This window comes from Manacus candei, unplaced genomic scaffold (assembly GCF_025592945.1).
Source record: "Manacus candei isolate 608988 ecotype Guabito, Panama unplaced genomic scaffold, ASM2559294v1 h1tg000046l, whole genome shotgun sequence".
Lineage (NCBI taxonomy): Eukaryota > Metazoa > Chordata > Aves > Passeriformes > Pipridae > Manacus > Manacus candei.
In genome coordinates, this window is record NW_026138094.1 from 9,163,590 (window position 1) to 9,422,441 (window position 258,852).

At 47.1% G+C, this 258,852-nt stretch overlaps 1 protein-coding gene across 4 annotated transcripts; it reads left to right on the plus strand.

The window, feature by feature from the left end:
* Positions 1–24,426: 24,426 nt before the first annotated feature.
* On the plus strand, positions 24,427–233,698 carry NTRK3 (neurotrophic receptor tyrosine kinase 3). 4 transcript variants are annotated; one of them, XM_051796557.1, is made up of 19 exons: positions 24,428–24,584; positions 24,699–24,961; positions 57,918–57,992; positions 59,275–59,346; positions 77,629–77,697; positions 84,975–85,132; positions 87,417–87,559; positions 88,159–88,300; positions 90,441–90,737; positions 94,193–94,216; positions 95,027–95,097; positions 96,798–96,900; positions 140,304–140,492; positions 192,337–192,467; positions 196,518–196,690; positions 202,250–202,493; positions 213,136–213,210; positions 230,192–230,350; positions 233,218–233,698. In XM_051796557.1, the coding sequence occupies exons 2-19, from the start codon at positions 24,714–24,716 to the stop codon at positions 233,401–233,403; spliced, it is 2,559 nt and encodes an 852-aa protein (XP_051652517.1). In that variant the 5' UTR covers positions 24,428–24,584; positions 24,699–24,713; the 3' UTR covers positions 233,404–233,698. The 4 variants fall into 4 exon arrangements, with proteins under 4 accessions (XP_051652516.1, XP_051652517.1, XP_051652519.1 ...); XM_051796556.1 differs by having other exon boundaries at positions 24,427–24,961; XM_051796559.1 differs by lacking the exons at positions 24,428–24,584; positions 213,136–213,210 and having other exon boundaries at positions 24,597–24,961.
* The last annotated feature ends 25,154 nt before the right edge of the window (positions 233,699–258,852 follow it).

Sequence of the window (258,852 nt, forward strand, 5' to 3'; positions counted from 1 at the left end):
CCCATCACTCGCCCCTGGCAAGGAAGGCTGGGATGATTTGGGGTTGGTAAGCACAGACCTTTCATCTGTTTGTAGAAGGAAGGAAAATTAAATCTCATGGCCTGTTTGTGAAAGGAAATTGCCCAGAATAGCTCTGACAGAATAAGCTATTCCACAATAGCTCCCCATGCGGACACTCGAGCCACTTTGTTCCAGGCTAATTAGTGTGCTTCCAAGCGCAGTAATTATTCTGGAAGGGAAATCTCTCTTCTTCCACAAAGAGTGTCTACATGGAGGTAGCTATTTGGGAATGACACAAGTGGGCCATCTGAAACCACAGCTGCTCCACTTACCAGTGTTCCCTCATTGAGACATCCTGGGCCTGGAGATGTCCCACCATTTATGGGTGGGATGCTCTGGGGGGGTGTTTGGAGGAGGGTTGGAGAAGAAGAGAGCAGTGTGGATGTACCTGGCTGGTCACTCAGATGAGGTGGGCTTGGCTGGACTCCCTGTGTGCATGCTTACAGGCCCCAGAAGAGGTGGTGATTCAGAAATTAGAAAAGATTGCACCAATCCTGTTATTTCACGTTCTTTTTTTATTCCACTGTTTTATGACCACGCTGTTAAATGTCTGCTCTGAGGGCTTTTTTCCTTCTCTCAGATCATCTCACTTTTTTTCCTAAAAGCTTTTTTTTTTCTCACCTATTTTGCTACTGACTCACTGGAGAGCCTAGATTTAGTCTGAAAATTTCTCAGGAGACTGCCTGGTGTCTCACGTGGCTCATTCCCCATAATTCACAGAAAAGTTCTTTTTATGAAAGATGAGGACTTGTGTGAGCAGGGAGCTTCACCCAAAGGTGCAACCATTTAGCCAGGTTCTGTGCCAAAGCACTGGACTGGCTTTGAGCTCCTGGGGATGGCTCTGACCTTCTCCACGCAGCTTGCACCAGGCTCAGTGGAGGTTGACTCAGTTTACACCAAGGAACCTGAGGTCAAGTCTTCCAGTAGCAACCAGTGTGAGGATCTGCATCTCTTGGAGCAAACCTGTACTTGTCTGGTTGTTCTTTGAGTTGCTTCTGGCAAAGTATTGGGATGAAACTATAGCAGAAATAACAGAGGAGATCCTAGGGTCTGTCTCCATCCGATCCAGGATCCTGGAGATGTTTTATAATCTATTTATATTTAGGGCTTGATAGTCATGGCTCAGCCCAAAGCAACCTCACAGCTACGGGCTTCTCTTAGAGCTGTTGGGAGTCGCAGCTCAGTCTCTTTTTCTCTTCTCATACTGTTTTGGAGAAGGGAGGCAAAGTCCTGCTCTGTTTTTTCTGGCATTTATAGTCCTTTACTGCTTATTTACTCTTCCCCCAAGGCTTAGCTCTGAGCATGGGGTGATCTGATATTAGGAGGGGCAGAAGGAGGTGCTGGGAGGGTTGAATGACCCGTTCTGGATCTCTTCCTCCTGGAAAAAGCTCAAAACAACTTCATAAGCATTTTAGTGTCAGTCAGAGAGATTCTCCACAGCCATAAACCCTGGCATGGTCTATAATTACACATGATCTGCCCACTCTGGAAAATTGATACTTACATGGTCCACTGGGCCCTGTGTCCCTGTCAAAATGCAGATCAGCCATTCCCTTTGGGACAGAGCACTAAATGAAAATGAATGGGAGCAATTTTTCATTAATGATGGCTTCTCTCTCCTTAAATTCAGACTCCATGGGGTCCCAGAGAGAGTCTGGGTGCATGTGATGGGAAATAAATTGGGTTTTTTGGGTTTGAAAGCCTTTAGGGTGGACTCACAAGCCACCAAGGAGCTCAAACATGCCCAGGGGACTGCAGGTCTCAGTGATGCTGAGTCCTGTGGGTTTCCAGAGTGGAGAAAGCATTGAAAGAGGGATAGAGACAACATGGATGGACAAGGGGAATCAACAGCCCTTCAACTGGAAAGCTCAGGAGAAGGAATTATTGCTGTAGAGAACTAGTTGTGTTCTTACTAAACCTTCTGGGTCCTCCAGCCTGGCATATCTCCTGCAGACCACAGACCCTGATTCTGGGGTCCCTCCCCCACCTTGTCCCTGGCTCTCTTCAACCAGGGAAAGAGAAAAAACTGAGGAAAGCACTGGAGATTTTGTGCCTGAAAGATTAAGAGAGAAGGCTGACAAGAACCAGGGACTGATGCAGTTCATTGGTAGCAGAACTGGTGTTTGCAACCCACAAGGCCCCATCCAGGGCCATGTGTCTGTAGAGACTGGGCAGGACATACCCCAGAACTGCAGCAAGACAAGGGAGAATGTCCCATGAAAAAGCAGTGCAGCTTTGACTGGAGGTAGCAAAGAAGCCTGGGAAGCATTTCCTGCTCCAAGCCCAGCCCTGGCCCTGCTACACTGGCCCCAGAGAGACAGAAGAGACTGTTTGGTGTGGGGAGTAGCAGCATCAGGGGAGCAGCAATTGCTGCCAGTGAACATCAGTCTGATACCTCTTCAGTGTCTGCAGTGACTGATATCTCCTTCTTCTGAGAGATTAATTATCTGAAAATAACTGTACACCAGCAACTACGAGATCTTGTCTCTGCAGAGGAGTCCTCTCCCCTCCCAGCAGATGCTGGAGCAGGGACCCTCAGCAGGCAACTGGGGACCCCTTTGTGGTGCCCCAACCTCCCCAGCCACCAGCCTGGTGTTTTCTGCTGCCACCAAACCCAGCCAAATCCCAAAAGCAGTCCCCAAAAGGGCAACATAGGGAACAGTGTAGCTGGGGCAAGGCGATGGTGACAGCTAAGGGACAGAAATTTGTTTTGGAAGAGCTGGGGGGTTTTGCAGTTGCACCTTCTTGTAATTGCATCAGGGTTTATAAGCTCCATCTTGGGGGTCCCACCCCTTTGTAGCACAAGCAGGGCACCCCACAACTGCCTCTCCAGCTCCTGACAGCCTTGCTGAAGCGCTGGCTCCTCAGGAAGCCCACGTCTGGCAATTTATCTCCCAGACATCTTCCATGTCTCTGTATCTTCCTTCTGAGCTGACCCCTCGCTCCAGCCAAGATTTTTCTCCTCCTGAATTATATTTTATCTGTCGAATCTGGAGAGATGAGCTGTGTGGAAATTTTGCAGATCCGCCAGATTTCTGCCACTTTATTCAAGCTTCACCCACTTCACAGGGCACAAATGCAAATATTGACAAGTTCAATAAAAAGACCCATCTAGCAGGTAAACAGCTAAACAGGCTGTCTAATGAGGGGGTGCAGGAAAGGTATTTGAAGAGAAAACCAGCATTTTTTACTGATTGCTTGTCTCTTTCCTAAACCCTAAATAATCCTGAAGTACGGGCATGTGGAGCTGTTACCCTGCCTCAGCCCTCCCCAGCAGCTGATCCCAGTCCATGTGGGATAGGTGGCTTTCCCTTTGGTGTTGAAAAGCCAAAATCCCCTGTGCTTACTGAGCTCAGCACTTTCCATGGAGCAGCAGCAAATTGATAATATCCCAGGTCACCCAACTGCCCCATCAGTTGGCTGTGCAGCCCTGCCTGCAGCCATCCCTTGCTCCCCGGTACCCGATATCTTAATTCAGCCCTCCCTTAATGACATTTGCAAAGATTTCCACTGGTGGAGCAGGATGCTGCCCACGGTCTCCACCACGCTCCCAGCCCGTGGATGTGCTCCCCTTGTCCTGGATCGATCTCCAAGTCGGAACTGGTGCTGTTTGATCTGCTCATTGTGATGCAGTGGAGGGCAGCGAGTCCAGGGAACGAGCCTCCTTGGAATTAAACCGCCTCTCTAATATGATTACAAATGGCTGTTAACCCTCATATCAACATGCTGTCTAGGGGAGGGGGGGGAGAATGAGATGTGAAAGTCCCACCCCTCACTGATAAATGAAAATGAGGAGTGCTCTTTGCTAGAAATAATTAGGCTTCCCTAGCTTCTGAAAAGTGCTTTGAAGAAGAGAAACGTGCTAGAAATGCTGCAGGTGCCAGCACCACTGCTCCCAGTGCTGTTCTTGCTCAGGTGAGAGGGCTGCAGCTATGGGATTTCACAGCACGTCTCCTCTGTTGAGCCTATACAGAAGGTGCAAATAGTATTATTGTGACATTTAGGCAAATGGAGAAATGGGGATCTAGAGCACAGGGGAGCTATTGAACATCTCTCACAGAGCTGGGATTAGGAGGGAAGAGTACTATTCCACATGCTGTTGTGATCTCCACTTGAGGGATACTTTGGCTTGAGGACACCTGTGTTTAGCATGTATTGACTGACAGTGCTGCTGTAGAGGCACAATGTTCTCTTTGGAAACCAAGTTCAAAACCTGGCTTTTTCAAAACCTCCATGTGTGGGATCAGGGTATTGTCTGGACCACTAGCTTTTTAGAAGGGACCAGGAGAGACCCCAGTGCTCAGCTCTGGCTGTGTGTCTCTCCCCCAAATGAAGTCAAGCCTCAAGCTCACTCACATCCTCCTCCGGCATCCCCCTAAGCCTTAGGAAGAACTGGAGATATGACAGGTGATGGGGCTATTTCCCCCCAGCTGTGTCTCTGGTCTGGATCAGAGGACCCTGGAGCTACAGCCTTGTTGGAGCCACCATCTCCCCTCCACAGGGCTGCTCAATGCCAGGTGGGATGGCTGCCTGGACACCATGCTGAACATTACACAGCAGAGTCTGATGAAAACTAATTTTCCCCCAACCTCCCCATTTTGTCCTCACAGCAGAAACGTCAGGCAGGCTGTACAGAAAAGAAGAGAGCTGTACCAGAGCAAGCTTGGCTTGGTTCCCACTGTCAGTTTGGTTCCCTCCACCAACAATCAACCAGGACAGAAGCATCTGCTTCATTTGGAAACACTCTTAAGCTTCATCTGTGCACCCCAACACAGCAGCCATGAGCCTTTACCCCCAAAACTGTGATCAGTGTACAATGTCTTCAATCAGAGAGTGCCTGCAAAACCTCTTCTAGCCTTAATTTCTACAAAACCATGCTGCATCCTTGGTATGGTCAGGGATAGAGAGAGACATTGTCTTCTGAGCTGAAGTGTGGATACCTGCAATGCCAAGGGGGGTTTCCGAGGAAGATGAGCAGGTGGTGGGAAGGCACCTGCCCAGGATGGGCCATGGAGGGCAGGGACAGCAGAGGCACAGAACGTTCTCAGAGCACAGACAGTAACAGCCTTGTCCATGCCTCTCCTTTCTTCCCCGTGACAGCTTGACAACCTAACAGGAAAAATGAAGTCAGTGAAGGGAGAAATGCTATCAGGAGCCCCGTGCTAAGAGGGCAGACAGGCCAGATTGGAGGAAAATGAGAAGCTGTCCGGACTAATGCAATCATTTATCACATAATCTTGCTCAGCAGTGGGGCGGGGAGCCTGGCAGTGCCTGGCACTCAGAGGAGGCTCTCTTGGCCCCTGCTATCCTGCTCCAGTTGGTGAGGGTTGTTCCTCTCAGATTCTCCAGGGCTTGAGGTTTTCCTTTCACCACCTTGTTGTGTTTGTGGTACTTGTGTCATTTTGCTCTTGCTGTTGTCCCTCACATGTTTCCCTTCAGCCCAGAGCCAGACTGGGACTTACTCTGCCTTGCTACGGACCCTTTTTCAGAAAAGATGGCACCTTGTCAGGTCACTGCTTGTGCTGAGACATTTCATCACCAGGCCACTTTGGCTCCACGCTGTGTTAGCCACTCGCCTGGAACCTGGATTTACTGCTTCCTCATCCTGGCCATAAAATGAGACATTGCTGAGACACCACTGCACAAAGAGGTCAGCAAGAGAGCGTTACCAAAAGGAAGCAGCAAGGGAATTTCCCTCCCTGCTCATGTTGCATCTTAGGGTTTGCTCCGTGTTTGGGCCATATGTGATCTGCACCCCAGGGGAACGCCCGGACATCAAAGGGTGACTTCTGGCGAGGATGAGCTCATTCGCTCCTGCTCGACCCTTCCTGCGAGGCAGAGGGGTGGGAGCTCTGTGACCACCCAGCAGCTCTTTCCCGGCTGGGGCTGTGAGTGTTTGGGGTGGGAACCCCACCAGCTGCAGCTGCTCTGGCTCTGTCAGGATCTGTTCTTCCTTCTCTTAAGTCTGCAAATTGGAAGGAGAATCACACTTCCCTTTAGACCCCTGAATCCCCTGTGCAGCCAGCATGGCACTCACCACTGTTCAGCCTGTCAAGGCAGCATCTCTCACTGGGGGATGGGTCATCCAAAAAGCTTGCACACGGAATTTCAACACCAGGCTGTGGGACTGGGATGCCCACTGACCCACCTTTCCTCTGCAGCTGATGTTCATGGGCTTTGCGGTTAACATCATCCTCCGGATCCCCAGGGCAGCTGTGGAGTGCCAAGCCATACAGCTCATTTGTACAGCCCTGTCACAGCCCAGCACTTAGCTGAGTAATTACCAGAGCTGGCCACAGGACGAGAGAGCCAATTTCAGCACCACTCTCAGATTTTGTTGTTTGTTTCTTTTCCGAAGAAAACCAAACCTTCAGGCGCTGAGAGATGAGGGTTGGACGGTGTGCAGGGCATGGCTCGGGGCTGGGAAGCAGAGCTTCAAATGCTCTCTCTGCCTAAATTATTTTCTCTCCTGGACACTTCAGTATCCCATATCCCTGATGCTCCATCTGCAGACCCTCTCCCTTGTGTCCTCTCACCTTTCCTGGCTGTGGAAACCAGCTTGTTTCCAAGAAACATTTTGGCTGGGACAAAGCTTTCCACAATGTTGCAGCCAGGTCCAGCAGTTACTCCTTCTTCATCCAGACTCCTGGAAGGGCCCCTCCATGTGTCCAGGTTCATCACTGTGTCCTCATCACCCTTTTTCAGAGCAGCTCAGCTTATACTTTTGATGTGGAGCTGCTCTTCTCTGAAAGAGCTTGGTGCCCTCTCTTTGTCCCAGCACAGCCCAAATCCATCTGGAAGAGGTGTCACAACACTCCTGTGCATGGTGAGATCCTCCTGAGGATGGCTGAGCCACCTCCAGCCCTTGCACTTCCCATCCACAGAGTCGTTTGCCACCCAAACAGCTCCAGACCTTCCTTCCCTCTCTTGCAGAAGAACCATCAGGAGAAAGACTGGCAATTCCAAGGGAAACACAGCCCCTCTGTGTTAGTGGACAGATCTGAGTAGTACCAATGGAGCCTTCCAGGGTTTTCAAGCTCTGGCTGTCTGCCAAGGCAGTGTCGGTTCAGGTCCAAGGAATAGGGGGAGGTTTTGTCAACATGCACCCCAGGCTGGGGACCCACCAGGCATGTAACAGCACCAGCCACCTCTTTTCTGGCTTAGCAGTGGACAAGCAAAATTTTTCAGACTGCTGCCTCCTCCAGGAATATGGAGTGTTAATTATTATTAATGACTCCCTATGACTTTTATTCTTAGCAATTCTAATTAATTGGATTATTACTATTTCCTCTCCTGGAGATGCTTGAGGGGGCACAAAGAAGTGACGGAGATTGCTTTCAATACAAAAAAGGGATAAGAGGGAACTCAGGCAGTGTTATTTGGATAATACAAAGTGGCAGAGGTGAGAGGAGATCTGGGAGACTGGTCCTAGAGGGAATAGGGATTTGCAATGCCAGCACCAAACCCGCCACAGGTGGGAGGCTTCAATTCCATGGATGTTTTTTCTATTTTCCAACTATAAAGATATAAAAGACTAACTAGTCCTTAGTCCCAAGACTCTTTATCTCCCTATGCCTGAATCAACAGTGAATCCCTCCCAGTGGTTGGACAGGCAGTTCCCTCAAAGCTAAGGCCAGGAGAAAACTGGCAACAGATAGTCTCTGTACATGGCACGAGAGTGCCTTTGTTCTCAAATCTTTGTCCTGTCACACTCAGTCAGACATCCCATGGAGATGCCCAATGCACCTTTCCATCACACCAGTTCCTCCTCGCCTTTAGCTTGGGATGAGACAGTCTTCCTTGTGGTGAGACCCATCATTAAATAAATGGCACAGCACCAGTTCACCAAAAATAACTCTGAAGAAAGAAGAAGAGAAGTGCCATGCGTGTGGACACGTGTGCACGTGTGTGTGTGTCCACAAAGCCATTTGCTGTTTAGGTGTCAGAAATAAATTTTACCACTGGAGTCTGCAGCATCTGATTAGTGAATTATTCAGTTTGGAGATTGCCTTTGCCATGACCTCATTAGTAACCCCGAGGTGAGCGGGACGCATTAGACTAACCACCAGGCTGTCACTGAGGAGCAGAACTGGGGCATTAAAATGGATTAAAGTGCTTTACCAAGAAGTGCGGTGGAACTCATAAAAAAAAAAAAAAAAAGAAGACAAAAGGGAAAAGAGAGAGGGGTAGATGGGGGAGAAAAGAAAGAAACACCAATAAAATAAATAAACAAACCATGCTGTTAAGCTGGCAGCCTGAGGATAAACAAGCAAGCAGGTGGAGGGGTGCAGGGGTTCCAGTGTGCTGGCAAAGCATGAGCCCTCACTCAGAAGCCAGGGCAGATCTGCGGTTGGGAAGAGGCATCTGCAGGGCTTTTCACTTCTGCTCTGCCAAGGGAGCCCAGCATCTGCTAAGTTAAACCACCCCTTAGGCTGCCAGCCAAATCCCCTGGCTGCCCAGGAGAGCCTCCTTTTTGACCCATGTTGGGCTGAAACCCAACTGAGCCTTGGACCTCCTCTAGTCACGGCAGGTGACGTGGGGCTGAAAGAAGGTTCTCACATGAATCTGACCTCTGAGCACTGATGCCCATGTTGAGATCCTCAGTTGCTCCATGCTGCTGGCCACAAACAGGAATCTGGTGGGAATGCGCACATGTCCCCCACACTTGCCTGTGAGCGAGACTTACTAAGCTGACATGGGGAGAAAGATGTGGCCCACAGTGATCATTCACGGACCATGGGGACCTCCTTGAAGGGTGGCATGATAGAGGGAGGGAGAGGTGAGATACCCCATTTTGTCTTTTCCTGACAAGCCTACAGAAGGGAAAGGGGGATGGGTTTGTACCACGCTCCCTCAGGGTGAGCTGTTCTTTCCTGGGGGGAGGCACTGGCTGATGTGAACAGCTTTCAGCTGGGGGTGGGCCCCCGTGACTGATGTGGTCACATTTGTTTGCTCAGCAGCAGTTGCAAATAATGGATGCTAAAAGGCTTTGTGGTTCATTGATGGCCATGCTCATAACCACACACTCTTCATCCAGTTCTGGGGGAGAAATGCAATGCTCTCCATATAACTTCTTGGCTCCTAAGCCCTGCTTTCAGCATGATGTGGCCTTGGTCCCTTGGTTGTGTGTGCAAGAGACCTTGTTGGTGAGAGATGCTCCAACTTGGTGGCTGGACCCTGAGAGAAGATCATCCAAGGGTCTGTTCCTTCATCCACCACTGCAGCTGCTAGAAGCTTGGACTTGTACCCATGCACCCATGGCCTTTATGGGGTCTCTCTGTGGCTGTGCCTGATGAATACACTTGCCTCTCTCACTTTAGTGACAATACTGGGAGCGTCTTACTGCCAACTCACAGCAGGACCAGTCTTCAAAAGGGGACTGTGGGATTTCTCTGTGACACCCAGTCCTCAGAGGCGCGGTGAGCTCCCAGGTGACTTCTCAAAACAGCCAAGTGTTTACTTTCCATCTCACTACATCAGTTCATCTTGTGCCCAACTGTAACTGGGGAGACTGTCCCAAGCCATCCATCCCAGGACACCTCTGCACCCGGGCTGATCTCTGGGCCAATGCAGGAATGGGAGCTTGTTGTGTGTCCCTTCTCCTCTATGGGGTTTTGGACATTTGAGGCTGTACAGAGAAGGGCTGACCCTGCCCCATTTGAATCCATCAGGCGTGCCCTGGCCTCTTCTGGGAGACTGTAAGAGGAACAAGAAAGCATAAGGAGGGCAGGGCACAGCTACCTGAGCTTTATTAGGTTTAATTGTCTCTATTTTATTATACGTGGATGCATAAAGAATGTTAATTGAATCGATTCCAAATACCCAGAGCAAACGAGCCACTCGATAGAGACAAGCTGAGAAGGGAGCAATTCAGGCTGTCAGTTCCCTGGGCCTTTCCTGAATCCTCCCTCCCCTTCCCACCAGGCGAGTACGGGAAATTTGTTCATTTATTGCTGCTTAATAATATATACTTATGCACTGTGTATCCCAAGCTATTTGCATTGTCAAGTCATGTGCATTGACGCGGAAGCTTTGCTTTCCCTGGTGTTGCTGCCGGTGTCATCTCCGAGCGTTTGCCTAACGATGACTTGATGAAGCGAAGGGAAAGACGCAGCAGAATTGAAAAATGGCTGGGGGAACCCAACCAGGGCTCTCTGTCACTATCCCAGAAATTGCTGGACTGAGTTAATTGAGCATCTAGCAGGGATATGCAAGCAGTACATCCTCTCCCTCCAATTAAAGCAGCCACATTGGCTTTGTTTTGAAGGCCAGCCAAATTTCACTTCACTGGTTTCCAGGATGGTTGTCCTAGTGGCATTCTCATCTCCCATGAAAAATTGCCCTTGCCTCATCTTAGCCCTCTCTAAAAAACAATCAGCTTAAAACAGAAGAAAGTACCATATCAGATAAACAGGACATTCCTGGAATTTCATTTTCCTTTTTCCATTTGATCTGCTGTGTTGCCACAGACACACAGAGACATGAAGGACCTTTCCCAGGATTGCCACCACTGTCTCAACAACTCCCCATTGGATTTGTGTTTCTTGACATCTTCTGAACTTGAAGACCAGGTTTGTGGAGTGAGTCTAAAGGACAGATCTGCTCCCTTATCTTATGCAGGGGTTTCTTTCTTCCATCTTGTGTTTCCCAGGGGAGCTGTTTGCAATCCATGTTTTCAGTGATGAACAGAGCTATAGATCGTGTCTCTTCACAAGGCTTCTCCCAGCCCCTGTTACTTGCTTAGTTACATGGAAAACCCCTTCTACCTCCCTGGTCAGGGACACTGTTGGTGAGTCTCCTTTGCCCACAGCTGCCTATCACAGCTCCTGGCCAGGCAGCTCAACAGGTTGCAAGATACTGCATGTCTGCTCATGGGACACTGCTGGGGATGCAAGTGAAGATATGGGAGCATCCCTCAGGATCTTCAGGTGCACCCTCCTTGGCACTTTATTATCCATAAGGGACCTTGCTCATCAGCACAGATGGATTATCCTCTGGACTAAAGCTGGACCTTCCTCATCCACTCACTAGAGATGGGCACTTTGCAAAGTACCAGTGCGAAAATCAACACAGGACAAGAGCCCAACCCCATGTTTCCTACATCCCAGCCCAGCAGGCATCAGCACCCTCCCCACGCTGCTGTCCCCTCCAGCTGCAATCAGCACCCAAATCCACAGCCAGCCCTGGAGCATCCTCTTCCCAGCTCCCTGGCAGCCAGAAGGGGGTGGCATCAATCCCTGTCTGTTTTGTAAAGCAAGGCTGGAGTTTTCTCTTGGCCATTTGCTAAACAGCTGGAGTGCTCCCTGTATCCAAGGAAACCTGCCTTAACCTGCTGCTTACAGGGAGCCTTCTGTTGGACAAGTTGCTCTCATCTCCCAGTGCTCCCGGATTAAGGTTTTGGGAGGTCTGTAAGGTGAGATGCACCTGTCTTGTTCTTGCCCTCACAGCCTCTCCTGCTCTCTCCACTTTGAGAATTGAGCCTGTGTAGAACAGAATGGGAAAATCCCTGGTTTCCTCATTTTTTTGCCACTTAGTTGCAGTTTCTCAAAAACGGAGGCAGAGTCTGAAGGTTGTTTTTCTGTTTCTATTTCTTTTTCCTTTCTTCTTCTTCTTCCCTACTCCCAACACTTCCAGTAGGCAGAGTGCAGTGTAACCACCCACCACAGAGATCCTCTGTGCTGCATCTTTGACTGGGGTCGGGTGTGGGAGCTGAGCATCACTGGGAGAGGTGGGTATGAGAACTTGGGAGGAGGTGGAAAGAATCAAAATCCAGGAATTCTGGAGAGGCTGGGAGAAACCTGTGAGTTAGGCAGTGTCTGTGGCTGCAGCTGGGACCTTCCATTTCTCCCCCAGAGCAGGAAAGCCTGCAAGCATCAGGGACAGTAGAGAGCAAGCAATGCTCTCAGGTTTTTCTAGACTCTTTCTCCTCCACTGGCCAACGTTTGCTCTCCAGATGTGGCTGTCAGCAGCTCCTTGCCCTGCCAAGCCACTACTGCAGCCCTGATACAGCACTTTCCAGATGCTGTATCTCTCCAGAGTGCAGCTCTCTGCCCTGCCCTTCAGCACCTGAACCTATCCCATCCATCCCATTTTATGCCATTTTATCTCATCCCATCCAATGTAATGTTGTCAGCATCCCCTGCCCTGCATCCCTGCCCCTTCACTTTGCCCCTTCTGTCCCTTCTCCTCTCTAAAAGCAGCACTGATCTTAGCTCTCCTTCACAAAGCTCACAGTCCAAAAAAATCCCCTTTTCCTTTCCCATTTCTTCTGCTGTTTGGGAGGTGATTGCAGGCAGAAGCATAGGAGAAAATCATAGCTCTGTGGGATGGATCAGAGCAACTGTGAGCTCATGAGGAGACTGCAGGATGGGCTGCAGTGGTGGGAGAAGGTGGGGAAAGCCCAGGCAACAAGCCCAGGCAATTTTGCCCAAAGGCAATTGGGGCAGAGAAGGGCTGGGGGCCACACCAGCTTTCCCCAGGCCTAGGAGCTGCATCTCAAGGCAAACAAAGACAAAAGAGCTTTTGTCCCCTCCCTGTCCCCATCCAGCTTGGCTACCCCAGTGCGAACCTGCTTCTGGGATCGTCCCCACTGCCCCTGTGCTGACGGGCACGGCTCTGGTGCCTTCTTTGGCTCTGGTACCATCTCTCTCTACACCAGCACATCCCGTTAGTGCATTCCCGAGCACCTCCGGGAGGATAAATGGTGCTCTGGGAGCCGGAGGCTGCTCCTCTCCCTCCAGCAAACCCATAATGTGTGGCACAGTAATGGCCGGGGTGTGCTAAAAGCCTCTGCCTGCCCGCGCTGGAGCGGGGCCGGCGCTTTCCCAGAGCCGGGTTAATGCAGCGGCAGCTACAGAAGCGCAGCCCTAAGCAGGGTTAACACGCTGCTCCCCCCCCCATCCCCGCGCTGCCGGGAGGTTAAACCCTGCCTTGGCCTCGCAGGAGCTCGTCTTCAAGCCAAGGCGAGAGTGCCGTCGCTTCCCGCTTTCAGGTTAAGCATTTCTTTGGCTTTCCCTAAGGTGGCAGTGCGAATCCCGGCACTGCAGCATCCTCCCGCAACCCACTCTTTCAGCTCTGCATCCTCCAAGGTGTCCCTCTGCTTTCCCAAAGCATCCAGAGCTGTGTTTCATGGCTTTCTCCCCCTCTGTATCATCCAGCAGCCCAGCTGGGACCCAGGGCACCGCAGCACCGGTGACACCACCCATGGCAACGCTGGTACACGTGCAGGCCCAGGGAGGAGGATGTGCTGGGACACTGACAGTGAGGAGCAGCTTGAACACAGAGTTGGGAGGGCTGACAATCTTCCAGGGTCTGGTCAACAGGAGGAGACATGCTGGAGAGGCAGAGAAAGCTCGAAAAAAACTTATCTCGATTTTCCACCAATAGAGAGAAATAAAAATGTTGCTTTGTGTTGGTGTGGAGAAGCTTTATAAGGTGATAAGAGGGCGTCAGGAAGCCTGGGAGGCAAGAAAAGGACACTTTAAATGCCAGCCTGGTGTTTTCACTCCTGTTTTGCAGGATGTCTCCCCAGCATTGGCTGTGCAGTGCAGTTTGACTCAGGCTGACTGAGGGAATTGTGTTATGCAAGGGCAGGTCCTGGCCATGGCAGCAGGCTGGCTGCTGTGCCTGGGGAGCCCCACTGCCACCCTGTACCCCTGAAGCTGCTGGGGCTTCCCGTGGGGTCTCCTCCACCTGTAGCAAAGACCCAACCTCTTTTAGAAGTTTCAGTGTGCAGTTCATGGAGGGAGTTGCTGAGTGTGTGATCCTCTGGCCTTCCAGGGCACGGTGACCAAAGCAGGTTAAAAACGATTGGGTTGGCAAAAATACCCTGTAATTTCCTCTCTCTCTGATCACAAAGTGCCCCCCTAGGAATGCCAGGCAGCCCTGGGCAGCAGGCACAGATTTGGATTTACTTCTGTTGTTCAGACCAAACAGCTGCTGAGGGCGTCAGTTATACAGACATGATGATGTTGTCACTTTATGTATCATTTTTATTTCATTGCTCTCCAATGTTTGTAATACCCCGGAGCTCAGAAGCTTAAATAACAGCTCTCCCCATATTGATTTTATCCCTTGCCATTTGGTACTCATTCATTCCTTTCCCTTTGAGTTCCTAATAACTAGGATTTTAACTGACCAACATCCCTCTCCTTGCCTGGACAGTGGCTGTGGCCAGCCAGAGATGGCAGGGGAAGGGATGGCAGCAGGACAGTCGTTTTCTTGGAGTCCTCAACAGATGGGGTTGATGCATATGGGATGCTGCTGCACCTCTTGGACTCCTCCTTAACTATAAAATTAGCACCAACAAATGTTGCAGTAACTCAGAAGAAAGTTGTGTTTAGGTTCCTACTGGACCTCTCTGGTGGGATTTTGGGGATGGAACAAAGAACCAGATGTGCAGAGGCAAATATTCCATAATATGTCTTTTCTTGCCAATGCAAACTGCCTGTGAAGTGACCACATGCTCTTCATGTGTATCCCCTGCACGGAGGTGTGCTGGCTGCCCAGCCTGGGGCTCCCATGTCTGAGCCGTGGGACTTGGACTTTGGATCATACAGTCCCTTGTGTCCCTGCTGCTCTGGTTGGTACATGGTGGTGTGTTTCACCTGCTCTCCCTGTGGGTTTGTAGTGGTGGATCTGGGTCCGGAGCACCCAGAGCTGTCAGACCCCCAGAACAGCCTGCTCTGTCCTCTCTGGCAGATCTCACCCACCAAAGCCACAGAAACACTTTGTGTTGCAGATGGGGAGACAAATAGCACCAGGAGCACCTGGGGAACCTCCAGGAGGACACAGGGAGAAGTGTTGGAAGAGAATGAACAGGGATGGGCTGTTGAGTCCAGTGAAATGGTGTGGGCTTGTGGCAGGATTGGTGAGAGCAGGAACTCTCCTCTCGCCAGCATTAACAGGCAGCTGGTGGAAATATTTATCTTAACTTTGTTAGATGCTCTGGCATATCACTGATGGAGGTGAGGGAGTGGGGGTAGTCTTGTAGCATGATGAAACAACTGCTACTGAATCTGCCTGCTCAGCATAGCAATGTTTGAACACATAGACAGGTCACACTGGCACAGCCTGGTCTGAAGGCTCAGCTTATCTGTTTGGTTGTAGAAGTTCCATTTGGATAATTTGCTTGTGAGCAGCTGACAGAGACGGCTGCTGGACCCACCTCTGTCTTGGTGGGAAGCAGGTCTCTGTCCAGATGCTCCTCATTACAGCAGCAGGGAGAACCTGGTGTCATTTTGTCTCTCCTTGGTAGTTTCGGCTGTAGGGGCTGTCTCCAGGTTTCAGCTGTGTGCTCTGTTCTGTGCATTTGCAAAAATAAAGAGATCCTTTAATATTTAATCAGTCATTAGACATTTTTATTTATTTTACTCAGCTGAACTGCATCACAAGTGTTTCACTGATAAGTGCTTCATTGTGGAAAACTGCTGGGGGAGAACTCTCCAGTGTTTGAGATTTTGGACCAACTCAGCTCCATCTTACAGAGGTCTGTCTCTATCCCTCTGCAGAGCTTTCCCAGAGCCTCCCCAGCTCCCCAGGAGGAGCAGGGCTGTCAGGGCTCTGGTTAATGCTGCTGCTCTATCCAGTGTTGATGTATTTGGCTATCACAAACCACAGCCTTGCCTGGCAGGGGAGTAGGTGCTGAACCAGGGGAGGGGGGAATGGGAAGATGGGCTCTAGGGATCCCATCCCAGTGAGAAAGTGGGTTATGTTTCACATTAGCTGATGCTCCTGTGTGGTTTCTAGCACTAGCCCAAATGCAGAGGCTTGTGGCAAGCCAGCTCGGATATGCAGTTGGCATAAATCATGTCAGAAAATCTTTCTCTGTGAGGATAGGGAGAGCCTCTTTTCAGACTGGTGGGGTGATGGGGGAATTGCTCAGTCCTGAGAATTGCTCAGCACTGGGCTAAAAGGTGTGGACACTGACTCTCTTCAGTAGAATAAAGATTTATCTGCACTGCGAGATCTTGAGCTTTGGCTTTTCCCCACTGGTATTAGAAGTGTCAAAGCAGGGATGAAACAGCTGCCAATGTAGAGAACAATATGGCAGTGCTGCCCAGACATCTTCAGGGCTTGCTGGTGTCCTTCTCTGCTTTCCTACCCTGGAGTGTGTCCTGGATGAGCTTGGGGACCTTGGAGCTTGAGCTACTGGTACCTGTCACCAACTAAAATAACACAAGAGATCATTTCAGTTATTTGGTATGTTGAGCTTTGGACAGGTGAATGTGAGATTGGTAAGGCTGCTTTTGGAAAGGCAGTGATCTTTAGCAAGGGACATCACTGGAGAAGGAGCGAGGCAGGAGTAAGGAAGCAAAACTGCCTGTTCAAGAAGAAAACCTCCCTGCTGTTCTGTGTGCAGATGTCTACATCCTTTGTTCATCTGATGGGGCAGGTTTGTGGATCATCATGCCACAGCTGAATGGAGCCATGATGCACAATCTTGCCTTAGTGATCCTGAGTCTGTGTGTAAGGGCTGGGGTTGAGATGAGCACTTCTTCAATCTAGCACCTAGCCCCTAGCCAGTGGCCAGTAGCCAACCCATCAGGAGCTGGGGCAGGCCCTGAGCACCACTGCTGTTGGAGGAGTAGAAGGTCTTGTGTTGGGATTTCACCCACCAGGCACAGGAGGGGGTGGGGGACTGGGATGCTGGTGATGTGCTCTCACTGCACAGCTCCTCCGTGATGGTCTCTCACGGCACATCCCCATCACAGTCATACTCTTGTTCATCACCTCCAACCACTGCAAATGCCTGCAGCCCTCTGCTCCTTGGCCCCCAATGGTTATCCCAGCTGGTTGCTGCCCACGCATGTCCCTAATCCTGCAACCTGCCTGCCTGATAAATCTCACCCTCCTCCTCCTGATTCTCCATCTTTCTCCCTAATCCACATCTCATCCTCCTGCAGCCTCATTACAGCAACCCCCTGCCTCCTGCCCCCACTTTGTTCACCCCACACTTGCCTTGGAAGGCTAAAATAAGCTCTACCTGGAGCGTGTTCAAAGCCTAATGTACATCCTCCCTTAATTATTGATTTGTTTATTACAGACACTCTGGCAGGACATTGGCCACAGCTCACACACCAGGCTCCTGCCCTCGGTTCCCCTTGCAGCTCACGGGGGCGGAGGGCAGTGTTAGAGGGATGACCTGAGGACCATGTGCCCCACCTTGAGGACAACATCCCTCTGTCCCCACCAACACCTGTGTGCCACCCCAGGGTCTCCCAGGTTAACCCCATTAGCCCAGTCTGTTTGAACAATGAAGGGCTTTCCTGCAGAGCCAAAACTAGAGCCCCTCCCCAAGCCTCATCTTTCTGTCCAAGTGAGCAGAGCTCATAGGAACTGTTTCCCACAGCAAGGTCCCCTCCTGTGAGGTGGTAGCAACTCCCAGTGTGTGCCTAGGAAGTCTGGCACAAGGGATCAAAACACAGTTATGCCATTGAGCCCCAGCTGCTGTCATCTCTGGAAAAGGAGAGATTAGATGCTGAATTAGTGGGATTGTTAACAACTCTGCAAAAGCCAGTTCAGAAACAAGTGTGGCCATGCCCGGAGAGGAGGGCTCAGAGGCATGGTCCTTCAACGGGGGCTGCTGCCAGCCTGTCACCCTCTGCTACGAGAGCTCCAGCTTTCAGGTGATGCTGGAGAGGCATCAAAGTAGGAAAGCAGAGATGCCACCAGCTGCTGAGGAGGGAGAATCTGCATTTGCTTACTTTTCTCCAGAGTGCGGTGAGGTAGCTGGGACTGAGCATTTTGAGGTCCTGTTTGCCCAGTCCAGGGCTTCTGGCTAAGCCAGGATTTGTGGGTCATGGTTCCTCTGGGTTTGACATGGTCTCTTCTCCCTGCATGGTGAGATGGGAGTGCGACCAGCTGTCTCGCTTGCATCCATCACAGGATGAGGAGACATTTTAAGTAATTCAGGGTTTTCTGAATCCTCAGATGGACCAGAAAACCACTTCAAGCATCTGTTGCCTCAACTGATCCTTGGGATGAGAGAGGTAGTAGAGAATTTTGAAACGATACTCCTTTAGGGCTGCAGCCATCTCCCCACTCAGTTGTGGGGACTGCAAGTTCCTCGACACTTGGGAAGCACATTGGGTGCAAGTCATGCTGAGATGGGACTGTATGTCCTTTCTACACTAGAACCCCAACACCCAGGTAAAAGCTGCCTTCCCTACCCTGCTGTAGATAATAACAACTTCACCAGATTTATTTGGGAAAGCAACACCCTACAAAAAGACTTTGGTAAATGATTTTATGAAGGCTTGGTTATGTTAGTTTCTTCCCTGCTTAACACTACTCTGGCACCTCTTCCCAAAGTCAACAGAGCCCCCAGGAAGGAAGGTCAGTGACTGATTTGGAGGCATAAACAGGCTGGGGAGACTTTCTAAAGCAATTTGACTTCCTCACAAAGGTGGATGGGGTTTATAGAGTGTGTTTCTCTGCAGGTGTGCAGGGAAGAGCTCAGGGCAAGGAGGAATCAATTCTCCAGTGAGTTGTGATTCAACTTGGAGGCTTGGTAGGGGCCTGAAATGAGTGTTATTACCTCTCTGATAAGGTGTGTGTCACAGACACTGTTCCTTTTGCACAGTTTTCTCCCCACCATCTCAGCATCAGCCCAAGTTTCTGTGATAAACACAGTGGTGTGGTGAGAATGCTCCCATGGGTGCAGGTGCCTGGCTGGAGGATGGGGATACTCTGATGGAGCTTCACAATGCAAGGGAACAGGACTTGGCATGGATGTAGTTCTTCCTCTTGTTCTTAAAAGCATGCTTGAAAAAAAGCTGAAGGTTTGTGGGCCTTTTTTTTTTGTTGTTGTTCATTTTGATTATTTTTAAAATCTAGAGCAATTTTTCTTACACCAAGGTCCTGCAGTGTGGGATGTTCCAGGCACTCTGTGACCTCCCTGCAGTCCCACATACTCCACTTGCTCATTCGGAGACTGAATTAGAAATGTGGGATTTTTGAACACACAGGCTTGATTTGGGGAAAATCGTGGAGGTTTCTGCTCCTTTGTCCTGGCAAGGGTTGTGTCTTTGACTGCATGTCCTAACCACTCACATCAGGAATTTCCTGACTTGTGCCCACAAGTGAGTGGCTCTGAGCATGTAAAATGCCCCAAGAGATGTGCAGATGGCAGGACATCAGAGGAACAATGCGGGGACTGTAATTCCTGTTATCTGCCTGCAGCATGGCCATCTCCAGTGCCTCGTGGGACTCCTTTGCAGCTCCCTCCCCAGCTCCTCTCCCAGCAGTTGCCCTCAGGCTTTGCAGCCTGGGCCCTGTTAGAGCTTCCCCACCTGGCTCTCAGAACTGCTCCTCTGTCCTACAGTAGAGGTGGACTGGCTCTGCAGAGCATCGCTGCCGGATCAAAGCGCTGCCTTGATTCCTTGGCAGAGGCTATAATCTGCTCCACATTATTCCCCTTTATTCCCCTTCCTATTCCTTGGGCTCTCCAAGATCTTCGTTTCAGTCTTTTTTTTTTTTTTTTCTTTTACCATTGCAGACATCTTCCCTGGATCATCTCTTGGGCATTGCAGCCATGACCAGACTTTTTCCATGGCTAGACACATTAATTCAGGAGCTGTCTAGGTGGGACACTGGTTCAGGTCTCAGCAATGAATGCAAGCACAGGGCTTGCATTTGTGACAGGGCTGTTTCTTTAGACCTCACTTGAATATGTTTTCTCTCAAATTTTTTGTTCCTGATAATTTGAGCAAACAGTTCCAATTTAGATGCTTTTCCCTACACTTTGTTATTAGTCTTGTGTAGTTTATGAACAGGAAATAAGCTGGAATGGATTCATCTTGGCCTTGTCCCCACATGCCCAGAGCACAAGCAAGGTCAACTTGAGGCTGGAGTCTCCTACAACAGGCTTATCTCCAGTGACCTCCCCCAGCTTAGACCTTCACCTTTCATTGCACAGCTGTCACTGCCCAGATATCATTGTCCCATACACCTCTCCCTGCCCCTCTTCCTGCTCCTCTCCCTGCACGTTCCTGGGGCCGTGCTGACCCATGTGCAGGATGTGACCTTCCCTGCTGCACAGGGTCTTCTCCTGCCAAGCACTTGTGAAGTGATACAGACCACATCAAAAGATGCTTCCAAGCACCTCCCAGAGTGGTGGGAACAAGGGGCTCTGCTTCAGGGAGCAACACTTTTGATGTTTGTGTGCCTGCATGGCTTAGGTGAGAGGCGAATGCTTCTTGGTTCCACAGGGGCTGATATTTTCCTCCTGCAGCCCAAATCAGTGATGGTGGATGCTGTGCCCCAAACCAACCCTGACTCCCCCTCCCTGAAAGCTGGCAGCAGCTCCTGGGAATTTACCCTGCAAGTTGGACCCTCTGCAGTGTGTAGATCTTAGGGTCTGTCTGCAAAGGGGTGAATGAACCTGCAACCAAATTCCCAAGGCAGAGGATGAAACCCTTTTCTCTGCCTCTCCTGTGAGAGCTCACACCCCGTGCTGCTGCCCAGCATCGCTGTGCGCTGTCAGAGCAGCTCTGCCCGCCCGGGGCTGGCTGTGTGTCAGAGGTGTGCAAAGTGGTCCTGCTACCGGCAGATCTGCAGATCCTTCTGGACAAGAGGGGGGCTAGAAAAATGTCAGCTCATCATTTTCAGTGAGCTGGAGTGCTGTTCTGGTAATAGGGAGCTGGGCAGTGCATACCTCAGCGCGGGCCTGCGGATCGATACCGAGATCAGAGGCAGGAGTGGACGTCGGAGCTTGTGATGACTGAGCAGATATTGGACCACGGATCTGTTTCTGGTCGTGCCCTGAGGGGCTGTGGTGTTTGCTGGCCCCAGGAGGCAAGCAGTGCTCTGGGGAACCATTACCTGGGAAGAAGGGTGGCAAGGGGAAAGATTGTCCCCAAGGGACGGCCAGCCTGAGAGTGAGATGCTAAAGGCGGCCGTGTAGGTGGGAAGAGTAGAACCACAAAGCAAATAGCTGCTTTCCCTTCCCCTCTGTCTGTGGCCAGGAGCCCCTCCAGCACTTCCTAGCCCTGCTCCTTTGTTTGGGGTGAGTGTTTTGGTAGCAACTCCTGTCCCCATGCAGAGGCCAGGTGAGGTGGAGGAGATGAGGAGGTTTCTGTAGAGGAACTGGTGTTTCCTTGTGCCTGAGCATGGAATTTCTGGAGGCTCTCAAAGGCCAGAGGGAACCCAGCCCCTGAGCCTCCATGGGACAGAGTTCTCACAGGAAGCCCTGATTTCATCCTTCATGGAGATGCTTCTTAAAAGAGCAATTTGCCAGCATCCCTCACAGCAATAACGGCAAGGCCTCTGCTTGAGATACCGCCTCTGTGCTCTGACAGCCCCATCACTCATGCTGGGCTCCTGTCTCCCTCTTCCACGGGGACAGGAGTGAGGGATGGAGGCAGAGATGGAGGCAGGGATGGTGCTTTCCCACTACGGGCAGCTCCCAACTACTCCTGTCCTCTTTTGGGTCTGGGTGTGCAAATGGTAGCAGGACCAGGGGACACCCAGCTCTGGTGCTGGGTGAAGGCTGGTGGCCCATCTGCTCTCTGCTGTCATTGCAGTCTCTTCTCCCAGTGAACTCTCCAATCCCCCTGGCAGCCTGCACCAGGGAGGATGAACAGCCCACAGTTTCTTTCCTCTCCTGCCTATCTTCCGCCAGCCCTCCGGGCACCCAGCTGGATGCTCCCGCTCCTCCCATTCCCCCCCGCTGTGCCCGGCCACGTCTCCTCCCGCAGAGCAGCTTTATCTATCAGTGGCAGAGGAAGCCGTGGCTTGGCACAAAACCTTCTCATCAGCTGCTGAAGTGGGGCCTTCCTGGCACCAGGTGGCAGAGTGGGGTGGGTGTGTCATGGGGTCTCGTGGGCTCCTTGTCCCCTACACCAAGGACAGCTGACCCGGGAGACCTCCCCAACTTTCTGTGGGTTAAACCTCGTCTTTGCAAGCAGAGTGCAAAGCTGGTAATTGCCTCAGTTTGCAGATGGCCCTAAAGCCTCTCTGACTGGATTTGTTCTTCGTTAGCAGTTGTACTCTGCACCAGGCCAAGGGGTGACCCCATGCCCTGGGGGACAGAGGGACAAGGTGATCCATTCCTGCAGCCCCGATCAAGCAGTGCCACTCTGGCCCTTCCAGGTGACAGTGGCTTCCCCGAGGTCCTGGAGCTGGTCTGCCCAGAGGATAGCCTTGCTGTGCTGTGGGACTGCAGTCTGTCCCCAAGGTGGCTGTGTGGCCCCTGAACGTGTCCCCCCTGTGACTGGTCCTGCAGTGACATGCCAGGGTAGGCTGATGGCCTCACAATGGTTTCACCTGTAACTGGGTGATTGATATAAATTACCAAAAAGAGTCTGTGACCTTGCACCAGCTCCAGGATAAAGGAAGCCCTGGTCTCATCCTGGGCACTGGTTTTGCAGGTCATGTGATATCCCTGTCCCCTGTGCTGCTGAGCCACAAGAATTACATCTCTCTCACATGGGTGGGGAAACTGAGGCAGGGAGTAGAAAATATGCCTAGCTGTTTTCCATACAGGTGGCTGAGGATGGGAGCTGCTTCTCATGGGAGGGGGAACTACCAACCCCTCACCCCGTGCTCCTCTTCCTCGCAGTGCCACGCACTTCAGTGATCTCTTTTGCTCCAAGTGTTTCACTTCGGTAATTCAGAAGCGGGTGGGGCTCAGAAGAAACCAGCCCTCCCACTTTGATGTTTAATCAAGTGCTCCTGCTTCTCCTGGGAAGCCCTGGCAAGAGGAACCCTGGTGAAGCTGCCCGGTACCCCTGAAGACTCCACGGGAGCAGAACTGATGCTCCAGAATGTGCAGCCCCTTGCACATCACTGCCATTCCCAGGGCTTCTGATGTGGCTGGGCAGGAATGGGTGAGGACTTGCCCAAGTATGATCCCTGCTCGTGTCCCACTGGGACGGGCTCCCCGTGTGCATGGCTGTGGGCAGCTGCTCCCCGCTGAGAGGTGCCTGAATCCCAGTTGCAAATCCTCCCTGCAGCTGCTATTTATCCCCTCTTCCTTGCCGTCTCCTTTCTCTCCCCTTCTCCCTCACCCCCAGTCCAGTTGCCTCTTCTGGACTAGGATGATTCGGGGTGTGTAGCAGATCTTGGAGCTGTTGGCTCAGCTCGTACTCTCTCTCCTCCCGTTGCAAAGCTCTGTACCTGGCAGAAGTAGACCCTTGAAATATTTGGAGTCCTACACCTGTAATTCCTCCGTTCACCCGTGCTCCTGCCTGCAGCACCATCCCTTTATCACTGTGTCTCTGTGCAGAGGAGCAGAGACATGAAACTATTGGGGAGAGGAGAAAAAAAAAAAGGCATGCAGAAAAGCGCTGTGGAAAAGCAGAGCAAATTAAGCAGAGCTCTGATCTGCTTGGGTTTGTGCTTGCCAAAAATGCACCATGCATCTTAATTCGCTCTGCTGTTCAGCTCGCACTCACTGCTCTCCTGATGCCATTTCGGCGCTCTGAGCTCAGCCTTTTCAACACTTCAGTCTTCCTCTTTCAGGATTTTTTTTTTTTTTTGCATGTCTGATTGCAGAATCTGCTGCAGGAGGGAAGGGGGAAGCCAGGGGAGAGAGGACGGGAGCCCTGACCCTGAGTGCTCCTGCCTGCGCTTCCCGGCAGCCGGCTGGGTCCCCGATGCATTTTTTTAGGGGGTGGGGGGTGCATCTTTTCTAGAAAGTCCTTCCTGGGTGCTCTCCAGTCGCTTTTTTCCCCACCCAGCCGTCTGATCTGCCTCTCGCCAGGATCCTCTCGCTGAAGAGGAAAAAAAAAGAGATTTAAATTGCTGTAATCCACACTGGCTTTTATTCTCTTCCAGTTCAGTTTAATCTCTCTTTCCTCTCCACCCTTATGTCCTGATTGGGGTGGGGGGGAAATCCACCCAACAACCAAGCGAAAGGCAGCATCGTCCTCCAAAAGAGCTTGAGAAAGCAGGAGCCGAGCCAGAGCCCCTCTGCTCTCCCCCACCACAAATTTAACCCCAGCTTCAACTTTTCTTCTGCTACCGGGGCTGAGCTGAGCTCCAGCAGTGCTGGGGTGGGTTTTTCCCCTCTCTCCCCCCTTCCTCCTACATTGATTTTAGAAGAGAGGGAAGGGGGTGGGGAATCCTTTTTATTGCGGAGTCCAGTTCTCTTTGCAAGCCTTCCTCCTCCTCTTCCTCCTCCTCCTCTGCTTTTTGTGCCCGCCGCAGCAGGGTTGGCCAGGCTGGGGGAGGGAAGCGATGGGAAGGGGAGATCGCCCCCTCCCCTCCCTCTGTCTGTTTTTTTTGCAGGTGTGTCAATTTTAATTTTGCCCAGTAGGTGGGACTTGGTGACTTTCGCACCGTTTTTGTTATTTATTTATTTCCCCGGCTGCTTCTCTCCCTCCCTCCCCTCCCATCCCTCCCTCCCCAGCCTCCCGTTGCGATCCTCCGGAGCGGCTGCGGGAGCGGCGGGCGGCCGGGCCGGCATGCATCCATCCCCGCCCGCGGCCGCGGCCGCTGCCCTAGCGGGAATTACAGCCTCTCCCAGCCAGCTGCCAGCATGATTTCATCTGCTGGAGGATTTTTGCATCTGATCGCTTGAGGTTTTGTTGTTGTTGTTTTTTTTTTTTTTTTCCTCCCTCTGTCTTTGTTTCCTTCCCCCTTTCCCCCCCTTCCCCTCCCTCCATCCCCCCTTTCCTCCTCCTCCTCTTTTTTAGAAGCAGCAATCGGAGATGGATGTCTCTCTTTGCCCTACCAAGTGCACTTTCTGGAGGGTATTTTTGCTCTGGAGCATTTGGGGAGACTATCTGCTTTCGGTGCTGGCTTGCCCTGCTAATTGTCTTTGCAGCAAGACAGACATCAATTGCAACAAGCCGGATGATGGGAACCTCTTCCCTCTCTTGGAAGGGCAGGATTCAGGCAGCAGCAATGGCAACACGAGCATCAATATCACGGACATCTCAAGGAACATCACTTCCATGTAAGTGGGGGTCCCCCGGGCTCCCCCTCCCGCGGCAGGGTGCGGACTGGGTCGCCCGTGCGGGGCTCAGGTGCCCCCGGCATCGCTGCGCTGTCTGGGCTCAGTCCGGCTCCCCGGGCAGAGGACGCAGATCCGGCTTTTCCCTTATTCCATCCCCACAAAAAAACATAAAAAGCCCAGCAACAGTTTGGCCAAGGCTTAAGAGGAATAAAGTAAATGAGATCTGATTCCTTAGCAGGAGAGAGAGCAGCAGGCAAAGATGCTAAAGCTGCTGCTTCCTTTAACTGTTTGCTTCTGCAAGGGGAGGGGGGACGCTACAGCCACACATCGTCACATATTTACCCAAATTGGGCAAGAAAAGCAAGTTCTGAGCTGCTTTTCCCTTCTTGAGACTTTGGATCTTGTTAGAATGTCATTATTTTTTACATCCCCACATCAGAAAATGCTCCCTTCCCTGAGTGTATCTGGGGATCTGCGGTTTCGCCTTTTTAATGGGAGGAAAAAAAAAATAGGACAGTGAGATGTCCCTTAAGTAGCTTATTTAACTCGCATTGTTATAATTTTACAACTTGTCGTGGTGCTGCGATAGGATTTGTGCGTTTTCGGCTGGGGTGGTGGTGGTGGAGAGAAGCATCGGAGCAGGGAGATATTTTTAGTTGAGCACTTTGCGTTTGTTTGCATGCTTGTTTATCTGGAAAATCAACTTGAAGTTGCATTATCCTTGTTTGGAGAGGCAGTTAGCAAAGCCCATGTTAATCTCATCAGCGTGGAGTCGAGAAAAGAATATATTTCCTTCTCCCGAATCCATCATGCTCTGTGTGTGTGAAAAAAAATAAATTCCTCATCGCTTCCAATCTCTGCTCTTTATTTTCCAGTACATTTTTGGGTGAGATGAACTCTGAGCCATTTCATTATTCTAATGCTAATTGAAATGTGAGCATTTAGGGAAATGTAGCCCCCAGAGCAAGTTGCCAGTGGGAGTTGAGAAGAGGTGGAATCCTTTATTCTGACAGTTAAATGCAGCAAGGTTTGAAATGAGTAATGGAGGGTTATTTATTTATTTATTTTCCCCACCTCGATGGCACGGTTACATGGAGGGAGAGGGCTTTGGGTCTCTTCCTGAGGCTGTTTTATTTGGTCACAGTGCAATTGCAGCAGAGCCATGGAGTAATTGCAGTGCCTCTTTTGCAGCTCTGCTCGTCACCTTTGCTGGGTAAAGATGACGGGAGCTGCTTTTCCTGCTTGCTTACAGGTTCATGCGATGCCCAGGCAGGTTTTCAGCAGGTACCACTGACCCTGAACACCCAGCCCTGCCTTCCCCCTGCCAGCAACCCCCCTGAAAACCCAGCAGGAATGGGGAAAGTAAGTGGGGAAAACTAATGCAATGCTCCCCTTCCAATTGCCCCATATTTATCCTGCGTCGTGGTGGTGGAGTGTTTTCTCTGCGATGCTCGAGGGATGAGGGTGATGCTGGGGAAGTCAGAGAAACTCGTGTTTTTTCCCTCTGCTCGCTGTTTGTTGTGGTTTAGTTTTAACTCTTTGGGGGCTGGGGAGCAGCAGGAAAGGCTGGGAAGGGTTTGGAAGCCACCAGCGTAAGTGTGCGTTGTCAGATGCACAGACACATCTAAACTGCTGGGAGAGGTAGTGTTACACGAGTCCTTTGTGCCCAGAAAATGTCTTTACTGATTTGAAATTGAAAAATGCTGATAAGCAGTCCATAAAAAGGAGAGGGGCAAAAAAATGCCCAAAATGGACAACTCCAGAGACAAATATTGGGTATTTTTTTGGAGAGATGCTTCTCTTAAGTTGGGGAAGGAGAAGAAGGTGCCAGTTTTTCTGGAATTTGTATGCATCTCTGCTACACACTGAGCAAAGCACATTCACTCACCTCCTGCATCGCTTCTGACTCCACACCTTCCTCCTCAGGCTTTGGGGGGACTGAGACACAGGACTGGGGTGAACCCCAAAATGCCATGGGGGGCTGAGACTGATCACGAGTGAAAACTTTCCCCAAGGGTCTGTGCTTCCTGGGAAGGCAGCAGTGGTTTGTAGGGGATGCTTATGGGAGCAGAGGGATGGTTTGTGTGGTGGGGATGCTTCCCAGCAAAGGACTCACTGCTGGGATCCAGGGTTGAATCACTTTCATCCTCTTGTCTGGGAGGCATCAGGTCCTGAACCCTTCCAGGCTGATGTCAGGCCTCTCCTTGACAGCCCTGACATCATGGGTGCTGGGGTGAGGGGTGCCTCGAAGCCCAGCCTGGTCATCGCTGAATCACTCCCGGCATGCGAGTCTGATTCAGCTGGGCACTGAACAGTGTTTCCTCCTGCTTGCCATGCTCACCGGGGGCTTGGCCTCCTTAGGCAGCTTGCCTTGTTTGTGGACAGCCAGTGGGCAAAAACACCTTCTCCCACTGGCTGGGGGGTGAGCAGGGGAGGCTCAGCCCTGTCCCTGTGGCTGGGGGATTTGATGCCCCTGATGGGTCCTCCCCATGGGCCCTGGGGAAGGTGGTGGTTGCTGCTCCATCTTGTTGCTGGTGAAAAAGCAGATGGAGTGTGGGGTGGTGAAACAACCCTGGGACCAAGCAGAGACTTATTCATGTCCAAAAGACAGCTCAGCTTTGAAATTAGGGCTTGGGTGTTGCTGATGAAAGACTGCCAGAGCCTGTTCAGAGGTCTGGAAAAAGAAAACATTGTGAGCCATCTTGGAGGGCTTGTCCGTCTTACCCACTTGAGCCAGGGCAAGACCCCTCCACTCCAGCCCACCCAAACCCAGCACTGGGGGCTAAGCCATCAGGAGCTTTGGGTTTTATCCCTCCTCAGCAGCTGATGAGAACCCCAAGGCAAGGATGACAGAAGAGGGACAGGAAACACCCAGCCTGTAGTGCTGCCCACGGAGGCTGGAAGGCAGGCCTGGGTGCCCACAGTGTGGTACCCCACAACTGAGCCTCCCACTGCACCCCTCAAATGAATGGCCTTTGCTTCAATTGCTGGTGCTTCTGGCTTCCCACCCATCCTCCTTTTGGTAAAAGTGGAGCAGTCAGGGCTGGGTGGCTCCTGCCCTGGATAGGCTGGAGGGGATGGTGACACTCAACTTCCATGCAAATCCAGGCAGTGCCAGGTTAATGGTGAAGCAGGGAAAGGGTGGGAGGTTCCTGCCCTGAGATGGAATAGGAGGTTGGATTGGCTGATTTCCCTCTGCCCTTTGCCAGCATGCCCAGAAGTTTACCCAATTTTGGATTGCGTCCCTGGAGACACGACTCTTCACACAGATCCCTGTGAGAGCTGCCAGTGGTTCTGTCCAGCTGGGAGGCCACCTTGGACCTGACTGAGATGGCTCCAATTTGGAGTCACGCTCTGCATTTCGTCCTCCTGATTTTGGGAGAGGACACCATGGGGTGGGGGTATATCCATACCACTGCTTTTCCTGGTGCAGCTGGGTGGCCTTTGCTGTGTCCCCAGCCAGATGTGACTTAAGGAGATGCTCAAGCTCCCCCCAGTCCATCCTCACCCCTGCGATGTGGGGCTCCATTCATTGCTAGACCTCCCTAAAAATACCGGACGCACAGGGAGAACTTTGATCCTGGGGGATCCTGCAGCACAGAGCCCCCTGTGCCCCTGTGCTCTGAGCAGCTGGGGTCTTTGTCACTCTGGGTCCCCCACCATGGCACTGTGAGGGGCTGGCTGGCGCATGGGGAAGCCGGGCCCGGCTGTGCTGTGTGTCAGGGTGACGGTGGGTGCTGCGTGCCAGGGGTGGGCCGGGCCGGGGAGTTACCCTTCTGGCAGCGTGGGCAGCTCCTGCGTGCGCCGGCACCGTGCGTGGGGAAGGACAGACGGAGGAGTTTGCCATCTGGGCCTCCCTACTTCTCAGCTGTTGCTATGGCACTGGAGAGATGCTGCTAGGCAGGTGATGGTGGCCTGCATTTGTCACCCCTGGGCTCCCTCAAGGTAGGGAGATGTCCCTGGTATATAAAACCTTACTCCTCGCCCAGCCTCACCAGGGGAGGATGGGGACTCTTGTGGTAAAATAGCCTCCATGGGTGGATTTTCAGGGTGTATCTGTGCAGTTCATAGCTGCTTTCAACAAGGTGACATGAATTCAGAGCAACCCAAGGGGAGGTGGCTTATTCTGGAGCACTGTGGGGTGCAGGATTTTGGGGTTTCGCAGGGCGAAGAGGAAGCATCTTGCCCCTTTCCATGGACAGGAAGAGCATCCTCATTCTTTCCTTTTGGGCTGTCCCACCAGCCCACGGCAGCATCCACTCCATGCCGTGGGCCTGGCCGGGGGTGGGAGAGCCACGTCAGAGCTGAGTGCTGTGGGGGGAGCGGCAGCACAGCCCCCACTCGCTGCGCGGGAGCCGGGAGCATGTGGAGAGGGGGAGAGAGAGAGGGGGTGCTCAGAGCAGCAGCACCCTTTCAGTGCCGGTGCAGGGAGAGCTGAGGCACTGGTAACGCTCCTGTGTGCCTGCATCTGGGAAGGAGGGGAGAGAGAAAGGGCAGGCGTCTTCCTAGAAGGGCCAGAGGGAGCAGGAGTTGCTTTGGTGACCCAAACAGCTGAGAAAAGGCCTCCTGTGATGCTCAAGGTAGTGACTGCTCTGCTTCAGACAATGGGCACAAACTTTTCCCCTCTCTATGAATCTACTTCTCCTCAAAGATGAAGGGCTCTGCATTCCCAAAGCCTCCCATCTCCTGGTCCCAGAGGCTTTGGCTGCTGCAGAGGCCATTCAAAAGGTCTCTAATTCCATCCAGCTTGGATTTCCTGGGCTCTTATTCATGCAGAGCAGCTGTCCTGAAGGATGTTAAGATGGGAGAGGTGGGTCCAGCACAAGGCTGTGGGGACAGAAGAGGGTGCAGAGATGTTTGGGACAAAGAGGTGGGCTGACATGTATAGTCTTGATACTCTAGAGATGACTTAAGTCAGGAGCACTGTAACCTCCATATCCTCCCCCTTTTCTGTGAGCTGGCTGTTGGTTCCTTGCCCTGCTCTTGTGGTCTTTCTCTCTGCTGACCAGTCCTGGAGAGAGGCACTTTCCTGGCACAGGTGATGTCAGGTATTTCTCCAAGAAGGAGACAATTTTGGTGCCTGCCAGGACTTCACGGACTTTTTCTGAACCAAACGTGGGCCCTGAACTGCTGCTGGGACAGGAGCAGCTGGTGACCCAGATGGTTTCAGGGTGCATGTGACATCTCCCCAACCCTCATGTCCTGCAGTGTTTGGGGAGGTCTAAGTCAGCTCTGCCTGTTGGCTTGTCTCCTTGGGATTGGAGAGGTGAGATGAAGATGCTTCAGGACTACCTATTCCTCCTGGTAGTAGGAGGAAGAAGAAGAAGAGAGTGAAGAAGCATGCTGCCCTCAGAGGCTTGGAGATGTGTTGCCCCTGGTTAGTGGCTTCTGTAGAGCTCTGTTAGGAAAAGATCTCTGGGTATACTCTGCCCACTCAGCTCACCCCTGGGAAGGTGATACCTTCATGTGCTTTGGCATGAGGCTGTTTGAGGTCTCCCAAAGGGCTGTGACCATCCATGGACCCAGAAATGCCGGGCTCTTTCAGTGCACCCCCCAAACCGTCCATGAGATGTCCCATGGGGTCACCCTTGGGGAGCTCTGCAGGTACATAGTGCAATGCTTTCTGGTGCTGCCCTGGCACACCAGCCTGTCCTGCTCAATGGAGTGCCCCTGCTTGGTGTTGCCCGTGAGTTTATGGCTGGATTCAGTGCATCCCACTTAGGGAAGACTGCAGTCAAGTGGGGGGTGAACCAACCCCTAAGCCTGCCAGGCTCCCAAAGGTAAATGATAATAGTGCTTGTAACTTACTGTGTTGTTTACCAGGCACTGTGTAATAGCAATAGTTTTGTGTTTTCTGCAGTGAGGGGTTTGATAGGTTGTGTAGGTGCCTTCTAAGCAGGTGTGTTTGACAGCAGCCTGTGGGGTCTGCTCTCCCCCAAATTCTCTTGCTCTTCCATCTGCACCAAGGGATCAACAACAAAACTGTCATCAAGGAGGTGCTGTGGGGTGAGTTCCTTGCTCAGAGGCTGCAGTTTGTGGAGTGGTTGGATATCGCAGCACTTTGTGCTGCTCATGGAGATGAGGACCCAGCAGCCTGCTCACCTCACCCCATGCTCCAGGTCCACTAGGACCACGCACACAGCACCAGGACCATGGCTGCACCAGGCTGTTCCCGTTATCCCGCAGCAAGGACACGCTCGAGACCGAGGCTGTTCGTGCGGGAGCGCTGGCAAAAGAGCATCTCCATGGATGCCCCGCAACGCCCGGCCGAGCCTCCACCCTGCTCCGCACCGGAGCCCGGCTCAGCCCCGGCTCCCTCTGCCCGGCGCATCCCGGCTCAGCCGCTCCGCTATTTCCGTCTAAAGGTGGCTGTGCCGCTAGAGGGCAAGCGGCAGCGCCAGACAGCCCGGCTCCGGGATGCGGGATGCGCGGGTTTCGCGGGATTCGCGGGCACGGCCGGGATGGAGCCGCACCGGGGCGGCGCGGAGTGTGAGAGCGCCGGGGGCTGCGAGGGCTCGGCGGTCAGGTCGCCGCTTGCTTGATGTCGCACTGAAGGGCCTTTACTCCGGGCGCCCATGTTGCTGAACCCCTCTTGGGCTGCTCCCTAACTTGGCATCCCAATCCCTGTCAGTATTGGATGGCCCTTGGGGATCTGGGTGGGTTGCTGGGTCAGGGTTTTCTTCGCTGTGCTGCTGCAGGAGGATGTGGTCAGTGCACCCCCACGTACCCATAACTCTTACACCAGTGCTGCAAGTGATGCAGCTCCAGCCTGTCTGTGAATTGAAGTGATTTGCAGCTTTTTGGAAGGTATTGACCCAACCAAAGCGGGTCACTGAGAAGGTGTTTCTGGGCAAGAGGTGCCTGATGCGGGTGGTGAGCTGCCATCTGTGACCAGCTTCTGGCTGTGCACGTTCTACAAGGAAGACCCTAAGAGTTCTCATCATTTTAATGATGAGGAAACTGAGGCACAGAGCAGTGGTGCAGCTGGCCTGCAGGACGCAGAGTGGGGATGGAAACCCTTCAGCCCAGCACCAGCCAGGGTTTAGGGAGAGGTCAAGCATGGAGGGAGGGATAACAAGGCTGCTCTATTGGCCCTGTTATATTTAGTAGACATGAGAGAAGTTCATGGAGAAATCTTGGAGGTAGAGGCAAGAGGGCACAGGCTGAGAGCTGTCTCTGGAGGCTTCCAAAGTAGGTGCAATGCATTTTGCTCCTCTGATTAACCCTCTGCACAGGTTGGATGAAGACTGGAGGGCTAAAGAGGCCACATGTCCTTCCACAAGGGAGGAAGGCTGAGAAGAACCTGGTCTGAGATAGAGCAAGAGTGAGTGGGGGCAGGAAGCTGGCCCTGCAGGATCCTCCATGTGCAATTCCTGGAGGTATCATATCCTTCCTGGCAGCTGGGCCAAGGGTGGACTGGTTATTTCCCTGCTGGCTATTGCCAAGTGCTGCCAGCATGATGGAAGGGCTGTGACACCCAGTGGTCCCACAACGCAACAGCAAATGGGCCCCCGGTGTCATGGCAGGGGTGACATTTAGTTGGATGTGATTGTGTGTTGGGGTGTGGGTTATGGACGTGGGTTTAGAGCTGTGATACTGCTCTGGGACTGGACTTCAGTTCAAGAAAGGGAGACTGAAGTCTCTCTGAACTCCCTTTGGAAGGCTCCCTTTGGAGTCAGTGCCCAGCCAGCAGGGCTACTCCACCAGCCTTGCTCTGTTGTGTCCTTGTGCATCCCCACCCTGATTCCAGGTCCCATGGGACTGGGGGTCCTGTCCTGTTCCCCTCTGTGTAAGACCTTGCCCCTGCACGCCTGGAAGAGTAGCACCAGGAAAATATGTGCTGTGTTTTTAGCTTGTTTTCATGTGCTATAGCAGTTTAGGAGCTGAAGGAGAAGCTGTAACCATGTCTACATCCAGCTTTCCTCCAGCTGCCACCCAGTGCTTTGGTATAGTACATAATGAAGCCTGATAGTGACCCTCCCCTTCCTCTACCCCCCTCCAGCATGTGACATCACCCCCACTTTCCCCTTCTCCCAGCTTTTGTCTGCCTAAACAGAACAAAATTTGTCTTTTTAATCAAAAACAAATGTCCCAGTGGTGGAGCAGAGAGGTCAGGAAGGATTCCCAAGGGAGTGTGATGGTGTGACAGCACAGATGTGTGACTCAGGGTGCTTGTTCTTGACTATGGTGGCTTGTTGCAGTCACAACTAAGCAGTCTTGGGATCCCAGGGAGTGATTCAGGGAGATGCTGAGCCCAAGTGCAATTCCCCACACAGCCTCTTCCCTGCAGCTCTCCTACAGCTCCGTGCTGGGGAGGGGACAGGGCTCTGGTGCTTTTGCTGGCTCCCTGTACTGTCCCTGGGGGACCGAGAAGTGGGTAGGAGCAGATGTGAACGTGGTGAAGCCCCCATCTTCCTGGGTTGTGCAAGGCTGTCCCTTAACTAGCTCTCACCAGGAGGTTCCCACTAAGAAATGTTAATGTAGAAATGCTCAAACAGATGCTGGTGATCTGAGTGCTGCTGAGGACCCTGCATGCTCAGGGCTTTGCCAGGATAAATTAGGAACATGAGTGCTCAGCTGAGCCACAGAGATGCCAGGCTCTCACTCCTGACCCTGCCGGGACACAAAGCCACATGGGGAAGAGCTCGGGTGCCTGCAGCTGCTGACTTTCCTTTTGCTTCTGGAGCAGCTCTGGCCTCATCCCCATCCCATGCTCTCCATGGAAATGCTGTTCAGTGACCTGGGCTGGGAACAAGGAGTCTTGGCTCTCCAGTCTGTGATCCAGCTGTGCAAATGCTCCCTTGGGCTGCCTGCCCTCCTCCTGTCTGCTTCTAACCCAGGCACACAAGGCCAGCTTGGGCATCCCTCACGTCCATCCCCGTACAGATGGGATTGCCTCTGGGGAGCTCTGTGACTTGTGTGGCTGGAAAAAATTCTCTTGTCCTCCAAAACTCTTGCCACCAGGATGTGACTGGTATTCCTGGGGCAGTGATGGGGGTCCTGGCTTTGTCTGTCTCCTACCCTGTCTGTGCTCTCCCAGCCAAAATATATCCCAGAAAAACTAAGGTGAAAGCCGCCAAATCACTTGGTGACTGCTGCTGAGCAGCTTGTGGAGCAAGCAAAGTTCAGTGGGACACAGGGTCAAGGAGGCTGCATGTTCCCAGCTTCTCAGTCTGCCAAGAGCATCCCTTCCTCCTGCAGCACTCTCTGTGCCAGTTCAGAGAAGCTGAATGTTATTGGGGACTATTTCCTAGTTTGAGCCTCAGAGGGGCTCTGAACACATCCCTGCTGCCAACCATCTCACAGGCTGTCCCAGGCTCTGCAGGGGAGAGGGCAGGGTAGCACAGAGCCGGATCAGGGTTAGAGCAGCTCCCTTGGGAAGCACTGTGGTCCCCATTTCAGGTTGGAGCAGATACTGAGGAGTATTCTTGGGAGCATCAGAGCAAAGCCTGAGCCCGAGGACTGCATGCAGGGCACCCATGTGGTGCAGGGTTGCTGCTTGGGCAGGGAGGGGGCCTCTACAACAGGGAGCTCTGCAGGGCTGGCACACCAGGGGTTAATGGTAAGGTGCGTGATACAGCTGGAGCTGATTTGGGAGAGGCAGAGCCTAATGAGGCTGAAGAGGTATCAGGTGGGAGAGCTGAGGTGTGGGCGTTGAGGGAGTTGGGGTTTGTATATAAGGGAGACAGCCGTTGCTGTTCTTTACAAGATGCTCCAGTGGTGGTTTCGAGAAGAGGACCTGGAATGGAGCTGCTCTCAGGTAGGAAGCTGTGTGGGTTGCTTGCCCTGGCTCCAGGCAGAGGGGAGGGATGTAGGTATCTGTAGCTGGTTGCTGGAGCAGCCCTGGCTGCCTGCATGGTGTTGGGCTGTTTGATGTGTGTTGGTGTCTGTTGTTGTGTCCCTACAGTATTTTGTGGGTTGATCCTCTGGCCCTTGGGAGCACAACCCCTTGGCTCCTTGGTTGTAGCTGAGATCCCACCTCAGGGCCAAGAGGCACCTCTTTGGGCAACCCTGGCTGGAAATCATCTTTTCTGTGCCTTGCCCTGCCTGTGCTCTCCTTCAGGACTTGATGGCTGAAGTGCTTGGTGCTCCCAGCCTGCGCCGTGCCTGGTGTTGCTTTGTGTTGCAGATAAGCCCTCCCTTCTAGGAAGGATGGTGGTGGGATTCTCAGGCTTTGCCCTGGGCTTGTCCGAGCCCCAGGCAGAATGCCCAGCACCCAGCGTGCTGTGGGCTGCCCTGGCCCCGAGGGAAGGATCCTTGCCTTCCAAAAGGCACGGATAACATAGATTTATTTATTCAGAGACTTAATTAGCATCTTTAAATATTAAATAGTAAACAAATTGCGTCTAGTGGGATCAACATTTACAAGCAGGGATTTCTATTTCTTTTCCCCTCTCTGGGACATGCACTTGTTTTTTAAGTGTTTGGGGAGGAGCAGCTCTGTGTGGGCTCTGGTTGATGGGAGAGGGATGGACCCATAGCTCTGCTGATGAAGGAGGGGGAGAAGACAGGGATGAAGGGGCAGAAGGGCTGGGTAAAAATGAGGCAGAGAAGCAGGAGTGTGTGCTTTGAGTATTGATGTAGGGGAATTGCAGAGCCAAGTGCCGGATTTTGGCACTTCCCTGCAGGATGTGCCATTCCCTCCTGCCCAGGCAGGTGGAAGTGGACAGGCAGGAGATGGAGATTCCTGCCTCAGCACAGCTAATTGCAGTCAAAAGGTGGTGGTCCCTGCAAGGGGAGGTGGTTTGGAGCTGATCTGCATCCTATTATCTCTGCAAATGGAGGCCTGCCTGGTAGCGGATTACACTGGGGGTTATTTATTGGCAAAGCACTGTACAGTTTTAATTTTTCCTTTTTGCTTATTCAGGCTTTAGCTCCAGAGGAAAATAGCCTGGGGTGGCTTTGAAATGGATTCTCTCTGCCCCATTAACTTATTCAGTGAGTTTAATGGGCCTTTTTTTCTCTGAGCCTTGAAGCCATCATTAAAAGGCAGAGATTTATAAAAGCAAAGATACTCCTGAGCTTTAGTCAAACTTTGGGAGAGCGGGAGGGGGGCAATGGTGTTGCTGCTGTTTGTGGTTCTGATGAAGATGTGAGTTGGGTGCTGCTATTGTGCCTCTCTGGAAGCTTTATGTTGATAAGAGAACCAGGTTGCTTGGGATGCTGCCCTGCTGCTGCCCTTGTGCCTCTGCTGAGGAGCTGTGGGATCAGCTGGGCTGTGCTGGGGCTGAGTCCTCACCCGTCAGCGATGGGATGTTATCTGGGCTCCTACACCTTGGGTTATTGTTCAGTGTGACTTGTAACCTGTCTGTGCTGCCAAGCTGTATCTCTCCAGCTGAAAGGGAGAAACTTTTTCTCTTATTTTGTGTAAGATGCTCACGACTTTATTTTCATCTTGTTTATGACATACCAGGGCCAGGCAGTGCTCAGTGCTTTCATGGGTGTTTGTGGTCAGTGCTTGGAGCTGTTCCTCTCCTTCCCTCTCTCTGCTAGTGACACCTGTCCTATTGCACCCCTGTGCTGAGCAACCCAGTACTGCAAGAAATTGGGTGTCCCCTGCAGGAATTGCACTTGTTTAGCATGTGGCCTCCTATATCTGTTGCAAAATAGGGGAGTGCCTGAAGAAGGAGACTGAGATAAAATGTGAGTGAATTTCCTCTTTTTTTGGCTCTTCTTGGACCAACCTCTCCAGCTTTTGTTTTGCAAGCCAGACCTGGTACCTTTTTGGGGAGGAAATGTAGGAGCATGCAAGGTGTGGGTTGACATGTCACCTCGGGGCACCCTCATGCTGGCATGGCTGAAGTTTTGGTCCCCAGGCCATGATGTGCTGCAAACCTCAATTCTGGATGGGCGGCCTTCAGCTTGTACCACTGAGAGGAAGCAGTGGCAGGGAAGAGCTGGGGGTGGCAGAGTGTCCTGGCTCGCTCCCAAACATTAAGTGTCCTCCTGGGGTGGCAGAGGCCAGTCACAGTGTGTTCCAAAGGGAGGATGTCACAACGTGGTGGAGTTTCTGTGCTGGGACAACTTTTCCTATATATTTCTTTACTCATTATCCTTCACATGCATCTGTTCAGGCTGACCCCCGGCAGTGTGAGCAGGCATGTGTCTCTGTGCCCAGCCTGGCACCTGCCAGCTCAGGGATGTTGCTAGTGTGAGCCTGGGCAGGGAGGTGTGTGACAGCTGGAGACCCAAACATGCTGCCACGCACTGCGTTTGCACCGTGAGTGTGTCCTCCTCAGCCCTGGTGCAGTTCAGGAGTGGGAGAGAGAAAGGACCTGCCTGCCCAAACCAGTGTGTTCAGGGTTGCATGTGTGGGGGTGACCTCAGTTCCTGGCTCCTGCTGGGTGCCAGGAGTGTCTGGAAAATGGGACTGGAGAGTGGGTGATGTGACTTGTGTGTTTGTGATGGTGGCCCTGGGGCTGGCTCACCTGCCCCGCCGTGGGATGGAGAGACAGCATTCCATGATCCCTGCCTGCCCATCACCAGCCTGGCAGCCCCATCCCGGTGGCGGCAAAGAGTCTTGGGAGTGGGAGAAATGCTGCCTCTCTACCAGCAGATGGGTTGGACCAGACCCTGGTGGGGAGGGACTGTGGGGCTTGCCAGGAGGCAGGAAGGGCCTCCAGCTCCAGGAGGAGATGTCTGAGAGTTTGTGGTTTGTAGCCTCCCTGGAGGCAGTGACCACCCAGCCTGACCTTAGAACACCACCTCAGGGCAGCGGTGGGACAGGGACACACTAGAATGACCCTGAGAGTGCTGTGGCCAAGCAGAAACCAGCTGCAGCATGCAACCATGCTGGGGCAGGGATGGTTCCCCATGATGGCCTCTCTGTGACCTCCAGAGCAAGGGGGAGGCTCCCTGCAGATCCATCAGCTCCTGTATCCCTCCCCAGGTCACAGCAGTCAGAAGAAGGAGATGCTCACTTCCTAATAAACACCCATAAAATGCATTTCTACCCTGCCCCTGTAAATCCTGACCTCTGTGCTACCTGCTGTGTAAATTGCTGCTGACCCTGTAAATCACCCTCTGCTTTGCTCTGCCTTCCTTGAATCCAGCCCTTCCTTGTAAATCCTCCATCCCCATTAGTTTTCCTCTGGCGACCCTCTTGCTCTGCCTGTGCTGTAAATTCTGAGGTCTGGTGAGGCTGGGGGAATGGAGGGTGGGTGCAGTGATGGGGTGATGGAGGGGATCCATCCCAAGATGGGTTAATCCCTCCTGACAGCTCCCCCAGGACTCACTCGCCAGTGGGAGCTGGTGGAGGACATTCTGCCCAGCTGCTTGTGGGGAAGGTCATCCTTGTGCTGGAAGCATGGCTGGGCTGTCATCTTCAGCTGGGCTGCAGCCAGCTGGCTGTAAACTGGAGGGTGTTGGTATCCCAGCCCTTAGGAGGGCTCCTGGAGAGGGCTGCTCCCCCAGGACATGTTTCTGAGATGTAAAAATAACCAGAGTAAAGGGAAAATCTCCCTTTATCCCTTGAGTGCTTGGGGTCATGCCATAGCTTAGCTTCACCATGCCCCTATGTAAGCTCTCTTCAGTGAACAGTGAAGGAGCTGCAGGCAGCAGAGGTCCCTTGTGTAATGGACAACCATCACCTGGGCTTCTGCTGGATGCTTGTGTCCTGTTTCAAAGTCCTGAGTTACTGAGATGACCCTGCTATGGTTTTTTTCCCCTTATGATGATGCTGGGACTGCATGTAGGAGCGGAGGCAAGGGGTCTGGCCTGATGGGGGTGTAGGAAGCCAAGCATGGGGGCATCAGTTCAGTGCCACGACCTGGGCATGCTAGGCTGTGCCAGGGTGTGCAAGGGGAGGTGCCACTGTCTTTATGGGAAAGGCTGTGGCTGGAGCTTGTGGCTTGTTCTTGATGCAGGCTGGCAGTGCTGCTGCTTTGCTGTGGCTGGATGGAGTGTTCCAAGGGCGTACACTCACCTGGCACCCAGGCAGGGTGTTATTTGGTGTACAAGTTACTGAGCCTTTCTTAGTCTCAGTGGGCAGAAACTGATGACACTCCAACACAGCTGCCTTTTTCCTCCTAATGAGCAGCAATGATAGTTATCCTGAAATGCACGAGTGGCTCTGCCCTGCTCCCACGGAGGTCAGTGAAGCACACAGCAGTGGATGCACAGTCTGAGCCACAGTGGGGTCACCCATGGGAGTGTTTTGGGATGGTGCTGTCTGAAAAGCTGCTGTGGGCACACAGGGTTTGGAGGGTTCTACTTGGCTCCCTGGGGAGGAAGATTCTGCAGGAGATCTGAGTACCTTCTGGCGTGGCTTTTTGAGTGCCCTAATCCTCAATGTATGAATGGAAAACTGGGGTACCAGCCTAGGGCGGGGGAGTGCAGCCTTTCCTGACCTTTCTCTGCAAGCCTCAAGCTCGAGTGGTTCAGGGTTTGGTTTATAGTAGTGCTGGCCATAACCCAGCATGGGCCATGTGTGTCCTCTGGAAAGGCACTGACCTGTGTCACCTGCAGCTCAACTCTGCCCGATCACCCAGAGTGGGGGTGGCAGAAGATTTGCAAGAAAAACATAGTGATGCTCTGGGATGGCTGATTCAGGCATTATTATTAACTGTTGTTGATGCTCTGCTGTGGACCTGAGCTTGACCCAGCTGAGTGTTTCCTTTAGACCTTTCTCCTGCTGCCAAACACCCCTCCCTTTTTTTTTTTTTATCAGTATCTCTTCTGTATCTTGTGTCTGAGTTGTGCATTAGCACTGGGCTTATGATGCTGCTGTGGTCTGGCTTTGGGAGGAGGATGGAGGAGAAGATGTGTACGGTGAGAGCACAGGGATGCTAACAGCAGTGGGAAGGCAGGGGGCAGCGGAGGAGAGCAGAGGCAGATTTTCAAAATCCATATAAATAGCAAAAATAAATTTCCAGCAAATGCTTCCAGTCCTGCAGTATTAAGAAAGTGAAGCACTAGAGGATAAGGAAAGCATGAGCAATAACAGCAGGGATTTAGAAAGAATAAATCTTGCCAGACAAACCTGATTGCTTTTTCTTTTTGATGGAATCGCAAAATTAGTGGCTGAGCGGAACGTGGAAATCCTAATATATTTGGATTTAGCAAAGCATTTGATATAGTGTCTCACCAAATCTTACTCTCAAAATTAGTTCAGTTTGCCTTGGATACAACGCTGCCAAATGGACTGAGAACTGGCTTAGAGCCCTAAACTAATAGCGATGGGCTGTGTTTGTGGAGAGGGGGAGCTGTGGGAGCAGAGCTATGACCTGGCTATTCTTACTGGAAAAAAAAAAAAAAAACAACAAAGAAAAAACCAAAACAACATAAACCCACCAAAATAAAAATTAAAAAAAATATCAGGAATGTGGCCTCAGTTTGAGGCACCCTATTATGGGAATATTGACAAACTGGAGAGAGCTCAGAAGCAAACAAAGAGGGGGCTGGGGGGAAAACATCAGAGGGGTCGGATTACCCTTGGAGGGAGGCTGGGGGCTGAGAAAGTTCCAGGGCTGGAGGCATTTTGAGGAGGAGCAGGTGGTGGCTGTTGGGGCTGGGATGAATATTCGGGCTGTTGTTGGGACCTGGCATCGAGCACCTCAGCGCCTTCGCCCCCGCGCAGCAGAGACTCGCTGAGCTGCCCATTTCACGGCCCTTTCCAGATATTATCAAATAGGCAGGGGAGAATATTCACCGTGACTGTCAGAAAGAACATCCCTGACTGAGGGAGCTGGGCACGTTTCCTCAGGGAAAAACTTGAGTCTTGGAACAAGCATGAGATGGCCCTGGGTGATTTCGGTCAGCAGATGGGGATTTTTCCTGGGTTGTGGGTTTGGATGGGAAGCCAAGAGGTGGTTGTAGCTGCCTTGAGGCGCTGCCTCCTGCAATATTTATCTGCACCTCGCAGGCATTTATTTATCATCAGGGAAAAGGCTGGGAAACTGCTGGTGACAGCTGGAGTGCAGATGTGTCCCCAAGGGAGGGTGTCCAAGTCCCTTCATGTTTAAAAGCTTCTGGAAAGGTGGTGGCCCCTTGGTCACTTTGCAGGGGTAGGACATTGTAGCATGGTGCCACTCACAGGATTTTATATGAAGAGTTGCCTGTAGAAGTAGGGAAGGATGAGGTTTTCCAGCAAGTTCGTTCATGAAGGTGTCTGTCCAGCATGCTGATCTCCAGGAGTCCTTCAGCACTCATTTGGAGCCTGGAAGTGATGCTGAATGTGTGGAGGCTCTTGGTATAACTGCAGTGTTCCCACAAGTTGAGGAAACGTGTCTGTCAGTGATGGCTGTTCTGGGTCAATTGGCTGCTACCAGGGCTGTTACCCCCCACTGCCAGTGGGATGGCTTGGCTGAGCCAGGCTTTTCCATTTGCCCTTTAAAACAAATCTGTGCCTTTTGATGCAAATGCAAAGAAACTTTCAGTATGGAAAAGGTAGCTTGCTAGAGGAGAAGTTGCTTTGCATAGGGAGCAGCTACCTTCGTGAGCGAGCATGGTGGGTCAGGAATTATCTGGGTTGAATCAGAGTTAGGGAGAAAGCCATGGAGCAGAGCTATGAAGGACTCCTAGGAGATGAGGTGGCTTTGTGTTAGTGTCCTGATCTCCCTGGGAGAGCACAGGGTTTCTTCACCCTTGCATGGTCCTTCAAGTGATTCCCTCCTTTTACGTTTCTCCCTGCCCTGGGCTGAGCCTGCTGAAGGGGGGTGGGATGGGGATGAACCAGGCAAAGTTTGGGAGGTATTTTTAGCTGTTCTAATTGTGGCAAATAAATGCCATTCTTACTTGTTGAGATTGAGCTATGGCTAAATCACAACTAGTTCTAATGATGATAATTACCGGATTTCAATATTTATAGAAACGGGTGCTTCCTTCGTATTGGCAGATGCTGCTGTGCTCTCACCTTCACAGATCGAAACCTTGGCTCATTATTGCTGCACCTATTTATTTACTTGCACATATTTTAACCCACAGATGGCAACATATGAGAGATCTGAAAAGATGTGGGCCTGCCAGGGATGCTGCAGTCTTTGGGCAGAAGCTGCAGGATGGATAGGGAATCATCTTCTGAGGGCTTGTGTGTTGGATTCTTGATTTTTTTATTTTTTTGGGGGGGAACTCTTGAGAAATGTTCTGAGTGCTGCAAGCTTGCCTGGTTCTGCCAGGGCTTAGCCCCCAAAGGGTGGATGTGGCTGTGCATATTTTTGCATGCGTTAGTGCGGTGGATGCTGCTCTGACTGCTGTGTGTGCACCCACACACGTACACGCCGTAACTGGGACAGAGCTTAAAGGTGAGGCAGCACGAATGGCTCAAGTCCTGTGACGCTGGACCTAGAGGAGCTTGTGGAAAGGGCTCTGGGAAGTTCCTGCCTGCAGCAGCAGCAGCTTTGGAATGTCTTGATTTAGCAACATCCCTCTCCAGTCTGGTACTGCAGAAGGGGAGGCACCTTTAGGAGCATGTATGTGGGTGCAGAGCCATGTTCCCGTCCCCTAAGCCTGGATGAACATGTAGCTGCCTCTGGGCTGTATCAAACCAGCCCTCTGGGTTTATCCCAGTCTGCGAATCCTCACCAATATCCAGACCTGTACACCCATCGGGTCTGAGACTCCCTCCTTGAGCAAGGTGTAGAAAAGATTCACTTATTCAATTTGCTATCTCTCCAGTGCCACATAAGCTGTATTGATAAATTAATCTTATATTGTTGTGACTAAACAGCCCTGCAATTTTTTACACTGTGCAGTCTAATCTGTCTTGACAGCTGTATCATTAGTTTATATTTGTTGTAATCTTATTCACTGTGTTGGCTGTGGGGAGTTTTTGTCTGAGGCGCTGTGCTGCTATGTAGGCGATGGGCACAGCTGGTGGCTCTCTGGGCATCTCAGGGTGCTGTGGGGTGCAGCTGGGTGCACCTAGGCAGCCACCTGGGTGCCCTCCCCAGGAGCCAGCCCCAAAATGCTGCTCTACTCCCTAGTAGCAGAATCTTCTTGGTAGCAGCATCCTCAGGGCTGACCAGGCCTCCCAAGGTGTCTGTGTTGCTGAGATTTTGATGGGGACCTCCAAGTTGGGGTAATTGGATGTTGGAGGAATTACATCTTAACACATCCTGAAAGTTTTGCTGTGTGATAAGTTGTTTACTTGGTCTGTGTTTTAGTTTTCTGTGGTTTCTGCTCCATTGCTGAGATTGCTTCTGGGTCACAGGGAATAAAGGAACTGTGGGAACTGGGACTGCACAGTCTGTCACCCAGGCCTTTGGAGGTGTTGCATGAGGGATGGTGATATGTGCTGGCTTAGTATTGAGATGGAGGTGGCCGTGCCACAGAGTCATGGATGCCTGGCTGCTCCCCTGGCTTGAGCTTGGGTTTGCTATCCCTGGACCAAGTGGGGCTGACTCAGATCTCTCTGTTGCTTTTGTAGAGTCCCTTTGCTTTGCAGACAGCTTTGCATGCAACTCCTTTCAATAACATCTCCTCAAAACTGTGGAGCAAAATGTTTTGGGCTGGTGCAATGAGATTTCTGCCAGCAGGGAGCAAGAGAGACTGTGTTCTGTGGGCATGGGACAGAATAGTGGAGGTGGGAGGCATTTTGGGCTGCTACTTTATGCTTTATACCTTGAACTTTTTAAATTTGGACGAGAAAGAACAGTTGTTGGAGTGCAGGCTTCTATTATTTGCAGCATCTCTGGATGGCTCAGTAACAGCTCAAGCCCATCCTTCTCTCTTGAGTGCATCCTTCTGGGAAAGCGTTTGGGATCTTGGCAAGATGCTCCCAAAGTAGATGTGTGGATGTGCACCTTACAGTCTGAATGATGCACATTCTTATTTAGCCCTTTGAATAGGGTCATGCACTTGTAAGGACTGTCAGGGTCCAGCAATGCTCTGTGCTGTGCTCAGATTCACTCTGGCACCAGTAATGTGTCAGCCCAATGGATGTGCCATTGTGCCTCATGGTGCTGTGCTGGTGCTGCCTGTGTGCTCCTCCCATTGCAGGCAGGACTGGGAGCAGAGGGTGGGATGTGCTGTGCGACAGCCCGAGGGGCTTTGTGTAGGGTTGGTGGGGGAGGATGGTAAAGCTTGGAGAGATCTGCATGGTGGCACCAGCTTTGAGTGTAGGAAAATCTTCACTTCAGGAAACAAATGCTTGGGAAAATATCTGTAGCCTGCTCATTGCCAAGCATGTAGCGATGCTGTGAAAAGAGTTTCACCTGTAGTGGTCCACAGTGACTGCTAATGAGGGTCTCATGATGTGACTGTCCACCACACAGCTTGGAAACTCATTGCTGTGGCACCAGATTGCATCAGGATTGAACTGCCATTTGTGACCTCCAGTTGGGAATGGCTGGGGACAGCCCTGGCAGTGCCAGGGACCTGTGTTTGCATCCTGCATCTTGGAGAGCCTCCTGTTGTCACTTGTCATGAGCTGCAGCTCATGACAAGATGACAGATGCCAGTGGGTGGAATACAGCTACTCAGCATGGCCAGAGGCAGGAGCTGTCCACACTGTTGGCAGGGGCATCACATCCTCCCTGTCTCCCAGCTGGGTGAGGTGATGGAGGTGGAGGTCCCTACCACTCACCCTAAATCCAGGGTTGATAGCAGCTGCAGCACATCTGCCAGCAGCACCTCCCTGTGCGCTGAGTGCTGCTGGCCTGCTGTCCACTCCCACACAGAAGATGCATTTCCCACTCAGCTGGTCTCCAGTGCCTGAGGACTTTGCTCCAAGCTCTAATGGGAAAGGATAATCCATCGTCTGCAAAGACCCTGCCAGTGTTTTCAGCAAGCAATTGGCTTGCAGTGTAAAATCTGAATGTTCTGCAGCCACAGCTCTCAGATGAAAGGGGGTGACTCAGGGGCTGAAGTGGGTCCATTGGAGCACATAGAAATTGCACAACATGCTGCTCTCTCTACCACATGGGAAAGATTCCTGCTCTGCTGTCCAGCCCTCTTCACAGCACTTGATGGTTGCTGTTCACACCCTGCTTGCTTATTAGCTTCATGTCAGAGCTGGGAGTACAAAGCAGGGAGCAGAAGCCTCCCTGGAGAGGTGCATCAAGCCTATGGCAGGGCCAGTGACAAAACTCAGCTCTGCTTCTTGTACCCTTGTCTGTGGCCACCTCCTGCTTGAGGTGAGAGTGTTGCTGGGGCAAATTGCAGCTTTTTGTTGTTTATAACCCTCTCATCCCTTAGTCAGTGTTAGAATGTCTCAATTATTATTTTTACCTGTTTATCCCTGGGTGAATTGCAGGTCCCTGTCCTTGAGTCCCAGATGGGTCTCACTCATCCATCAGTGCCAAGCGCTGCTTTAAGCTCAGTGTATTCCCTTGCAGCTTGGGGTAATCTCCATTGCTGCCAGTTTCTAGGCACTGGTGTCAACTGGGATCCACAGGGAGTTTTGGCTGGTGCTGCTACGCTCCACCCATACTGATGAGACTATTTCCATAGCAACTACAGGATTTTTTCAAAGGGGAGATTGGGGAAAGATGTGAAAAGCTGAAAACAATCCAGCTGAAAACCATCACAGGCAGAAGTTGGTCAGTGTGGGGGAACTTTGGGTGATCATATATTGCCTCTCACCCAGAAGTTCCCTAGCTTGGTGTATTTGTGTAGGACTTGTGATAGTCTTGCTATCTAAAATCTGATAATGGGAGCTGGTGCGTACATTGTACTGCTTGGGGGAACAGGGATGCCCTTGTGGGACAGCTGTGCCAGGCATTTGGGGCTGGAGAAGGGGCAGGAGCATGCAGGGCTGGCTGCATGGAAATGGCATGTGCTCTTGGTGGAGCCATGGAGGACACTGCAGCTGCTGATGCACAGAGTCATTTCCCAAGCTGGTGGCATGGCTGTGCTTGTTGTCAGTGAGGTGATTTCAGTGGTGCTGGGGCCTATGTCAGCTCAGGTGGGAGTCAGGGATGTCTTACATCTGTCCCTGCTTTCCTACAGGGTTCAGAGCCCTGGGGAGGGAGCTGCAACTTCTGGCCTTGGAGCGTTCCAGTGCTAGTTTGGCTCTGGACTCTGCCCTCCCCTCTGTCCTCGTCCTGCTACCTCTGCTCTGCCTTCTGCCCTTGCTAAGAGACAGCAAAACATCTGGAAGGGCTGTAAATGATGATCTGGGGGCAGAAAACTTTGGTAGTCTGATGATGGGCACAAGCCTGGCATGGTAACACTGTGTGTCCTGTCCCAGAGGCTGAAGCCAAGCCTTGGCATTGCAGTGGGAGGGATCAGAGAGTGTCTTGACATAGTGCTGCTGGAGATATCTGTGGTTTGATGGTGGCTTGCGTTTGGGGGCTTTGGTCAGGTCTTTGGCTGCCTGGCAAGCTTGAGGGTGTCTGAGGGACTGGTGGGCATCCCACAGGCTTGGTGCAAGGCTGGTGCAGGGAGGCTGAGTGAGGTCAGAGCGGGTCATGTTGGTGGGGTTGGTGGCACCGTGTCCCAGCCCTCCTGCTGCTCAGGAGGAGAAAGCATGAAGGCAGCTCTTCATCCTGTTGTGATATCCACAGCAGGAGGAGGAGAGCCTGGTGTGGGAGGGCTGTGCCCCGCCAGCTGCTGTCCCTGGTAAGCCCCAGCCTGGCACACGGTGCGGGTTCTTGGGCCCCAGCTGCTGCAGGCTGTGACTGAGCCAGCCCCCTCCCTGGAGGGCTGCCTGTGGCCAGGGGCAGACAATGTCCGTATTCTTTGTGCAGAATGTGCTTTCCTTCACTGATAACCCTCTGGGTTGATGTAGTTTGCTCTGAGGTTGGGCTGGTGCTGGGACCCTCCTTGCTCTCCTGGAGCAGACACAAAGTTTGAGTGATTTTCCTCCCCCTCCACCAAAAAAAAAAACCAACAACAAAAATAAAATACAACAAGATCTCCCTGGATAATTTCTCCAATGATCTGCGTTTTGGCTTTGAAATTTCTCTGTGGTCCTAAGCATCACCAAAAAAACATGTGTCCAGTTAAATACGCCTTAAGAGAGGCAGGAGGTGCCAGGAGGTGCATCCTGACTTCCTTGCTCCCTGCCTCTCCTCAGTTACTACTGAGCAGGAATTTTGGATTCCTCAAGTGCTCCTGTGAGATTTTATACCTGTCAGTTTAATGCCAACCTCCTGGGAATCCTTCAGCAATAGGAGGCTCATTTTCAGGAGCACCAAACTATCAGGCTCATCGTGTTTATGCTCGTGTCTCATACGAGGGGATGTGGCCTTGGGCTATGGAGAGGGGCACATGGGGCTACCACAACCTGTCTGGGACTGGATGTCACTGCATCCCACCACTGTGGCATTAAACCTCTGTGTAAACCTCCAAGCCCCACTGATGAACAAAACCTTCAAATGGTGCAAGGAGACCCTGCTAGTGCAGGGTGGGGGTATCAGTGCCGGGTTAATGTTTGCCAAGTGTTGTCCAAGCTGCAGTAATTCACATTGTGTCCTCCTGCCTTGCTCCCGGTGTAAAATGCATGTTATTTGATTAACAGCCAGCAGTATGCTTGGATAGTGTGAGCTCAAGGGTTTCACCCCACCTTTGGCCCTGGTAAAGGAGGTACCTGTGGGGATTGAAGGGCTGGGTCCTGGTCAGGGGGCTGGTTTTGCTGTGCTGAGAAGCCCTGGCTGTGCGTCGAGGTGCTGGGCAAGCAAAGGCTTCTCTGTAATTCAGTTATGCCTTTATCCAGAGGAATGGCAGATCGAGCCATGAGATGAGCTAGATACGGCCCCAGGATTTGTTGTTTGTGTAGCTGGATCAGCTCAAACACAACAACCTGTTTAGCAGTGTCTCTGGCTGTCAGTGTCTTCTAAAACATTTTTCTAAGGTGCTTTTTTTCACATTTATATGAACAAAGTAGAGCACTGGGAGAGGAGCTTTTAAAGTGTCTGGTGCCTCCTTGCTCTCCTTTCTTCCCCCCACCGCCTCCTCCTGCCTGTGTCATGTTTATAGGAGTGCTGGTTAGCTTTTCCTTTTCAGAGCCAGCTGACTTCCCACAAAATACCTGTTATCCCAGGAAGCCTGGAGCTCTGAGTCACCATGTCTTAATGAGTACATCCCCCTGCTCCTGAGTGATGCTTCTGTTTATTAACCTCTTCAATAAGAGCCAAATCAATGTGTGTGCCCCTTGTAGGAAAAGCTTGGTAGAGGGAAGGGAGGAGGTTTTCATGGCTTTTCCTGGGGAAAAGGGGGTCTGAGTCCTTTTGCTGGGTGATGGAGGAGTCCCTCCAATGCTACTGAGGAGGGTGGGCAGAGCTGGCTGTGATTTAATTAAACTGCAGATACAAGCCAAGGGCGGGTCATGGCAGTTGGCTCAAAAATAAACTCTGGAGAACTTACCTGGCCCTTTGGCTCTATGGGGAGCAGCTGGAAGTTGATCAGGCAGATCTGCCATGCTGCGGAGGTAATGGGGACCCTGGCAAGTCTCCTTGCAGGTTGGAGCTGCTCTGCCCGTGGCTGCCCTGAGTACAGCAGCTGGGAGCCTGGCCTGTGGCCAGCCCAGCTGGGCATTGCTGCCTGCTTGTTCAAGCTTCATTACATCCGAGGAGCCAAAATGCTAAAGGATCAAAGTTCAGGCTCCTTGGGAGGCATTTGGGAGGAAAAAAAAAAAAGCTTCGTGGGAGCAGGATCCAAGTCCAAGAAAGATGTTCTCTCCCCTCCCCTTTTTTGGGCAGTGGCTTTCCCTGTGTTCGAGGTGTGTGGGAAAGCTGGAAATGGGATGAGCCACACTATGGGGGTGATGGTGGAGCTGTGGGGGAGTGGAGGAGGTTAAAGTAGGATGGGGGACTGTGGTAGGGCACTGGATTTGGCTGCTTGATTGCCAGAACTGTGCAGAAGCTGAGGGACCTTTTGGCATCCATGGTTTGCAGCTCCAAGCTCTGGTTTCTGTGCTGCTTCCAGGACCCAGGCATGGGAGCAGTGGAAAGAATCTACCCAAAAATGTGCAGCTGCATTGAAACAGGATTTGAGATGAAACTGATGTGGATGTAAAAAAAGTTCCTGAATTGAGACTACCATGGTGGCTGTGGCTTTGGGAAGTTTGCTTGTGGGTTTGTGTGGGTGGGTCACAGCAGGTCTGGATTAAGGACCGCAGCCCCTTCCCATCATGGCACTTGTGCAGCCCCATCCCTGGCTCTTGTGTCTGCTCTTGCTGGACTTCTGTTCCTGCCTCCTCATTCCCAGTGCCATATATCACAGTAACAGCCAGTTCGTGGGAGATTTTATTTTCTCCTTTTCCTCCTCCATCCATTTTCCTGTCTTCAAGCACAGCTTGAAGTGCAGTGCGTGCATGTGGCTGGCAGGGCTCCCTTTTGGGTCCTAGCTGAGCTAATATGGTCTATCAGAATATCATCTTGACCATCTCCAAGACCCTGGGCCTTTTTGTGGGGGCTCCTTTCTGCCACGTGCTCTTTGGCACCACTCTGTACCACGAGCTGTTCCTGCCAAGCTGAACTCTAGTGATCCCACACCTTTAGTACATCTCCTTGCCTTGCCAATGTGTGTAGGCACTGTGCTCTCCAGGAGAGAAACACAGCTGCCTTTGGAGCAGAGCTTGGCAGCTTTGTCTGCCTGTATTAATATATATGTATTTATATAGTTTAGTTTCTGAAAAGCCCCAGACCTGTTTGGAGATGGGAATTGAGGGAATCTGACTTCCAGTCTGAAGTTGCAGGGAGGGTTTAATGAGGCAGAATACGATTACTGAAGCTGATTTTGACCAGGGTACTGCTTCCTCTATAAAATGCTGTTTGATCTTTAAAGACCACAAAATGCTGCACACTGCTGGCTCTCGTGGCATATGAAATCCTATGGATAAAGCACCCTTTCCTTCAGCATGGCAGGTGTTTGGAGAGCTGCCTAAAAATGGGAACTCTTTTGCTTTATGTGGGGGCAGGAGACCAAAGGGTGCTGCCTCACCCTGAGGTTTGTGTGGTGTAAACTCCCAGGGGAATGTTTTTTTTTTTTCTTCCTGCACTTGGATTGTCCTTTCATCCTAGCTGGCTGCATGGCTAGTTTGGAGGTGGTATTTTGTGATTAGACATGCACAGGTTGATGTTAGCAGTCCTGAGCCAGGAGTCTGCTCCACGTAGCCCGGATTCATGTCTAATGGTGGAAGGAACCTGACTGGGCACAGAGGACTGGCTTTGTAGGCTCTCCTCTCAGTGAGTAATGAAAGAAATGCCCTTCAGGCAAATATCATTATTTTTGAGTCTGCCACCCAGAGGAAAAGGGGAGTGAACTTTGCCTGATGCTGCAGGTGGAGAGTGAACTCTCACTTTTACTGATGCTTTACCCCAAAGTGGTTTTATTTTTGTATTTATGTCCATGTATGCAGGACTTGACTGCCCATCCCATCTGCTTTCTCACTTTGGGTAAGGTTTGGGACTGTACAGGGGTCAAATAGTGACAGACAGTAATTAAAGAGTTAGGGAGAGAGCCTGTGGTAGCTGGGAAATACCAAGGTTGTGGGCAGGGAGCTGGGACTGAACCAGGAATCCAGCCTGTATGCAGAGAGATTCAGGGGCATTGTCCTCCCAGTCCTGTTCCCTGAAATGTTGCAGCCCTTTGGGATTTTCCTCCTGAAGTTTTTGCACTGTTGCTTGGCTCTGATAAATGAGGTTTCTTCAGCAATAGAATGATTTTGGACAACTCAGTTCTTGATTGGGACCCCGGGGCTGCTTCCTCCCAGCACTACCTGAGTAATAGTGATGGAATATTAAGGCAGGTATTGGTTGTGGTGGCAGCTGCACCTACGGCACTTCTTCAGCCCTGCCATCCCACTTCCACCTATTTCTTCCTTTCTGAAATTGTGTGACTGGGCATAACTCCCTACACTGAAAAACTTTGGATGTAGTGCGCAATAACAAGAACATACTGCCTCCTGTGTTCTGCAGCAATCTGTCCATGCTGTGTCCAGGCAGCCTGCTGTCCTCTAGTAATACTGACACATTGTCCCTGTGAGGGATGCTCTCTGTTCCATAAGTCACCTTCCAGAGCTGGTGGGGGATGCAGAGGCTTGAGGAGATTGTAGAAGGAAAGCTGGTGAGTGCACAAATATGGGGCACAGCACACCCTGTGCCTGAGAGGATCTTCTGCCCCTGGGGACAAAAGCAAAGGATGAGGTCCTGGTCACACTGGTGCTGCTGTCTGTTTTTTAAAAGCAGGTATTTTCATCCAGCTCCTGTATGTCCTTATGGGTGCCAGGCAGGATAGCTTAAGTGCAGCACCTGGAAAAAAACCTTAATGTGTTCAGCTGAACTTAAAGCTGTTTCTCAGGGCATCTTCCACAGCTGGGTGTCTCTGTATGACAATCTTGTTAGATAGTGCAGCTGTAGCAGCTCTTCTGCACCTGGTGGTTGCTCCTGGCCAGCCTGGGGCCAGGCAGATGCTGTTGGGGTGAGCATGGAGCTCATCTGGACTCATCCAAAAGGTATTCTGTGGGGGAGTCCTCTCTTCTGAATGCCTTGTATCCTGTGAGTTGCTTGTGTGTACCGGTAGCGTTTTTCCAGGAACACTACCGAGACACCACTGTGCAGTGGCTTGTGTGTAACTGTATCAGTCCCACACCTTCCCCAGATGGGAATTGGGAACTTTTTCCTTTGCTCACCCGTTCTGGAAGGGTCTGGTTTGCATTGCTGGGTTGGATGTGGCTGGGCCCATGGGATGGGGACTGAGTGCATCCTCTGCAGCACCCGAGTACCCCTACATGACCTTGGCAGGAGGAGCAGATCTGCCAGCTCAGAGGGAGCTGTGTCGCAGTTGCGTGTTTTATGATTTTTACCTTGACGAATCACAATTACACTGTGGGGTTATGCTCATAATTGTTTCTACAAAGCTGGATTTGCTTTCTCTACCCCTCCTTTTCCCACTGACCTCAAATTATCCTTAATGATGCAAAGTTATCCACTGCTGGGTGACATTTCCATGCTTTTTGGGAAGGGGAAGAGCATGCTTTAGATGAGGAAAATATTGTCCTTGTCTTTTTTCAGCTGCATTTGATTTTAGGGTTCTGTTACCAATTCACTTTTATAACTTCCACGTTGAGGGAATCAAGTCCTTTGTGCATCTGTTTATTAAATGTATGTGATAAGTGGTTTATAAAACTGTGAAAGGTGCGTGATTCTTTTATGGCTTCCTCATCCCTGTTTGGGGTGTGAGGGATGGATAAAAGGAGCTAAAAATTCCCATCATGTCTGTGCTTTTCCCTGGGATGTGGGGCCTGCACCAGTGCCATAGATTTTCCAGCCCTCAGTGCTTCCCATTAACATCTGCTGCACCTCTACTTGGATGAGGCAGGTCTTACTGGTCAAGGGTTTAGAGATGTCTTCTCTCTATTCCCAGTGCAATCAAATTCACATTTGCATGGTCTGGAGCTGTTGTGCCAAGAGGTTTGTTTATAATGCTAAACATATCAGGTAATTGAAAGCTAATGCTTGTGTCTAGATTGCGAGGTTTAATATGCCTGGGCAACAAATCAATTTTCCTGTTGCCCTACAGGAGAGAGAAGGCAAATGCTCTGCTTGCCTTCCCTGTAAATATATATATATTTATATATATATATACAAAAAATATAACTGTGTGTGTGTTGGGGTGCTGCCTGCTTGCTAGCATGCAATGTATTTACTGCCCAGCATCCAAACATGAGTGGCACTTGCAAAGCATGGCTCTAGCAGGGATGTGTCATCTACTCAGGCACTGATTAGAGCTGATGGCATCCTCATGAAAAGTTTTTCCCCTCCAGTCTGGGATAGATACAGATTTGGGTACCACATGTGTACACGTGCTATGTAATACTTGGTGCTTATCAGGTGCCTTTTTCAGCTGTTGACCACAGTGCTCAAAAAGCTGAGAGAGATTAGATAAATATTATCCTTGTTGTGTGAGGAGGGTGAAGGAAGGCCAGACACATTAAGTAGCCTCAAGCTAATCGCTTGGTAAATTGTCATGAGGCTGTTTGTTCACCTCTGCCTCATGCAAGTGGGATGAAATGAGCCTGTGTTTAAATCCCAGTCTCCCTTGCTGCATTGGCCCTGGGCTGGAAGGGGAGTATGTGGACCTGTGCAGGCTTGATGTGTGGTCTCAAGAAGATGACACTAGCCTGTGTTGTCAAACACCACCTTGCATGGTATCCTTCTGGGAATGAAAGGAATCACTGTTCCATGTTTGGTGGCTACCAGTCGCCTTGCAGCAAGTGGGGCAAGGTCCTGGTGCTTCTGGAGACCAGTTGAAACCTAAACCCTGTGACCTGGTGATCTTATGGTCAACAAGAATACTGATTTTCTGTCTGTGTGGTGCAGGGGCAAAGACACCTGCTGCCTTTCTGGCTTCACATGATGCTCTGAGATCTGTGTGAGACATGGAGCTTGCAAGCTGCTGAGCTACCAAACAGGGCTTCACACTTCACGGGTTTGCTGTTAACTGGGACACAGCACACAAGCCCAGGTTTGACCATTGGTCTGACTGTAGTGGTCTACAAGGCCTTCAACAAGTTGTAAAGGCAAAGCTGTGGGTACATGGAGGCTGAGATGTGATGCAGGGTTGGCCTCCTAAGGTTAACTTTTGTCAGGCTAACCCCACGCCTTCCTCTGGAAAGGTAGCTGATTTCCTCAGCAAAGAGAGGACTCTGTGATGAGAGGTTAATTTGATGCTGCATTACCTCAGAAGTGGGTTGTTTCTCTGGAGAAGACACAGTATAGCCTAGGTGTTGCAGGTGAAGTGGGGCAGTGGTGGTGGGAGGTGTTGAAAGATGAGGTAAATACTGAGGTTCCTTGGAGGTGATGCTGGCTCATGGTTTTGTTGAGGAACTGGCACAAAAGGCAGCAGCATGTTCATGGGCTTTGCTGCTGGAGCTGCGGGAACACAAGTTGGGCTGAGGACAACCAGTGGGAAGAGCTACAGTAACAAAACCAAGAGACAGTCTGTAATGCCAGGTGGGGTGAATGTAAATGTGGGTGTAATGGGGTTTTGCTGCCAGCTAGGAAATCATGTCCATTGGAAGTGACCTGGTGGATAGAAATGCTTGATGCAGTGCTTAATAAAGGAGTAAAAACAAACCTCCAGGCTGATGGGGTTGTGATAAAGGCCAGTGTGATCTCAGGCTGCAAGTCATAGTGTTTCCAGTGTAACTGGGGAGCTGCTCATGCTGTTATACAAGTGAGACCTCCTGGAGACTGCTGTGTTTTTGGTCACCCTTACTCAAGAAAAGGGACTTAAATAGGCTGATGAAGAAAATAGAGAGCCATTTTCTATGTGTCTGTCACAGTAGTCCTTCTTACATACATCACCAAGCGTAAGTGTCTGGGTCTGAAAGCAGAAGCAAAATAACCTCACTGCCAGGACTCTGCCTGAGCAATATATCTGCATCACTTCTGGGGCTTGAGTTAGTATCACTTCAGGGCACTTGAGACAATTTGCCTTGCACTTCACTGGTACAGATGCGCTGCCTTAGAAGAGTTGGCATCGTGTAGCTTATAAATGATAGTTGGGTGGGACTGATTCCTGCTTGCAAAGGAGGGAGGAAGACGTGCCGGGAGAGAAAAAGAGCTGCTTAAGCAAAGACAGTTTTGACATAAGAGAAAATGGATGTAAAATGCTAGTGAGTACATTTGGGTAAGAGATGTAAGTGGAGCGTTTCAGTCTGAGTTGGGAGAGCAAAGCCCTACCTACTCCCAAGGTGGAATTTGATTGTCCATACAAGGCATGGTATAATTCAGCTCTGCAGCGCAAGCAAGGAGACCTGGATTGGCAGGACCCTCCAAACACACAAGAATTATGAGAAGGAAATGAGTATTTAAACAAACATGACCTACTCTCCATCCTCCACCCAAAAAATAAGTGAGCTACCCCATCTGTGTTAGCAATGTGTCTCATATGGTCTTGATTAGAAGTTGGATATGAGTCTAGGTGGATATGCATGTGGTGAGCTCTTCAGGATTTGTGAAGTATGGTATTGCTCTTGGAGCTATTGGGTCTTGCAGAAGAACAGTTTACCTTAGTAATAACCAAGGAATGCTACAGGAATATGTACTAAGAGATGTTTGCAGGGAGGAAAAAACTGTAATCTCCTGACTGTAATTCATACCTCAGTACTTGATTGAGGAGACCAGGGTGGGGCTGGGAGCTGTCACAGCTCTGTTTGGTGTGAACCCAGCACCCACGTTCCTGCCAGGTTAATGAACCGAGGCAGAGGAGGAGGGAAGGTCTCAGTCAGCAGCAGCGAGTGGGATGATATAAGATCTCTAGGGCAAGCAAAACCTTGGAAGGAAAAGAGAGGGAGCTAGCTGAGATACTGAAGGACATGAGAGGGACTTAAGTTTCAGGGGTGGAGTTTCTCTACTTGGTTGGTTTGCTTTCCTGTGCAACCACTGCCAATTTTGCAATCACAGCTTGACTCCTTGAGCTTTCAGAATAAGATGCATTTCTGTTTTGTTTTTTTAAGTGGGTTCAGGTGAACCCAGCCAGTGCAAAATTACACTATTCTTTCCAAAACAATAGGGAATCCAAGAAAATGGTTTTCCTGGTGTGTCTTTGAGGTACCTGTAAACCAAGACCAATTTGTCACTTCTAGGAGCAAGGGTGCAGCTCCTGTTAAGTTGAAAAAATCAGAGAAAAATGGGGAAAAGCCATTTCTGGAAATCCCTGAGAAAGGAAGTGTTTGTGTAGCTTAAAGGACTCAAAGTCCTTGCTGACCTGTGCACCTTCTTGAAGATGTTATTTCCCTGCATTGCACTCTATGTAAAGCAGCTGCTGGGCTGGGGGATTATCCTATATGTAAGTGTGTGTGTGTATTTCCACTGCTGCTTCTCACCTCTCGCTTTATGGGTATTGCATTGTATGTCTGTCTTAAATGTACCAAAGCATATCTGGCTCAGGAAGCTCATGGGCTTCGTATGGGAGGCTGGAATGCAGGTTGTGGAGTTGTATTTAAAATCCATTGTAATGTCACTTCTAGGGGGGCTTGGCCATGGGGAGGCCCCCAAGACCCCCATACCCCAGAGCTGAGTCATCAGAAATTCATGCCTAAGCATGTTGCTGGGAACAAGCTTGGATCTTTTTCTGTCTCTTCTAGAATGCTGCCCACATGGCTTTGAGTGTCAAGTCAAAAATAACCTTGACTTTTTATAGCAAACACAATCAATAAAACAAGAGCCAATCTGGCCGCCGCCTCCTTCCCAGCTGTGGTTGCTCCATCGCTCCTGGCTTGGGACTGCTCCATCCCTCCCTGAAGGTCATTGCTTGGATGCTGTGTAGCTTCAGTATGCCCTGGTGGTAAACCCACATAATCCCATTCCTCCTTTTCCCCTTGTCCTTTCTTTCTCTTGGAGGACCTTTGCTTTGTGATGTAGGAGTTGCAGATGGGAAATATTTTCATCCTGTGTTTGTAGCCTTGCTCAGTTCTGCAATCTTGTGCCCCAGGACCTGAACTGGCAGTCCTGCCCTGACTCAAAAAGGTTTCACTGAGCTGTTGGAGCTCCTGACTGACTCCTCCCAGTCTGTGTTTTGTTCTGCAAATGTTCACAGGGGCCTTAGATGTTGGCAGGGAATATAAAATGGCTGTAATAGTGTCCTGTTTCTCATTCTGTCTGGGACACAGGCGATCCAAGCCGATGAGCAGGTCATTGAGGATGAACCGTGACTTACACTGTCGTGCAGCAGCGGTTGGGAGCTCATGCTGTGTCCTTGCACTAACCCCTCTGGGCATGCAGGCAATTATGGAACATGTGGAAAGCAGAGGTGACTCTTGTGGGTCTCTGCTTTTCTTGGATCTGTATCGCGAGAGCAGAGGAATACATTGAGATTTAGTCCAGGCTTTGTATTCTTCTTTTTTGAGCTGGATGTTATTTGGAATGTGGCTCAAGGAAGTCCATGTACTTCTGTCATGTGAATTCATCTGCTCTTGTGCAAGCACAAGGTGTAGAAAGTGCTGGAGGAGGAATGTATCACCCTTGCAACTGCTCTAGAAGTGGTCTAAGATCCCTCTTCTGCTTATTCACCCTCTGGACCACTGTGTGGGGTCCTGCAACCTTCTTGCCTAGAATCATAGAATCACAGAATAGTTCTCAGTGTTTTCTCATCACTCCAACCCTGCATCACTTGGAGATGTTTCCCCTCCCCAGGGTCAAGTCCAAAGCCAACTATTGCATCAAGACAGATGTGAGCTTGGGTGTATGTGTTCAGAGACTTCAAAGTTGGGCTTCTTTCACATATTGTCCAAGGGGAACCTGCCAGATATTTTTCCCCCTTTGCAAAGAAGACCACCTCCACCTGCTTTTCAGTGAAAACCTCCTTGAAAATGTTTGTGCTTTCTGGTGGAAGGGTGTCTGAGTTTAATCTGAAGAAAGCCAGAACTGCCCAAGGACTACCTGGAGGATGAGGACTGAACTTCTTTTACACCACCCACCATTGCAGCCTGTTAGCAGAGGCCCATGGCAGCAGCCACACTGCTGCCAGCATCACTCCTGTGCTGCCGACAACAGGGGACCCTGTTCTCTGGGACTGCTGATCTGCCACCTTCCCCTGGCTCTAATATTTACTGAAAATGATCCTGTGGTGACAGATCTATTTCTGTTTTTGTTCTCTATAACATACCTGACAGACTGCCCCAGGCGACTGAGGAATTTGTAATAAAGGCAATGTTTCCAAACTGAGCTTGGTGCTCTCCTGCCAGCAACACTTCCAGCCAGCAAAGACTAGGGCCCTGTTTATCCACCCCAGTTAGACTGGATAAATATATGACTTTTTAAATTTAGACCCTAAGTTTTCATTGAGAGGTTTTGTTTGGTTTCACTATTTTGTGTAATCCATTTCAATTGTGTCTTTGTTCAATGATGTGTGCAGTGAGGGGCAATGACTTGGGCAAGGATGTTCAATGGCTCGGTTGCACATTCTGTGCTTGAAACTGTGGATAAACCCACATTATTTGACTTTTCCAAGATGCTGGGAAAACAGAATGGGGCTGGGTGGCAGGGCACTCCCTCCGTGTGCTATCCCCTGCCTAGACAGAGCAACCATCTGGTTGTGCCACAGCTGAGCCTTTCCTTCTTCTCCACAGACTCATAGAAAACTGGAAGAACTTGCAGACACTGAACGCCGTTGACATGGAGCTGTACACAGGACTCCAGAGGCTGTGAGTATGTCCTGTGCCTCGGGGAGGGGAATGGACCTGGGCAACCCCTTCCTTCCAGCAGAGCTGTGGCTTCCCTCCATCTGCAGTCTCCATGCTGCCAGTTTAAGCTGCTGGATCTACTGTGTTTTGCTATGAGACTCCACAAAATGGAGATGAAGTGCTTTTTGGTCTTTGCTGGGTCTGTGAGAAGGAAGATTGCTAGCTCCTGACAGCTCTGTCAACACACATCAGCCCTGACCTCTCCCCTCCCCTGCTGTTTTGGTTCTGGGCTTATGTGTTGTTCTGACTCATTTCAGCCCCACAATGTGAAATTCCAGCTGTCTCCACCAATCCTTCGTTGCTGGGCTGTTGGTCCTCATTTAGAACAGTTACCATCACGGTGGTTCTGCACAATAAGGGAATTGCATCTCCCTGCACAGCTCTCTGAGCACAGGGAGAGGTCAACTCTGTGCGTCATGGAGGGGAAATTGAGGTCCATGAGATTGAAGAGACTTGCCAGATGCTTGGGAAGCCTGGCCAAGCAAGGATACCACCCAATCTCTTTATACCCCCTCCTACATACTCCTGGATCTGGGAGTGCCCTGGGTGCTGCTTGTGTGAGATGCAGAGTGTTGCTTGGGGATAATCAGAGACTCTAATAATGTGTTTCATTGGGAGCTTTACATTAAGTACAGCTCCCATGTGGGCTGGAGGAGGTGTATATGGCTGAGCATTCAGTAACCAAACTCCAGCAAGCTGTACTTTTCACACACAGATCCATTGTAAGCAGGCTGGCTGCTGTTTTCATCTCACCTAACAAAACAGCAGTGGCAGCAGATATTGAGAGCTTTCCTAAAACAGGATGTGAAGAGAATTCCCCCTTCAATGTCAAAAATTCCTAGTGTAAAATACCCTTCGTTTTCAGAGCTGCAAGCAGAAGAGTTTTCTTTTCTCTTGGGTGTGAAGAGGGGAGACGACTTCGTTGAGGGTTAGGTTTGCTTGTGGCAGTGTTGCTTGTGAAGATGGAGGGAGAGGAGCAGGAGATGGCCTGTGCCACCCCAGCAAGCCCTGGTGGATGTGGGAGCAGAGCCTTGCCCAACAGCTGATCTGCACTGTACTGTTACCATATCAGATGAAGCTTAAAAGCTGAATTTCCTCTTCGCTTGTAGCTCACAGAGGCTGCCTGGGGACAGATGTGCCTCCAGGGGTGGGAGGGGGAATCAAGGGCTCTCAGGTGCTGAGTAGGGGTTTAGAGCAGTTGTCTGCCTTCACTCCATTGCTGCCCTTCTGCATCTCTCTGCAGGACAATCAGGAACTCAGGACTACGAAACATCCAGCCACGCGCCTTTGCCAAGAACCCTCACCTGCACTACATGTGAGTGCCAGTGGCTCCTGTCCCCTTTCCCCTCTGTTCCCTATGGAAAGGCAACTCACAAAGTGGATCCCCAAAGTGCCTCTTGGGAACAGCAAGGAGAGGGAAGCAGAACGCTGAAAAGAGAGGGAGAGGTGGGAAAGGGCAGGAAATGGAAAAGCGAATGTGCAGGGAAGTGGAATGGGCTTTGATGCAGGAATGGGGTGAGGTCCCGCTGGGCAGCTGATGGGTTTGGGTTTCTGATAACTGCCCTGGCTTTGATCGCCGCTCTAACGAGTGCTTGCATCATTATCAACCTTGAAGCGGCTGGTGCACGTTTCCCTTTCTGCAGAGTTTGGGGGCGACCGCCAGCCCCGGTGCACAGCCAGAGCCTGCCCCGCTCGTTAGTTTTTAACCAAAGGCTGCTTTTCCAATACAAATCCTGGGGTGCAGGGGCTGCCAGCTCTGCTCCTAATTATTGACTTCTTAAACCAGCATCTGCAGCGGGCCTGGGGGTAGGATCGTTTTGTGCTAGAGAGGCTGGAGTCCTGTTATCATGGGACATTGCACAAGTGTCCAGCTGCTGGGGCATCATTAGCCAGCAAGTACAGTGTCACGGGGAATTTCCACATCCTTGACGCCAAGGGCACTGGTTTATTTTCTAAATGTGTATTTACTTTTCCCAAGGTGAAAAATCAAAGCCTGAATTTCAGGCCACTCCGCAAGGTACTCTATGGGCTTGAAATATCTTGTCCAAGTAACTGTGTCCAAGATCAAAGCCCTCTCTATCCAGTGTAGATACAAAAGGTGAAAAGGGGTTGTTGAGAGGCTCCGTCCTTGGGCATGAGCTGGTGGGCTGGATGGAGAGTGTGTGTATCCCTGCTTTTTGGAAACTAGTGCTAGTGGCTTCTTCCCTTTTTAAGTGCATCCATTTGAGTCTGCAGATGCATTGGGCCATCGATACAGACTTGTTCCTGGGGCAAGGAGATAAATGCGACCTACAGAGCAGGATAGATTTGTCTTTTGATGTCTGCTTAGAGATGACGTGAACTGAAAAACCCCAAAAGCTCCCTTTTTGGAAAACCATTTACAGTTGCTAAGTGACAGTAAAGTACTTGCTAAATAGGAGATCTGCGGAACCAAAGGGCATGAATAGTTGAGGGCATTGTGAACATGGTCTGAGCTTTTTTGAGTTTAGAGAATTGCATATTTTTCATAATAAACCCTTGTTAAAGCTGACCACTGGGATTTTCTTGATTTCTGCCCTTTGTAATTTTGATTTGAAGCAGGATTTTTGTGTTTTCTGTAGTTGTTTGTTCCTGGGAAGTGTTCTCTCTGAACCACTCTCAAATTTTTTTTTTTTTTTTTTGGAATGTTGTTTGTCAATTGTGTAGTTGCTGTTTATGAATCTCGCAGATAAAATGAATAACATTTGATTCCTGATGAAATTAGTTTGGATGTCATAGGAGTTTAAAAGGCCCCGTACACTTGCTTCGAGGCTGAATATGTCATTAATGTGTACACAGGCAATTGTTGCTGCTTTTTCCCAAAGTGTTTGTTTTTGTCTCTTGGAATTACTTTTGGGAGTGGGAAAAACCCCACATCCATCTTGTGTCAAGAGTTAGGGTTGGTACGTGGTGATGAAATATGTGTTTGTTTACTGCTTGGGCTGTGTAAGATTGATCATGTCCTTCACATCTTTCTTTCCTTGCCTTTTGAAGCTCAAGGCGAGTAAGTATATTATTTGGTTAGCTTTTGCCAGTGGGTTTTGATGCTGTTGCTGGGACTTGGCAGCATGGGTGTTTGCAAGGTGGATGTTCCCTGCAGAGGATGCTGCGCACTCAAGGATGGAAACTTAGTGCTTACAGGGTTGGTGACTCCCTCTTGCTCCCTAGAGGCTCTCAGACCACGGTGCCAGTGCTCCTTTGAAACCAGGTTGCCTTTCTCAGGGTGGCTCCTGAGGCTTTACACAACCTGGCAGGTGCCTGGTGCCACCCAGGCTCCCCTCATGGCCTCAGCTCTCTGGCAGTGCATCAAGGTGCCTCCTTGGCTGCTCTGCAGGTGCTGCCTCCCTGGAAGGCCTGACATCCTCTGCAGCCGCTGCACGTAAGAACCAGGGATAAAAGGATTAATGGAAATGTCACTCTGCTCTAAGTCTTGGGCTGCTGCAACCAGGTACAGTAGCAGAGAGGAGTGAGTGATACTGTCTCCATCCCCTTGTGGAAGGGCTGCCTGCAGGATTGGGAACTATGGGATGGTGTTTAGGGCTTGCTTAGCTACTGCTACAAGTTATCGCTGCCACTCTGGTTTTCCTTCACCTTTGGTGACTGTTTGGATGGTTGCTGGTGAAGCTGAGTCAATAAGATGGCAAATGTGTCTAATAAATGAGAAGGTGGTTTCACTGCCAGTGAGGGTTGGCACAGGGAGGTGGGAACCCCCGGCCAGACCTTTGCAGGGTGCTACAGTCTGGGTCTGAGCATTTTTTCACATGAAGCTCATGTACAAATTCTGAGGTCTCAAAAGCTGATTTTTTTCCCTCCCCCCTCCCTTCCCATCCTGGGTTAAATCCAAACTTCCTGCTGAACTAAGTTTTTTCCCAGTGCCTTTCATCAAGGTTTCCTCTTCTCAAATGGGCCAGATAGCTCTGCCTTCTCCCAGTAACATCTATTTCTGGCCCTTCCTCTGTGCACGCGCTTGTCTTCAGACCCCAGCTGTGCAATCACAAGCAGATCACTTATCCCAGCTCTAATTGCAGGAGCTCAGGTTTGTGAGGGTTTGGATGAAGTTTGGCTTGGTTTTTTTCCCCCTTCCCCATCACAGAGTCAGGGTGGAAAGGTGAGATACCCATGAAGGGGATTTTCACCATTCAGGTGCTCAAGTGGTAGACCTCAGAGTGTTCCAAAGTGCAGCTGGGCAGGTTCATGCCTGTCCTTTAAGGTTTGAAATTAGCTGTGTTAGTGTAAGGGGCTGGAGGTTAACCTGATCACTGGAGTAGCAGTGGGTGACCTGGAGCCAGAAGTTTGGATCTAGAAATGGCTTTGGATTCCTCTTCCTTCTGCTTGAATGGGGACAATTAGGGCTCCATGGTCTTGTCTGATTGTTGGTGATGTGAAGCCTATCACTGCTACAAGGCAATTAATCCAAAATATAACAGTGGATTTTGCAACATGGATCTATGTTATCTGCTGGCGCTTGGACCAAGAGAGTTGAGTCTTTCCAAAAGAAGTGCTGGCTGGATGTGGGTCTGATGTAAACTGGATATCTTCCAATGTTATTTTGTGCCATTTCTTCAGATCATCTCACTGGGAGAAGTTGTGTTGGTGGGTTTCTGGTCCCATTTCTGTGCATCTTTGACAGTCCTTTGGCTGTTGCAGGAATAGTCCTGGACAACTGTATGCACTGGATGTGAGGACCAGCAAGTCTAGGCTGTGGAAGACTTGTAGCCAGATTCCTGGATGTTGGTGTTAGCAGGCAATGCAACTGAACATAGAAAATGCTTGGTATTGACAGAAAACCTCAGTTTTTGGCTTGAGGCTGTACAAGAAAACTTTAGTGTGGTGTGGTTCCTAAATTTGAGACATAAACCATCTGAATACATATTTACTATGCTGCTGTGTTTAGCACAGCTTATTGAGGAAAGTCTTGCATGCTCTCAAACTCTCTGTCCCTTCTTCTAATGACAGTGGAAGTCTTTGGCTAATTTATTTGAACTTGATAGAGGGTTACAAGTCCTGAGGAGATCAACTTCCTACATGTATCATGAAAATAGGCAGAGGCATAGTAAAGAGAAGTTTTTGTAGTGCCTTGTAGGTAAGAATTTAGCCTTAACAAATTCCTCATTAGGAACTGGGAAGTCCACAGGAGAACTATTTCACAGTGGACCAGGAACTGGTGCACAGGGGGGGTCACGACCTGTTTGCTGCTGGCCAAAGTGTGCAGCCCTCACTGGTCATGGGACAGTAGAGCTGTGCATGTAAGGAGGGTGAGCTCTCAGCAGGCTGAGCGAGACAAGTTGATATTTGCAGTGCCCGAGTCCCCCTTTACTGGTAAGCAGGTACTTAAGAGGCTGCTTCCCTCTAAATATTTTCCTGGGCGGCTGGGTACTCAACCAGCCAGTCAGGAGGCACTGCCTTGTATTTGCAGAGGGTAATTGTGCACACCTTATTTATTGTGTAGTAAAGAAAACAAATTAAGGCTGTGTAATTACAGAGACAGGCATGCTTTTAAATAAGGCTTAAGTAGTCAGATTTCTATTTAGAAAATTAATAATTGCCATTTCTATCTGCATTCAGAGGCTCTTCCTTAACTGTCTTCTGGAGGTTTATATGTGCTCTAAATTAGTTTGTGGACCAGACCAGGCACAGCTTCTGTCAAAGATTGCCCTCTCAGCATCGCCTGACAGAGTAAGGATGGGACTGAGGATCAAGCTTTCTCTTCCAGTCTTCACCCAAGAGTCTTAAACATGGAGACCCTGGAGTGCTTTGTGCTGAGTGTAACTGGTTTTTGAGTATGGTGTGGTCAGATCACCAACTCCACAGGCTTTTTTATGTGTGTGACCATGTCGGTCCCTTTCTCCCCAAAATGAGGATTGAGGAATAACTGGAAGGTGCTGGTAGGAATGCCACAGGGACCTGCTTTGCCTGGTGAAAGACTGAGATGGCTTGTTCTCACAGGCAAACCTGAACTGTGATTAATCTGGAGCCTTCCAGAACCTCATCTGTCAGTTGTTGTTTTCTGAGGATGAGGATTTAGCTTCAGTGTCCTGGTTGGGTTCATGGCAGCTGTGTAGTGATCATATGAACTGGTGCCTTGGTATGGAATGTAGCTTTTTGCTTTGACATGGGAATTCCCAGAGATTGTGTTATGGGTTTAGGCTTTGATAGGCAAGATACTAGGCTGCATCCCCTGAAAACTGAGGGGGCTGAGGCAGGACGAAGTTGGTGAGATGCCCTCTGCCTTCTTCAGTGCTGCTTCAGGACAGGACTTGTAGCCCTCCAGCAGCTAAGGATCCTGCACTTTCAAAGGGCTGCAGGCAACCTTCTTGCAAGGCTAGTGAGGTTCCCTTTCTTTGCTCTGTGTGTCTGGGAACTTGATCGAGATCTTACACTAAATAGAGAAATAAACAAAGTATCAGAATGCTGAATTACTGGACGTATAACACTCTTGCCTCTCAGTTGAGGTTAGAGGGTCACTTTCCCCTGCTCGGTGGTTAATGATCTGTCACCTTGTTCTGGATGAGCCATTCTTAAACTGTCTTTTGCTCTCTCCAGTAACCAGCTCCAGGCCCTGTGCCCGCCTGCAACTCTCTGCTTGATTCTGGATGTCCTATTACCCTTTCTCCTCCTTCCTAGTGGTTTCTCCCTGCTTTGTCCTTTCATCACTGCACTGCTGTCATACACATCCTGGCAGTCTCCTAACCCAAACTGTCATGTGTTAATTGCTCTTGATTTTCTATCCATACTCTTGGGTCAATGCAGCCTAACAAGTCTGTGTGTATCAGCTGGGGCACAGTATATGACTATATGTGAGCTCTTAGCTCACTGGGAAGGTAAAGTAAAATGCTTTTACCCAACCCACTTCCTTGATTGTTTAATGTGTTTTATTTTGCATTTGCTAAATAGGAACCAAATTTCTCCATGAATATATGGAAAATGAGAAGTATGAGAAAGTTTTAAACAGCCTTTAAGTTGTATTAGGTGAATGTTTCTTTAGTAAACCTAACCAGGCAGGCAGCTTGGGTACCCTTTGATTCCTGTTTGTGCTGCAAGGGTGTTCCTGCTGCAGCCCCTTCCAGGAGCAAACCTCTGTGCTGTGATTTACTCAGGGAGGCATTTTCCCCTGTATGTCTCTAGTTCTATAAAATGCTGGGCATGCTTATGGTGCAGTCACTAAAATAAACAGCTGTAGCATCTCCTCTGCTTCCATAAACTTTCCTGTTCTTCTCCCCATCTGCTTTGCCCCCTGGATACCAGTGTAGAGCAGGTCCTTGCTGATGTGCTAGTTGGCAGCAGTGGTTTGATGGCATGTTTATTCCCCATTTTATTGCCATAGGTGACTGATAAGCAGTTAACTGCAGCTATTCCTTTTTCTGCAGTGGCAGAGGTAGGTCCTGGGTTTTATCAGTCATTGTGCACAAGGCCAAAGGAGAGACCAGTTCCCTGCAGGACTGTGGCTTTCCTTCAGGCTGGGTTGAAATAATTTGACCTGCATTCAGAGGGCTGGGTAACTAATTTTTGACTGCAGGCTGCTTCACTTGGCTGTGGAGAGGGTTTGTTGCACTATAATAAAAGGGGAGGGGTGAGCTTGTGACTGATGTACACTAGTGGGACCTGAGAAAGAAAGTTTCCAGCTCTAGCACTGCACACCTTGTGGAAAGATTTGTCCTGCTTCAATTTCGGAATAATACTTGTTTCTTCTGGTTTTGTTTGATTTATTTGAGGCCTAACACCTTGTATGATTTCTAATGAAACCTGACCTTGAATTGTGTAATGCTATTTTAATGTACGATGAGTTGTAACAACTCTATCACAAATAAGTTTTGCCCACTTGAATTCTTACCTAATGCCTACCATTCTGGTACCTGGGCTCAGGACTTTACTGTGGCTTTGCCTCTCCCTCCTTCCTTTGAAATGTTGAGATGTTCTTTCCAGCTGCATTGTGAGACTTATTTCCCTTCCTGAAGTTTGATCAATTGTCTTTTGACTGACATGTGAAATGAGCAGCTGTGATTTTTTGCGAAGGTCCTGGGTTTTTTCCCATCCCCTCTTTAAAAAAGTCTGCAGATGATGCTGGGAATGTTTAAAATGAGGTTGTTCCTACATGAGTGTGTGTGGTTTTGTGTATTGGTGTTTTTTTGGGTTGTGTTGTTTCTTTCTTTTTTTTTTTTTTTTTTTTTGGCACGGAATGAGCTGATTTCTGGAGATTTGGGCACGACAAAGAGTGTCTTGTTTCTAGGTCTCTGAGGTCACTGCAGCACAGAGGTACTCTAGAACAGCCTCCAACTCTCCCTCTTGCTTGTTTCCCAGACCCTGTGGCTCAGTTGGTTAGATGTGGAGCAAAGCATTTCTTACCTGCCTATGCCAGTGTGAGAGGTACAGCACAGGGGAGAGGAACCTCCCTGAGGGGGTACCTGAGGACATAGAAAGCTTCTGGAGGAGAGAGTGAACAATCATGGCAGGATGACTGAAAGCTAAATGACTACACAAATTCTCTCCCGGGATTTTTCTTACCATGGTACTGGTTTACCAACAATATTATTGCAGGACTGGTTTTCCCTTTTTGATATACTGACAATAAACACCAGGGCAGAAAAATAGAAACATTAAAATCATATGTTATTTGAGCAATAAGATATGACAGGGCATGAAAGATGGGACATTAATTCATGATGGTGTGTGACAAGTCAGGAATTTAAATGTCATAAGTTAGGCAGTCATGGATTTTTATTGGAATTATAAAATTTTATTACAATACTGGTCGAGGGGTGGAGTTTCCCACCAACCCCCTCCCCTTATTTGTATTTGGGAAGGGATGAGCTGTGAATTATGTCAGATTCAAGAGGCTGTGGGGTGTTTACAGGTCTGCCAGTGAGACCCAGGGGTGTGTCTCCCTGGGGAGCTGTGAGTGTCTTTAGTCGTGCTGGTGACTGTGCATGAGCATGTTCCGTGCCTGCTGTCCTCCAGCGTGCCTGAGGTCATGGGTGGCCCTTCCCGGCACTGCTGCCCAGGGAGCTCTGCCGGTGCCCACGGGTGTCCCGCGGGGTGGGACCACGTTCAGCACCACGGACAGGGCCGGCGGTCCCTCGTCCTCCCTGCCTGCAGCCTGGCCTCTGACCCAGCCTCCCTGCCTGCACCGAAGCCTCCCGGCTTCCCCACCTCTTGCTCAGCCCAGCCAGCAGTTTGCCCCGCTGCGCGCAGCCCTTGCCTTCTTTGCCTTTCTCTTGGATCAAGCTCCTTCACCTTCCAGTCCCAGCCAGGCTTTCAGGGCAGTGAACCTGTGCACTCCTGGCTGCAGCTGTGAGCAGGGTCAAGGTGTGATCCTGCCTGTGGGCTGCCCAGTCTGGGTCACTGCTGGCGGTGCCTTTGTGCTGCTGTGAAACCAGCCTGCCCAGGTGCCTGTTTGACAGCTGCAATACCTGCAATATCCCTGAAAGTGTTCAAGGCCAGGCTGGATGGGTCTCTGAGCAACATGGTCTAGTGGAAGGTGTCCCTGCCCATGGCAGAGGGCTTGGAACTAGATGATCTTTAAGGTCCCTTTCACCCCAACCACTCTGTGATTCTATGAATGCTAACTTTCTGAACTGCGGTGTTTCCTGGCACTGACTTTGCTCTGCAGTGTGAATGGAGTTGTTTTTGCAGCACCACTGCCTGGCTGCTGTCTGGGGGTTTCTCACATGAGTAGTTCTCTAGGACATCTGCCATCCAATCTCGCTGCAACCGCAATCCGTGGGCTTTGGCTAAATGTTTGTTGTATCCAGTTGTGCGTGTTGGTAATTGTGGGTAATTTGCTGTCTCGGAATAATGAAAGAATGCCTGCTGCACTCTGAAGCACTCAGTTCTTTGCGGTGATTAGTTTTTTCATTTGAAGATATTCCTCACAGGGCCCAGCAAAACACACTTCTTTTTAAGTGCATCATGTATTGAGAAGAACGGGGAAAAAGTGTAACTTCTGTGTCCAGACGTTCTTTTTTTGTTTTGACAGAGCTAACTGTCAAAGGCAAAACGTGTTTCTGCTTTTGGGGTGGTTATAAATGTGGAGTGTAGCAGGCAGGCTTTGCTGAGTTCTGGCTGTATTAAGTCACCACCAGTTCCCTGTCCCCCTCAGCCAAGCGTGCCCGGAGCTGTGAGGAGGCACATCATACCACGGCTCAGGTGTTGCTGCAGGCAGCCCTCTGCTCAGTGTTACTCCTCCCTGTGTGCTCAGCTACTGCAAACAGGCTTTTGGGAAGAAATACTCCTATGCCCATGCTCAGGTGTGCTTCAGGCATCTGCTGCCTGCTTGCTCCCCATGCCCACCCCACAGGCCCCTGGGGGGAAGCAGCAGCCTGGTGCGAGGCAGTTCCCTGCTTGGTGCTGTCTGTCTCCCAGGCTGAGGGTTTTTCTTGCTTTTTGATGAGGCAGAGCTGGAGCATGTCAGCCTCACCTCCCGCTGCGGCCAGCAGCCTCTGCACAGCATGGGAGGTGGCAGCTGCCATCTCCACTAGCTGATGGCATGGTCCCTTTGGTTCCTCATGTGTGCACCTCCCCGTGCTGCCCCAAGGCCCCTGCGTGCTCTGGTCCCTCATGGTGCTCAGCTGCTGCTCCCGGGCCCTCGGTGCTGTGGGTGCAGGTAGCTCTGCTCCCCGCCAAGGTGGGGCGAGTGCTGCAGGCTAATGGCAGGCTTTCTTTTCATTAGCTGCTGTAAACACAGCTCTCTGGCAGCAGCCTGCTTTTCTGAGCCCAGGAAGACCATTTTTCCTTTTATCTATAATTTAGTGAAGTGTCAAGCCACAGAAGTTTTAATGATAATAAGCAGCAGAGGAAATTTATTTATTTGCTGCATAGGTGGGTTTCATTCCAGGGCTGTGGATTTCTTTTTTTTTTTTTTTAAACTTCCCTCACGAGAAATGTTGGCTGCTCATGCAACCTCCCTCCCTCCCAGTGTGTTCAAGTGACCTTCCCTGAGAAGTTCACCACTGCAGTTCCTGCTTGGCTCAGTGGCTTTCCAGCCCTCTCCCACACAGGACCTTTGGGCCAAGTGAACCAGGAAAGGAGAAGCGAGGAAAATATAGCGAGGTGGGAGCATTCATGTGCTTGGTGAGGTGTAATGGGAGATAAGGGATTCATGAGTTTCCCGTCTTTCACTTCCTCCTGTTGCTGTGCATTACTTACATCTGCTTCCCAGACCAGCTTCTGTGATGGACTTGACTGCTGAGGAAAAGCAGAGAAGGAATTTTTTGGGATTACATGTAGCGTTTGCCTTCTGTCAGCCTATGAAGCTGCCAGTGGTGACTGGAGATAAAAAGTGGATTGATGTCATATGGAAGGACTAGGGCTCCTTCCTGAGGTCCAGGAAGGCAGAGGGTGGAGTTCGGGGCTGGTCAAAGCTGAGCAGAGGATGGGATGAGGATGTGGGAGAGATAGGGAGCAGTCTGGAGAGATAGAGTTGCAACAAAGGCTTGAAGCAAGAGATCTTTTGGAAAGAAGGTTGAAATGGAGCAGAAGGGGGATGGGTTGTAGAAGAGTTGATATGGAAAATGGATCTGGAGAGGAGAGGGAGAGTTAACTGGGGTAGGGAAGAAGCATGTGTGTGTGGGAGACCTGCAGGGGGAAGCAGGGATAAGGGAGAAATGGGTTTGCTAGCAAATACTTGGGAACTGTGCCTCTGAACTAACCAGAACCTTCCTCTCCCATTTCAATGTGGCTTTGGAGGCAATATTAGAATCTTCCTAATTATTTTTCTTGGAAGAGTTTTACGATCCTGATGATATTAATTATTCTTAAAGGTCAACAGCACTCACTTGAATCCCCTTCTGTTCTATCATGTAATCAGTTAATTAATTGGAAACCATTTAGCAGAGTCTGCCGAGAGCTTACCCTGCCTTATGCCCTGTTGTTTTGCTATTGCTGGAGATATATATATATATATTCATATTTATACCCCTTCTTTTCTTCAGAGGCTCTGCAGAGCTCTCGGTACCATCCCAGTCCACCTCATCCTCTGGCACCCTTCCCTGAATCAGGCAAATTGGGGCTCAGGCCCAGCTGTTAGTTTTGTCTTTACTAACCCCCTGCAAGAGCAGTGTTTGAGATTATTCAGGGCTCATTGATTTCTGGGCATCCAAGTAGGTGGGGATGTTTAATTTTTATTTTTTTTTATATATAAATTTGATGCAAGAGCCTTCTGACAGCTGAGAGCACAGTGCTTGTTCTGGAGGGAGAGTGATAACTAGACTGTCTCCCAACACATCTGTTCTTGATGTGCTGGCATTGAGGCTCTTGTGTGGACCTTCTCCCAGAGTCTGCTTGGGCATTTGGAGTGACCTCCCATCTGGAGTGGTACCTCCTGTGCACCTGTCCTTGCTGCTTTCAGTGTATCCAAGGGGAGGTGATGGGAAGCCTGAAAGTCTGGTGTTCATGGAATCATAGATTCCTTAAGGTTGGAAAAGACCTCTGAGTTCATCAAGTCCAATTATGGCATACTTGGAGATGCTGGGGAATGTCCTGAGGGCATGGATCTGCTTCCCACACCATCCCCTCGAGCTGTGTCTTGCCCACAGCACTGAGTTGTCTCACACAGAGCGATTGGGTTTGTGCTGGGCTCACTGGAAACCTGTGAGCAGGAGTCATTCCCCAGTTGTTCCCTGTTCCCAGCTCAAAGAACAATGAAATTTGAAGCAAACAGGCAGAGTAAACCAAACCCCTCACTGGAGCTGTCAGCTGGCAACCCTTGTCCTCAGTCAGCATACATCTCCATTATTATTTCTGCATGCAGAAGCAGGAGGAAAGCCCAACACATAGTCATATTTTTGGCCTGGAATTACTGCAGTTTGGGACAGAAGAGAGAGGGTGAGGGCAGTGCAGCCCTGAGGACCTCTGGCTGCAGGAGGGCAGCCATGGGGAAGGGCTCTTACTTATTGCAGGTTGATTTTTCTTCTCCTTGAGCAGAAGACTGGCCTATTCCATGGATGCTGCTGGACTCTGCCCTGCAGGGAAGCTGGCAGGCAAAGAGAAAGCAACTGCAGGGCTGACCCAGCTTTTAACCTTTCCTTAAGTCCTCTGAGAGCCCAGATGTCTTTGGAGAAGAGCAATGGAAAGTGCACACAACAAGGGCAAGAAGAGTGTAGTCCAGAGGGTCAGATCCCTGCATCTGATGTGCCTCAAGGCACAGGGGACAATATTACCCACATCTGGTGACGCCTTCCCATCTGTACCACGTGCTGAACCGAAACTGTGAGCAGCAATGAATTCTGAAGGGTGATTTGTCTCCAAACAAAGCTGCATGCAGCTGGGAGATGCCTCAGAACAGATGACTTAGAGGGTATGAAAGTGTAGATGGCGTAGGAGATGGCCTTAAAATAACCCTTAAAGTAAAGGATGGGTTGGGTTGAAGGCAGCAGCAGGACATGGCTTGCTGCGTTGGCAAAGGTAGTGGGAGGAGAGGCGTGGGGCAGATGTGCTGCTGGCACTGGCCGTGGGAGCCCTGTGACAGAGGCGTGGTGCCTTACGCCTTCCCACTTGCTCTGCAGCTTTTGTTTTGTAAAACTGTTGTTTAAAGAACAATGAAGGAGACCAGCCCCTTTCACTTCCCTCAGCACTGTTTCAGTGGCAGCTGGGAATTTACAAATCAGGGTCCTGCAACTGAGAAATGCAGAGGGGTTGGTGGTTCCTCCTTCAGCATCACACCTCCAGGACCTGTGCTCTGCATATGGAATGGTAGGGTCTCTTCCTCTGTGTCACCCGTGATGGTTTCTCGCTCCTCTCTTGTGCGGGGTGCTCTGAGTTTGAGAAATTATTGCAGATTCTGATTGTAGCCCTAGAACAAGAAACAATTTGGGGAGAATGAGATGATAATGTGATGGCGTGTGCTGTGTGACAAGTGCCTTACAAGGCACAGGACAGAACCTGAGGACAGGATAAAGGAGTTAGTTATGCTGCCCAAACTCACAAAGGAAGATTGAACCTTGCAGTCTTTATTGCTTCTGCATGTTTGAGGTCAGTAAAGACATGGGGGTTGCTGAGGGGTTGCTTGAGTAGCAGAGCTGGGCTGTAGGTAATGCCAGACCATGGCCGAGGACCGCTGTAAACTGTCTCACTCCTCCATAGCACCAGTATACACATTCTGGTGATGAGCCTGGACAAGGGAGGAGATCGAGGAGAAATCTTGGCAGCTATAAAATCTGAGGCTGACCAGTTCCACAACTCTGTTCTGCTCACTTTGCTTCCTGAGTGTGCAAGGTTTGCATGTGCTTGGCATTGCCTGGTCCTTTTTCAGGCTGTGTCAAGCATGTCCTGCTGGGGCTTGGTGCAGAGCCATCAGAGATTTCAGTTGAGTCTAATATTTGCAGGGCCTGATTTGTGAGGAGACCTGTCCTGCCACAGCTTCTGGGACTTGTTGGGGTAATTTTAGCACATTCATTAAGGGAGGACAGTACATTTTTTCCCTTAATGAGCAAAGCTGCTTACTAAACAGGAAGCAGAGGGAGGGGGAACGGGGAAGGGGAGGCGGGTGATGGGGAGTGTAACATTGCTTTTAGAGGTCACTGGAGTTATCTGGCAGGGATAAGCAAGCCCCAGAGTAACTTTCCAGCATTTCTCTGGTTCAAACCCAAAGCTTTAGCAGCTTACTTGCTGCAGATATGAAGCCTGGGTGGAGCTGCCCCTACAACAGCATGTGAGGCTGCTGACATTCTCCTCTCCTGTGGCCATCAGCACCCAGCTAAGGCTGCAGCGAGCTGTGAGATGATGGGAAGCACCTGTTGTGCCCAGATATCGAGGGAGTTCCATGCAGTGCCATCAGCATATCCAGCGCTGGGGACCACAGCTGAGGATGTGCATCTCTCCTCATTTCTGCCAGGCAGTCACTCGTGCTCCCTCAGCCCCAGCTGCTCTGTGCAGTTAATCCTCCGCAGTCAGGATTTTCAGAGTGGCACCATGTTATTAAAACGTGTGAAAAACTTCTCCCATGCAGAAATAAACGTGTCAGGTTGGAAACAAGGGCGAGTGGAGGATGAAACTATGTGGAGGAGGCACAGGCATGCAGGGTCCCTCCCCAGCAGCAGTGTTTCTGCCATTGCGTTGAGCTGAACTGCATAAAATAACTTACAGTTTAATTACAGGGGCTCCTGCTTGTTGGTGTCATTAATGAGGCAACTGGCTTAATTTAGCTGAATAAAAATTGCTTTAATAGTGGAAACACTTTTGGCTGCTGGCTAATTGAGGGGGGAAAAAAAACCCCAAGCTGTCCCTTCTTCACTGAAGTGCCCTTGTTCTGGGCCACACAGATCCAGACTCCTCTTTGTCCCACACCCACACATCCCCTTTTAAACCCAAGAGCTCGTTCAGGAGATGTACCTCCATGGTCCCATCTGTCACTTGTGCTGGGGCAAAATGGCAAAGGTCGCCTCCCCTTCCCTGCTGGTCACCAGCAAGTGCCTGCAGGAGCTGTGGGAGAGTGTACAGGACATGGCATGTCCCTTCCTGAAATGTAGGAGAAGGATGGAGGGAGAGAGCAAGAACTAGGATTTAGCTGTCACTCAGTGATAGCAGCCTGTGTCTGAGGTGTGGGAGGGTTGCTGTTGGAGAAGGATGGTGGGGATAGGGCATGATGAGCCACCTGCAAAGCAGGAGCCTTAGGGGCACGGTTGCTGCAGCAGGAAGATTGTGGAGTGGTGTTGGGTCTGAGTCATGGGTGGGATAGGTGGTTGCTGCCCTGGACCTGGTCTGAGGGCCATCCAACACCTTCTCCCTCCCCAACACCTTTAAAACTTGCTCTGGAGGCAAAAAAGACCCTGGCAGCTATTTCCAAAGACTATCTCAGTGGAAAAGAGCATCTTGTGAGTGATGGAGAAAATGTCCCATGGCAAAGAAGCAGTTTGAATATGTTCCAAGAGCACTGATGGCAGGTCTGTCCTGAAAGAGACTTGTTCATCATTGAGAAATACGCAGGGAAGGCATTTTACTTCCCTCTGCCTGTGTTTCCTTGATGTGTGATATGCCATATTTTATTACAGGTGAAACTGGTGCATAGGCTGTTACAAAGCTTGTCTGGCACACTTTGCTGCAGGACTGCTTCCACTTTCCTATAACTCTACCAAATTTTAATTGCTCAGGCTGAAGTTTTCTGTGTTGGGTGTCTGCTCCTGGCTGAATTCTACATTTTATTGTTATTTCTTTCTAGTATCACATAAGAACTTTCTCAAATGCTTGAGGTGGAGGAAAGGAGGGGGGAAAACAAGCTGTTTTGCTCAAACTAGAAAATGGTGGTGATGCTCCTGTTGCAGAGCAGCTGCATCCTCCTTTTGTGGAGGGGAAGAAAGTTTGTCAAAGGGCAGATTTTGCTTGGAAGACTTGATTTTGCTCTGGGACATCTTATGTCAGCAGAATGGGTTTTGATCCAGCTGGAGGAAGAAGTTTAATAAAGGATGTTTGGGAGTAGATAGGGCAGAGGAGCAACAGTTCTTGTTGGACACTGGGGCTGGGCTGGAAGGATGTAAAAGTACGGAAGATCACAGGAAATTTGGACATGGGTAAGGAAATTGAGGCTGAGAAGTATTTGGGAGTGGCTGGAGAGCAATGAGTAGAGTGATTCAGCCTGCTGGAAGGGGGAAGCAACCGGGTCAGGAAGGAGAGAACTGGCACTGCCCAGCCATGGCACAGGAGGATGGGGGTTCTTGTCACTGCAAACAAGAGAGATTTGGAGGTGGCCACAGATTTTCAGTCTTGGAAACAGCTGCCAAAAGGCAGAATGGGCAAGTGGAACTGGGAGAGAACTAGCCCTGGCCGAAAGTGCCTTGATTTTCCCCAATCCTCCCTGTTTATGCTGTACAGGACACTGGGAAACTTGGTGCAGCTGAGGTTTGAGCACAAACAGGATTTACAAAGTGCTGGAGCTCAGAGTTTCACCTGTAGAGCTGTAATTTAGTCTCCTCCTGTGAATGTACTGTGATTCCATCTCTAATTACAGAATCACATGCTACCTTCCCTGTGAAACCTGCCCCATCCAGCATGTGGGATTGATCTCTTCTGGGGAGAAATCAGTGCTGTGCTATGAGGTTTCTCTGGAGGAGCTCTATCTTTTGCAACAAAAGTCAGTACTGTACCTTTGTGGAATCCCAATCCTGGCATCTCTGACCTTTGGAGTTTTTGTGATTGAAATGATGTATTTTTAATGTGTGTTTGTGTGCAACTCCTTTCTGTTTCTGTGCTGAGATCTGTCTCTGAGGCTGAGGAAGGACCTTTCTGACATTTTGAATGTCCAGGGTGTCTGTTTCCAGTGATAAACATGTTTCTCCCCACGTGTGTCCTGACTGATCTGAAATCAGCTGTGGGTGTGTGTGCCCTGACCAGCCCTGTGTAAGTTGATGGTCAGGTCAGATTGAACAGCAGCTTTGCCATTTGAGAGCAGAGTCTCCTACCAGATGTGTGCAAGGGAAGACCCATCTCCTCTTTGCCTAATGTTGTTGTGGGTTGTTGTCTGGGGGAGGGAAGAGGTGGTAAGAGTTGGTTTCCAAGGACTGCAGGAGATGAGAAGCGGAGCACATCTGCCTGGCAAAGCTCCTTGCATTAGTGAGGTTGTATCCTTTCTCCATCTCTCTGTGTCCTAAATTGTAATAACACGATCATGCTATTTTTGATTCCCTTATTTGCGTGGAAAGCCTGTTGTTTTTTCTCTTCTCTTTCAGAATCCAATTTTCTCTTGACATTTCTGCCTAATGTAGCAAAACATGACCTTTGAGAAAGGACATTCCAGTGAGATTCACTCCCTCCTCTGCATCTCTGCCTCTCTCCCACATCTTGCTGTCTCTCATGCATCCCCTTTACGCTTCCTTCTTCTCCCTAGGCTGGGGGAGGGAGTTTACTGTCTCACTTTTCAGTAACAGTGAGCTGCTCCTTCCCCTCCTACTTTTCATCTGTCCTCACGAAGTTTCCAGGTGCTCAGTGCTCTGGGGTGGATAAGAGATGGAGTCTTGTAATATTTTTATTCTTCTCTGCTTAGCTTCACCTGCCATTTTTGCCACCTTTATCAGAGGCTGGAAGCAGTTTGTCTACAGCCATAGGAATGGTGGGATCATAGTCATGTGAAATAAGGTACCTGTGGTTTGCCATGGTTTCCGCAGCAGGGTAGTCTGATGTGAAGCAGAGACAGAATTTAATGAGGCAGCACTGTACCATCATGGTGTTTGGGATTATTCTTCTGCCAGGCTCGTGGAGAGCCTTTGGGACGATGCTTTGCTGTGTGAGCAGCTTCCCCACTCCTAATTGCAGACTTCTGGGCTTCACAGCATTGCTTGTGCAGGTGGGACAGTACAGAATTGCTTTTCCCTTGCTGCAACCTGGTGTAAGGCAGCAAATAAATCTGTCATCCCAAATCCTCGTACATCAGACCTGTGCCAGCAGGAACCATTCAAGGGTTTGCTCTCTTGGTTTTAGCATGTTTCTGCAAATTAAACAGGGACTGGGGGCTGGGTCGGGCAGAGCTGGGCCGTCCACTGTCACTGCTGTGCCACCTTGCCTCATACCTCCTACCTGGCCAGCCCAGAGTTGAATGAACCTCCAGGTGTTTCGTGCCTCTGGCCTTTCCTCGCTCTTCCCAGCAGGCAGGGCTGAGGCAGAAGGGTGTCTGCAGCCTTGCGCTGAACTGCCCTGCCTGCAGCTCAGAGTGGGGATGGATTTGGTGAAGGATGTGAGGCAGCACCTCCTGTGTGTTCTGGAGGCCGGCAGAGATTGGAACATTGGTTTTCTCCCAGAGCTTGCAACCGCCCATCTCTCTGCTTCCCCCATGGACTGGTCAGTCAGTCAGGGGCTCTCAGGCTGGCTGAGTGTCCCTGGGAAGGCTGCTCACTACAGAATGTGCTTTATTGCCATCTTCTTATGCTGTTGGAAACCCAGTGCTTTCCTCTTTCTGCTTTTCTACCCCACATTTCTTTCTTTTTTTTTTTTTTTTTTTTTAATTAATTCAGTTGCTTTTCACTCTTTCATCCTCTCTGGCTTTCAGCTGAAGAGATGTCTACTGGGTTGCAAAGCTCTCCCAGGTAGATGAGATTTATGTTTTTGCAAGCTTGGGCAGATGGAGAGAGGGATGGGGAGCTGTTGGCTGCTGTAGCAGTGGTACCCCTGGGTGCAAGAAACACACAGTCATACTGGGACACCTGGAGCTTACAGCTACTGCAGATCATTTGATAACACCTTGGGTAATCATCATGCTGTCATTTGAACCTGGCTGTTACTATTTTTAACATGAGGTTTCTACATAATTTTTTGTTCAAGTTCTGAAATTAGACTTGTTCTTTTTGCTTATGGTTGGTTGAGCTCCAGATTCATGGGCAAGAATCAGACATTGGATTTTTTTTTTCTTAACACTGCAGCAGGATATAAATCATTTTCCTCCTTAAAAAAAAAAAAAAGTAAAACGAGAAACTTTCATTTGGGTTTGTCCTCATTAAAATCTCTCATTATTAAATCTAAACTTGCATGCTGAATTGCTTGATGGCATCCCTGTTGAGGAGGACGATGAGATCTGTGGAGGTGGTATGGCCACGTGCAGAAAGAACTATTTACTGTGACTACTTCTCTTTTTTTTTTTTTTTTCTTTCTTGTTAATTTTCAGAGACCTCTCCGGGAACCGCCTCACCACTCTGTCATGGCAACTCTTCCAGACCCTGCGGCTCTTTGAACTGTAAGTCCTGCCCTGGGGGTACCTCCTGGGAGAAGAGGGGAGGCTGAGAGGAGGAATGATATCCAAATAGAGCTATTTTGAAGCCTGTGAATGATTACCTAAAACTCCAGTGGGCAGCACCATCCTTGGAAGGGTTTCCTGGGTACAGGAGCACCAGAGCAGAACTGCTTCTCTTTTAACTTCACAGCAACTGGCTAATTAACGTCGGGATGATGAACAAGTCATGCTCGGGGTAGTAAATGGTTGACTAACTCTGGGATCACATTAGAAATACTTACTAGGTCCGATTTTGAGTGAATCTCTTCAAATACTTGCTCCTCATCTGTTGCAGGGTAGGAATAACTGTTTTTCTTTAGTTGGTAGACATGCTTTGTAAGATGCCTGGATTTTTAGGCGAATGATTCTCTTGCTCTCTAACAACAGAGGCACCTCCCAGCTCTGATGTGGGAGATGGTGAGATAGTGACTCTCCTGGGGCACTGGTGGCCTTCAGCCTGCTGAATTATTGATAGAGCATTCAGCATCGTGCTTGAAGAATAAGTGGACACGAAATCAATGGAGTGTTGCCCTGATGACCTGTTTTGTTGAATTTTAGAAATAGTTGTTTGGTGGGTATAAAAAAATATATATGTAGGATTTGTCCCAGAGGATCCTGGGAAGCTCCATTCATCCTCACCAATGATCAATAGAACTGTAAGCTAGAAGTGACTTATGAAAGAATAAAGACAGTCTTTCAAGTGGGAGTAAGTGTGTTATCACCAGTGTTACTGCAGTGTATTTTATTTCTGTCAAATTGTTAAATGAAAAATACTAATAGTGATATTAGAAAATAGCGAAACGCCCTTCTGATGGGAAAATTTGGCTTGCAGAGTTAAAATGCTGAATTTGGAATTTGTCTCTTCACTGATTACAGCTCTAAATATTTTTCAAGTCTGGCTCGGGTTTCAAGTTTAATAGCATGAGTCATTTGTATTCTTAGACCTTTACTTATTGTCATTGTGCTGTCTGACAAAACTCAGATTGATGGTTGTTACCCAGGAGAGACCCAAGAGTGGAGGAGCAAATGGGGCTGCAGTCCTGAGCTAGTGGCACTGTCAGGGCCTGGGGTAATGGTGAGCCTGTAGATTAATGGGAATATTTCCAGTGGAGCTCATTTTTATGTGCCTTTGCTCCATTTGCTCATATTTTGTTTCTTCAGGCACATCCCAGGTCTACCAACCCCCATCAGGTTCAAAAAACCAATACCAAGCAAAAAGGGAATTGAGAAGCTGCTTTTGGGGCAGCAAAGGGTACTTGCCTGATGAAGTATACACCTGTGTTGTCCTGATATGATGATCCTGGCAGGGAGCTGGCGTGCTTGGAGTGGCTTTGGTTGCTGTCAGCAGGGTCACTTGGGGCCAGCACTCCACAGCAAGGCAAGCGGGAAGGAGCTGAATTACTTGGCTCGTGTTGGAGCTGTGCTCAGAGCTGTTTTCTTGGAGATAACAAGCCCCAATGAATGAAACAATAATGCCTGTAGAACTGTGAGAGATCACAGGGCTGGTTGGTAGGAAGTTGTGATGGGGTGGGAAAGCAACACCAATGTGGTGTTGTCCATAGTGTCCCATAGGGACACTTGGCATAGTGTGGGGCAGGAGCCTCAGCTGAATCTCTGCTGCTCCAAGTTGTGAAAGGGGTCTTGACAAACCACTTCCTGGCACCAGCTTCAGTGAGCAATTTAGACCTACAAATGTGCCTGCCCACAGGGGCTGCCTTGCTGTTGGCTGAGCTGGAGTAAGAGCCTGGGGAACTTTATTTTTCCTGAAGAATTACTTTGTCACTGGTGCTTCCTGACAGATGTTCCTCTCTGAGCTCCTTGTCATCAAGGATCCTCCATCCCTTTAAGCACAGCTGAGATGGAGACTACCAGAATAATGTGATGATGCTGTTCCCCAAATGTGACAGGAGAGGGATATTTTACCTGATGTCCACAGGGACCTCAGTGTTTAAGGGGCAGAGGGATGTGCCTGCAGTGTCCTTCCTTGGGCCATGAAACTGTCCTGCTAAACCTTGGATTTGTTGGAAAGAAGGCAGCACAGAGGTGTAGTCTGAGGGGTGTAGCCTGAGCTATGGGCTCTGAATTGATGTTAGGAATTAAGGTAAAGGCATATGTTGTCTACATGGTGGTCACAGTGCTAGAAGGATGGGACCTGCTGGTGAAAAAAGCAATCCTCAAAGATAGTGAGGAATTACTAATGGATGTGCAAAAGTGTGAAATATAGTATTTTTTATTATTTTTTTTTTTTTTTAGAAATGCAGAGGATGGGTGAGTAAGAGACAGTTTTTTGGCACACTGAGCTCCAAAGAGGCTTCCAGAACCAGGAAGGAGATAGAATACATGGCCCACATAAAGTGAGTGTGAAACACTGGTGAAAGATAGAAAAGGAGTTGCAGATTGATATCAGCCAAGGACTTGAAGTTGAGCCAAAACTCTCTGGAAAGGGAGAAGGTGGCGAGCAGCAGAGACCAATACAGAGACAGTAAGCCTGAGGAAGGCAGACTGAGCAGCAGTGTTTGTGCACAGCAGTGGAGAGCCTAGAAGACTCCAGGGACACAGAGATGCTGGCAAGAGTCTTCTCCAGAGGGTTAGGGCAGTGTGGAGGGTTGTGGGACAAGCAGATCTGCAGTGGCTCACCAGAGGCACCTTATATTGAGTGTCAGTGCCCCTGTGCTACCAGGCAATTGTGGATCCAGAGGGAGGATAGTCATCAAAGCTAAAACTGTGACTTACAACAAGGCAGCTTGGAGCAGTGGAGCATGTAGTGAGGGAACTGATGGGAGAATTGTCTCCAGGAGAGTGTTGGGAGGAGCGGAGCTACAACTGACTGTGACATGGAGATTACCAGGGAACATGAGACCTGATAAAGCCACTCAGAGTGAACAATGAGAAGGAAAGCGCAGAAGACTAATAGGAAGACCAGAGAGGTGGATGGGAACCTGAGGCTTGAAACTGCTGCTTGGCTGCATCCAAGGTATCACAAGCTCATGAATGTGGTAAGGCTTTAAAGAAAAGTTTCTTGTTCAACATAGCGGAGATTTTCCCCTGCTGACTCATTGAAGAAAGGATGGCAAAAATGAGGCACCCTTCCAGAGAATATTATCTCTTGCTCTTTCTGGCCAGAAACAAGGCTTGGAATGGTTTCCAGTAACTCCAGCCCTAATTCCCACAGCACGGGCTGACCCTGACCAGCAGGGCTCAGGCTAATGAGCACAGAACTCTCCTAAGTCTGAAGTTGAGTGTGTGCAGGGAAGCATCTGACACATGCAACAGCTCATAAACATTGGACTTAGAGCTTTTCTTATCCAGAAGTCACAGCTGGTTTCCTCTGTCATGTCCTTGGCTTCCTTTGTCATGTCCTTGGAGAGCTTAGGGCTGACATTTCAAGAAATTCCTTCCCGGAAAGACCTAAGACTCTGGATCCAATTACGCCTTTGGTTGTATAAAACCTTGTAGTCCTGAACATCTTACCACTCTGCCTGGCCCATCAGCATTTCTAATACCAACAGTCCCTGCCAACTTGCCCTGCAGTATATTTCTGCAATGCTACAGGAAGAGGCTTTGGTGGGGATGGGGCACAGCAGCATCTCTGTTAATGTTGTGAGTCCAATTTAGCATTGTCTCTGCCTCTCGCTTAGAAACTTCTTCCTGCCAACAGTCCCACTAATAGAGCTGTAGCTAAACAGTGGGCACTTGCCTGCTCTCTGCATTAGCTAATCCAGATGTCAAACACCAGCCATCACTCCCTGTCTGAGTCCTTCCCTTTCTATTCTATCCCTTTCTGGCAGGGGTTAGGAAGAAACAGTTCTGGTTGGAACATCAAGAGAAGCCCTGGTTCTGGGAAATAAATAGAAATGAAAAACAAAACTAGATTTTGTTCTCTCTCTACTGAGTGCTCTTTGGTTCTCAAGCTTAGGCAAGTGGCCTCAGTCCCAAGGTAGGAAGAGTGTTTTAATTGCAAGTGCAAAAAACCTTGGCAGCAGTTCTATGTGAATTGAAACAGACAGGAGAAGTGTGGCAAGGATCTCTGCTGCCCTCTGAGAGGCTTTAGCTGCAGACAGCTTTGCTTTAGCTGATGAGTGGGGAGGCATGGGACAAGGCATGTGTCTCATTTAGCTGCCTAGTCTGGAAAAAAACTGCTCAGTGTGTGTGAAGTTCTGTCTGTTTCAGTGCATACTGGAATGCTGATGGCATCTCTCTCCCACACTGGTTCACTCTGGTGTAGGCTGTCCAGGCAGTTTTGGGAGACAGTGGGTACAGCTTTCTGTAGGGAGCAAAGGTGGGCTCAGCCAGGCACCTGTAGGATCACTGTTGCTGAAGAGTTGACTTGGTGCCTATATGGCTCTAGGGTTTCAGCTTTGATGGGTCATTGCCCCATCAAATGACAGTTCAGGGCATGATTGTCACAGTTTTTCTCTTTCTCAAGCACAGTGTGCCTGTTTTGGGAAGGGGCTGTGTCCAGAGCACACCCTACTGAAACCTCTGCTTTGCCTGGGGCTGGTGGATGGCTCAGGCTTATGTGCAGATTTCATCTCTTTTTGGACCAACTCCTTGAGTCACAGAGCAGCTCTGCTTGTGCAGAGAGAGCCCAGCTTGCTTGTGGCTGTGACACTTGCTATTTCTTACAGGCATTTTCAGTTTTAAGGAGGCTTGAAGAGGGTGTGGGAGTGTGCACCACTCCTGAGCACCTGCAACCAAGCAAGGCTTTGGCAATAATTGCAGGCTACATGCAAAAAAAAAAAAGCCCTTTGGGTTTATTTGTCTACTCCAGGAGTAAGTTGTGCTGTATACATTCTATGACAAGGAGCCTACCATAATTCTCACTGCAGTGCCACTGCACCCATGGGATAGGAGATGTTTCTGCAGCACATGGTGATGTCTTTTGCCCCAGTGGTGGGTTTTATTGCCTTGTGGTTCCCAAGGTATTTTTCTCTATGCAGAGAAGAGAAGGTGAATTTTATCTCCACAAACAGAGGGTCGTAGGTAGTGGAGATGTGTTACAAAAATGTGGGAGGAAGAGCTGGAAGGAGCTACAGCTCCTAATGATCCCTGCAAGGGATGAGGTCTGAGGAGAGAATTGGAGATCCAGGTTTTTGAGCAGGTGCAGAACAGTGAGAGAATGGAAATCCCTACATGCCTCTCTGGAGAGCTGGCTGGCATGGCAGGGCAGGCATCAAGCAAGGAGGGAGGGTGCCTTCCACATGTCAGGAGTGCTTTTGCAATGCATGCTAGGGAAAACGGGTGCACACATCTGTGCCCCTTCTACCTGCGGTGCTGTGCCAGCTGCCAGTGGCACTTGGTGCATCCAGCCCGTGATGGGAGTTAATTTGTGCAAAAGCCCCTGTGGGGGTCTCGATTAGAGCAAGTTACATCACTAACATTGGGGCAGGTTGTGGGGAAGTTCTGCCCTGAAGCCTGCAGCTCCTGTATTATTCATGGCCGTTCATGAATTAGCAATGGGCTGGGAAAGCTGCTGTCTATTACTTACAGAGCTGCCCTTAAGTGCTAGGGCAGCAGCTCTCCTGGCAACCTCATTTCATGAGGATATTTGCAGCAGAGCAGAATTTCTCCCCCATTGCATCTGAGCTCCCCCAGCTCCCTGCCAGGTCCCAGGGTATGTCCCTGGTTACCTGATCTGCCATTAGCCAAGTCCATGGCTCTTACCCACATGCTTGTCCTGCTGGTAGCAGTGATCCTGAAAGGAAAGTGGATTCATGGCTGTGTAGAAGAGGTTGTGAAGCATGTGCAAACCACTGGTAGTACCTGTCATAGCACACAGGGAATGCCTCATCACTCAAATCCCACCAAATCACTGTGCTAATCTGTTCTGGTCTGTTAAATGTAGTGCTTTGGCCTTTGAATTGCTTGTCTGAACCTTGTACCTGTGTCACAGAGGTTTATGTGCTTTTGGTGGGAAAGAAATTAACTGATGAAAAACTGGAGTGAAGTTCAACTCAGTGTTTGTTCTGGGGGAAAAAAAAAGTCAGATGACATCTTGATGTATGAGAAGATTAGGGTTCAGTTTTAACAACCCTGGGTACTACCAGAAGATCCCTTCACTTCTTCCTCCTTTTGCAGCACAGTATTGACAAAACAGCAGCTGCAGATGTTTGGAAGGTTGTTTCCAAATCCTGTTACTCGATGAAATTAATTTTGTAAAAGCAAGCATGAATTTTGCAGTAACACGTGGAACAGAGCAGGAAAAAAAGCTTTTTCCTCTCTGACTCTCTGATGGGGGATCTAGATATCACGTGAAGCAATGGTTTGACCTTTGGAGATGACCCTTCTTTGGGGTGACTGAGCTCATCTTTGGCACTGCTGGCTCCGCTGATCCCTACTTTCTTTGCTTTATAGTTATGTGGTGAGATATTTTGTTTCTTCAGGCTCTGTCTCCTATTTTGTTCAAGTTATCATTGCAATCTGCTTTGGTAACTCAGTCTGCCATGGCTGAACAGTGGGCTCTTCTCCTGGCTGGGACTTGCCTTCCTTGCATGTCCACAGAGAGCTGCAGAGCTTTAAAAATGTAAATGAAATGGTTAATAGGTTGGAAAATCAATTATAATAAACATTCCTGGTATATAAACTGTGTGTAAGTGTGGTTTAAATGAAGTACATTAAAGGCAGTGCTTTTCTCCATTTCTCCTGGCCAGGTCAGCAGGGTCTCGGTGCAGTGCTGATTGATTTGATTAAAATGCATGTTACCTTGCACATTAGCTCATGTTCTGGGTCACCAGGAGCCTGTGTCTGTACAAGGAACTTGGGAGAAGAGCTGCCAGCTTCTCTGAGTGCTTGTGGGAACTGGAGGTGTGCTTTGCCCAGCAGGGGCTTAGACTGCTGCTGAAGTGGGATTTGAAGGTGTGGATTGATATTTTAGGGCAGTGGGGAGCTGCCTGCTCCTTTGCTGAGGGGTGACTCTTCTGGGTGTCTGGATGAATGTGGGACTGAGCCACAGCTGAGCAGATCTTGCGGTGAAAGACATTGTGTGTATCCCTGTGCTGCCCTGGGAGATGTAAAGCCTTGTGTGCCCACATGAAGGAGACTGTGAACGTGTGGATATGTAACTGTGGAAAAGACAGGAATAATAAGTGCCAGAAGACCCCAGGCAAATAACATGGAGACGATTCTACCTTAGCTCTTACACCTGCATGGTACCTGTCCTCCCATGGGAGCCTGGAGCCAGGCGATGGCTCTACTCATTCTTTCCCATCCCACCATCCTTTCTCACCTCTCTCTGCCCACAGGAAACTAGAGAGGAACCTTTTTAACTGCAGCTGTGACATTCGCTGGATCCAGCTCTGGCAGGAGAAGGGCGAGGCAAGCCTGCAGCACCAGGGCCTCTACTGCATGACCATGGATGCAGCCATCATCCGTTTGCAGGACATGAACATCACCCAGTGTGGTAAGAATCCTGGGGCTGCACGTGAGGGAGGCTAAGAGGGTGCCAGGAGGGCTCCCTGTGCTATCCAGCACTGCTGGTTAAGTTATTTGCCTGGGGAGCCTGGTATAGCAGAATCCCACCATGTGGTCAAGAACAAGAAGATTGAAGCTGATTGGGGTAGTTTGTGGGTTATAAATAGAGTATCTGGGTAAATGTGAGACTGCTATTAGTGTGTGTATGAAAGATATTGGGTGATCTGGGGCATTTTCTTCACTGCAATGCTGCTGCTTGACAAAGTGTCTGTAGTGAGTCTGTGATGTCTTGAAAAGGGCTGTTTCATGTTGATCTTCCTCTGTCTAACAAATCCTAGAAACAGTATATTGTTAAAAGACACTGCCACTGTATCTTTTATAATTACTCTTAGGAAATGCATGTCTCTATTCATTTTCCTTTGTTTTATTTTTCAATTGAAATCCCATATCTGTAAGGAAGAGGCAGGAGTGACTTTATATCTCTTTCTGTTTCCTGCTGATGTTTAAAAGAGTCCAGCGGCCCCAGGAGCAAAATGAGGCATGTTCAGTAGTTATCCCTTTTTCCTTCACCTTGTTCATGCATCAGCTACCTGTTTGGTGTCAGTTTTTGCTCTGCTATTGCCATTACTGGAAAGCATCCCTTGCAGAGTAAGGAGAAAGAGATGTACCTTCTGCAGAGCAATTAAACTGCCTGTACGCAAGCAACTGTCAAACTCACAGGCTGAAAAAAGGATGAAAACCAGAGGATTTCTTTTTTTGATGATCATCCTCTATACTAGGAATTTGGCTTTGTTACTTGTAGCAGTAGTAGATAAACAGCATGCACGTTTGGATTTGCATGACTTGGGGTTTTTTGTTGTTTTGGTTTTTTTCAAGTTCATGATGGCCTGTTAAACTCTGGAAACTGGCCAAAGTGTGCCTTCATGTGGATGAACTAAAAAGATTTGAGAGTGCTGTTATTTCTGCCCCACATGGGAAGAATAAGCTTCAGGGATTAGAGATTAAAAAAAAAAAAATCCTTAGGGATCAGGGACATGAGGAGAGGTGGCTCCATCAGTGGTGTTATTAGACTCTAGGAGATTCTAGCAGGAGGCTGATTTGGGAACACAAATGTGCTTGTGTCCAGTATGAGCACCTCCTCTGACCATGCAATCTCCTGGAAGGGCAGAGAGCTACACTGGTCTACTTTCCTCCAGAGAAGAGTCTTTCTGTTCAAGCATTAGGACTCAGGGGATATTGTAACAATATTTGTCTTTGTCCTTTGGTGCTGAGGGCTGGTGTGGCTTGATGTGGCCATGTTTGATACCAACTCAACCTTGAGAAGACCATACCCTCTCATCTCCCTCTCCACTGATTCCTACCACATATGCAACTTTGCCAGGCCTTGACCACTGCCTCCTTTCTTCTGGCATCCCCCCAATCAGTACAATGTTCCTTCCCTCCTTTTGTGACTCCCTGATGGCAACAAAAGAATATGTGTCCCCATCTATGGCTTGGCATTCTTGTAATGGCTACTCCTGCCCTATGATGGGAGGGGACCACTGGTCAGTTCCTTCTGCACTGCCTCCCCAGTTTGCCTCTGAAAACATCCCAGAAAACCTCCCCTATGCAAGAAGGCTATTTGCCCTTCTTGCAGCCTGTGCTGTCTTGTTTCATGTTGCAAGGATATTTGGTGCCTGTGGCAGTAAGGAAGTGGTGTAAATCAGAACCGCCATAAATCAGTGAATCCCTCTGCTACCACCAAGGAAGAGCAAGGGCACCTTTTACTAGGAGAGCTGCAGTTAATGTGAGGACACATCCTTGGTCATCTTCTCTTGATTGTTATAAATTAGAGGGACACTTTCCTCACCTGGAGTGCTGGGTGCCCTGTGCCTTATCCTGGATATGGGAATGCTTTGGATCTTCTCACAGTACAGTTTTCTAATCCCAGGTTACTGCCACTGTGAGCAGCTTCTGTGGGAGTAGCGAGATGGGGATGGGGACTGTGTGAAAGGAAGGGTGGCCAGAACTGGGCACTAACTTTTGGATTCAAAGATGATCAGAGGGTCTGCTCAGCTGGTACGTTTCCAGTATCTACATTTCCCCCTGTGTCCAACATCCCTCTTTCCCTCGGTAGCACAAGGCCATGCTGTTACCTCCTGCTACTTATCCCAGGGTGCTGGAGGCTGATTTGGGAAACAGCTTGGTGGGATCTGAGTCCACACGAGTGTTCTGTGTCTGGCTATGGCAAATGCTGCACCACACCTGAACACTTTGGTATTTGGCTCCTCTAGACCTTCCTGAGATCAGCGTGAGCCACGTGAACCTGACGGTGCGGGAAGGTGAGAACGCCGTCATCACCTGTAACGGCTCGGGATCGCCGCTGCCGGACGTCGACTGGACGGTGGCTGAACTCCACTCCATCAACACCCACCAGGTAGGGGCCACAGGACCTCAGTGCTGCCTGTGCCCTGTGTGGCAGGGGCAAAGCAGCTGCCAGGGTTTCCCCGGGTCTGTGTGTGCGGGGTAGAGGATTCGGGTAGATGGTAGAGACTGCTGTGAAAAATGTGAAATGGTTGTATCAACCATTACTTTCCCCCATGAGAACCTGGGGGCTAACAGAAGGGAGTAAAACCTTCCATGTCTGGAAAGGGAAGAGGAGAGAGCTTTGTATTTCAGTGATCCCTAATTGAATTAACTCATGTCTGCTCTAATGAAGCCAACTGTTTGCAGAGGTGCCTGCAATAGCTGTGGCTGAATTAGGCAGCTAAGCAAGATTTTCTAGAGGCAAAACACATTTATCAGTGCTACAGTGCCATGGCTCTCCCCTTCCTGTAGTTCCTCTTATAGGATGTGATGTGTTTAATCAGGTGACAGAACACCTCCCTTCACACAGATCCTAGTTGTCCTTGGGTTTTTGAGACCTCCTCACATCTTGCATGGAAAGCGTGATCCTCTTCTTCTGGGGGTCGTAGCAGGGAAGCAAGGATCCACCAGACACCAACTTCTGTCTGTATTTCCCTTTATGATTTTTAGACCAACCTCAACTGGACCAATGTTCATGCCATCAATTTGACCTTGGTGAACGTCACCAGTGAGGACAACGGGTTCCTGCTCACCTGCATTGCCGAGAACGTGGTGGGGATGAGCAATGCCAGTGTGCTGCTCACCGTCTACTGTAAGTACCACTGGAGAGACTTTGTCCATACAGAGGCTGGAGGGGCTGCCTTGAGAACTATTTGAGTGTGTGGCCACTTGCTACCTGTGACATACTGGGTTTGTGAGTGACGATTAGGAGGAGCTGAGAACAGTGAGGAGAAGGTGGATCCTCACACACCTCTCTCTCAAGTGTCAGTAATTTTGCTTCCCTGATGCTTCCATTAAACCAGAAATGAGCACTAGAGCAGGGGAGGAGCACCAGTACCCCACTGGTGGTGGGCATCTCTCCACTCATCTCTTGGAAGATCCAGTAGAATAAGAAAAAACCATAAAGGGACTAAAAATCTATTTACAAATACAGAGTTGATTGCCCTGATGCTATGTGAGAGGTTCAGTGACACCCTTTTTAAAGACAGTTTAAATCTTGCCACTGATTTCAGGGATATTAGTGCTTCTCCCAGGTCCATTCCTTCAAAATTGGCCTGCAAATGCCATGTAAATGTGTGCATGTAAAATTTCAACTGTTCACTTTTATCTGCAAGTAGCTCAACTTTCTTTGTGCTTTCTAATATAACATAACACAAACCTGACCTTAAGAGGAAGTTTACACAGCTTTGTGGTCTCAAGCAGCTGAGATTTACTATATTTTGCTGTGTCTGTAATATTTGCCCTTACTCTGTAGTTTGAAAATCTGTCCCCCACCCCCAACTTTACAAGGTAGAGTGGAGACCCATGTGGGATTTCGAGTAGTCTTGGTGAACCCATGCATGCTGCATGATGCTTTACTACTTTGATCTTCCTCCCAGTAAGTGCTATTGATGGATTGAATAATGGAGGTGATTAAAGCTCAGCTCAGAGGTGACTGGTCAGCAGACGCAGGTTTTTTGCGTGGTGTTCCAGCATCTTTTCCTCCATGCCTTAAACAGCACCATGCCCATGCCTATTTTCACCTGTGAAATCCTCTAAGCTGCTGACAGTTTCTGCTACCCCTGCTCTTGTTGCCCAGACCCATCACTCAAGGCTGTAATTTCACACTGAAAAGATCTGAGTTTGTGCGTGTAGGTGGCTGCCTGTTTTGAATCCTCTTTGCCAGGAAGATGTGAACAAGCCACATGCAGATCTAGGCTTGCGAGTGAAAGAAGGTGGCTGGGACATGACTGTGTGGTTCAGGGTAGATGGGTGCTGGTGGGAGAATTTTGTTCATCTCCAACCAGCTCTGCACCTTCTTTTCTTCTACAACATTCACTGCCTGAAAAACTCAGAGTTTTTTCCAAAAAATGTGTCTAAGCTGGTGTGTTGTTTTTCTTCATTGTGGATGCCCCATGGATTGTCTTTGCAGCTGGATGGTACTAGGAAAAGGAGAGTTTTAGGGAAGACTTATATCTTTGTGTCCTTTATCTTTGCACAAAACTTGTTCTTCTAGTTCAGACCTTGCCAGCCTTGAGGTTTGGGACCTTACATGTAGGCGTTGTAAATGGGATTTCAGAAGCGATAGCACAGCGACATTTGAATTCTTGGGGTGTCCCAGGGGGAAGACAGTGCATATGCAATAAATTGCAGGTGGAGTCGCTGCTTTTCTTATCCCTCTCCCACTCTACTCCCTTTAATTAAACACCCCTGGAGGCTGTTCGGTGAGTGAGAACTCCTTTGGGATGTTCAGGCAGTCAAAACCCCCAAGGACAGGCGGTCGCTGAGGGATGTTTGCTTCCACAGCAGTGCAATCCAAAATTGCTTGGTGTGACTGGAGAGCTCCCATGGGGACCTTGCACTTGTGTAATGTAACAGTACTACATTGTGGTGTCCTCCTTAATGGGAACAGGCGGCCTCTCTGTGATCCCCTGGGAGGAGGAGAGCAGCAGTAAGTGTGTGGACTGGATAGCTCTAAGCTTAGTTGTTCCTGGGCTGGTGAAAGGACCATCCTTGCCATTAATTTGTACCCCTGTTCAGAAGACCAGGAGAGATGGCTCTGGCTCAGATCCTCCTTTCAGGGAGTGTGGAGTGGTTCTTGTGACAGGGCTCCTTCTTTGCAGACACCCATTGGGAAGAGTAGAAGGAACAAGGGATTTTGGAGATTGTCAATAACCTTAGTTTCTGTGGTGCATAGAGACATGACGTGGGGTGGAGGTGTGCTGTGAGCCTGCCATGTTTCTCTCTGCTAGATCCCCCTCGCATCCTTACTCTGGAGGAGCCGGTGCGACACCTGGACCACTGCATTGCGTTTGCAGTGCAAGGGAACCCAGTTCCCACCCTTCACTGGCTGCACAACGGCCAGGTGCTCCGGGAGACAGAGATCATCCGCGTGGAGTTATACCAGCAAGGGGAAGTGTCTGAGGGTTGCCTGCTCTTCGACAACCCCACTCACTACAACAATGGCAACTACACGATTGTGGCCACCAACCAACTGGGCTCAGCCAACCAAACTATCAAAGGACACTTCCTTGAAAAACCCTTTCCAGGTAGGATATTCAGTTTATGTCATTAGGGTTCCTTGCAATCCGAAGGTTTTACTGTGGCCCTGACAGTAATCCTTGCATCTAAACAAGGCCTTAACCCAAGCTGGCCTTTGTTAGAGCATCAGGTTGGAAGAGGTGAACTCTGGAAGCCTCTTCTGACTAGTGTGATTTTTCCTTCTCAAGTATATTTTGGTGTCATATCAACTCTTTAATGCTGGGAGAGATACTGACTGGTTTAGATAAATTTGTTTTTGTAATATATTCTGCAGTGTATTTATTTATTTATTTATCTTAAAGATCCTTAGGAATTTCAGTGGGAATAGGATGTAAGTTTGGCCAGTTATTTTGGATGTCCTCTTGGGTGTCCCAAAGAGGTTGCTCAATTTTTTTGAGAGAAAGTATTCTGCTACATGATAGTTATAAGGTATAGAAAGTAAAGCCCTTTGAAGTGATGCAGCTCTTCCATTTTTTTTACTTCTAACTTGCATTTGTGAAATGATTAAAGCTGGATGTAGCAGTGTCAGGATTGTTTTCTTTCTGAATGCGGTATGTGCAATTCCAGGATGACAGGTCTACAAAAGATGCAACGGCTCAATTAGTCACTTTGCATCAGTTTGCTGGCATTTCTTAACTGATTGCTTGGAATTCCCTGTTGTACTTCCTGGTGACTCAGAGCTTAGCTGCAAAAAAAAAAAATAAAAAAAATAAAAAGCATTTGAGGACATAAAGATCCAGCTCTTGGGAGTGCAGCAGAGACTTTTGTGGTGGCCTGTCTGCTTTTTATAGGGGTGTCTTGGTCTGCTCTCTGACGTTGCAATGCCACACTGGCCATCATGGAGTTAAGATCTGTGCTGCCTTCAGGAATGATGCCATGAGAAAGTGGCAGCTCTAAATTGGCCCCTGCAGCCCAAGAAAATCCAGCAAAATAGGGCGTTTGCTAAATATAGAAAAATACCAACGGTACTCTCATTTATTATTTATATCACACCATATATGTACACAGAGTTTTCCCGCAGGTCAAATATCATAAATGCAAACCCAAATCTCTGCCTTGAAGATCTGACAATTGAACAAATGAGCTGATATGGATGGGAGCGGAAAATTTGTATTCTGACTTCAAGGATGCTGCCCTGTTTGAATATCTGACCTATTTATGTTTCCTTCTGTCAGGGCAGAAGAGCAGCTTATCAAATGTAGGTGGGTGAGGAGAAGCAGACAGGTTTGCAGTCTCAGCTCTCTCAGGTCCCACCTTTGTGACTCAATTTCCCCATCTGTAAAATGGGAACAGCTCTTAAGTAGATGCTGGATATCCAGAAAAGAGAGGCAGATATGCTGTTCTGGAGAGCTGATTTTGGAAATGGATCTGAGCTATGCTGTGATGTGGGAAAGCACGGTGATGTTTGGAGACCATCTCATGCTAGGGGCTCTGGGAGAATGGGATTATGTGAAATGAATGTAAAATACTGCTCTTGTGAGTGGATCTTCACCCATGCCTTGTGTGTACTGTTGGTGTGGAGTGCTTACTGCCCCTGAACCATCTCTCAGCAGGAGCTGACCCATTTCTTTTATTTCTTCTGATCCAAAGTCCCAAGCCATTCCTCACCCTGGCAGCCCCTGTCAGCACAATGCAGGATGTAATTTACTTTCCTTGAAGCTTGTTGCTTTGTCCACTACCACAGCTGACATATACACTCAATGCAGTTGACGTTTATAATTTCCCATTTGAAGGTAGATTCCTTCAGAAAATGCCACACATTGAAGGTTCTCCAGTGTGATTCACTGAAGCCCTCGTTGCCCACAGCAATTCAAATGTGCAAGGACTTTGCTGTCAGTACCCAGGATAAGGTTATTAGCCTTAATTAATTAATGAAAGCGTAGTGCCTGGAAGACTTCCTATCAGCATAGAAAATGATCTGTGACCATGTATTTTAGAACCTCCTAGTTGAAAACCTCTTGCTGGTACCATGCCACACTGAAGTTTTCCAGGCCAAGAGGAGCAAGGTACTGTTAGAAGCTGGGTGGAAGCTGGGAGATATATGCTACATGTCATATCCCCCTTCTCTCTGATGTCGGGCATGTAGGAGAAAGGGCAGTGGCTCCCAGAACAGATTTGTGTCATATCCTGTAAAAATCTTGTTGCATGTTGTCATTGGTATCTCTGCCATAGGCTACCATCTCCCTATTTAATCCACAAAGGTCAGTGTACCTGTGATGAGTGTTCAGTACTTTGGGAACTTCCCACAGAACTCAAGCTGGCTGAAGTTTCTTGGTTATTTTTTTATACTTTGAAAAATAGTGTTTACTGGAAAAAAGACCAAATAAACCCTTTTTGTGGATTTCTGTTGAATTTGCTTAGTCCAAGAGAGAAAAAATGGAAAGAAGAAAATGTAGAAGCAGCAAGAATTTTATGACTAGACTCTGTCTGCCTTAATAGGAAAAAAAGGTCTCCAAATAAAATATTTCTTCCTTTTTTTTTTTTTCCCCTCTTGCTAGAAAAAGCCAAGGAAAGTTACACTTCTGCTCAACTTGAAACAAAAATATTTTTTCAGGTTTTTTCCCTTGGTTTGGAAAGCTGTGTTTGTCACCCAGGGATTGTTTTATGCTTCCCTTCCAAAACTCACCCAATGCTTCAGCATGAACATTTCAGCATCCTTGCAGGAGCCCTCTGCCAGCAAAGCTGTGTAAACTCCAGTTAATATCGGGCTCAGTTTCTTACATGGGCGAGTGAATTGAAAGCTTACGTTATTCTCACACTGTGTAAACTGAGTGTCACCGAGGGCTTTAGACCTCATTGTCTGGGGCCTCGGCCACCTTTGGAGCTGAAGGAGCTTTCCTGAATAGACTGGAGCAGTCAAGAGGCTGATAGCAGGGACTGGCATGGTTGTCTCGGGCAAGAGGCATCTCTAGGACAGCCACAACCTCCTTGTCCCATTCAGATGCTGTTAGCTGCTATGAACAGTTAATGAAAAGGAGGTCAGAGGAGGTCTCCTCTAAACCCCTGCCCCAAGCTGGGCTCTCCTCCATGGGACTTGATCCTTGTAGGACTTTGTCCTTGGGTGAACACTGCCATGTAAGGCAAAATCTGCTTCTCTCCCCTCCACCTCCATCCTGTCCAGCCCTGTGTGTCTGTTGAGCTTTGCTCACCTGCTGAAAGCAAGGTTGTTTAACAATCGTTCAAAAGAGTGGTTAGTGTGCTGCCACTTGTTCTTGTTGGCCTCACAGTAGTATCCTTCCCCTCCTCTTTCAGCCCAGGACTTTCCATCCTGACCTCCAGCATGTCCTGCTGGCACATACACTGCAGTTTCAAGTTACAGTTGCCCAAGAGGAAAAAAATATGAAAAGTTGGTTTCCTGGGCTCTTTGGGGTGGTGCAATGTGTCTGAGGTGGGTTGGGAATGAGACCCCTCTCCTTTTGCTGTGCTGCTGACTGTGTTGCTTCTCTCTTTGTCCTTTTCACAGAGAGTACAGACAACTTTGTCTCAAGTAAGTGTCTCCTTACCTTTTACATACTGTGGCTGGTTTGTTTCTGTGGTTTTCTCCTGCTCCTCTGTGATTTACATATTTCTGGAGGAAAAATCAGGAAGCCAGAAGCAGTTTCGTGGAGGTTGCACAAAGCCCTGCCTTCCCCATGAATGAGCAAGGTGTCTGGGGAGCTTTTGATGAACTGAGTCATCTCTAGAGACCAGGAGATGCTAATTTCCATCTAGTAATGTCCTAAAGAAGGTCCTGTAAAGGAAATGGTGGTTGGTGGTGGTGTAGCAAAGGGGGTCTTAACTAGATGCAGGCTGACCAGTCCCCAGTGACATCTTTCTAGAGTGGACTGGGACTAGAAACAGGAATCAAATTCTGTAGTGTTTCCACAAGACATCCTTCCCACATCTCCCCAAAAAAACCAACCCCCCAAAAAATTCCAAAAAAGCATCCAAGTTACTGTTTCTTCTGATCAAGTTCTGCTGAAGGCACTTGTGTTTTAATCCTACTTAACCCAGTAGATATTTGAAAGCTAGGAGATGGCTCAAGAGTGGAGGGTACCCACTCTGAAACACAAGGCTCCCACATGTTTCCCATTTGTAAATCTGGAGTGACATCAACATAGTGCTGGTCTGTGTTTTCTCTGCTGATGTGCACAAGGAACTCTCTCATGGTTGATTTGTGCCTTCTGAAATAGAAAGCTGTAGCCTCTTTTAGGGGTGAACTGGATCTTGTTAGGTCGGGCCATTGGAATGTGCTGGGTGCCTTGGGAGTCCGCTGGGAGCCACACTGAATCTTCTGTCTTTGGTGTTTTGGTTTCAGTTGGGGATTATGAAGTGAGTCCCACCCCACCGATCACTGTGACCCACAAACCAGAAGAGGACACTTTTGGGGTGAGTCCTGGTCTCTGCTCTGCAGAACTGTTTTGCATGCATTCCTTGTAATTGATGACTCAATATTTGTACTCCTCTGCTGTTTTGAGTGTTTGCAAGGAAAATATCTTCCTTTATGACTCAAGGCAGCAATCAGAAGGATTCTGTGGCTTGTGTGTCAGACAGGTAAAATACTGACATGAACCATCTCATCCTCTTGGGTCTGCAGTGTGGGACCTGGGAGCTCTTTGAAAACAAGGCATCCTATGAAGTCGCTGCTGGCAGGGTCAGAAATTCTCACTCTAAAAAAGTAGCACCCAGAGAACAAACAAACAGGCAATCATGTGTTTCAGACTGTTATTGATCTGTTAAGTTTTGCAGGGTGACGGACTCAGATTTAGCTTGGTTCAGTTCTGTCAATGCCTGTTTGCCCTCCCTCCTGCTGTGCAGGGCATGCCTAAAATGAAAAAGGAAAGAAAGCCTAGGGCTTATCAGATCTCAACAGTGTCTTTCTTCTGCAGAATCCAGGTAGAAAAAGAAAAATTAGCATGTTACACAATTGTTCTAATTATGTGAAAGTTTTAAGATACTGAAACCTACCAGAACAAACAAAACTCAGTCCACAGTGGTTTAAGTTCTCATCCAGCTGAAGTGAAAGCTTTGAACAGTAAGGCTGGAGTAATAATGTGCACTGATTATTAAATATAAAACACAGAAAACAAGCTGGGGATGAAAATAGAGTGTGCTAAAATAAAAATTTAAAAATATCATAACAAATGTACCGAGAACGGGGAAAGGGTTGCAAAATGAAATTACTTTTTCTTGGTTAAATGATGTATTTTCTATTATAGCAGAATGCAGTTTTGTAAAAGGAAGCAAAGTCTAAATGCATCACAAGACCCAGTACAGAACAATTGGACAAATGCCAGAGAAATTGTTGTTTATATCAATGCAATAAAAGTATCTCGAGCAAAGACTTGAAGGAATAAATATTCATAAATATTAAAATAAGTCTGGGATTGTAAACCCTTTAGGGCAAGGAGGTTTTCTTTCCTCTGCTTGCACACTGCCACAGTGGAATCACAGTTCCAGGGAAGGACTTGGACAATGCTGTAGTATCAATATTTACTACTAAAAATTACAATAAATAGGGAACCATTAGAGGCTTTTGGAAACCCAGATGTTTTAGGGGGAAAAAAACCTCAGTTCTACTTAATTTTTTCTATTTTCTTTCTGTGGTATGTTATTTTTCCTCACTCTTTGTCCTGAAGGATGTTTGGATGGAGACAGAATTGCTCTTTCTAAAGAATTTTCTGCTGCTCCTGTGTGTTCCCAGCTGAGGTTTGTATAGCTTTGGTGTTGTAAGGTCATGAGACAGTGCTGATGTCAGAAACAGAGGCTTGGGATGTGATGAGGGCAGGCATTGGAGCAGAGATCCTTCTTCCCTGCAGATATATGGATGGAGGGTCTGGGGAAAACTGCTGCCGAACAGTGTCACTGATGGGAAGATCCCAGACCTCCCAGTCCTGAAAACAGCCTGTGATCCTTCCAAGCTGTGCCAGAGCTCTCTGGTTTAGCTTGTATTTTCCTCCATAGCTGATATCTACAGAGCTGCAGCGGATGGTATGAGCCTACAGAAAGGTTAAGTGGGCAAGGAGGTGCTGTATTTCCAGTTTAGACTCCTAAATTCCTCTCTTGACTCTAAGGCTTTTTCCTTCCAGGTTTCCATAGCGGTTGGGCTGGCAGCTTTTGCTTGTGTCCTCTTGGTCGTCCTCTTTATTATGATCAACAAGTATGGCCGGCGGTCCAAGTTTGGGATGAAAGGTAGGTGCAGTCACTTTCCTCTAGCAGGAGGCACCTTCCAGGATTGCCCGGCTCTTATAGCACACGTGGAAAGGTGTTGTGGTTTCATTCCTACATTGCCCATGCTGGTGCAGAGCCTCCTAAACAGAACGTAGCCCTCTTCAGTTTGTTGAGAGAGTGACAGAGATAAGCGGGCTGGCGGTTCTCACCTGTATGTGCTTCTGCAGGCAGAAGTGTGCATGTGTGTTCCTTATCAGTACATAACTGCATCTACAGGCTGCCCAGAAGAGCTTTGAGCCTGCTCACTCCAACCATGTGTTGAGAAAGTTGTACTCAGGGCAGCATGCTCTTGGGTGGAACCTGTTTTGTGGACATGGTGGTGCATGGGCTTCCCCTGAACTGGCTCCAGAGCACAGTGTGTGAAGGGGGGACAGAAGGATATGAAATTGTTCTGGGTTCTGTTGAAAAGGCAAGTGCATCCACTCTGTGACTGTCTGTGAGTGGGGACAGAGACACTGCTGTCAGTTTGCAATGTCCGTACTGGGAAGGCAGTGGTGTGGAAGGTCTCTTTCTGCTGCCTCTCTGATGAAAGGTTTCCTTCTCTGTGTCGTGAATAATGACTTTAAAAACTTATTCAAGTGTCCTTGATAGTGACTTGAGAGTGAGAAGGCATCTGATATTTGCCAGGCAGAACTGGTCTCTCCATCCTACCGACACCAGCTCTGTGATGTGACAGAGTTAATGCCAGAAGTAGATGATTCTGTGCCATCTGCTTTCTGTGACTCTGCTGGTATCTCCAGTTGGGCAGCGTTGGTGGTGCCCAGTGAAGGCTGGAGGAAGAGCCTTCACATGACAAAGTAATTCCCAGCCTAATTGGTGGCTCATGCATACACTGTTTGAAGCCAGGCTTTGACAAACATGATCTTCTCCCAAGGCTCCCGAGTCAGAGCCTGTTTCCTGCCCTTGCTGTGGTCTGTGCTGCAGGGCAGGTTGGTAGGTTTGGGAATGTTCCTTGTGCTTGCCCAGGGCTTTGTTTGCTTTACGTAGACATTTCCTGAGTGGCTCCAGATGGGATTCTGGCTGGAGTTTCTCCTATGCATCCTATTGAGATAGAAGACAGGACATTTAATTAAATAGTGAATCCTCTACACCAACTTAGCAATATTTAGTCCATATGTCCAATGATAAGAACCATCTGGTGGGGTGTACTGACTAGTGGGTGGAGTAGAGGAGTGGAAGACATGGTTCCTGGGATCAATTCCCAGCTCTTCTACTGACTCAGTGTCCATAGGCAATTAGCTCTCTTAACCTCTGTCTCTGCTTTAATTTCCCCATCTGTAAAACTGGGATGATGTTACGTGCCTTCTGGAGGGATTTGTCAGAACACTTTGGAAGTGCTTGGGCCACTGATGGAGCTTAGAGATACAAATATAAAAAGGAAAAGTAACATCTGACCCTAATGGAAGAATCAAAGAGGAGTGAAGTGAGCCTGATGTGAGTAATGAGTCTTGGTGAACAGATGTGTGTATGTGTTTAGAGGTGTTTGGATAAGCATGTCAGTGGATATTTTGCATTCCCAGAAACCAGAGGGGTGCTGTGATGGGCCCTTGTGTGTATGATTTTTGGGAGGCAAAATTGTTTAACCAGAAAAGTCTGCTTTTCTCCTCATTATTTGGTGTTTCTTCCAATTCTGATATGAAACCACAACCTTACAAAGTTTCTACAAGTTTTATTGACGTTGCTTGGAGACATGGCGTTGACAGAAGCTAAATGCATCTTTAAAAAAGAGGGAGATAACTCTTTAATGAGTTACAAATGTCATAGGCACCACCATGAACAGCCTACTCACACTACCCAAACTCTGCTCCCTGTTGGAGGTTGAGAATTCTCATGCCCTATGGACAGTCTCCCTAGCATATGATCTTACTTACTCTGAGCCTCCTGTTTTCCCCCAGCATCTCTTCTACTTTCACTATTTTCTTTAGCCCTAACATCATTGTCAGCTGCTCTATTGCCAGGCTTTGCCTGTGTCTCCCTTTTTTGCATCAGGCTTTCCTCAGAGTCCCTCATTATCAGTCAGTTCTTGGGCAGGAGCGGTCCTTTATGGCAACCAGCATGTTATCATTTACTAAGAAAAAAAATAAATCCAAACCCTGAGTCTTTTTGGGAAAGTGCATCATTGCCTGATTCAGGAGCTGTTCACCGCCAGTTGATATGTTGCCACTTGTTGAAATCCCAGCTTGGCAGGCCCGCAGGAGCAGGTTTTTCCTGTTGTTTTTTGTCACGGATGCAGAACACTGTGTACTCGTGTTGGACACGTTACCCACAGCACCTCATGAGTCTTTCTGAGAACATCTTTTTCCTTCTGTTTCTCCTAGTGTTAAGCAGATGGTTTATTTCCTAGAGAGAAGTGAACTTGGACTGACAAGGTTGGATGTCACGTTGAGTTTGGAAGGCCCCCTGGGCTAGCCTGCTGGGTTGCCCACCAGCCTTAGAACCAGACTAATGGGCTGCTAAGTGTCCAACATCCCAGTTGCCTTTGCTGTAAAGAAAGTTGTTGTGTCTTGAGGCACAACAACTGGGGGAGGACTATGAGAGGACGGTGTGTCCATATTTGTCCTCTTCTGGCTGGTAGCACACCCTCAAAATGTTGCACCAGAGACCTGTCAGAGCCACCGCTCTGCCTACGACCCAGTTACTGATCCGGCAGCGGCCAAGCGGTGGGAAAGCCTGCGGTGCCAAGTGTGCCGACGACGGGCTGGAGCGGTGGCACCAACAAAAGCTCCTTTGAAAGGGGCTCTGACGCGCTGTGCTCCTCAGCTGAGCCTGCGGAGGCTGGCTCTGCGCCATCCCCCTCGCCTTCCCCTGCTCCCCCCGGGGAGGGCATTCATTAACACGGAACGGCGGAGGTCAGATCCCCTCTCTGGCCGCCTGTCGGCTTTGGCTCCCGTAGCTGGGAGGGAACAGGGGGTGGGCTGAGGCAACTGGGGGGAGCCGGGGGATCGCTGGAGCTGGGCTGGTGGAGGCGGCAGGGAAATGGCAAACAAAGCTCCTTGTTGTGAAAAGTGGTGTTACATGGGCAACATAGAGGCAGTGGAGGGAAAACCACTGGGAAAAGTGAATGTTAAAACCGAGACACATTGAAGTTGCAGAAATGGACTGCAGCCGCTTGCTGAAGGGTGATGTATTCTGAAGGGGGGATGAGATGCTTTTTAAAGCCTTTTATTATTGTAGGAAGAAGAAAAGGGTATTGCCAAACAAGAAATTGGGAGTCGGAATCCTTTGGTTTACTGCGTGTCTCAGGGGAATATTTTTTTCTTCTGGTGGGTTATACTGCAGGAGTAAGGAGCCTGACATCCTGCTCTCAGTTGCTGCTTGCTTCAACTCTAGTCTTGGTGTCCCACGTTCCCTGACTGCCCACCCAACGTGAAGGGATTTACAACTCACCTTCTGGGGTCAGGCTTGTCACTACAAGTCTTGTAAACTGTGTCTTCCAATCAAAGTTTAATCCCAGCAGATGACAGGAAATGAAATTTTGTGATATAATAAAAAAACCACATGCAAGTCCTGGGACTAACAAAAATTAGATTTCATAAAAGAACAACAATGGCACAGAAAAATGTTATGACATACAAAACATTTGGATGGCACAGCTATGGAGACAGTGTAAATGCTGAGGTTGAGGGGCTCAATATATTCTCCTTTTACTTGTTTTCTGTTATATTTGCAAGTGCCTCGGGATAAAGAACGTGTGCTCGTGCATATATGTGTGATGTATTCCTGATGCTGCACAACTTCAATAAAAAACAAATTGAGTTAGCTGAGATATGCAGAGAAAGGTGCTAGAGAAAATCCAGAGACAAGAGCACTTGTCGTTTTGTTGAGATGAACTGCTTTCCAGGCTCTGAGATTAAAAACTACTTGCATTCTCCAAAAGAGGTTTTCTTCCTCGGGTGGAGCCAGCACCAGCTAATGGTTCAGACTTGGTTACAGCTGGCAAAGGGTCAATTGATTTTTAATCTGATTTCCTAAAGAAATAAGGCATGTGATTATGCTGCCTCTTTGCGCACATGCAGGCATGTGTGTACAGCTCTGCCTGCCTGGATTTTCCCTCTTTGTGCTGCAGCTTTTGGATCTGTGTTTCAGCCAGAGGGGAGGGAAGAGAATTGGAGATGCCTTTTCAGGCATCATGGAAATAAGGGAGCTAAATAGAAGGACAACTCAGGTGATGCTGCACCAAAAAAAGTGCCTTAAGCCTTTCTGGGCATCAGAGAATTCATATGGAATTTCTGCCTTGGACAGAAAAACAAAACACAGGGGATAAGGCTTTCATGGGGTCTGCTGTGGTGGGTACTGTGTACATCTGTACACATTTATATATATGTTTTGTTTCTGAATAGGCACAAACAGCAAGGAGGTGGGGGAGAAATGAACGAACAGTAAATAAACACTGCCCACGCCTTCTGTAATGTTTGAGAAATCACATCACTATCAGTTCATTTGATATTTGCTCTAATAGCCCTGATCAAAGTGCTGGCACTGCTGATGTGCCTGTGGATTTCAGAAGTACTTGCAGAGCTGTTCCATTGTAATTTAGTGTTAGTTAAAAGGTACTTAAAGCAGTTGCCCATTTGATTTTGATTGGGGGTTATTAACATTTTTTTCCATAAACAGATGGCAACTGTCCGCTGAGTCGATTGCAGAACAATTCCAGAGTTCTGATTCAAGAGGACCAGCTCATGCAAAGATATCTTGGGTGCCTGTCTTTTTGCTTTTGTGATTTGTTTTTTTTGTTGTTGTTTTTTTTTTTGTTTTGTTTTGTTTTTTCTCCTTCATCATGCAATTATCACTCCAGCTTTAAGGGGCAAAAAATAATATATGAGAGCCCTGACCTGCTTTTAGATGAGGCTTAATTCTGTCCTATGTTGCCTTGGCTAAACTTGGCTATAATCATACACTGATTTTATTTCCCCCCCCAATTATTTGTTTGCAGTTTTATGGCCATGAACAAACCCCTCTGCAAGTTGGAGAACGTGCACAGTAAGGGTTATTTGCTCAGAAGAAATCTGTGATCAGGGCTCTTTCATTCCTTCCTCCTGGGAACTTGCCATGTACCAGGAGCAGGAAGAAAGAGCAAAGTACTATCAATCTGGCACGGCTACGGGAGAGAAGCAGCCGTGCATTAGCAGCCACGGCTAACCACGGGGACTCCAGGATGTATGGCTCACCATATTAATGACCTGGAAATGGGAACTCATTGCTGTTGTGTTCTTTGAGCCCGGGAGTGTGATGCACAGGGCTCAGCAGTGCTGAGGGGCTGAGCCCCCTGAAACGCCCGAGCAGAGTGGCTGCGTGGGACTGGTGGAGCTCAGGGCTTCTCCTTGCTGGTATCCTTCTGTTTGTTTGAAAATACCCTTGATGTACTTCTAGTCCTCGATATTACTTGGGTTTATTTGCCTTGGAAGTGGATTGAAAGGGCATGTGGTTTCACTGGGGCTTCCTTCTATAAATACCTGTTTATACTCTGCTGAAGTGCAAGCTGTGCTATTTTTATATTTATTTATTTAATGCCTTCAAGGTGATAAAGCACTGATAAATATCGCTTTCTACAACTACCTGAAAGTAGGTTGTAGACAGGGGAGGCTCAGTCCCTTCTCTCAGATAACAAGAAATAGGACAAGAGGACATGGTTTAGATTGGGTATTAAGAAAAATTTCTTCCCTGACATGGTGGTCATGCATTGGAACTGGCTGTCCAAGGAAGTGGTGGAATCACCATCCCTGTAAGCATTCAAAAACGTGTAGATGTGGCACTTAGGGACATGGTTTAGGTAGACCCAGCAGTGTTAGATTAATGGTTGGACTCCATGATTTTAGGGTTTTTTTCCAACCTTAATGATTCTATGATAAGTACCTTGCCCTCTGCTACACCATGCAGTCTGTAACTGGTATGGTGGCAGCAAGGGAAAGCTGCTATGAAGCCTTGGGTTCCTTGGCAAACCTTTGAGATCCCATCTGTCCCCTGAAGTGCTGTGACAAGGCTTCTGCCTCTGCTTCCCCTCTCTGCAAAGGCAGATCTGCTCCCATTCCAGCAGTTAAATGATCACATCCCTTGTCCTTTGGTCCCAGGTGGTATTGCTCAGGTGAAGGCTTCAAAAGATGGGGAGATGCTGTTGCTTGTTGCTGTCTGAAGGAGCAGGGAGCCATCCTTGGCTGAAGAGATGCATCAAATGACCCTGAAAAAGAATTGGTTAGCACAAGGTCAGGATTTATTAAGATCTAGAAATAAAACATTTTCCCACTCCCAGAAGTATTAATAGGTTACTTATAAAGGAAATATAAAGTGCACTGACCAGCCATTATTTATTCCAGTGGCTTTTGCAAAACCCAGGTGTCTATTTTAGGCAACTACTAAAAGCAGTTTAAAAAAAAAAAAAAGCAGATCAGTAGTTTTCAGGTGACCCTAGAAGTCCCAAGCCTCCTTCATGCCATGTTCCTACAGGCATTCCCTCCCTATGTGTGACCTCCTTCACTCACAGGCGCTTATGTTTGCTCCAGTCCCCAGGTGGGTGCTCGACCCCAGGTGCACCCCTTGCCCCGAGGGGGCTGCACAGCGCAGTTGATGTTTGCCCAGGGCAGTTCAGCCTTAGCAGGTGTCTCATCACTGACTTTCACAATTGCTTCTCACGTTGTGGTGTCAAAAGCTGTGAGAGCGACCCTCATCTTACCTGTGACTCTGTGTCATGTGAACTCCCAGCTGAGGTGCTGGAAGGAGGTTAACATTCATTTATTTAATTTTTTAATAGGGTTGTCTTTTTTTTTTTTTTTTTTTTTTTTTGAAACTGTCCTTGTTCTGGGCTCAGAGCATCTGCTTTTCTACCAGCAAAGCATTAACAAATGGCTTTGCTGGGGACACTGCTGCCTGTAGAACCATGGTGGCTTCTTTACATGCTGGGCACAACCTGGAGGAGGGAGAGGGTGAGAATGAGCCATGGCTGCTTCCCTCAGACTGCAGGGTTGGGAAGATGTCCTTCACCACTTGCCATTCAGAAGCAACTGAATCGCCTGAATTCCTCATACAACTTCTTGCATCCATCTTTGCCACAACTGTGGGACTGCCCAGGCTCAGTCACCTCAACAGCCTCCCCAGGTCCATGCAGAAGGTGCTAATCCTCAGGGGGCTCCTCTACACAGCAGTGATGCTCCTGCCTGCCCATTCCTTGCCTCTGTGGCTCCAGCCTCTGTTTGCTGCTTGTTCTGATGGTATCTGTCTGTCTTCACATGACTTTGTTTTAGTGAGAAATGCTGGAATGACAGCACAGAGCCAGAACAGTTCTGTTGGTCTCCAGAGCAGGAACCACATACAGCAACAGGATAAACTATTTATTTTTAAAAAGTATGACTACTCTGATGAAGACCCACCATCTCTTCAGGTCTTGTGTCCTGTGCACTCTCTTGGGCTTCTCTGAAGGCAACCAATAACAAGACAACTAAATGTCACCTTTGATGTGGCTTTAATAAGGTGCAGGGCAGTGTGGGAAGAAGCAAAGGGCTTTAATTAATATTTTAATTGTAGTTTCTCTGTACTGCAGCTATCCAATTATTTTTTGACAAAGATTTTTCTACTGCTAATGCTGATAAATGGTCCTCTGGGAGGATGTCCCTGGTGAGTTTATCACCTCTTCCTCCTCGTGACTTGCTGTAGCATTGTCATTCATTTATGTGGTGTTTAGCCAGGGATGCAGAGATCTGTCACTCTGTCCTTCAGTGCTGGAGCAGGAGAACTTTGTGCTTTGTTAAGGGACGGGTGACTGCAATGTAAATGGCAGGATTGGCAACAGAAACATTTGGGAACTGTGAAGGCAAATGGAGAGAAGAAAGAGAATGGTGTTGCTTGGTTTTGAACCTGGGTTGAATGTGCCTGAAGGAGTGCCTAGAAATTTGGAAGCAGCAGAATAACCTCCCAAGGGAATGGATGAGAGCTGTCACCTGGGCTGTTCAAGTTTCGACTGGTGAAATCACTGAAGAAGCAAATTGTAGAGAGCACTGGAGCATCTGATGATCTAATGGGCTTGTTCCACCTCCAGCTTCTATTTCTTGTGGTGCAGTAACGAGCCTGTCTGTGTCCAAGACAGTTCCAAAAGTCTCCATCAGCAACACCAGTATTTAGCATCTGTTGATGAAAGTGGGATGCTCAGGCATCTAATTTCAATCTACAACCATGCTATTAAAAATCAATGGACTAGAAGATAATGCCTGTACACAAAAGCAGCTGGGTAGTATTTTGTGCACAGGAGGAATAAATCACTTTTGGATTCTTATACTTTTTGTCTGAGGAGCAGGGTTATTATGCTGTTTCTATTTGGGACAGTGGTCTTCAGTCTGTGCTGTGGCCTTGGATAATGGGGGAGAATAGAGGGGATACTCCGTTACCCTGAACTCAGCTTGTGGTTCAGGAAAAGGACTTGGAGATCTGGTTGCCATTCTCCACAGGTCTCCCTGTGGGCTCTGTGTGTGAGACATGGCTGCCATCAGGGTGCATTGAGGGGCACCATGCTGGGAACGACATCCAGCGCACCCACAAAAACTCACCCCAGCCTGGTCGTCAGCCATCAATGTGCTCTGATTCACATTCAGGCCCTGAATCTTTTGTGGGATCTCCCCCTGCTCAGGCTTGTGGTGTGAGAAGAACATGGAGCTCGTGTTCATGGACATCATCTGTGTCTCATGGCCTCTTTGCTCCCTGTATCTGCTGGAACCTGGTAGCTCCAGAAAAGCTTTTCTTCACTGTTTTTGCCTTGGCCCAGCATCTGCAGGAGTTACCAGCCTTTTCTGGAAGGGACTGTTTCACATCAGGACCCTTACACTGCAGCCCTGCATCTCATGCACCCTGGTGTGGAGGAGGTTTTGTGGCTCTGCTGGCTGCCCTCTGAACTTGCTGAAAGACCTCACTTTGTGACCAGCAAGGGGTTTTCCCTACCAAAAAAACCCATTTTCGATGAGATGCCCATTGAGAAGCATGATCTCTGGCCAGGCGGCTTTGCCACATCTGCCTTCGATGCCACTCAAACCAAAGCAATGCACAGCTTCAAAAACTGCAGAAAATGAAAAACCATACAATTACAGCAAAGAAAAGGGATATATGTCTGCTTCGATTTTGGATTAACAACTATTTGGCTCTCTTCTCATTCCACCTGAACAAGCTGTAAGAGGAGCTGATGCTGTTTAACCTGCACCTCGACCTTCTCTCTGTCCCAGTGCATGCTTCATCCTCCCCAGCAAACTGCAGGCTCTTCCCAGCCTAATGCAGTCAAGAGTCAGACAAGAGGCTGTGAATTAGTGTGAGGGGAAAAACATTGTTTTCCTTCACCCTCTTTTTGTTTTATTGTAAGGTTCACATGGCATGGGCTGAGATGCTGGTGCTGCAGTAGCTCCAGGGTGGGCAGTGTGCCAGTGAGGGTCCCCGGCACTGATGGCATCGGTGTCCTAATGAAATGTTCATGTGGGAGCCTGTGGTGCTGAGACAGCTGCTGGGATTGGGGCAGGGGAGAGCTGGCCTTTTTGTTGCTGACAAGACGATTTCATCTGAATGCTCTGAAAACTCTTCTGACATCCACAATTTTCCAGATGGATAATGAAAACCTGCAAGCAGGGGCGTCTCGGCGGCTCTCGAAGCACTTGCCTGTGGAGCTGCGTCCATTGGTTTCATATCTGCTGACAGGGCTTAATAATCATTACACTAAGTGGAGCCGGCACTCAGGGAGGCAGGTAAAGGCACTGCTGCCCTTGGGCTCAGACACATTTCTCACTGTGCAGCGCAAAGATGTGAATTGGCGCTGCAGATTCTCCTCCTCCCAGGCCGTGGAACAATGCAGGAGCTGCTGGCCAGATCTGCTCACCCCTTGCTTGGGAGTCTCTTGGCACCTTCTTCTGGCATCCAGGCATGCTCCTAGGTCTGACTGAGGGGCTGTGGTGCTTCCAGTGGGCTCCTTCTTTGGGAAGAGAAAAGCGGAGCTGAGTTTGCCTCAATCAGCGGGTGCATGGTCTGTACAAAAAAGCAAAGCGTGGCTTTATCCAAAGTGCTTGTAGGAATGATGTGAAAGAAAATCATAATTTTGAGGCAACAATGGTCTAGGATCAATATTTATTCTTATTGATTTCTTAATCAATTTCTCTAACTTTTTTTCAGTTGGGTTTTGGGTAAATTCCCATCCCATCCCTGAGAACAGGGCAGTGGAATGCTGCAGCAGGCCTGAGCAACCGGTGAGGAACTCTGGTGCAGCAGGAAAGGGCAGACACCCTTTCCACTGGTGAGGTGCAAAGGTGGGAAACCAGCTGCTGAGAGCTGTCAGGAGGACATGTGTAGGGTCCCTGTGCTGGTCACCAAAGGTGCTCTGGCCTGGACCCAGGGGCAGAGCAGGCTACAGCCAGAGAATTCCCCATTCTGTTTATTTAACTTAATTCATTATATGATTTACACCCCACACCTCTGGCTGTTTTTCCCCAGGACCACTGCAGTTGGCTTTCCTCCCACAGTGCTAAGCAAGGGCATGGATGCAAATCCTCTTTCATCCCAGCTCGGTCCTTCAGCATCGTCATCACGTTTTTTTGCTGTTGCCCTTTGCTGAACTTCCTTGGTGTGTAGGAGGCTCCTGGCCCTTTTCCCAGGAGGACTACCCCAGGTTTGCTGCCCCTGGTGCTGGATGGGGACACCTCTTCCTTGTGGAGAGTATGGTCCTGCTGTCCTGCTCCCTCAGAGGCTCATAACCCATTTGAAGTCTGGGATCACCACCTGCCCATCTGGAAGTTAACTGTTTTCCAGGTTTCTACCTCCCAGTAAATTGGTGATTTATCACCAAAACTTGTTTTTATTTAATATTTTTGAAGTTTACATCTTGGTTTTCCTACTTCTGCCCGTGTTTTCTTCCTAAGGTATGCACTGCCCGGTGTGACTTTGTGCCTTTGATGTCTCTTGACTTAGGGGAAGGCAGCCAAGTTGGTGAGAAGGAACCAGCTCTGTCCAGTTATTGAGCCTCCATATGAGTGGTAGCTTCAGAAATTATCATGGTCCTACCTGGCCCCCTAAACAGACACATATCACCACAGGGACTGGCTTAAAGCCTTGCCATAGTTATGCCACCCAGACTGGCACTAGGAGAGAAGAGCCCTGTAAATCAAATTTACTGTTATTAGTATGACAGTGCTCATATCCAAGCCAGTTTGAATTAATTTTTCAAGAAATTTTCCTTTCTGAGATATCATCAAATATATTGCAGTCTTCATTGACTAATTTTGTAATTCAATCAGGGGAAAATAAGGCATTGAAGGTAGTTCAGCATGATTTGTTTTTATAGACCAACTGCTTCATCCTCTTGATTTCACTATAATTTAGTCTCTTAAATAATTTTTTTCTAAATATTTCCTTTGATTTTTCACTATAAATTTAAAGTTAGGTTTATTAATTTCTTCTGCACACCAGCCAGGAAAGCAAATACAAGCTGTGTGGGTATATTTGTATATAAAGGGAAGAGTCTTTACAGTTTTAAAGAGCTTCTGCCTTCTTGACAAGTTTTTCAGCCTGGAATTAAATTGGTATCAGCATCTGGTAATGAGACTTCATGCCTTTTGGGCTGCTGAGTGCTTCTGCTGAGTCTCCCACTCTGGTCTGTCTCTTGCTGTGTGGGACCAAGAGAGGAAATATTGCTGAATTTTCCAGTAAGAATTTTCTCATCTGTTTTAACCATTCTTTAATTTTATTACTTTCTGGTTTTTGTTTTGTTTTATGCTTTATTTATATTTAAAGAGTCTTAATTCTTCTATCTCCTGTTTGCTCTCAATCTCCTTTGATCTAAAGGATTGTGATAGAAATTGAAATTAGATACAGCCTTTTACTTCTGCATGTCTGCAGAAATCCCTTTCCACTCTGCTGCTTCAGGGCAACTGGATTTTAGATTTTTTTCCCCTTTTTTATATTGTTAGTTAGTTCCTAATAACAAAACATATTGTCTTCACTATGTTTCTCTTCTATCTGAATTTATTATGCTGCTGGTGTATTTAGAAGTGATTTGGGCTTATTCTTTCTGTTTAAAGATTTCAAGTAATGTTTCTTGGCTGCTACTGTCTGTTAACATGATATCGGAGTTAATGGGATGTCAGCATGTGCCAAAACCCCTCATCAGCAAAGCACATGTATTCCGTCCTGGCATATTAAAACTGAAGTTGTAAGGGTAAAGCAAGGAACCTTCCTAGCTTTTGATATGTATAGGGAAAGGCATTGATTTAAATTCTGCTGAACTCACTGTGATCAGGTTGCACCAAAAAAAACTCACTATCTCTTAAGTGCATCCCAACAGAGGAGCTGAAATCTGTGTTGGGTTCTGGGATGCTTCAGCAAAGAGTATCTCACTTGGGTTTGCTCCTGCCAGAGCTTTGCCAGAGTTTCAGATGGTGGTTTTGAGACCAGTCATATGGGCAGGCTTTGTGTTAATCTACCAAAAAGGAACGAGGTTCTGCTTTTCTGCTAAAAGAGGAGAGGTGTTATTAAATACTGTTGGCTGAGTCTTTTGCTAACGTGTGCTACTGGGCCTTTGAATGTCTGCCAGATGCCTCTCTTTTTTTAATTTAATACTTTATTTTATTATTTGAATGAGACAAACCTGGCATTTATTTTCTCACTATGAGACAGTTTGCAGGAAGCTGTGTAAGCTCTCTTTTTGCAAAAGGTATGTTAGTTCAAATTCCTGGTTGCTGTGTTGCTCTGCTTTGATACCTACCTTTGGAAGCCTTCCTGGATGCAGGCAGGGAAACTGGATGGTGCCTGAAACTGTGCCTTGAGGATGAATCCTGGTTTCCAATCATTGGTAAAAATCTATGCATTATTCCTGGATCAGGCTTTACCTTTACATTTTTGTTTTTACTCATCTGTGGTTTTCAAAGCCGTCAGGCTTTTGTGCAAGTTCAAGATAACTTACAGGTCTTATAACATCCTCCATTCTTAGCAGAGAACCTTCAGTCTTGAACTCAGCTCTTGAGTGCTTTTCCCAGGAGCCATTTCCAAGTATTTTATTTTCAGATGTCTGTGCTAAGCTGGCATGTGCATACAAAGCCCCACGTACTTTGGGACCTACGAGCTCTCTTCTATGGCGTGCGCATCTTCTGAAAATTTTATGGCCCTCGCACCATCACTATCTACAGGGCATTATGACATACAAGGATGTTGTGAAGTTTGCAGTTGGGAGATGAGAAGAAATGAGGACGTGGAAGGATGAGGGAGAGATGATGCAGCAGTCCAGGTGTGTATTTGACAGCCTAATGCTTCATGTCACCCTTACCAAACAGGTGGGGAAGGATGGAACTCCACTCTCTTCTACCACGGAGCACAGGCATTGCAGGGCAGGGATAAAGGTGGGGAGATGCTTTGTGAAGCTGTTGGTAGCTGGTGGTAAGTGTCTGTTTATCTACATGGAGCTGCAGAGGCTGGGAGTGGCTGGAGGCAGACTTGCCCGTAGGGCAGGCTCTGTAAGGATAGATAATCTTGGCTGGAATTTGCGCTAATGATTTCCCAAGCGTGCTGGCATGTCTTGATCAGTGGAGGAGGAGGGAAGGCAGTGCTTCTGGCTTTTTTTGGGGTGTGAATGGGGAAGGCAGGAGGAGGCTGGAGAGAGGAGGGAGCAGCAAGCATTTCCCATTTTGGTTAGTGGTGTGGGAGATGGAAGGTTGGTGGCTGAATTTGGATTTCTTTTATTGGTCTAGTACGACAGTAACTATGGGACATGCGTTACCCACGGATATGGCTCCACTGTACACACTGGAGTCCTTGAAACTTTCCACTGAAAGATGTTGTCTTGATAAAGACATTTGGTTGATACAGAATCCAGCACAGTTCTGTCAGTTTAAATTATTGAGAAGGTACATATGGCAGTCTTGATTAAGAAGGGATAAAACCAATGCAAAATACACAAACCTGTGCTAGTGCAGAGCTGGGGGAACTGCGTGGAAGCCTGCAGTTATTAACCTCATGTCTCCATCACACTCAGAGCAGACTCAACAAAACTACCTCAGTACCTTCCCGAATTATTACAGGTCTGAAGATTTGAATTTCGACTTAGACATCGAGAGCCTGGAAATAGGTGTGCACACTCCTGCACGTGTTTTGAGCAAATAGGTGCACTGCAGGCTTTGTGCTTGTGCTGCAGCTGTTGAAGCACAGGGGGTAAAACACATTGTGGTACCAAATAAAACTGTCAGGATATCAAGCTGTAATTTCCTAGAAGTTGTAGACTGAGGGAAATGTTTCTAGTAAATATTGACTCCTAGAGGATAAAGAAACTATCAGTCCTCATCTGTTTGAGGTTGTTCATTCTTATTTCTGGGATGTATCATAAATGCACAGATCAGGCTTTTGCTGTGTCTGTGCCTTTCCTTCTGCTTCAGACGTGGGAAATGCAGGCTGGGAGATGGGAGATGGGAGATGCTGTGTGTGCGCTTATGGAGGAGTGAGGACCCAGGGATGCACCCCTGTTCCAGCCTTCCAACCTCCATCAGCTGTGACAGCAGCTCTGAGCCCCACTATCTCGGTGGTACTTTTCTGGGGATATGTGCTCCTCTTACCAGATTAGCTGAGCTTTACTGAGAAAGCAGCTGGTGGATAATTTCATTAGTGGCCACCTGTTGAGAAGAACATGTGTGCCAGTATTTTTCTAAGCATAAGAGTTTAAAAAGTAGCAAAGGGAATTAATAGACAAATCCTACTGAAATTCCTCTAACATCCTTCGTCAATCCTGGGTTTAATGTCTAACGAGCGCTGAGATATGTATGATGGGAGCAAGGGATGGTACTTAATAAAGTGTTTCATTGGAGGAAATGGGCTTTGCTCACAGTAGCTCAGAGTGGGTAAGTTTGCATGGTCTCGATGAGAAGACCAGGACTGAGATGGGCTTGGGGACTGAGATGGGCTTGGGGACTGAGACAGGCTCCCTACTCTGACTGGCAGACATATGAGCCATCCAGAGCATTCAAGGGGTTAAGGGCCATCCAGGTAGAAATGACACCTTGTAGACTGGTAAAATACCACGGTTGGATTTTCATTTATCCTCTGCTAACAAGTCTGTCTTAGACAGTTCATCAGTTTGATGCTAGAGTAGCTTTCACAGAGGCTTAATGAGACTAATCACTGCATACTCCATCCACTGCCATCCAGGAGGGGGAGGTTTCTCATTAGGTAGATGCATGTGGAGCTGTGTCTCTCTCACCACTGGTAGTAGAGTGAACCTCAGGGCCATCCATCAGACTTGGTAAAAGACTGGGAAACCCAAAGGTGGAACATACCGAGGGTGAAAGCATCCCAAAATGCTGTCCTGAGCATCTTCTTTGAAGGGCAGGTGTGAGTGTTGACCACCTGCATGGCCTTTGATCAGCATGGGCTTGCCACAAAGTGGCACACATGGGTTTTGGGAAAAGTCTAAGTGTCTTTTGAGATGCATATTCCTGGCAGATCTGTGTCTGCCTATGAGAAGTGCTTCCTCTGCTCTTTGTGGGAGATTGTTATTATTAAATTTCTTATGGTGTCAGCTAGAAGAGATGAGGTGTGAAGGAGGTTACATTATCACAGCCTTTTGCAGGCAGCAAAAGGTAGAAAATGAGAGATTAGAGATGTTTTCAGAAGAATGAATAGGTAAAGAGCAATGGTCTGAACTTCAGGAAGATCTGTAGATGGGTCAGGAAGATTTTGGGAGCATAGAGGAGGATGGTGTCTGGCATGGGGGGATTTAGGGCTTGGACTGGAGAAGTGGATCCAGGTTTCCAAGGAGTTTTGTGTACTATGACCCCAAGGGCCCAAATCTCTTAACATTCCTCTGCTGTGAAGGACAAACTCCCTGGAAAAGCTGTCAGAGGGCTTGTATGGACTGTATTGCTGGCCATGGGGCAGAGTGGCCGTGATTGCTCCTGCCTGCACTCTCCTCCATCCCCTCTCTCTTCTGAGCTTGCCTTGCTGGCTGCTTCACCCTCCTGCCCTGCTTCCCCCTGGTGTTAGGCACTCAGTCCAGCTTTCAGTTTCTGACCACATCCCTCACCTGGGGAATCAGCCAACACCCTTTAGCACAAGCACAGAGCTGCATCCCTGCACTGGGAGGCTCGCACAGCACATTGTTGGCAGCCGAGCCACAGTCACTTGGATGTTTTTCTCCTGACAAGAGCAGCATGTACGGATTTTCTGCTTACCACCCTGCGTGCTCTGGTTGTTCCCTGAGCCCGAGTTAGTTACGGCAGCTTCCAGCACACCCTGTGTCGATCATCGCACTGGCGGACACGGGTATTTCATGCAGGAAAAGCTTGCTTTTTTCTTTTTTTTTTTTTTTCTTTTTCCTTTTTTTTTTTTTCCTGGAGAATGAGTGAATTAAACCATGTGTTTACTACCACTTGAGCAAAGCGCTCCCAGGCTGGGCCACAAGATATACGATTGGTGTTTAAAATTAAGAGAGCAAACATCAACATAGAAAACTAGGAGAGTGGAAAGGAGCCTGGGTAATGGAATTACATTACTTCCACGCTAATATGACCTTGGAGATGGTCTACTGCTCTGCAGGGATTTGGGGGAGTAATACATTTGATAACATCATCTGAGAGGGCGTGCATTTGTCTGTGCATATTTATATCCAAGCTTACATATTTGTGTATATGTGCATGGTGTTTATTCTTTCAGTTTATTCTGGAGTGTTTTACCTATACATCACCAGCTCTGTGGGACCCAGGGATGTGTTGCAGGAGATGCTGTGGGACCTTCTGTGGTGGGTTTAGATGCTGAATAAGGGGTTAATGCCCTTTCCTCTAAACTGCCACCTGAAAAGCCAAAATAAAAAGCATTGCACCCCTAAAAGTCAGTACACAGTGGCAACCCCCCAGGGAATAGATCTTCACTCCTTAATCTCTGTTGGAACCAGGAGGGCAGGGAGACATCAAAGGAAGAAACTGCTGTCTGCTAATGTGCCCCCTTTGTGCCATAAGTAGTGTGGAGAAGAGCAGCAGCATCTTTTTATTTCAACTCTTGGGGTACCACACCAAGGCACATTGATTGTTGAGATGTCTGAGGCTCTGGCTCTGAAGGGAGAGATTTCCAGCTCAAAACCAGCAGTTTGGATACCCGTTGGTGGTTAGAGTGCTGTGGCACTGGGCAGGCTATAAATTATTAAAATCAATTTTTTATAATCAGCAACCCCAGTAGAAGCAAGTTATAATGAAATGGGTCCAGCTGTTTGCAGGCAGGCAGCATAGGCGGGGTGGGAGAAGAGCAGGATTTTCCCTGTACAAACTTATCTTTGGGGAGCTGCTTCTCTGGGTTAGGATAACCAGAAATATGTTTGTATCAGAGGGAGCTCACCATTCCCTCCGGACTCTGCAGTGCTTAGCTTTGTTTTAGACAAGAGCAGTGATTTTTTACCTTTTCACCTTTATTTTATGATGTCACTTTTTATTCTAGAGGATATGTGCAAATAGCATTTATGTATCAAAAGCAAAAAGAGACAAGTTCATGGTTTAGAGGGAGAGACAGCCTTGGGTAATGTGGGAGCTTTCTGTAAAAAAAAAAGGCAACTGCTCGAGGAGAGGACATAGCCCTTCCCAGTCTTCCTTGGAAGTAAACTGGTGTGAAGGAAATGGGACGATAAGAATGAATGCTTTAATGGCTTAAGTTGCTAATGAAGCTGTGGCATGGATGTAGTTTCTGCTGAGGCTACTCTAGCCACTTTTTGGGGCCATCTGCTGATGGAGATCTTTCTTTGAGAGTGGCCGGTTAAACCCAACCCATCATCCTCACTGCAACTGAGTTCTCTCCAGTCACTCCTCATCTCTGCACACCACAACTCCCTGACCAGCTCTCAGTCCCACAGGTCCTTTCATGTAAAATGAATCTTCTTGCCTTTTATTTTGATGTAGTTTGTGTGGAAGAAGGTTGTGTGTTTAAAAGTATGTTTGACGCTGGTCTATTCTAATGCGTGCTTCTGTTACATCCTGAATCCTTGGGCAATGGTACCACCTGCACCAGGCAGGTCACCCTGCCCTGACATTGTAGATGGAGATGTCTTCCTGCCCCTTAACCTCAAAGATGGCCTAATTCAGTGAGATGAACGTTGGTCTGTGTTCTGTTCCCTTATTCACTATGGCATGTACCTGGGCTGCTGATGCTGGGGGAAGACTCTCTGGTTTTGTGGGACAGCGTGACTTGCCTGAGCTGAACTGGCTTGGAGTTTGAGAACGTAACAGCCCCCATAAGCCTCTGCAGAAGGGGCTTTGAAGGAGTTGTGTTGGGGCTGTTGGATAACCCTGGGCTCAGCTTTGAACTGGCTGTACCTCCTGGAGGCAGGTCTGAGGCAGCACACACAGATGAATCTTTGCTTGCAGTCTATAAAACAGACAATAGAAGCTGCTGTCCACATCCAGGCAATTAAAATGTCTAGTCTGTGCATAAAAATAATCTAATAACAGTAATAATTGTGAAGTTAATGAGATTTCAGATGTCTTTGCAAACTGACCTAGGTTTTGTAAGTTCAAAGATGTGTCGTGTTGCAGCCCCTGTGAGTTTGGGGAGTTTTTCTCCCCCAAGTGCTTCAGACTGTGATGAAGGTTGAGCATCCTTGATCAGGCAGCCTGTGGTGGGGTATGTCTTATCCCGAGGGAAAGAGGCATTAGTCAAAATGCAGCCTGGAAGGGGTGAGAGCAAATTTGTAAAACACTCTGCCTGATGCCTTTTGGACAGAATTCAGAGAAGAGCAACTAAAATGATTAAGGTCCTGCAGGGAATGTATTGTAAGAAAAGATTAAGAGAAAGAAAAGCTAAATACATAAAATATAGCTAGACCAGAGTGAAGGGAAGTGATCCCCAGCGGTGCATATTTAGAAGACTTCAACAATGAAGAGCTAAAAAGGCTATTTAGGATGCTGGAAGGAAAACATGGGGTGTATAGAATCAATTAAGCAATCAAAAACCTGTGGGTTGCATATCTAGATCCCTTTTCCAAAGGAAAGAGGCTTTTCCCTCTTTGAATCATGGAAGAGTCTCTGAAATGGATACCTCGGCCTTTGGAAACTTTTGAGTTGGGCTGAGGGGGGCAGATGGCATGGCTCACCCCATGGCACGTGGGTGGAGGTGTTTCACTGATGTCCTTGCATGGTGGGATGAGGGTATGGAAACCTCTGGCCAAGTTAGGCTTCTGCTTTCTTCTTACTGTGGAGGGGTGGCGGGGTATCCCCCTCACCCTGGACTGCCTTTTTCCCTCCCTGCTGCTGTGCCAGTGCACGAAATAGCAACCTGGAAAGTGTGATAGGGACGACTGGCTGCAGTCTCCCTGCCTTGACTGATTAATTAACTCTTCAGATTAATTTCCTTTCTGATTACTGCTTGATTAATTCCTCCTAACTCTGTGAGACCTCCTCACCACTTAATCCTCTTTATAAGCCCTCAGAGTGCGATGCTTGAAGTAAACATCAAACAATAAAAAAAAAAAAGCAAACAAACTGAAGTGCAAACACAGCACCACTGCCAGCAGGACCCCTTCCTGTGCCAGGACTAAGCACCCCTGGGCTGCCCCTTGGCACTGCACCCCAAAGGCTCTCCCCACTCCCCTCTCCTCTGAGCCCCAGTTTTCACATCATTTCTCCACCGTGTCTGTAGCAAATTGCACAATTTCACTTGTTGAGCCTGATAATTAGTGACAATATCCCGGTAATTTGCAAAGGGGGCAGGAGGAGGGAGCTGTGTTCAGCAGCAGGAGAGGAGGGTTTTTTTCTCATTGCTTATTTAAAGGGAGCATCTGAACTCATGAAGCAGCTTTTGGTGTATGCAAGGGCACAAAATACTGTGCTGGGCATCAGGGCTTGTGCTGTCTCACTGCTCAGACCTGTGGTGTGGGGCAGGTCTGAGAGGCCACCAGCTCAGAGGAGAGGTGTGCTGGGTGAGGAGGACACCAATTTGCAGATGCCCAGCAATGCAGGTGAAGGCAATGGACTCAGAGGGAGAGGGGTGATCAGGCTGAGCCTTGCCTTGAGTCTGAACAGAATCCACATGCAGAAGGCAGCAATCCTGATCATGCTGGGGATTTTTAATTTCATTATAATTTTTTCCCCCTCTTTCGGGGCATCTATTCCCAAAGGCCTCTAGATACTTTAATAAAATAGAAGTAAAAACATAACTTATTATAAGGAAAGAAATGTAGCCAAATGAATCCCCAGACAGGAACAAAAGCTTTTCCCAATCTTCCCTGCACTCAATAACCCAATGCTTACCCCTGGGAAACGTAACAGTTCAAGAGCAACAGCACTTTCTTGGACATTGTTTTTGAGGAAGGTTTTGTGGTTGGAAACAAAACTGTAGTATGCAACAGCTAAGTCCTAGTGAATTTGTTCTTGTGACCTCAGCTGCAATGGACACAGAAGAATATTTTGCACCCAAGAGCCAAGCTTTCTTTTTGTTTTGATGCTGTACAGCATGTGTCATCCATAAACGTGACCTAAACTAATGAATTTGGCTGAATTTGAACTAACAAGTGGAAGAAAATGAGAAAGATGGTGTGTGGATAGAGGGACAGGGTATGATTTATTTTTGTGTTGACAGTCAACATAAGCAGCTCTTGGAGGTTTTTGGAACTGATGCTGTTCCTAGCCTGCAGCCTTTGCTGTTTGTGCTGCCCTGTGCTCCCTGGTGTAACACCACAGTCATGATATTTGAATCTGTCTTTAGATCTGTTGGAACCAAATTACTCTGATGAAGGAGATTGAGCTGCACACAGAGAATCTGCTGTTCTTGTATACACAACTTTAAGCACAGCCCTCCAACATTATCATGGTGCAGTGCACAGAGCAGGCAGGCTGCAGCCAGTAATCTTTGGCCATGAAGTCACTTGGGCCTGAGCTTGTTTTTCTTTATGTCACTGCCTCTAAAAAATATTCATCTTGGCTGCGCAAATCATGTTCTAGGTGGCATATGACAAATTACAGCTGTGCTCTGCTGCCTTAGCTTGCATAAGTCTGCAACCTAATGTGGAGTTCCTTTTTGTCCAGTGTCCCAGCTCCTGAATTGCAGGATCCAGGTCCATTCTGGTTGTTTCCAAACTTCTGTGATGATATTCCTGCTCTGTTGGGATGGGGTGAGGAAGGGGGGGAGTCATTGCTATAGCCTGCATCCTTGGGAGTTGGCAGCACCAGAACTGTGCATGGCTGAGGTTTCTGGCCTGGGAAGTCCCATGTCCAAGCAAATGCAGGTGAAGGTGGATTAGAAAACCAGAATTGGGCCCCTAGCCTTGCAGCTGACCAAGTTTTCAAGCTTCCCTGTCACCCATGTGTAGTGAAAGCAAAGGCCACCTCCAGTCCCTAAAAAGTTCCCTGTTTTCTGTGTACCAGAGGTGCTACCATGGCCTGGGCAGGGATTATTCTTATGTCTCAGATCTCCAGAAACCTCTTTTTGTGTATCAGTAGACAAGGTCCTGCATGTGTGATTTTATGTTTGTCACATTGTTAATTGTGAAAAATATGCCCTTTATTTACCTCTTAATATCTACTATTAAAGTTTTACTGCTGGCCAATCTCCAATTCCTACAAAGAATGGGGGAGAGTAAATTGGAATCTTTGATCTCCTTTGCTCTACTTCCTTTGTCCTTGCATCATCTTTAAGGCCATATTTCCTCAGCCACAAAAAAGTCAATATGAAAGTAAGAGGGCAGGGGAAAAAAAAAAAGCAGAAATTATTTTTGTTGTGGTGAAGGGAGCATGCATACCAGCAGCAGTAGGAGCCTGGCATCAAAAAATCGTGTCTCTGATCAGAAGCGTTGGCAGTTGCATGAGAAGGGGGGACTGTTTTCTCCTCACACCTGAAATACCTGCTGTTTGTCAGACTTGGAAAGAGGGAGGATATTTGTGGGGCAGCTGTACAGGTCCAGGTCAATACAGGATTGAGGTTGTGCCTGTGGACGTGCTGCTGTTGAAAATAGGCAGAACCTCCTCCAAATCCATTTGAAACCTTGGCATCACCTTGGTATCATCCCATCAGATGGGTTTGTGATGAGTCATGAACTGAGTCCAGAGTTGCTGAGCCCTTTGGAGGTGCAGCATGTCTGTCATGGTCAGAGCTTCCCAGGACAGGGCCAGTTCCCCCAGGCTGGCAGGAAAGCAACGCTCTCTCCATCTGTCATTCCTGGAGGATGACAGAGTAGCTCTGGGGTCACCTTTGGACCTTGTCCCATGGCTTGTTCCACACTTGGCACACTCCTCATTACTGCATGAGGAGCTTAGCAGGGTTTCAGCCTGTCCTAAATCATGGCAAGCATGAAGCCTGCAAGAAGGCAGCTAATCGTTGTGAAGTTCCCCAACAGTTTGTCTGGTCTGAAGGTGTTGTCTGGATCAGAGGAAATTAACTTCTGAAAACGGGAAAAAGGGAAAAAATATATTCTTACTATATCCTGAAAATCTAGCCAGAAGCAGCCAGAGCAGGACTTGATGGAGCAGCACTGGCACACTTTTTTGGTTTCCTACGCAGCTTGGAAAGAGGAGCAAGAGAGAGCTGAAAGGCAGATTTGCAAAGAAGGTGCTAAGTCTGGGAGAGAGGGGAAATAGCAGACCAAAAAGAATGGATGGATTTCTAGCTCATGCAGAGGATCCAGTTATGTACATAAATTATTGTTGAGGGATGAAACTGTACTTTTAAAAGACGTTGCTGCCAAAACTCAACAGACAAGGTGCTTTAGTGCCGAAGGAAATTTCTCATTTTGCAAGGTGACCAGATGCACAATCCTTTGGGTACCACATTGTATCAGAGCCTCCTGCCACGCACCCCCCTCCCTCCATCCCTCGCCCTCGGGCCACTTCACCTCTGTAAAGATGACTTAGCACATGAAGGATGAGGAGGGATTGGATCCTAATCAGATCATTACTGCAGCTGTGAGGGAATATAATTTTCCACCCACAAACCATCACATCTTTCAGCATCTTCTTTATTTATTTCTAAATAACATATATATATATATATTCTTTTTTTTTCCCCCATGTGATCAAAAATGAAATCACTCTGTTTAAAAGGCAAGAAGAGATGTAAGCCAGGTTTAGACAGCGTGGAAAATGCTCTTCTCTTCAGAACCAAACCGATGCAAAGATCCCAGATGATTTGAAATCTACTGCTGAGACAGACACACACATAAACATCTTCACTGCCAACCAAATAATGTTCTGTTGTGTCCAGAATCCAGCTACTGGACTTGTCTGTTTAGCACAGAGGGCTTGTGTGGCCACAAGCTACAGAACAGAAGGGATGGGAAGAAGTGAATCTATAGAAAAAAATCCTAAATGCATCGAATCCCAACACCATTGCTGCTGTAGCAGTACGGTTTAAGACATGTGCTTTGGGTATTGCACGTTCAGCATCAACTCTAGCACTGGGTTTGGGCCAGTGGTCTGCAGTGTTCCAGATATCAGTGAGATACTTAAGAGGGACTCAGGAAAGGCGATGGTTTATGACCAGAAGGTGCAACAGGAACCTTGAGCACCTGTAGGGCTCCTTGAGTTATGACAAAGAGTAAAGCCTTTGATAGGTGTGTTGGCCTCCTGTTCTTCACGTCTGTTAAATCATGGCTTCCAGCCATGGTTGACTTTTGCTTAAGTCTGTACCAATAGAGATGCTGGCACTGGAGAGTCTCAGTCCCCAGATGAGTCCCTCAGCTCTCTGAGGGATGTGGGCTGGTTTGTTTGGCTCTCTCGTGACTCTGATTTGCAGGTAATCCCTGTGTGGTTTCATCAGCTGTCCCGGAAAACATTTTAGCTGCAATATTGTACTAATTCCATAAATAGAAGATAAAAACTGTATTTATGGCTGAGGAACATTGTGTGGTGTGATTTGTAGTTTTGATGAAACAGTTGAAGCATGACACGTGCAACCTTTTAGCCGACAGTGGGGTGCTACTATAACCTAGTTTTGGGGAAAAACTCTGATTTCCCACACAGACTCAGAAAAGAAAGTTTTGATGTGATGCTGGAGAAACTCTAGAGCAACCAAAACTTGGCAGAACCCTTTTTTAGGAGTCCACAGGTGGAAAAGAGCTCCACAAGATCTGCTAGTATGTGACTAGGCATAAACCACAATTAGGACCACAATTGCATGGATCATCTGCAGTGGCAAGTTGTTGATACAGATTGATTCAAGGGACCTGCTCTTAACAGTCCTGCATAGCTCAGCATGCAACTTTTGGGGTGGAAACTGTAGTCTCTTATGCATAAGTCGTCTTGCTCTGCTGGCAATAAGTTCACAGGCTGTGGGTTAGCCTTGGCTATCAAACCATGGGATCTTCTCTGTGGAAGTCTGTGTGCAAAGAGCTGTGCATCTGTGTGTATTGTAATTGTGTTGGAAGGGCACTTTCCTGCTAATGGAAATATGGATTTCTATGTCTTAAGGCGTCAGCTAGACAAGGTTATGGTTTTGTTTGTGTGTTTTCAGAGGGTTGGAGGAAGAGGCTGGAGCAGGGAGATCCTGCTGGGTGGCTTAAGAGTGCTCTGCCTACATAAAGCTATCTCAGCAACATCACCGTTCCCCACTTGAAATGCTAAATTATTCTTCTCCTCTCTTGTGCGATTGTTTTATGTGCTTTTCTCAGCAAAATCAATCAAGAATTGATAATTTATAAGCTCTTATTTGCATTTTTCACTCTTCAAGGGGAAAGAAGAGAAGGATAAAGCAGAAGGTACTGCTACAAGTAAAGGAGTGGGAGGGATGCAGAGCTGAGCACCACCTTCCTTGTCTGTGGGGTCTGAGGGTGCTGATTTCTCGTGCTGGTGAGGGGGTTGGTCTCTGCTGCTGACTCCTTAAGGATCTGCCCTTGCTACCCACTGAAGGAATGATGATGTAAGAAGTGTTGATATGAGGTGTGAGCTTGCCTGTAGGGAAAAACAGGGGCTCAACCTTGAGAGGTGCCAGGCATGGTCATCCCCAGCAAAGTTATATGAGCATGGGCGAGAGCAGAGCATTGCCAGGTTTGTGCATTCCTGTGGTTACAGAGTGCCATGGAAAGAGAGAGATTCGACTAGGCAGGTAGAAGGAGAAAGCTGGGTCAGCTGCCATCCCAGCTTACTCCGAAAAAGAAATACCCTGTGGCAGCATATTCCACACTTCTAAGCTTGAACCCTGCCTGCTGTCACACACATCCCCACGCATGCAGGGATGAGTCCTCCTGCCTGCCCACCTTCCCACAGCCACTGCTGCCCTGTGGGCATGTGTCCCATCTCCATCCTACCCCACCAACCCCACACGATCCTCCCTGAACTGCAGTGAGGACGTGGGAGGAAGGAGCCATGTCCCCTGGGAACTGCCCTACTTGGGGAATTCTGTGGAAGAAAGCAGTGCTATTGTCTTAAAATAGAGACAAATATTACAGCTTTGTAGAAAGATAAATAGAATAAGTGAGAGACTGCTTAGAAAAATAAATGGATAAATACTTTGATACTGTAAATAATTATGTAGACATATGGGTGCATAACCAGTCCATAGACAAGGATGATATCAGGATGCTTTTGCAGAATAGGAAATACACAGTAGTTATATTGCCCTGATCTTGCTCTGAACTATTTGTCCCCTTCACTGATCCTTCTGCCAGGTAGCCATTTGCATGGTGAGCTGCTGCTTTTTCTTGTGAAGGTTTGATTGCCAGTCTGTACTCTACAGATTTCCAACATTGCATCTCCAATTTGGAGAACAGGTTTGGAAGAAAGAGCTTAATAAAGTCAGGAAAATCCATTTATGAAAATGGCCCAACTTGGACCTGCCTCCAGTTTTGCTCCTGTGGGTTTCTGATCCAGCATGATGAGGGGAGCTGAGCTGTGGGTAACACAGGTATGGATGAAACAGCTTCGGCAGCTGTTCGTGCCCCTCCCGTGCTCAGGTACTTGCTGGATGCAGTGACATCTGTTTCGCTGCCTCTACTGCCTAGTGGGGTTTCATCCTTGAGCAAATTATGTAGAAATGCAAAACAAAGCCTCAGAGTGGACTGTTGACAACCTTTCTTTGTAGGATGTTAAGAATTTTATTCAAATAGTCTGTATTTGTCCTGGGTTTTTCAAACTATGCTTTGGATAATTTGGCTGGGAAGGTCTGGAGCCCTGGCTGGCTCCCGATGCTTTCATGTTATAGCTATTCCTGCCTCAGCTTTCGACTCTTTTTTTTTCCACTCACTACCTGAAGCAGGAGTACAGTAGTTGCTTAAATGGAGAGATGTGAGATTCTTGTGGTTTCCTAGAAAGACTTGGGTGTTCAGCTTGTCTTTAGAAATGGCAGAAGTTGGTGTGGGTGATGCTGCTTCTGAGCAATTCTGTCTTCTTTCCAGCAAAATGACCCTTTGTCTGCTCTGGATTCCCAGTATAACCAACACTGATCTATCCCACTTGACTCAGTCTCTTGGAAAATAGGTGTTATCAGATGGGTCAATAGGTGATACAAAGTGTAGCCTGCGGTGTGTTGAGTGATTCTGACTGCTTGCAATTTAGGCAGTGGTATGGTTTGGCAAATGAATTTGTTGTGTATCAGTCTCTTCTTGTGCAAGAAACTTTCCATTCTCACCCACTGATGCCCATTTTAAAGGAAAGCCAGCAAGATTTTGTTACTGTTTTACCAGCCACCTGCTTATTAGCAGGGAGGGTCAAGACTTGACCACACTATTGAGAACAGACTCTACTCCCACCTTCAAAGTTCAGAGTAAAGGGTGAAAAATACTCCTGATTCCCGCTTTCCAAGCCTTCCTCTGACAGGCTACTGGCAAAGATATGTTATTTCATCACCAGAGACTGCACTGAGAGCTTTGTTAAATATAGCAGAGCCATGCAACACCCTCATGTGCCGGACGTTCAGTCTGTTCCTTGCTGTGTGTTGAGCGAGGAAAGTGGTGAAGCAGCTTGCTCTTCCACTGTTTGGTAGAAACTTGCTATCTTTGTAGTCCTTGTGGGGGCTGGACAGCATGCATCCATGCCCTGGTGAAGATTCCTCTCAGCCATGGGAGCAAAGACTGGGCTGATTCGTTTGGGAATGACCAGAAGATGGGTTTTCTCTATAGTGCCCTCAGATGGGCATTGCAGGAGTCTGTCTGGATCCATATCTTAGTTTATGTGGGTCCTTTGGCCATTGTCATTAGAAAATACGCTTTTGAAGAACTCTGTGTTTCCAATGATATATCCTGGGGGTCTTTTGGTCCCATTTTTTCATGACTCCTCCCCCAACATCCCACCCTTCTCCAAACTCTCATTGTGGCACAGCTGCAGATGAAAAGAGCAGCTCCCTGCACTGCCACTAATGGAGCTGCAGATTGATAGCTCCTGGTTGTAGAAACACTTGTCAGGGGCTTGACAAGCTACTCAAGATTGCCTGATGTTGCAGGGTGGAGAGAGGGAGCCGGTGAGCTCTGTGCTCGTGCTTTATGACCCTCCTGGTGAGACTGGTTGGCAGCCTGGCATAGCAACTGCTCAGGGCATTTACTAAGAGATTTATGAATCTGTAATTTTCAGAGGCCCTGAAGCAAAGGTGTCTTTAATTAAATTTTGATTCTCTCCCCTCTTTGCCACTCCCCTGCCTTCCCCTTCCCTATTCTCGTCCCTGCCTGTGGTTTGTTTACTGAGACCCTGCAAAGCTTTAGGAGAGCAGGTAGGAGTCTGTGAGCATAGCCAGGAGGAGCAGAGGATGGCAAAACAAACAAGCAGATGGTGGATATGATAAAGCAGCCCCCAGACACTCTGCCAAGCTCAGAGAGGGCTCTACAATGCAGTTCAAGGGTCCCACAGTAAGAGCTTCCTGCATCCCTCTGCTCCGGACACGGACTTGGCAAGGTGACCAAGAGACTGATGGCCAAGCTGTGCTCCTCAGCTCTCATTTGCCCGGTGCTCAGATCCTGGCATTGTTTAGGGCTACCTGGAGAGTAGGGGTGCTGGGGAGGAGACAGCCTTATGCTACTCTGTGTTGCCCTGTTGCCTCTGACATGCATATGCAACCATCGATCTCCGAGTGGTAGTCCTCTCCAGAGGGGGAGCATATGAACTAAAGGAAAGCAGGTAGCTCCTAGATCTTATTATTATTTTGGGTTCTTTTGAAAGAAAGTTCTAGAAGAATAAAATGAGAAATTGGGGTCCCTCAGGAGATGCTGCCTTGGCATTGCCTAGAACTTCCCCCTTTGCCAGTCTTATTTTGTGATCCTTCCCCAGCCTCTGACTCAGTGGCAGTGTCCTTACCCAGCCAAGCGATGTCAGCCCTGTGAATAGATTTCTATCAACCCACTCATCCCTAAAGAGCTGTAGTTAAAAGGCTCTGGAGACATAATTGTGTCTGCGTAACAGCAGCAATGATTTCCTTGAGAGGTAGGATGAAAAGTGGCTCCATTCCACTACTTCTGCAGAGACTTGATAGCTGCTTCTAGGAAGGGGCTTGGTTGTGGTCCAGGAGCCCCCACCACCACAACTTTCCCTCTCTTGTGCTGCTTTCCAGCTGCATGCTTGTGCTGTCTGCACACTCGAGCCAGTGTCTGCAGGGGTTACCAGTCTAATGGGTGCCTCCAAGCAGGTGAATTTGGGAGTGGGTTTGGCAGGATCTGCTGCAGGATGCTCTGGCAGCCTGAAGAGGGCTTTGTGCAAGGTGCACTTGGCCTTATGTTCGGCAAACTTGTGTTGCTCCCAACTAGAAAGCCAACAACCTTGTGTAAGATATTTATTCCCCCCCAACATTGACATGCTGTGGGTGAGGATGCTGTTTATTCCATTTACTCATTCCTGCTCCCTTGATGGTGCAGATGGAGAAGTCACTTGACCTCCACGAGTCTTCAGGTCTGGCTTCCCAGTGTGGATGTGTTGTTGTGTCACTTGTTGTGAGCTACAAAGCTGCCAAGCAAGGGATGTGTTTTGGGGGCATGAGGTGTGGAGCAGGGAGACAGCACTTAGTCATGGAGGTAAATGCTGAACGCCCCATCTTTCTCTGCCCTCATGGCTCACAGGCTAATGTGAGGCAGCTTCCCTCCCACCTGCCTTTGGGATTTTGATGAAATAGCTTGGGAGAAAATGTGAAATATGTGTAGGGAGACAGGGATTTGGCTGGTGATGCCTCTTATACTCTCATGCTTTAAAAGCTGGTGACTGAGGTTGCAAGAATCAGCAGAATCAAAAAGAGACTCTGAAGATCATTCCTTAATGTCCCTTAATATTGCCAGACCATAACTTGTGCCAGTCATGCCCAGGACAACTGTGGTGATGCCCAAGCTGTTGCATCCAATCAAAAGTCCTTTTTGGTGTGTTTTCCCCCTTCTTCATACCTCTGTCCTGGCAAGAGGAAGATGCTTGTTTTGGTTCCCCTGCCTCCAGGGCTGGCATCACGTTCAGGTGCTGCTGGTCTCACATGGAGCTTCATATGACTTGTCCCCATTCCCCAACCACCCACTGCAATGTGTCCATCTGGTTGACTCCCACCCTTTGTTTTTTTTCCAAGGCTGCTCTGTTTCATTGGTGTCTTCCAGCCAGAAGCCAGTGTCTCGGTTATCTCCTGATGTTGTCAAAAACAGATCTGGGAGTGATTCCTCTTGAGGGAACTGGGAGATGAGATGTGCTCTGCCCCAACCCCCACACTCACGCTGGGCACCAGCTGTTTGTTTCTCAAACAGAATCATTAGATGATGCATTTCTGCTTATTTTAATTGATGATTTAGACTCTTGGTGCAGAAAAACCGGTCTTGAAAGGCATTAGTGTCAGGCTGATGGGGGGGCCAAGAGTTTCTAGCTGGGCACTGGAGGACTTGTAGAGCAGGGAGGCACTGGAAGGTATGAGGCAAGCTCCTTGCAAGGTCTGTGGAACAAGTCTCACCCCAGGACTTCCAGCCAGTGACGAGGTAACAGGTGATGCATTTATGAGCATCCGTATTGAGATGCGAGTGATGCTCCTCGCTGACCTCGGATGGGAGCCACGTCCACGCCTGTGGCTCACCGGTGAGGAGGGGAGTGTGCTGTGCTCTTTAGAAAGGGAAATTTACCCAGGCCTTGGAGGAATTAATTATTTTATATGCTGGACTCTTGCCTTCTGACAGATTCATCTGAATTACAGATTAACTGTCAGTGTGGGGACAGAGGAAGCCATTTCAATGAATAGCTCTCTAATTTATTAAAGGGGTTGTTTGGGCTGGTGAATCGGCAATGCAGCAAGTCTCTGAGCAGGAAAATGTTCTGTCTTTCTTCACGTCTCCCAGCCTTTTATTCTCCACTTGTTTTATCTCCCTGTTCACAGGATCCCTCTCAATACTGATGAGGGTCCTAGCAAGGCCAGTGGAAACCCCAAACCTGCAACACTTTACAAATGAGCTGTCAGCCACCAAAAAGCTCTAATTTCAGAGTATTTCTCTAGGGGCCACTTCTGTGACTTTTAAACAAAACCATTACTTTTATGACCAAGGACTATAAATTTTGGAGAAAGGTGTAACAACCTGGAAAACACCAGTGTATCAATGTAACAGTAAGTATTAGTAGAGCCAAAAAACATCGGTTCCTTTCCAATCAGTTCTGACTGGAGAACGTTAAGGGTTTCCCTTTACTCTGTAAGTCTACAGAGGTTTTGTAAAAACCTGCAAAACCTCATTTCTTGTTGATTCTAGGGCTTGCAGCAAAGCTTAACATACCCAACAAACTGTTATTGATGTGAGCATCATGGGCTGGAGTGTATGAAGGCTACCCAAACCCCAGCCCTTCTTCCTCTCCCAGTTACTCAGCATGAAGGAGAAAAGATTTGTTTATTTGTTCATGGATATTTCTGACATGGACTTCATACTCCAGAAGAGTCTCGTAATATTACGGGAGTAGATTCAGGATTTAAACCATTATAAAAGTTAAATAAGTTTTGATTCTGTAAGCAACACACTATTTATTTTGGGATAGAATAAATCTGAAAGACTGATATCACTGCTGGAGATCATCTCAAGGAGGGTTGTGGAGGTGAAAAAAAAAGGGCATTTACTTTTTGAGAAGCAGAAGTTTTAAATTTTCATTACCCTTATGCATGAACAGACACAAACTATGACTGCAAGGATTTTTTATTATTTTTTGACCATGTAAGGATTTATCTTTTGGCCTGGAAGCAAACATCACGAGTCTGATTTTAAGATTGGGTCTACAAATTTGCACCCTGAGCAAGTGCAGCTGCTTGTCTGCTGGCAGGGACTGGGCACGTGAGGCGTCTTCTGGAAGTGAACTCATTGGCATCTGCAGCCCTGATGGCGGCTCAATGTTTTCATAAAAATCCCATTTAAAAACACAAAGGTCAAAAGTTGACCAAAAAAACAACAACCGAACATTATTTTTGTTTGAAAAATTACAAGTGCTGTTAATTACTGCATGAGAACCAGATGGTACTGGCCAGTTTAGTTTCATGGTCCAAGCAGGATCTTGAAAGAAAACCAAGAAGAAAAACACAGAGCAAAGACAAAACATGTGTTGTGCCAGGTACTTTACATTTTGAGCACTCCTTCCATTTGAAACCTCTGAGCAATGAAGAGTAAGGCATTCATTTATTTTTTTTAACATCTGATTTTCTTTTTTAGCTTGACAGAATATTAAACCAAAATAAGGAGGCCTGAAAATTAATGTCCTGTAATGACTGCAAAAATCCTTCGTTGTCTTGAGAGTCTCATAAATTGGATATTTGGAGAGGGGATGTGCAGCTCCCTGGGCTTGGAGGGACTCTGGTTACCATTGGAGAAAATAAACCACCTCGGTGCAGGGGCGGCCGGGCTCCAGGGAGAAGGAGCTGGTGTCAGCATGAAGAGATGTGGCTGGAAGATAGCCTCGTCAGGCTAATTGATCTGGAGCCTTTGCCTTTCCTGCCAGGGCTGCCTGTCTCCTTACCCATAATCCCCACTTCTTTGATGGCCTGTCAGGAATATGGGACTTGGCCCAGTTTTACATCTATCCAATAACATTATGAAATTGATAGTGACACTTCCATTGGCACTAATTTCAGAAAGAGATTGGAGCCAGAGGACAAGCGTTTTGCTCTCATGGCGGCTAAGCTTTCCAAGTAGATCAAGATGACCCAAGACTGATCTTGCAGCGGCCAAGGCATGGGAAGGGAAGTGGAGGGAGGGGGATCGAGGTGGTTGGTGGACACGGAGCTAATGAGAAACATGCCTAATTCTTGCCCTCAGCCTGTGATTGTCCTGGCTGGTGGGAATCGTATTCTGCTGCTGCTGGCAGGGCTTTTGCTCCATAGATGGTGTTTATTAGGCAGCATTGGGCACCAGTCTCTGCAAAGGTCAGGAAAAGCCTCAGGCAGGAGGGCAATAGTGGTCCCAGCTGTTGACTTTCAGACCTTCAGTAGTTCTCACTGTTTTAAGTGTTTTCTGGCACAGTCACAGGCTCCTGCAGCATCATGCTCTTGGCTCAGGTCAGTGGTCCAGCACCAGGCTGGACATGCTGGTGGTGGAGCTGCCAACAGACCCCTCAGCAAATATCACTGGTGGCCCTCTTGCACTAGGGGAGCTCCACACTGAGCTGGTTAGATAACACTTACTAAAGCTTTCACCCAGTGCTGGCCACAGTGTTGAAAGTGATGTAGTTGCCACAGCCTTGATCCAGGCCACGTGCATTCTGAATTGCAGAATAGATGGAGGTGTAGCTTATCCCCATACCTGGAAGTGTTCAAGGACAGGTTGGATAGACCCTTAGCAACCTGGTCTAGTGGAAGGTGTCCCTGCCCATGGTGGGAGGTCAGAGCTAGATAGACTTTAAGATCCCTTCTCATCCAAACCATTCTGTGGTTCTATGATTAAACTAGTTCTGCTTTCCTCTCCATCTGGCAGCTATTCAGCCAAGGCCTTGTTTTGAGATGGGGGAGCACATAGCCTCGGTGCTGAGCTGGAGTTTGCAGAAGATGACCCCTTGATACTGCCTGCCTTGTCACGCAGCCCTTTCCCCATTCTCATGCTGCATTTGCATGTTCGCCCAAGGAAAGGGTCAGGGAGAGTGTTTATCAGTTTGTCACAGTCTCCCTCTGCAGTGGCTGGAGGCCAGGAGAGAGGACAAAAAGCCTTGGGCTGATGATAAATTGGAAACGCAGAAAGGAAATGTGTCTGCTCAGTGCTGAGCTGTCGGCCCTGCTCCGGGCGTGGGTCTCTGGTGTCACTCATCCTCTGGATGGTGCTCATGAGGAGGTAAAATGCCATCAGGGCCACCTGTGCTAAATCCAGCTATGGGGTCCTGAGGGCATGGGGAAAGCGGACGGTGCTGCTGCCTTTCCCATGTCCCTGTGTCGGTGGGGCTGTCCCCCTTGCTGTGCTTGGCAGCAGATCTGGGCATGCCTGGGTGCCTACCAATGCTGAGCAAGCTGCCATCCATGGTGAAAGGGTGTGAGCAGGGGAGCATCTCCCTTTTAACAAGTGCTAACACTGCCCAAGGCTCAGCAATCGCATGTTAGTGCTGCTCTTGTGCGGCTGAGGCGCGTTGCTTTGGGAGACCTTTTGGCACCTCCTGCATGGAGCAGGGGCAGAGCTGAGGTTTGGATCTGCAGATCCTGAAGCTTGTCACTGGAGGGGCTGAGAGTGAGGAAGTGACTGCAAACGCCTGGGCTGGGGGGTGCAGAGGTGCTGGAACCTCCTGTAGACAAGCTGTAGGAAATGCTGCAGTATATAAAGTGAACAGAAGAGATTAGAAAGCTGATATGATGTTATTCCGATTGATTTTGCTGTTGTATTTATACCTGGAGGTAAAGAGCAGACATACTGGAAATCAATTGGCCCCGTGCTCTTCCCCACTCTCTCTGCAGCGCCGTTTGAATGAAATGCTTATATCATTTTTACGGTGTGTCTGTGATAGGGATGAGTGAGCCAAGAGATTAATAGGCGCTGCTGAGGCCGTTGCCCAGTCATTGCCTGGCTCTTGTCTTGTAAAGCCTGCGCTGCTCCAGAGTTCAAGGTGCCCCTGATGTGACAGCTTGGTGACTTTGTTTGGAACAAAACAAGAGGCATACGTAGTCAAGAGGAAGAATGGGGAAACAAGGTGATTGGCAATAAGCAGATGATTTGGGGCAGGCAGGATGGTACCCAGCTCTGGAGCTGGGGGCTGGGTGTAGCAGAATGATGGAGACCTGGGGGAAGAAAATGATGTTTTGGCTTCAAATGGAGCTGATCCCATAAGGAGGGATGGAAATGATGGCCTTGTGCATTGAAGATAAGGCAACAGAAATGTCATTTTCATGTATCATAGCGCTTCCAGTACCCCACAGCCAGCCATCCTGCCCTGCCAATCCTTGCTGGACCTTGACATTGGGGCTGGGGCAGGAGGGCTGCAGTGGAGCCATACAGGGAGATTGGCCATGCACAGATGCTGCATTCTCGGGTGCCCCTGCTCACTCTTCCTGCCCTATCCAGGTGTGTGTTTCTCTGCTGCTGCTGGCTCTGCCATGCCAAGATGCAATCACTGGAGGTTTCTCTGCAAGGTTGGATATTTGGTTCTACTGGCTCCTCCTCACACCCCACAGGGAGCATGCATACCCAGCAGTGGAAAAAATTGGCTTGTTATCAGCAGATGGGGTAAACTAGGTGGGAGGAATTGTGGAAGGTGACTGAATGCCAGCACCAGCATTGACAGACTAAATACTATCTCCCTTCCTGCAGTGGCCCTTGAATAGAACAGACTTTTCTTCCTCTCCTGTTGCCTGCACTATTTGCTAGTTCTTTCACCTGATCTCAGCAGTGAGATCAGACCGTTTCTTCTTGGCAAAGGAACTGACTTCTCACTATACATATGTTATTACGTGGGGGAAGGCATTGGCTTTTCGATCCCTCAGGAGTCAGCAGATTCCTGGATTCCAGCATCGCAGGATCTAAAATATTCTCCTAGTTACACTGTGGCCTGTTTGCAGTCCCTTTGCTGGTTAGACACAGTTTCTGAGTCGAAGTCATTTGGCAACACTGGGCTGGAAGCTTTATGCCTAGATGTAAAAATTCCTGCCTTGCCTTGCCTTCCTATGGCTGCTGACTGGCTTTGCTGTCACACATGGCTCTGGCTTGTCAGATCCTACCCTTTTTAATTATCAGATTGTATCACCATTTTTACTGTAAGCATTTTCTGTTTCTTGTTCTGCTGGATTTATGCATTTGTGCCGTCATAAGCATTGACTTTATATTTTATATGATTTGATCTTAATGTTTCCAACCCTAAGTGTGAGTACTTAGAGGATTGGTGTCTAAGCTCAATAAATAAGCTTGGGGAAGAGTGGGAAAGCAAAGGACATGGGAGGAATGAGGGAGGTTTGGACATCCTCTACACCAGATGGGGTTGGAGTGATGCTTCAAACGGGAATGCCAGGGTGACTGGAGGCTGAAAAGGGTGAAGGGAGGATTAACAGGGCCCTCCACAAGAGCTGCCTACTCCCCACTGCAATCAGCTGAAAAAAATCAGAGAAGGAAGGAAATGTCAATATATAAAGAGGGAAAGGGGCTTTTGTAAATGGCAGTATTTTGGCAGAATGTTGCATCAGGAAAGAAAGTGCTTTGAGGATTGCCTGTTTAAGGATCGCCCACTGACAACAGATCTGACAGCTTTTTTTCTTTATGTGATAATGGATCTGCAATGTATAAAGGGTGGAAGTGGGGAAAGAGCCATGTGTCCAACCCAAGTGGTGGTGGGTGCAGAGATCCTGGGCCTGTCTCTCACTTCCTTTTACCTCAGAGTTCACAGGGATCTTCATCTTGAAATTATCAGGGCCTCAAAATGATCATCTCATTGAGGAGAAGGGAAAATGTATTGCTGCTTCGCTGTTTTCTCTTGCCTTTGTTGTTGGAGGGGCTGGAAGCTGAGGATTTGGAATACACCCCTTTGAGAGCTCAGATTTGTGTTCCTGATGTCTTCATCTGCCTGCAAAGCTCAAGGATTTGACTTTTTATTTCCCCAAAAAGCTGATGGAGGAGACTGTGCCCAATGGGCTGTGTCAGAGAAGGGATTGTCACCTTCGGAGGCTCCACAGGCAGCCACAGTGGGGTGTGAGCAAGGACTGGACTGTACAGGTCAGCCTCTGCAGCAATGCCCTCCAGATCCCTTGGCATGATGTGGGGATAACTCAGGGTGAATTTGGGACATGGAGATGAAATTAAGCTTTATGGGTGTGGGAAATGCTGCTTGGACATGGTTGAGATGGTGGCGACAAAGCAGGCGCTGAGAGCTGGAATTAGGGGGCATCTCCGGATAAAGCCCAGTGTTCTGTACGAGTGAGGGGTCTGCTGCGGGTCAGGGGAAGAGATGCCACATGATGGACCATCCTGTGGTTGGGATTGGTGACTCTGGGGACAAGAAGTGGCTGCTTCCCATTGTAGGAGGGCAGGGAACAAGCTGGAGCCCACGGCAGACTGGCTCCAAACAGGGCCCGCGTAGGCACCAAGCACTGCCTTGGCCCCGTGCCCACATCTGCCAATAAAAATTAAGAAATTGATTTCCTTTTGTTTGCCTGAAAGGACGAGGCTCTCTTTATGAGACAGTAAATGCAATCTTGCTCTGAGCATGGCTGGATTTTTAATTGTATTTGTTGTGCTTTCACTCATTGTTTTATGAGTTTCAGTTCCCCTCCTTCCTGGTGCAGAGATCAGCCCTGGGGGGTGGTTTGATTTCAGCTGAACAAAAGGCTGGAAATTTTTTTAAGTTTATTCTAAAGTTGTTTGTTTTCCTGATAAGCTGAAGTTTGAGGTTATTTTTCTGTCCGTGTGTATGTGTGTGCATAGCTCTGAGTTGTTAAGCTGGGCTGAGAGATCTGGCCTTGGAATTATCTACTTGCCAGTTGGTGATATGACCCTTTGAAGAACAGCATTTAAGATTATGATTGGGGAAATGTGGAAGTGCCAACAGGGGTTTGGAGTCGGAGGAGAAAGGGATTTTATATACAATATATATTGGAGCTTAATGAGGTCTGCTCCAGTGCTTGCTATACAATGCATGGTGACCCACTTTACTAGGAGAGCATTTTTTTTGCTAGTTATGGGTCATATACAGTTCCTAATTAAGTAGGTTAATTATATGGCTCCTTTATATTACAAAGGAGAATGGGGATGGCACAATTAGCTCTTGCAATGATCATTTTTGATCAAAAACTGATGTTCTGCATGACAGCTCCCAGAGGCGTGGGTGGTGAGAGGGGATTGCCCTGCAGCCTTGAGCACTCACCTCACTGTTCTCTGCCTCAGCAAACTTGATTTCTGTCCTGAGCACATGGCCTGGGATGTGGATGAAGCTGTCCTTTCTGAAACCACACTGGAGAGACCATGGCCCCATCCTGGTCCAGTGCTGTGCCCACAGTGCCTCTGATGCTGCCCAAACCTGGTCTGCAGTGCTGGAGAGGTCTCTGCTTGGAGTTTCTTTGGAAGCATCAGAAAGGGAAGGCGCTGAGGGCTTTTTGGTCACAGGTGAAAAGTGCTGCAGCCTGTGAGGGCTCTGAGCAGCATCATTCTCTGTAGCTAAACTCTCCTTGAAAGAAATTTCTTTAACCTTTCCCTTCCCAGCCTGGCAGTGGTTGAGCCCCCACAACATCACTGGGTTATCTGTTCCAGATAAACCCAACCAGCTGTACTACCAGGCATTAGGGAGAACATTCAAACTCTAATCTCCCTCAGTGCAATTTAAACCTATTATTTCTTGTTTTATCCCCAGTGGATGTGGAGAACAGCTATTATATTTCTCTTTGCTGCAACCTTTTACATATTTGAAGGCTGTTATCACGTGTCCCTTCAGTCTTCTCCTCTCAACACAAAGCATAATTCTTTCAGTTTTCCCTTAGAGGTCATGTTTTCTCCGCCTTCAATCATTTTTGTTGCTTTGGAGAGGCTACTGTGATGCCAAGCTGGAGTTTTTGTTGTTTCTTTACCTGTTTGCCTTGGGGCATTTATTATGTTATGGATGTGTATGAAGTGACCATTATCTTCTCTAGTCTGTGGTTATTTATAAAGTACCCTATATTCCTGAGCCTATGTTTTATTATAAAGTATAGCTCTTAGCCTTGATAAATAATTTACCATTATGATATGATCTCACAAACAGGGGTCCCTAAGCTGTTTATTATTTGCTTTATTTTTCGTAAGTAACAAGTCGTCCATGTAGCACTGTGAATGAACTAGGAGATTCACTGACATGGACTGAAAGCTGTATCCTATTCACAAAGCTTCCAGATAAACAAGGAGGTGAAGGTAAACACCGAGCCAAACTCCAGTTTAGCCATAGGGAACAATGCTGAATAGAGAATGACAGATTTTCTGAAAAGCAGAGCTTTGGGGGTAATCTGTAGGAGTATATACAGAGATGATATTATCAGGATGGATGCAAAGTGGGAAGAAGAGTTGGGACATTGCTGGGATGGATGGACTATAGCCTGACTGGGAGACTGAGGGAGAAAAGAGGGTGGAAATGAGACTGGGAATAGTGGTGTTTGAGTGAGCTGTCTTTCTCAGGAAAGAGGACTTGGCTGTAAAGAAGATGTGGGAGGGAAGGCAGAACAGCACTGCTGCCTGTGACATTTCCAAAAGTATAATTTTCAAGCTGCCTCGCTGCTCTTTGGATAGTATCAGATTAATATGATCCTGATTCTCTGGTCATTGTGGTTGACTCTCCCACTGGCTGGCAAAGGCTGTAGTGCTGGGCTGGACCAGGGGCTGCCTGCTTCTTCACTCAGGGGTAGCCCTGGGCAGCTCTAATATCTCCTCAGCCTTTTCCCATAGAGAAAGGGAGTGATGGAGTGCCTTCATCACTGTTGCTGACAGTGCTTCCTTGTCAGGAAAACTGCATGGAGCCGGTGAGGAGAACAGCTCAACTCTGTCCTTGCAGACAGTGTGGATGCTGCTGGCTGACGAGACTCCTGCTTGGAAGGAAGGAGAGCCATGGGAGAGCCTTTCAGAGTATAGATGCAACATGCTCAGTGCTCAGAATGGACACAGACTTCTTAAAGTATTAACAAATAGGCTCTTTTTATAGTTAATATCGATGGTATGTTTGTCCATAGCACAGGTTGAGTTATTCACAGAAACAGCCACTGCATCACTGTTCAGAAAAGCTCCTAAGTATTTTATATAATGTTTTAAGATCACAGGATAGTACGTTAGGAATTACCCCAAGTTACCCTTGACTATTATTCTGCATTTTTACTGTACCAAACTGTCTTCTTTTCTATATCTCTCTGCCCATTTCCCTGTCAAATGGAAAGTAAACCTAAATCTTAAAATCTGTACTCTCCTTTTCTTTTGCTTCATTTTTTCCCTTTAACCTTACCTGGAAAATGTACTGGTGAAACCAGTGGGAATTCTTCCAAATAAAGCCATAAATCAGCATTATATATCAGAAAACTCAACCTCTTCGCCTACTTAACAGCAAAAAATATGTACTATTGCCAAGATAGATTTAAAGTCTGGGTAGCTGCTTTATTCCCAGGAGTTGCTAATGGCAGTGTATATTTTGAGTCAGAGCAATAGTCCCACCTATAAAAGTGATCAGTGACTGCTTGATATCCATGATGTTTTCTAAGTTTGTCTTGGGCTTGTGCAGTGAGTCCAGCACTCACCTGACTCTAAGAGTGGCAACAGAGTGGCTGTGGGCTTAGAGGGAACTGGATCTCAGCCGTGACCAGCCAGAAGAGATGGGAATGAGAGAAGGAAAGTGATAGAGAGCCATGACTGTGCTGTAGGAATTAATGTTGTCCAGATTTCTACTTACCCACACCCCTCTACTGAAAAAAAAAAAAATTAATAGGAGAAACTTGGAGAAGTCCACAACTGAAAATCATGTCTTTTTTCAAATTATGTTCTGTGGAGGATATTGGGATGAATTGGCTGAATAGCATGTTCTAGTCCATGTCAGGTCAGGACCTACTGTCATCAGAAATGTTTTGGAAAGCCGGAAACCTAGTGCAGCATGTCCATCGTGTGTGTTCCTTAGGACTCTGGAGAATGGGATTTTTTTTTTCCTAGACCTGGAAATACATCTGGAGGCAATAAATTGTCCCTGTATTATTGCAGGGGTAGAATATCCTTTCTGAGGTGTGCTATCCCTGTGGTGTCAGGACTGCCACTGGAAGTTCTTGAGGTTTCCTACTTTTGCAGAAGTGGGAAGGGGTTGAGTGAAGTCGTGAAGCATCAGAGTTCAGCTCTGAGGCTTTTGAGGGTTGGTAGGTCTTGTGCATGGATAAGCTTGTCAGCACTGACTTGAGCTGGATGACTGAGAGGCTAAGTCCATTTATGGGACCCAATGTTCATTGGGAAATGGGAGTGCAACCTGTGGATCAGCTGAGACATGGTTACCACACAGATCTTGGATGGATTTGGGGCATGAAACTAAGGATAACACATGTAGAAAGTCCTCCTGAAAAGCAAGCCACAGAAAAAAAAAACATGGAGCATAAAGGAGGTCAGACTCTGGATCTGTTTATTGGCAAAGAAATGACCATTGGAACAATGACTAATAGATGTTTGCTGTGCTTAGTTTCACAAGTACCAACCTCGATTATGCCCTACTCTTTTAGACATAACCATGTCCTGCTAACCTGCTTGTGCTAGAGGGGCACTGCCATGATCTGTGTTCCTTAAAAATTAGGAGGTGCTGTGCAAGCAAGAACAGCAAGGGAAAAGTGATATCAGGGCTTTGTGAGGCCCTGAGGACCATGTCCTCAGCAGGGTCTGTGTCAGCCTGGTGTATGTCCCGTGGTTGGTTACAAATTCTGATGCTGCAGGAGATGTCCTCTTTGCCCCTTGCCAGAAAGGTGTGATTTCTGCTCTCAGAGCAGAGGACAATGAATATTTCGTTCCCATAAAATCATAGAATTTGGGTTGAAAAGGACCTTAAAGATCAACTAGTCCAAGCCCCCTGCCATGGGCAGAAGCACCTTCCATGAGACCAATCTGCTCAAAGTGTCATCCAGCCTGGCTATCACTCACTAGAGGGGCCTTTCACATCCCATTGCCTAATGAAGTACCTTTCTTTTGAAGCAACACCTTGGCTGCTTAGGAAAAGCTGTAAGTTAGCCTCTCACATTGCTCCACTACAAGGGAGATCTTTATGTTCTTTTCTAAAATTTTTTGCACCAGTCTATACCAGCTGATATTTTTATGACTTGTTTTTTGAACTGCACCTTAAATGCAGAGCTCTCCACTTCCCACCACAGCTGGGCCAGCCAGTGGTGCAGGGTAGGGACAAAGAGATGTGCACACCACACAAAACCCACTCCTCCTGGTTTGCCTGCAAAGAATTGTCATCGCAAAAGAACAAAAGTAATTCAAACCAAAATTGCCTGTTCACTTTTTGTGTGTGGAGAAATGCAGTGTGCATAGTCCCAACACAGGCATCTTGCGACAAGAGCTGAATTTTGCCTTTGCATCTCTAAAGCTGGAAGTCACATGGGCCCAAGGAGTAACATTAAAAAAAGCCAGAACCTGCCAAAAGGAATTCACAATAAAGGGAGAGACTTTTTCTCCTCGTGACTAAAACACCTGTCACAGCTGCCAGGACTCTGCTAATTACACAATAACTTCATTATATCCCACTTGGAAGAACAAACAATACTTGAAGCTCCAAAAATGAGCAGCCTTTAGACTAGATTAATGCAGGCAGAACGACTGCATGGAGCCCCATCCTCCCAGTAGCTCCAGAGAGTAAAATGGCTTGAAGACTCTCCTCTTCTTTGCTAGTGCTACATAATAAAGTAATTGTGCAATTAGAAGTAGATTACTGATGGGAGATGAGCATTTTCTATGCAACACAGGCTGACTTCTCTGCATAGGTTTGATACCTCAGTGCAGCATCTCTGCTCCTTTGTACTTGAGCTTCTGGCAGCTCCTGATAGCATCCACACAGGAGAAAAAGAGCATCACTAGTTGAGTGTGGTTTCTCTTCCCATGTGCATATATTAAGGAGGTCTCATGGAGGACTTCACTGTGGTCTCTACTTTGTCCAACACTAATGCAGCAAGAATGGCTGCAACATGGATTAGAGGGTCTAAAAACAAAATAAAACATAAGCCCAAAATTGAAATACAGCTGAATGTTATGAAATATCTCTGTGAAGGAAGCAGGTCTTGGCTCTCAGATATGGATGCTCTTTCCTTCATCACTTCTTTTCACCTAAGGGAACCAGCCTGCTGTTGGTTAGGGCAAGATCAGAGTTGTTGCTCTTGGGCACAGACATTTAGTGTAAGAAATCATGGCTGGAGCAGGAGTCTGACGGAGCTGGAACATGGTTGCTGGACCTCTGCAGGACAGAGATCAATGTGGGTGCACTTGGGCACACTGGTGCTTTGGGGACCTTCTCCATGGAGGTAGACAAGGATGCAAAAGTGGGTGCTGGAAGACTGGGGGAAGGCACGTGGACCGTGCTGAGGGCTCCTTGTTCACAGAGCCGCAACTCCAAGACATTGCACAGGGGTCAGTGCAGAGGGACCACCTTGAGCTATCCACCAGGTCCCTCTCAGCCTGGTGGGGATTGATAACAGGTCCCATGAGCAAGCAACAGATGGGGAATTGGGAGTTAAGACATACTTGAGATGGTGGCAGATGAGTTAGACGAGACAAGGAGCGTGGAGTCTTCTGGGTTTGTTGCAGCTCAGCCTAAAGGTTGTGGCACTGCCTTCTCCATATCTTGCTGGGGGCTCTCTTCTCTGCCATCCTTGGGTGCCTGTGGCCTCCTTTGGGAAACTGCCTCTGTGCCCTTGCTCCAGTGAGAGCAATTAATGCAGACCAGAGAGGCTGTGGAGGAATGAGTCTTCCATTGCTCCCATCTTGGGAGCCTCATTTTCTTGCCTTTTTGATGGTGTTGTCAACTTTTGGGGGTCAGGAGGGTAAGAGGGAGGTGTTGCCAGTTGTGGTGATGGTGGTGGGAGGCAGCATGAGCTGAGCAGGATCTGCTCCAGTGCATTGTGGGTTCCTGTAGGTATCAGCCTGACTGAAGGGCTCTGTGTGCCCAGGTGAAACTGGAAGAGGGGAAACAATATGGGCAACACGTTGGGCAACAGAAATGGCATGAATATGGTTTTGGGGTGAAATAACTCTTTGGGGGTGATGTTTCTCTAGTCTAAGCTTGGTCATAATTCTGACAGGATATACAGACATCACAGTGACTGATTTCTCTTGTGACAGCCCTAGGGGAGGACTTTGTAGATGACTCACCTTTGATGTGGTGTCACCTGTAGCTACTTAACCCTTCAAGATTGTTAATCTGGTATCCCAAAGCCAGGAAAGAAAACTTGTAGCATCTTCCCTGCCCTGTGAGCTGCCTGGAGAAATTAGCCCTGGGGATGGGACAACTGCCAGGACTGCTAAGACAGGCATCCTGTCCAGGAGCAGGTGCCAACCTGCAGCAATCCCTACCCGCGCGGTCAGCAGGTCTCGTCAGCCCTTTCCCCCTGTTGTACCTGACAGGTGTGTGTGCTGTTTGCAGGTCCCGTGGCAGTGATCAGCGGAGAGGAGGATTCAGCCAGTCCTCTCCACCACATCAACCATGGCATCACGACACCCTCATCCCTGGACGCTGGCCCGGACACGGTGGTGATCGGCATGACCCGCATTCCCGTCATCGAGAACCCCCAGTACTTCCGACAAGGTCACAACTGCCACAAGCCAGACACGTGTGAGTGCCCGATCCGGAGCCCCCCGTGAGGATCAAGGGATGGGCTGGGGGGATGGGGGGAAGGAGGACGAGGAGGAAGAGGTTAAGAGGATGAGGAAGAAGAGAAGGAGGTTTTTGAGGAGAGTGGGTCTTGGTATGGTCCAGAAACCAAAGTGAATCTCAGGTCTCAGAAATCACAACATACATGTAGATGCTTCCAGAGAAGACTTTCCACTCTCACCTTCACCTCCCTTCACCCTCCCTCCGCCACCCACCCGTCACCTTCCCCCCTTGCCTGAAAGTGCCATTCCAAGCCAGGCTCTTCCTCATCAGCTCCAAGCATGAGGTCCCAGGTGTGAGCAAGAGCCACCTGAGAGCATGGGGATGGACATGACTCGTGCTTGGCTGGGGAAAGGACCTGCCTCCCCTTCCTCCTCCAGCAGTTTCCCAGTCATAGGGCTGACTCTTTGGCTCCCCAGTGGGCCAGGGAGAAGCTCAGGACTCGTGTACCTAGGTGGGGCAGATGTGTGGAGATATCTTTATCTCCAGGGGTTTTAGATGCTGGATGTCTTGTTTTCATGGGCTTCTGTAAAGCTTTTACACCTTTCCTGTATAAGTCTGGGTCATGAACTGAGCTCATTAGACTAGCAGGTGGTGATCAAATGGTCCTCTCCAGTTTGTCTTTCTAAATTCTGAGTATAAAAGAAAAGTGCTGTGTAAAAGGATGCTTTTCTGGGAGTCCTGCACCACTTCCCACGTGAGTGGTGGGATGCAGCCCTCCCCAGCATGCGGCTCACAGGTGGTAGTTGAGCTCTCCCAGGCCTCTTGCCAGCTCTGAGATGCAAGCCAAGCAGTGCAGGGGTTTGGGTAACATTCTTCTTTTATTATTGCTCATCCTTTTAGTGTGTCTTGGTTCCGGGTAGAACTGGAAAAATAAAAGGCTTGGAAAAAAAAAATGGTGAATAAGCCTCAACTTGGGCTAACTGTGGCTTAACCAGAATCAGGGAGTGCTGCGCTGGCCACCCCTGTTCATCCCATGGCTTCTGCTGACTCATGGGTGTAGGAGACATAACTCAGCTCTTGGAAACAGGGAGAAGGCTGATTTCCCGACCTGTGGGAACCCATTTGGCATTAAGTGCTCAGTAGGAGCACACTGCTCCTGTTCTCCACTCCTCTCTCAGGGGAAGGGGAGCTGCAGCTGCTGTTCCCTGGGAGGTGTCCATGCTGTGTACCCGTACCCTCCTGGGTCCTGCCGGCTTGTGCCCAAGCCCATATCACCACCCTTTGCTTGCCAGAGTGATGGGATGTACTTAGTGAATGTGCCTGGCTTTCCCCTTGATTTTCATTTTAATGTGCTAAATTTGGTCTGTTTGTAGGGAGGGGAGGATGAGGGCGGTGATTAGGCAGGAGCAGAGAAGCTGAATGTAGCGTGTTTTTTCTGTGCTGTTAATTATATATTTTACATTTCTTATAGCACCTCATCTCAAAATGATTTACAAACTCTGATGGCTTGGGAGGGGGGGCTCCCCCGCTTTACTTTTTTTTTCCTTTCCCTCCTGTGCTGTCTCAAATCTCTTTAATCTATGTGCCGACCATTTCAAGACATGGGTGCTGTTGAGGCTGTGCAGTGGCAGAGCTTAAACCTCAAAGGATTAAGTTTTGCTCTGAGTGTTTGCCCCGTGGGGTTTGTCAGAGCTGTGTAGGTTGCAGAGGAAGTTGCTCACAGCGGGATTTGGTTCACAAAGATGCTTGGCATGGCATCTGGAGGTGCTTCTCCTGTGGAAGGTGCCACAGGAGGGAATGCTTCAGGTTTTCCAGGGCTACAGGGCAGTGTGGCTGAAACCAGACCCCACAACAGTGGCACTCCCTTTGGGTAATAACAAGAGGCAAACCACAGCTGGATGTTGGCAGGCTGAATACCCTAATTTTTTTAGATTTCTTTGTCATTCATGGGGCAAAATCCAGGCCTTCAGCCCTCAGGTAGAGTTGAATTTGGTGTGTGCTTTGTGTTTTAGTCCCCAAGACTTGTCTTGGACAAAATTTCTGACTTCACTGGTGGCTTTGCTTGAGGCTGGAAAGTTTCATAATTCACCTTTTAAATTAACCATGCTTTGGGGAGCTTTTGCTGTAAGGGGTTTGTTTGATCTGATGTGCTCTACTCAACTTAAGCCTGAGCTGGAGAATATTTGTTGCTCCTGTTCTCCCCATGGTTCTCATGCTGGAGGGTTTTTCTCTCTTCCTGTGCAGAGCTTGGACACAAACAGTTCTTCATTTGCTGTCAGTTGTAGAGAGAACTCCTCTGGGCTGGGGAGTGCCTTAATGCCCAGCTGAGCTCCTGCCACCCACCCCCCACAGAGCTGCTGGCCAGCTGTGAGCAAAGATGCTCCATGACACCCAGCATGTTTCCTTTGCACTGAGTTGGATCTTCAGCAAGCATTTTCCCTCTCTGTCATGAAGCTTTTCTCCTTCCTTCCTCACGTGAATATCTCTGTGCTCTTGGATGTTGTCTGGGTGGAGGACATGCTGATACCCATTGCCAGGCTGCAATGAGGAGAGCAAACTCTGTATGCTTAATGCAGTATTAATAGTACATTGATGTGATATAGATTTCTGTCACCCTCTATACTAGCAAGCATCACTTATCACACAGGGATGACGGATGTTTATTCGCAGCCACTTAGCTCTGCATAATGGAATTGCAGCTGAAATATGGAGACCAGCTCCTTGCCTGTGGAGCTGCAGTCCCTCTTGCTCCCGCTGTGCATTGCTATCCCATGGGATCTTCTTGTTAACGTGTCCTCAAGGAGACAGAAATGTGTTCTTCACTGGGAATGTGCTGTCCTCGTGACGATGAGATGAAGGACACAGGAGCCAGCTCTCATTTATGGCTTCCTGGGATTTTTGCAATTGTGTCTTACCCCCTTTCTGCTACTGCCTGTTTTAGAGGAGCAGGTGGGAGAAAAGTGGCTTAAAATTCTCTTTCCCTTTCTGGATGAGAGATTCTCAAAGAGCCATGGAAGAAACCAGCACCACCCTGTTTTCTCATGATGAAGCATTGAGTCTTTGAGAAGATGCTTCCCCAGCTTTATGCTGTAACTCCATGACATGCTGGGCAGCACTGGGGTTTGTATCCAATCCTTGTCTCAGCCCTGCCTGGGGGGGGTTAAGCAAAGAGTTTGTCAATGTGGACAGTCCAGCCACAAGTCAAATTCAGAAGAATAAGCTAAAACTGCCTCTTTCTCCTGCCCTTTTGCACACTGAAGAGAAACCAAGTGTATTTCTTTTTGGCAGACATCAGCAGGAGGAGCGACAGGTTGACAGGAGTTTGCACCTCTCTGTATTTGGAAATAAACAGATGAGAGCAGAAAAATAGGACTTGTGGCAAGCACTGTGGTCAGAGTAAATGATGAGGATGAGGGCGTAGGACATGACATCAGCCTACAGTCAGAGGTTTTGGTAGTGCAAAACATGCCCTCAATGGTGTCCAGAAGGTGGCTATTAGTCCTTCTGGGCAGGATTGGCAGTAACAACAGTTTCTTACCTTTTCTCCATCACTTGAATTTCAGGGTTTTAATTTCCAAAACACAAGTTTTGTAATTATGAATAGCTGGAGATTTCTGTGGTGAAATATTAGTAATGTTTCAGAAGAATCATTTTGGAAGATTGTTTTACTTTAATAATAGCAATTAAGTAGTCATTAATTCTAAGCAATATGCATCAGATGCAGATTAGTTCTTGGATCTGATCTCTCGAGCTTTACTCAAATGCCACAGCACAGTTTTGGAGTTGTTCAGTTCCCTTGTATTTCTCATCTGACAAAACAGGTCTTCTGGAGAATGAGACAAATCAGAGAAAAGAAAACCAAACCTCAATGGAAAAAAGTAATCTGGGGGGACAGGTCCCCATTTGCTTCCCAGTAGTGGATGTTCATTTCCCACAAGCACTGTGAAGCTAGACTTTAGGGGCAAAAGATTTGATTTTGGGGGAGGATTTTGCCAGACACGATCGGAGCTGGCTGTGTTTTCCAGGACTGGCGCAGTCTGGGGACTGGGATGCATTCTCCACACGGGTGGAGCAGCCGTCCTTTCGTACAGTCCTAATGAGGGTTTTTTTCAACCTCGTTTATTACAGGCTGCCCTGACATAATTACATATTCGAAGTTAGTAATTACACGTATTCATGCTAATTAAGTAATTAGATATAATTACACCAACTGTAAATACATGGTAATCGGCTAAAAAGAAGTACTTCAGAAAAAAACAAGGCAAATCACACAATAAAGGCGCCATCAGCACTCTTTCATTCAGTACCCTGCCTTTATCTTGTATTTCAGTGCAGCTTAAAAGGAACATTGTGGTCATTTCAGAAATCATATTTCTTAAACAAATAGATTTCTTTATCTCTGGTTCTAATAGGTCTTGAAAACAGAAATGAAAAAGATATTTACCCTTACCACTGTTAATTTTTTTTGTTTGCCTAGTATGTTCTGTTCACCCTGGGCATGGGAAGATAAAAAGTATGCAGCATTTCTATTTTTGGTCAGTTCATGTTCCAATTTTTGCCAAAAACAACAACATGAAACTAAAGTCATAAGTGCTTTTAGTTTTATTTGCCTAAAGAAGAAAACTGAAACAGTTGGTAGTGAAAAGGAGAAAATTTTCCTTTTCTCCCTTTACTTATTTTTTTTCTGTCAGGGATAAGAGGATTTGTCAAATATTCTTTTCATGCAATATAAATGTGGAGCCCAGTGTGAAGTGACAACAGCACTCTGCTGCCCCATGGCCAGCCTGGGGCTGGGCTGTGCAGGTCTCAGCCTCTCCCACAGTGCTCTGCTGTTTCTCCAAACTTTTCTTTTCTTCTTCTCTCCTCTAAGATGAAAGCTCCAGCTTCTTCTCCAGCAGAACCTAGCTCCCATTGCTCTTCTGAAGTAGGCACTTCTGGGTCAAGTCTCTTCTGCACTGGAGTTCCCACTGTCTTACAGTCTTGTCCTTCTCACTCAACCCACATGAGATACTTTTAAGGGTTTTGACAAAGACCTGTGAGTAGCTATATACTCATTTATGTGTGTTTTGCTACTCTGTTCTGTTTCTCCATATTGGTCCTAACAAAGCCTGGGTTTGTGTCTTGGTTCTGTGGAAGAGCCCTGACCGACCTCATTACTCAGCTTCTAACAGGTGATGGCATTGGAGGTTTCTGCAATGACTTTCTGCTCCAAATTTCCCTTCTTTCTGGTTTGCTATTGATTCTCATAGAAAGTACTCTGAGCTCCAAGTGTTGATGTGAAATTCCTGCAAAAGATTTGTACATCGAAGAAACCCCGCAGGCTCTGGCTGGCTGTTTACAGAGCAGATGTTGTGGGTATCTGAAGAAACATGTGAGCAACCAAAATTACTGCTTCTGTCCCTCACTGGAGCATAACAGAACTTCCCTTGTGCACAGCATCACCTTCTTGTCCCTTGCCCAGACTGCAACATGTGACTAACAGGAGACATACCATGGACACTGGAACTTGGTCCAACCTGCTCACGTCTCAGGTGATTTTTCTTACCTGTGGTTATTTTCTGCTCTGCGTCATTTCATCCAGTTCTGAAACAGCAAGTGGAAGAAATATCCACATTTTCCAGAAGTCTAACCTTCATTTGCAGATGTGGAGTGCCCATCCTACCTATTACCCCCGCACTTTGAGTTGCAGCCTCACGCTCACTGAGTCACAATTCAGACCTTCCTTCCATGATGGTGCTGCAGAAATGAGACTTTTTTTGGATGTCTTGAAAAGGCTGGCAAAATCCATTGCATATACCGTGCCTCTCAGCCAGCTCTGCAGATGCTGTCTGTTGGATTAACCATGAGACAGAAAAGCAGCATGGCTCTGCCTGACCCCCGCCTGCTTTGGGAGGAGTTGCTGTGGCCAGCAGTGCAGCCTTGCTTGCTCCAGATGTGACGGTCACCCAACTCGGTTTGAACACAACCTGAGCACCTTCTGCTGCTGTTTGGATTTTATATCCAAACTCTGTTGCTTTATTGTGTGTTTACTGGAGATATTTGTAACAACACCCAGGATCAAAGGGGGCTGAGCAGGCTCCAGCCCCAGCACAGGGAAGTGACGCTGGCAGCAGAGCTGGATGACAATACACTGGGCAGAGATGTTCCTGGTGATGGGGAGCCACAAGGAAGAGAAACCCTTAAATCAAGCAGAACTTGGTTTTGGGCTGCTAGTTGTGACCTGCCTGTAGAGAGACTGCCTTAGTGATGGAAGTACTGCAGGATACAGACATCAAGGAGTTGACAGGGAAGTATTTCCTCATACAAAGCTCTGCCTGCTCCTCTGCCTAAAAGCATTTCCACTGAACTGTTTAATCTTGATATCTGTGGGGCCAGCAAGCAGTGTTGGCTCGCCTGGGGTGATTTCAGAAAGGAAGCCCTTGATGTGTGAACTGTCAAGCACTTAACAAGCCAGATGAGAGGAGGTCCTGACCTGGTTTCCTTCTGGATTTGGAGTGGCTCTAGCACAGCAGGCTTCTCTTGCTGCCTGGCAGCCTTGTCCCTGCAGCAATTGGGTTGGACTGAAGTGCCCAAGACATGAAGTATCTCATGGAAGATGTGTATGTACACCCTGATATTCTGCCTTGCATCCAGTGCCCTGCTAATCTCATATAGGGGCTCACACACTCTCCCACTCCTCTTGCAGCATTCCCTGACCTCCACACCCTCACCATTGTCCCTGTGTTCATGGGCGAGTGTTCCTCTTCCACTCACCCACACACCGTGGGATGGGCATGGTATAAAACACTTGCTGAGTCAGTAACTCTTCTCTCCCCGTGGCTCAGCTTCCTGCACAGTGACACCCACACACCGACCCCCTCTGCCTCACAAGTGCTGCTGCTGCCGAAGCACACGTGGATTTCTGCTGAGCTCCCTCAAGCTCTGCCTTTCCTCAGCAAAGCCAGGGATGCCATGATGCTCCTGACCAGGCAGTTCCCCCACCAGGGATTGCCCTAAGCCAGCAAAGATGGTTGTGTCTTCAGTTTCTAGTGGGCATTCAGAGCTTGGAAGGACAGGTGTGCTTTTCATGGTCTGGTATGAGTCCAGTCTCAGTGTAGCAGGGTGAGAGGAGTGGGACAAAACAGGGCTAAAATAGATTTACATTCCAGTGTTACTAGCTGTATGCCTAGGTGTTGGCTCCTTTCCCTATCCATATGCACTTGTATTGTGCTTAAATCTGAAGGAGTTGTCCATGCCAGAGAGAGCAGGGCTCTGTTCACCAGCCAATGCTCCTCATGCCTGTGGTTTCATCCCTGCAAGACAAGAGGTAGCAACACAGTGCATGACCTGAGGCTATTGCAGACTCAGGCAGCCCTGGTGACAAGGGTAATGAAGGGGATTCAAGAGTGTTCTCCTTATGGCTCATTGATTGTTTGAATTTTGCTGTGGGTCGCTGTAAAAATAGCTGGTGTGTGTATGTGTGTGTGGGCAGAGTTGTGGTATTGATTTCTTTTGGCCCTCATTTAAACATTTGTCTTGCTTTTGAATGAGTTTATTGTGGCTTATAATCCTTGGCTGTTGGGAAAGTGTCTGGAGGTGGGAGTACCTCTGCATTCCTGGGACAAGGAGGATGTGCCTGTGGTACCCCTGAAGGCACCAGGAGCTCCCAGAGTTTGCAAGAGCATTGTGCTGTGACTTTTTCAGTCCAACCAGGCTGTTTTTTGGATTTAATCTCTCTCAGAAGTGCAAGGGGCCACGTCGTGATCAGACAGGAGATGTTTTTCTGGTTCGAAGATTGCAGGCTCTCATTGTTTGTTCACTGTCTGGTTAAATTGTGATTCCTAATTAAAAATAACTGCTATTGTTTAGGAGTTGGAGCAGTTTTGCACGACTGCACACACAGCAGGAACATTATTAGTAGCGCTGCCTTGTGGGACAAGGAGTACAGCCCAAAATGTAGCAGAGAAGCTACAGATGTATGTCAGTAGAGGATAAAAAAAAATAAATAATTAAACCCCTGCCCTTAGTGCTGCTTTTGGGCTAGACAGCCCAAAACAGCCTGTTCAGTCCTGAAATCTGGGGAAAGACCCATGTGAAAAATTATTCTGCCTGAAGAGTTTCTTGTGTAAAAGGAGGGTTTTGTTTCCCAGCCTCCTGTGGTGGCTGGCTCTGGGGAGACAGGGGTGGGCAGGCAGGGATGGCTTGTGCTTCCCAGCAGCACGGGGCAGGTGGAACAGAGCACGATTGCTTCATATAACAAAAATGCAGAAGTTGTCATTCTTGGCTGCTGAACGTTTCCAGTCTGCCTCAGCATCCTTCTGGCCACCTTGCTCTTGGTGGGTGCAGACAGGGAGTGGGGTCAGCGGGATGAAGGAAGATGCTGCTGCTAATGGAAGCACCACTTCTGCTAGTGTGCTCCTGAAGTAGCTGTCTTACACTGTGGTTAAGTGTAAAGGACTGGCCTTGTTGAACAAGATGTGATTTACTGAAGTGAACATACCCGTTTGAGAACTCAACAATCCCATTTCCATGTGTAGCTGATGTAAGATTTGTATGCAAGTGTCTTGAGGTGAAAAGTACATTGAATTCACAGCATGTGAGGATTGCTCTCAATGCCTGGGCTTGTCTCCCATTAAGACAGGGTTTATTGCATAATCCATTTTTAGAATCCTGCACACTCATTCCCAAACATGCTGCAAGTTACCTAATGCTGAACCTTGCTTGAATTTGTTCAAATCCTCTCTCCCTGTCCCTTCCTGAATAGATCTGTTTAAGAGATGGGAACAAACCGAGGCTCAGTGAAAGCATGAACATTTCTGTGTGTACCACATCAAGGATCAGGCTGTCCTGCCATCTGCAGCCAAGCGTGGTCAATACGGGATGCAGTACTCAAATTAAGTGATGATTTACAGCTTTACATAGACTCAGCTTTTCCTGATGGTAGTTCCAAGTTCATGTGCTGATGTTGCAGCAGTTCCTGAAGTTTTCTGTCACAGCTCTGAGTCTGTAAAAATGTCACACCTTTATTTCAGCCCTACTAACCTATTTTTCCTGTAAGAATTGGAGCACCAAGTCTGAAGGTTACTAAACCTATCTATTTTTATATAAAAATCTCATATATATATATATATATATGTTTGATCTGTTTTAAATGTACTGGTTTATAGTTTATGGACGCCTGTTTTTACTAATACATTTTAATAGATTTTAATCATCCTTCCCTATCTCACCACCATACCGCCTTTTTTTCCCCTTTCAGAGGTAAAAGGGATCTTTTTTTTTTTTTCCCCTAAAAGCATCTTTTAAATTCAGGACAAGCAGTTTCTCTGGCTCCCATAAGTGTGACAGGAGACAAGGCAGCTAAGTCTCCTAAGTATATATGGCAAATTGCAATTAGAAGAAAACACTGGAACAAAATTACTTTAGTCCTTGTCATCCTTCCCCCAGCCCTTCTCACCCCTCCACCTCGCTCTTGCAGGATTAAGCCTAGCTAATCCTCAGATGAGCAAGATCTTTGGGAAAGCAAAGAGGCAAAGTAAAACCAAGGGAAGAGAAAGAAAAATCCTTCACACTCAACACTAATAACGAAATTATGGGCGTCCTACATTATGAATTGGATGAATTTTTAATGGTTAGAAATGCAGTTGATTTATAATGCATCCATCCTAGACTGCAGGGCCTGTCGCCAGCTAATAAATAAATGACAGGCCCTTTGTATTAAAAGTATCAGTCATTTTACATCTCTGCACTGTAATTGATGAGGAGCATTGAGCAAGGGAGATGGTGGCCATCAGGTGTATACCAAAGCAAAGGACCTTGTGCTTCAAGCTGTATCTGAGGTCTTGACTTACCAGAAAGCTGCAGCCCAATCTTCAAGGCTTCTCTCAGATGGGCCACAGGTTCTGCTCTATCCCATTGCCCACAGTCCAGAACCATAAAGAAATAAAGAGCTTGGCAAAGGGCTACATGATTTTGAAAGGTCATTTTAAGCTCAGCTTAGGGCCCTGTTTAACATGTGTTATGCTCTAGGACAAGGTTAGTTACCCCTGGAGAGCAGCAGTATCTCCATCTGAGATGGCTGCCCAAAGATTCCTTCCTGCATGTGGAATGAGACAGGACACTTTGGGTCTGTATCGTGTTAGACTCCTTGGGAAGGGTGGGGGAGATTGTGCCGTCTGTTCTCTTGGCACAGTCAGGGTGAGACGAGCTCAGAGTCAGAGATCAGCCCGAATTCATACAAATCCCACCACAAATGTTCACACTGAGTCTGTGTTAAAAATAAATTCTGGGCAAATTCCAGAGATGGGGTGGGGTGGGACTGTTCTGCTCTTGTGCCAGATCCCAGCAGAGCCCAAATGTCAGGGGAACCTTACTGAGAGCACAGCAGGCAGCTGAGTATTTGAGGGATGTGGTATATTTTATCATCTTCTTAATGAGGAGAAGTAACTCAGCATCTTGTATTTCCACTGTTTCCTGGAAAGAGGCATTTTTCCTTCAAACCCATCAAGGTGCTGTCAAGCATCTTCATCTCCATTTTATGGATGAGGAGAGGCAGCTGGAAAGACATCAGTTTGCTCAAGGTCACACCAGGTTGCTGACAGCTAGCAGCCTGGTCCATGTTCAGCCCACTGGACCATGTTGTGTGTTTATGAGTCCCCACCTGAAGTTCTTTCACAGTCAGTCTTTTGGAGTCAGGAGTTTGGATGGACAAAGGGTCCTTGGAGCTGTCAGTTGTATATTATGATCCCAGAAAATGGCCATTCTGAGCTTTTCCTGCTCTTTCCAGATAGGTTTAGATCAAACTCTCCCTTTCCACCTACATGGAGGTCAAGCTGCAGTCTAATATGTTTCTGCTTTGTTCTCTTGACTGCTGCTGCTGAGGCCTCTCCTTGCTCATCTCATCTCACCTAGGCATTGCCTCTCTCACCAGAGTTGGTCAGAACCTGAGTGCTGGGCTCAGAGGAAGAGCATTTATTTTTTACCTTGGCTTTAGTTGCTGGCTGAAGGAATTAAGCAGGGAGGCTGGGATATGAGCCTGGCTGCCCAAGGAAAGCCCCACTCTCTAAGATGCAGACTTTCATCTTGACCTGGAGGAAGGAAACGCTTATTGCCTTATTTATTACATGTCCCCATAGCAGTGTAAATACTATATCCATGATAGATATGGATCTTATGAATAATATAGGGATTTGAGCTAAGTAATTGCTGTGCTTTTTTAATACAAGAGATCTTCAGCATCAAGTAGTATTAATGATCTGTCTTGACATGGGCTCTGCAGAGGGTGATTGCAAACCCCAGTTCCGTGAGAATTTGAGAAATTGGGGGAGAAATCCTAATGTGTTGTTCATCCCTTCTGTTCCCTGTGGGACACTTCAGAAAGAGTATCCTGTCTGCTGATTTTTCTCAGCTTTCCCTAGACCCTCTGAGGACAGGAAGGCTAAGTGAGTTTTGGGAAAACAAATCCCTTTTGTAGGCAGGCTGGGCTGGGCTGTCAGAGGAGGCAACTTTGGGAGGAAATGTAATACAAAGATCCTAGCAGCTCCCTGTGGTCACTAACAGTTCTCCAGACATTTCTGGGAGAGTAAAATGATTAGTTACAGTGAAATTGCTAAATTCAGGCAGAGGTAGTGATACTTTATGTCTCTGCCTTGTCTCTTCTCTGTAGCTTTAATATGAAGCTCTCCTTTCCACTTGCTCTCTGAAACCCTTGTGCAGCCTTGCTGCTGTGTGCTATTGAACAGGTGGTTACATTATTATGAGAAATTCTCTATAAAGTCCACTCTTTAATGCCTTAGAATCTTTGGGGATGAATTTAAGATATTAAGAAGTATTGAGATTTAACACCTTCTTTGCAGTGACTTCATAGTGGGGGAAGGGTTAGGGGATAGTAATGGCAGGATTCGGTGTGGGCCACTTTGTGCCTTGCATCACTGGTGGCAGAGCTGGCAGCCCAACTGGCTGGTCTGTCTTACTCCCTGCCATAGAGGTGCTGAGTGCTGCTGCTACAGCTGCAGAGCTCTAATGCCTTTTTAAATTAATGGAGCTGTCTGAGAAGGTTATGAATGCCTTCTCAGTTTCTTTTTTCTCCCTCAAACATAACACCTCAAGCCTGAATCAGGCTGTTAAACTTTTTCATTTCTCTCTTTCTAGCCACGTTCCTCTTTAAGGTTGTTTCTTTTCCTTCTTCCACTATCACCCTTTTAACTGGAATGAGGGTAGGTGAGACCTGTGGACTCTGTAGCCCATGCTCTCACCTTGTCAGTCCAGGAGGAGCAGGTCTTGCTGACCTCTGTGGGCTATGTGGAGCAGGGACCGTGGGCTCAGGTGTTCCTTTGCTACAGGAATGGTAGCTCATTAACACTCTGTGCCCTGCAGATAACTTTTATTGATCATCAGCTGCTTAATCAAAAACTTTATCACAGTTTGTTTTGATTATTTTTTCCATCTCTTCATCTCTAGAGAATCAGCTTAGCCAAAGTTAATGTACTCATTATGCAGTTGGGAAACCACTGCCACAGACTGCTATGTAAATCAAGGTTTCAGGAAGGTTTGTGTCCTCCTTCCACATGTAGCAGGATGAATTTATTGAGTGCATATTCCCCTGCTTGATGGGGTAAAACAGGCACTGGGGAAGTTGTGCTGAGCTGGGTTTTGACTTGCCTGGGATGGTAGTACTCACCTCCCAAGTTATGCAGAGCCCAGGCTCCACATCTACATCTACATCCTCACAGTCCCGGTACAGTGATGAACAGCACTGATGCTACACCCTGTACTAACCCACCCGTGTCTTTCCAGGGGTATGGCGGCCTCCACATCACCATAAATACCTACCAACATGGGCATCTAGACAGCTGGAGACCTCCCTCCCTTCTCGTAGAGGGATGTTTGGGTTGAAACGCTCAGCAGTTGGGTGATGAAGTGAGGTCCTGTGGGTGACCAAGTGCTCGGAGTATAAGAGAGCTGGGTGGGGGGTTATCTGTGTAGGGGTATGCTGAGGAAGAGGACAGGGTGTTTGAGAGGTGTGAGCTGAGGAAGGGAGATGGGAGGACAACTGAGTGCCAAACCATAATGGCAAAAGTCTGTGCAGCTGGACCACGCGTTTATTTTTTATTTTCTGATGATCTGTGTTCAATGTATATATAGACTCAGAAGTGGTGACTTACAGAAAAGTAGGACATTAAGTCCCCTATCTGAACAGATCTGAGCACTCCTGAAATCAGCACCTTGGATATGTTGCTCTTGGGCATTTTGCTGATACAGTGAGGGCCAAGGCCGCAAACTCTGTGAATAGTGACTTTACTCTACTGGAAACTGTCAGAGCTCCAGAGAGGGGAAGCGATGAAGCTGTGCAGTAAGTGGCAAAGATATTTCCTAACTTCTGCCACGTCTTTAGTTACCAGTTCTGAGGAGTGTCAGGCCAGTTTGACTGGGGGCACAAGAAGGGTTTGGGAGGGAAGCCCTAAGACAGGACTGCTGCTTGTCCTTCGACTCCAAACATGTTTCTCAGTCTGGCTATGCTGAAAGTCCTCATATGATTAATTTTACTTTTGTCTTTTAATGTTTGCTGCATGAAATCATTCTCCTTCATCCTATAACCTATTGGGCTACATATTCCATGCTGGTTATGGTGTTGCAATGACCTAATTTGATTGCAGAGGGTCGTGTCCCGTATAACGTTGCTTTGTTTTCTCAGTAGTTGATACAAACTCAATTTTATTTTCTTTGAAAAGAAGGGGAGGCAGGAGCCCAGCATCCACAGCCAAGATTATACCTGCACTCTTACCTTGTTGCCTGGCTGTGAGGCTGTAATGGCACATGTAGTTCAGCTTCAGTGGGACCTGCAGACTTGTTTTATTTATTTATTTTCCTGATAGTACTGCAGGGGAAAAAGGATGGAAGCTACAGCAAAGGCCCTCATTTGTAGCTGCTGGCACCTCTAATTTGCCTCAAGGAGGCATTAATCCAACAGGCTGGATGCTCTCTTGATGGAGCTTATCTCAGGAGGGGAGGGTTAGCTGTGTCTCCCTGTGGGACCTGGGTGAGTGTTCAGCTTTCTCCTCTTGCTTCCAATTAGACAGTCTTTTTTACCACCGTGTTTCACCTGCCTCAAAGACCCTTCACCTGCCTTCCGCCTCTGTAATTTATGAGTAGCTTAGAGGGGAAAAGGCGGGTTTGGTCTCAATTTGTGTGGCTCATTTGCATGTGAAATAAGCATGTGGCTTCAGCAGCAGTGCCAGCAGTCTCCTGGCCCGGCTGGCCTCGTTCAGGGTGGCTTTGACATCTCCAAGGCTGTGGTTCAGTGAGTGGTGGCAGGGCTTGCTCATAAACTGGAAGTGTCACTGTGTTTTTGCAGAGCTCATTCAGAAAATGATGGTTTTCAGCAGCTCATAAAGGAGGTGTCAGCCCAGGGTTTGGTCTGTGAAAAAAGAACCTACTTTTTCAAACTGCAGAGCTCACGAGCTCTCAGCTCTGGCTCATAGGCTATATCTGCTGGCTGGGATTGCTGCTGGGGCAAATTATTCACCTGATGGTTTCATTGCAATTTTCCTCATAGGTCCTGACTTTTTTCTCAGGGTATTCCTCATTTTCAGTCCTGCCTTTTCCAGTCCTATTGAATGTTCAGTGGGCTTTCGATTACAGCAGGTCTGTTGTGGTGACAGAGCAGGAGACAGAGAGGCACTGGCAGGCAAAATGGATCATGATTTTGCAGCTTTAGCTGCATGTAGGAGTTGAATGAATGAGTCAACGGGTCACCTGGTATCCCACCAAGCAGACTCCCTTGTCTTGGGTCAAGGATTTAGTGGGAAGAGGCCAGGCAGTGGAGTGGCAGTGGTCTGTGTGGCTAGGCAAGGACCAATGGAATAGGATGAGGACAGGAGAAGCGGCAGGAGACTGGACATGGGTTACTCATGTGATCCTCCTTGGCAGAATACCAGGTCTTCATGAAACGAGAGCAGATCGAGCCCTGATTTGTTCTCAGTTTCAAAATATTTAATCAGAGAATCAAATATGAAGTCTCTTTTAAGAAGAGACTGGCACATGGCAGCTGGCTGAGTGTTGCAATCAGTGTATCCGCTGTGAAATGTTTCCTGCAGAAATATTACATCCTCTCTCATTTACTTGATGATCTTTATGGTGAATCAATCAAAAGATGCCGTACACAAATAGCTCGGCCTGTGATCCTGTGGGTGTCCATTAGAGAGGCATTTGCTTCATGTTAATGGACCTGTTGATTAACAAAAAAACCATTGCTTTTTAAATAGAAAGCTGTTACCTGATGGTAATTGTTTGCATTGGCTTTTCTGCTGCCCCCCCTCTCCAGTACAGCTCTCACTCTGTGCCAATGCATGCGACTGCCACAAAACCCAGGGAGAAGAGCACTTGTATCTCGCCCAAGCACTTATCCGAGGAGAACCTTCACCTGGAGGTGTTGGGAAGGGCAGAGAGACTTTTCCGTACTCAGCATGTGATTTCACCGCTTTCTGCCTTGTTCTGTTAATTGGGTTTCTGCACCCATCTGCCTTGTCATGTGATGTCCTGTTGGACTCCAGCTATGTCCGAGGGAGAGCTTCCCCTGAAATCCCCAAGAGGCCAAGGCTTAGTAGGTCCTTGAGGAGTCTGATTGGGTTTTACACTAGCTGAGTGCATAGAGTTTTTATTTGGGTCTGTAAAGCCTCTAGTCTGTTGGAGCAACAGTGTTCGTTTCCTTTCCTTACAGTATGAACATAGGCCAAGTGTCCATATTTCTGGGTGAAAATTTGCCCATGCTGCGATGTTTGTTCTTGCTTTTCTGATGCTAGCATGGCAAGAGCCCCAGCTGGCATTTTAAGCATTAGAAGATCAGGATGATGCCCACTGCACAGAAGATGTCCTTACTTTTGAAAGCCCCTTCACCAGCCTGAGTGGACCCAACCCAGTGATGACTGAAGCTGTGAAAACAAGGAAGCAGCATATTCAGTGCTGCCAGAGCTCTGGTGTGGCCCTGGAAACATCTCCCAGAACAGACCACTGTGCTGAGCTGTGTAACACAGCTCACTGCAGAAGCAGTCACGCAGCAGGGTTGACTGGTCCAAAAGGACCAGGCTTGTGGCTGTGGGTTGTGTTCAGCCTCATGCTGGTAGTTGCCAGCAGCTGTTCTGCTTTCTGGGAAGCATGTTGGGATCCTTACCACTCAACTGGAGGCTGTGGGAGCATTTGGTCCTCTCCCAGGCTGCTGGTGCAAAGCAGCCAGTGTTCAGTTTGGCAGGCCAAGCATCGCTTCAGCCCACTGCAGAGGGGACCAACCCTCCCCATGTCACTTGTTTATTTCTGTCATTTATTGCTACAAACCAACTCACCCAGAGCTGTCCTTCCCACAGCTGGTGGGAGTCAAAGTGCCGAGGCAGTTAGTGGATTAGGGCAGCAGAGTGAAAACCATTTGGCGTTTCTATCCTGATTCTTCTGGGTGCCTTTAATTAGCATGATTGCTCAGCACGGATTTTGCCATGTTCTTTAGCTCCCCTGGTTAGAATAATTATTCCCCCAGCTCCTTTTGTTCCAATTCCTGATCGCTTACAAAGTCTCCCGTTAAAAGCCATTAAATCCGTAATGCGAGAGTAAATGTTCAGCAGCGTTCTGCTCTCGGCCCCACACGTGTGTGCTGGCACTCCCTGGCCCCTCTCCCGCACTCCTCTGCTCCCTGCCACGTGCTCCCTGCCGCAGCATCGCTCCCTGCTTTCCTCTCGCACGCTTCCCCACCGGCCATCCCACGTGTCCCACCGGCAGCAGGTTGTGTGCACATTCTCCCTGCTTCCTGCTGGCACTTTTGGCATCACCCAGCTGGGTTTCCTCTGTGCACAGGCTGGTTTTGGCAGTGAGGGTGAATTAAGGGCTGTGGACTGTGATCTTCCACATTCAGTTGCATGTTGCAAATATGAAAGGACCATTAGAGGTGTATGTTTTTGCATGATTTTGCCCTAGTGTAGGTAGATCTTGCTTTGAGGAGCAGCTTACATAGAGGGAAAAATGTCACAGCTGGGGCAGAAGACAGGACTTCCAATGATAGATGATGGAGAAGAAGAAGGACTTATTTGCCTTATTTTTAAAGTAAATCTGTTTTCCTCTTTCTCAAGCATAAAAGCCTCCGGCAGAGGGAAAATGGGTTTTGGATAGCATAGCCGTGTTCCCAGGAGTTTCCATGTTGCAGTGCCTCCCCACCCGGAGGCCTGTGAGCTCAGCCCCTTCACTGTCCCTCATCTCTGCTGATATTTGATCAGCACAGGCCAATGGCTCGACTGGGGCAGACACACAAAAGCTTGCACAGAATGATGTGGTGTGAAATAAGATTGGGCTGAAGTGCTTTAAATGCCTTGTGCACTTAGGTGACTTGATGTGAGAGGGAGAAGGGAGAGAGGGAGACTTATTTTCAGACCCAGAATGAAACTGGGTCAGAGAAGGGTCTGGCAGACACGCAGTTTGTTAAGCTCAGAGCTGATTGCCAGAGCAAAAATTCACAGCCAGACCACTTGCTGGAAAAAACCCTGGTCCTTCCTCCCTCATTTGAATGAAGACCCCTAATTGACAGCAGCCACACATTTTGGGCTTAGGTCTTAAGCTACTGCCCTGCTGTGCTGTGCCAGACCTTCCCTGCTCTGCAAAGCTCACCCTCTGCTGTGGGGTGGAGTGAGGGTCTCCTTGCACAGCAGCAGCCCCCCTCCAGCAGCTTGGAGGGCTCCCCACTCACCTTATCTGTGCTTTGCTACCTGAAAGGATCTTTCCAGGCATTTTGTGCATTCTCGTGCAGAAACATACCAGTTTTCATGTGTGTTTTGTGAGAGCAAAGCCCCTTCTCCTGCAGAATGAAGGCTGCCACAAATACCTGTCACTCATTTGGTTGGCACTATCCAAATGGTCCCATAGGAACTTCATGATGTCGGCATAAACCCATGTTTCTCTGTCTTCAGCTGGGAGAGCAGAGCCTTCCCTGTACCCTGGGGTGTGTGTTTTAGAGTTTGTGAATTGTTGGAAGGCAACTTATTTTGAGAACCATCTAGTGGGGCAATTGTCAAGAGCCAAAGAGCTGTGGAGGCAGCTTCCATTTCCAAAACAGTCTGCACTGGAGAGACACAGACAAAGAACAATAGTTCCAGACAACGCAGCATCCAAACAGCCTAAAAAATCAACAAAACCTTGTTCCTCAAGGCTCCCTGCTGATCTCTCTGTGTTTTAGCCCTCAGCTCATCCTGTTCCCATTTAAAGCTCCTCTGTAGTACTCGGTGCCTCCTTGCCTGCCGAGATCTCCTGCACTCCTCAGTTTCCATCCTCGGCTTGTAAACTCCATGAAACCATGTTTTCCCACAGGATGTTCTTCCTGACACTTCAGACTCTCGGGCTTGTACTGCTCCTGGGCTTCCTGGAGGGCAGCTCTGGCCTTTCTAGACGACATAAGGTGTTGCTGGAGCAGATGGCAGAGTAAAGAAACTTGAGCAAGCAAGGATTTATTCTGGGACTTGATCAGCTCCTCACCAGCCTCCTCCCATCCTTTGAGGAGCAGGAGAACATCACTGACACTGCCTGGGCTGGGAAGGTCCCAGCTGCAAACTGCAGCAGTTGTGTGCACTCCTTTCCGCCATCTGTGTTTCTTCTTGGTGTCTGCTCTCATATCCCAGCCCACTGGCTTTACCAATCATCACTTCTGTCCCTTCTGGACCCCAGAGCTCCTGGAGAGGATGGAAATCTGGAATATGGGGCTGTTCACTGTTCAGTGTTCACAATTATCATTGGTTCCTTTGGAGACCTTGGAGAAAACACGGTCCTGCTTTATGCCACCGTTTTGCCGTCTGCATAAAGAATATAACAGCTCCTTCCTCCCCAGGGAATGAGCAAGGCATAACAAATTAATGTTTATGAAGCACTTTCCAGCTCAAAAGGAGTTTGCAACAGGGCTGTTGCTGTTCTAACTCAGGGGCTTCCTTTGCTGGTTGGCCCTTTGATGTGGCGATCTGTGGTGCTGGTGGATCAGCTGTACCATAATTGGAATTAATCAGCAATTAAGGAACATGGGCCCAACCAGATTCTTTCCCAGTGGATATTCATTTCTGGGCACATTAGTCAGTGGTTTCAATAACTCCGTAAAATGCTTAGGGTAACTATTGCTATTTGAAGCAGCTGGGGAACAGAGGCAGTGTCAGAGAGACATGAATACCTGTCAGGCAAAGTGGAAATGAGAAGCTCTTGTAGCACTCTGCACAGTGCTTAAATCGGCAGCACTCCGAGGGCTGACTTGAAAAAAAAATAAATTAAAAATTGACAAAAGAATATATTTGAAAACCAAAGTGATGAAAATGATGTATTACTTGTTTGGATGGGATCTTTCATGCCGGCTCCCTTGGGCTTTGTGTAGTGCAGAGGCAGCAAGAGTGCGGAGTGGTGAGAACTGGGGATTCGTGAAGACAGGGACACATGTTTTTTTCCCTCTGGGTGGTGAGAATGGTAGAGGAGAAGGCTCCTGGATGTGTCAGTGCAAGAACACAGAGGGACAGAGGCAGGGTAGCAGCTGGATAATGCCCAGGATGTCAACTACAACCAAACTTTGCAAACACTTTCCTGCAGCTTGTTCTCATGGCTGAACTGCAAACCCCAAGAGTTTTGCCACGTGTCTTTGCTGTTGTGAGGGACAAAAGAGCCATTCTCTTTGCTCGGGGACCTTCTCTCTGACCCAGTACTACTTAAATGAGACAGAGACTAAGCTCTGAGTGTCGTGGGCGAAACTGCTGGGTGCCCGGTTCTTCCCCTTCCCTGGTCCTCTTACAAGTCATTTCACATACTCTGGCTTCAATCTAACAAAAACAAAACCGATGAGGCCCAACTGATCTGGCTGCTTTCCATCATGAAGTGGGCCTCCGAGTGGCTTTAAATAGCTGCACCTCCGTGCAGCCCAGAGAAAGCACTGGCTGTGCCTCTGGACAAGCTTTGGCTCAAATGACAGGCCATCTCAGACCTGAAAATAGTACTTTTTTTTTCCCTTGGTCTTAAATAGATTTTTTTTTCCTTCTTATTTTTCATTTTTTTACCCTGTTAAGTGCTTTCCTACTTTGGGGCTTTTCCTAAGGGGGATCGGTGGGGAATCTTGGAGCTCTGCCTCCTGGGCTATCAGGCTACATCATTTAGTATCTTGGAACTACTCCATCCATGAAAGAGTTCCAGAGAAAACAAACTTGTGATCCCGGTTAATATGGACATGGCCTACATTAGTGGCGGCAACAGTAGAAACGCAACGGATACTGGAATTCCTCCGACCAAAGGTTTAATGAATCTTACAGAGTCTTCAAGAGTTCACTGCGTGGAAAGCTGTGAATGCTGCCTTTTCTGAAGGAACATTGCTCGGCTGTTGAGTGCCTGCAGAATTCTCCTACTCCTTCCTCTGCTCTGGTTAAGCACTAGAGAAATTTATGTGGAAATGAGATCTTCTGGATCCATTTTCTTCCTCTCTTTCTCTTGCTTTCAGTCCATCTCTTCCCTTTCCTGCCCTCCAAAACACATGTGGTGCTGCGATCCCCTGCTCGTGATTTTCGGTTGTGGAGAAGATGAAGATGCCTCAGACCGTAGCTAGAGCTCCATCTAGCACATTCCCAAGAGGTTTCCAGTGACATCAAGTCTTATTGATTAAAGTGGAGACTCTTATGCCTGAGGTTAAACCATGGTAAATGAAAAATGAAACAAGATGAGCTGCCGTGGAGGGGAATAAGGACTCTGTCTCCCTGAAAATGAATGATTATAAGCATTTCTGTAGCTCTTGAAGCCTTTCTGTGAATCTAAAAAGAGGTGTTATCTACTTGATCTGCTTGAGCTCTGTGTATTGGTGTGAAATTCATCTGTGGACTGAATTTACTTGCTGTTCTCCATTGCGGTCAACAGTGTTGGGCTGGTGTAAGCGAGAGGAGATCTAGGCTCTTTGACTTTACCTTGCACAGGAGAAGAGATGCTGTGCTTCTCCGCAACTGAGAGCATCAGGGAGAATCTCCCAGTGTGCTGTTGCTGAGCTTCTGTGACCTGCTTTGTTGTGGCAAGTGAGGCCTCAGGCTGAGCTGCATCTTGCCCTGCTATGTGGTGGGAGGAGAAGAAAAAAAAAGAAGATGGTTTTGTTTCCTAGCCCTGCAGATGAACTCATCCATGACAGGAAACCTGGATCATTGTGTTGCTCCCCCCTCAGATATAGATGTATCAGTGCTGACTTTGACTAGACGGATGGCTGTTTCCTTCGCTCTGGATGCAGGCCAGGCTTGGTGGTTTTCATGCCTTCTTTGATGCTATTCATACTTCATATCTGTGCATAGAGAAAGATAAAATGTACACTGTTGTTGGAGTCTCCTATTGCTTTTCCTTTATATCATAAATTCTGTTGTGACACGGAAGAGAGCTCAAAGCTCTGTTGCCTAACGCGAGCTGTGTGGATAGCCGTGTTATGTTTGGCCAGCTTGTTGCCTTTAATTTGCTATTTTTGTTTAACCCATTTTTGCCAGGCGTTACATAGCATCCTGTTGCTTTTCTCATCCATTCCCACAGCAATTTATATTGCTGTTTCAGAAGCAGGTTCTATGCCTGGGTTTCAGAACTGATCTGCACGACTCCTGCTGTGGCAGATAGGGATGGAGTGAGGGGCTGTGCATCATTTTCTGCGTCATTCCCTCGCCTCCCTGTGTCACATTCTCTGCTGCTCTTCTCAGGTGATGTGGAGCAGCCTCGAGTCTCCAAAGTCCTAGAATCATACTGTATTGAATGGTAGCAATTTTACCAGAAGGCAAACAGTGAAGGCACAGCGAAATTATCTGGTTTGTCTCATTAGTCTTGCTCTCTGTCAGAGGAGGAAGTGTGTGCTCCTGGCAGGGTACTGTCTGTAGGCTGGATTGGTATGGACGTGGGGCAGAATGGCCAAGACTCAGTAACCAGGGTGTTGGGAAACACAAGACAGCTCTGGAGGACTAAGTGGATGGCCAGGGTTGAGGACAAAAACTGAATGCATGGTTTGGTTGCCTTCAGTTTTCTTGTCCTTTCATTGCCGCATCCATCCAGCCTGCTTAGAGAAATACCCCATCTGCCCCCTCCATCTCAAGCTGTTAGAGCTGCACAGCAAGTCTGAGCTCATTCCTCCTTCCCTATTCTCCAACACTCTCCATACATTTATTCCACTACCATACCATGGCTATTAGTAGAGACAATATTATGTTTTAGTTTAAAAAGTGATCTCAGTAGAACAGGGAGAAGCAAACAGTTTAATCTGTCAGACCCTTCCCAATTTTGTAGGTCTTTGGAGATGCTTTTGATTTGAATCTACAGGGTGGGGATTTTTTTACCTCCTTACTATTTTCAGGCTTGCATAATGGAGTTTCCCTCCAAATCTACAACCAATGTCAAAAATAGTATTTTTCCTCCCATTTTCCAGCTGGCACTGACAAATGTGAAACTCCACAAAAGGGACTGTTTATTTCCCCAACTCTTTCTAGGAAGTTGAACATTTCTAGTTATCTTTTTTTTCTTCCTTTGGAATAAAAGGAAAAAAGTAGAACCAAACCCCCACATTTTTAAAGACATTTCCAAGCCAGTTCTTCAGAAGCTAATAGCTTGGATGGTGGATGACATTTGTCATAGCAGCATCCAAACTCTGAACCTGTTGAGATTCACCCATTTTAACCCTTGACATCTCAGTGAGCATCATCCATCTCACATCTGACAGTGAAGACATAAGCGTAGCAAGAGCCTTGTTGGTTTCTGCTCCATACAAGAGAATGGGGTTGAAGGTAGCATTACAATATGGGAGACAGCAGTGAGAAAGACAGAGAAAATCAGTCAAGAGAGAAGCATGCTTTTTTTCAGATTCTTTGGGGACTTTAATAAATCAGAAGGAGAGGATGCCAAAACGACCGATGCTGCATTGCATTTCCAAGTCAGTGGTATGTGTGTTCAGCCCCTAAACTTCAGAAACACAGGCTGTCCTCCTGCCACACTCCCAGTCGTCCCTCAGCAGTGGCTGCATGTCTGTTGTGGGATAACCCCTCCTGCAGCCCTGTTCTGCAAAGACCCTACTGTCACTGGAGGTCCCTGCAGGTGCAGTTCACAGCATAGAGCTGATGGCAAAGAGCAGAGCCCTTGGTGTCCCCAGCCTTAAGTCTTGCTGATCTTTCACATGTCCCTTTGCTGGGGCTGCGTGTCCCCAGTGGGTTTTTAGGTCTGTTGGATGTGGTCCGGCAGAAGTTAAATTGCCTTAATTTAGCAGAGCTAAGAAATGAAAAGAAAATAAAGCAGACTGGAGTTCTCCTTGGAGATACTTGGTATTGTTGAGGATAGACTTTCCCAGCTATCCTTTGGTGGCCGTAAAATATATTTATATTACGAAAAACAAAACACGATAACTAGTGATGTTCAGGGATGCTGTATTTATTTGTGTCCCAGTGCATCTGATAAGAAATGGACTTAGTTTACATACACATTTCCAAGCTTCAGCACTTTAAACCGTGAGAGTTGAGCTAGGCTCTTTCTCACTACTAATGATATTTCAATGCTTGGAATTTGCCTATGAATATTATTTATGACACACGAACCGAAGCCGAGCCTGGCTTATTCTCCCACATGGATCAATCCTTAAGGACCACTGAGAATAACAGATAGCTTCCCCCCAAACAATTTTAAACAGTTCCAAAGCAAACAAACAGCTTTTGTCTACATCCTCAAGTCCATCAAAGGAGGCATGTGTTTGATGAGCAGATGTAGTAAGATAGTGCAGGGAAGAAATATAAATACATATAAAAGAAAGAATAGAAAGAAGAAATAGGAAAACAAAATCCTCTGGCTGGTGTAGATTTGGTGTGGGAAAATTTCTTAGCCTATTGGAAAGCATCTTTCCTACTGAAATCAGTTCTTAATGGCATCCAAGCTGCTCCATGCTATTCTAGTGATGGCAGACTTGGGCAAACTTAGCAGATTTTTTGAGGATCCTGTGACCATATGAGGAGCGTGAGCATTTTCCAAACCTTAGAGCAATTATGTAGCCAAAAAATCACAGGAATTTTCTTGGAAAAATCTGTTGGACCCATGAGAATTTGGAATAGATTAGAGCAATCCCCAGGATCCTGCCATGCATTTCTTGGTCGTGGCAACTCTGTGCATCTGTATTGGGGGTTTTGGTAACGTGGCATAGAAGCCTCTTATGTCCAAATACTTGATCTGAGCAAAGAGCCATTTCATTGCAATCTTAGCAGCTACCTTCAGTGCCCTATACCTATTCCTGCCATGTCTCTTTCCAGTCCCTTGGGATGGCCTCAGTTCTAGAAATACTACTACAAATGGGTGTCTGAGAAAGTAATGTAAGAAATGGTGACACCTGAAGTCAAACTCATGAGTTTCTTCTGCAAGAACTTGATGGACTTAGCACAAAGATGATAGAAAACAGGGAGGTTGAGTCAGGAAGAAGGGAAATGTAGGGTAAATAGCAGGAACAGTGAACCAGAATGTGCCCTCCTTCAGTCAGACCTTGAGGAGAGAGCTGAGGGACTGGGTGTCTTAGCAGGATTCCCTCCTGGAGCTCACACCCAGTGCTCCATAACAGGTTTGCTTCCTGCAATTCAGAGAATTCTCTGACAAATCCTTGAATATTTGCATTTATTTGGCTTCAGACAATAATATTCATTTTGTCATGTCTGGACTTCCCACATGGATGAAGAATCCATAGCGTGGGAGGATCAGTAGTTAATATCCAGTCATATCTGTATAAGGATCATATAGTAGCAGTGAGTTTCCCTGGCTGGGGCATCCCAAGGCAGGAACACTCTGAAGAGGTATTTCATACAATTCTTGAAAGTATTGTATTTGCCCAGTAAATTTGATGGACTGAAGGAAGGAGCTTGCCTAAGTTCTCTGCTCCTGTTATTTTTCTTTCTCATCTGGCCAGTATTTCTGGCAAATTCTAAACCTTCAAATAACTTTTAGAGAGGGGGGGTTGTGTAAGGAGAAGATGCCTCCAGCATGCAGGATTCAGTGTAGATGGGACAGCTGGGATTAAGAGAGGTCCAAGGGGTTAGGAGAGTCAGGACTCCCCAACCTTGCAATGGTACTCTTTGGCTTCAGGCATGTTAAGCCAGATTAGATAAATCATGAGACAAAAGTAGACATAGGAAGGAATATCCATTTTCCTCAGTGTCTGCCTAGGGGAAAGATGGACTAGATAGGAATTTGATCTTAGAAGGAACACCTAGAAAAGAGCTGTTCCCAGTTCTCAGTCCAGACCTCTTGCATGCCCTTGTCCTCAGAGCACTTGTGCCTGCACGCTCCACATGAAATGATTGCCTGTTCTTTATGGAGAGATAGAGCAAGGTAGCCCTGCCTGGAGAAGACATTTTGGCTTTAATTTAACAGCAGCTGTTTGCTAGTTATTCATTTGGTTCTTTTTTATATAATTACATGTGTGTCGATATCTCTCTCTTTTTTTCTAGTTTTGCTCTTTTTTGTTTTTTCGTTTACTTTATTTTGCTTTTTTCTTTTTTCTGTTTTTTTTCCCCCTTTAGGTTTCAGAGAAATTATGTTGAATCCAATAAGCCTCCCTGGACATTCCAAACCTCTTAACCAAGGCATTTATGTTGAGGATGTCAGTGTTTATTTCAGCAAAGGACGTCATGGCTTTTAAAAACTCCTTAAAAGTCCCTGTTCTGATGTCAAGTTTATAGGCTGTGCCCTCAAAATGGTGGGAAGCAGTAAGCGTGGTCTGTATGGATTGAGGTCTCCTCCTAATAGGACTCTACAGCCCTGCCTGTACACACGTTAAAGCCAACTGAAACTGTGGTTTTCTGTCACCAGATAACAGGGTTGTTCTTTTCCTCCAATGGTCGCTGTGTTCGTTAAATATTCCTGCAAGGCACAACAGCAGCAATGAGAGCAAATAAAGAGAATTAAAACCCAATTGAAAGGAGTCATCCTAATAACACAGTAAATAATTGTACTTTTGCTTTAAAATAAAACACAAAACAAAAACCAACCAAGCCAACCAAACTGACACCTTTAGTCATGTCCTCCCTGCTTGGAGTTTTCCTTGTAAGCTTGTGTCTTCGCAACACCCAGTGAATGCTGCCATCACCTCTTACGTGGCACCGCCATGGGAGGTCTCCCAGAGTGAGCCGAGGCCTGGAAGAAACTAAAGCAGAATGAAGACTTTTGGTAAGAACAAAGGCAGCCCCGCTCCCAGTTCTTGCACAGAAAATAATGTTGGAAGGAATGAGGATGGAAAGAAAAAAAAATAATCTTACTTCTCTGACAGGAAGAGAGTGTGGTTATCTTTGGAGTGCACATATTCTAGGAGGCTTTTTTTGTCTGTCTGTCTGTCTGTCTGTGTTAGAGCGGCTCGTTGGATCTGACTATATCGTTGTCGTACTCTGGTCTCTCCCTGCTGCTTAAATGATGAGCTTTATCTGAGGAGTTGCTTGGACTTCCCGCATGGATGGAGAATCCATAGCGCAGGAGGGTCTGTGTCCTTGCCAGGACTAGAGCAGTAAAGAAAGTGGAAAAGCATATCAGACGCACGCAGGTCCCAGTTGCTGGGCCTTTTCCAGCCCCCTTTAGCTCTCCCCTGTATTCCTACCCCACTAGAGATTGATTGCAACCCAGTCACATACACAGAACCATCAGCTCAAGGCTGGCTGACTGAAGGAGAGGAAAAAAAAGTATTCTGCTGCTTCTTCTCTGGCAAAAACAGGGGTATCAATCTGGTTCTGGCCAATATTCGTATTCTCTCCCCTTCTCCCATCCCACTTTTGTCTTACTTCATCCAAAACCTCTCAGATGGAAAAGTAAACCCTTTTATCCTGTCCTCAAGAGAAGCCAGCTGCCCTTGTGGCAACTTGCAGGGCTTTCCTTGGACTCTCTGGATGTCACATGTACAGGAAACACAGATTTTCTCACACATATCAGTCATAACCTATAAGCAAAGCAGATTTTTTTCTAGAGGACAAAAAACCTTCCAAAAGCTTCAGGTGTGGCCAGATCCTTTTGAGAGGAATATTGGACCAGGAGCTTGCTCACCAGCCACTCAGCTTTGCTTGCCTTCTTGGTGGCCTGAGATGACCTTATCACATCAGGGGTGTCTCTAAATCACCAGCCCTCAAGGGTCACTGCCACTGGAAAAAGTCATGGTCCCTCTCCACTAGAACTGGGCAGAAGCCTCAGAATGGTATGTTCTGCTTCATCTTGCCTTTACAGGTGACCTTCATGAACTAACCTGGAGATTGCCAGGAGGTTTTAGTATCAGCTGTTCCATAGGGATGTCCCTGGGAATATTCCATTCTCTCGCTTCTTCTCCTGGTTTATTTGCATAAAAAGGTAAAGTGCAATAGAAGAGTACTGGAGAGATGGTGGCAGATTGCTTTAAGTTAACGGACATGCCTTAGGGGGGCATCTGCATTAGTACAAGGAGACCTGGCTCAGGTTGGATGGCTTCAGAAACCATGACCAAATCTCCCAACGACGTTTCCTGCCCGCATCGGAGCTGGAAATGCAAGAGGTGCACTGCCAGAGAGGACCTACAGCCGTGTGTTGTTGACACCTCAATTCTGCAGATTCACAGAGTGAGGAGGAGCTTCACCGAGAGTGTGAATCACTGGGTGCTTGTCTGAACTGAATTTCCCCATCTCCTGGAAGTCGCCCACCTGACCCGGGGATGTCTTGTCCGTCTGAACTGTCTCCTCTCCCTAGCACTGTTCAGGGGACTCTGCTTTCAACCGTGTGTATCAGTTGTAGAGATACATCTGTGGGCCTGGACCAGAAGCCTATACCCAAACACCTTAGCAGAGGAAGGGTTGAATTTTGCAGCTCAGGTCCATCTCTGCTTAGAAGAAATCCTCCGGACCGTACAGCATAATTAAAAGCAGTTCTCCCCACTGTGATAGATGTCTCAATTTGTTTAACACCAATTAAAGTCTCTGGTTCCTCACTGCTGAAAATGAAAGCCAGTCGTGGCTGTTTGCGATTGGTGGCTTTAAGTAGCAAGTCTAAGGATGGGGTTTTTTTAAATTTTATTTTATTTTTAATTATTGTAAATCATTACCTCATTTTCTGTCAATGAGATTCCTCCATCTTTGAGCATTCTTATCTTGCCATAACTATCATCCTGTGCTAATGGGAAATGGGACGGTCCCTTTTCACAGAGACTATAGGGGTGTTCAATGTCTAGTTTCTTAATAAACACTTTATTTTCTAACGAAACAGCTGCACCAGGCTCTTCTTTGAAGACAAAATAAATAAACATTCAGAATGACATGTCCTATAGTCTACTTCTTCGTGACAATGGTCCATGTGTGGGGATTTTGGTTTGTTTTCTTTTTTGGTGGGTGTGGAGGGTGGGATTTACTTTTGTGATGGGAACATTGCTCAGGTGTAGCTCTTGTTTCTGTCACTCTCATCGGGCACAAAGATGTTTTCTTGCCTGAGAGCTTAGCTGCTGATGATCTCAGTTGACAACCTGCTGGGTTTTGTAGCTCAAAATGGTCATATTCTCAGGGACGAGCTGCTACTGCAGGGAGTTTGTGTCAGAGTTTGCCAAGAGTTTCTATAGTTAGTGGAAAAAGTTTTATTAGAAGCCTTATCTCTCAGGGAGCTTGACATTAAAAGATTGTTCTGGCTGCAGTGCTTTTGTTTCAGGACATGTTGTTGCTTCAGGTCTCCTTGCTTGCCTGTGCAAATTGATCACCTGTTGGGTGTTGTTTTCCCATCCTCAGGAACAATTAGCCTCCTGTTAACTAGCAGGGATGTGTTTGATGTAGAGTCAGTGGGGTACAGGTGAGTGCTACACTCAGGTTCCTCATCAGGAGTTCATCTCCAGATTGTTGGATGCTCCAGGAGGAGAAAGAAACCACTCTGCAGCATGCAGGGCTTGGCTTGAGGATGTGTCTTAGTGGTTGTGTCTTGGAATTGTTAACGGGAGATGTCATTTATGTAACTAAAAGCCTCTGTGCCAACCTGCAGGTGACTGTGGCCATGAGGCTGGGGGTGTGTTTGAGCAGATATTGGTGGATGGTGCTGGAATCCTCTTAGAAAACCTGGTAAGAGTTTTGATGAGTAAATCAAAAACATGTTTTCCAGCATTCTTCTGTTCCTATAACTTTCTGGCATGACTTTCAAGCGAATGTCTCAAAATGATGCTATGAGTGAATTTCTGCATGCCATTCCCTTCTAATGACTATGTCTCTAGAAGTGATTGGATGCTGTGGTTTTCAGGATTAGGTGATGACTGAGACCTTAACCTTTCCAGGAATGTCTTTAATGCCTGAGGCAAATGGTTGTCCCCTGACATAACCTTACACAAAGGATGAGTAGCTGAGCTGCAATGGATTTCATCCCTGTTTCCTTCTCCTTTCTGAGGTGTGGGAAACAAACATGAGTGTTGGAAGCTCTGCCTCTTCCTCCCCACTACTCCAGGATCTGTTATCAGATTTCACAGACCAGAAACATTTCAAACAATGGTTGATTAGCTAATTACCTAGGCTACTGGTATGGTGGTCAGCTTTGTTTCACTTGGCTTTGTGTTTCAGGGCAACTGACTCCTTACATAAGTATTCCTAAAATGTTTTTAACTCTGCCAGTTCCAAAGGAGCTGGTTTAACTATGCCCACAGGCTCTGATGTGCATTGCAGAGGGATTTGGCACTTGTTTCTCCTTGTTCTTGTTTCTTGGTCATCCCTTATTGCCTGAATTACCCATGTGAAGGCTCCATCTTCTTTGTGACAGTGGACCATCAGTTGATGCTGCTGTCCTGCTCTCCCTCCCAAGGCTGGCTTCAAATGACTCTTGAGCTGATTTCAGAGCTTGCTACTGAGGAAGCTCAGGGTACTGGTTTGGTAGGGTGCAGGCAGTGGTCCATATCAGCTCCTCCTGAACACCACAACCCTGCCTTCTTAGTTCTTGTAGAGTGTAGAGCCTATGCGTGAGTAAGCAAAGAAAAAAAAAGTTTCTCTGCATTTTGACTCTAAAAAGATGGAATCATGTTTCTTTTAGTTCACACTTGGAGTCAGCATGATGGGCACTGTATATTTCTGGCACTGTAGCTTTCTGCAGGATGGAATCAGTGCATGGCCTGGTGGGACCTTGGGCTCAGACTTGCTGCAGGGCAGTGTCTGATGTGCATGATGCTGCAGGTCATGATCAGGGTATATTGAGTCTCCACAGCTGCTTATCCACATTGCACCAAACGAGTCCTGATGCTCTTTGCTGCTCTTTTCTTTATTTAGATGTGCTTTTAAGGAGTCACCCCTTCTTTCCAAAGAGGCTGAAGCTTCTTTTGAAGGTGGTGGTTTTGTTGACTAGGAGGTCTTTGCTGTTTCCCTGTATCTGTGTCCTGCTGTCGAGGGAGGCAGAATTCCTGGGAGCTGTGGGCAGTCAGAGGGAGCTGCTTCTGCTGATTCAGCAAACTGCAGCACTGCATCACTGCTGTGCTCTGACTTGTACCCAGAACAAGCTGCAGATCCTCAGGGTTAAGCTCTGGCATTAGCAGAGGATAAAGAGGCCTAGACACAGGAGTAAAGCTAAAAACCATGGGTTTGGAGGAGCAGCAGCAAGAGACCATAAAAGAAATCAATGCTGAGTGACTTCATTTTTCTTAACATTTGGAAGCACTTTTGGTGCAGTTTGTGCAATGAGCCAAGGAGTCCTTATTAACCATGTACTTACCAGTGCCTGCAGAGCCTGAGCAATTGGAAGAAAAGTTTTACAAGCTGTGGGGAAGTGCATACAGCTGCTTTGAAGGGAAGAGAGTATGACAGGAGACCAGCACGCACACAGCTGGAAAATGTGCTTTACCTGGTGAAGAGATGATGTATCTTCTGCTCTTGTGGTGAATTTTGCTTTGCCTGTCTCTTTTGTGGTTTTTCCAATGTCATCCCCCCTACATTCCTTGTGACAGACAGGCTCCTTGGTGGTGCCAGCATGTAGTCTGATGCCACAGAGCTAGAATAAATCCCAACCCACACTCCCACACTGGTTAATAATTGCAGGAGGATTCCTTCATAAAGATGATGGTCTCTCCAGCAGTAAAGCAGAGTGCAAGTACAAGACAACTACATTTGAATTTTTATATTAATTTTGAACTCGTGAGTGTAACTGCTGACTAATCAGCAGGAATAAATTTTGGTTGTTCTATACAAAGTGGAGGGATTTGTTCCAAGCGCTGGTTAAATGACTTGCTCTGCTGTTAGTGAGTCATTTGTGACCCGTGTTTGATTCCTGCAGAGAAGTTGGCTTTTTGTAAGGATTTTCTTATGATTTCATAATATTTGGCCTTTTTTTCTCAAAGGTTTTGCTTCAAATATTCATGTTGTGTGATGGATGCTGGTTTTGCTCTCAGGTTGGATGAGTGAATGTTTCAGACAGGCAGCCAGAAATGTAATATGCAGAGATGCTCTTCATTCAGTCATGTGGTATTTGGGGTTGTCCTTAACCCCATGTTTCTCTTTTGTATCTTGGGACCGGTACCATCCCAAGAGATCAGTCTGCAGGCAAGAAAAACTGTCTTTGCCTGGGCCTTTGGAGTAGTTAAGAGCTTGTTTTCAGAGCAAGTAGCTTTCATGGCTCCAGCCTGAATTCTGGGAGCAGGCAGCGTCTGACCTGTGTGTGGATCTCCATCCACTGTTGTCAGTGCAGCCACTGCTGGAGGTCAGCCTTGTTTGTGGGGAGTCAGGCAGAGCCACACTGAAGTTGCATTAGGCTCGGTAAACTGCCAGGACGTCTGAACAAACTGACTGTGGCCAGGTCATCATTATTTTAAGTGAGTCAGAGATGTGTCTAGGCTGTTTATTAAGATAATTGAGAGAGGGAGGGAAGGATATTTGCTGTCCATGGACAAGGCCAATGAGGTGGTGGAGTATATTGCAACATCTGATAAAAGCGAGAAGGAGCTCATGGTCTTGCAAGCTGATGTATCCAAGGCCTGGTCCTGCCAGGATTCAGCTCCTGGTGCCAATAACAGGCATGTAAGGTGACATCATGATAATACAGTGTACACATTTCAAATGTCACTGTTGTGAGCTTGTCTTACTGGGCTAAAGAGTTGTACCTTTGCTCAGGTTTCCTCATGAGGCCTTGTTGCCTGGAAATTTTAGAGATATTCTGGATCAACCAAGCATTTTGGGTTTGCTGTGTCAATGTCAGACAATATTTGAGGATGATAGGAACAGCTGTGCAGTCACTTCTTCCTTGATAGTGCCTGATCCAGTCCCTAGCAGACTCCTGAAGGTGGCTGCAGGTTTGCTTTGTGTATTCTGAGAGACATTCTTTCATCAGATGGTCCCAGAGGGTTTGAAAGTTTCAGAGTGTTTAAGCTCCAGTCACATGCTCAGCACTGCTAGAACAGCTCCAGTGGTACCCATCCCCCAAAACCACCATATCTCACGGTGCACAGATGTTGCAGGCGACTGAGAAGGGACTCACTTAAAGGCAGGTAAGTGTCATTTTTCTCCTTTCAGGGAGCTGTTGTGTGTAATGTATTGAATTCAGACCTCTAGCAGCAATTATTTTGATGGATCTGCTCTAAATGCATAAATGATAAGTGACTGCATTAGACAGTATCAGTGAGAAACTGTCAGTCCCTGCTCAGGAGAAAGCAGGGGCTCTTCTGGCTGGAAGTGCTGCAGATCTGGCACTGTGTGGGAGTGGAAAATGAGAAGAGCCATGTGCTGCTGGAGACCAGGGTTAACACCCACGGCTGCTCCTGTTTGACCACCCAGGTCAGGTCTGGAGACTGGAGGATGCAGCTGGGGTGCCAGCAGGTATGGCAGAGCTGTGGGAGGTGGTTGGCATAGCTGTTCGCTTCTTTAGAAAACTTGGGAGCACAGAACTGCCAGGGTGACTCCTTGATGATAGTGCCAGCCTCTCATTTTCATTAGCAATAAGCTAAAAAAGGCTGTGGTGGGCCTTAACCCTCCTGCCAGGGGCCAGCAGAGCATCCATCACAGACGGATAGCCTGTTTTGCAGCCATATGACACGCTTGCCACTCAATCCCAGCGGAAGATCTGTGCAGCCACGGCTTCAGAAGAAGGTAACAAAATCCCTGACAGTGTATCTTGGATGGCGGTACCATCCTATGACTAGACTGAGTTCAATTTAATCCTGTTAACCTCAGTGGGGACTCCTGGGAGCTGGGTACTGTTCTCTGTAGGTCCTCAAGCTTCTCTGCATGGTTGTAATGCGTGAAGCATCTAATGTTGTGCCAAATTTCCTTCTCTGGATTCAGCGGTGCTGGCCCGAACCTCAAAAAAGCCGAGCAGATTGATATCAATAGCAGTCTCACAAGGGAAGAAGAATATCTCTCAACAAAAAGACAGTCATCCTTAGAAAATAAAGAAGACTCCTGAGCATAAAAGATACAATCAGGTATACCCAAATAGGTAAGGATTGACAACATCCCTTCTAAGGAAGATCTCTAAGATTCAAAAGAGCAAGGACATGTGGTGATCATGAGCTGTAGATACAGCACAGACTGAAACCTCGCTCTCTCATCCCCCAAAAGATCACTGAAAACAAAGGGCTGCACAGGAGTGTATTTGGATGATCCCTTGAAGGGATGGTTCAACCTTTTGGGGCACATCTGTGCCCTTAGTTTATAGCACTGTGAAGCTCATTCTGCCACGTACCTGAGCTATTGGTGTGCCAGCACAAGGAGGGAGGCATCCCAAGCTTACTGGACACGAGCCCCAGGGAATTTTACTGCCCAGTCATCCCTGTCTGAGACCTCTCCATCTCTTGCCTGCCCAGTTCCCTGTGCTCCCTTCTGAGTAAGAACGGATCCTCGTGGGTTGGAGCTTTCACCAGATCTTACCCAGCTCCATGCTTAGGTTCCCCAAGTAGAAATCAGAAGATCACCATCTCTTCAGTTGTTTCTTTGACATAACAACTCTGGAATTGCCCAAAGTGGTGTTCTTCTCTGGAGAAGTAAGTAGAATGTTCTCTGATCATGGTGCAGGGGTGTGTGTATGTTTGTGTTTGTATGCATAGAAGGAATCAAATATTCATAATGGAAAGATGGTGTTGGATTTCCAAGGGAAGAGACACATTTATTAAATGTGATCTACAGCCCAAGGCAAAGAACTGGAAGTCGGGACGGTAACGCCTTCAGGGGCTGTGACATGGAGGTAAGTTTTTGCTGCAGCTTCCCCATCTGCAATTCTGCATAAATGACTGAAGTCCCCCATAGTGCACTGATGGATGAGAAGAGCCTGGCTCTGAGCTTGTTCTGGGTGTGATTCAAGACAGCAGCTCTTGAGACCCTCAGTAGCAAGCACGTCCCTGTGTCATGGAGACTGAGCTGGTGTCTCCCACAGAGCTCAGCTTCAAGCTCAGAACAGCTTCTCGGGTTTGGAAAGAAGCAGGGAGCCACAAGGGTCCTTTCCCAAGGGACATCCAAGCCCAAGTGCAGGCATCACACATACTGCTCCCTGCTCCCTCACAACCCCCTGAAAAAAAGACTCTTTGTTCTAGGAGATATAGATTATATATATTTTAAGGCTCCATGAATCATTCATTGCCCAAAGATGAAACTGAGCATCAGAGCTAAGAAAAGGCTGAGGTTGTGAGGCGAGGAGCCTTCCATTATTTATTATACTAAATCTTGACCGGGTAGTACCTCCTTGAAATCTTGCCTTTGCTTTGGGAAACCCTCTTTTTCTCCTAAAAATCTGAACTATTCTTCTACTTTCAGTAGATAATTGTAGCAAGAACCTAATCGACTGCTTCCCATGTTGTGCAACTTGATGATTGGCTTTCAAAGAGGTGTATGTCCTAATGAGCATGTGAGAACACAGTAGGGCTGTTGAGAAAATCATGGACATGTTGGCTTGGAATGAGAATGAAAGAGTCCTAGTGATGCTATGGGATCAAATAGGGTTGAGGGGTTAACACTGAATCTGGCAAACAATGGCGGGGAGAATAACTGAATGGTTTGAGAAGAGAGGCTGGGTGTTTTCTAACTGAGCCAGACACTTCTAGGCTCAGTGGGGCACAAGCCAGCTGTGAATAAGGGCTTCTGCTCACTTGTGGTCATTTGGTGGTCAGCATGAAATGAGTTTGTGGGTGTCAGCCTTGTTCCTGACAGCCAGATGTCCACAGAAGCAAATGCCAATAATTAAATCCAGAGCGTGGCTGTATGATGCTGGTTTGTGGTGTCCTGACCTCTTGGCAGAAAGAAATAGTCAACACAACCTGTCTGGATAGCAGCAGAACTCTCAGCCAACAAAGTGGAAAGAGAGGAAGAGGGACTGGTTGGTTGTTTGCATTTTCTTTGTGTTTTGTTGTTGTTTGTTTGATTCTGTAATCTAAGAGAAGGGCTGGAAGTTGAGCTTTCACTTTGTAAGATCACGGTTTTCCTTCTTACATCAGTTGTATTACAGCAAGAATTCAGGTTCTACTTTTCCTGATTAAATGTCAAAATGTTGTACCACAGCAGTAGGAAACTATCATGTTGCTTTGCTATTGCCTTTTTAATTACTGTCACCAATTCATTGGCAGGAGTAATCTTACTGCTAAAGGCTGGAGACACCTTCCCTTTACACCACTATACAGCCCCAGGGCTTGTAAGATCCACTTTTGGCAGTAAGGTGAAATAAAGAGAACTTCAATTATTTGCTGCTCTTCATTTGTGCCAGCACAAGACCTTATGAGGCCACAGTTTAACCTGGGTGTCTAGTATGGTTCAAGTTAAAAATAACCCCACTACCAACCCTGCACCCTCAAAGGTTATTTTTCACTCAGAACCTTTCAGGGCACTGCTTTGCCAAACAGCAGTGACAGAACAAGGGAGAGGGTGACCCGTGGTGGGGTGGGGTGACAGGCACCCACAGGGTCGAGTGGGTGGCCAAACCCCCAGCAGGTTTCACCATCAGAGCTGGCAGCTGATAGTTTGCAGCAAGCAAACAGCGTGACACCCAAGACGCTGCTGCGAAAACTGGGAGAGAAATGATTTGGAAATGTGCTCTTTCTAAAGCTTTTATTTTTTAATAGAGAAAACCTTTCAGGCCCCTTTTTAATTCATAATAAAGAGCAGGTTGAAAAGAAGGAGAGGGCAAATGAAGACAGTGAGTCTTGCTAACTTCCTTTAAAGTTGGAAGGTCACCTTTAAAAATGGATGAATGCAGCATTTGGAGGAAGCTCCAAGGCAGCAAGCCTGGGGTTCAGCACTAGAATAGGAGGCAGAACAAAGATGAAAAGAAGAATCCAGTTGGGATCTAGGAATAGCTGCAGAGCTGCAAATCCCTGTGGTGGACTTGGGTGGAGGCGGTGTTTAAGGGAGCTTCTCTGCCCACTCTCTGAAAGCTGCAGTTGTGCGTGGTGATGTGCTGGGGAAAGTTAAATTTGGAGCTGGATAGCCAGCTGGACTGAGCAGAGACACATGGACTGGTGGTATCACTGTAGGAGTAAACTGGGATTTGGGATAAGATTAAAGCACTGCCTGCCCATTTGCATTCAGGACAGTGAGTAACCTGTTTTGGTTGTGTTCCTGATGACTTTTCCCCTTTCCTGGGACTCTGTGGGGAGTGGGAAAAGGGTATTTACAGCATGAGTCCTGGTGATGATTTGCTGGACAGAAATCTTTTGGTCTGTATTTTGGATACTTTCCTGTCTCTGGCTACTTTGGTCCTCTTTGTGAGCTGGTGAAATCCAGGGCATGGTAGCGCCGCTGTGTCATATGGAATTATGTGAATATACTCCCTTCTCCTTACTCCATCCAAATCAATATACTGGATGCTAAGACACAGCCATATACTTCATGCTCCTCAGTTACCTGCTTCAGAAATCAGGTAATTCCTCCCCAGAATACTCCAAAGATGAGATGTCACAGGGGAAGAAGCCTGACAGTTGAAAAGGTAACCCACCCTTGTGTCCAACAAGGTGCTTTTCCTCCCAGTGCCAGCCCTTCCCACCTTTCCTTGAAAACCCCAGATGCATCCTGGGAGTTGTGGACACCAGGGGAGGAGTGGGAACTGTGACAGGGGAAACCTGTGACCCTGGTGCTGGTCTCAGCTCTGTTTGCCCTGGGCAGAAGTTCCCTCCGTTGGGGGAACAGTTCTTAGGATTCACCTGAACTCATATTTAAGCACTTGCCTGTCTTTCCCTCTGAGCCAAGACGCAGGGGCATCAGACATGTGCTATCTGTTTCTTATTAAGTGGTTTAACAAGCTCAGCTAATTACAATGTACTCAAGGATTTTGTAGCTTATGAAAGCAGTCCCTGTTTGTTTGTGTCAGTGCTTTAATACATTAATACACCAATTAAACCTCGGGAGGTGTGCGTGCTCACACAGCTGAACACACGGGGAGGCACGTTGATGGTTTTCATGTCAACTGGGGCTTCTCTGGATGTTTCAGCTCCAGCTCTGAAGGGATTCTTGTGGTTTTGCACTCAGCCTTGTCAGTGAAGGGACATGCATCCCCTGCATAAAAACATTGTTCTCCCTGCCCAGAATCATGTTGTTTTACAAGACTCAGGCAGACATGGGCACTCTGTTGTTAAGGTTCTCAGACAGGCTTGGGAGAGTTTTGCGGTCTTTCTTTCCTTCTCGGTGCTGATGATACAGGCAATTTGTGCATGAAAGGGTTGTCTTCTCTCCCTCAATTAGTCCCAAGGGGTCACCAGTGGGAGCATGCTGTCTGTGACATAAGTATTTGTGTGCAAAGGGCCGGCACATTCATTAAGTTACACAGTAACGAGCAATAATCAGTGCACAAGGCACCCAGCGTGAGCCAGTGCAGGGATGGGGCTGGAGCAGGCAGGGAGGGTCGGAGGTAAAAGCATCCTCCAGTGCACTCATAGCTCAATGAAAAGAAAGCAATTGTGGGGGGAGGAGAAGGAGAAATGACAGATTAAAGGAAATTGAGCAGCTGTAATAAATACACTTGAAATTGAAGTGATTATATTCCCTGCGGAGCTGAAGTGCTGAGGAGGGTCTGCAGAAAGGGCAGCTGCACAAAACCAGTGGCCTTTCGGTGAACAGGCTTACAGGGAATGCAAAATGAGTTGAAGAAATCTGGCTGGGCTTTAGTACAGGTCTTTCAGATACAGTTGGGAAGGCTGCCCTAAATAGTCAGTCTAGTAAAAATAAAGATAATAAAAAACAGGATGAAGGGACTGACATACACCAGACTGGCTAAGCAAGAGATTGAGACTGCGATGGGGCACTGCTGAGAGCTGGTACAGAGCATGTGGAGGAGAAGGTGTTTATCTTGAGTGTGGTATATGGAAAACTTAGACTGATGACAGAACAAAAGCCAGCTTGAATCAGCAATAAGAGAAGGATTATTAAATATTTTTCATCTGCCAAAATTGCATCCAGCTTTGTAGAGAATGAAGAGAAAGATCTCCCCATATGAGTGGCCAGCTGTTCAAGGGCATGGAACAAGGTGAGCATTCTCTACAGATGAAGAGCACATCCCATAATGTACACCTGAGGGCATGCACATGAGTTGCAAAACTCTTTGCTGACATTTTAAACTGTCTATTTAAAATGGAGCAGCTGGATGAGAGTTGGAAGTGTTGGAAGGTGTTGGACATAATGGAGACAAGTGACAGACCAGTAAGTTTAATGTTTGCTCTGGGAAATTCTTGGAAAGCTTCTTAAGCTTTGAGGGATGTTGTGAGAGAACACCTGGAAAGCAATGGTTTGTTAAGGCCAAACTTACGTGGCTTGAAGTTGTGAGAGGTCACACTCAACTAATCTGTTGGCATTCCCTGAGGATGTCACTGCCACTATATCTAAGGGAAATTCAGTGGATATAGTACACTGAGATGTTCCACAAGTATTTGACAAGGACCAGCATCTGAGATTAATGACTGAGGTTAGAAGCATCAGTGCAGGATTTAAAATAAGAGCCTCTGTAGAAATCTGCCCTAAGAGCAAGGGACAGAAAAGAGCTATGGTTAAAAGTGTTTCCAGTTGGAAAGAGGTTGAAAGTGATGTGTCCTGAAGGTCATTCTTAATCACCTGTTTTTCATGATGTCTGCTAACAAACTGCAAAGAAAACACTGAAGGAAGAACCAAAGTCCTCTCTTTTGTATCATCACGGACTGAGGTATTTTTCACCAGCTCTGACTATGGCCAAGGCCCCAAACGTAGCCAGTGCCTCTCGTGATTTGGGATGTGTTGGAGAGAGAGGGATCTCAAGAGAGAGAAGAGAAGCAGAGAGAGAGAGAGAACACCACTTGGACCTTCCTGCAATACTGTGAGCAGTACTGGGAATGTATCCACACTGGAAGAGACATGGCACAGGGAAACTGCCATTTGTGCCACAGAGACACAGCGCTATCCATTAAGGAAGGAGAAATGAAGCAAGCTGGACAGCACAGAAATTTGTTGTTCATTGATCTCCTTCCAGAAATGAAGAAGTGATTTTTGACAGCTCGGCAATTACTTATTCCTTCATTATTTTTTATTTTTGTCTTCTTTCTCTACAATTCCAGTTTCTAGTCTGGGGACCTCAGATGACTTGACGTGAGCTCTCGTTTGCAGGAGAATTGCAGCTGACTGTGTAAATGCAAGAAGTCTGAGCGAAGTTTTGAACTTTGGGTGTTCATATGCACTCAGATATTGATCTGGGCAGGTTTTCCCACTAGCTGCTTGAAAAATCTCTGCCCTGGGAAAAGGTTAAGGGACTTGATTTAAACTCTGATTGATAAAGAAAAGACATCAAGGTGACCTTTTTAATACAAGCTGAATTTGGGGTCACTTTACAAGCTCAGATTGCAATAAGGAAACAGGATTTGCAGGCAGACTGATGGATTGGATTAGTGGACACTGGCCTCTGATTTTTCCATGTTACCATCCCAGGATCTGATGATGGCCCTCCAATTAAGGTAGTTCAGGAAAGCAACATATATAGTCTTGTTCAAGGTATTTTCTGATGAAATGAGACCTGTCCTAGGCTAGTGAGGAAAAACAGCTAAAGGCATATTGGAGATCTTTCCACCATTATACTCCACTCTGTGCTCTTCAGCTTCACCCACATATATTCATCTACAAATCACAGTTGCCAGCTTTGGGAGGTTCTTTTTATGCCTCTGCATCCTCACCTAACTGCAAAACAGTATTACCCTTTCCCACCTTTCCCAGCAATCTTGCTGATTTTTCTCCTCTCCATTAGCAGTATGTTCTTGCTGTAAAACTTCAGAATGCACATTTAAATTTAAGCTGTTAAGCCATATATGATACATATATAGAAGTATATATATATAATCTTGGTTTTGTAGCTGAAGTTCCTAGTGGGTTGCCTTCCCCATGTGCCTTGAATACCAACTTAACAATCATCCAGTCCTCACACATAGTTCAGTTAAGGCTGAACATGCACCTTTCCACCATCTGCAATTAATCATGTCTTCTGAAGCTACCAGCCCTGCAGAATGTTTTCTTGAGTCTCACCAGGACCTTTAAGAAGAATTAACTGGCTATTTTTCCTCTGGTGCAGACACTGATGTTTGGCCACAGGAGAAAACTGTAGGATTCTTTTTTTTTTCCCTCTTGGACTCAGTGAAGTTTGTGCTGTTTTTTATGAAAATTCACCCAAATCAAGTGGCTCATAATGGCGTGAGACATTGCTGAAAGATGACAGACTGACAAGTGGAGAAATATATATTGTTTTATCATCACATGTTCTCCACACACTGGGGGTGTCAGAGACAATAAAAAAAGATGGATTCTCATCACAATAAATGCAGGACATAGCAGGGATATGGTGAAGCAGTGCCATCAGGGAAGGATGCCTGGGGTTCCTTAAGTAGTACTGAACTCCCGGTGATGAGGGATTTCCAAAGCCTTACTCAAGGAGATCTTTTTCTGGTTCACCTCTCATTCCTCGAAGAGCTCTGTTCCTGCCTAGGAGAGGAAGGTGCTGTTGACTGGACAATGCCTCAGCCAGTGCCTGTGAAACAAGTCGGATTCCACCGTGGAGCAGCTCTGGAGTCAATGCATGGCTGAGTTGCTGCCTTTCAGGGATCCACTTCTGTGAGATGGACCCAGGGTACTGGTGGGCTCCTTTCTCTCATTTAGAGCTGCTTTGCTGTTACCTTCTTTCTTTTTCAGGTCCCCCCCCTTTCAGGGGAACCTTTTTCTAAGGTTCCCCTTCTTCTGTTGGTGTGCAGAATCACTTTAACACTAGTACAGCATTCATTGCATCCTACTTGTGACTCAGACATAGGCCAAAGGAGCAGGGGAAGCACACACCTGGAGGGTTAAATGAGGACCAGCTGCTATCCCCATCAGATTAACTAATTCCTTTGTAAAATCCTCCTCCTCTTTATCTCCCTCTGCATAATTTGCTGCCTCTTAACAATAGCCTAAATCACCCAAACCACAGTAATTTTAGAGCCCAGCAGGCAGAGCTGTCTCACATTACTCCTCCTTCAGGGGTTTCCTTTTGCAGGAGAAGTTGGAAAGATGGAAAAAGGGATGTGTAGACAAGTAGGGAGAAAGCCAAGGAAACCTCAGGCAGAAACAAAGACGGAACAAGGTCCGTTTGGGATGTTAGGAAAATGTGAGTCCGAGGGAACACCTCATCAAGCCATAGACATAAGCACAATTCCTGTGTCAGTCCTGCGAGAAAGGGAATCACAGGAAGTGGGAAGGAAGAGGAGAGATGGAAATTGGGCAAATTGGAGGGAGACTTTCTAATGAAATCCTAACTTGAGCCTGAGATCTGTCTTTCAACACCTCATGTTTTTACTCCATATGGCCTTACTTTTGGAATTTTCTTGTTCTGTGGGTTTGGCTGCATTAGCCACTCATTTAATGATCACCAAAGGAAGTTGGTGGTGGCAAAATGACTGGGAATGGAGCAAGAAAAGACATTGCTACCCAGAGTTCACAGTTGCCAAAAGAAAAAAAAAAAAAGGCAAAAAAAAAAGCACATGATGCTGTTTTTTCAAAAATTGTCTTTTCCTTTTGTGATGATGCTGAGGATGGGAGGATGGCAACAATCAGAAGCATTTCCAACCTGCCTGGAGCTCTAGCTGGAAAATGCAGAAGATGAGACCCTCTCACCAAATTTCCTGCCTTAAGGTGGTTAGGAAATTCTGTCACAACAGATTTTTCTTGAAATCTTTATGAACTTCCATATCTGGAGGGAACTACACTTTGTCTAAAGATACTTCTTCATTTTGCACCCAACTTTGGGGCCAGTCCTTACTCTGTTCAGAGTAAGGGACCACAGTTGTAGTACAGCATGTGAACCTCTTCCAAACCATACCTTTCTTTAATGCCACCCTTCTAATAGTCATGTAGTTTCCAGAACATATTCAATATATCTGGAATTTTTTAGCATTTGTAGTGGGGGCTAGATCCTTCAAACTGTGGATCAGGAAAGAGACTGAACAGTATTGAAATAGTAGTATCAAAACCCCCTGAGAATCCTCAAAATTACAAGGAAAAGCTTAATGCTGTGACCTGAAGCCTGTGCTGCAATACCTACCTGGCTATGTCAGCAACTGCAGCATGGCACTGAAGTTGATGGCTGGGGTGGGGATGACACCAGCAGGATCTGGCTGGTGAGAATAAAAAGGGTGATGATTGACCATGGGTTGTCTGCTGGTCAGAGATACACCCTGCTGTGGGGGTCAGTACTGGCTGGGCTGAGCTCTCCTGGGTGCCAGCAGTGGTGGTGCACGATACACTTTTGTGTCTGCCTGTCACTCTGGAGCAGGAATGACATCTGATCAAGGCTGTTGCAAAGATGAGAGGGCATTTCAGTGCTGCTCCCAAATTAAGGAGTGTGAGGAAGACCTGGTGCAGCCATGAGGGTTGGGAGAAAGGTTCACGTGGCATGAGGCAGTTAACTCAGCCCTGTGTGACATCCTCCTTCTGGGACGTGGGGATGCCATAGCCTGGAGGACCACAAAGGCAAAAGTTCAGGCTGAGTTTACTGAGAGCAAATTCCTTCCTACAAAGGACCCAACATCTCATTTCTGACCTTGCAACAGCTCAGCACAATTCACATGCAGCCATGGAGGGGCTGCTTCCTGCACCAGGAACTGGAGTCTGTTCCCATCTCTGCGGTGAAGTTTTGACTGGGGAAATATGAGGCCCAACGCTGCCTGAAGGCAGGTGCTGCCGGGCTCCTGGCCCTGCTGGAGCAGGCAGAGCCATGGCAGTGAGCTCACAGGCTGGGGGAGCCGATAGCCAAGAGCTCCTGGGACCTCAGGGTAGAAGGTAAGCCTCTGCATTCCTGCTGAGAGACATTCTCAGTGCTGGGAGATATTCTCAGTGCTGGGAGGCTGCTGCTGAGACCCGGTCACTTCCAGCTTTCTTGTGATTATCCATCTCAGCAATAGGCTGCTGTTAAGTGTCTGATTACTGTGTTGTTAAAGCCTTAAGCCTGAAATCTGACTATCACGTGGTCCCTCGAGGGGCAGCCGAACCTCCTCCATCCCTCCACCAGTAATCCTTCCTTTCCCTTGGAAAAATAATAAAAAAGAGAGACAAGTGGTATCTGTCTGCAGCAGTACTTTCCAATCAAGTGAAAACTAGCTGGAAAATCAAATCAACCAGTAAGTTCCTGCAAAACAGAACTCTATATCTTTAAAATCTCCTCTTTTGAAGGGATGAGCTGAATGGCAATAGCTGCTGATGTAAAACAAACCATTATTCCTTGTATCTCCTCTCCAAGCCCCCCTCCCTGCAGATGCATGAGTCTGAGGGAGGCAGATGCTCTCTGAAGACTATTTTCCTCCGTTAAATAAATTCACTTTCAAATAATGTGTAATTAAATGTGTGGTATTGAATTAATGTTTTATTCTGAGTGCTTTGGCAGCAGGGGACCTAGGGGCCTGGCTGGTGGAAAGAAAACATGCTCACCAGAAAGACTCCCTTCTCTCTCTTTCCCTTTTCCTCCCACCCTGCCAAGAATCCCAATCCCTATTTCCAAGAGCTGCTGGAGTGTATCAGTGAGTCAGTGAGGAGGATGCTTTGTGTATGATCCTTTTTGTGATACATTGCCATGAGGCTCTTGGGCATTTCACCCAGTGGAAAGACCTCTGCAGCCCACTCTGTCCCTCCTCTACGTGTCTTCTGATGGTCTTCCTCTTCAGAAGAGCCCAGCTGTGTGTTAACCCTTGTATACAAAAAGCAGAGCCCAAGTGTCCCCTTGGGATGTGAAATTGGTGCTGGATGCCTAAGGAGACAGACTGCTGAAGCTGGAGAGGCAGTTTATCTTTCCAGCCTAGTGCCAGCCAGAAATTATTTGAGAAGGTGAAGATGATGTTGGTAATCATTGGATGTTTTTTAGCTCTTTTGTCTGGAATGTTAATAAGGTTTTGGTCCCGTCAGCAGTGTTTTGTGTTCCTGTGGGAGCCAGCTGAGGAGGAGTCAGTGCATACAGAGACATTGGCAAGCATGGGGTGAACCTTTGCTTTTTCCAGGGATCTCTGTGAAATGGCTTTCGGTTCTGTAGGACTATGCAGTGGTTATGCATCCCAGTTGAGACTGCTCAGCACCTAGTAGCCATGGGACACTTTGCATTGCTCTCTTCATAAAATAGTTACTAAGTGGTTTGTACTCAGATTTATGTGACTGAAATGGATGAGAAGGGTTTGAAGTTGTGTTTTGTGTTTATAGGAGTGTCAGGTTGTTTAAGCTGAGACAGACTTTTCTGCTTAGTGTCTGTGGAGTGGTGCCAAGTGCATTCTAACTGTATTTTTTTCCAGATTTTTTCATTAAGAAAATGAGATTTTGGTTTGGTTTGGGTTTAAACTTTGCAGGTATGTCACTCCAGGTAATGTCACTCCAGGTAATGTCATCCAGTTCGGAGTGGTTTTCAGTGTGATGTAGTGAGGGACTCTGGCAGGTCTTGGACTTGCATCTGGTGAGTTGTTGGTTTAAGGTGTGATTGTGCTTTTCCTTTCTCTCAGCTCCTTTACACGCACACACACACTCCCTTTCCACTTGCCTTCAGCTCTGAGAGCACTGTACATGTGGACTGTTGGTGGTCGCTGTGTGGCTGCATTTGGAGCTGGTGCAGCAGCTCAGGTTACGGCAGCTCAGCGGGTGCTAATCCAGTCACTCCATGCTGCAAATCACATCCCTCTGTGGAGGTTGAGGGCTGTTCTGCAAAAAGACAGCTCTTCCTTGAATCAGTTCTGGCTAGAGTAAGCTAAAAGGCAGCCCTTTGGGTCAGGGCTCCCTCTCCATCTGCTATTGCAACAGCAAAAGCCAGAGGAGCTGATGATGTCCTGATTGCCGGAGGTAGGCTTGAAAGTGGTGGATGTAAGGTATTTACAAAGCATCAGAGATCTGCAGGCAGAGGTTGGTCTGTTTTTCTGAACCTGATTACACTGACAGCTCCTGGTTTAGACTGGCATTCCTGGATAATTTTTTTAACCTAGATTGCCCAGCTAAATGCGTCAAGGCTTGTTATTTTTTACCGAGGTTCATTTAGCAGCATGTAGTGCATTAGCTCTGGGTCTGCTGGGTCAGCTGGGCAATAATGCCTCCTTCCCACCTGGGAGCTGCACTCTTGCCTTGCACTGCTCATAAGGAATGAAGGTGATGGTAAGAAAATGAAAAGAACTGCAGAAACATAAAATAGTTATCTTTTAAGGTCTTTATGGAGTGTGATCCTTGACTGAGCCAAAAACTGTAGTTGCTCCACCAGGTTCTCAAAGATTCAGATATGCTTTGCATAAACCTCTATGATTTGTGTCAGAACTGCTTGGTACTTATAATCAACAACTCTTTTGAATCCAAGTCCTTGAAGGGTGTCTTACAGAGGAACTTGGCAAAGAACCAGTGTCTGGGCACAGCGCCGAGTTGCTGGAGCGTGTACCCAGGCCCTTTCCCAGAGGTGGCTCATGTCAGAGCTAGGACAGAAGCCACCACAAGTGGAGGGCTACCTACTCAGAGTCCATGCAGAGATGAGAACCAGCCTGTTTATGTCTCCATTTTTTAAAATGATGTGGGACTGATTCTCCCTTTGTTTACACATACTTCACAGCAGCCATTGATTGAAATCAATATCCTTCATTGACTTTGATGGATTTGCGCCAGGCCAGGAGGGAGACTCCACCTCTGTGCAGCCTGCCTATGCATTATCTTCTCTCACTGTTTGACAAGTCTGTGAGAGAATGACTTACCAGCCCTCCAGTGGCAAGGCTCTTTGATCTGGTCCTACCTGATGTGCACGCTTTGCTCTGATCAGGTACATCGGATAACTCATCAACGTGTTTCGTTGACATCCAGGCTGCAATTGACTGCCTGACATGAAAGGCACTCTGCTTGGTACTTACATGTCTTAATAAGAAGATTTCCAGTATAAATTGTAAGCTTTGATTATTTGGTTTTAATTGTCATGGAGCAGCAAAGCTATGCAACTCTTTATTCATAAGAGTTATTTCAGCAGTATCAAGAAAGAAATGAATGAATCATATTGACTAAGAGAGAACTTTGCTACCTTTTTGGGGACAACTTAGGTATAAAGAAAAGAGACAATTCTTTGGCATAAATTAGTTGTTACAGCAAATGACTCAGCCACTACTAAAAAGTCATTGTTGTTATCATTTATAAAGTGCTGTTGATGCAAATGAGGCTTTAGAAGCTTATGAAAATCAAGGCCATATCTACAAAGAGCCCAGGATCAGACTCAAATCAGGATACCCTAGAAACAGATCTAAAATAAGTCAGTTTTAAAACAGGGCTTGAACAACAAGAGGGGAAAAAATAGAGAAGAAGAAAAAGAGAGAAAAAAAATGCCATGATTTGAAAAAGCTGAGGGAGGGAGCAGCTGGTGATGGAAAGGTGCAGGAAAGGACCTACCTTTAGGGAAAACAGGGCCACATGTGAGAAGGAAAGAAAAAATTATAGAAAATTGATATTGGTCTTTTCTTGGCTAGAATAGAAATCTTCTGGTAAAGAGAGTGGCAAAAGTAAATGGAGAAATTTCTGTAACTTTTTTCTGTTCAGCCAGCAAGCCACATGTTGTTTGTGAATTAATAGTCCAAGATCAAGAAACTCACTAAAAGCACAACAATGAGACAGACTGCTTGCTGATTGGGAGTTTGAAAGAAGGAGATGTGAGGAAATAATTGAAATTAATTAATCTAACAATTGAAATTGACCTGGTGTAAATGATCCAGCATTAGTAGTTTTGCATTTCACTGTAACTTAAGTTCTGGCACTGCTCATGGTTTACTCTGCTTGGAGTTTGATTTGTCCATTTACCTCCCACTGTAGTCATCTGTGTCCAAACAAAATTGTGCATCCAAGTTTCAACTGTATTATCAAACCATTGTTTTAAGTATTCTGGCTGTGATGGGAATCTGAAATGCAGAATTTGCAGTGTCACTGAACCCATCTCTTCTTTATGTGATGCCCAGGACTGATTTAGAAATGAGACAATAATTGGAAAATTAGATTCATGAAATGTACCAATGCAACGTCCCAATATCCGCTCATGTGATTGAAATCTGGTGGTTATTCAAAACAAGTTGTTTTCATTGCACACAGTCTGTTACCAGCTCCATATGCTCTACCTGGAATTTGTAGGTTGGATCGGGGTCTTTGTGCCTTGACCTTACCATAAGCTAGAGAGACTCTGCAATATGAGCATAAAAGATGGGAGAAGAGTCATTGAATCAGTGATAAAAGTGGAAAAGTCCTCGCTTTTCCAGACTCAATCACAGGGGCCAGTGCAGAAGTGACCCATCAGAAAATGGTAGATTGATGTGTAAGAAAAGCAGAATTAACCTTGTTCCCTCTTCTTCTTCCGCTGTATCTCATGGATGTGCTGGGTTTGCAAGTTTAGCAAACTAGAATGTGTTTGTGTCAAGGAGACGAACAGACATGACTGAGGACACATGGGTGCAATGATGGGGAGGAAGAAGTTTCTGGTTTTAGCCACTTTTCTGATTAAATTCACTTTAAGCAGAGATCAAGTCAGCTGTCCTGCAAAAAGGTTCAGAGGCGGTTAGGTAAGATCCCTTTGCAGATCTGCAGCTGCCACCCTTCTGCCTCGGCTCTTCCAGTGAAAGGGAAAGCTTTCTGCTTTGGAGGCTATTTGTAAAGGTGGGTGCAGTGTCCCAGACTTGTTCTTGTTAACTTACCCTCCTGCTGCTGTCACTGAACTGAAGTCACAGGCCATTTCCAACCAGCTGCAGTTTGGGTGCTTTCTGGTGTGATTAGTGGGCTATTCACAACGAGAGTTTGAAACACTTCCTCCATGTGTTAAATCTTGATGGACAAGAAGGAAGGTGGAAAATCTACCCAACTTTCTGTCTGTGTCATGCAGCAACATAGTAATCCCAAAACAAGGACTAAAAGATGTTTCATTTTAAACTGGAATTATTTCGGTGTTGTGTGCTCACATCCTTCCTGCAGATACAGCACGGCTTTGAATGAGTTCCCATCATGCTGTCAAGTCTGCTTATTTACCTGTCAGGTCTTCCCGTGGCTCCTGCAAAGGTTCTTTTTTTGAATTGTCTTGTTGGCTTGTTTTTATAAGTTAATGGTACAAGGGGAGAAAAAAACCCAAACGAGTGGTACTTAGGGGAAGGCAGTTTGCATACACCTTGTCTACAGGGCTGACTGCAACACAGCCGAGACAGATTAGCACACCACTGCCTGCCTAAAACAAATAAACACCAGCTGTTTATCAGACAGGGCTCAGCTTTCTCCAGGAGGAGGTAAACAGATTTATGCAGATGAACCTCTGAGGTGCCCTTGCAGCAGAGCATCCTTCATGGCTACTCTGCCTTCCTTATGAGTTACAGCCAGGACAGACGAGCACAGAGGTGCAGGGTTAGCACAATAACACAGCCATCTGCACTGTGCCGGGGTGGTTTGTCACTGCTTTATGGCCAAAGCCCATCTTTAATAGTAATTTAGAATTAATCATAGTGCTGATCTCTCTGTGAATGGAAGAATTTGGTGTAAAATTCACTATTTTAGTCCTATAGCATGTGAAAAAGCAATTTATTATAACTCACTTATTATTCCATTTGTGTCTAAAATGCTGTGAAGCAAAATTTATGGCCAATTGAGGTTGAGAGAAATTGTGATCAGCAAAAGTACTTTTCTGATTCTGCATTAAGATTGTCCAGTTGCTGTCAAACTACTTAACTTCATGACCCTTTTATTTTTATAACCACCCAAGTTTATTTTAAATCCAGCAGTGCTACAGTATTGCTCCTCTCTCAGTTCAACTCTGCCTGCTGCAATAGCACCTTTAATTCTTCATATAAATTTTCCCTGAAGCTTCTCAGGTAACTTTAACAACTTGCTGCAAAATCTGGTCTTGAACACAGATGGGATATTATTTTAATAATGTAGACATAATTACACAGTTTGTATGCCAGCTCTCAGAAATGTCTGATCATTTATTAAGATGTTGTTGGGAGGAAAAATTGGAAGCTGAACATTTTGGGCAAGACTCTGGAGAGTTCAGAAAGAGAAGTTTGCTTCAGTTCTCATGGTGTCGCTCACAAGAAGTATAAACATTCTCAAATAGTATTGCTGGTTATTCTGAGCAGTTTCCTTTTTAACTTTATCTCACATCAAACGGGGTAATCGGATTGCAATTGCTACATTTCTGAGTTTTTTAAAGTGTCCTTGGGCTCCTCTTAGTACCAGATCATTCCCCTGCAGCTTTCTTGACTGCTGCTATTCAGGAGACCAACAATGCAAATATGTGGTTTGTCAATACAGTAAGTCCAAGGTACTGTAGTGATGAGTGTTATAGAAATGCTTGCCAAGAGAAAGAGGAAAAAATCCTTTCTCTCTATAAAGTAAATTGGTACCATTTGAGCTTTTCTTAGATTAGGACTTTCCTCACCCAAGTGCATCACTTAACATTTCAACACATAATGTCTCAGATTTCTCAAGGTACTCCTTAAACACTCAGCTAAACCAGGTGGAGAAGGCAAAGTCCACATGTGATTTGTTCTCCCTGACTGTCACTGCAGGTTTAATACCAGAATAATTTTAGATGTACCTACCACCCTGTGCCTTAATGTTACAAATGTTATTAATATTGGTAAGTAACACTTTTCAGTCTGCGGAACAATTAACAAAAAGGTCAATGAGAATTCCCCGGAGAGGCATCTTTCATTACAAGGCCCATTGCTTATGCAATCTCACGGCATCCATCTTCCCAAACAAGCCAAAGGCCCAGAGATGGCAGCTCCTTAAACCTGCCTCTGAGCTCCTAATTAAAAAGCTTAATTGTACAAAATCCATTAGGATGCTTGTCTTCTAATCCCTTGGAGTTTTGATGCATTGTGTTACCTATGTTGTTGTAGGGCACATGCCCCCCTGGGTCGATACAGGTACCTGTTCGGACACGTGGGTGGCAGGAGCTGGTGGCAGATTGTGATCTCAGTTAGTGACATGTCCCTGCAGCCAGTTTGAAACCTGGACTTTGTCACCTCCACCTCCTGGATCTGCAGTGTCCCATGGAAAATGCACCTGAGCCAAGGGGTGTGTACCTGTGCCAGATGGAAGAGATGGAAAAGACTCAAAAGTGGTCCAGTTTGTGAGCAAACATATTCAGAGTTATGGACGCTTCAGGGTAGGAGTGGAAAGAGGGCACTGACCCACTTAATGCCTCTGCTTGGGGAGACCTGTCATGCATCAGCTTTTGCTCACCAGGCAATGGAGAAAAGTGTACAGCTCTCCACTGCCCTGCCATGACCTTCAGGCTGAAGCTGGGGGTGGTCTGTGGTGCCAGAGTTCTCAAGGGAGGCAGTAAGCCTCACTGAAGGACAGTTTAGAGAGATGAAGTTTTGGGTACTGTGCCTCCAGAAAATGCTATGGTGGCTGTGCATCTGTAGCTGCTTCTACAGCTTATTATGGGCATTAGAAAGCCTCTTTGTATTGCTGAGGAGCTGCAGGGGTGCTGTGGTATCAGAAAAGTGCTTGGAGGTTTGGTAGCAAGTAGCTGTGCCCTAGTATTGTTCCCAGAAGAGAATATGGAAATTCACAACTTCTCCCAGCAACCAGTGGCATTTAATCATGCCAAAGCATTAGTGGATATCCCACAGTCACTTACCCACCCTTGTAGGTGCCTGATCCCTGGGCAGACCCAGCCCTTAGGAATGACCTGTTAGCTGAGCAGACCAATTTTCTTTGGCCTCTGTACCTTTGGTAAATTAATAGCTACTGCTCTTCTGATTCTTCCTGAAACCTGGGTTGCTATTCTCTGTCAGTCCTTGCCATCCTAAATGTCAGTGGAAAGGATCATTGAAACTAATGGATTCAGTTTGTCTGTTGTGCCAGTGACTGTATCCTGGGATGACCTTTCTGAGGTAACAGTCGAGTAGAAGGCTGCAGGGTCAGGGTCCTGCTGCAGGACAGTACTCGGAGCTTTCAGCCGGCTCCTGCTCATGCCCTAACGTGCATGGGGGTCAGTGGTCCTCCTCCTCATGGGAATGATTTGACTTGCCAAGGTTGAACCCCAAAAATCTGCTGCGTTTGAATTTAAACTAATCCCATTTGAAATGCAAAACTCAACAGGATCTTCTAATCTTGCCTGGCCTGGCATCAGAAGTATGTGACCTTTGCTACGCCTCACAGGAGAAGGATTATTTCCAGGATCATTCCAAAGAGATTCAGGTCTTTATAGCACAACTTGCCCCAAAGGTTCCTCTCCCTGTGGAGAAGCTTGCCACGAGCTTGTCATGAGAACATGATAAACTTCAAGTACTTTCCTCACAGATGTTTTTCGTGAGACTAGCTCCATCCCAGAGATGGCTGCGTTCTGTGGGTGGGTAAAAAGATCCCTGTAGATGTTTTTGCAAAGCAATTTCAGATCCCTTGCAGCTTGCAAGAAAATTGAATTAGTTGTTTTCCATTCCCTGAATTAACCCTGATTCATTCTTCCCTCAACCCTCTCCCTCTTCCTCCCCTCCCTCCAACAGATGTCCAGCATATTAAGAGGAGAGACATCGTTTTGAAGAGGGAGCTGGGAGAAGGTGCCTTTGGGAAGGTGTTCTTGGCCGAGTGTTACAACCTCAGCCCCACCAACGACAAAATGCTGGTGGCAGTGAAGGTAAATCCCAAGGGTGAATGGCAGGGGCTGGCTGGCAAAGCGAGACTGGATGAGCCTGCATGGGAAAGGGAAGCAGGGGAGGGCTGGGGGCCATGGGTGGAGATTTATTTGATGCTGGAGATTGTGGTAAATCCACTTAGTCACACAAAGTTTCAGTGTTTCGCTTCAAGGTTGTCTGTCCTCACGAATGCCAAAACCTCCCTTCCTGCTGGCGCAGCCAGGAGACAGACAGGGAGGAGAAGCTGGTCTGGAAGCCGTGAGCTCCCGTGCAGCTGAAGCAGCCCAGTGTGGATCCACCTCCCTCTGTGAGACGCTGGGGCCCTGCTCCTTCTGGATTTTATCTTTTTGTGTAACATGCAGAAGCTGAAACAAAAAAAGGACTCAGCAAAAATAAGTACTTAAAAGCTAAGCACGATGAACCAATTTTCTGGGATCAATTTGCCGCAAGATGGGCGAAGCAGCTCGGCTCAGCTCCACTCAGCTCCTGCTTGCCTAGCCACAGGTCGCTCCTGTTTTTCTTATTTTGAGCCAACACAGGTTCAGCTTGGCTTGTGCTGTGGTGCTTGCATCCTTGTGATAGTCCCTGTGTGAGCTGTGTCCCATCAGTGTGGCTCTGGGCAGGGGAGACCACTCAGTGCAGAACTGCGCTCTCCTCTCAAGTGGCACCAGTTGGCAGACACATACAGTCTAATCCCTTGGATTTAACCAATGCCTCCTAACTCCTTGGAACAAGTTCTGCATTAGAACTGATGCTCTACAGGGGGGAAGGTTCCAGCACTCTCTCCAGCATGCTGGAGGCAACCAGTTACTTGAGAGTTGTTCTAATCATTGGCAGCTCAAGCCTTTTTTTATTTGTAAGCTCGTGTGTCCCCTTTTACTCCAGCAGTGAAGTGCAAGACTGAACCTTTCACCTCTGGGACTGGTTAAAGCTGAGGCAGCGAAGACACCCATATGATTAATTGCTTGATTACAGGGCTGGTACCTGCCTATCAGTGTCAGCCATCCCTTAGCAAGCCTGGCTCTTGAGTCTCTTCTAAGTTTCATTTGCATGTAGGCAGAAACAGCATCTGAACTTGTTTCTGTTAATTGCTACTATGAGCTTACATCTCCAAAATGCCTTTCATCCTGCAAGATCATACAGTTCCAGCTGTATGGAGCAGGGCCTTGGAATCTGGCTTCTTGCCAGCTCTGGGAGTGGCAGGGAAAAAAAAAATCCCTCTAATTTGGGTCACATTATAAGTCTGAGGTAAAATAAAAAAAAAAAAGAAAAAAAGAAAGGTTTTACATATTAAGTTGAGATTTGACTGCATTTCCTGAAGATCCCATGCTCCTGATAGAGGCTGAGAACTACCTCCCCAGTCACTGCAGCTCAGGGCAGCAGCAGGATATGCTGGTTAAGGGCAACTGAGTCCACAACCCAGAGCTTACCTCTGCCCTGCTCTCAGGGACTCTCTCCCAGGGCCAAATAAAGTGGCTGTGTTACTCACTCGGTTAAATGGACTCAGATTTTCAGCAAATCTAGAGGTCGCAGCCCTACAGATAAGCTGAGTTTTGATGTGATGACATGGACAAGCTCCCTGTTTTATTCAGCTTGCCTCTAAAAGCATGCTAAGAAATGCACAAAAACTATATCCAGCAAAGAGTGTTGAGGTGACAAAGTCAAGTACTAGAAATGCTGGAGGGGCTGTATTCAGGGCATGTCCTTCAAACATGTATTTTTCATTTCTCTGTGAGCTGCTCCGTTGTGGTGATCACTCCTGTGCAGAGAACTCCCTAGATGTGAGTGTGCCTGTTTTCACAGCTTCCCAGCAAGTTGCTGGGGTTGTATCATCACTGTTTTGCAAGGGATGAAGGGCGGATGGAGAAGCAGGAAAACCGAGCTGAAGGGATCCACTTAGGTGGAAAATGGAGTTACTGACCTCCCTTTCCAGCCCCTGGACAGCAGGTACCAGACTCAGAGTGAGCCCTGCTACAGCAATAAACATACAGTGCTTGTGGAGACCTGGCCATGATGCCACATAAGAGGGGATTTTCCAGGTAATATTGAAACAACTGTCGCTTCGTGACAACAGATGCAACCTTGCAGATGCTCAGGGACTTGCCAGAAATTATGGAGGAATCGTGTGATGGAGGCACAAAAAAATCCACCCCAAATCTTCCCGAGAGAGTCATTCCAGTGATTTTACTGAGACATCCCTTCACTTTCTCTGGTTCTGGTCTTCTTTCCCTGTTCTATCCCTGTTTTCCTCATTTCTAAATGTTCGACTGTGTAACTTCAGTAATGTGTGGGGGGGTTAATAACTTTTTTTTGATGTGTCATATTTACAAACTTACAGTCCTAACACCTTCTAGAAATGATTGTGTGTGAAGGGGAGGAAACTTAAGCTCACTGCAGCTTGAAATACTATGTGCAACCACAGGAAAAAGGGGTAGAAAAGAGTGATAGGGGAAGAGACTATTTCCCTGCAGAAGAATAGGGTAGCATCAACATTATGAAGATATTAAATGACTAAAAGTAATTGGGTGCCTGAGATAAGGATGGATGCTTTGCCATCTGCACCGTGTAACTAACATTCATCTAAATATCTCTAGTCAAGCTATCCCAAAGGACAAAGAATTAAAATAGATTTACGCCATGTGTCTAGTAGTTTGGGGGCAGAAGAAGAAGATGAGGTAGTGTTCTAAGGTTTGGGGAAAAACCTTCCAGCAGATCTGCTCCAAGGGGAAAAGCACCTGCTCTGAAGGACTCATTATATCCAGTAGTACCATGGGCCAGCCAAGGTGCAGTAACAGTGTGCTGGGTCCTGTCCTCCAAGCACAGTTTTCTGATGCTTAACATCTCTTTTTAAGCATAAATTGCAGCCTGCACCTGCTCATGCCACTTCTCCCATCTGTATGGGGAGATTGAAGGCATGGGGAAAAGGGAGAAGGTATATTTGTGCGTAGGCAAGGGGAGAGCTACCTCGTGTCCCTCACCGCTGAGAGGGAACTGGTGCACATCAGAGTGACTCAGGACAACTAGAACAAGTTTCCTTGAGTCTTTTACAGCTCCTGTTAGGCTGCACACTTAAAGCCAGAATTGGTTTTAAACAGTCCTGGCATGTGGAGGATGGGAGGATGTAACTGAGACACAGCAACTCAAAACCAGATTTGCCTCTTCATTTCCTTAAATGTTTGCAAAGACCGTGCTGATTCTCATGGCCATTCCATCTTGTCAAATGGTCTGGACTTCAACTTTTTTATCAAGTTCCCTCCCTTGGTACCCTGACATAACAACAAGCTGCTTTCAAGCTAACTCACCAATGCAGCTACACAATAATGCATGGACAAACCAGACTCCAACCCTGGGAATTCCTCCCTGATTACCGGCTGCGCCCGCAGCAACATCTTCATGGCAACTCTGCAATGTCAGGCTCGTCCTCACCACCTGGAGCCTGCAAGCTGCCCTGCAATGGCAAAGTGGCATGCTCAAATTGTGGAAGATGAGATATTCTCAATAAGGATACCAATTTCAGCATCAGTCTTCTGGGGAGCTTCTATAAACAGCAGAGAATAAAAACATGATTTTAAAAATTATGAGAAAAAACTTGACAATGTCCTTCTTCAGAGGCAGTTTGAAAAATCCACACAATAACTGCGCGGCCAGGCAAATCCATCTTCTGAATAAAGGCAGTGTAGTCAGCTATTTCAAAATAAAAGACAGATAGCAAGGACTGGCTGGCTCAGAAATTTAATAATAATGAGATATGAAGCCATTCACCCCTAGGTCACCAGTACAAATTCTGCCCAAGCTGGGAATAATTGGAAGCTATTACCCTCTGAGGCATGTTTGCTGCTGCCTAAGAAATGAGCTGGGGAACCCACTGGGCCAGTAACTACATGAACAAAACATTTAGGTGGTGCCACCAGGCCTCCCAGAGCAATGGGGCCGGTGGCAGCGGTTCTGCTCCCCTCCCTTCCTCACCAGCTCCTCTGTGATGCTGTGACCCATTTGTTCTGCTTTTCCCTCGCCCGAGCCCACCCTGTGCGTGTCTGTGTCCCTCGTTTCAGGCACTGAAAGACCCCACGTTGGCAGCCCGCAAGGATTTCCAGCGGGAGGCAGAGCTGCTCACCAACCTGCAGCACGAGCACATCGTCAAGTTCTACGGCGTGTGTGGGGATGGAGACCCGCTCATCATGGTCTTTGAGTACATGAAGCACGGCGACCTGAACAAGTTCCTGAGGTAAGTGTGAAGGAGGGCATGGGAACTGCTGCACAGCCACCCAGGGGGAGTTCTGGCTCAGTGCTGCACCAGTGATGTAATTCAGTGAGCTGAGGAAGAAGAGATGGTTGTTCCAAGGACAGCTTGTAGGAGATGATAGTCCTCACCAGATCTGGTGCTTTATTAGCCCTGTCCCAACATTTCCTCTTGGGTAATCTCAATAGTGGTCTCTGTGAGCTGTGGAAACCAGGGGTTTCTTCTCCCACCTCAGCAAGTTTGAAGCTGCAGGAGGTGTGTCTGCAATCCTCTGCCCTTTGGGGGTAGAAGGACATGATACCACAGCTGTCAGCAGCTCCAAGTCCTGTACACCCAGCAAAGCCATGTCTTGCTGAAGCAGGAAGGCCACTTGCCATCACTCCCTCAGTCACCCAGCTCCTGCTTCAACAACACAAGAACCAAAATATTCCTTTCAGAAACTTGCTGGAGTCCTTGATCTGATTGGTATCCTGGGCATTTACATGTCTCTAGTTCTCATTCCTGTATTCATAAAAGACCTGAGAAATGTTGGAGGAGCCTCAGGCAGTGACTGTGGAGTCCATCCCTGATCCCTGGCCCCCATGCCTCATCAGACAGAGATCCCTTAACCCGTAGCACCACACTACTCAAGAAGCCTGGCAAGGCCTGAAAAAGTACCGTAATTTCCTTCCCTGTCTCTAGAGAGATGTAACTTGCTGGAGCCTTCCCTGCCCCCCCATCATTCAACCATTTTATCAGCCTGAGGCAGATCATTTGTGTGCCCTGCATCCACCAGCAGCAAGGGGCAGGGAGCAGCTGTGGGAGGATGTTTATGGTGCTCTTCTCCCACGAAACAGAAATTCCACTCTGAAACCTGCATGCAAGTGGAGTGGTACTTACCTCTTGAAATAATTAGGAGTTTTATTTCCCAATATTTAGAAAATTGGACCCTTGATATTTTCCTGTTTTGACTGCAAAGTGTGAATATGATTGCAGGAGGAACAAGAAGCTTGTGCGCTGCAGGTCTAGGTCTGGGGTTGGGATACACTCACTGAGTATTTTTCTGCCATTACAGTCAGTTTCTGACCAGGAGACACAGGTTTTCCCCTGAGGTTTTCACTTCCAAGCAATCACCTACACCAGAAGAGATATGAAGAAGGATCCTAGAGGTTTCTTCTTTTGTTTGTCAGGTAGTGATAACCTATCTGCAGCTCCACTGGGGCATTCGCTTGGCAGTGGATGAGCTGAGAACATTCCTGCATTGGTTTTCCTCCTCATTTTCCTCATCTGTGGGTAGAACAAATATGATTTTATAGCTCAGTCCCTGTCTCAGGCTCTGGATAGATAGATGACATCCTTGGCAAGGTAGGACAAGTGAAGGCTGCTGCTATATTGGCTTTACAGAGCTCCTCAGACCTATGTTCAAGGGGGAGCAGCCTTGATTACCCTGGGACCCTCTCTTGTGGTACCTGCAAGGGCTCAACAACCTTCCAGCAGCAGCAGATTGAAGCCTACCTACTGGCATGAAACCATGACTTGAACTGAAAGGTTATTTTAGCACAGATTGGTGATGCAGTGTTAAGGACAGTGCCTCAGCCTTGTGACTGGAGGAAGGCAGTCTGAAAAAGAGCATGAGACATGGTGTTCTTAAAGTGCCTCACAAAGAAGAGTGGAAAATTGACCCATCATTTTTCCTGGCAGAACCAACAGCCTTAATTCACTTAGAGGAGGGAGATGCTACAGCTGAGGCACAACCTCTCGCTGCTCTAGGTGACCTTCGGAACAGTGTAGTCCAAAACAGGCTCTCCCACTGTCTCAGAAAGATGTCTTGTGCCCACTGCCAAAGCCTCATGGAATTGCTTCACACAATAGTGTGTCCCTAAGGCTGATATCATGCTGGAACCATGGACATCCTCATCCCTGTCCCAACCCTTCCTTGGGATGTGTCTGAAAGACACTCATGCCTGATGAAATTCAACTCCAGTTTCACTGGAGAAGAAAGCCTGTTGTATTATCTTTGGCCTTTATGAAGGAAAAGAAACTTTCCAGATGTGTGGTCCCTGGGATTGCAGCTCCTCATCTTCCAGCTGCATTTAGCTGCCAGATTCTCCTTCCTGTGCAGCCTTGGAGAAAACAGTTCCATGCTCTCTTCTCTGCATGTTGGTGTGTGGTGGGCAGTGAAACCCCTCTGCGTCCCAAAGGAAGCTGGCTTTGGGAGCAAGGGAGCTTATACCCAGCAAACAGAAACTCAAAATGCCTAAGGAGACATATGGAAAGAGAGTTGTGGGTTTGTTTGTCAGGTCAGGTATCTGCTGGTGGGAGACCATGGAATGGGGACTGCAAGGGGGTAAGAAAGGGTTGATGATGCAGAGCTGCCTAGCATCCCTCAGCAAGCAGCAGTTTTTATAGTGTGATGATTCACCCAGCCCGCAGCAGGAGACAGTGACTCCCAGACACTAGAGGCTGGGGATGCTGGGAGTCTGTAACAGGCACTCAGATGGACTTTTCCCAGTTTAACTGCAGAAATCGAAAAAGCAGTAAAATGGAAGAGGCTCACTTTAGACTCAGTTTCCTAGAGAAAAGCACAATAAATAAATTCCCCTAAGTGTTTTTAGATCTTTGTGTGCTTCCTAGAGAACAGAGAGTTTTACTGGTCTGTAATATTGACTGGTGTGGAAAAGGAAGGCACTAGGATCAACACCTACCTGCTGAGTTAGTGGTGGCATGCACTGGGATGGTTCTGCACACCTCCCAGGGCCCCTGTGTGTAAGACTATTGCTGGGGGTGCAAAAACAAACCCTGCCGTCTGCACCAGGGGAGACTGCAATTGTGGTGTCCTACCTCATAGAAAATATCAATAGACATGATCTTGACGTGGAGAAATACAGGCATTCCTCTCCAGGGAGCACCACATCCCTAGGGATGGTGTGCACAGGGGCTGGAGTCTGCAAGGGTGGGTGGGTGGCAAGGCTGGGTGTTCCCAGCACACACACCCACTGCTCAGGGGTCTGCAGTGACCACATCCCTCTCTGCTCACCAGGGGTGTCCATCACTTTCCCCCTTCACCTTTGTCACTGGTTTTCTAGCTCTTGTTTTCTGTCTGGGACAGAAGGAATTTTGAACTAGGGATAATTGCACATTGCCATTACAGACCCTCTCTGCAGTCTGTAGTAAGTCATTGCCACTCTTACGGGCAATAGGTTTTGTTAGAAAAGTTGCAAAGTTCTGGTGTTTTTGTGTCAGCCCTTCTGGTGAAGCAGCCCCACAGTCAGACTGTCTTGGGACAGAAGAGGAATTTCAGAAGAGGAAGTTAGAAGGGTGATTTTTTTTTCCCAAAAGCCTCCACCACTCCATAATGGAAAAAACCTCCAGTAGTTCTTTAACAGGAAATCCACCCAATTTTATGGCCTCTCTCTAAAGCTGAATTAAACTCCTTTCCCCAGGAAAAGATGGACATACCCTCCTCATATTCCCTGTAGGCTTCTTGACACATCTAAATGTACTAATATCCTTCCTGTTTATATCATAAATGTGTTGATTCTTCTTTCCTTTGGATTATAACCATATGGGATAGAGAAAGGGAGGGAGGGGCATGTACGTAGTAGAGAGGACATACTGAGATGTGTCCTGTATAGTAGGTAATACAAAGAGCCAGTGAATTAAAGGTGTTCGCTGACCATTTTTTAACCACCACATGTCCCCCTCAGACACAGACACGTCTTTAGGGACCATTATTGTATTTTAAAAAAGTGGTAGTAATGAGATAGTAATACATCCTTCACTTCTCACCTAGGAGTGTTTACCTTTGATGACAACAGGTATCAGCTGTAGCTAAATATGATGTAACTGCAAGGCATGACTGGCACAAACTGCCCAGAACAGTTTTAGAAGCCATTGTTTGTTCTGCTTTGCTGTTTTTAGCTAACCTGCTCAGTCCTGCTCAGCTTCACCTGCTGTCACCATTTGTTGTCACCACCAAGTAGTTTCCTGGGGTAAACACGTCTGTGGGCTATTTAAATAAGACATCAAACAGTCATTTCTGCATGCACTCTTCTGCAGCTCCTTCAGCAAGTCTTCCTGTGTGCTGCTGCTCCCACCATACCCACAGGACTCTGAGATGCCTCTGGCAGCCCCTGCTCTGCTACTCACACTGCTGCTCCCAGACAACTCACCCCACATTCAGCAGCACCACCCACTTGTGGCTCCCAAAAAACACTCCTGGCTTCTCAGCAGTTGTTTCTGCAGTTTCTCTCCTCTTCCAACTGTCCTTTCTACCAGGAGAGGACCTTTAGAGCCATATTCCCAGTGGTAGGGAAGGTAGCTGAAGAGGGGGGCATTTGAAAAACTGATGCTTGAACCCCAAACATCTGGATGCTCATTTCTTTGGTGCACCCTCAAGCCCAACACAATTCAGGAACAGAGATAAAGGTGGGAAACAGTTTGGATCTTGTGGTGTGTTGTTCAGTCCCATGTCAAGGAGGAGGGAAAGCTCTGAATGTGCAGTTTCAATTTGCTGTCTCTCTGTGGGGTTACTGCTGATGACAGGGGTAAAATGCCAAGAATAATTTCAAAGAGAACAGTATGAAAGCCTCAGAGGAAATGCTGTACTGTGTTTTAGTCACAAGAAGGAAGGTCACAGCAACATTTCTTGCATTTCCCTAAATACAAGGGCTTTTGTTATTCTACCCTCACACAAGTTACCATAGGGTGAGCTCTATCGGGGAAGAGACATCACAGAGGGAGTATGGCACAGAAAGGCTTGGTACATAGTGAGGAGGGAGACAAAAAAAGGACAGAACAGGAATTAGACTGACCTAAAGTCCTGCATTTACAATGCACCTGGTTCAGCAAAATATTTCCTTTTGTTGCACAGGATGTTCTCTGCATCTGCTGACAGCCAGGGCTAAACTTTGCACCTGTGCTCATGCTGTCACAGTTCACAGTACCTGTGTTACCTTTGGGATAGTTTAGGATATAAAAGGGATTTTCCAGGGATGAAGCTGCTGGTGTTCCTTTGAAACATTTTGTGTGATCTCTGGATGTACAAATATCAATCAGGGGGTGGTTGATTGGTGATATGAAGGAAAGAAAAGGAGGCTGTTTGGGATTGTTTAAGATATTAGGTAGCAAGAATATGACAGATGTGGAAGAAAAGTGGGTGATATCTCTGCCTCTGGGAACTTATCAAAGGTGTAAGAATTAACATGTAAATATCCTGAGGCTCATTAGTTCTGCACAGGTCTTGCCAGAGAAGAGTGTCCATGTTGCATCAAGCCAGTGGTCCCACTGTTTTGGCATTCTGTCTCCATCTGTGGCCACAAGAGGTTGTGTGCAGTAGACTAAGGATAGGATAAGGATGTAGGGCACCCACTCACCCACCAAATGTTCCCACAAGTTCCTCTTAAGCTTTCATTCTTCCTTTCCACTGGAGCTGTGTGTACATCCTCACAGTGCAGAGCTGGGATCTAGTCCCCACTCCAGCAGGAACAGCGACCGTGTGGGATTCCCATCTCCTGGTCACTTCTGAGACGCAACTCTATGCTTTTTGCTTCTTCCTCCCTTTAGGGCACATGGCCCAGATGCTATGATCCTCGTGGATGGGCAGCCTCGACAAGCCAAAGGGGAGCTAGGGCTATCCCAGATGCTCCACATCGCTAGCCAGATCGCCTCTGGAATGGTGTACCTTGCCTCCCAGCACTTTGTCCATAGAGACCTGGCCACCAGGAACTGCTTGGTCGGAGCCAACCTGCTGGTGAAGATTGGAGACTTTGGGATGTCAAGAGATGTCTACAGCACTGATTACTACAGGGTAAGGCAGCTCCAGCAGCAGTCTGATGCTCAGAGCAAAGGGAGACTAGGAAATGTTACAGTAAATCAGTTTTTGGAGCCCTAGGGCTCACTTGCTTCATTATTTCCTCATTGAAATATGTGCACAGATGTTGATCAGGCATCCCTAAGCACTGTCCTTACTCCTGTTCAGTCCTGGCCATGCTTGTAGTTCAGACATCCACGCAGATGCCTACACATAGACTCTTTGTGATACCCCAGCACACAGTCACATGCTTTGGGATGGCTCTGAAGTCATCCCATACTTACTGCCTATTTTTATTCCCTTTTTTTTGAAGACATTGATAAATTAAAGGTAATCCAAAGAGATGATAAAGACTACAGGCTGTGACCTCTGGTGTTAGATTAAAGAAACTTAATACAGGGACATAGAGGAAAAGCAACTGAAAGACTGACTGATAAGTGCATAAAATATGGAAGAGGAAATAATAGTCAATTTAGGTTCAACCTCAGAACACTTTTTTTCCCAGCAGGGTCATCATTTAGACAATGGAATAATTTGCCAAGGGTAGGTTGCTGAAAGCCTGTCATTAAAGAAATTCAGGAAGCAACTAGATAAAAATGCCTGGGTTTAGTGGAGAGGCTAATCCTGCACTTGTCTCTGGGGACAGACTCAATGAGCCAGGAATGCCTTTCCAGCCTCTTCTTGTGTGATCTGTGCTCGCACTGTCCCCTTGTCTTGCACACTCCCTTTGTACCTGTCTGCACTGTCCTGCCTGCCCAGGATGGCAGCCTTCCTGAGGGAACAGAGTGTTTCTTACCCTTCCCCAGCTACAGGTGATGATGTGATGTGTGAAATGTTTGAAACACACTGGAGTAGGTATTTGTCTCTGGACCATCCACCAATGGGGAAGGGCTTTCTTTTCAGGCTATGGAATCGTGGTTTCCAGCCTGATGCTTGGACTAAGGCTGGTTTATTTCTGCTTACAACATGGATCTTTGGCTTTGAGGATGATTTCTATCAGCTACCCGTGAAAGGGTTGACCTATGGTCTTGATCTGATTCAGAAAGTTTTCATTATGTGATAGACAGCTGCCAAGTGGAGTTACTGTGTTTGGGAGGAGGAGAAACGTGATCAGATTTGTGCTGAGACATATCACCTCTCCCAGGCCAGAACATCGGCTTACCACTAAGTTTAATTACCAGTGAGGGAAACAATCTTCACTGTGCAGCAGAAAAGCCTGCGCTGGGAAAAGGTGTCAGTGCAGTTACCGGGCAGTGATGACGAAAGAGAGGTGCTGTGGTCCCACCACAGCTGAAACTTCAGGAAGGAGCGAGTAGGAAAGAGAAGAGCCCAGGGGAAGATGAGGAGCAGCACATGTGATTGCCCATGTTCTTGCCTGCCTTCTTCCCTTCAGCCCTGTTAGTCCTGCCCCAAACCACAGCCAGTGTCACACTTCTGGGGACAATCCCAGCTGAGCTGGTGTTCCTGCAGCACCGAGAGCTCTCTGTGCTGTGGGAGAATTTGCTGTTATTGACATGTGAAGGCTGGGAGGGCCCCCAAAAAGTGAGAACTGAGATGATTTCCACAGTTTGTCATTGTTGGATTTTTCGTCTTCTCTATGGTGGTGTCCTGTAGACCTCATCCTGTCTGTGCAAAGTGCTTTGCTGAGGACTGCTCCGTGATATCTCATGCAGTGTTGTAAGTCTTTTTAGTGGACTTTTCTCTATATAGACAAATTGCCACGTATGACTAAAGTAGTAACTAGTTATCACCTGTTTACCAGAACAAGAGCTGAGTTTCAGCGCAGCCCAGTCTTTTGTTCTTAACTGATTTTCCTTTCTTTGTTTTCACTTATTTTTAGTATTTTTAAAACTCTTGCTCATTATGTTCATTCATGGAGGCCTTTTCTCTCCTAAAGTCCAAAGAAGGGTCCTAGCAAAACGAGGTTCTGATTGCCCACAGTTACACTGGTGGCATGAGGGGCAGAGGGTTTATGTGACTGGCCGAAGGCCAAAGCAGGAGTCAGTGGCAGAGCTGGGAAGCCTACCCAGGCCAGCAAAGAGCAGAAGTGCAGAGGCCAAGTGTCCTTCATCCCTCCTCCAACCACAGTCCAACCACACTCCTCCCAGCAAATGAGCGAAGAAGCTCAAGTTGGAGAACTGACCTGCTCCTGGGTCTCACCTACGAAAGGTGGAGATGTGGCTGAAGATCTGAACTTTTAAAGACTTTGATGCTGCCCCTGGTCACATCTACAACCTTCCTGGTTCCCAAGTCTGTTTCCTGGTGTTTGTGTATGGCACCTCTCCCCTTGTGCACAGCCTGCCATTGCCACCAGTAGGACCTGGAGTAAAGTTCTGCTTCATATGGTTTCTAGAAAATATTGCTTGGTGTGTCCGAGATGCAGCCCGGGGAGAAACTGTAGTTTGTCATTTTCTGGAAACACAGGGAAAGATTCCATCTCCAAGCTGACACAAAGTGACAGGTCTGGAGCTCTCTGCAAGCAGACTCACTTCAGTCTGCCCTGTCCCTGTGTTTGCTCCTGCCCAGGCCCCACATGCCTGGATAATTGGGCATGTGGATATATGATATCTTAAGTGGGATATATGAGCATGTTCCAGGCTGAGAATTTGTTCCTAGGCATTTTCTTTCTTTCCCATGTTTTAATCTTTTAAGACAAAGAAAGAACACCATCTGGCTCCAGCATTTGTGGGATGCAAAAGTGCTTTAACAAAGGTGAGCCGCTTAATTTTCTGTTGCACATTTGGATACAGAAAACAAATATTTGAGTAACAAAAGCAGCAGAGAGGCTCGTTTCCCCTCTCTGCAAGGCTCTCCATGTTCTGCCTGAAGACAGATGCGTCCTTTTCCTCCTGCATCACAGAGGGATCCCGTCAGCTGTTTCCTTTAAACCTCCTTTCAACAAGACAGGATGGAGAGAAGATGGTTGTGGAGGTGGAAGTGGTGGGGAGAGGTGGATCAGCATCTGATTAGAAAGCAGAGAAAAGTGGAGGAACTGGGGAGACAGAGAGAAGTAGCCCAGCTTCTGTGTGAAGAGAAAAGGCGGGGATGCTGAAGAAGCGTTTCTGTGCTGTGTTGTGTAATGTGCTGTGCAATCTTTGGTGTGGGTCTCTGTGGGAAGGCAGGATGGAAAATATCCATACTGCAGAGAAAAAATTTGGGCGGATTTCGTTTTCCTTGTTGTTTTCTTTAAAAAACTGTGTGAGTAGGCGACTTTTTTTAGGTATGACTCAGGACTGTGACAGCAGGTGGTGGGACGCTGCAGGTCAGGGACACTGTGCCTCACCCAAGCTGAGTGTGGCATGGAGACTGCAGCAAGTCAGGCACACTGTGCCTGTCCAGTGCTGTCCAGGGAGCTGGGGGCTTTTGTTGTGTCTGGGGGAGGAGTGTCAGAGCTGGAGGCATCTTCAGGGCTGAGATTAGAATTCCCAGCTTCTCTTTCACCCTGCAGATAGGGGTTTGGTTGCTCCAAGAGCCCTTCTGTGGGTCTGAACCCACCCAAACTCCAGTAAAATACAAATAATTTTCATTTGTCCCCCAAAATGCATAATTCAATTCCAAAACAAAATCATGGTCACTGTCCAGGAAAGGGGCAGCATTTTTTCATCTTTAGAAGAGAACACAGTCTTAAATTGTAATCAAGACTCCTTAAGAACTCCCAAGGTAATGTCCTATCATGGGTAGGACATCATCAGTGAAGATGCATGTCAGATAGAGGAGGGATCTATGTAGGCATTAAACATCATTAAGACATTCCTCTGTCCATATTTCCTCTATTCTGCCCTTCTGGCATCCTGCCCCAAATCCTGGGGTGGGCTGGAAACCTCTTGGGGATTTAGTTCCCTCCTTTCCCAGACGTTTGTGCTGAGTGTTCTTGTGGTCACAGTTCATCACACAGAGGACACCTGCTTGTCAAAAAAAGACACATGAAGGACTTGCAAAGGGCTCTGAAAGTGTTTTTGTATTTCTACCAACACAGAGATAGATAAACATAATAACAAAAATGCTCCCTGTTTCTCTGTCTTCACTACTCTGGAACATTGTTTGGATTTGGGACAGACAAGGTTTTCAGGAAGAAGTAATATCTTTTAATAGAACACATGATATTGTTGGAAGGGGGAAAAAGAATGAATTTTAGGTACACAAAGCCTCTCTGAGTTCTTTTTTTTTATTATTATTTTCAGTTGTGTTGGTTGGTTTAATAAAAGATTAATATCTCTCCCTATGAACCTTGGTGCTCACACCCTTAGACCATCAGAACCAAAACATTTTTGCTATGACTTTGGCCTTAGGTCAGTGTTCTTTAAACAGTCTGGGATCCCTCCTCCTCTGAAGCATGAAGGTTTACTGTGTAAACATTTTCTTTCTTATCTTTCTTTAAAAAGGCCAGTAAAAACCCCATATTCTTGATAATTTTCAGTACCCATTGTAAGGTTGCTTTCTGATGACCATCTCCCATCTAGACCATCTCTCCAGTTGTTTTCCACTGGAGTTCAAGATTGCTTTCTTTCTCGTGGGTACAGCTAGTTATTTTTCCAGTGAAGTTTGCATGTGAGCAGTAGATCACTGATGTTTAGCAGCTACCTGGGTCATGCTCCTTTGGAGCCCATTAGTGCCCATGTGGATCCATCAGCTGTACAACACCCACTTTTGTGTCTCTGATGCTTTCTTTGTTGTTTTGCTGTCCGTCTCATGCAGAGTGTTTACAGCATGGGAGGTGGATCCTAGCAGAGGGAAACTGCTGCCCAGAATGGAGGGAAGCTGTTAGCATCAGAATGGAGCCCTGTGATGAGTGTACCATCACCTGCTAAGAGGAATGCCAACAGGCAGAGAGGAGCAAAACTCCCTCTAAATTTCTGTCTGGGATATGGTACTGCCTCACTCTGGGAGGAAAAAAAGCTGCCACTCTCGAGTTTTATGGCAGACCCGGCGTCTGCCGGCAGTAAGTCAGCTCTGGACAGAGAGCTGTCCAAGCTCCCTGCATCCAGACAGTGTCCTCAGGCTCAGATTTAGTGCTGATGGGTGAGGGAGAGCAAGCTTAGTCCCTGGCCATGCTGGCTGTTGAGTGGGATCTTGTGTAGAAGGTACAATGTTTTGTGTCATGATGAGCTTCCAACAGCAGCACCATTTCCAGCACCTCAGTGCTGTGCAGGTGCTAAGCATATGTGCATTGCCTTTTGTCTCCTCCTACCCCTTCTCTGAGGTGAAAAATGTGATGTGCTGCTCTGTCTCCATCTTTTCTAGTTGGGTTTCGGGAAGGGTTCGTATCTGTAAATATGTATGTCATTAAGGAAAGGTTTTAGAAGTGAAAAGTGCTTTAATTTTCTCCTGTCTTAAGATGGAGTCTGAAAACATGTCTTGCTTTGTCATACCTACATGAATAAGGGCAAAAAGTCTGATAGTGACCTGAAGATGTGACCTCTAGTACTGATGCAGCTGTGCCAGCCAGGCAGAGCCATAGTCTTCTGGGTGCAAGAGCCCATGTCTGAAAGTATTATATCCCCCTCTTGGCATCTGTTTATCCCATGTATCCCATCATCCCTGATTTGTTATTTCTTTCCTTGTTTTCACTGCCCCACTGTTCTCATTCCCCCTAGATGACACCTGTATGCACCATGAGGTGTGGATGGCTCGTGCCATGGTGCCTCAAAACTGCCCTGACTGTGGGTCTGGGGACAGAGGAACCAAATTCCCCCCAACTTGCAGTAGGGTTGAAAAGAGGGGAGGGGAGGGAACCGCTCAGTGTGGGTGCGTGGGTTAAGTGTCTCTGTGCCTGTCCTGGTGTGTTCTGCTTGCAGGAAAAGTCAGTGTGATATTGAACGTGCCGGTCTTTGATATTTCTGTGGCTCCTATAAAAACCCCTGCAAATTGGATTTGCAGCACAGCTTCTTATCTCCTGAAAGGAAGATGTAACAGCATCATCTTGTGTTTTAGCCAGACGTTTTCCCTCAACACTTCCCTATTTCTACACTAAGGGAAAAACAAATGTTGAGTCTTTTTTTTTTTTTTCCCTCCTGTTTGAAACATTAAGAGCCCTTCACACAAAGCAGCTCAAGTGCAGAAGAATTAATTGGGGAAATTAGGGTGTGCTGTATTCCTGGCATTTTCTCAGAAACGGTAATTGCCCTAATTCTCCACCCTGTCAAGACCTGCATCCGCACCCTGTTTTCCTCCTCCCCTTTTCCTCACTGTCTACCTGTTGTTCTCCTGCTTGAGTTGCTGTTTTCATGCTGTTGCCATTTATTTCATTCCAGTAATGAGAGGGATGTGGCAGGTGAAGAGCTCTCACAATCTGGTGACATCTTTGAAGCACAGGCACAAAAGAGCAGTTTGTTTTTGGGAAATAAAAACTCCCTGCTCTAGTACTTGACCTCCACGCTCACCTCTTCTCCTGCTCGGGGTATGTTACTGCTGTCATTGCAAGTCATTTGGCTCAGGATTTTTGTTTAATATAGTCTCAATATTCACCTAAACACTGACCTCCATGCTTAACCCCTCTGTGTTCCTCCCGGACCACCCAAACCCTCACACACTTACTGAAAGCTAATCAAACTCAGGATCTTTCAATCAAATTTCAGCCCCACTCCCAGGCATTTGAATTGAGGCTTTTGATTTTTCCCAACCACTGGGCTGAGATCCAGAGGTCTGGGAGCTCAGAGCCTTTCAGTTTAGCTTCCTGATGGTTTTTTAACCTTCCATTTGCAGAGATCGTAGATGTAGCCAAACAGGGAAGAATTTTTTGTTGTTCAGTATTTCCTAAAACACCTGGTGATGTACGTGGCAGGTTCGGATTCGATGGAGATGACTCTTCCAGTCTTCCCCATGCTGACTGGACTTTGGCTGCTCTTAAAAGCTGTCCAGGCTGATGTCTGCTTTCCTGAGAGCTGGAAAGACTGCTGGGAGTAACCAGTCAGATGCTGGAGCCACGTGAGGGCTAGTAACACCATCCCCAGAAGTCAGAGATTCAGTTCAGTTCAGAAAGCTGGGGTTGTTTCTCAGTGCAGCCAAACTACCGAACCCTGTCACCTGTGCTGTAAAAACTTGAGACAGCAAATTTCCTGCAGGGAGTTCAGGAGCCCTTTCCTTCAAATCAATTTCCTTCCCATAAAACTTAACTAGGGAGGGCAGAACTCTTTTCCATTTTCAGTGTTCCCTGGGTGCAGCCAACAGATCCAGGGAGGCAAGAGAAGCTACTTGTGATCCCCATCCATCCCTGAGTAACTTTTTCCTCCCCCTGACTTGTAAGACTGTTTTTTCCCCCTGTTCTAATTTTTTTATCCAGGTATGATTCCCAACACTTGCTAGAGGCTGCCTGCATGCAGTGTGCTTGCTTCCTCCTGCTGTCCCCACTTGGAACATCCCATTAGCCTGAAAGCTGTGACATACAGGGAAAAGAACACAATGCCTCATTTTGAGCCATGAAAGACTCTCTCATGGTGGAGATCCATCCAAAAGTGTCACCAGAAAGAAAAGGATTTTGTAAGGTCAGATCAGAGAAGCTCATGGTTCCTGGGTTTTACCAAGGTGGCCTGATTAAAACTACAGCCACAGCAGAAGAAGGTAGAGAACCATATGCCAGGAAGCTTCATTATTCCAGCATAGGTGGACCAGAAAGAGTATAGGTCCTTCTGAGCATACAGAAATGAACAGTTCATGCTTTGGGAGGAGCACTGCCACTTGCAATTGAGGGTGACTGGGATGTGTAAATGTAAAATCCTCCCCTCTCATCTTGTCTAGGTTGTTGAACCCATTTCCTCACTTCATCCCATCAGGCCCCTGGCCTCCTCCTGCCTTCCCACCTGCAGGACCATGATCTCAGCTCTTCTTTACCATGGGTACAGCCAAGGGATCACATATTGGTCAGCAAAGGTGGGAAGCATCCCCAAACCTCAGTATCATCAGCAAAAGAACTGGAGGCAGAGCAGCTATAAGCCAATTTAGCGAGAGCAAGGATAAATTATGCTTTGATTCAAGAGAAGACCTCCCTAGAAAAATTAAGATGCAAGTATCTTAATCAACCTCCTTAATTAAGATGCTTGCATGGAAAGAAACCACTGCTTTTCTTTTTTCCTCCTCATTCCTGCATGGTCAGAGTTTCTGTGTACTTTCCTCTCCCAATCCCCCCCCCCCCCCCCATTTCATAGTCTTACCTCTCTCACAACCCCAGCAAGCTCCTTCTCCCTGCCAGCTGGATGGAGAAAGCCCCTATTTGCAAGCAGCTGTCCTTAATATATAGGCTGTTTAGGGCTCAGCTGTCAAAGAGAGCATGTTCAATGTACAATCAAGGGGCAACGATGCACAAAATTGCACACACACACGAAATGGGAATCTTTTCTCAGTGTGTGTTGAGCTTTGAACGCTTAAGTGATTCCACCTCTCTCTTCCCCATCCAATTATGTGGGCAACACATGATAAGATTGCTAAAGGAATTAGTGAGGAAAATCTTTATGCTGCCCAATCAATACTGTTCTTCTCAGCAGAAGGCATCTCCCCCCTCTGGCCTCAGCCATGTTCTCATTTGCCGTCTGAAACACAAGTCCACCTTCTCTCTATTTGTGGTGGCCAAGTGGAACAACAGCAGTGTGTCTGTTGGAAATGATTGTAGTTTCAGAGTTTCTTCCTTTCCTTAAAAAAAAAAAAACAAACCTAAAAAAAATTAAAATGTAGTAGAGCCCTGCCAAACCCATGTTTCAGGTTTTTAAAGAGGTTTGCTGTGTAGGCCAGAGAGACCTTCCATCCCTTTCCGCTGTATGGCCTTACAGGGATGGTCAGCAACCTTATAGGCAAAGACAGGGGATGATAATTTTTCTGAGCATCACTGAGGCAAGATGCCAGGTTTTATGGGCCACTAGACTGATCCAATATAGCAAATCCTGTGTTCCACTGTGGATTCTGAGACCAAATTATCAATTAATGTGAAGCATTAAAAAATTCAAATCCCTTTTAGTTCCCTGCAGTCATTAGTGACAAGATACAATATCTATAGCTCAAATGCTTTGCCAGCATCCCCTGGCAGTAAGGCAGAAACTTCATTCCTATTTTTTCAAACATATACAAAGAAAACATATGAGATCAGTGGTTTTTACAGTCAAATTCGGCTGCCTGTCCATATTTACTTAGATGGAGGAATAAATCAGGTTTGGGTTACTCTTCAGGTTAGTTATTTGTTATTGGAATAAATGCATGGTAATAGATCTGACAGAGGAAGATGTTTCCCTTTCAACTCTGTGTTTGAGGTAGAATTTGCTTTGTTCTGCACTATATTATATTGATGTTTTTTTCCCACTGCTGGATGACTTCATTTGCTCTGCTTCTTTCCAACTTCCATACCTCTGCTCCAGCTGGCTTTAGTATACAGCTTTATGCATAGATTTCTCTTTACTCTTCCCCTAATTGTAACACTATAATGCAAAAGCAATTTAAACAACCAGCATGAACCAATTTTCTAAGCCTTTTCCCCACCCATTTCCTACCTCAGCTTTTTGGGAAGGGAGGTGAGTCAGTCGTTCTTGGGGCAATTCCCCAAGCAGAATGAGCTGTCAGATACATTTAGCAGCTTGGTTTCCACTGCTAGTGCAGAGTGGGAAGGTGCCCAGGGCAATGACTAGCTGGACACACTCTGAGGCCGTATTTCAGGAATTCCCCAGGCAGCTCTCAGCCTGAGCTCCTCAGTAATACAGTGAGAAGTGTACCACCAAATCACCATGCTCACCAACTCCCGTTCCACCTTGGGATTTTGTCTTTGCCCCAGTGGGAACACAAACAAGCTCACTAGAAAGTCAGCAGAGCTTATGCCAGTCCTTCACTCTCAATTTGCTCCTTGTCCCTTTTCCTTTCTCCCATTCTCCAAATCTCTCCTACTTTGATGCAGAGGAAAATATAGTCCTGTATTTCATGCTCCAGCATTTTGCTTCCCTTGTCCCCTTCTAAGCTCCAGTTTTGTGAGTGCTGGCAGGTTTGTGGGTGATTTGAAGCTGTGGGTTTAGGTATTTCCTTCCCCAGCCTGTGACAGTGCTGATGGGACAAAGACTTTGGGCAAGTGTAGGGTGGTGTGTGAGGTGCATTTGGCCAACAGTACCGTTAACTCTGGCTAGCCTGAACTTGCTTGAGTAAAGATATCAGGGCTGGGTCTTGTTCTGCTGGCAGAGGCAGATGAGTCCCTGCACTGTGCCCAGGAGGGCTGGCAATGGGCAAGGAGCAGGATGTTTAAGTACCAGATATGAAGGAACTGCTCAAGCATCCTAAAACTTCTCTTGTCTGGAGAGGAATTCTGGGTCCCCCAAGGGATGACATTCTATATGAGCATTCTACGTGGCTTCTCAGGCCAAGGAGAAGTTTCAGGAGGCTGAGTCTCCCTTGACTGTTACCCAGCTTGCCCTCCCTCTGCACTGGTGCAGGTGATCGTGTGGGGTGCAAGGTGGTGGTGACTGGGGCCAGAGTGTCTCACCTGCCCCTTGCCCTCACAGCAAGGGCTGCATAGTGTTGGGATGTTGCAGCCAGTGAAAGACCTATGGTTCAGTTAAAGACATACCCTTTCCCTTCTTGTCCCCTTGCTTCATCCCCCCCATCCCTCCCTCCCTCTCTCACCCTTCCCTTCTCTTTTGTTTGTCTCCTTCCCTTGTTTTCACCCATTCACTGTCAGGAAGGGCCGCGTCCGAAGGGCCAGTTCAGCGCAGCGTGGCAGCGACAGAGACTGGCACCGCCGGCAGCTGCAACAGTGAGTGCATCTTGAACCCTGGGGCAGCTGGAAGCGGGGGACTGGTGCTGCTTGAGCATGAAATGACACGTGGGGTTGAGTGGCTTTGGGACTAGGACGGGTCTAGTGCGTTTTGGCAGCGAAGGGGCTCTTGTCTGTGGCGGGAACTGCACACGTTTCTACTATAACGGCTCTTGGGGCTTCTTTTTATGGTGAGATAGTATGGGATGAATGGAGAAGTCCTCAGTGCAACCTTCCTCTGTGAGTGTCCAGGCTGTGCCTGCACTAGTGGACAGTGCAGGCTGTCCTTGGGCTCCGCTGGCAGCAAGTGCAGCATGTTTTGTCTCTGTGCAGCTAAACCAACCCATGACTCCAAGCAGCGTGGCATTTGCACTGTTCACTGGGACTGTCCCCTCAGCAGCTGTTTGGATGGACTAAAACCAGACCATTTGAGCAGCTGGACTGTCAGCCTGACACTTTTGTCTGGTAGTGTGGACACTTTCTCTGTATCTGACCAGTTGGATGCCTGCAGTGCCAATTGAGTGGATGTCAACTATCACTGCCCTCTGCTGCTCCCACCCCTTGCCCAGAGGGGAGACAGTGAGGGACTGGTGCAAGTTTGAAGCTCTGACAGAGCAGCAGAGTTTGGTTTTGCCAAGGCTGTGGCTGATGGGAGCCATGTGAACTGTGTGAGCCCACTGAGGGCTGGTAACACCTCTGTCTGTCCTGCCCTCCCTCCCACAGAGCCAAACCAGCATTCCGTGGTGCTGCAGCCTCTGTGTAGGATCCTCAGCCCAGTATGTCCCCGCCTGTCACAGCATCACAGCACCCTCCTCCAGCCAGCTGGAGGGTGAGCTGCAGGAGCCTGTGAGAGGTGGAAACATAAAACTTGGTTGTCCTGTGGGATTTTGCTGCTGGCACACAACACAGTGCTCTGTTGATCCAGACAGTTAGGGTGCCTTTGCTTGAGCCCGTTCTGGAAATGGAACAAACTAATCCACCCAAGCTGCAGAGCAGTTATGACTCCTTATAAGTTAAGACTTTCTTTCTCAATAGCTTCCCTGTGCCAGCAAGCCCACAGAGATGGGCATAAATATTTACAAAGTAGCCATGGCAGGGATAAATTACCTGGGTCCAGTCACCCAAACCTCGCTGTGGCATTGCAAGGGGAGATACATACTCCTGGCCCACTGATGCAGGACTGGCTGCCCCACCACCTGGTGTCGTGGTCATTCCTCCTGCTCCAGCAAATGCCTGCATAGTTTTAAGCAGCTGAGTGGATCTTGCAAATCGAAAGAGCAGGTCTCTGGCACTTCCTTGACTGTTGCCAGAATCACGTGGGAGTGTGAGGTTTAGATATTGCTGATTTTGCAGGGGATATGTCAGCAGATGAGATTTGCCACTGAAAGGTGATTTTGTTACGTTTATGCCTTTCTGAGCCAAAATTGAATTGTGGGGTGTGGATGGGAATTTAGTTCTAAGCACTGATGTAATTTTGTATCCTTGGCCCTGAAGGCAGTTTTTAAAAAATTATTTTCCCCTGTGCCCTGACACTATTTTTTTGCCTTTGAATCATGTCCTTATGACAGAACAAATACTAGGGTTGACCTTTGCAATGTGACATAATAATATGTGACTTCTTTATAGCTCTTTTCATCCAAAATTCTTGGCACACTATGAATCTGATCTTGCAACCACTTGCCACTGGGCTTAGCACTCACTGCTCCAAGCAATCCCTGGGGAAGCCAGAGGAGCATAGAAGTGCTATACATGGTGTTACTGGATCAGGCCTTAGAGAAATGTAGCACATGTTTGTGAATAGCCATATTTTGGAGAGAGAAAGCCTTACTCTCTGATTTATTACTTTTATTTGCTATCAAAATGCCGTGCCCAGCACTTATATGACAACCTCCTCTTGGCTACAGTATCATGGCAGGTAATGCTGGGGCCGTGTTGATAGCTATTATCTACCACCCTGTTGCGTTTTTATTATTATTTTATTTTTTTCCCAGCTCTAAAAGCATGTTAATTAATAAAATCCCTTGGCTTATCCTGCACCATTTGATCCTGCAGAAATCACAGCATTTTATCTTATTAGTAAGTAGGAATTAAAGAATTAAAACTACTCAGGGGGGAAAAAAAAACATAATCACTTTGCCTGGTCATCCCTTCTGAAACAACCTTGCGTTGTGCCCTCAGAAACCCCAAGCTCAGCCCCTATGGCTTGGCAGAGGATGGAAATCCCAAATCAGTGAGTGCCTGATCTGAAAACCACTTTGTGTTCTGTTATTCCTGCTGTGAAAGGGAGAGCCCATTAGGTGCATGAAGAAGAGTCAAGTAGTGAAATCCCAGCCTTGGACTGGGCTGTAGGTCCCTTCCATGCTACTGATGTCCTCTGCTGCCATGGGAAATTCAGTTAGTTCTCCTGTGCCTCAGTTTCCCATTGTTAAAAGGTGATCCCTGCTCATCCTCACCAAGGAGAGGATCTTTTTTTCACATGAAAAAAAGATTGCAAGGGATGCAGTCATTATGGTGTTGGGAAACAGGTAAGTACCCTAGGAATATGTAGGGAATCTGAGAGCTGAGACATTTGTGGTGAAGTTGCACAGAGTGAATTTTGGAAGCACTTAGTAGCTGTAAAATTCAAAGAGTGAAGCAGGCAGGATCCATGCACCCGCCTCTTCTTGATATGTTCAAGATGGGTAGAACCAGGAAGGAGAGCTGCTCCACCTTCTTGTTGATGGGAAGTGGTTAAATCTGGGGATGGAGACCCACTAACCATCAGTAGGTATCTACACACCTCAACACTGTTTTCCGTCAGTAGAGCACTGCATCCTCCCCACAACCTTAAAAAATCCCTTAAAAAATAATTTCATTAGGACTAAAGAGATCTGGAAGGGATTCCCTGGATCATCAAATCTAATCCCCTGTTGCATCAATCACATCAGATTTATCCTTTTCATAATCAAGCATCACTATTAAATGTGCTCCTAAGGGAAGACAGTCCCAGAATCTCATTGCTTTAAATTGGAGATGCTTCTGATTTTCAGTCTGTGCTTAGTCATGGCCCGTTTGTTAAACAGCAGGTACCTGGCACAGAAGGAAGAAATTTAACACAGTTTTCTTAAAATAACCACCCAGAAATTCTATCCACAAAAAAAAATGCTGAGGTTGCAAAAGAGAACGTGCAAGGTCAGGTAATGATAATGAGGAGGCCTGAGCTCACACTTGCCTCAGCCTTGTAGTACAGACTTCACATAATAGCCTGCTGTTAAACTTGTCTGATCCAGGTGAGGTACAAGGCAAAAGTACTCACAGAACAAGGGAACATCTTTGCTGTTCTTCGCCATCAAAATAATTGTGTAACCCTCTATTTTTTTTTGCCAGGTATAACTAACTAAATGTTTATAACTAAGCTAAACATTTGACTATTTCTTCTTTTGCTGGCAGGCTTTTCCATGCCATTTATATTTTCACTGTACAAGCCATTACCTGCACAACATTCTTGAGAAGTCAGTGAGTTCATAGGACCATAGAATGGTTTGGCTTGTAAGGGACATTAAAGACTGTCCAGTCCAACCCTCCTACTGTGGGCAGGGACACCTTCCACTAGACCAGGCTGCTCAAAGCCTCATCCAGCCTGGTCTTGAAGACTTCCAAGGGTAGAGTTGCACTGCCCCATTTTACGGATTAGGAAAGAAATTCCAGTGCTATCAGCCATACAAACCCATGGAGCTGCAAGGGCAACTTCCCCCCTCCAAAATACCCCTGGCTTTATCCAGTGCAGTCTGATTCACTCCAAACCATGCAATTGCTGGTGCAGCAGTCTGCCCTGTGGCACGCAGTGTACAATGCATGTCATGGAAATGATGGGATGCTCTAGAGCCATGACTTGTCCAGTTAGTTAATCAGAGTGCACAGTAAATGGGCAGAGGGGAGAAACTGGTGAGTGTAGGCTGAGGCACAAAACCTCAGTGTTACCCATTAGATGTGACCCAGCCTAGTTGTGACCCAATGGCACATGGAGTCGGGGCTACTGCTGCACAGCATGGCCAGAGTGGCTAAGGAGGAGGCCTCATTTGCCAAACCCAGGTTTGGAACTAGGACGCTGCAATCTCATGTTTGCTTATTTAACTTGGCAGGTGTTCAAGTGAAACAGGCACAGAGGGGAGGTGTCAGAGCTGATCTTGGTACCCGCTTGTGGGATTTTGACTTTCTATTTCAGTGCTCCTGTTTAGGAAAGAAACGCATGCAAACCCACCCCCCTCTCCTTTTTTTTTTTTTGTTTTAAAGCACTATTTAAATGTCATGAGAATGATACAGTGCCCACCTTAATGTGCCTAACAAATTAAAATATTTTATTAGCCTATAATCTGAAAATCATTACTGTGCTTACTATAAAAAACTGAAGGTCTTCAGAGGGAATGATGTCAGTGTGTCTAAAATGTATGCAAATATATTCCATTGCCACAAAGGTACCAGGGGTCAGACAGGCAGCCCCCAGCCCTAGGGCAACAGGCTGTTAGTGTGGGAGGGAATGAAATGCATCTCATAGTGGGGAGGGAGAAAATGGATCTCTTGGCTGATTTTCCTGGAGTTTTGCAGGGTGAATGCCTGGGGCTGTGCCTGGCTGGTTGGGATGGTTTCAGAGGAAAACGTTCATTGGTGCTGCTCCCATGCACGTCCCTTGCAGTGAGAGTAAGGAAGTGCTCCAGACAGCTCATCCCAGTCATGGAAGAGCTGCTCGGAACCTCTGGCCCTATCCTGCTTGCACAGACAGCACAGGGGCCTGTTCCCCTTGGGTACACACGTGCCTCTGGTGCGACCCTCCTGCAGATGGCTCTGGATGTGTCCCTCCACAGGACAGGCAGAGACAGCTGCATCCAGCTCTAAGAAAGTGGCCCATAGCCACTGCCCCAGTGGCAGTGCTGGTTATTTCTCACCGCCCTTGGCAAGTGTCAAATGGTTCAAGGATTAATGACCATTTAACCGGCTGTATATCCATCTCTGCGGAAGGCTTCAGTGGAAAAGACAGGAGTACTGGGATCATTTACCCCTGTATTACACAGCAGATTACCCGTGCTTATGAGGTCACCAGTTACCATGTAATTAGACCTCCAAGCAGGGAAGTCCGAGATAGGTTTCCAAACCACTCTTCTTCCCTGCATCAGAGAAGCAGAGGGATGGCAGCAAAGTGCAGGCTGAAGCCTCATTAGGTGCATTTAAAGCTGTTAAATAGTTTAAAATTCCAGCTGGGGGAGGTGCAATTAGAGGGCAGCAAGGCCACCTGTACCTGTCAGAGAGAGGGAGGGGAAAAAAAACAGAGCAGTTTGTCTAGGAAATGCGGGAAAGCTAAAACAGAAAAGAGGGCAGTGAGGGAGCTCTCTGTGCCAAGTGGCTGAACAGCAGCAGCAGCTTCGAGTTTCAGCAGGATCAGCTTTGCCAATGGTGGAGGGCTCTGCTGAGCCACAGACCTTGCCCTGTGGGATGGTATCCAGGGAGCCATGGAGGATGATGCAGAGGGGATGCCCTGTGGGTCAGGACAATGGGTGGGCAACAGGACACCCTCCCCATGCCTGCTGCCTCTTTCTTCAGATTGCTTTCCTCCATTTCTCACATGCACCCAAATCAAACACCTACTCACAGAGCATTTGGAAGAATGACAAATGCCTTTGATTATCAAGCACAAATTCCAGTGGCAGCTCATTGCACCTCTCGTGTGGCTAATAAAGCACCAAGCCCGTTCTGATCAATATACAGCAAGTAGCACTGTAAAGTGAGATTGTGCCTGCCCCAGGCCACGTTGCATTTTGTCTTTATAAACCATGTCCTCTTCGAACCAAGCAGAGCTTGGTTGGTCTCTTGTGGAGTGGTAGCTCCCTAGAAAATGTGGTTTTCAGTGTGCCAGTGAAACAAATGATGTTCTGAAGCCCTCCAGGTAAAGGACCCAAGCCAAAGAGTGAAGCGTGTGCCTCTGCAGCAATCATTATTTTAAATACTCTTTTTGGACACAGTCACATATACTCAACTCAGCCCCACAACCTCTGTAGAGGTGTGGCAGAAACAAAGACAGTGTAAAGCCATTGATTACTGAGGACAGAAAGAACTGTATGTAAATACTTTGTCTAAAGAATGACCAGAGTGGGGAGATGTGCTACCTGATTGCAAATATTTACAAAATAGTGAGCTTGAAGGTTAGAAAATGTTGAGAGAAGTATATAAAAGTTAGCACAGGGATAATGCAGTGAGGATGAGAGTGGGGAAAATCAGTGTGGCAAGCAAGAAATTTCCATCGTGTAGGCAAGATTTGCTTGTGATTTCCTGAGGGAGGCTGTGGGTTGTTCACTGGGATATATGGATTGGCACCCATCAATACCTTAGCAAATCCTTTAGGGCCTGCTCTCACAAAGGAAAGAGGGAAGAATGATATTTAATAGGGTTTTTTTTTTCAGCTCTACTCTTCGGGCTGTAAAGTGTTTCCATAGGCAGACATGCGTGTCATTGCCGGTGCATGCTGCACACACATACCTAACGCTCCCGGACTAGAGCGGCTTATCCAAAGGCAGCAAAAGCAGCCAAGGCTTTAAGCCCAGCATTTGTAGTCACGTTTATCCTTGAAGTAAATGCTCCAGCAATGACATAATTGAGGACTGTCCTGTCTGCTCAGCATGTGTCTGCAGGGGTCATTCATTCTATCCGACACTGCAGAACATTAGCCGGTTTTTAGACTCACTTTCTCCTTCCGTCCTTCCGCTTGTGGCTAACCCTAATGGAGAGCTGGTGGCTAGAGACTCCTCTAGGAAAACTTGCCTGGTTTGGAGAGCTGACCATGTAGAAGCAGTCCTGTATTAGGGCAAAACTAGTCAGATGGGTCCTAGTGGGTGCTGGATTTGTGCAGTGGTCCTAGTGGGGCTCACTGGGATAGAGTGTCTGGATGGCTGCAGGAAGGGGAGCAGAAGGCAACTAGTGATATCTGTGATGGCCACTTAGTGCTCGAGGGCTCTAATGGCATCTGGGAACCAGGTTCCTGTGTTTGTGGGTTTGCTTATTTATTTATGCTTCTGGCTAAATAAAGTAGGGAGGAAGAATTTTAACACAGTGGTTAAAATGCGTGGAATGCAGCAGCTCTGTCCTACTCAAGGGCATCCGGGAAACTTGATAAAGAATGGAGGGAAGTTCAATGCACAGAAAGTCTCAGCTGGAAAAATAGAGAAGAAGAGGATGCAGAGCTTGATTCCTTCAAAAATTCAAATTTAGCTTGTTTTCCAGCAGAATCCTGCAGCCAAAACCCACCCTCACCATCTGCACGTGCCACCATTTTGCTTATTGCTGGTTTTAGTTCTTCCCGTTCCCAGTGCTGCTGCTGCTCCCCCATGACAGCAGTGATCAGATGGGTGCTGTCACTGTCTTTTCCTGTGTCTGGCCTTCTTGGGCTGCTGTCACCATCTGCAGCCTCTCCCCTCCTTGCTACACCAGCTTTGGACAGGGATGCTTGAGTCAGTCGTGTGAAGAACATATCAATGGCAACCTCCCCAAATTTAGGTCTGAGGAAGTTCAACCTTGAACATCGTTATCTCCAATGTGTCTCTACAGTGGTCTGACTCATGGGGGTGGGGGTTGTGCAGACTGGGATTTGCCTCTGCCATGAAATGCAGCTCTGCATTCAGCAGTGCCAGAGCTGGCACAGCTTTCCCACCGACACTGATGAGTTTAATCACATCATTAGTAGGTGTGACACTGCAGCCTCCAATGATGAGCTCTTTATTTTAACACGGCTTGCAGTGTGTTTCTCTGAGATGCCATCTGTGCCTGCACTGCCTTCATTAGGAGAGAAAGCCCATGTGTCTTCTGATGTTGGTCTGTATTTCAGTGATGTTTCCCTGCTCAGAAACCACTGTTCAACTAGAGGGTGAAAACTCTGAAGGAAAGCATCAACACCGAAAATGCTTAAAGAGGCCAAACAGACCATCAGGATGTGCACTGTTTGGAAGAATCCTCAACTGGTCTATGTGAAACTGGCCAGAAGGAATGATCCAGTTATTTTATTCCTGAAAGATTTTCATCTTGATAAAATGCTAAGGCCCCATCCTTTAATCTAAAGTGCTGTAAGTTTTCAGGAAAGCAAAGACAGATTTTAATTTTTATTATACTGTCAATTTTTGTACCTCTGTACTGTGATTGCACATAGAATTCTCTGGGTTGCTTATCCAGGTTTTAGATACAAAAGCTATTAATATTTGTGGGTGTAAATCAGAACATATAATATTCCCCCTTAAAAACTCCACAGTAAATGTTGTAAATATGATTAACTATATACTATATATCCAGCTATATATTTCTGTGGCTTCCCTTGATCAACAAACAGGCAGCATGGTGTGCTCAGGGTGTTCCACTGCTCTTAACAAGATTCACAAATGACAAACCAGGCAGGAGCTGCCACATCACTGTCCAGCTACACATGAAGAAAAGAACTGTTCCATAGGGAGATCCATACCCTGCCTTGTATTAGTTTTCTGTCTGTATGCTGCCAGGCCGATGCTCAGTGAATTTGACATTAACAAGAAATAGATTTCCAAACAATCTAGCCTAATGAATTTTGAATATTATTATGATTAATGCCAAGGGAGTTGAACTGATTATCCAATATCCAGCAGTTAAGTAATGGAGCCTTATCTAAATCTTGTGTAGTCCTCAGTCAGGAATGGCTCTGGCTGCAGTTGAAGATGGAGCGTTGTTGGTTACCCAGAGGGAAGTCACTGGCAGGACAGAGAGAGAGACATGATGGAAAGGGAGATTATGAGATACCCATCTGAAAGCATTTTAGCATGGAGTCATCACACATGCAAGTTATTGCTTCTATTTCCTAAGCTGCATTTCTCAGGCCATTTTGAGACTTTGCCTTTATATCACTAGGTTAAGATTTGTTGGGTAAATCTTTTCCTTATTTTCTGAAGCCAGAAACTGAGTTGATTTTCATTCCCTGCATCTCCAAAAGAACAGGATCCTAATGGACACGTTTCTTGCACATGATGGTTTAACTTAGCTTCTATCTGATTAGCTTTTGAGCTATTAAGCATTTCTTGTAGTAATACCAGCAATGCAGATCAGTCATGGACAGTTTCTGTTGGCACAAGCAGTCTTTGCACACTTCAGACTACCTTTGAATCTGGAACCAGCCAAGAGCTGTGCTGTCTCATGGATATTGCACCTCTCTGAGCAGACCTGTCCTAAAAAAGTGTGCTGTGGTGCAAGGGTCTCTAGCCTGGTGGAGACAAATTGGTAAATTTATAAGGTGCCTGACAAACTGCCTGAAGGCTGTAGTTTAATAGATTTAATGGCATTCTCAGCCTCTGCCGTTATCTTGACAGTGACCAGGAGAAAGGCAGCTTTTGATCAGCCCAGATGCGTGCCCATGTTGTGGCTGTGATGCAGGAGACCGCAAAGGCCACCATCTGCATGCACCCCCTGCACACCTCCCCAGTGCCAACTGGGCAAACCCACCAGAGGATCCTTCCCCAGTGCTACAACTTTCCTCCTCTGTCTGATATCCTCCTGTGGGGTCTTGTTGTTCTGGGCCACAAGAATCTTTCAGTGGATCCAGGGGGCTGGTCACCTCTTCTTCAGCTAGGAAGGCTCTAGCAGCAACCTTTAAGACAAGGGCTTTGGACCTACCAGGAGCTGGTGGTGGCCTTTCTGACCTCTTTGCAAGATGCTTTGCAAACTACAGCTGCTCTGCTCCCACATCCCCCCAGCTGAATGAGGCATGAATGGGGTTTTTCACAGTTTATGTCCTGGTGTTGAAGATCATGGCTTCTGGAGTTTTTACTTAGGTGAACACATGAAACTGGCCATTCCCCTGCAGGCTGGTTGTGCAGCTGTTCCCAAGCAGTGGGTGCAGCTGCTTTGAGTTCTGGGAAGAAAAGGCGAAGGGTGAGTTGTGGTAAGGTGTACACCAAACAGATTATTGGCAAATATAATTTAAAATGTAGGTGTGATTACTCCTCTGTTTCCCTTTTCTTAACCATCCTCTGCATTACCTCTGGCATTTTCAGGCAGTAAATAATATAACTGAGAAGACTCTTGGGCACAGGCAACTCTTAGAGCAATAGTGATTTATCTCAGACCGTTTTGAGACAGCAGAATTTACCTCTAGCTACAGCCACCCCTCCATGTCTGCCCCCTCATTTGCATAAGTAATTGTCAGCTTGTTAATGGCTCATTAGGAATGCTGAAAACCGTGGGATTAAAACAGGCTCAGTGGAGCAGAGATGGGGGGGGGGAAGGCCACTGTCCCTGCTTGCAAATTACACTGCTTGATTCAACGTGATTCAGAATTACAGGTAATAAAGCAACTAGATTGTTAAATGAAGTAAGGAAAAACAATGTCAATGGCAGGCTTTATTTTTAGAATCATGTTTAAACACAGTATGTGCATCTAGGGGGAACAAACAGTCCCTTGCCAAACAGTCCTACTGACAGCAGGGAGCTCTCACCCCTTTCTCAATTTCACAGTAATGCTTCCTGGTCAGTCTTTCTTCTTCCTGAGCAAGTCCACATAGCTCCTTACATCACCTCATTGCAGGAACGTTTAGTTCTTTTCCCCATTCTCTCTCTGGGCAAATCAAACCCACTCCCTTCTGCCAGCAGGAAACCAGCATCTCCCCTTCTTTCGGCAAGGCTGAGACACCCGGCGCAGCTCCATGTGAGTAGGAGAAACAGCTCCAGGTTGCTTCATTCATTCTGTAAGTCTGCAAAATCCATTGAAAATTGCTGTGAGATGTCTTCAGTCACTGGCATGCAGGGATGTAGCCAGCCTTATGCTGTGGCACTGCCACTGCAATGGAGGAGATGGTTGATGTAGCCAGTGAGAATCGGGAGAAGATCATATCTGCCATTCCCAGAGACTGGGGCATGGTGAGGACACAACTTATTTTCAGATAAGTTGAAAAGTTTGATGGAAGCTTTTTTTTGTTTGCTGACCATGTTTAAACTCGCATTCAGCACTGGCTATGACAGCAGCGACCGCAAAGGCACGAGAGGTGAAGGCAAGGACAGGGCTATGATGGCTTTTGAATCACTCAGAAGAGGCTCACCCTGGGGCTGGTATGGCCATAAAGCATGATGCCTTTCAGACAGGAGAACACCTTGGGGATTTTTGGAGGCCAGAGTAATTCTGGCAATGGTGCAGTCTCAGATATAGCAAGCACCATTCTTTCTGGATAAGCTGAAAGGAAATTACAGGTAAAGCACTTGGGAATCATATCCAGTCACAACTTGCAGTTAAATTCAGCTACCTCTGATCTAAACTACTTGGATACTTGAGAGCCTAGTAAGGTGGCAGTTAAAACTAGGAAGTGCTGGACAGCTGGACAGCTAAGAGTCAGCAAAAGCTCAGCTCTGTCTGGCATGTCAGAGTTGATCCCTCTGCTTTGCAAAAGGTGTGCAAGAATCTGTCAGGACTCACAGATACAAAATACTGGCACATCTGATAGGGAAACATTTCTCAGTGCTGCTGGATCCAGGCTGAAGGCAGGGAAGGAGTGTTTCCTCCTGAATCCCCAGCCATGAGCATGTGCTGCCCTTTATATCGCCCCTGAGAAGCCACCTTCTTGTGCCCCAACCTGAACTGACAAGCATTGACTCACAAAAGCACGATCTACAGCAGTTTTGTTTGTTGTTTGCTCTTCTCTAGGAGCTCAACTTCGGCAAACAGAGGAGCTTTTCCTGCTTCTTGCTTTCATTGCTTTTTTTTTTTGCCCTTGCGTCCTCTCGGGTGACCCAGCCACCTGTGGCTCTTATTCATACAAGGCTGTCCAGAAGTGCTGAATTACAGCACATCCTGCCCACAGCAGGAATCACCGTGTCCTGATGGGAACATACATCTGGCTGCTGGGGGAAGGCTCAGAGCTGAGTATATTCCAGGGATCACCCAGCTCCTAGTGCTGAGGTCTAAAGGACATATGTTCTGGCGCAGCCCAGCCTGGGATGGCAGCCAGGTCTGCAATTAAAGAAGATCCCAGGTCATCCCTACCTATAGCAGCAGGAATGGAGATGGCAATCAGAGAATGTGTGTCTTATCACTAGGTTGAGTGGATTGGATGTTGAGTGGATTTTCCTGGAGAGGAATGGTGCCAAGGTCTCCACTACTGCTGCGTGATTCTGTATGAACTCAAATGTCTCCACTTCCTGCACAACAGTTCAGGAAGTTCAAATAATGTTTTGCCGTACAAATCCACCTGCAGTGGTTGTTGTGGCCTTTCCAAGGCAGGAGTAGGAGCAGAGCCTCCATCAAGTATGCCAGGAACAGGAAGAAAGGTGTCAAATGACCTTGGAAAGGAAATGTCGAATGACTAAGGAAAAAAAAAGGACTGATTTTTTTTTTTTTTTTAATTTTATCTCAACATTGGGGAAAAAAACTGCACAGAAAGGAAAATAAAACACAGCCTGAGAGTATGCCAGAGACCAAATCCTGGTTTTAGCTGAGATCAGTGAAGGAACTTTCATCTGTGGGCATAGAGTGAATGGCTCAGTAGTTCCCCTCTAAATGCTATTTTGGGCTACAACCCTGCCCCCAGTATAAGGGCTGGGAGGGGCAAAACATGTCTTCCCATCAAAAGTTGCCTTTAATATGTTAGTATCTGTATTTCCACCAGTCCTAAGTTCTCATGAGGTTTTTTCAGCCCTACTCTGGTTTTGATTTCTGCTGTATCTCTGTTAGTGGCTTAAACTGTGGATATGTTGCACAGTCTTTTCTGAACACTGCTGCTCTACTACCTGCTGCTGTGCTGTCAAACTCACTGGGGATAACATGTCATCTTTTCCTTTCCTAATCAGCTGGATGTCATTCAGAAAGCTGGGACAAGGAGAATTTTCCCCCCAGACACCAGCTTTCCTTGGTAGCAGACAAACCTCAAGCCTTATAATGCTACTCGTACATAGCACTTATATAGCTTTACATCCTCAAAGTGCTGTTCTAGCATTAAGTAATTATCTTTCTCCCTAATGGCCATTAACACTGGCCTTTCATGAACCTCCCCCAGCTCCCTGAGGTTCATATCTAATACAGCAATAAGCTGCTCAGAGGGAGTGACTGGCTGTCTTGCAAGACCATGGGCTTGGGTATGTAATGAGGCTTAAGAGCAGAGGCCAGATGCCCTGGAGTATCAGAAACATGTGGCTGTAGCCCAGGTCATGCACTTGGGAGCATCCATCAGAAAGGGGTGGAAACGAGTAGGTGATAATGTGATCTTGAAGTGGAGAGAGAAGAAGACTTTGGCCGCTCAGAGGATGTGCACTGATTGCTCTATTTATTACCAGGACAGCACTGTGAACAGAAAGAGTAAAGCAGTGGGAATAGCATGTCAATGTGGGCATGGGAAGTTGATCTAGGGAGAGAAAGTTAGAGAGCTAAAAATGTCAAGCAAAGCTAGACAACCATGGCAATGAGATAAAGAGGCCAGTCTGCAGGTCTATGAAGCATTGAGATAACAGGGAGAAAGGGCAGCTTGGCAGCATCGTAGGATTTTAAGAGAGGAACAGAAGAGGATTTACTTGTCTTATTTGCTTTCAAGCAAAACCCTCTTCCAGGCTGTGGAATGTCTCCAGGGACGATGTTGCAGTGCCACTGTTTCAGAACATTTTACCCTTAAGGGTCTTTAGAAGATGAGCCGATGTGATGGGTGGGCTCCCCCATCCCTGGATCCCAGAGAAAAAGAGAAGATGGGGTGGGAAGATGACATAGCTGTTTTAGAGAAGTCTCAGAAGTAGCATGCCCCTAACAAACACCAGTCCTGCATGGTCACTAATTTCTGAAACCTGCCAGGCCCATCTCTGAGAAAGCAGAGGTTTGACTAAAACAAACTTTCACCTTCTCCTTGAAGACATGGTAATTATTCTTTCCAAAGCCAAGGACATGCCTTATAAACTGGCTTTGCAAAATATAAAAAGAGCATCCTTTTTTTTCGGCCTGATTTAATAGCATCATTTTGCTTTTATGCTTCTGGCAATGGCTGGTCCTCTAAAACAGTTATGTAGCTGTGGGAATCACGTGCAAGTCTACAGTGGCAAAACACAGCTCACAACCACTACATGTTATGCAAAGGATTTCTGTCACCTTGGACACACTCAGCTTCCTGTGGCATCAGTAGCACAATCCCTCTATGCTCAACTCTAAATCATTTTGCTACATCAGCAAATAACAGGGTATGGCTGACTGCAGACCAGGAAGACTTGACTTGGCATTCACTCGCTACACAGATTCAGAGCAGGGCCTTTCCCTGCCTTCCTGCATCTGCTTTCTCATCTGTGAAATGGGAATTTTAATCCTAATCAGTTTGCAAGGGAAGCAGTAAAGGATAGGCAAAGGTGATTTTTTAAAATGTAATAGTCAGCCTTATGTGCTAGGCTAGACATTGGAGTGGTTTTATAGTAGAGTTTAATTGATGCCTGTTCTGCTTATAGCTAGTAAATGCAAGGCTTAACATTTGCTCTCAAAAATGTGGTTCCCTCTTTGAGATGCAAAGGATACCTCTGCAAGGAACACCTTATCACTGAGAATAGTTGGGCCATGTTTTGGGATCCACACCTTTCTGGGCATTGCTTGCTTGTTTAGGTTTTTTTTTCCCCAAATTAATTTAATTATTAATTATTACCAGATTAATTTTTAGTAAAAGCTTTCTCACATGACACACATGGCTGGGAGGAATGCTTTGGCAGTCCCTAGACTCCACTGTATGAGCTATGCCAAGGTTGTGTCGTCACATCCTTGGGAATACTGTTGACTGTCTATGTCACTTTGTTGGCAGTTCTTCACCAGGATGTGTCTAGAGCAGACCGAAGACCTTAACTTCATTTTGGCTTACTAGAACTGAGATGGGACTACTGGCTTCTCTGCAATGCTTTCAGGGCCAGATGGTGGTGTAAATCAGGGCCCTCCCATTTGAGCAGTACTGCTGCAACACTGTGTAAGCTGAGGACCTGTTTCATATGTTCTGAACCTGTTCAAAAGGGAGCTAACTGTGCTTACTACTTTGTGCTACCTGTAATCACAAATGATCCTGCAAGGTTCAGGATATTGCAAATGGTTTGCAATACGTAAATCATCTTGAGATTGCTGGAAAACTGAGGACTTAGCGCTACTTAAAGAAGAATAAAATAAGCATTAACACAAAACAGTTTTTGCCACAATCAAGTTTGATGTATGTCCTGTTCTGCTGATAATGTTTCCTCAGAGCCCTTCACAAGAAGGGAAAGCAACTTGTAAAAGCTGGGAATGCAGGAAAGAGCTGAAATTGCAGCCAGGTTTTCAAAGGAACAAACAAAGAAAAGCGTATTTCCATTTCCATTACTTCAGAACATTCCTGGGAGTTCAGAGCAGCAAGCTGAGAACACACCAGCCCAGCCATCTCTAAATAGGAGGTGTAGAGCTGCAATGAGCTTTTTATCTTCAGGCATCTGCACTTAGGAAGAAAGATCTTCCTGAGACTTTTCAAACTCCTTCTCTTTTTTGAGGAGGGTCTATTTCAGAGTAAGGAAGAAGGTTGGTCTGCAGTCCTCTGACTACAACATTGCAAAACTGAGTCTAAATTCTGTCAAACCCCAGAGAAGTCTGAGCCCCTCTGTGCAGAAAGCCAGCTGAGCATCCTACCACTTTCACACCCTATTCCAACACACCTCCCTCTTGCTTCCAAACGCTGCAGTGTCTCTGTACTGACCTTCCCCACACTAGTTCTGCTTTAATCAGTCAACGAAACCTGTGGAAAAACTGGCAGCTCACAGGAGAGCTCTTGTTTGTACAAGAAATGTTTTCATCTGAGCGAGCACAACAGTCTCATTATTTTGAATAGCCACACATATGCTGGAATCCTAGACAGCAGATACCTTCTTCCCTCACCCTTCATGGGACCAGAGAGATTTCTGCCTGTTTGATTCAGCTGCAGTGCTACAAAGTTATCAGAACTTGCTTTTTTGGTGTCTGTAATGAGACAAGCAGCCTTCCAAGCAGCACCACGAAAGCACTTTTTCTCATCTCCACTAAAACCTTGGGCACTTTACCCTCAGCAGAAATGAGTGCTGGAGACCTGCAGCCCTGCTGCTTCCAGCACCAGCTGGCTGTAGCAATTAGCTGTTTCCCCACAGATGGATCTTCTTAGCAGGACAGAACAGAGAAAAACTTGTCCTGCTCAGAGACACTTGTTTAGGAATCTCTAGTGAATCCGCAGGTAAATCCATCTACTCTAGAACTGTTTGCATGTGTCCTGCAAGTCTCCTGTACACCTGCTGGATTCATGTGCCCTAGAGAAGGGTTGAGCCTTACCTGGGAAAGTACCCTTCCCTGGCTTGGCATACCCCATTTTTATACACCCATGGGATCTTCCATTTCCAAACTCTCCAAAGGGGCTGGATTTCCCTCCTCCATTAAATGCTGGGCATATCCCTGCCTGTTAGAGCCTGTTTTTACCAACAGACCACCTTTTTGCAGTGCGGTCCTTCAATCATTTACATATTCAAAGCACTCTCTGAAAAGGCCTGTAGCACAGTTTTATGAGCACAAAACCTTTCATGCAATTAGGTGATGCACAGATGGCTGTGGAAGGGTTTTAGAGAACCTTTCTGAAGAGGGACAGACCTCACTCTGTATTTCTGGTGAGTGCCTTGGAGCACTGAGGCCCTGCAATGCTTTGCTGGACACTTGTTTCCTCCTGTGTACCTGGGTTCAGCAGAACTGTAGGGCTGGAGTATGTTCTTGACATTTTGCATCTGACTTCTTTACAAGACCATTTTGGGTGGAGAAGACATCATTTATCTTGATACATTTCACTCCCTATCTGTCATGTTAACCAGGTGGGATTGGAGGGTAAACCCATGAGTGGTTGGGGAGGCAGCAGCTAGCCCAGCTTTTTGGAACAGCTCAGGTCCTGAGTTGGTCCACATCATTTCAGGGCTGACCCATTCCTCAGGACTCCCACCACTCAGATTTCCATGTGCCTTTGCCCTCACCCAGGTTGGAGGACACACCATGCTGCCCATCCGCTGGATGCCTCCAGAGAGCATCATGTACAGGAAGTTCACAACAGAGAGTGATGTCTGGAGCTTCGGGGTGATCCTCTGGGAGATCTTCACGTATGGGAAGCAGCCCTGGTTCCAGCTCTCAAACACAGAGGTACAACAGTGCTGAGACAGCTGAAAACTGTACTTTTTTGCCATCTCTCCTTTCCAGGTTGTTTGCAAAGCATTTTGTATGTGAGTGGTCCCCTCTTTGGCACTCCCATGGTGATGACATAGGATAAGTGTCATTATCTCCATTTAAGAGCTCAGGGAAAACTGAGGCTTGCAGGAATCAAAGGGCTCTGCAAAAACGATATAATGGCCCATCCTCAGCCTCTCCTTTCTAAGTTGCTGAGATACCTCTGTCGTATCTGATAAACTGTCAGGGTGCTGCCAGAACTGGGGATACCGAGATTACTTCTGGGATCTGAGTTACTGTCATGCCCTGAATTTCCTCTGCTTTCTCCTTTTGTGTATGAGGCTCTTACTGCAGTCTCCAGTTTGTGAGAAATCGTTTTAAGGCTAATTGTTATATTGCATATTGCACATTTGCATGGAGCTTTTTGCCGTCAGGATATCTCTTACGTGGTTTGCCCCAGTTCACTGAGGGTGAAACCCAAGGAGATGGTTTGTCCTTCTTATTTCTTTGACTAGCAAAAGTTGCAGCCCAGTAATATGGGGATGCACTGTAAAAACGTTGAGGGAAGGCTGGCTGGGATTAGCGGGGTGTCAGCGCTGAGGTTTGAGGCACATCAGCAGAAATGCGTTGGAAGATTTTTGCTCAGAATAGCAGGGGGTATTATAGAAGAGGAAAAAGATGCATTGACATAGCAGTGTGTGGGAACCTTGCACATTTTTATCCTACTGTGTATCTAATGGATTTCAGAAATTTCACCTTTTGTAATGAGAAATGTGCATTTTCTGCTTTCTGGATACAGATCCCTTAATTAAGTGAGTTGCAGAGATGGCAAATCCAAGGTGTTGCTTTACAGCTCTAATACTTGCCCATTCGTGTGCTCAATGGGGCCTGACTGTATATCCCAAAGTAGCACACGCAAACATTTTAGAGACACAAACAACGGAATCGACAGCGACAGAAGTTATTTGTCACGCTATTTAATGAGCTGCTCTTGCATTTCCCTGTGAGAGTAAATACAAACACACACAAATGAGCACATGTAGCTCGTACATGGGTGATAGGCATGCTGGAATGTGACAGCTCCGCTGTGCCTGTGCCTTCTGCCTCAGTTTCCTCTGCAGGGCAGTAGGACTGAGAATAACCAGCCTTAATCTTGAGGGGAGGGCTGGTGAACATCTGCACAGATGTGGCTGTATTGTTTTGCTACCATCCCTGGGATAAAATGTCACCATTTCTTTCTGATTGCTGAGGGCTCCCACCCCAGACCAGAGTATCCTGGTGGGAGGGAGCCACATTAGCTCTCATCTGGCTTGTTTTTCACCATTTGTGGAGAGATGGGCAGAGCCTGTGTGGCTGCAGAGGACTGGCACCTCCACCAGCTCCTGGATGGTGTGGCATCAGAGCAAGTCTCTGTGGCAGTCCAGCTGCAGTGGCAGAGCCCCACAGAGAGGTAGATTAATGAGCCTGTGCCAAGGTCCCAGCTGCCAGGACTAGACCATGAGCAGGCACCAGGCTGGCCAAGCATTGCTGCTGCTGGGTGCTGGCATTAGCAAGGCTGGGATGCCCACTCCCTCCTGTGCCATCTGTGTGGCCTCATATCCCCAGGACATTTTCAGCAGTTATTTTCAAGGCTGGAAGAGACCCTATCTGAGCAGAGGAACAAGGCAGGGCACAACTCAGCCAGCCCATTAACTTTGCCCTGGACAGAAAGAGCCCACCACAGGGCTCCTGTGCATGTCCAAGATGTCTGGTAAGAAAACATAACTCACCTCCTCCCACAAGTCCTCAGCCAGCAGCTCTGTGGCAATGCAGGCTTCTCTGCATGCTGTGTCTTCCTCGCTTCCTTTCAGCAGGTCCTAATCTCTCCCTTCTATATTTATATGCAAACAGCAAAGAGATAAGTATCCCTTGAGCTCTGTGGAAAGACCATTACTGTTCATAAATGATAAATTCCAAACACCCCTTGCTGGGTGGCTCCCCTCAGCACACTGCTAGGGACTGGTGTTTATCTGCAGTGTGTGGCAGGTCACTTGCAGGCTGCAATGCTGGGACTCATCAACCCCAGCCAAGGAGGGCAGACGGTAATAGCAGCTCTCTGACAAATCATCCCTTCCCTTTGCATGCATCCTGTAAACAAAACACAAATAAATACTTAGGGGAGTTCTTTCTAATGGCATCCTTCTAGAGAGACTTCGATGTTATCCAAGAGCTCACATTTTTCTCATTAGCAGCACTGGCCTGACCCAAAATCGAGTGATAGCACTGCAAATTTTTTTCTCCATCACAGATGCTATTTGATATGAAATTTTATTCTTTTAGTTGCTTTTCTATGTCAAAATGAGGCAAAGCTGCCCTTGGAGAAGTATATAGGAAAAGATGCTCTGAATTCTTCCTTGTAAAACTCTCCTGGGCTTTGCAATGGAAAGGACTCTTGGTTTTCAGGCAAGAAAAATATAATTTCAGCTGTGCAAAATATTACTTTACTTTGGGGATTTTAAGACTTTTTTCCTTCTTCATTTAGCAGGAAAAACTGACATCATAAGTTAAAATTCCATTTCATTTGTATGTGAACTCTTGTTTGGAGAGCGCATTGAGGTTGGTAGGTGTCAGATGGAGAAGGTTTTTGAGATCTGAAAAAACTCCAGCTGAAGAAAAACTTTTCACTGCAAAATTATAATTAACAACACACAAACAGGTGAACACTGAGGATCTGCAGACCTCTTGGCTTCTCAGTGCTCCCATTCACTAAAGGGTACCACATCAACCAAGCAGTAGCTGGGACAGGAGATGCTCCAGAAACTGCCCAGGTGGTGTTCAATGTCTATTTTTTTTCTGTTTTTTAGGTAATTGAGTGCATTACCCAAGGCCGAGTTTTGGAAAGGCCTCGAGTCTGCCCCAAGGAGGTTTACGACATCATGTTGGGCTGCTGGCAGAGAGAACCTCAGCAACGGCTCAACATCAAGGAGATCTACAAGATCCTTCATGCTCTGGGCAAGGCCACACCAATCTACCTGGACATCCTTGGCTAGCAGTGGCCACTTGTTGGAAGTCCCTGCTCCTTCCTTCCATCCTTCCTTCCCTCTCCCCCTCTCAAGTCCTTTGCCCCTCAGCTCCCAAGCAAACATCTTCATATAAACTCAAGTGCCTGCTACACATACAACACTGAAAAAAAAACAAAAAAAGCAAAACAAAAAGCAAACCAACAAAAATCCCAGAGAACAACCTGTAAGGCAGTTTGGCTCATATATATTTATAGATATCTCTCTATATATAACTTCCACACCAATACAGAAAGAAGCTGCTGTTACAGAAAATTGTAAGACTATAAAAAAAAAAGAAACAAATAAGGGAGAAAAAGTACTTAAAAAGATATATATAATTAAAAAAAAAAAAAGACAGAAAGAAAGGAGAAGGTATCTTTCCCCCGAGCAATGAAGCAGTGAATTGTAACCCTGCTGTGAGTATGGTTCGGGCTGCTGGGCAGGGCTCTAGACTGGCCATGGCAGCAATGCCATCCTGGGTAGGAACCCCAGGAAGAAAGCCTTGCCCTGGTTGTATGATATGCACTGAATGTGTGAAATCAGTCCTCCCTTTTCGTCCTTGCCTCCCTCCCTCCTTCCCAGCCCACAGGTGATGGGCGCAAAGCCAGGGCAGTGCCCCTGCGTGAACTCTCTTTTACCAACCCCTTCCATCCCTTCCTCTCAGGCCCTCCCTGTCCCTCTCTGCCTTCCTGCCTTTTTCCTCCCTCCAACATTTCAGGACAATTTTTCTAATTTGCTGATTCTTAAATGTATAGACTCAAGGCTTTCGAACACACAGTCAAAGGATTTTGACACCTACGGGTAAAACACACACCGGGAACCAGCTGCCCTCCCGCAGACTGCAAGTTTGCCTGGCCCAGCCCTCCCTCTGCCCTGTGCCAGCTGCTGCCAGTGCTGGGAGAGCAGCAGGACCAAAGCGGCTGCGCACAGGAGTCGGGTGGGGGGTCCTGGAGGCCCAGTCCTGACTCATCCCCAACCCATTCCAGTGTGTGAGACAGGAGTGCTGTTTGCCCAGTGCATCCAGTGCATCCAGCGCAGGCGATCACTTTGGGAGGAACAACCTCACTCCTCCCCACCCTTCGTGGTTGCTAGCAACCATGGAGTTGTTCCCCCTCCCTCAGCTGTCTGCACCAGGGCCAAATTGGTCCCTGGTGTGAACCTTTAGTGAGCAGAGTTGGATCCCTGCTCCTCTTTCTAAGGCTACAGGATGCAGACAGCTGGGAACATGCCTGCAAGCCAGCTGGGCATGTCTATAGGGTCAGCATATCCCAGTGCTCTTCCTCCCTATCCTCTTCCCTTCCCTGTTCCTGCCCCATGCCTCAGTCCAAGCCTCAGGCACAAGCCAGCGGGGGACAGGGAGGGAGACAAGGCTTGTGAGATGGCTGGGAACCTACCAACACCTGCCTGCAGCTCCCTTGCCATTCTCCTCACGTCCCCATCCCCTGAAAGGATTGATGCATCTGCCTTTGAGCTGTTGTGAAATGCAGAGGCTGAAGAATAGCTCCACAGGCAGCCCCGGGAGGAGGGGGGAAGGAGGGGAAGGTGCCTTCAGGAGCAGACGGCTCAGCGGATGGCCACAGCGGCCAGCCTTGCATCTCAATGAGGAGAAAGGCCTGACAGGCAGCAACAGGGGGTGGTGGGGACAGCGAGGGAGAAACAGCAGCATCCTCCCTACTGGCCATCTCTCTGGAGCGGGAAACGATCCCGACCTGGGGAAACACTGAGTCAGACATTGCATCCTACCTGTCCAGACTGGGCCGAGAATATAAAACCTTTCTGGGTCTTTTTTTCATGTGGCTAATGGAGGACAAGGGGGAACCTCAGCTTGGCAGCTGCTCTCAGGAGGCAGGGAGCGGGTGGCACAGGCATTGTCAAGGCAATTTTGAGAAGACAATAACTGCCAGCACAAAAATAACCTTGGACGTGGCACTTTCCTGGAAGGGAATGCAGATGGGGAAAAGGAGACGGAGAAGGGATCTTGGCTCCTTCCCCATGGCCAGAGTAGTATTCATGGCCAGGATGAAAGGGGAGATAGGTGACTCTGCTTATGTCTTGCATTGGAAAAGAAGATTTTACATCCTTTCCTCATTACCCATGTTTCCTGGCAGTCTATAACTCTCACCCATGGCTCTTGCATGACCTGACTTATGGTTTTAGGCAGAGGCAGGGGGTATTGCTACAAGGAGGATTGTGGTGGCAACAGTGGCCAAGGGTTTATTCTGTGCTTGTTTAATGAGCAGTAGAAGCCTGGAGTGGGACATGATGGGAGGCAGTAACCATGTGGGAGTAAGGACATAACCTTCCTCTGCATATTAGAGAGATCTGGGCTAGTGGGACAGACTCGTGCCAGTGGAGGCTGGACAGACTGCCACTAAACAGGCACCAGCTGCTCCACAGCATGGACACCAGTGATGGCATGGTCGTGGACAAGGGTGTGGACCAGCACACAGAGTCCGCACTCAGGAACAGCGTACCAAACCATACCTCCACAGCAGGATCTCCCTCCTGTGGGAGAGGACATCCAGTTTTCCTCACCTGCCTACTTAGGTCCAACTTTGTAAGTGGAAAAGATTGGTTGAAAATTTGTCTGCCCTGTCCTGGCTCCCTTTGTGTGCAGGTTGTTTTGGCTAAAAGGAATTGATATTCTGCACAGGGGAAGAACAAGGAATGTCTGTTAATTGCCCAGCATCTCCAAAAGAAAACCCTTTCCCGGGGCTGCCTGTCTCTTACTCCAAGTGGCTTCTGGCTCTTGTGGCTCCCAGGCACTACGTCAGATTGTGCAAGGCCACAATTTTATGCACCCCTCTCTCTTGCTGTCATGCTCTCATTTCTTTTTTGGCCAATGTCACAGGCTTTTACACTAGCAAATCACCTACAGACACACTGTTCCAGGTGGATGAGATTCCCTTGTCACAATTCTGCATAGCAGCTACATCCTCCCTTCCCTCTTCCCTCCTTCCCCTGCTCCCCAGCACCATCACCTGTCCCTTCACCATCTCTCTGTACAGTCACAGCAGCGAGGTGAGCTCAGGAGCCGGGTGTGACACCGAGCCTTGGTGCTGCATGTTTAGGAATAGCTGGTCTGTGAGGGAAGTTCATGGGTCCCCAGAAGATGTGAAGTGGCTCAGATGTGAAACCTGCCTGCTTTACTGCTAGCCCCACCATGTGCATTAACTGCCTTGGAAAAAAGGTCCTTTTGTCAAGGTTAATTGTGAACAATTACTCAGAAGAGCTGGATAAGCTGCAGTTCTGCGGTGTGACATCTGCCCTGTTGCTGCTTTAGGTCCCTTGGCCTGTCAGTGCTGGATGGAGGTTTGTCAAGGGGAAGGAGGAGATGATTTTGTGTTCAAAGACATGATGAAAAGTGCTGCATCCCTTTTTGGCATGACAGTTTTGGATGGGAAGAGGGAAAGCAGCTGTGCTGCATTCCTAATGAACACTCTGAGACCTCATTTCCAGAAGTACCTTTCCTGGACCAGAAGTGGAGCTGCCCATCAGCATGGGTGATGCTGATCTTCTCTGTAGGAAAATGGTCTCTGGGGTGGCCCCACTGTGTGTGTGAGGGGAGGAAGAAGAGCAGAGTTTGGGGGAAACTCTCACAGAGTACCAACATCTGAGTGTTTAGAGTCAAAGAGAAATGAGTTCATGCTTCGTCTCTATTTCTAGGAGAGATACTTCCCAATGCCTTGCCTCTACTAAGAGCAGAGAGCTATTCCTGCTGCCAGAGAACCTCAACAAGTCTCACGCAGCTCTGGGGCAAGCCAGGCCTAATTCCCATCACATCCAGCAGACATTCCCACCACCCAGCCTCTTCCATCTGCAGTTTTCTCAAGGGGCTTGTGACAGGGAGCTGGAAGGAACACTAGTCTGAATACAGCTGAGAAGGGGCCATGGGGTCTTCCCTGTTCCAGCTGTGCCCTGCTCCCCAAAAATTAGAATTGATTGCACCAACTCAGTCACCCAAGGGTGTCATTCAGTGATGCTTTCTTGGAGGTGAAGGTGCTATATTGGTGCATGGTACGAATGGAAATTGTGTACAAGGGCTGCAAACTGTGGGGAGTAAATGTGGCTCCAGCCCCAGGGCCTTATCAGTGACCTGTCTTGTCTTCTCCAGTGGTTACTTGTCCTTCCACTCCAATCTGTCAGGTTGCAAGACAAAAGCTGAAATGTAGCAAAGGGAAGACATAAAATGATCAGTCAGACTGAAAGTCCATCCTGTCTCCTGAAAACTTGCCCATCTGGTCTTTTTAAATGTTCCTCAATGCACATGTTTGGGGGAGAAAAAGTCTGAGCTGCATCATTTCAGGCCTGTCCTTGGATCTGGAGGGTGTTGAATTGCAGACAGGTGACTCTGGAAACTGTGCTACACAGAAAAATGTGGAAACTCTGGAATGTCTTCAGAGAGGCTGCTTGCTTGGGAGACATCATTACCTTTGAGCTGTTTGCTTGTCCCCAGGAGTGGGTGGAACAAGGTGAGAAAATAAGTGGGGAAATAAAAGAGCCAAGAAAAGGGAAAGGCGGGTTTTAGAAGGCAAATGAGTATCTTGGGTTGGGAAATTGAGACAGATTTGGGGAGTGTGGTGTAGAATTTTAAGTAGCACAGTGGGTACAAGCAAAACCAAATGAAAATAGCAATGTGCTGGAGCTCCAGGAAAAGTTAGCTATAACACTGGACAAATACTGGTTTAAAAAGGAGGCAGAAACCAATAAAATCAAGGGACCATTTATGCAGGCGGAAAACCAAATCACTAGGGTTTTTGCTTTTCTGGTTTCGTTTGTTTGTTTGTTTGTTTTTCCCTGCAAGAAAATGCAACTAAAAGAAGGTCTGAAAAGTTATGCTTTTTCAGAGGCACAGACAGAAGTATAACTATATGAGCTGTTTCCTTTCATGTGAAAGGCTCTTATTTCCCAGGACTCAAATGTATAGGTTTCCTTGAGTTCAGGATATGGGTTGAAGAATGCAGACGTGGATCACCACAACCCCCCAAACCCAGAGGTAGCTCTAAACACTTGATCAGGTGGCATTCATGTGCCACTCTGTGTGGAGACAATATTGTGTTCAGGATGTCATCTTAAGAAGTTTTTTTAATCTTTATAATTTCCTCCCTCCTCAGGAAGTATCTACATCTTTTCCTTCTCTGGCCAGAATTCAGCTGAACTACTAAAGCCATGGCTCACACCCAATGTTTTTTACAGCTCTAGGTGTTCTCTGGTTGTAAGTCAATGATGAGGATAAGCAAGGGGAATAAATGAGGTCCTGGCTGTGATATCATGCTGTGATAGCTCCTCTGACAGCTGGAAAGCTCTGAGCATCAACAGGGTTGGCTCTTTTGCTATGGGACTCACAGGCACAGGCATGTCTTGGCACATCCCAAAAGGCTTGTTCTCCATTCACATGCAGTGGCTTTCTGATGGATGTTGAGGTCATGGAGCCTTGTCACAACACTGCTGTCTCCAAATGAATACCAAAAATAGAAAAAGAGAAATTTTCCCTCTCAGCACTGCATTCCAGGAGTGCACAGACTTGCTTAGCTCTACGGTACCTTCTCCACTTCTGCACCAATGCGACTCTTGTCAGTACCCATTTTATATTTAAGTAGGTGCTAAGTCCTAAAAGTTCTTTTCCCTTTCCCCCTCTCCTTGCAAGCAGGGATATTAAGTTTCAAGCCTGAGAAAATAGGTGTTTTAAAAACATCTGTTCTGGCTGGCAGTGTCATAAATGACACAGGCAGAGACGTCAGTCACTGCTCTGAGAGGAATGCAGGAGCATTCCATCTCTCCTGTGCCTCTTATTCCTTTCCAGTACACCACTGAGCCATGAAACAGCTCCCTGAGAGAAGTGATTGGACTCCTATTGCTTGAAACTTTGAAAAACTGAACTGAGGAAAGAGATCAGAGACCAAAGAGAAGGAAGGACAAAATATTCCAGCTTTCTTCAAGGGTTAAGTGAGCTGGTAGGTTGGTTTCATCTCAATGCCTTCAGTTTCTCACAGACCCAATCTGACAGCTGTTTTCAGACTAAAGGAATGACCATGAGTTCCTTCTCCCTTCTGCTAGTCCCACAATTTTATCATCTCTCCAAGGGGAAAGGAGGCGCAAAAAATCTAACCGTCGCTTCCTCAGACTGTCAGGAGTCCTCCATAGGAACTGATCTGCCACGCAGCACAAGCGACTGATCCCACAGCTGAAAACTGGAACAGTTGTTCTGAGGAAGAGTTTCACTGCTGAACTACTGGCTGCTTAGGACAAGGTCCCAGCAGGGAAGGACTGAAATACCTCTAAAGAACATCATAGCTCTGGGAGGTCCAAATGTCTTGCACGTTTTCTCTCGCTCTCTGCTGGCTTCCAGCTCCTCAGTCTTTGCTGCTTGATACTCAGATAGCTGAGTTTCTTCATTCACTCCCTTTACAGAGCACAGAGAGCTGGTGGAGGTGTTTGATTTTGATGTGGTAGGTGAGATAAGATTTCTCCCCCCATGCCCTCTTCTTTTTCTCCCTGCACAGCTCCTGTCCTTGCAGTTCTCAGGACTTGACTAGGAGAGTTTTTAAATGAAGTGAAAGTCTTAATGTGAGGTGAATCCCAAGACCACAAACAGTTTGGACTTCAAACAGTGAGAAAATTGGCGCCGGATGATTCCGCACACAAAGCAGAAAACTTTCATTTCCTGCAGGCAGGATGGAATTGACTGTTATATTAAGACTTCAGAAGGAGCACTGCCCCGGAGTAATTTCACTGCTGTCAGGCAGTGTTGACATCTAGATTAACCTCTGTGCAGTGAATTTTACAGCAAAGCTCATTGTAATGCATGTGGGGTATCTCCTGTAAATCCCAGCTGAAGCCCACAGTGTCCCACCCTTCCGCACAGGAGGAAGGGTCGGGGAGCAGCCACTATCATTTTTGACCCCAGCAAAGCATGACTCTAACCTCATCCAGGCCAGTTCTGCTGAAACTGATTTTCTACCATGCTAAAGTGACAGTAGCTCCAGCCTACATTTTTTATTTTAATTCCCCAAAGAGGTTTACATCACAAGGCTAAAATTTTTGCTAGTGACGAACAGCTCCCTTCAGGTATCCACCCAGCAACACAGTCCTAATTAAAAGGCACTAGCTAACCAGTGGCAATTAGCTGCTTGCACTGATTAACACCAAGACATATAATCCCCGCACACAATGCTCTGATCAGATGTGATCTAGGACCAAATGGCAGACAAACTCCCAGCTGATGTGAGATAGTGGCATCCAATCCTATCCACCCGCCCACAGGCCACTATCAACACTGTTTACCAAACCAAAACTTCATGAATTAAAGAAGTTCACACAGTTAACTCAATGCAAGTCAGAGGACATTGCAAAAGAAGTCCCTTTGCACTTGAACTGAATGCTCCTGTTGACAAGTTGGAAGCATAGACCAGACCTCAAGTCCTTTTGTCTTTTATGTAGGAGTAGGGGGAGCAGTGAAATGTCCCAGGCAGGAGCACAACAGCTTCTTCACATTTATGTGAGTAGAGAAGATCCTCTCTGTGGTTATTAAGATGCATCTCTGAGATGCACTTTGTGAAAAAACCACTGGCATCTAAAACAAAAAAAATTGAAGCAGAAGGGTAGGTTTCTTTCTTTGTGTGTTTTTGTCACACTTTCTTATTCTCACACTTATTTTCATACTGTCATTGCTCTGCAGGCATCTGTAGGTGGTTCTAGACAAGAGACAGGCTATCAGGTATTGAACAGATCCACCACTAACCCTAAGGGCAAAATCTCAACAGGACTTCTAGAAACCTCTTTCAGAGCCCACCCATCCTCTCACCCACAGCTTTTCATGGTAGGCTTTGGATTGCCTAGAGGGGACATGTCTGTAGTTTCCTTTCGTCTTCAGAAGGAGTTGTGGCATTTCTGCAATCTGACCCAACAGGAAGATTCCTTCAAACTAACATTTATTACCCCCAATCATAATACAGCTAAAAAGGCTATCCAAGGTTATAGAAAAGGTCAAGCACTTACTTTGGACTGGAATTTGCTTTGGAAGAAATTTGATGGACCAATTTAACCACCACAGCACATCAAAACCTGGTGGCTTCATTTAAAAAGTAATCAGTATTGTATTTCACTTTAGACATCCGTGCATTAGTGTTCTGCAAATATGATTTCCTCTTTGTTTGCATTATTGATGCCATAAAATGTCAGACACATTAAAGAAAAAAAAAAAAGAGGCCAACCTTTGGGGTTTGGAATGATTCTGGCTGAATTGCAGTTGGGTTACTTTTCTTTTTATTTCCCATGATAGCGATGCACTGTTACTCATTCTGCTATTGCTTTACAAAGAGTTCTCTGTAAGTGTATTTATTCAGCCAACCATATTTCAGGAAACACATAACCTTGATATTTTTTACTGTGTGTGGCAGTGCTGTGTGTATGTGTGTTGGGGAGAAGAAGGGAGGTGGAGCTTTTTACAAGAGCCCTCCCATGTCTGGTAGTGTGTTGGCTTTGTGTAATGCCGAGTGCCTCCCTCCTGCTCAGGTGACTGGTTTGATTTAACCTCAAGAACTGACTTTTGTTACCAGAATTTGAGGTCTTCTGGTTTTGCACTGCCCAGAATCTGTCATCTGCTTTCACCATTCAGCAGCCATCTGCTATCCACAGAGGTTCCTAGATGTCTGTGCCACAGAGATTACACAGCACTCGAGTCTCAGGCATGTGATAGAGGAGTTTTAGCACATTCTGATCCTGGACCAACAGCGAGTTTGCTGATTTAGCTTGGTTCCCACCCAAGGCCTGACTACAGTTCCCAAGACAAATAATATTAGCTGCTCAGTGCTTTTTCTCACAGACCATTAAGAGCACAGGCCTTGGTGGCTGTACGCTCTCTGCCTCACCTCTCTATAATGAATGCAGATTCATTTTTCAATGTTCCTGTGAGCTTTTTGGGAGAATATTCTTCCTCTTAAAATCTAAAAAAATTCTCAAGCATTTTGTCTTCTTGAAAGTAAAAGTGAAAAAATAGGGTGGAAATATCTCCCTGGATATATATTTCTGGTGGAATATTTTCATCAGTGGTAAAATTTCTTTTCAGCTTTTCCTTCCAGTGACATCAAGACTTGGGTGCAGAGGAAGGAGAATACAGTGGACCAGTCTAAGGAAGGGATTCAACTAGGACCTAGACCGCAAATTCTTCTGTTCACATAGTAGGCCCTTGATAGCTTCATAGAGAAAGAAATCCCCAGCTTTTTGTGAGCAGATTCCTGCCCAGCTGTCCTGTTCCTACTCCAGTTCTGAACAATGACTTTGAGATGGCCTTCAGATCTCTTTATCTTCACAAATACCTCTCAGAACTATCCAAACAGCCCAAAGAAGTGATGACAGGGGCTGAATGGGTGTGTAATTTGTTGTCTTTCTCTCACTTTTTCACCAGGGGCAAAGATAGTGAAAGTAACAAAACAGAAAAATTATTTTTCCCAACGGGAGAGATCCATTTTCTTTTTAAACTCTGATATTTAAGATGCCGTACAGCAGTACCTATAAATATGCCTTGAATTGTTGAATGAGCACAAGGAGTATATTTGATTTTGTTTTTATGTCTATAATTTCTCTCACCAAGAATTCAGCTGTTACTCAGCTCCCAGCAGGTTGTTCTGATTGCTGGAGAGATGTTTGGGATTGATTCCAGCTGTGACCTGTTCGAGTCCAGCCTCATTCTTATGTAGCTAGATTGAAACAATAGAAATCAGCAAGAGACTGAATTGTTCCTGTGTAACTAAACCTTCTTGTGCAACACCACGCTAAACCTTGAAGGCATTGAACAACCACAACTTTGAGATCACTAAAGGCTCTAGATACTGAGAGGCACTGAAGGTCACTACGATGTTGGGAATAGAATGGTAGGAGAGAGAAAGAGAAATGCTACAAGGAAAAATCAACAAACATTACATCAGAAAAGACAGTGGTTGGTCTATAAAACAAGAAAATCCACTGCTGTACATGATAAAAGAATCAGAATATTTACCCTGGCAACCAAGAACATTGGCCATCAGGACAAGAGCAGCTCTGTATCCTACAAACTTCCTCTCACTTTTAATTTCCTTTTTCTCCTTCTGCTAATACAGAACAAATCCTGGCTTATGGCCCTTCCTGAAAAGTGAAATTAAGAGGCAGATTTGGGAGAGGAAGAGAGAGATCCTGCTGGATGATCAACAGCTTTATAGCCCACCACCTTTCAGTAGCAAGTGCCTGGTGTGTCCTTTCTTTCTTTTTTCTTTTTTTTTTTTTTTTTTTTTTTTAATACAAAGACTATTTGGTACTAATAGTGTTCACATTAAGACTTAAGAAATAATAATAATAAAAATTCCCTTCCTAAGATTAATAATAAAAAAATCTCTCGGTATAATGGAGATTTTAGCAGACGGACAGACGTCGTAACCGCGTCCCTGCGGATCAGCACCGCGGACAGCGGCACCTCCCGCGCCTCTCCCGGCCCGGCGTTTCGGGTATCGCTGGAGGAGGAACTCCGCTCTAAAAGAAGAAACTCTACTTTCGGAGAAAGAATTCAACTTTTGAAGGAATCATGCCCACACTGGTCAGGGCACTGCTGTGTCACCCTTCGTTCTTTTATCCCATTCTTATTTCTAGTGTGAAATCATTATCTGGTATCTTGTTTTCAAATGTTGGAGGAAGGATACTTTAAAAAACAAAACAATAACTCCAATTCCAGAGAGAGGACCATTTTTTCCTTCAGAATTAAATTCACTGCCCCACTTCTTCCTGGGCTAGTGTTCTACTTATGCAGACTCCATCTCTAATTTGGATTGTTCCTGTCTTCTCATCCATTGGGACAGTTTGACAAATGGAGAGCTACTATACTGATAGCCCTTCAGAAACAGAGTATTTATGTTATTGGAAGCATCATGTGATTCAGTTTTGGCCATCAATTACATTTGGGGTAAATGCTGGTAAAGGGTAAACAGAAAAATTTCTTGAAAAATTGCAAGTTAGGGACATATAAAGGACACTCAGGCCCCTAAAAGTTATTTTCACATCAAGCCACAGAAAAAGCCACATTACTGTGTAGTGGAGAGTTGTCAGAATCATAGAATCATAGAATGGTTTGGGCTGGAAGGGACCTTAAAGATCACCTCGTTCGGCCCCCCTTGCCATGGGCAGGGACATGTTCCACCTGACCAGATTGCTCCAACTTGGCCTTGAAGAGTCAGACAAAGATGAAGAGCCATGCAGGGAAGAGCAGGCATCAAAAGACAAGTCCCCAAATGGTGAAGCAGTTATATGTCACATAGCAAAAATGGCAGGCATTTTGGTATTCAGCTTGTTCCACCTGCATACTTGGGATTTCATCCCACATTTTCCCAAATGATATTAAGGAAGATATATCCTCAAATGAAGATTGGACATTTCCTGGACCTGTTCATCGTGGTGAGAATTTGTTGGGCAGGAGCATGCAGGCTCATTACATCCCTGAAAAATTTAGTATGAGGAAGAACAACCAGAAAAGTGGGCCAGAAAGTTGGGCTATTCCCCCCACTCAACATATGCTGCTTTCTAGAAGCAGTTTCCTCTGTATCCCACCTCCCACATACTCCCCAGCTGTGACTGGCAGTTACTACAATGGGACATGTGGATGGACACTTGGAGACAGTGAGGACTGGGAAGTGCCTAAGACACAAGGCCTCAAAACTTGTAAGTAACAATACCAAAAATAAGGAATTAATGCCGGACTTCTGATGCTTAGGGCCATCTGGAAGTCAGAAAGGATGAGCTTGGGGGGGGGTGGCAAAGATTATTTAATGAGGGAATTAGAGAACAAATGGTGGTAAGAGGAGGGAGAAAAGAAACCCAATGAGACACAGGGAAAGGAAGGAAATGGACAAGGACTTGATTCCCAGTGAAGGATCAGTGATCATGGGGGTAGTGAAAGTCAGATGTGAACTGTGGTGAAGCAGAGGACAGCCCTGGTTGGGGAAGAACTGTGTTTGTGAGGAAGGAGTCACTACAAAATGAAGTGTGCTCATCTAAATGAGTCCTGAAAGTTCCTCCAAACCCTCAGCCCTGCTGGTCTTCTCCTGGGCCCAAATTCTCTGCTTCAAACCCCATAAATATCATAATTTTAACCACATTTATTTTGCTCTTTGACAGCTCTGGTTACAGTACAAGCAGGCTAGATTGTTTTAGTTCCCCTCACTCCCCCTGCTCTGCCCCCACAACCAGCCAATTCCTTGTGTGAAGGAAAATTGGCTTTCTTTTCTTTTCTTTTCTTTTCTTTTCTTTTCTTTTCTTTTCTTTTCTTTTCTTTTCTTTTCTTTTCTTTTCTTTTCTTTTCTTTTCTTTTCTTTTCTTTTCTTTTCTTTTCTTTTCTTTTCTTTTCTTTTCTTTTCTTTTCTTTTCTTTTCTTTTCTTTTCTTTTCTTTTCTTTTCTTTTCTTTTCTTTTCTTTTCTTTTCTTTTCTTTTTTTTTTCCCCAGAAGTGTCCATTACATTTTTAGCTAAACTGAAAGGCAATTTTTTGCATGAGAGCTTTGCATAGATAGGCTTAAAGCAGAACAAAAATTAATAAATAACTATACTAAATTACCTCCCCCTCCCCCACCTTGTCTTAATGAAGTGCTGTTTTACATAAGCTATTTCAACAGAAAGGAATTATTTTTGGGCAGGCAAATGATCAGCAATATTTAGCTTTCCAAGAGTGTTGCAGCTCCCTCCAACTTTTCTGGGTCAGGCAAGGAGGCAAAGTTTTTCCAGGTAAAGATTGAGGGCACAAAAACTGTGCACTTGCCTCTGGTAATTTCTTCAGGACGTGTGTTGAAGCAGTATTTTCCATCAGTGGCTTGTGTGGCAGTGTGATGGCATTGGCAGAAAAATCACTCTGATTTCCTGTGCTGGCACTCCTGCCTCAAGAAGAAACATGCAGCTTCCAGAAATCTGCGAGGGTAGACTTAATTTCCAGGAAACTTCTCCTCCCCCCAGCTGAACTGCCCTTCAGTGCTGCACTCAGGCTTGGCCTCCACAAGGTGCTGCTCCACAGCTCACTCTGGTAGGCGAGTTGGTACCGAGAGGAGGATGGGGCTACATTTCAGAGGAAAGACATCTTGATGACATTTTTGTTGTTACTATTATTTAAAACAGCTTATTTTAATCTCAGTTAATGTCATGGGAAGTCTGCATGAGCAGAAAACAAATCCTCTGGAGATGTGATGTTTGCTGAATTGATTTTTTTTTTTTGGCAGACTTCTTTTTACACTAGACATCAATCCACATTTTCTTAGTTTGGGGCTTCTTTTGCATCTTTTGAATCCTATTTGCCATTTTGCAACTGAATTGATGGTTCTCAACCTTTTTCATCCTGCAGTCTCCCCTTCTCCAAATCAAAACTCACCATTTTCCTGAGCTGGGAACAAGCCAGGTTACCAGGAGAACCTGGTGAGAGCAAGGAGGTCGTGATCTCTGCATGCCCATTCCACCTCCATTGGCTCCAACTCAGAGGATAAGGAACTCTTATCTGAGTATTGGCCAAGGTAGGGTCCCTGCTTCTCCTCTACCCGCCACATCATGTGCATCAAGCACATTGCTACCCTGGAAGGGGATGACTGATGCAGCGTTAGTCAAACTTACAGGAAGACTTTTTAAATTAAGGATTTGCAGTGAGGTCAAGGGGCCTGTTAAAGTGCTGAGGTATTTACCCTCCCCAGACCTTCCCTTCCTTCCTGCCCTACTTTGTCCCTTCCTCTCTCCCCAGCCTTGAAATGAAACAGAAAATTATTTTTTTAAAACTGTGTCAATAATTTATGTTTAGTATAAAGGATGATTTAATGGCATCACCAAAGGTCATTTTTTTCATCTCCTTGTTACTGCCCCAGCCCCAGAGGCTGTGCATCCCCTCTTTCCCATCTCTCTCTGCTGCCCTCCCTTTCATTCACCTCACACACCCCCTGCCACCACCCCACCACAGCGTTCCACACACCACACACCTGCTTCAGGTTCAGCCAACGACCGTTGGAGAACAGAGATTTCAAACCCAAACCTCCACTCCAGACCACCACAGACTGGAACCATTTCCACCTTGAAAATAGTCAGTTGCTGCGAATGACAGGCAGACTCATTTCTTGAATTACGTAAGGTTTTTTTTAAAGCCTTTTATACCTATTTACGTGTGCGCGTGCGTGCACTGTGTGGACACAGTGGTATCTGTGCGCACAGATGCACACGAATCTCTCTCTCAAATATAAATATATTGTATGTTAGAGCTGTAAATATTCCTTGGTCATGTGTCTATGTCTTCTTCAAAGTATCATATCCTCAGTGTTATGTTAACAATTCCATTTATTGATTGATGAAACTGTGTGTAGACCTGTACCCTCCTGACATAGTTTATGTAGCTCTCTCTTCTCAAATAAAGTACAAAACTACCACTAACAGGTTCTCCTCTCCTTTTTCTTCCTTGCTGAATATTCAGCTTTAATTCATGGGAGTCTGACACAAAATTTATGCAGTTTTCAGTTATCACAACAGTGCAGAAACCTCCACATGATGTTTTAGGAATTGCGTTGTGGTGGTCAGGTCAGCACGTGTAACAGTTGTTAAGAAAAGTAATAATCTGTAGGCAAAATGTTGTCCCAACTGCAGCAAATGAGGGTCTCACTACTGACCTGATTAATTTTTCCCACCTACGTCCAGGTACAGCCTTCACCAACCACAGCTCACTTCATTCTAGTAGAGATAACAGAAGTCCATCCTCTTCCTCCTCTCTGTCAGTGGGTCTCTGCATCATTATATCAAGCAACCCTCCCATGGCTCAGAAATTTCCCCTTGGCTTAAAAGGATCCAGTCATTTCTCTGTTGTGTTGTTGGTTTGTTGTTCCTTGGGTTGCTCAGCACCTAAACTCAACTCCCCTGAGTAAATCTTGGGGCTGGAAACAACACTCAGGATTATGGCAAAATCCACTGCTGTCACTTGCTTCCCCTTAGCTCCTGAGACTGGCTTCATGAAATCACAGGAATCAGAGGATATTTACCATTGCAAGCTGAAAAAAAAAAAAACCCTTTTGCACAAATACACTTACTGGGTAAAACCATAAAAATGATTTGTGAAGTAACACTTAATTTACTGCAACTGACACCAGACTCCAGATGCCAGAAATTTGACTGACAATTTCTATTTATTTATACCCTGCTATACAATATCTGCCTTAATGTTGTAAATTTTTCTGATTGGAATTTCACAGTGTCTGCCTGGATATTTATTGATCATAAAATAATCTGCACAACCCGTTAAAGTCAAGGCAGGGAGAATGGATGCCAGAGAAATCACTGAACAGGATCTGGATACTGGTGCCCAGGTAACAGAAGATGCTCAGATGCTATTTTTACAGCATTATGTATCACTGAGAGCCAGTCTTTTGAACTGCTTTTCTGCTGTTTCCCGAAAGTCTCTTCTGAAATGCTTCCAAGAGCCTGGTGTTGAGTTCCTACCAGCAACTCCATATGGACCCTGCAACATGCCTCATTTGCAGCTCCTCACCGTTGAGAAATCCCACCTTTACAATGAAATCTGATGTTTTCACAACTGTTCTTTAAGACAGCCCACGAGGGAAATGTTTGGCTCTTCCTGCAGCAGTAAGACCACTTTTTTTTCTACTATTATTTTTGGCAGGCAAAGACAGAAGCATACAATTTCTACCCACAAGGGAAAAATTGTGCAACTTGGTCCCAACTGGGAGTTCCCATATTGCCTGGTGAACAAACTCTCTTGTTTCATTCACAACTTCAACCATGAAGCTTTCCAGTATCTCCAATGGATTTTGCCTCTTGAGGTTGGTCTTTTTTGTTTGTTTGGTTGGTTTGTTTTTTTTTTTTCCCTAAGGGACACCTTTTCTCCCTTGTGGAAGTTAGAGGTGTCTGCTCTCCTCACATGGATGAACACAAAAGTATACTTTGGTCATAGCCAAATCTACCTTTTTTCCCAGAACTCTACACATCCCACCTCCAATCCAGCACACACCCACCCTCTCACCAGCAGTGTCCCAGTGTGACACCCCTCCCTACCCTGTGCACACAGATGTACCCCCTACTCCAACCCACCATTCTTCTGCCTACTCCTGCTCTTGATAAAAGGAGCTCACTTTTCTCCCTGTAAATGCTGCACTAGCTGTTCATTCCTGCTGCTTTCTGAGCTCATAAACCAGGCTTCATCCTCACCACTCATCAAGCACGGCTCCCTTTCCTTTCCTTTCCCTACATAAGAATAAAAAACCAGCAGTGGATGATTTGTCACATTAGCTTTGACCAGGCACTCTGATGGACAGGGTTCCATTTTATTATTTATATAAGGTGTTTATGAGATAAAGACCTTTTGAAATTAATTAAAAATACAATAGAGGAAAAAAAAGTCACAGTTGGACCAACTTCCCTAGGAGTCACCTTGATTTGTCCCCTCCTGGTACCTTGTTGCAGTTTGCCTTTGCCTATCCAGGGTAAGGATTACAGGAGCTTACAGGAGCTGGTGGGGCATCTCATGGGCTGGGAGTAAAACCACACAAAAGTAAACAGCAGCTGAGGCTGCCTGTCAGCAGGCTGTCAGGCTATAGGCACATGCCCTGGACCAGACAGCATCCCTGTGGGAAGGTGGGCGATAGAAGGACTGGATCTGCTCAGGGCTCCCTGTAACCTTTTCGAACTCCATAAAACCCTTCACAGATTACCCTTTAGAAAACAGGAAAGGCAAGCAGACCCCTGCATGCCCTCTGGGTAGAGGGAAGGGAGAGGTCCTGGCCTTCCCCCAGGTTGCAGAGAGAGCCAGACGAAAGGTTAATGGCACGATGTAATCACAAGGTAAAAGCACAGGGCAGAGCAGGGGAAATTATTTCCTGTTCAATTGTGGCTTTTGTTATTCCCAGAGAAAAGCAGTAGGTATTCAGGAGCTTCTCATTAGCCAGCATGATTTCCATTAGGCTTTCTATTAACATTTTGTGGCCGTAATAAACACCTACATAATTAACAGAAAAAGGAGCCCTCTCCAGGCTAACAGGAGTGGCCAGAACAAGCTGGGAATAGCACAAGCAGGTTGGTTCCCACCTGGAACTTTCTGTTTGCTCTTTTCATCCTCCTGGGACAATTCCTTTGTAAAGAGTTAAGTTTTAATGTTTCTGCCCTTCTGCCTCAGTCTAGGAGGACGTCTACCTGTGCTTTGCATCTGGAAAAAAAATGAGCCAAAGCAGGGTAGAAATTGTCCCTGCAAGTTTCCTCAGGGAGATTCAGGATAGCCCTGTATTCCCCAGTCCTCTGCCATAGCCCTCAGGAGCCTTTTCCTGCTAAAAACTGACAGGAAAAGAAATCTCTTAGGGACATATGCATGACCTCAGCTGGTAGACAAGCCCCAGGAGGTCACACAAAGTCCCCATGGAAGGTAGATGGGAGTTACTATAACCTGGGCTGGTTTATAACCATGAAGCACAGCAGTGCTTCAGGTCCACTGAGAACAGGTGAATGATGAGTGAAATAGACAGAGATAAAACACAACCTTCCCAATGCCTCAGTCTTTCCATGCCTTCTGCATCCTGCTAAGGGCTTGAACAACATTTCTGAGTATGGTACTTGCAGGAAAGCTCACAGGTAGCTTTGGCTCCTCCCCAGTCCTTGCTCTCCTCCGAACCAATTGCCAAAGATGCCACTGGCAAGCCTGTGCACAGGAGATTGAGGACATGTCATTTTGACAGGGCTACCAGTCCCCCCTCCTCATTTCAGGCTGCTGCTGCTAAGAATATATGTGCCCTTTATCATAGCTCTAAAATAGAGAGAGACACTTTGGAATTCAATTAGTCAAACAGTTGCCACAGCAACAAAAACATATAAACTTAAATGATTTATACTCACAGACACCACTTCAAATAGGAATAAATTTAATACAGCAGCTGGGAATGAAATGCATTGTACAATAAGAAAATTGTATTTTTTCTCTCACTGATGATAGGCCTCAAGGTCTTAATGCAATATAGATGAAAAAAGATATTTGGGTAGAAGGAAGCAGAATATGTTGTGCTATATGTACAATGCCTGCTTGGAGAGTACAGCACATAATGAGTATGTACATCTAATCACAGAGCTGTGATGCTGTTTGCAGACAGCCAGAGATCAAAGATTACAGCGACCAAGCTGACTGGTTGCTTTCACTTTCTTTCTTCAGCTCTCTTCCATCTCATGAAACCTTTCCTGTTGGCCCCCACCCAGGAAAAAAACAAATCTACCCTCATTCCAGCAGCTTCTCCACTACAGAGCCAGGTCCCCATCTGGTAAAGTGTGATTGTGTTTTTTTTCTAGAAGAGAAGAAAATTACTTTAATTCAAACATACTTTTGAGAATTGAAGAAGAAATTAATTCCAAGAAATGTGCAGAAATTTTTTTCCTCTGCAAGAACATTGCACAAGCTTGCAAGAAAATCTAGAATGGTCATTCCAAGTGACAGTCATCTGCAGTACTTTTGCCCATGAAGGCTGAACATGCAGTGGATGCCACACTCCCTACTGCTCTCCTTTGACTTTGAGATTCCCTAGAGAGAACTACAGGTCCATGACATGTAAGACCAGCAGAAGATAATGCATGTACAGACCTCTACCATTAGCACAACTTCGGTGCATTCTCAGTCCAGTACATACAAATATATCTTTTTCCAACCAGAAAAGGTTTCATGCATGAAAATGATGTAGGGGCTTAGGGGAGCCTTATGATTAGTTTCCAGTAAACAGGAATTGTCCAGAAGTTGTGCAGAAACTGCCTCCTTCCTTTCTAATGGCACAGCAGCTGGTTTAACCCAGAACTGTGGAAAACTGTGTGCTTGCAGTTCATCTGCCTCTTTGTTGAGGTGCCAAAGCCAGCTGCCTTGGCAGTGCCTGGACTAGAAACAGCCAAGCAGTGCATAGAGTGCAAAAGAAAGTGGAGATCCAGCCACTGGCTCTTCATTTTCCCCTAAATGGAAGTTATCCTGTCATCCTAGGAGACATTTTGGAAGTCGTCACCTGCCTCCAGAAAGCCTGATCAACGTGACCAACCACTACTATTGTTAACACCCTTGGAGGGCTAATACAATGTTATGAGCAATTGTATGAGATCTCTCATCTGACCTGCTAAACTATATGGCATTTATGGTGGGAATAAGGACTTTATTTCCTGTCCAGGTCATGCTCATAACACCTTCTCCTGCACTTCACGGGAACTTAAACAGGATGAATCTCATGTACTGTGGGGCCCTTTGTGCAAAGGCAACTTCTCTGGCTTAGACCATGTTTTGAGTAAACACTGTAGATCTGAGTACAAGAGGGAAAAGACAGAAAAGTACCTTTGAGAGAAACCAAATACTTTCATCTAAGTATAAACAAACAAAACCACAGGCCACAGCTCTTACAGAAGTTACTGGCTTCTCAATGTAAAAAATTACTGGGATGAGTTTTTATGGATTGTTTTAGGCAGAAGGTCAAGAGTCCTGTTCATTATTAGAGTTGGCAGGTGGGGTAGAGTTTGAGATGCTTTGGGTGCAAATCGAGATCAACACCTGCAATTCTCTTTGGCAATTTTGGAAAGGAAAACATGCAGATGCAGAATGACAACTAAACAAAGCTAATAATGAAATCATATTTATGTAGGCAGGAAGGAAGCTCAATTGCCAGGAGAGTACTAAAGTCTACAAGTGTAAATACATACCAAATAAGTCAGCTTGATGAGATGCCAAGTTTGTTCAGCAGAGTATGGCACTTCACTGCTGAAGTGCTCCTGCAGGAGAGAAACCAGGAAAATGTCAAAAAGGTCAATGGGTGAAATGTGTGGCTCCACCAGGAAACTAAGCAAACAAGCTCATGTCAGCAGGATTTAGCACTGCCTTGCAAAGGGCCTGTTGGTCTTGTCACATTGAAGCACAAATATTTTACTCCCGAGCTCTGTGTGTTACTGATCTAGAGCTCACTTCTCTCTCCCCACCTCAAAGCAGAAAGCACCACAATTTATGGTTCTGATGTACTGGGTTTGCTTACTTGAAGGTTCTGGATTTCAAGCACAGGAGAAAAAAGTATTGACATCATGAGGGATGTGGTGGAGCAAGTGTGTGAGGATTTGTAGGACTTGTATGGCCAATATTTAACAATGAAGGGTCCAAGGCAATAAAGGAAATGAGTAGCTTTACAACATCTCTGAGCCTCACTCTCAGACCAGACTATTCACATACTCTGAGTCAAAAGGGGGGAAAAAACCCACAAAACAAGAACAAATAGTGCAAAGTATCTCTGGAGATGTTTAGAGTGGAAATCATAGACATCACAATATTTAGACTCTGAATGAATCTTCCACAGGGGTTGCAAAAAGCAAGATCCTAAACAGCTGAAAGATGGAGCTGAGCCAAAAGTATTCAACCTGTGACAGCAAAAGTCTTGACTCAGCCCCTTCATCTCTCTTTTCCTATGAAGGTAACATCTGTTCTGCTCGTTCCCTGCTCCATCCCTCTTTGGTACAATGGCACAGAGAACAGCAGGCTGGCGTGTCCATCCGCACTCCGTTCCTTCTGGATTAGGGGATGGAGCAGTTCAGCAACCAGCTCCCCAAGCCACAAACTACATTTATCATCATCTTTACACGCCTTTACACAGCTGGCTCTCCTGATGATAATGTGTTCTACAGTTTCCCTTGCTGGCGTGGCTTATGTTAATACTCCATTAACATTGCTAATCAGAGACAGACTTCTGGCAGTATCTCCAGGGGATGAGCGAATGTTGTCCTATGCCTTTCAGTTTAGGAGATCAGACTTTCAGATGAAATCCATTCCCAACATCTCTGATTTCAGCAATTAAATGAAGCTGCAGCATGTGGGAGCTGTTCAATGCTGGATGCATGTGGTTCCTACTGCTCCAAAATAAGACCTTTTAAACCGCCTTTTATGCCAATCCTCAGATACATGACATTTGGAACTTTAATTCACTTGGGAAATCAAAGACTGCTAGAAAGATGAGATGGATTCAAATCAAAGATAAAAGGTACAGAGGTCCCAAAGGTCTAACAGTGCATGTTCCCAGTTCAGCTTACCTCATCCAGAAATCTATATTTTAGTTTGATCTATTCCTTCTCACATTTCAGGAACACTTCCAAATCCACTTTAGCTTTACAAAAGGAGTCTACTTTTATTTGGATTAAGTAGAATTAGTCACCATGATATATTAGGTCTCAAAAGTGTCTGGAAGTTCTAGCTGCACTGGTTAAAGGAAGACAACTACTCGTTAGTGGAATTTTTAAGTCACCTCAGATTTTAGGTGGACTGCTATTCTCTACAGGATTCAGAGCAACTATAAAATTAACAATTGTTAAACAAACTCTACACTATGGAAATAAATTTATTTCCAGTGAAAATATCATAAATGAAGCAGAATGAAATACAACTATTGAAAGGCAAAGTGATGCCTGTATCCTCCCAAACTCCTTCAGCCACAAGCAACAGCTGAGCAGGAGGATGATGCAGTTAAACTAGTAAAATCAATGATGAATCAATCCAGTGTAAATTAGGACAGGTTTCCCCTTTTCTTTTCCCTTTCCTCTTGCAGTCTCCCTGATAACACCTCATGACTTCCTGTCTGAAATAGAAAGCACTTCCATTGCCAGAAGAGGTGCTTGCTGGTGATTCTCAGTGATACAGACACAAGGAAGAACAGCTCAGTTTTAACAGGCAGACCAGTTACATCTCACAGCAAAGCCAACACTTGTCTTTCCTCAAAAAAGCCAACTAAACTTACAGAAAAAAAGAGGAGAACTCACAAACAGACAATCCACATCAGTACCTAAATGATTAAGTAGTATATGACTCACAGCCATTTCAAAAGGCTTCTCCAAAGCCCTAGAGGCCTCACCAGAACCTATTTAGATACACAGCTCAGACATGCAGTAGGTGCAGGGTTTATTTCAAATGCTTCAGGAGTGCAGCTTCTCTGAATTCTAAATTCAGTTAAGGATGTACCATGTTCATTGAGGATGGGGAAAACTGTGGACTATGTGCAAGGTCCATAGCACATGGATATGACCTTCATTCACTGGTTGGAAGTGATTTCTAATACATCAGCTCATTGCTATAATGATGTGCTTTGGAGCCATTAATTAACTTGCTGCTCTCTGAGGAAATTCTCAGTTCCCTCTATCATTCATATCTGCTTGGAAGAACTGCAGGCCCACAAAAGCTACGTGTGAAAGCCTGAGATGTGTGTGGGATGTAGCCAAGCAGACCGTGGGCAGGTGCTATGAAAACTTCCTCATACAGTGCTTCAGTGCAGCTCCATCCCATCCTACAGCACCAGACTGATGCTACCAGAGCAGCTCTGACAGACTTAGTTCAGCTGCCTGTCCCCAAAATCACTGCTGCTGGGACATCCCAAATCTCAGTTCCATGATATTTGGCACTCCAGCCTCACATTCTACCTTAGTGGAAAATGCCAATTAATGGAAGATGAATAAAAATGTAGTGAAAATATTTGCCTGTTTCTCCTTGGCATAAGTTGTCATCTTTCTCCTATTTATTCATTATTCAGATGTTTTCACAATCCTGATTATGGATTTATACCTTCTTGGACTAGAGTTTGTTTGCAGGTAGTTGAATACATGTTCTCCATATTCAGTGAGAGCATGAGTGAAGAGCTAGTTCACAGATACTGCAATTCTTCCCTGTCTGGATGAGCATTAACTGCCTTGAATGAAGACTGAGACCCAAAAACCAAAGAGGATGTGTGCCTCCTATGATGTTCTGCAGTATTAACTATTCTACAATTCACTTCTGTTTTGTTTCAGCAGCTTTGCTCACTGAATCATCAGAGAGCAAAATTGCTTCAAAATAATAACCAGCTACATGGAGGGTTATTTGGAGATGGAAAGAGCAGAGTTTTACTCTAAATTTACAAAAATCTCAACTCACACATTTCACTTGCCAAGTAAAGTGTTCTTACACCTCTTTCTTCAGAGCCAGCACCTTGGGAACCCACCTTCTCAGGCTGATCTTTGCTTCCTCTCTTTACAGATCAAACACCCTCCCTTATGTAACACAGAAATCATTTCTGAAAAGACTTTCAGCTCAAGAAGGCAGTTTTTCCAGGTTAGGAACAGTAATTAATGGATTTTAGGCCAACTCAGGTCCCACGCACCCCATCTAATATTGTGGGCCTGCTGCAGGTTAGTACATTTGAAACCTGTGATAGACTAGTCCTGTCAGAGCACATAACATCTCTGGCTCTGACTAACATCACTGCACGCTCTGAAGCAGCTCCATCCAGCGAATAGAAAGTACATTTGTAAGACTTCCATTGCACTTGTCTCTCTCTTTCACACACACAAACGAATCTTAAAGCACAGATTAATATTTAAACAATCAGGGCTACGAATATTTTCCAACCTTCCTGGACAAGAAAATTCTTGTGTGGAAAAACAGAGTGGGGAAAATGCACAGGAGGAAGAGACCTGTTTTCAAGTGGGAATTTACTTTTCATTTCCGCTCCCTTTGATATAACCAGGATTAACTGCATTTCATCCCCTTCTAAAGGACATGTTGGGTCCCCAGCTGTTTTTCCACTATCAATCCCTGGAGAACAAAGCTTAGGAAGTTAAATGAGTTTTGGGAATCTCATCTTCGCTTTTAATTAATTTGAAATGAATGCATGCTAATGACAGCACCACAGCAAGATTGCCAAAACTTTCCCCATCTGCATAAGGAATTGGTGAAGAGCTTGGGATCTCACCACCAGCTTTAACCCTTACTTATTGCAGCTACAGCCAAAACTTTGGGATGAAATAGGGTCTGAAGGTTCAGCAATTGTCATCTCCATGCACACCATGGAGATGTTCTGACTACTTCCACTCCAAGTGGACGGGGGAGGGAGCCCTTCAAATCCAGGATGGCTAGCTCTCAGAGTCCCTGAAAGAAGAAGGACAATCAGAAATGCATCTTGCTGGGTTCAGGCTGTGAGGAATAAAACTGCTGTTTCCCTGTTCAGAGCCACACTTGCAGCTCTTCCTCTTTGTTTTACATGAATTATAAAAATACAAATACACTTCAAGTCCTTCATATAAAAAAAAAAGACAGAAAACAGCCCAGTGAACTTATTTTCCTACCATTATCCTCACTCATGGGTGGCATTACCAATGGCATCTTAGAAGGAAGGTTACTTGTTGGTTTTTAAAGGCAAGGAGTGGGGTCAGGTTGAAACAATGAGTGTTAGGTTGCTCCTGGTGCTGACAAGTGAGCTATGGCAGGAATGACTGTTAGGACAGGAATACTGGAAATCTGTGTGTGAAACTGGAGGCTGTTAAATCTGAGAACAGCTAACTTTGATTTTGGCAGAATACTTACAGGGGTTGGGGAAACCATTCTGCAGGGACCACAACCCAGCTGTCAGGAGTAATAAAAGTTGGGCTCAAACTACAATAGAGAAATTGTTGAGGGGAAGGACAATCAGGAAAGTGGACTGGATTTGCTGATCTACAAGCAGTTTCACTTATAGTCACTCCTGGAAAATGGAAAACAAAACAGGGAGCCAGACAGATCTGGAAATTAGGCCAAATAAAAAAAGAGGGTAATGTGAGAGGAAGGATTTATACCCATCAATCTATGTCAAGGTCTTCAGAAGAGACCTTAAGGACACTGTAGATGGGAAGGAATGAGTTTAAACAGAGCAGCTCTCACTGTCCTAATTCACTGGGAACTGTTCATCTATCACAGCTCTGGTTGTCTTCTCTTGTTCTGAGCCTACAGCTTTGCAGGAATTAGGCTCAGGGCATCTGTCCCAGCAGTGTTTCCTTGCTTCCCTGAAGAGCTTCTGCCTCCAGTCTCCTCCTCTGGGCCCTCAGTTTGTCCATCTTCTCAGTGCAAATGCAGAGAAAGGCTGCCAAAATGACAAGGTTCAGCACAGGAATGTGGGTTACAGAGGTAAAGAAGACCACAGGTAGGAAGGAGGAGAGCTAATTTATTAAACAAGCTTAGATACCCACCTGCTCTGGACCCTGTGTCTTGTTATTCATTCAAGGAGCCAGATACTTGCAGATATAGACACACAGAGGCTGTAACCATAAACATTTTAAAAGACCATGCCCAGAGGAAGCTTTTGTTCAGTTAAGGCCTGACATTAGCACCAGACTGGCTGTGATCTGAATCTGTTTGTACAGGTAACCATCCTGCACTCTGAGGTTAACATTAGAGTGCTTTTACAGATGGAGAAAGCAATTACCTCATTTAAATTAAACAAAGATTCCTAAAGCTGCTGCTGTGCAATGCTTTCCCCTCTGTAACTGAGCACCAGCATATTTACATGGGGGCTTTTGTGGTTGGGTGTAAGTCATTTGCAAGATATTTTTACTGCTTGCAGGAAATCTATGAAAAAGGATGAGGCAGAATGTCTTGGAATGCAAAGTACCGAGCTGGATTTTAACCACTGCACAA

Excerpts from the sequence above, each read along its gene's own strand:
- NTRK3 (XM_051796556.1), top strand. The coding sequence starts at position 24,714 with ATGGATGTCTCTCTTTGCCCTACCAAGTGCACTTTCTGGAGGGTATTT. Across the intron at positions 96,901-140,303 it reads GTCCAAGTTTGGGATGAAAG|GTCCCGTGGCAGTGATCAGC; the intron begins GTAGGTGCAGTC and ends TGCTGTTTGCAG. Across the intron at positions 202,494-213,135 it reads ACAGCACTGATTACTACAGG|GAAGGGCCGCGTCCGAAGGG; the intron begins GTAAGGCAGCTC and ends ATTCACTGTCAG.